Source organism: Vulpes vulpes, chromosome 1 (assembly GCF_048418805.1).
Source record: "Vulpes vulpes isolate BD-2025 chromosome 1, VulVul3, whole genome shotgun sequence".
Lineage (NCBI taxonomy): Eukaryota > Metazoa > Chordata > Mammalia > Carnivora > Canidae > Vulpes > Vulpes vulpes.
Window position 1 is genome coordinate 42,313,342 of NC_132780.1, and position 288,358 is coordinate 42,601,699.

Sequence of the window (288,358 nt, forward strand, 5' to 3'; positions counted from 1 at the left end):
CATAAGCTCGCGAGTGGGGTAAGATCTCAGACACTCATGGTTCTTGATACCCACCCACTCTCCCACCACACAAAAACCCTGGACTTTATGTGAGTGAGAAATGACGTTTTAGGTCTTTTTTTTTTTTTTAATAGCCTTAACTGATAACAGCAGAAGTCCCATCCCCGTTGAAAAATCAGGAAGAAATTAGAGTCAGTGACCTTATCTTTGCCAAATAAGATGACAAAAATAAAGGATAGGAGTCTGTTAAATGAGGGGATTGGATTAGATAAGTATTTTCAAAGTGTATCCGGGTACACACTGTGGCTATATCTAGTGAAAATAATGCTCTGTATTCAAATATGTTTGCAATCCACTCATTGTTTAAATCTTATCCCCCCTCCTTCCCTGTAGAGTCACAAGGCACATAAGTTTATTAAAGACTCCGAGAAATCCTGCAGTAAAGAAAATTATTTGCATTATTTAACCTGCAGTATTTCCTACATTTTTTCAGCATAACCTCTATTGACATTCTAGGAAATGAATGTTCCATGGAATACACAATTCATGATTCAAACATCTGAAAATAAATAAGAAATATATTTATTCATTTATTAGACTAATGTGAGTGTAGTTGGTGCTTCTTAAACTTTATTGCACACCTGGGAATCTTGTAAAATAATGTGTAAGGTTTTACCTCCGAATGTTGGTGTAGGACCTGATACCCTGTATGTCTATTGAGTTGCCTGGTGATATCAGATCGATGTTTGAGTACCAAGAATCTAGACAATATAGGATCTGGAAAGTGAAAAGTCACACGATGATTGTGTTAAGACATATAGGAAATCGGTAGTCAAGGATACGTCACTGCAAATGAGTTTTTATTAACATTTAGGGAAAAAATGGTCCAAACTTCATATTGGACAGCTTAGAGGTGATTTCAGAATTTCTAAGTATTACCTGATGAATTTAGGAGCAGATTTTTTACTAACCAAACACATGGATGGGTATCAGTTTGAGGAGCCTATCTCACCATACAGCCTCTTCCCAATTTATGTACTTATTTTTTAAATTTTTAATCTTTAATTTTTATTTTTTTCAGCCTCTTCCCAATTTATTTATTTTTTATTTTTTAATTTCTATTTTTTTTTCAGCATCTTCTCAATTGAGAAGTTTGAACACAGAGTTGGGATCTTTAGTACAGACACCGACAAATAGTTCGTGATTCAACGGAGCAGAAGGGATTCATCGTCCCAGGTTGTTATCTATCTGCTCTGGATTAAAGATGGCTAAACTTTTTTCTCTCCAGAAAAGAATGTTTTTCTTTCTTTTGTTTCCTCCCAACTCAAATTTGAACTTCCCTGGCCTATTTTTCAGGAATTCGTCTACTGTTCTACTCTAACAGGTCTAAGCAGAATTTTTTTCAACAAAACATAAAGGCATGTGAGCTCAGGTAGAAAGGTTATGAGGGGATGAGCTTACAGGAGCAGAAAAACTTAATATCACTGAAGTTACTTCCAACAATGAAAACGAGAGAAAGTTTGGCATGTGCTAATTAAGGAATTTGATATGTGTGAATTTGTTTCCAATTATGAGATCTGAGTCTAATAATGAATTCTTTGAACCTGTTTCCAAAGTAACATATTTGGTTCTATAATAAAATCTCATAGCAATGCCTAAATAAAAATAATTTGCAACCTTCACGCTAGTGAGAGGAAAAATGTCAAAGAAGGCACACCACATGCTCTCAATGGAAAAATAATTTAAAAAGCAACATTTAACACTGTAAGAATCTGAGAGAAACTCATGATATAACTTCATGGGAAATAAGAATAAAGGAAAGTATATCTCTCCTATAGATTAGACAATAAGAAAATAAAAGAATTTCAGCAGGTGGGATGATAAAATCACGAGTGCATTTTTCTTTATTTTGATGTCTCTTAATATTGTATTTTTGCCACTATCAGCAGACATTATGTGATTTAAAATAAACAGTTCATGCTGATGGGTCTGTGGAAGCAGTGTCACGTCAATGAGAGGAGAATACGATATTTGTTTTGTTAATTGTTTAACATGTTGGTGGGAGAAATGTTGCTTGATCAGAACTTTCTGTCCATCTACATCTAAGCTATATGTGGGAAACAGGGGAGACACTCAGCAGGAAACAGATAGCAAACCCAAAGTGAACAGTTGAGGAAAGTTTAATAGACTATTTACAAAGGTGAAGGCAAGGCTTATGGCAGTCCGGGGGTGGGGGGTGGGGGTAGTAGAGAGAGAGCTGTCATCACCCCTGGGCCTGAAGGAACAAGGATAAAGTAGTCACAGGGCCCCAGTTTGGGCTACCAATTAGAAGTAGCTTCTGAAGGAGGGAGACAATGAATGCGCAGGATGCTGTGAAGGGAGCAGGGAGGCTCAGGAAATAGACACCCCAACCTCCCATTCCTCCTGCCCTCCTCAGCTCCCGTGGATGCCTCCTAATCATCCACCCCAACCAAAGCCAGAGGATAAGGGAGATAGTGGGTGCACGGCAGCTTCCCAGGCCTGAGGCGGGCTAGAGAAGTGTGGAAGTCGGATCTGGAGAAAAAGTGGAAGAGAAGTGGAACCAGGGGCTCTACAGCAGTGCAGAAACAGAGCTGTGCATTTACACAAGGGGGCACATGAGGGCTCATGCTAAGTGCTTCAGGCTAATGCTAATGAAGAAAAATATGGCCAAAGGCATTTCTGAAAACCTGGAGCATTGCATAAACATGTTTATTTCTCCTTATGTGCGAGAGTGCCCACGCTGTGTTTGCTTGGCTAAAATAAAATGTTCCAAGACATCCTGTGCTCTCCTTTGCATTAATAGCAACAGCTAATGGGTCTTAAAACAAGAAGACTCTCCGTCAGACCTTTGTTTAAAAATCTCTCCTAATCAGCTTTTATATATATTATGTAGATAATATGTATATCATATAAAATTGATAAATCACCATAATTTCCTCATTGAGGCTCTCTTGACTTCCAAACTCCACTCTACCCCCCAAAAAACAATACCTTTTTTGTTAGAGATGCAAATTAGTGGTGACCGGATGATGGTGATGGTGATGACGATGATGGCTATCACTTACTGAATGTTTACTATGTGCCCAGCACCTATGAGGTAGGTGCTCTTATTATCTCTATTTTAACTCTGTATGAGTGAAGAATTGAGGCTAAAGGAAGATCATTAAGTTCTTCCAGCCACATCAGCAGAAATAAATGACTAGGATTTTAAAGGCAGCCAGACTCTCTCTCAGAAACATTGCATTATAGACTTTTTTTTTTAATATTGGAAAAGATGATTGGTGTTCTTTAAAACTTTTGCTTGAGAGCTAATCTAATCAAACACAAGACTGCTAAAGGTAGAGGAAAAACAGAAGACAAGACCTCAGAGGCCGGCTGAGCAGTGGGGCAAAGTCAGCTGAGGAAGGTTCTACGCTGATGTGGGTCTATTTGCTGGCTCCTGCCATTCGCAAGTGTTCTGTTCTACACTTTTCCATCTAAACTGGAATGTTTGTCTCTCCCTTTCCTAAGTGATTGCTGTGAACACTTTGGAGCCGAGTTCGATCATTTTGTTGAATCTGTATGAAAGTCCAATGTACAAAGTTGTAATAGGATGGTTTTGCCAACTTATCTCGTATCAGCTTTGTTCAATGAAATGCTGAGAAATGTGATGAAATTGTAAAATGTGCATATGGCCACATTGCATCTGTCCATGTGAACAGCTTTACTAATATGTGAAGCTGCTTTTGTAAAACATTCTGATGGACCAAAGCAAATATGGATAACCAAATATGGACAACCAGGGGTTATCCAAAGGTCATTCATATTACTCCACAGGCTTCAATACTCAAAACGTGAAAACATTATAAAGAAATAAACAACAATTCTCACTCTACTTTGGAATGTCAAGGGATAAATAGACAAGTATAGATTATTGAGACTTGATACTTCTCTATCTCAGCACTGCTTGGTTCATTTTTCTATTTATCGGATGATAGTCCTGAAAAATATGTAAAAATGGAACCCTTCAGTAAGTTAATTTAATGACTTGTCAAGAGATTTGACAAAAAAAGTTGGTGATGAAATTAAAATTGTTATGGAAGATGACATATGGAGGCTAATGGTGAGATTCAGTTATCCATGATATCCATTAGGATGGAAGGCTAAGGAGTTGCTGTATATTTCCCAAAGCTTGGACTGCCCCATAGCTTCAAGCATATTTAGCAATAGAGATGAAAAGGAAGTTATTGGCTCCATACTGATCTGATTTGCCTGGTGGCTGTGTGCCAGTCTGTGCTACTGCAGATGTGTGACTTGAAGGCTGTGGAAGATGGTCCCGTAATAGCTCGTGTCTCTGCCATTTTTTTAAAAATTACAGTACAACTTTATTAATACTGGAATCTTCACATTGCATTTGTTACTTGTAGCAGTGACTATTTAAATCGAGGGGAGGGTGGGGTGGAGGGGGCAGGGAGGAGAGGATCATTTATCAAAAAAAAAAAAAAAACCGGACAGAAAGAAAAGAAACAATATGGGTCAGATGGGATGGGGCTGGGTGGGGAGGGGTGGAGGGAAGAAAGGGTGAGTAGGAGCCAAGAGGGGAGACTCGGGTGGGGAAATAAATTAAAAAGAGGAACAAGTTAACAACAGCACCAGAAAAGTTACTTCAGTCAAAAGACGCTTTTGAAAAGAATATTTCTCTGTACAAAAATGAAAGAAAAAAAAAAAAGAATGTAAAGAAGTCCCCCAAACCAAAGTTTGTGCTAGAGAAGACTTTATCTGGACCAGACGTGGACTTCTGAAATAGTTTCCTGTCATGGCCATTTACTGTCTTTGCCTCTTTGGTATCTACTCCCTCTTCTCCAGGTTAGAGTACTTCAAATTTCCTTTGAGATGCTACTCCATCCCTAATCTCAGATCATGTAGTTTGAGATGGATTGCCCGACCCAGCACCCAATTTTCTTAGCTATCCTGATTGGTTTAGAGGTAGGCTCATGAACCAGACCTGCCCTATCATCAAAATTCCATCCCTCTGGGTGCATGGATTAGTTTAGAGATAGGCATAAACCCAAGCTGATCCATTTATAATTAATTCAGAGTCTTGAGAAGGTACACCCCCCACCAAAAGTCTTCTCTGCTTGGATAACTAGCACTAACAATGATATAATCCTAGAGCTATAGGGCATCTCTATGGAATTAGAGAATGAATTCCATGAATGTATTGGAGAAAAAAACCAAGAAACGAATACTTGATAGTGTTTGAGCCCCCAGATCAAACCATGCCTAAAAATATGAGTGTTGATCTTTCAGTAATATTAGTTAATTTATCTTTCCTTTTTGCTTAAATGAGTTTAAATTGGATTTCATGTCACATGCAACAAGAGAGTTCTAAATAATATATCTCTTATCCACATTTATTCTCATCCTCTAGTTCTAGAAAAATCTTGCTATTGATCTTCTTTTTGATCTAGTGCTCTCCCATTAAATAACATTTGACAATGACTTTTCATTGCTTAGCCTACCAGGCATAATCTGGTCTCTGCCTTACGTTGGTTGGCTCAGGCATGTGGCTTAGCAGCATGAGGACAGCTGGGAGAAAGAACAAATAGGACTTGATGGGAAATGGTCAGAGAGCCTGCTCCAGAGATGACAGTGTGGTGTCTGGGAGCAGTGTCCTGTGGTCATTTTTAAAATCCCAAGTGAAATAAATATGGACAATTGGAGACATAATACAAATATTTCAGAGACATCGTTCTGGGAAATCTGGGTCGTCAAAAGGAGTAACAGTGACACTATAGCTAAAGGGCGAGGCTAGTTTCCCCACAGTCTGTTGGTTCTGTCTGGCTACAGGCAGACAACCAGCCATTTGGTTGGGCCACCCGCACTTACCCTGGAGAGCGGCAACGTTAAACCTCACCTGGCAGGGGACACACAGGTCACTACCAAATGCACTAACCCTGTTGATATTCATTCAAGAAGTCCCATGGTCCTGAACCTGTGCATAAGTACATTACTAGATTCAGCTGGAGAAAACAGAGGCAGGGGACCAAGGTGGCTTCCAATAGGTGCAAGTGCAACCAACAGATTTCAGTGCCAAAGAGGGGCTATAAGCATTGGCATGGAGACCAACATAGACCTGGGCTTAAGTCCCAGATCCACAACCAGCTACTGGTGTGACCTTAGGCAAGTGTTTAAATTATTTATGCCTCAGTCTTCTCATCCACAAAATAATTCTTCCCTCAGAAGGTAGTCAGGAGGATTCATCGAGAAAGGTATATAAAATGTGTAGCATAAGAGTAAATAGTCAATGAATGCTCTCATTATACTCCTATACAGCTGATAAACTTGGAGGTACCACGTACCATTTTCCTATACCTAACTGGTGCTCCTCATCTTCACACTTTCCATTTTCTTCCCTTATGTTTCTCTACTGAAATTCTACTGATCCATTAAGATTTAATTCAAAAGTCATCACTTTCAGGAAGGCTTCCTTCCAACTAGATGGAATCTTTCCTTTGGCTTTAGCTTTTTTGTAACAGATAGAAACCACATATAGGGCAGTAGTTCTTAATCCTGGCTGTGTATTAAAACCACTTGGAAATCTATTAAAAATATTGATGCCTGGGCCCCTATCCCAGAAATTCTGATTTAATTGGACTAGGGTGAGGCTCAAACATCAATATGTTTAAAAAGCTCCCTAGGTGATTCTAATGTGCAGCCAAGATTTAGAACTGATGGTTGAATGAGTGTGTTCTTAAATAATGTTTATCAATGAATTCAAGCTAAGATATTAATGGCTTAAAGTTTTAATAGACTAACCTTTAGAAGACTTGCATTTTTATTAAAAGCAATGCAAAAATGCAAAAGTAAATAAGATTTTTGAATGACATTTAGCCTAAAGAATGTAATCATAATTTAACTAGGGAGATAGATATAGAGTTATAAGCATAGAATATGATATACAAATGATATCCTAGAAATATATCTGAAGTATTTGGGGAGCCCAAATGGGAAACAACCACTAATTTGTAGTGGCAGAAAAGAAGCTTTAAAATGTGGGTGACATTGGGGGCACCTGGGTGGCTCAATCAGTTAGGCGTCAACTCTTGTTTTCAGCTTAGGTTGCGATCTCAGGGTTGTGAGAGTAAGCTCCATGTTGGGTTCTGCACTGAGTGTGGAGCCTGCTTGAGATTCTCTCTCTCCCTCTTTCTTGTCCCTCCCCCCATATTCATATTCTCTCTTTCTCTCTCTCTCAAATAAATAAATAAAATCTTTCTTAAAATGTGGATGACATTGAGCTGAGTATTGAAATGTAAAAACAGGTTTGCAAGGTAAGCCCTTTTGGGCCACGTATGGAGGTGTCAAAGTGCATGGCTTATTCTAGTTCATACACTTTCCTAACCCCAGAAATGAACTGCTAGCAAAGAAAACGGCAACCCTGTCTAGTTCTTAGTCGTAAGAGGGTAAGAGGATGTTTTCGGGCAAGAGAACTATTTCCCAAGTTATACCTATGGTAGATTACTTTGGTTGTAATGGACCAGCTTCCAATGTGATTTATTTACACATTGGAAATAATGTTTTTGTTTTTGTTTTTTTTTGAAAATAGAAATAGTTGCCTTCCCAAACCAACTAACTCATAGGAAGGATGAGTGTGATAGGGATCAGGGGTAACTGTACCAGGAATTGGAATATCCCAAACAAGTTTGCCTCCTCATTTTTTCTCTGCTTCTCCCTAAACATCAATGGCACTACCACAGGCTTGCTTTGTCCATATTGCCATGGCTGATGTCACAGGTTCCTAGATTCAGGGGTGCCCAACTCTTACACCGGTGGAAGCATTTTGAGTAGCCTGAGTTAGGTCTTGTCCACAACTAAGTCAAGCACTAAGGCAGGGTAGAGAGTATTCTGATTAACCTAGGTTGGATCAGGTGTCTACCTCTGCCTACTTGCTATACCCAAGGAAACAGAGTTAATAAGAAGATATCAGCATTCTCTTAAGTAAGCCCTGTGGTTAAAATAAACATTTCTTAGAAGCTAGGAAGTAAGCTTGTAAAAGAATAAAAGGTTGCTTTCTGGCCAGATCTTAGAGATGAATCACTAACCACTGTCCATCTCTTGGGCACCTAGCTCTGTCATATCCCTTCTTCCTTCTATTTAAATAATTTCCCCCACAGCCTCTGTGTTTGATTGATTGCAAAAATGGCTCCAATTCTCCACTTTGCCCTCTATCCGCACTCTTTGCAATGTAACTTTGTGGCAACTTTCATCAATAGGCAGATTCCCCCCATCCTTTCAACCCAGGCTGGCCTATGACTTGCTATAGCCAATAAAGTAGGACAGAAGTGACAGCGGGTTAGTTCTGATCCTAGGCTTAAAAAGGCCCTGTTTGCTTTTGTTCTCTATGTTAGAACCTGCCACCAACATTATAGCAAGCCAGGCCATTATAGCAAGTATAGCAAGGAAGATGACGGACTTTGGAGGCAGAGCCAGATCATTGTAGGTGAGGACATTTTAGACCAGGCATCCCCTAGCCAACCCACCAGCTGAGTCGCAGACACATGAGTATGCTCAGCCAAAATCAGTCGAGACTTGCCAAGACTGAAGAACTGCCCAAAAACCCACTCATGAGCTAAATAAAATGGCTGTTGTTTTGAGCCACTGAATTTTGTGGTTGCCTGTTAACAGATTTTTTTACGGTGATAGATAACCATAAAGCCATCAGTTTACAAATGCAATAATCTCACATACAAACACAGATGTATTCAGCCCACCTTAGCACAAATAGCTGAATGTCCATATCACAGGGTAATGTCTGTTCCTAATTATTAAGTATAAATGTGACTTTTCTGATATTAATATTTAATGGTGGCAGAAAATTAAGATAATACTAATCAAACCTTTCCACTTAGAAATAGGGGATAGAGGAACCACATGCAGGGGCAAATGCTACCTGGCATTGAATCACACTATTGATCCTTGCACGGAGTGTTCCAATTTCCTTTGGGAATTGCCCTTGGGCATTGCATGTGTGTGGCCTTGGCAGGAGGATGTTTCCAGCACCCGCTCTCCACCAAAAAAATATCTTGCTGGTTAGGCATAACAAGATAAATGATGACTTTAGTAGTTCTCATTGGCATCTATGTGTTGAATCATTTCCCTGGCAGTATATTGAGTTCTTTAATTGGCCAATCTGGTAGCTCAGGGTCTGCCAGCTGGGTGATTTCCCTCCTCCATTTTCATCAGCAGGAACCCCAAAAGAAGGGAGACAGGTTTAGGGAACTTGAACACCTCAAGCATCCAGCTTACCTACAATTGGTATACACTTAGGAGTGTAAGGATTTCCTTGGTGCTTAAGCAATCATTGGCTTCTGTGTCCAGATTTGAGATTTGTCTGGCAACATCCTATTTGCCCAGTCCCCAGCGCCAGAACTGTGGTCCAGCCTGATATTTGACCTAAACATCGCCATCACTTTTAACTCCTAGCCTTTATCTGCCTAGATCTTAGTTTAAAGAATCAGATCTCTGCCTCTGCCTTGTGGTTGGGAAAGGTGGGTAGAGAAGGGAGGCAAAGCTATTTTCTCCCCTAACTTCGGCTAAGTTGGGATGTGGCCTGGGTGATCAGACTCCCCGAATCCCCTGGGTTTTCACCAGTCTCCCACTTTAGCATAGGCTGAGAAATAGACTTTTGCGATTTGCCAGTGCATGAATCCCAGACTTTCGGCTGTTACAGGACTACTGCTGAGGACAGAAAGGGATTCGCTTAGCAAAACCATTTCGTTCTCCTGCTGCTCTGTCTTTAATATGGTCAGAGCATGTCTTTCTCTTGCGGCACCATGCTGAGCACCATAAGAGGAAGCCCCACACTCCACTATCATGACATTTTCTACCACATCCTCTAAAACTTGAGTCTTGATGGAGACGGGTGTTGAATTGCAAGAGACTACACGCTGTAGTTTAACCAAAAGCTTCAAATCTGTGTAAAAGCCCAGGATTTGAACCACATGCTTGGAAGACTTATCTAGAGGAAGAAGTGTGCTCTTCTCAGAACATCACTATTCTGGGCAAGCAAAAGAAATCTCGGACTACTACAACTCCAATTTGAATCCTGCTCTTCTAAGGTTGTCAGCTCTGATTGATTGGTAGGGGCTGCTTTCAGTGCTACATTGAGAGGAATTCTGAGACCATGCCTTGACTCTATGAGAAAGAATGCCATGATTAATTAGCTATGTCTGCGAAGGTCAAGTGATAGGAAAGTAACAGGACATATGTCATGTTGTTGCCATCCTTGTTCTACACCAATTAAGTGTAAGATTAGGTCTGCTATGTGGCTTTGCCTTTACAGATAAGAATTCAAGAACTTGATAAGCATTTGAGATAAAATGTGAGAGGAGTTTCATATGAAAAATAATCACCTTAACTCCCAAATAGAATACTTTCACTTTTCGGAAAACGAGTTCATTTGTATATATAAATCAACATTGTCGACAGATTTTGTTTGCACTCTAAATATGCTGAAGTCATTCCCCCGTTGAAACTGTCACATACTTAAAGTTGTGCATCTCTTTCCTTTTAAAATAAAAAGTCAGATAATAACCGAACACCTTACATTCTATGAAAACAATCTCATCTTTTCAGCAGCTCAGGCTGCTTCTGCCTACTTCTCAGTCTTGTGAAGATCAGATGTACTTTGAAAACCTTAAAATGGTGTATGAAAGCTATGTTCACTGTTTTCCACTTTGGAAAGTGTAATAATCTATGTAAATTATTTTTACCGTCACATACTTCTTTATTTTGGCTACCTACCATGGATCCTTCTTCCCAGAGTGTCCCAGTCTCTTTGGGGAGTTGCCCTCAGGCACTGTGGGTGTGGCCTCTGTGGGAGGGTGATTCCAGCACTAATTATCCACAAACAATAGGGCAAGAGTGGGGGCATTGGATCCTGCTTCCACTCATTTCTGAAATTGCCAGTGTGCAGGGGAGGAAGCTCAGCAGAATCTGACACTTGCTCCTGAGAAAGTGGCTCTCGAATATAGGCAGAAGTCAGCAGCGCTGGTTGGTAGATGGGGTCACGGTCTTAGCGGAGGCTCTGAAGGTGGCCATGGCTTGATTGTGACTTGACCATTCCTGGGGAAGACCTCTTGATGCCCGGCTTCCCTCCTTGTCTTCTGTCCATTTTCCCAGTCACGGTTTCCAGTTTCCCAGTGAAACTCTCATTATCTAGTATCTTCTATGAATCCCCTCCCCCATTTTATCTTATAGTCTAATGTTTTTGTAGCAATAAATCTATTGCAAACAAGCCGTGGGGGTTGCCGTACCTGATAGAGTAATGAATGTGGACTACAGACACGTGTCAGTGCCTTGTGCATTGAGCCTGAAATGTAGCAGGTGCTCAAATAAGTAATTGTTGAGGAAATGCAAGTATGGAATCCAACTGACCTCTGACCTCTGTGCTGTAATCAGCCACATGCTGATCCCAGTGCAGCTCCAGACAGTCTGAGTTCAAAGCTGAAAGAGCCATGCCTGCAGTGCCTGTCCTCTTTGATGAGGGGGGTAATCTCTCCCAGAAGCCATTGTCCCAAAATCTGCTTATACCTCTTTCACCACCACCCTCCTGTGGTCCTGGGGGTTGGGAAATCATATATGCCATGTGATTCTGGACCTTTTGTTGCCACAAACAGATAAAGGTTCTGTGAGTAAAGAAGACATGAGTGAATACATATTGGGTAGGCAACCAGCGATGTCTGCCAAAAAAACAAAGAGTCTAATACACATGGGTCTCAGTCCCCCTGGCCCATTCCCTCTGCGCCAGGCCAGGTGGGATGTCCTTGCCGAGGAGGTCCTAAGTCTGAAGATGGGGCCTTACTTTCACACACAAACATGGAAGCTCTGGTTAGAGAAGGGGACACATTTCTTCAGAGGAACTAGAAGAGTTTCTACCTGGAGGCAGAGATGGCCCTAAAATGCCCAGAATCAAAGCACCCATCTGTGACGTGTTTCTCGGAATACAGCTATTCTGGTCAAGTGCCGCGTGCTGTCAACATTCCTGCTGGAACCTTCCTGACAGCCTTGCAAGGGCTGCTGCGGACTCCTGACCCCACCCTGAACTGCCCCTTTCGGACAGATGGTCTCGGGAGACCCTACTAACCCAGCAATGACCCTTGCCACTCTGACCTCTCCTCGAGCTCCCCCGCCTCTGACCGCAAGAACTAAACAGCCCCATCCTCCATCCTGCGGAGGCCCCAAACACTGGGCCTGTGGAGTAGCTAATTGGTTTTTTACAAGCCTGAGATAATTCAGACATTTAAATATTGATGTTCATTTCTGGGCAGCTATAAACACAAAAGGGGGGAAAGAGCATGTTTAACGGCTTCCTCTCATTTGTTCTCACCGTGATAATGGTCTTTAGTCAATAGGCCTGGCTTTCTAAAGGGGGGTTCATTTGCATTATAAAGGATGCTCAGTGTGACAGAATGGTCCATCCACTGGGTAGCTGCTCCCTTCACCCAGCACCCTCACAATTTGGGGTGGTGGGAGAGCTATGGAACTCCTGAGTCCTGGGCTGAGGGAAGAACAGCACAGGTGCCCCAGGAAGCATTTCCCAGCAGCTGGTAAGAGCCCACTGAGGACAGAGAGGCCCTGATAGCCAACTCCAGGTCCAGAGGGGTGACCCTGGTGCCCCTGCCTGTCTCTCCCAGAAGCACAGCTGTGAGCTGGGACACAGGTGGCGACTTCAGATGCCTGGGGTGGGTCAATGAGCTGACGCGTCCCAGAAGGAACCACCTCCCGGTTCTGTTCACCTTAAAGTCATTTTGTGCTATTGTCAGGGCCTCAGACCCACTTGTCTGTGTGTCCCAGACATCTGCTAGGTTTTTTCTTAAACTAGTTTGTATTGTTCCTGGAAAATGCCCAGCAACAAGCAGACAGTAATCTGCTCCAATGCTGATACTTCTGTTTTCATGTATATTTGACCGTTATTATTAAAACCCTTATAATCCACCCTTATAATCTAGGATTTGCTTCTTTCTTCATCAAGATCAGTAACAATAAGATGTATAAACAATGTTAATGACGACAGTATCCTTTGGTTCAATTAAAACTCTATTAATATTATAGTACAGGTCCCCTGGAATCAGAATTTGCTAATTTATGCATAATTGAAAGATGGTCCATCTCTCATAAACACTTATGTTACTGGGTCCCTCATGTTATGTTTATGTAGGTTCCCATATTATGACTTTTTAGGTTTTAGACTTCTTGAGGGGAGTGACTTCATTCCTCTGGGGTCCTGGAGTCACATGTTCACTCATAGTACAAATCAGACATTGATGAGAAGTACAGCTTCTTTCATTTTTCCATTAACTGATCTTTTATAAATGCCTAACTGGTCAGCAAGGAAAAAGACCCAAAAAACAAATTTAACAACCCAGAAAATTTCAACTTCTTCACTAATTTTTTTTAAAAATTTTATTTATTTATGATAGTCACAGAGAGAGAGAGAGAGAGAGAGTCAGAGACATAGGCAGAGGGAGAAGCAGGCTCCATGTACCAGGAGCCCGACGTGGGACTCTATCCCAGGTCTCCAGGACTGCGCCCTGGGCCAAAGGCAGGCGCCAAACCACTGCGCCACCCAGGGATCCCCCTTCTTCACTCATTTTTATATTTAGTCTACCTAACCACTCAGCCTATTTTGGAAGAAATGGTCCACCTTTGAGATTTCTGCTCCTTCTCCCTGTTTTCCCCAAGACGGTGTCTGTGTATGTGGGTGGAAGTCCTGGGGCTTCTTTGGCTTTGCGAAGGTAGTGGGGTGACAAGGTCCTCAGGTCAGCAGTCTACCCTGGATCCTCATGTCATCTGTACAGAGGGGCTAGCAAGGAATTCTCCGGGGAATCAATGACCACAGAGGGTTCGTGGCTTTCCTTCCAGGAGTTCTACTGTGAACCCACCCTGGAGCAGTGAGCTAGAGCAGCGGATAGTTTTCTCTATCTTGATCTGGAGCTGGCCACTTCCCTGGTGACAGTCCCACATTTACTTTGTTGGAGCTGAGGACTCCCCAAAAATCTGTCCCAGCCAGTCTGCCGGCAGTCCTCAATAACTACCTCTAACACAGTGACAGGCCTCCTTCTAGATAGTTTCCGGCCAACTCTTCCTTCACTTCTCAGACTTTCTCTCCCTGGTTCCTTTTTTCTTCTTTCTTTCTTTCTTTCTTTCTTTCTTTCTTTCTTCTTCTTTTTTAGAGATTTTATTTATTTATTCATGAGAGACACAGAGAGAGAGAGGCAGAGACACAGGCAGAGGGAGAAGCAGGCTCCATGCAGGGAGCCCAATGTGGGACTTGATCCCCAGTCTCCAGGATCACACCCTTGGCTGAAGGCTGCGCACTAAACCGCTAGGCCACCCAGGCTCCTCCTCCCTGGTTCCTTTGGGTCTTATTCATGCTGCAGAGAAGCAAACACCAGTTCAAGAGGTCTGCCCTCTGCCTCACTTCCGGGCATCTGTGAGCTTACTTCACTATGGCGTGCCTTGGCTGCTGAGGGTGGGTTACCAGGTTCTGTCCTCACAGGGCCAGGAGTGAAAAGGAGGACAGAAACACCTCTCTTCACCTTTTCCTTCAACTTAGAACATTTCTTTGAATATGCAATGCATTGACTTCAAGATATACCAACGTTCTATATACCGCTGAAAAAGGAAATAACAGTGCTTTGGAAGATGTTACTCATCCTGATATGTCCTGATTTCAGAGATGCAGTGACAATACATGAATGATCAGTGAATAATTTATATGTGTAACCTATGCTCCCGTCCATAGAGCACTGGCCCAACAACAAAGATGGCGTCATGACTTGACCACTACTAACCTCCTTTCTCATTTCTTCTCTCCACAATCCCTCAGGCCCACAGGAATAAGTTTGGGGCTTTTTGTTTTGTCTCATTGCATTCTCCATTACCTCACAGCAGTAAGCTTCACTGCCTAGCTTCCATTCCCCTCCCATGGAAGGGACTCATCTATTCAGCCATGCTTAGCTCTTGAGACAATGGTATGAAGAATTTAGAAAGTCCTTTCTGTTTCAACAAAGCCTGGCATTCAAGCCTACATTGACTTGTGACAAAATCTTCTTTTCGATATCAGAAACAGAATATTAGCTTTTTTTTTTGTTTTGTTTTCATCATGAATGACTTTTTTAACAATCGATATCAGAAACAGAATATTAGCTTTTTTTTTTTTTGTTTTCATCATGAATGACTTTTTTAACAATCTAAAACTTCTGGGAAGTGAGCTTTTCAAACGCCTGTGGCAGGATGAGGAGGAGTTCAGTTAAGGAAAACAAAACAAACAAGATCAGGGGAAAATCAAAGGACATTAAAATATTACCAAAAAATTATGCTATTTCATTTTTATCTCCCCATTAAGCCTAGTATGGAGCAATGCAAAATTGACACACAGTTAATTATAGCAGAAAAACAAAAAATGAAAATATTTGCACTCATTCCCAAACCTTCTTTATAGCAGTACCTTTGAAGGAAGAATTTGTATCATTGACTTTCTTGGCAATTTCCCACAGAAAACTAACTGAGACCTCGTTTTCAGGGGCCCCACGGTGGATGTTTACTTAGTAGTTAACTTCCTTGCCATTTCCAAATTGATAATATCTCTCCCACAAAAAATAATCCAGGCCTTAGACACTTTTGTGTTTCTTCATGTTGCAATCTTTGGATGAGGAGTGAGTATTTGCTTCTTTTTTTGCTATTCTAGTATTGGTATCTCATAGGTGGAATAGAGTTTACACATGGAAATTATTGGGGTGTCTGGTTGGCATAGTTGGTTAAGCAGCCAACTCTTGGTTTTGGCTCAGGTCATGATCTCAGGGTTGTGGGATCGAGCCCTGAGTAGGTCTCCCCCATCCCACCCAAGCAGAAGAGTGGGCTTCAGGATTCTCTTTCTGCTGGCTCTCTTTCTCTCTCTCTCTCTCAAATAAATAAAATTTTAAAAAGAAAAGTTACAAATCATATGTAACTCTTAAAAAAAACTGTTATTGTCATATTGTATAAATATGACTTTTTTTTTTTTTTTACCTATTATTTTGGAGAAAGCAGAAAGCAAAATTCCAGGGTCAGGACTTGTTGTAATATAGGGCTTTTGTGCAGCTACTGAAGTTTTTTCTTCCTGGCATTCTTTAAAAAGAAACTTTATAGAGAAGCCTGGTGAGGTAATAGGAGTTGTTTCTCTGGCCAGGACTTAGCTGGCTGCACAAGGAACAACTATCTGGAAGGGCCTTTCTCCTGGCTAGCCTGCCCCAAAACAGTGGTGACAAAATCTAAATATAAACCTAAAGTAATTGGCAGGCCAACAGCTGATAGTACTAGAAGTATACAAAAGAGATCATGCTATGATTGCACTGACTTGTAAACAGGTAGCTGAATGAAAAAAACTTACAGAATCACACAGACTTTTTCCTTTTATTTTTTCTATTTTCAGTTGCAATGTTTTATTGTTTTTAAAGATTTACTTATTTATTTGAGATAATGAATGAGAGAGAGCTCCTACAGAATCAGGAAGAGAGGGAGAATGGGGGTGGGAAGCGGGCTCCCTGCTCAGCAGGGAGCCCGATGCAGGGATGCAAGGCTCTATCCAAGGACCTGGGAATCATGACCTGTGCCGAAGGCGGACGCTTAACTGACTGAGCCACCCAGGCACCCTGGTTGCAATGTTTTAATCACATAACTGCCATTTAAAACATAATTTAAGGGGAACTGTCATATTTCTTTAAATGTGGGTTTCAAAGTGAGACCTTTACCACTGAGGCAAAATTGTGTGTCTGTGTGTGTGTGTCTGTGTGTATGTGTGTGTAGCATTAAATCCCCCTAAACTTCATTTTAATATTAAAGTCATCAAGAATAGAAGTGAGTGAGGGATCCCTGGGTGGCGCAGCGGTTTAGCGCCTGTCTTTGGCCCAGGGCGCAATCCTGGAGACCCCGGATCGAATCCCACATCGGGCTCCCGGTGCATGGAGCCTGCTTCTCCCTCTGCCTGTGTCTCTGCCTCTCTCTCTCTGTGTGTGACTATCATAAATAAATAAAAATTTTAAAAAATAAAAAAAAATAGAAGTGAGTGAATGTCACTGAAATTCACATTACAGACATTTCTTTGGGATACTGATGGTGAGCTAAGCTATTATTACTTTCGCAAATTGATCTTGAGGATCCAAAACATAAATGAAACATATTAGTTAAAAGGTCTTCCCATGGGGCCCTTGGGTGGCTCAGGCCTTAAGTTTCTGCCTTCAGCTCCTGTCATGATACTGAGGTCCTGGGATTGGGCCCCACATCGGGCTCCCTGCTTAGCTGGTGCTCTCTCCCTCTCTCCCTCTCTCTCCATCTCTGTCTTGCTCTCTCAACTAAATAAAAAAAATACTTTCTCTTGCTGCAAGTATGACCCAGTATTTCCTCATCAGGTTTTTATTCTCTTTGTAACAGCTCCTATACCTAACTCTGTGTAACATTTCCCACCAGCAGGTTAATAGGATGCAACACACAAAAAGGGCCCATGAATCTGTTTGTTACAGTCTACTTACTGAAGCTATGGCTACAATACTCCAGTGCTGAAGTCAGTGAAAAGGCATCATCCAAATAAGATCCAAGGAAAATGCAAGCTGATACAGCACAAAGATGCTTTGTTTAAGAATGGCAGAAATTTCCAGCAACTATCTGGAAAAAAAAAAAAAAAAGCAGGATGGGAGGGAATGTAATCAAATAACAAAACAAACCCAAACTAAAAGAGAATCTTTATAAACCAGCACAAGGACACTTTGTTTTTAAGTGCACACAATGAATTTTAAAGATCTTTGTTCAGAAGGGAAATAAAGTATTATGAAGGACTGACACATTTGATGGATGGATAGTTTCTGGAAAAAAAAAGAGAAAGAAAAAAACCCAACCACATTATCAATTACTTTTTCCTTGTTTGGCCCCAGTCCAGTAATTTTTATTTGAACAAGCCACATGCTAGCATGGTTTTGATTGCAGGAAGCGACTGGTTGTTGTTAAAGGCTACTATTTCACTCAGGGGCTTATCTCTTCCTCCCCCCTCCTCTTTCTGATGGGACTCTGATATGAAAGGCACAGCTTCAGTTGTTATAAACACAGTCAGGGATTGTTTGATAGACCCACCCGTGTTTTGCTTTCAGCCTTCCGTGGTACAATCTGGACAATGTATTCAGCAGCGCTTCAGAAAACAAACACTCGAATTTGGCTATTTCTGTCCTCGACTTTGATATGAAATTTTGATTTTTCTGACATTTACATCTCTCATAAATTTGGGTGTGTTAGCAAAAAAGTTATGAATATGATATTCTATTTTTCTTTTTTCTTTCTTTTTTTTTTTAGTAGACTCAAATGAACCTTGCTGAGAAAGGATCTTTATTAAACAGTTAACATAAAATCTGTCAAAGATCTCAAACAGTACTATGCCTTGTTCTTGCTTTACTTATTTTTAATCTAATCAAAACAAGTACATTAGGACACTGATTATTAGTCTAAATATAAGAAATATAGCTAATTAAACTATATTAAGTGTGACCAGTTTTCCTCTAAAATTAAAGGAAGATTTGAGTACCGTCATCAACAGGCAGGAAATTATGTATGAAATCAACTGTTGATACTCATATGGACGTGTGTGTGTGTGTGTGTGTGTGTGTGTGTGTGTGTATCTGCTATTCATAATAACTTCCTTTATGACTGGATTTTTTTTGCATGTTATCATGCCTGAAACTTAAAATATTTCCAAATTCCCAGGGTAACATGTTCACAGCAGGCTTTGGATAGTTAGTTAAGCATGGTTCCTAGTTCTTTATTTTAAACACTAATTTTAGTGATTATTCCTGTGCTGAGAATAAAAAAAATGAAGTAAAAAAGATGGGCTTAGAGAATGGGTCATTTGATTCTTCATTGGAACATCAAAACAATTGAAATGAATTAGGATTGACTCTTGTTCAATGGAGGAAATATAATTTAGCAAACATTTGTTGACTCATGAGTTCAAGTCGAAATTCTAAGGAAGAGCACTCAGGATGGAGAGACACATATAAAATGCATTATTAGCCACAACTTATCCCCTGAAAACAAAAGATATTTTGTATCAAAATGTCTTAATCCTTCCTGACCTAGAAACGGGTGGTTCAGAAGTAGCAAAAAACAAACCAACTGAAAAACCTGAAAAAAACCTTCTAGAGAAACAGTCCTGAGTTTAAATCTTTCTGTGTAATTATGCAGGTTGGGTGAATTTATGCAAGTGAAGGCATTTGCTCAAGAGTCCATGGACTCACCTTTAAAATGAAGATGAGATGCAGTTTAAGGTATTGTATTAGATCATTTAAGTGACATTGTCTGGCACACTTGGTGGGACTTCTCAAACAATATGCTAACCAGTGGTTGGTTACATGTAACCCATCTGTGAAATGAATACAGGGCCTTCCTAAGATATACAGAAGGCCACGAGGCAAGGTTCATAAGAGAAATCAGCAGCTCTCCAGCACCAGAAATCTCGTTACTGATAATGTTAAAAACAGAATTAAACATCCCTTTTTTGTCACTATTTAAATTTTCAATTGAAGTGACTAGTTTTAGTATTTTATTTGGCAATTCTTCCTCTCTAAGCTATGATTTTGTATATATTTGGTTTTAATAATTAGTCAAGTCCTAGTTGTGCATGCAGTAGCTTTACAGATAATAAAAATTTAATTAAACTTACTTTGATGCAACTTTGATTATAAATTTTCCTAAGCATTGCATAAATAATTCAAAAATATATGTGACTAACATACTTCATGCAACAGAAAGCAAATTTTCAAAAGCTACATGCTAAATATGGTGGTGTTAGGCTATCGTAAACATTTTGCTCTAGAACTGATAGAAAATGTACAGTTACCATACCTTTTGCCGGTACAGTTATTACTATCCAGAATTTTTATAGCTTAGGGTTGATTTCTGAAGGTGACTAATTTTTACAACGTGATTCACATGTTTACTGTTTTTGGAGCAAATTGTTGGAGAATATTACTGCATAGCAATCTAAATGTTATAGAAATGCTTCTAAATACAATTTGTAATAAATATTTGACAATTCTTTATTTTACATTTTCAATATCTTATTAAACCAAACTTATGTGTGACAATTACCATCATAATAAATCATTTTCCACATGATTAATTACATATCTTAAAATTTTCAAAGAATATAACATCCTTCAGTGAATTAAAAACAAACTGTTTCCTTTCAAGAAAGCATAAGTACCAAATTTCATAAGCCTATAAAGGAAAAATAGTCTATGCTGCTGTTTAAATCCTTGATGAACGTCATTCCTAGAGATTAAAAGATTATTTCCGGCATGGCTTCCCTTTCAAAAGCCTTAATTTCTCTTTAGATTCTCACTAGATGTATTCTAAAATGTGCCTCCATTTGGGTTACAAATCGAGAATGGAGAAGGAGTTATTTCTGCATGTTTCTCTTACATAGATGTTGCAAAAATTAAATGTAGAAATCAACCCTCTGCAATGAAAATGCTACACAGTGACAGTGGTACTGGGGGAAGGTATACCCATCAGGCTATCATGGTGCCTGTCCTATGAAATGAGGCAAGGAAGAGTGAAGGAGGATTGCTACGCTGAACAATAGTTGGGTGGTGTATGCAATTGAGCAGGTCAAGGGGGTAGAGATAACCAAGGTGCAGGGATAGTTAATACTCTACTTTCATTTGTTTGCCCTACTGAGTTGTTAACTCCCTCTGTCACCCAAACCTTCACTAAAAGTGTTCATCACAGACAGCTCTTGTCAAGGGTACTTCAGAAGACAAGAGGATGTCCGAAAGGACAGATGAGCAGGAGGCCTGAAGTAGAGATCAAGCTTTCATCAGAAACAAGAGATCACAGCCAGTGATGGTAAAGAGAAACAGAGACCCTCCAGAATCCCTGAGCTACGGAGGATACTGGATTTCCTACTGTACGTGGGTTGGTGGTGAATCATTCCTGTTGAAAGCTATAAGAGCAAGGTATCCAGCAGGTTGGCAGACGAGGACATCCAGTGAGCTGATACACAGGTTATACGGATAACACCTTTCTATATATTTTCTAAGTGTATACCTTTTAGGATATTAACTATTATATATGGCTACACACATCAATTTAGGTGGTGGAATTGGCATGCATCTATATTAACACACGTGAGTCAGGCCAGTCACTTTTCTTGGAGTTACAGTTTTCACATTTGTAAGGTGCTCATGGTACCTGCTTCCCTTACCTAACAGGGTTTTGTAAGGAAGGAAGAGGCATGTGCAATCACTTTGTAGAGCATGATGCCTTATAATTAAACTATGGTATTAAAAGGCAGCTCTAGTGGAGTGGGAGGAAGTGGAATTGAAAGCTCGAGTTTGATTTTCATTTGCTTACTAGTTGTATAATCTTCAAGAGGCCATTGGTTTCTCTGAACATCAGTTTCCTAGTCTGTAAAACGGGGGTTTTAATACCCATTCTTCCCATACTTTATTTCCGTGTATTTACATATTACCAGATACCATAATATGTGACACACTATGTAAACACTCGAAGACCAAAGTATCCTCTGGTCTCTCTTGTGGACATATTTAATAAAAACCCATAATAAAAGCATGTAAATCTTGTTCCATATAAAGGCAAGCAGTGGAGGTGTACGTGTAGGGTGTCTCCATGAATGAAAATTTCCCAGAATTATGGTCTTTTCTAAAAGTAGTAGTGCGCCGGACTAGATATTACACAATGAATGATGGCTCCTCCACACTATTTTACAAGGTTTTCTATTAAAGGAAGTCACATGACTTACCAGAATTGTTCCAGGTTCCATAATATTGAGGACAAGTCCTGAATTAAATTATAGCAGTGGGAGCCAACAAACCAGCATTAAGATTACAGACCCTTACAGTTTCTATCACTTTATAAGACAACTAATCAATGCTCAACAAAACATGTCTGCTTCCACTTCCTCCAAATAATATTCACTCCAGATGTTCATTTCTTTGGAAATATTAAAGAAGAGGGCGAAAAAAGTGATCACGCTTAGCAGGCCATCCCGAATCAAACTCCATTACATATGATCCATACAACTCCCTAATTATACAATAAAACATTCTAGGGGCTGCAAATGTGGGGGAGAGATTTATCTTCTCTGTGGAGGAGACACCATATGGTTGAAGTCAGAAAGGTTAAAGGGACTAACCAAAGTTGACCGGATCGTGGTAGATTGTGAACCCAGCTCCGATTCCTATGAAAAGAATATTGGATTTTCACAAATGATTTTCTCATATAAAGCAGTATGGTATCTAGTTATACTTTCCTACACCTACCCCATTCCGATGCCACCCACTTGAGAAAGTGAATCCAATTGTTCTCCTGGAATATCTGCCTTGCAGGTGGTTGTGATAGCATGAGTGGGGGCCTGTGGGAAGGCATGGTGGGGAGCAGCCGAGTTGGTGTGAAAGGACTGGTGCCTGAACATCGTTCATCATTCTTGAATTGTATTTATCAAACCTGAAGAGAATCTGAGGTTGGGGCCTGGAGAAAAGGCAGGAATGAGATTTGCTTCACGCATCCATGGGAAGCCTCAGGTTCAAGTTTGGTTCACTGGCAGCTGCAACACAGCCATCTCCCTGGTTCACCCTCGACCTCCATTTTAGCAATAAAATCTCTGCTTGAAAAGAAGTAAACCAGGCAGGTGAGTCGGGGTATGCTTAAATCACATAGTTTAATTCAATACCCACCTTTGGAAAACAGAGTTTGGACAGGTATGAACTAAGGAGGCAGGAAACAGAAGTTTGGATCTCTGCTCTGTACTTAAAAACTGTATAACTTGGGGCAAGTAACTTCTTTCTGAGCCTCAGTTGATTAATCTTTAAAGTGGGGGATACCTTGTCTGCTTTAAGGCTGGGGAATGAAATAGAAATATCTCTTAAGGTTTCCTTCTAGATACAAGGAAGGTAAATATCAAGTGAATTTTTCTTGAGGAAGAGGGTCATTCTTTTTAAAGATTTTGTTCATTTACTCATGAGAGACACAGAGAGAGAGGCAGAGACACAGGCAGAGGGAGAAGCAGGCTCCCTGCAGGGAGCCTGATGCGGGACTCCATCCCTGGGCCTGGGATCTGGGATCAAGCCCTGAGCCAAAGGCAGACACTCAACCGCTGAGCCACCCAGGTGCCCCAAGAGGGTCATTTAAAAAAATATATTTTATTTATTTCTTTGAGAGACAGAGAGAGTGAGAGAGTGTATGAACAGAGATAGGGGCAGAGGGACAAGCAGACTCCCCACTGAGGCAGGAGTCTGATGTGACACGGGACTTGATCCCAGTACCCTGAGATCGTGACCTGAGTCACAGTCAGGTGCTTAACCAACTGAGCCACCCACACACCCCAAGAGAGTCCTTTTTAATAGTGTATTTCTTAAATATAGTTTTTGCTCTATCAGCTTGGAGTATAAATTCACAGATACTTTTACATATTCAAGACAAATTGTCAATTGTTAATTGTTCAAGCTCACTAGACGTTCAGGATCTCTCTTAGACTGTTGGAACTATTGCTGACATAAGGTGTAACTGTTGAAGACAGGGGGTCCTCTGTAGACCTTTATCATCCTCATACAGCCATTCACCCCAAAGCACTCCATTAGTGCTATCATGAGTAAGCCAAAGGGGATTCCTATCTTTAGCCCAGACTTCTTTCAGAATGAGAAAGACGCATACCCCCTGCATCCATAGCTACTGATGCTGAACCTAGGTCACTGGTCCATTCTCCTGTACTGACTTCATGGTGAGTTCTAGACAACCCCCCCACATCCCATCGTGTCTGTGCTCCAACCCACCGGAGGGAAGAGAAAGGTTTCAGAGTTCCTTCTTGCCAGGAGAGTTAACTAGGGACCATCTGAAGGGGTTCAAACAATGTAGCATTTCAATAAGAAGACTTCTTCTCTCCCAACAACCTCCTTGGTCCCTAGACACATTTGTCTACCCTACTCCCAAGCCAAGTGCCACCCTTCCCCAAAAAAGCAATGGGTGCCAATTTGCCTTTTACCCACGAAGTTAAGAAGGGACATCCCAACACAAAGATAGCTTGGCAATCCCTACCACTAAACACAGAGCAGCTGGCAAAGGTAAGGCTCTGTGTCACCAGGCAAGTCCAGAAATTTGGCATTCTCTTTGACATTGATATACTAAATCTTTTCAACTAAGGAGAATACTATACAGTTATGCCCATCTTATCATAGATGGGAGGCTGGTGAGGAGTCAGTTATGGCGCACATCAACTGCTGATCTAGATATGAATCTACCTGTCCTTGATTCTCTATGATTATTGCTGTTCTAGTTGTACATTCAAAGCAGAGCTTGACATTTCTGAATTGCCTAAATGGCCTCTATTCAAATTAAAATTTACCTATCACTCAGTAGTAGGGGTGGGCAGTGCTAATGCCAAGGGGATACGTGATTCTAGATTAGCTGCCCCAAATAAAAGTAATAGGCATTCTTTAATATGGAAAAGGAGGGCAGCCCGGGTGGCTCAGCGGTTTAGCGCCACCTTCGGCCCAGGGCATGATCCTGGAGACCCGGGATGGAGTCCAACGTCGGGCTCCCTGCATGGAGCCTGCTTCTCCCTCTGCCTGTGTCTCTGCCTCTCTCTCTCTTTCTCTCTCTGTGTCTCTCATGAAAAAATAAATAAAATCTAAAATATATATATATATATATATATATGGAAAAGGATAGTTTTTCAATCTTAGGCCAAGTATGAATAAGGGCACTTCCAGACCAGTTTCATATTTTTAACGGTCCTGTCACTCCCTCCTTAGTAAAATCCTTCTTCTTCCCACATGTCTTTCCATTACACTCAGAATAGAAGACAAATAAATGTTTTTATCAGATGTCAAAAGATCCTTGTGATTTGAACCATGGATGAGGCTGTGACCTGATCTTACACTATTTTCACCTTGGCACGCACACCAGTGTTTTCAAAATCCTCACATTCACCAACACTTCCCCAGATGGGTTCTTTGTATCCACCTGAAATTTGCTGCTTAGTGATCTCTGCCATGGCTGGCTCTTTCTTGGCAGTCTGCATACCTGTCTCCTCCGGGAGCCTACTGCCATCTGAACTAGTTCTACCACTCCAGTCACTCCTATCTGCCCAACTTGCTTTATTTCTCTTCTTAGCACATACCACCACTTTCATATTATGCTGTTACTTATTAAACTGTTTGTCCTCCTCTTCCTACAGAATACAAGCTCCCAAAGGGAAGAGACTCTGCATATGTGGTTTACTGCATCAGTCTGAGTTCAATGACAACAGTACTTGAGCAAGAGATGCTCAGTATAAAGACTTATTAATTATGAGAGGAAAATTGGAGTAAAGAGGGATTGGTAAATAAGGGATAAAGAGAACCCTAAAGAATATAGAAATGGCAGATATAAGGAACAGCTATTACCTTTAGGGCTGACATAGAGGACACAAGAAAGAGCTTCCCTGTGACCCATGCATACCCTATGGTTGAAATCCAGACCTTGCTCCAGAGGGCACAGCTGGAACAGGTGGAACCTGATGGAAATCTGCATTCTGGAGCCTGCCAGAAAGTCACATTCCAGAACTTACTGGAAATTGATCCTCTGGGGTTATGAGGAGTGCCTCATCAGAGGCACTCTGCTCTGAAACTACATAAGGGGGGGGGGGTGTCCTGGAGGAAGCTACTGGCTGCTGGGTGCAAGTGATTACCACTTGTGCTGTAGTAACCTGCCTGGCTTGCACACCAGAACCAGGAAGCAAAACCCTCCCCTTTTGTAAAGTCTCCCCAGCTCCCTCTATTGACAAAACTTTGGTACCAGTTGACAAAGGAGACTATTTAAAGGGCCCAGATCTATTTCTGTAGAGCAAGCAAAGAGGATGAATTTGAAGCTCAGAGATAATAAATCAAAAACAGTAATTTATTGCTAAATTCCCTTATCTTGGCACATGTTAGGTCAAAACATTTTTTTTCAATAAATACCTGGTGGAAGAATACATAATTTATAACATATAAGAAAAAATAATGTGCTTGCTTTGCATATATCACATTAAGATTGAAACCCCAGGCCTAGCTTCCACTAGGACTGCTGTTGCTGAGCCCCACTCACATAAAAATTCTGGAACTCCCCACTGTGTGGTAGGGATAAGACAAGTCCCAAGGTTGACTTCACAGCTTGGCTTAGCAATTTGTGAAAAGTGCAAACAGAGAAGCACAGGGGTGCGCGGCTGGCTCAGCTGGGAGAACATGTGACTCTTGACCTCTGGGTGGTGAGTTCAGGCCCCAAGCTGGGTGTAGAAATCACAAAAACAAACAAACAAACAAACAATTAAATAAACTTAAAAAGAGAGAGAGAAGCGCTAGCAGAGATCAGAAGAGACAAAAGCAGCTATATGCCCCACCCACTTTCTGTGTTGTTCTGGGAGAGGGGTTGCTTCCTTCTGCATCTTTCGGAGATCTTTCTCTTTGTCATGTAGATCTGCCAAATGAGCAAAATGAGCAACACAGTCAAGGGCAGTATTCAAAACTGCACTTAATAAAAAGTTAAAGAAACATCCTGATTTCTTGTCATTCTTCTGTTGACACTAAGTATTCAAAGATTTTAGGAGAGAGGCCCCTGCCAGGAGTTATTTGATATTTCCTAACACAGCAGTTTCCTCTTTGTCTACTGACCCTCTGAATAGCTCAGGTTCTATTATTAGGATTCTCATTCCCTGTGCTGGGAAATAACTGCATAGAATCTCAATAAACATGGCCCAAATGAGTACAGAAGCTTTCTACATGGACACAACGTAGTGTTTGCTCATTAATGCCATCCATGCCATATTTATTGAGCACCAACTATGTGCCAGTTATCATTCTAAGCATCTGGAGTGTGGCTATGAACATAACCAAGTTCCTATTCTTATGGAACTTGCTAACATTCTGGCAAGAACAGATAATATGGAACTTCCTACAGAGGCACCGTGGGTGATTTAACCAACTATTGAAAAGCTCCACTGGGAGCAAATAACCAACCCTAGAATAAAACGTGATTGTTGCTGGTGTTCTTAGAAAATAAGCCATCCTAGTGTAGAAACTGTATCACTCGAGTCTTCTAATTTTTGGTTCTTAGGAATGTTTCAAAAACAGTGCTGTGCAATGAAAATATGTGAGTTACATCAAGTAATTTAAACCTTCCTAATATCTGGGTTAAGAAAGTAAAAAGAGACAAAAATTAATTTTAGTAACATATTTTGTTTAAACAATTACATTCACAACGTTAGAATTTCAACATGTAATCATGATAAATCATTGAGCTATTTCATGTTCCTTTTTTGGCGGGGGGGGGGGCGGTTATTAGCTTTTCAAAATCAGTGTGTATGTGTTCTTACCGCACGTCTCATTTTGGACTGGGCACATGGGACCGAGGAGGATCAGAAAACTGTCCACACAGAGTTCTCCAACCTGTTATTTTGAGGGTGGAGAAAGTATTTGCTGAATTAAATCGCTGAAAGTGCCTGGGGATGGAGTTTGTACATTGTGAAGACCATCCATCACAGCCTTCCTTTGCACGGGCCCTCCACGGTGCCCCGCGCGGGCAGAAGCGCATAGAGGGTGTCCGTCCACTGAGGCTCGGGATGTCCCTAAGAAGATCGGGTCTGCACTCACGGTGGAGCATCTCTGCCAATGACTCAAGTTAGAGTAGGCGAACGACACCGAGAAACGAACGTCTAAAACGGACCCTTGTATTAGTCAACCCTCAGCTGGACTTTTCCTGAATTCCTCCACGCCCCCAAAGGTTAGGGCCTCACTAGGAAAGGCTACCAGCCGCGTACCGTCTCCCCTTAAACCAGGGAGCTACCCCTGGCTCGCTGGAGGAGGACTGAGGATGAAGACGCCGTCGGCCTCGGGCCGTCCCCTCTGGCCACCGAGTCGGTCCTCGCCTCTTTAGCCCCTTTCCCAAAAATGCCCTCCACCTGCCTGTGCCCCCGCATCCCCCCGCTCTTGCGGGGCTTATCCCCACTGTCGCCGACCCGCCCTCTCTCGTGATCCGCGAGGCCCGGCCCGGTTCAGACTTGACTTGAAAGAACAGGAAAAAGAGGGGGCAGTCTTCTCCCTCTGGCCCGGGGAGAAGGAGCATCCCCGGGCTGCTGGGCGTTTCCTGTCCCGTGCCTGCGACTGGTACCTCGTGGACGCTGCCCTAGGGCGCGCGCGGTGCGGGCTCCCGGTCCGCAAAGTTTCTTCGGGAAGGGGGCGACCCTGGCCCCGGGCCTCCAGCCCCACCTCGAGACTCGGCGGTTCCGCCCCCGGGGCCCGCGAGCCGAGCGACTCGGGGGCGTCCCCGCAGAGCTGCTCGGGGAAACCGGCCCCACGTCCGGGCTGAACGGCAGCCACAGCCCCCTCGGGGGCGGAGGGGCGCCCTCCCGCCCCGGGGAGCGTCTCGCGGCTCAGCCTCCTGCTCTAGGCAAGAACAGGGGCCCGAGTCTGCGTTCACACGGAAAATTATGCCGGCTCCAGCGGCGCGTAAAATTGATGTGAACCGAACGAAGTGGGATCGGCGCGATCCTCCCTCTCTTGTCTCAACAGGGGTTTCGGCGCGTTACACAAGGCCGAGCTTGTCTCTTTAAGGAGACATTGGACCCTAATTAGTCCGCATTCCTGGCGCGGCCGAGGAGCAAGGGGCTGAGGGTGTTTGGGTTGGGGCGAGGGGGGGGGCGGGGGCTGGGAAGACGAGACTCGGAAGAGGATCTTCTGACCAGCGTCGAGTCTTACCGCCCCCTCCACCCTCTTTATTTTGCCGCCACCACCGACCGCCACCAACACCCAGTTCTGAGGATGCAGCCAGGGCAGCGGCGGCGGCGGCGGCGGCGGCGGCGGCGGCAGCAGCAGCACCACCACCAGCCGCCGCCGCTTCTCCCAGGCCCACGTTACTTTGATTGACAGCTGAACAAATGTTTCCCCGGTTCGAACGCTCGCGCTAAGGAACGTCAGCCAAGGCGAAGCTCCGCCTTGGGCGGGCCATCTCCGCTCCGCCTCCGCTAACCCCATCCCGTTCCGTTCATTGGTCCGAACCACGGACGACGCCCGGCCCCCACGTGGGCTCCAGCCCGGCAGGCCCCGCCCCCCTGGCTCGCCATTTGTCAGCAGTGAAATGATGGGCAGTAACACAGAACGGCGATTAATGTGCAGCCACCTCTGATTGGTTGCCGGAGACGCCTCCCGCGGCGGGGGTGGGCGGGGCGCTTGGAGAGCGCCCCAGAGCGGTCGCGTGGCGGGCCGGTGATTGTAGTCAATCTGGCCGAATCCTGGACCGCGGTCGCTTGGGGTGGACTACATCTCCCGGGATGCTCCGCGGTCCCTCCACGGACGGTTGTGAATATGTATCAGAATGTTAATGATTAGCTGCTGCTAAATTTGGTCAAAGAAGTCACCTACACAGAGCGTGTTGTTAGAGCTGTTCTGAGCGGGTGTTTGGGCTGTTGGCTGCTTTCTTCCCCCTCTCTCACACACTTGTATATTATTTTGAGGTGGTGTTCGCAGAGTTTGAAAGGAGAGAGAATCAAAAAAAAAAAAAAAAGCCGCAAGCGTTTCACTCTTTTATTTTTATAATCCCCTTCAATTTGGGGTTAAAAAAAAAAAAAAGACAAGAAAACAGGAAGGAAGAAAAATAAGGAAATGAGATGTGGTAAAAGAAGCTAAAAGGTGCCTTTTAAAAGATCGTTGCTGTGAAGTGAAAAAATCTCCAGAGAAACCAAAAAGCACCGCCGAGACCTCTTCCGAACCAAAGGAGTTTGTGTTTGCTTTTAGGAAAGAAGAGAGAGATCATTCACTCGGAGGAATAACAACCAATTAAAAGACAAATAAAAAAAAAGTTTGGAGTGGGACGAGCGAGCGGGCGGGCGGCGCTGCCGGCGGGCGCTGGAGCGCGGAGCTCGCACTTTCCCGGCCCGGGGGAGCGGCGCGGCGGCGGCGGCGGCGGCGGCGGCGCTGGAGGGCTCGGCGGGCGCGCCTCGGCGGAGCGAACGGCGGAGCGTTGCCGCGGGAGAGGCGCGCCGGACAATGCCCGCGGCGGGCCAGTGACGCCCGCGAGGAATGCCGAGCGGCCCGGCCGCCCGCACCCAGCCGCCGCCGCCGCCGCCGCCGCCGCCGCGCGTTCCTGCCGCCCGCGTCACGCGAGACCCGGCGGGGGCCGGGACCGCCCGAGCCGCCCCTCGGACCCGGCCGGCCGCCTCCGCCGCCGCCGCCGCCGCCGCCGCCGCCTCGGGGCCGTTAAAGCCAATGAGCCGCGCGCCTCTGCCCAGCGCAGCCAACTAAATCGGTTTGGATGATTCGCGACCTGAGCAAGATGTACCCGCAGACCAGACACCCGGTGAGTGCGGGCGGCGGGGCGCGAGCTCGCCGGGCGCGGGGGGACTCCCCGCGTCGCCCCCTGCGCGCCGACCCGCGTCTGCGGCCCGCGGCCCGCCCGGGGAGCCGCCCGCGTCCCCGCACCCCGGCGCGCCGGCACCCTCGGAGGGGTGTCGAGAGGCAATTGAGTTGTAGCCATTTTCTTATTGTTGTCTTTGAAGCCCCTGGAAGCCGCGCCGAGCCGTTCGCCGGCCCCGCGCCGCGACTCCCCGAGCGGGGGGCGGGGGGGGGGCGAGCGATGGAGGAGGCGCGACTCCGCGCCGGGGCGGGGAGGGCGCCCTCGGCGGCGGCGCGGCGGGTCCGGCCGCGGCTCGGGGAGTGCGGGGCGCCGGCCCCTCGCGCCGCGGGCCCCGGGGACGCAGGGTGGCGGCCGCGCGTCCCCGACCTGACCGCGGCCAGACGCCATGGCGCGAGTCCCCCCGACGGGCCCGTTTCGATTCCGGGTGCGGAGGGAGTGGGAGTGGGCGTGGGAGTGGGCGCGGCGCGCCGGCCCCGGGAGCGGAGCGGGGTCTCGCACCCGCGGGGGCCCGGGGCCAGCCGCCGGGCTGCGCGGCGGGGCGGGGGGGGGGCGCCGCCAGGGAGTTGCCATCGCTCGTCGCCTGCCTGCGCGGTGACCCCCCCCCCCCCCCCCCCCGGCGCCGCGTGGTGTGTCTTCTCCGTCTCCCTGCCTCGCCGGTGATGGGGGCTAATTAAATATTTTATTGTTGTTCTTTAGGCACCGCATCAGCCTGCTCAACCCTTTAAATTTACAATTTCCGAGTCCTGTGATCGGATTAAGGAAGAGTTTCAGTTTTTGCAGGCTCAGTACCACAGGTAACGATATTGACTTTAGCTGATCCTCCTGTTTGCTTAGCTCTCGTCTCCTCCCCCCACCCCCACCCCCACCCCCACCCCGCAGCCCCCAGCCCCCAGCCCCCCCCACCCCCGGCTTCTTAGGCCGCCGCAAAGGTGATATTATTTTTACTTGTGGGCAGAAAGGGCAAGTCAAGGCCTCTTTTTCCTCAGGCAGGTGTAAAGAAATTAAGCATTCTTCCCTTCTCCTGTAAATAAATAAAAAGGAGGCAGAACAGTCGAAACTGGGGAGACTTAGAAAATGCTGAGGCCAAACTTTCGATATTGATTTATTGGGGCCAGGAGAATGGAAGGTTGGGAAGATTCTGGGGGCCTTTTGACTTCCTTGGTTCTTTATTACTCCGGGCTTGATTCCGTCTCACTTTTTTTTTTTTTTTTTTTCTGCCATTCCACTGAAATACCGTGAACGGAGAGCCCTGGGAAGTCGCCAGCGAGAGATTTCATTACTTTTATGCTGGGAAAAAAAAAAAAAAAGGTTTTCTTCTTAGAGGCGATCGTTAGAGTGCCTAAGAAATATTTTTCTTTGCTGGCTTTTTAATGACGTGTAATTTTTATTTCTTAAATTCAAGAACCGAAACGAGCCACTGAACCCGATCCACACTTTGCCCCTGGGTGGTGGTGTTCAACTTGTCTCTGTTTTGGAGGGAACAAATAAGACATCATTTATAAGACACGCTTGATTCATATTTTCGTTAATGTCTTCCCCGAACGTTAAAGAAAAAAAAACTCCATTGTCACATTTTGGGGGACTTAAATTTGTGCTTAGGTATGTAGACGTTATTGATGTTTGTTTGTTTGTTTGTTTTTTTCCTGGTTTCATTAAATGAATTTAGCAAATGTTCATTTCTGGATGTGGTTCCAGAATTAAATTGGCTAGAGGTTTTTTTTCCCCTTAAACAAAAACCCCACATTTGATCCTCATTGAAAGGGCAAGTCCAGGCTGGTTCCAATCACCCCTTTCTGTCCCACCTCTCCTTCAACAATGAGGGTGCTATTTAAGACAGTTGATTTGGTCATTTCGTAGGTGATGATTTAGGGGAGGGAATGTGTATTTACATTTGAAGAATGTAAGTCAAGGTCTGCATTATACTTAGATTTCATTATGTCTTGAACAGCCTGAAGCTGGAATGTGAGAAACTCGCCAGTGAGAAGACAGAGATGCAGCGGCATTATGTCATGGTAAGAAAACTGTGTCACAGATTCAAAGTGCCTATTAGTTTAGGATACCAAAAGCAGGAATATGTTCAGATTGCTGGAGGCTGCAGGATAGATCGCAGTCACAGTGCCAGTGTAGTTGAGGTTGTGGGAATGTGATCATTAGCAACCTTGTAATTCTAGGATGTTATAACTTGCCTCTGACAACCAGCTTTGATTTGAATTTTCAAAAAGTTCAGCTGCGTGGGGTATAATCCTCTGTGCTTTGTTTTTAGAGATGGGGGGGAGGGGAGAGACAAACCTCATTTATGTTTTGTTTAGTCACAAGCAAAATGTTTTTGCGTTAGTGGTTTTCTTTGTTGTTTCATTGCCCTTTTTCCAAACAATCTTAACCAATTTTTCTGTATACAGTGAAAATTGTAGTGTTTCATTTCTTTTAGAGAATGATGGCTATCAAAAGACACCACACTGTTTCAAATTTTTCTGCTTTTTATGTTCCTAGTGTGTGTGTGTGTGTGTGTGTATTTGCATGTGTTTTGTGTGTTTTCAGTTTCTGTGGTGTTACATTGGTTTGAGGAGTGTTGTCGGTCTCCTGTATAACTGATTTGTTCTGCCAGGATTTCTGTAATGACAGTTACACTACACATCCAAAAAAAAAAAATCAGATCTGCTTTTTCAGAAGTCTTACGAAGCATGTTTTTATGCTTGTTCATAAAGGCTCCAGAGTAACTCATTCATTTCCTATCAAGACTTTTTCCTTTGAATGTATGAACATGAGCGCTACACTAAAAATGAGAAACGGAACTCTGAAGTAGCACCACCTTTCTGAACAGATCTTTCAGAGCGTCAGTATTTGTATAAGATGCTTGTCATTAAGCTTGCCCACTGTGCCTAGGAATTAGAATCCATATGGTACTAAATTTTCATCAGATCTTTTTGATTCATCTGCTTGTGATGTATAAAGACAACTGGAGATGTTAAGAATGCTACATGTGAACTTGATTTTCTTAGTTTTGTGAGTTATTCTCTTAGAGTCTGTGTCTTAGGGTAGCTGCTGGTTTATTAAGCTAAGTGTTCCTCCTTAGCAGCATAGGTATTATGGATATTTTGCTTTAGGTGAGGCTTTTATGTTTGCTTTAAACATACTTTTGGGGCATTTGGAACAAACTAGGGAGACTGATGAAAGGCACGTAATTAATTGCTTTCCCTTCTTTGACAGTATTATGAGATGTCCTATGGGTTGAATATAGAAATGCACAAGCAGGTAAGTTATTTCTTTATAACCGTTTGAAATGACAGTAATACTGTGCACTTTAGAAAGAAAATTGTATGTTTAGCAATTTTATTCTGCATATTTTTGTGACTTTCTGTATTTTAAAAGATTACTAGAGAGAATACTATCTTTTCATATGTGGTTCCCCATCCTTTTTGCATTTTATTCTAATTTTAATAATTTAAAAATATGACTTAAAATGTCTGAATGCATATTAAACTTTGTCTACTTTCAAAAGCAGGATGCTAAATTTTTTTAAAATGTCTTGTTTTTTTTTTTTTCGAAAGGGTTATTTGATCTATTTTGGGCATTGCAAACTTGTCCTAGGAGAGTGCTTTTCTTAAAAAATATTAAGAAGAACTGTAAATTGCCTGGAACCTTTCTTGGCTTGGTGTGAAAGAATGGATAGAGGGTGCACTGGGAGGATCACGACATCTGTGAAGCTACAAAAGAAATTGATGTAAAATAAAGTCCTGGTACCAGTCCCCGAGGCTACTTAGTTGGGTCTTACCAGGAACTTTTAACTGTGCTTCCACAATTGCGTGCAGGGTAAATTGAGCCTGATCGGAGGGTATGATAAGATTTAACACTGGGTCTTCAAATCCAGTAACTAGTTCAGCCAAAAAAAAGACAAAACAAAACAAGAAAGATTATGATAAGTCAGAAAGTGTTGAAAGGTATGACTCAAACAGCCTTTTTTTCTTCTTCAGGAAACTGAATAAAATGGTTTGGTTTATATTTTCCTACATAGAAAAGTAGCATATATATAAAAAATACTACTTGGCAATAATATTTCATTTTTAGCGATCTCCTAGTGAAAGTGCTTCAGTTCTATCTCCTCAGCTATTTCAGGGTCGGTGTGTGTGTATTTACCTGCTCGGAAAGATGAGGGAAAACCTAATGCTTTTCATTTCTTATTTATACTCATGGTAGATATCATTACTTTCTAAGTTTAAAATGTATAAAATGATCACATATTATTAAGCTTTTACTACTTAGGGATTCCTTTCTGGATATACTTAATGCTTACAGATAATAGATCTTTCAGAGATGACTGTTGGACAGTAAAAGCCATCGGATAAACCATATTTGAAAACAGAAAGTTGGGAAAAAAAATGAGTTACTTACACTGAGCACTTTTTATTTCAGCTACCTTTTTTTTTTTTTAACTTCATTCACTACTTAATTATGTCAATATACTAATAGCTTGCTGTATGTTAAAATTAAGTTCTTGTTTTGGCATCTTTGCCACTGCTGTGTAGATTCGTAATGTAAATACTGCTTAAACAAAATCTGTCAAGCTTATGTATGGACTCCCCTTAGCTCTACCTTACAGGAATAAATTACATGAGAGATATTGTTTGTTAATTATGCTCATTATATGTCATTTTTGGTCCAGATCTTGTACAGGTTGTCTCTTTTTTTTTTTTTTTTTTGTCCTCACCCCACCATCCAAGGTTAATTATCTTGGATGTCTTTTTTAAAGATTGAACCAGTTGATTAATGTTCTTTTATTTCTCCTCCTGTATCTTATTTACCACAACACTTAGTTTCCAGATCTCTTTTATACCATTTGCAGGTCTGAGAGGCACAGAACTTGTATTTGATTGTATGCATTTCTTTTGGGGTGGGGTGGGTAGTGTGTGAGATCCCTTAATTTTACACATTTTATACCTCTGTAATTCTGTCATCCTCTTGTCCAGGTGGCCTCAGATGCCATCCATTTAAAATTGAGAATGGAGTACATTTTCCCTTTTTTTTTCCTTGCTTTTAAATTCAATCATATCAAGAATCCTGAGGGCAGTTTATCACATTATGAAATACAGACAGCCCTGCAAACCACCTACTTATTATATTTTCTTTCTTTCCCCCCTTAAGCACAGAGGCATATCTGTCTTTATTTGTTTTCCTAGGCAGACAGCCTTGGTTCTTCTTGGCCTCTGTTCCAGATGCACTTGCTGGATACCCTCGTAATGGAAAGCGGCAATAATGCAGGGAAGTTGCCCTGCGGCATAATTGGGCCTAGTTCTCGAGACCGGGTTAGGCTTATTCACTTATTAGATTTGTGTCTCTGAAGGGTTCAAGAGGAGGAGTCCCCGGAGTCCTTGGAAGTACCCTAGTAATTGGTGGCCCTGATATTTTTGAAACCTTTGTGTATTTTTTGGTTAACGCTCCTGTTCTTCTTGGCTGCTGCCAGCCACAGAGTATTTATTTTTAGAGAAATTTTTCATTGGAACAGAAAATGATGGCTGTGATGGAGTCATGACTCTGTGACTGAGCAAATTGATAAAAGGATAAAAGCACAGAGCAGTGACAAAACAGGGCGGGGGTCTGGTACGATGGCCCCTCCCCCTTTCTGTATGATGTTCATCATCAGTCACCCTGTGTTGATTCTGATAGAGGACTATAGAGTGAAATCTATGGGGAATTTGTCATTCTGAAATGAAAGCTAATGTAATTAGTACCAATTAAAGTACATTTAGTAAATTGGATTTAATCTTAATTAAGCCTGCATAATGTTGCCAATTTTTAACAATTATGTTTGAGAACATAATTAATTTAAATTTTGGTAACTGAGTAAATAGCATTAGTCTGGTAGAATTAGTTGATTTTTTTTTTTTTAAAAGGGGAACTGGGTGACATGACATGGAATTAGAGCATAAAATATGAATCTAATTTCCAGTACTCTTTAGTAGGATCGATAGAGCTGAGCAGAAGCTGGAAGAAACCCCAGAAAAGTTAGAATGGAGTGTTCTAGGCCATAATGTGAATTAATGCTTCACCACTGTCTTAACGTTCCAGCGTGAACACGAAGATGACAAATGGAACATGGTTAGAAATGACACGTGTTTTATTGTGATGTCTTCATAATGGAGTTTTTTTAAATGAAAGAAGTTGGCCTTTATTCCCTAAGGGTTTCCCTAAGTGTGGGGTTTCTGTTTTTGTTTTTTTGTTTTCTTTTCTTCCAGATGGGACAGTTGGCCATGATTGTTACCTTTTTTTTTTTTTTGCTGATCATTCCTCTTTATAAATACAGCATGGCTTCTAAATGGGTCAGTGACCATGGGCAGAACAGGGTGATGCATGCAGTTGATAACATTACTAAATGCTGCTCCTTCCCATCCTTCACCTGTAATGCTGTAATTAAAGAAGACCTCCCTGATTTAATCTGACAGCAGCAGTTAACACTATAAAAAGTGAATATCGGATGTAGATTAGGAACAGTGGGCGTGTGAATTCCACCTATAGGAACTCTAAATGGAGATGAATATTACACATTTTGAGAACATCTCATGACTTTCTCGTAGTCCGTATTCTGTTATCTGAAGGTCTTTTTTGCTTCTGAAAAAAATTTAGCTTAGAATTTGAATTTTAGAATTAGAAAATTTTGGAAACTACAACACTTAGAGCCTACCTTCACTTAGAATTCACCTAAGTGAAGTGAATACTGCACATTTATATACACATGTCTCTGTGTTTATGCACGAGTGTATATATGTGTATGTATGTGTATGTGTGTGTATAGATATATAATTACTATTTTTTAATCAGAGGAGAATTCCTGTTTCACTCTAAGCCATGTAAATTTTATCACAAGACTTGGCCACAACCATTTGAGTGCTGCTAAAATATTAATTGAATAGAAATGAAAGGGCCTTGCCAGCTGATAGGATATCATAATCATAGCCTCTCTGGTCGATGGTAAATGATGATAAATGACATTAGGAACCTTTTAGCAAACTGTAATAACTACAAGGAGGGAAGCAGTATGGATTTGCATTATATCTGATACCCTCTAGTACCAAGTGGATTGCCAATACTGCTTGTTTAGCATTTTCTAAGGGCAATAGGATATTGATTTCTGACTTACAAGGAACAGCTCTATTTTCACCATTGAAAAGTATTGCAGGTTGTTAAGAAGAAATTGACTTGAAGAGGCCGACTGCTGCCCATCATGGAGCAAATAAAGCAAAACTGCCGAAGCATGGTGGAGCAGCGAGACGGGCCCTCAGCAATTTGTTGCTATTAATTTACCATGCTCGACAGCAAATCAATCGGCATCTACTTCATCTGCTGGAGAAAATGCTGTCCAGGGCAGATAAAAGGCTCGGCATGGTACAGAGAATAGACTGGATTGGCCAAAAGGAGGCTGCAGTTAATGTGTAAATAAGTGAAATCAAGTCCACTGTTGCGGAGGAAGCTGTCGTTAATTAGGTTGGTGCTTTTTAGCAAACTATTTTAGAAAGTAGCCTAGGATTTGAAGAGTAAAAAGAGATTTATTGAGGTTGAAGTAATATATGACTGGCATGACACTCCAGCCTTGAGTGGGCTTGGTTTGAGGGTACTGTAAATTTATTTGGGGACAGTGCTTGCACTGGAAATCCATTTGTTTAAAGTTCCATTTTGACCAGATTTCCCATAAGAAAACTTATTTTTTAAAGCTACTGCTAGTTTCTTGCACATTTCCTGTCTTAGATTATAGGTGCTTGGCTTTGGAGGATTAGGTGCAGGAGTAGGTGTTTGAGAATGTCTCTGGTATTCTCACACAGTGACTATATTTTTCAGAAATGAATGATTGAACTCTTGTATGGCAGTGAAAGTGAACGATTACCAAAGGTGGGATGTTCTCGCTGAAAGGAATAAACCAATGAAAATGTCACTGACAGAACTTTCTTTTGCTGTATAAATGCTAGGCAGTAGTCTAGAGGGTGGGGAACAGTAGGTGGTCACCACTGGACTGGAATATCTCAAAGAGATTACAAGTGAAATTTTGATGACTGGGCAAAAACCCTCAAGATGCAATTAGGAGACCAGCATGTACTTGGGTAGGGGAGGGGCTGGGGGCTGCTGTGCTTTTGTGTGTGTTTTTCACTGAGGCTTAAAGCCACCTCTTCTAATGTAGGATTACTTGGCCTTCAGTAGTACTTCACAATTAATATTAACCGAATGGAGGTAGTTGGTAGTGGTTCTTTATCCCAGCCTGTCTGATCTGGACATTTTGGGGTAGGGACCCAGCTGTAGTCCTATTTAGTAAATCTAGATGTATATGGCTTTTTTTTCCAAAACTCTGAGAGGATCTAGGATTAGGACAGTTGATACCAAGTTGGCAGAGCCTTGGGCAGGACCCAGTGAGCTGTCATTTTACTTGTCACAGTAAAATGCTGTCAAGAGAAGCAGATCTGTGAGGAGGAAATTTAACCTGTCAGGAAATGTGCATAAGTAGGAGTGTTTTCTGGATGGCGTGGGTTTCTCCTTTTTCTCTTCTCACACGTCGAGTTCTGCATTTTCTGTTTCTTGAGGTCTCATAGAGTATCTGAAGATTGTTCACCTAAAGCAGGGATGGTTGAGTGGAATTAGAAATTCCTCTCAGTGGAAGTGAATGTTTATTATGTTTCTGCATGTGCTTTCCACTTCTCTGGGCACACTGCCAAAATTCTTTAATTCTCACAATGATCCTAAGAAAGGGATTAAGTCCAATCAAAGGGTGATTAAACAGGATCAGATCTGCACAAGGTGATATAGTTATTAGGTAGTGGATTCAGGACTTCAGATGAATTTACCTGGGAAGATGTCCTTTGGGAGATAGGTCTGTCCTGGATTATTCCTTCCAGAAATGGAGAGCCATTGAGAGGCTGGGATAGGCTGAGGGTTTGTCCTGAAGTCACTGAACTTTGGGCTTGTACCCAGAATCCCTCGAGTGTCCTTCAGCTTGCTTTCAGTGGGTGTGACGGGATGAGGGTCGCTTTCTTGGAGTCTCTCACAGATGGGGTGAGGAGAGCTGCCTGCATATCGAGACTGAGTTTGCTTCCTCCCTGGGCAACCCATTTCTCGTTTGTTTACAGACTTGCTCTTCCATTTAACCTATCTTTTCCTTGTGGCTTCTAAAACTATGCCTGAAGACAAGGGGCTGTTTGTTAATCACCATATTGTGGGTTTTTGAAGGGGAAAACAGGGAGGGGAAAATGTGATGTTTTGTGGCCTTTTTGTAGTTCAGAAAGAGGTTCTTAGATGCAGGAAATCACACACAACGCAAACTTTTAAATGAAGACAAATATTTTGCTTTTACTGGTAGAAGATCATCTGTGCAGCTTTCAGACAAGGGATATTTCCTTCTCACTGCCCCTTAATCCCTACTGGATATTGTTTTTATTTTTTGTTTTTCTGGGCAAAGTTCTTTGTATCCTGAATAAGAATACCTTTGAGCTCCGTTGGACTATCTTGTGTCTTCAGGCACTGATGGAGCCCTAGTGAAGTGGAGACAGTGCTGTCAGCGGCCTTTGTTCTCAACATTCTTCATTTCACCTTTCCTCTTCTTGAATTTTACTTTTTTTTTCTTTTTGTGTTATAGAATAGGTAAAGTCCATTGGGAATTAAATGTTTAAAATGTGCACGTAGAAGAAGTTATTTGTGCATGTGTGTTTAATGAGGACATTTTTACTCCCTTTGATGTGACTGGATAGTCTGGTTTATCACTTGAGGACAGCAGTAATATATCTGATGCTATCGGGGCAAGTGAAGGGGATGTGATTTTTTAGAAGGTACCTTCTCTTGATTCCCTTTCACACCTACCTTCCCTTATAAAAACCTTAGAACTCCAGCAAGGGTGGTGCATCTAGTGATCTTGTGGCTCGGTTATCTATCACTTTTTTGAGCTGGGCTTTTGGAGAAAAGCAGGAGACAGCATATATTTGGGGAGAAGGGGGTGGGCAGCTGACTGTTTGCACTGATAATGCCAGTTTTGAGGCTCAGGACTTGACTTGTTCCAAGCTAAGTGTACTGCAAACAGAATTCATGAAATTAATATTGCTCTACTTTAAGCGGGAAGGGCTTCAGAAGTTTTAGTCAAAAGCAAAAGTCAGGGTTGTTTTGACTTTGTCTTAGTAACGGCTGTCAGTGGTAGTTGCTGTGTATCTATAAAGCGGGATTTAGCCAGCGTTTGTCAACACAAATCTATATACCCTCTCTATTCTCATTGGGATTGACTCAGTGTTTGTGCCAAGCTCTTGCTATTTCTCTACCACTGGGCCAAAACTTTCCTCAGAGTTTCATTGTGTATCCTGTGCTCTAGCCAGCATGTGGATGAGGGTCAAGATGTGGATTTTCTTAACTGGATTGTCAGAGAAGCAGAAGAGAAATACTCCTAGACACCACTTAGGTATTGGGTCTTCTGGTTAGTTGTGTTACTTTGTCATTATTTTTGAGGTCCTTCAGGATTTGTGAAGGGAGCTTCTGTGTTCCATGGAATGAAAGGGTGGCTGCCCTCCTGGCTCAGGACTCGGGCTCTGTCTATAGCCTGGCTGGCGGGGTACCCCTCAGGTCCCTGCAGTGGCCTGGCACTTGCAGCGGCTCAGGCAGCGAGCAGTGAGGGAGAGAGGGATACTTGGGTCCTGATTGCTTAGCAAGCTTATTCCACTTACTAGGATTCTAATTAGGATACTGTTATTTTCTGACTATGTCTTCTGCTTCTCCAGGTTTGTGGATTATTTTCGTTAAAGGAATTTGAAGATACAAGAAAACACAACTGGAAAGCATAGTAATTGTGAAAATTATGAGCACTAGTACCCTGTAACACCCTCTCTTTACAGAGAGCTTAAGGCATTTTATATGTTCTCCTTAATCTTCCTGCTGTTCCTGTAAAGCAAGTAGCGAGCTTTGGATCCGTGTATTTATTTAAATAGCTTCTGTCACTGGAGTACTCGACAGTTTGCCAAGCAGTGTCATTCCACTGGCCTCCTTGAACAGATGACACTGAGGCTTAAGGGCTTAAAGAGACTAGCCCAGTGTCCCTGTGCAGGAGGATCAGCGTGCGGGCGGGGAGCCTAGGGTTCATGCAGGTCGGCGAACGTGCCCGAGGTCGCATAGCAAGAGTCACTGGCAGAAAAGGAAGTCGGTTTCTTGACTTCCCTTCCAGGACTCCCTTCACTGATCGTGCTGTTTCCAAACAGCAAAGAGTGTGCTTGTTCCTGTGGTGTTTCTGGCTGTCTGCAACGTGAGGAGCGTGGGGATGCTGTTGGCCGTCCAGGGGGTGTTACGGTGTCCTCTGGAGCTAGAGATCTTATCTGGGTGCTTGTATGTGAGTACAGAGCCTTCTTCCTTTTCCCTTCTACCCTTCCAGTTCTTGGGCCCCGCCTGAAGGGAGGCTCAATCTCCATAGACAAAAGTCTGAGGCCTAGATCCACTTTCAGCCAGGTACTTAATAAAACTGGCTTTTCCTGAGCTCCTAAAGCATGCTCCGCAAGCACACTAGACTAGATTCAACGTCGTTTCGTGCCAGTCTCCCCCGTGTCACTAGAGTGAAAGCTTAATGGGGACAAGGGGGTTTGTTCCCTGTGGGATCCCTGGTACTGAGAGCTGTGCCTTTCACTTGGGAGGTGCCTAGGAAATAGGTGGTGAGGAGGGACTGACTACTCACATGCAGATCAAGCTAACCAAGAATATGTGTGATTTATTATTTTTAAGGGCCAGTATTTAGATTGCAGGATAACAAAAATGAAGTTCTCCAGCCTAGTTAGGCCTATGGTGCCTACTTTGTTAAGTTTGTGGGAAAAAGTGACAGATGGAAGCAAAAATGACTGAGCTTGGTGTGCCTTTTGGGAGCAAGTTAGGATAAAGTAGAATATATGGATATGAGTATGTGGAATCTCCCTATCTATCTATCTATCTATTTATTTATATTAATTTTTAAAGATTTTATTTATTCATGAGAGACAGAGAGAGACGCAGAGACACAGAGACACAGGGACACAGGCAGAGGGAGAAGCAGGCTCCATGCAGTGAGCCTGACTTGGGACTTGATCCTGGGTCTCCAAGATCAGGCCCTGGGCAGAAGGCGGCGCTAAACCACTGAGCCACCCAGGCTGCCTGAATCTGCCTTTTTAAAGATAAATGCGTCCTAACTGAATTGAAAATTCAGTTTGAACATCACTATATCAGTAGTCAGTGTTTATCTGAAGAATTCTTTTACTATTAAGTCTGCGCATGTGTGGTTTGAATGAGGGTGGGGAGAGCCTGATCTTAACTACACTGTGGTGCGCTTAGCTGACTACCTTCCAGATGAGTAAAAATGCCAGTGTCTGGTACTTTTCGGGGACAAGGAACTTTAAAGATATCCTAGTGTTTTCTAGTGGAGATGGTATAGTATTATTGAAAGAGTAATGATAACAGTTGGTGATTTTAGAGAGCTTATCATGCAGGTAATATTTCACTTAATCTCACAATAACCTTATGAGATTATAGTATATTATTCCATTTTCTAATTTTTTTTTTAATTTTTTTTTTAATTTTTATTTATTTATGATAGTCACACAGAGAGAGAGAGAGAGGCAGAGACACAGGCAGAGGGAGAAGCAGGCTCCATGCACCGGGAGCCCAATGTGGGATTCGATGCTGGGTCTCCAGGATCGCGCCCTGGGCCAAAGGCAGGCGCCAAACCGCTGCGCCACCCAGGGATCCCTTATTCCATTTTCTATATGAGGAGACTGAGATACAGAAATCAAATAACTTCATGAAATCGATCCTGGGTTTGACTCAGTTTTTGGGTCATTGGTGTCATAGATATTTATGTCACATTCCAAACGCTGTGTTTGAAATACTCTATTACCAACATACCCTACTCTCTCCCCCCAAATACTTGACTATCCAGAGATTCCGATTCCAGTTCTGGCCTTGCCAGTGACCAGCTGTGTGATACTTCTAAGTACCTTAGCTTCTCAGGACTATCCTTTTCTCAGCTTCAATAGAGTGTAAATGAACATCGAGATCCCTTTTAGCTCCTTTGGTCTCAGATGACCCTTTGGTTTTGCTTTGTCATTTTCTCTGACCCACTGACTAGAAATTGAGACTATCACTTCTTTTTAGTCTTGCAAAGTCTCTTTAGACAACTCTTCTCAGAAGTTTTTTGCTTGCATGTTTGCTTGCTCTCAGTCCAAAACTAATCTAATGAAGCCAGGAGTACAAATGGGTATTTAAGTTTATATAGTACCTTATATTTTACAAGGTGCTTTCTCATCTGTTATTGTTGCTAAGGCATTTTCCCTATCATGGTGGAGGAGTAAAATAAGATGCAGATGTTAAGTGATTAAGTTCCACTGTTAATTAGTGGATGGTTCAGAATTTACTAATTTGTATGATGTTACTATTACACGTAATATAAAAATGTATAACATCAGGGCTTCTTTAAGGTGATCTGTTTTTATGCCTTTATTTTGGCATATACTAGAAAACTGAATCGTACAATTGGGATCCAATAATTTTCTATATACGTGTTAAGGGGTATATGTAATAGTTTGTTACCTGTTATGTAAAATTCGCTCCTGGGATTAATTACCCCTCTGGAATCCATAGTAGATGTTAGTTTCTTTAGCTGAAGTTTACCTCAGGACACTCAGGGTGTAAAGCATGCCTGTAAAACTGCCTTTCGATGAGTTTGAGATCTCCAGTCCTTCAATTTCTTGCATTGTCCCGTCAGAGATCCTTTATTTGGGAGAAGGTTTGAGCTTCCTGGCGTGGTTTGTAAGTTAATCGTAAACAAATAATAGAAGCAGGGAATGTTTAATCTTGGCTGTTTTGAGTTGATGAATCAAGGACATGGTAGAGATCAGTTTCCTTTACTCTAAGGCATAAGCTCCAAAAAAGAAGAATGTGTTTTGTTACTTCTGCATTCCTAGTGTCTAAAACAATTTCTGGAACACAGTAGAAGAAACAAATGCATGAATGCTGGAATAATTAAAGGAAAGATGTCATTTTCCATTTCATTGCCTTTCCTATATTTGAGTGTCAACCTATGTATAAGTTTTATTTTTGACCTCGTAGGACTCTCGGCTTTCTGATGAGCAGATAAGACCCATATAGGCAGTGAGAGGTTAGGTGTCTCTTTGTAGTTATGCCATAGGTCTTTGAGTTGGTGGGTGATAGGCTATTTTAAAATTTAGGATTGGATTCATCTCCAGATGATTTATTTTTAAGCTATCTTTTAGCTCTAACATCATATGATTTAAAAATTACCAGCATTAGCAAAAGGTTCATTTTTAATTTCATTGCTTGACACTAGAGACATGCCGTTTAAGTTAAGGTTTAGAATCAATTTTATGTAAGAGGAAATTTCCTGTGTGTGTGTGTGTGTGTGTGTGTGTGTGTGTATGAATCTTACTGGTAGCAGTATTAGGCTATTAGAGACAGCTTAAAAAAAAATCCTAGTGTTGCCAGTGTTTTACAACCTGGAACCGTGTGCTCTTTTGCTTCTTTCACAGCTGTGGCCACATCTTACAAGTTCTTCTCTAGGCTAAGAGCTCATCAGTGACTAAATGGAGTTACGGGTTTTCCATATGTGTGTCTGACAAATTTTGCTGGTAATAAGTTAGTATTTATTAAGTACCTACTGTGTACCACGTGATACAGTAAGTGCTTCAGATGTATTCATTTAACTTAACTGGTAGCCCTTGAGGAGAGGATCTGGTTATCCTCATTGTGTATGAGGAAACTAACATAAAGAGCAGCTAAGAGGGATCCCTGGGTGGCGCAGCGGTTTGGCGCCTGCCTTTGGCCCAGGGCGCGATCCTGGAGACTCAGGATCGAATCCCACGTCAGGCTCCTGGTGCATGGAGCCTGCTTCTCCCTCTGCCTATGTCTCTGCCTCTCTCTCTCTCTCACTGTGTGCCTATCATAAATAAATAAAATAAAAAAATTAAAAAAAAAAAAAAAAAAAAGAGCAGCTAAGAAATTTGCCCAGGGTTTTATAGCTAGTAAGTTGCCGAGTGGGGATTCAAGCCTGGGCAGTCAGGCTTCTGAGTCCATGTTCTTGAACCAGTGGTAATACCTGCCTCCTAAGTGAACATTTTAATATGGTAAGCTCTTTTTGTTTTGTTGTTATTTTTAAGATGTACCTAGTTACTAGTCTGCTGCTGTGTTCTGTACACAGGGAGCTTAAGTGTTACAAATAATAGTGGGTCTCCATTTGGGTATGTATTGGTATCAGAAAAGTGTCTTTTTGAATTCTCAGATCAAGCTCTTTGCTCCCTAGCCTTGTTGAAAACTGTTGATGGGGAGCAATCTTCTTATTAACGGAAGCCACTTTTTCTGCCAGGTACCATCTGCTCCATGGGCTGTGGCTCTACTTCTTCAACCATATGCAGTGAAAAGAACACTTTTCTTGCTTTTTTTTTTTTTTTTAAAAACAAACAAAAAAACAAGTAGAAATACCTGTGGTCTCTAGATTCAGTTTTTAATATACAAAACAATTCCGTTATTGTTTTTGTTTGCTTCAGGACTTTTTACTGGTGTAACTATTGAGTAGAAATATGGATTGGGTGTAGTTTTTCAGCAAAGCTACAGGGCCATGCATAAGACCATTGAATTGGTTTAGCTACTCAGGTTGAAAAAAATATACATTTTTTTTTTTAATGAACAGGTGCACTGGGTTAGTGAACCAGTCAGTTGACCTTATTGCAGATTTTCATTGCTGGCTACTGGCCTGATGGTCACAGGCCTATGGGGATATTTTTGTACTTCTGATTTTGAAATCTCTAGAATTGGCACAGTACCTTTTATAGCCACATGGAAGTATCCCGAGAACTGAAAAACTGCCCTCCTTGAGACTAAGAATAGGATGGGGGGTCCTTGACTAGGATTTAAAGGATCCACTTGAAATTCTTTGCAAAATTATGCCTTTTTCTGTGGGAGAGGAGTCCATTGATCCAGTGAGGAAACTGAGACCCAAATCAAAGAGTTTGAGAACTACTTCTCTAGAGCAGTGGTCTCAAACTGGGCAGTTTCTTTCTCCCAAGGACATTTTTGGCAGTGTCTGGGTATTTCTGATTGCCACAATTTAGAGATGCAACTGGTGTGGAATGTGTAGAGGCCAAATTATTCATACCTGGATTCTCTAGTTAATTCATTCAGTTTGAGGGACTGTGTCATGCCATGCTTGTCTTTTCAGAGTTTCTTGTGATGATAAGCAGAGGAGTGTTGGTAGTGGGTTATTTCAAGTTCTGAATGGGGATGTTACCTGGTCTCCTGTAATCTATTTTTCTTTCTTTCTTTCTTTCTTTCTTTCTTTCTTTCTTTCAGAAGGGAGATTTTTTTCATTGGGACTTACAGGACTAGTGGAAAATTCTTGGCTTTAAGTGAGGCCTATTTGTCCTGGCCCCATTGAGGGTCCCAGAATTAGTCTTAGTGCTTTTGTAGGGTATGGTTTTGTCCTTCATCATTCTTTGTCCATGCTGAACATTGTTGGTCATTTCAGCCATTCTCTTGGACACTTGTCTGGCTAGTACTACGATGTATACGATAGACTGGACCACTTGAGATCTGAACATGACACCTTGGCCCGATCTGCCCCACTTGAGGGATCAGGGCAGATCTTGCTGTAAAATAGTCCTTTATTTAGTCTTTTCACTTGGTCTCTTGGTGAGATCAGAGTACTTCATTGTACTTGTCTTTGTCTAGTCCTGGTCACATTGTAATAAACAAAATGGAACCCTGAGTTTTCTCAGTACCCTGTAGGTCTAGAACATGGGTTTATTTTAGTTTTGAAGGCATGGGCACCGATCCATGAACCTAAGTCTTACGTGGGCTTACTCCCCGCAACCTCCAAATATTCTGTTGAGCTGTGCTATGCATGTGGGTGACTATTTTAAAGGCTTTTGATTTTTTTTGGGGACATAGAATTGTTTTGGAGTGTGGCTTATTACCTCTAAGTACATCTATGTTGATTAACTTAAAAAAATATTACAGTTAACCTAAAGTGGCCAATAAAAAACATGGTGGCAATTCCACAGTTACTTCCTTGAATATTTTTTGGCTAACCTGAGGAGGACAAAATGCTTATTTGGGCTTCTTAATAGAGAAATTGTGTCCTGCAAAATTCTAGAATGCCCTTAAGCTTTTACCTTTATGTAGGTTCCAGGAATGTGGAGGTGACAGTTTGGCAGCTCTACTTCCTTGTGAGTCTTTCCTTACATTTATGAGGTGGCAGATTTAGGAGAGGCTGGGTTAGGTATGGTACAAAAACCTGGTTTTTTAAAATGGCTACTTGTTTCCAAATGCTTGATATGGTTGGCCGAGGAAGATGGCTCATAGTTTGGAACTATTTTAACCAGATCTAAGCAGAACTGATAGGATTTTGTTATAAGCTAAGCAAGATTTCAGGATATTTTGGATCAATTTTGGATGCATACAGAGAAAATTCTGGTAAGATATTTGTTGCATTTGGGTTGTGAGATAGTGTTCATTCAAGTTTCTCAGCTTAGATTTATACATCCCATATTTTCCCTTGATTCAGGAATATCTTGGGAGGTATTGGTGGGTTCAGTCCCAGACCACAATAAAGCAAATACTGAAATAAGCCAAGTAAGATGATGAATTTTTTTGGTTTCCCAGTGCATATAAAAATTATGTTTACACTAAAGTCTGTTAAGTGTGTATAGTAGCATTATGTCTAAGAAAAACAATGCACATACATTGAAAAACACTCTTGCTAAGAAATGCTGGCCATCATCTGAGCTTTCAGCGTGTCATAATCACTGATCATAGATCACCATAAGAAATAAAATAATAATGAAAAAGTTTTAGATATTAGGAGAATGCCCAAAATGTGACACAGAGAGGTAAAGGAGCAAATGCTGTTGGAAAATGGGGCAAATAGAATTTCTTGATGTTGAATTGCCACAACTTTCAACTTGTAAAAAATGCAGGAGCTGCAAAGCACAATAAAGTGAAGTGCAGTAAAACAAGGTAGGCCTGTATTTGATTTTCCAGTTTGGGGGCATGCTTTTGCCATATTTGTTTGAGGCTCACCCCCAAAATTATCTAAAATGGAAATATTTAGCTTCTCTAATCGAAATATCTAGAACTGGAAAGGTTAGAAGGTTAAGAAGGTTATAGAAAGGTGCCCATGCAAAGGTTAAGAAGATTATAACCTGAAGACTTAAACTCGAACAGGAGCTTAATCCTCCTGAGGTGGTTTTATTTTTCTTACATTGAGAGTAACTTGGTTAAGAGAAGGTAGTGCTGGAGACCTTAGATGGAAGGCAAATGTTGATTGATCTCTCACTCTGTGTAGGGCACACTTTGAGGTCTAGGGAGTTAGAAGAGGCAATAGGCTTGCCTCTGTGGAGAGTCTAGTCTTTTTATGGCCTTTGGAGCAATATGAACAAAACAAGGCATCGTGTGTGGATGACACTGTGACATAGAAGAGCGGGCAGTGGAGGGGGGGGGGTCAGTGCTGGAGGATGCTATTCCTGAGATAGATGCGGAGACCTGTTAGTAGGACCCCAGAGGAGGGGGTCACTTAGGAATTAAGGACTGGGTTCCAAGTGGAAGCCATACAGATGGGAAAGGGCTGTGAGTATTCAGGGTCTGGTTAGCATTCCCAGCTTGGTTGGGATCGGGGAAAGAATGGTGGAGAATGCAGGTTTGGGATCATTTATAGAAGGCCTTGAGTGCTAGTACAGAATGTGGGCTATTGAAGGAAAGCAAGAGGACGGCAGGGTAAGGACATGTCTGTTTTGCTAATTGCCTTATTCTCAGCACCTAGCATGGGCTCTGATAGAAGCTGTTCAGTGAACGTTGGCTGAAATCGCTTGAGTGGAGAGGGACAGGGCTGGAGAGGGACAGGATTGAGGAGGGATGTGGGACTTGAAAGGAGGAACCCAAGTGACCTAGCAGTCAATTGGATGAGGGGTGTGTAAATGCATAGGAGAGAATTCCTAAGACATTGACCCCTGCAGTCTGCCAGAACTATGGTACCACTGATAGAAAAGGAAACCTGATAGAAAAGGAAACCTCGGAAGGGGGACCTTTCTCTTGATGATGCTGGGCCTGAGACACCTAGGGAGGAATAAGTGGTAAAAGGAAGAGGAGGATAGAAAAGTGAGTTTGTTGCTTCTCTTGCCTTCATTCCTTCATTTCCCTATCTTCCCTTCATCTCCTGCCAAATCTATACTTCTGCCAAGAACCTCAAGGATCCTGTATTTGTGTCTTTATTCTTTATCCAGGCCACAATGGACTTTGCCAGGCAGCTCTTAGCAGACAGTGGATTTAGGAACTTAACCATTTTAAAGAAGGTGTTTGACCTTTGTGTTAGTGTATGGGAGAGAGTGTTTCTTTTCATCGTTTTTTGCTTGATTACTGCCATTACCTTTATATAGATACAATAGTGGGAGTTTGCAAATTATCTGATTTTTGACTTTTTCCTTCTTAAAGTTTTTTTTAACATTAAAAATAGGTGCAGAATCTTCTCAATTATTCATCAGCTATGGAAACTTTGAGTCATTCTTTTTTTTCCCATTTCTTTTTAATTTTTATATCATTTGGCCAACAGCTGTGGATAGGTCATGATTCCATATCGTTTTTGTGTTGAGAAATTCTGTGTGAACATGAGTCTGTGTCTGTAATTGTCTTAAGAAACTACTATATTTCAAGAGAAATAATTATCCACATTGTTCATAATGGATGAGCTAAATACTGAAATTACAGTGGATGCTTTAGTCAGTGCAAATTATATATGTGGTTAATTTTTTTTTTTTCCTAATGTGACCTATTTTATATTTTAACCTTACCCTTCTTTTAGACACTTGTCTTAAACAGCTGTAGTGGAGTGAGAACAGCAATGATAGTAAGGAAAGTTAAGTAAACATGAAATTAAAAAGTCCGTAGAGTACATTTTGGTAAACCAAAATATTGCTCGGTGGCATAAAACCACAGATCCATTCCAAAAAAAAAAAAAAAAAATGCGGAAATGTGGTTTTGCTGTCTGTCATGCAGTCTGTTTTCAACTGTCAGAAACATACGTTGCTTTCTGGGTTTGTTTTTTTTTTTTTTTTTCAAGTCTGACCACAGCTTTTAATTTCCTTCACTCCACCCACACCTCGCACCACACCTCCATGTATCTAGTGCTAATTTATGGGTGATTTAAATGTAATGACATAATCACCAGCAGAAAGATCAGCAGCTGTGGCAGAAGTTTTTTGTCTCAGATGTGCTCAGTACCGGTTCTGTGCTTTTGGAAACCTTTATGATCAGAGCACAGTGATTGTCTTTGTCTTTGGACTTCTCAATTTAAGTTAAATTGGATTTGAAGTGCTTTGTGGGGGATCCCTGGGTGGCTTAGCGGTTTAGCACCTGCCTTCGGCCCAGGGTGTGATCCTGAGGTCCTGAGATCGAGTCCCACATCGGGCTCCCTGCATGGAGCCTGCTTCTCCCTCTGCCTGTGTGTTTCTGCCTCTCTCTCTCTCTCTCTCTCTCTCTGTGTCTTATGAATAAAATCAAATCTTTTATTTTTTTTTTTATTTTTTATTTTTTTTTATATATATTTTTTTAATTTTTTTATTTATTTATGATAGTCACAGAGAGAGAGAGAGAGAGAGGCAGAGACACAGGCAGAGGGAGAAGCAGGCTCCATGCACCGGGAGCCTGATGTGGGATTCGATCCCGGGTCTCCAGGATCGCGCCCTGGGCCAAAGGCAGGCGCCAAACCGCTGCGCCACCCAGGGATCCCTAAAATCAAATCTTTTAAAAAAATGAAGTGCTTTGTGTTTTTTTTTTTTTTTTTCTAAAAATAAGAAAAAGAATCACCTATGGTCCTGTCACTCTGAGCTGGCTGCTGACCTAGGCAGAGGCCCAATGCTGAAGCCTCCCTGTCTGCACCATTTGTGCTGTGGCTGATGGAAAATTAGGTCTACCTAACCCTTCATCGAAAGTACTGGTCAAGGTTCAAAGGTTAATACATAAAATAGACATGTGTATGTTTTATTTCTTTTTAAAGCATAAAATAGTGTATATACAGTAAAATGAAACCTTAGATCTCTAAAATTAATTTTGATTTCTTGGTAACTCTAGGTTTCTTTATGTAAAAACATACTCAGGTGGGCAAGACAATCCTACATATTTTTTTTAGGATCTGCTCCTAATATAGCCAATAACTCCCTGTGATCTTGGCAAATTATTCCTTTCCTGAGTCTCAGTTCTGATGCATATCTAGAAAATGAGGGGATAGGTTTGGATCAATATGTTTTATAGATTACTAGTTCCCAGGCTCTAGAATCTGGGGACTTGGGCATCAGCATTTTCCTAAATGCTCCAGGGTGATTCAGAAGTGCAGTGGGGTGTAGAACCCATGAACTAAAGCAATGCTTCTCAAACTGCAGTGTAGATACAAATCACTGGGGATCATGTTAAAATCACATTCCGTTTCATCAGGGTTGGAGTGGTGCCTGCAACATAATGCCCGATGCTACTGGACTGCTCGCCATTTGTTGAGTAGCAAGGAGCCAAAGAATCTTGAAAATTTCTTGTGTTCCTTTGTTATTACTTATTTCTATGATGTAGTTTATATAGTATATGAGGGAGTCCATGTGCTGCTGGAATGACACCCCTCATGTAGGATGTTAAGATTGATAGGTAGTGAGGTATCTCCACAGCCTGCCTTTGCTTAAGATTCCAGACATGAATCTCTGGAACAGTTCAGCAAAGTGAAGTAGTTTTAATAGCACCTTGTTTCAGATAGCCTGGCTGGAGGCCAACTGATGGCTGGTGGGGTGGGTGCACTGTTACAGGAAAGGGGGCACTTTCCACTTATTCCTCACGGAGAGCCCACTGGAACAGGTGCTTGCACTTCCGTCTCCTTTCTTATCCTCTACTGGCTACCCTGCCCATATTGACCTCTTAATTCCTGAGCAGTATTTTAGGTAAATGAGCAAAAGAAATCACTAAGTAGTACATTTTATTTTCACTTCACTTCTCATGTGAACACATTCTCTGCAAAAAAAATTGCTGAACATAAGTTTAAGCAAGCAGAACTCCCAATTTTGAGGCGTATTTGGTTGTGGAAGAAACACCAACATCCTGGAGCAGTAACATTTGCCAGGCTCTTCTTTAACCCTATCATTTGGAAATAAAAAAGTACTGTTCATAATTGTAGTGCTTTATTTTAGTTTGTTGTAGCATGGCATCAGATGGGCAGGCAGCGGGATCCAGTGGGAAGGCCCCACTGAGGTCTGGCATGTTTGCGGAACTGATTTTCAGGCCATCACCTGCCCTTAAGCAGTTAAGTATGACTGTGGCCACTTAGCCCCTCCATGTAAACCAGGCAGGGATCAGAGAATGCCCCACTTATTGGGCTGTGTTGGAGAATTTTGTTGCCTTGAAGGAATATACTTAGCACCTTTTCTAAAGTCCCAGGCAATAAGAAATTAACAGTGTGCTGTGTGGGAGTGTTGCTGTACAGTAGCGGTACTCGGTGTGGTATGTGGATGGGCGCAGGTCTGTGAACAGTTCTCCGTAGGTGGGCGTGCGTTAACAACTAGGAGCTTCTACCAGACTGCATATCAACACGCTGCTTTCCTCACTGCAATGTCTTCATTGTTAAAACCCAAAACTGAAGAACAAAAAAACCCCACTTTGCCAAACTGAACAGTAGTTGATTTAATTCTGGCCGGAGGGGTGCCTGGATGGTTTAGCGGTTGAGCATCTGCCTTTGGCTCAGGGCGTGATCCAGGTCCTGGGGTCAAATCCCACATCGGGCTCCCCCAGGGAGCCTGCTTCTCCCTCTGCCTGGGTCTCTGCCTCTCTCTCTGTATCTCTCATGAATAAATAAATAAGATCTTTAAAAAAATCCTGGCCCAAGACGGTTATCTTCTTGTCTATGGATAACAGTTAGGGAATTGACTTCTTTTCAGTAGCACTGCTTTAGAATATGTAATCAGAGGGTTTATCAGGATGGTTTTATTAGAATAGACAAAAAGAAGTTCATAAAATGAAGGTATAACCTGAAAGAAAAAGGTAAAAAAGAAAGTAAATTTAGAGGCAGGTTAGTTAACCTAACTAGGTAAAATCAAGTTCAAGGTGGTAGGTACCTGTGTAAATTAGTTAAGTCAAGGTAGTTGACAACAGATTCACAAGTGGGAAGCTGTTCAGAGTCACTTCAGTTTGTACTTTGGTTAGCGCAAAACTCGTTTAAATTCTTTGGAGTACTTCTGAATTCTTAACTTATCTTAGAAGTTTTGTTTTTCCTTTACATCATCTACCTCTGATGGAAAGAACACATTTCTATAAATCTCACATAACTGTTTTCTGTAGTCTTAAATTACAAGAAGCTTTGAAATTAAGCCTGACTTCTCCTCCACCTCTCCTCCTCTGCCCCCAGCCTGCTCTTCTTTACTCTTTACTACTATATATAAAATTTACTGCATCCAGGGCAAGTATCTGTTTACCAAGAAAAGAGGAAGAGGGATCCTTTGCCAGTAGCAAAACATAAATACTAGAATGTCTTTTCTGGGTCATAGTGCAAGAAAGTGGAGAGACAGCACATTTTCTGGGGCTGGGCTTGTGACCTCACTCCTCTTCCCAATCAGTTCGCAGGCAGTGTACTCTGTGATCACTGTGCCAATGAGTCTGCCCTCCCCTCCCCTGTAAATCTGCAGCCCTTCCCTGGTGTAGTATAAATTAGTGAGGGCTGCCTTCTTAATTGAGAGACAGGAAGAGCCTAAGCTTGAATCGATACCTAACAATACAGCTACTCAATTTGTAGCACTATCTAATCTCAGTTCTGTCTTAGAACAGAACTACATTCCTAAGGGATTTTATTCATAAGTGTATCCTCATAAATATTTCTGCCAAGCAGATATGGGTCAGCTAGTATTCTTCCCATTTCGTGGGTGTAGAAATGGAGTCCCAGATCACTTAGGGGTTTGCTTAAAGTCATGGTTCAGCTGGACTAATAATTAGAGTCATTGTGGGATTTGGCACTGCACGGTTGTGTCAAGCACACAGTATCTGGTATGCTTTCTGGAATGTTTTGGCATCTGAGTTCAGCTTTTCCCTTTGCCTTATACGTTTGTTGCCCACAGCATACCTTGAAACTGACCTTGTGACTTCTCTGTCTTGATGATTGGTAGCACCATACCCAGGCTTTACCTGTTGGGATCATGGATCCCTGACTTCTCATTTTCCAGATCTGAGGATGTCACAGCATGCTACTGGTTTTCCCTGTGCAGTGTGTCCCCTTTGCTTGCCCTCACTGTCACTGTCATCAAGCCTTATGTGGGCTTGGGTGGAGTTCAGGGGACACTTCTGTCTCTGTGTTGGCTCATTCTTTAGGTGCCCTTGTTGTTGCCCTGCTCTGAGAAATCCCCTTTGCTTGCCCTCACTGTCACTGTCACCAAGCCTTATGTGGGCTTGGGTGGAGTTCAGGGGACACTTCTGTCTCTGTGGCTCATTCTTTAGGTGCCCTTGTTGTTGCCCTGCTCTGAGAAATCCAGCCAGTATTCCCATCATGGCTCTTTCCTCTTCTCTGCTCATTTTACCCTTTACCTTGGTGACCTTGTCTACTCTGCTTAGTAGACAGATACCCAGTTTTTTTTTCTACAGCCTGGATCTCTCTTCTGAGATTGTTGTATGGAACTGAGTCTTCATTTCCATCAGTGTCTTGAAAGTACTTAAACTTTTAGTGTCCCCAGATGACATCATCCCCCATAAGTCTGCTTATGGTCCAGTGATCTCTATCTCAGGAAATGCCAGAATCATCCACCCAGTTTCCAAAGCCAGAAACCTGGAGGCAGGTGATGATTGCCTTTCCTTCTTGTTAATTAGCCACACCCAGTCAGTCATCTGGTCTTTTGGAATCTACTCCTGGTTACTCTTGCATCTGTTTACTTCTCTCCAGCTATCTGAGCATGGTGGATTACTTACCCAGGTGGTTCTTCTTTGGCTTTGTCTGTAAAATGAGAACAGAGTAATTCTCCTAGAACCATTCTTCACTTCAGTGAAATATCTGGTGCAGGGGAAACTCGACATGTGTTAGGATGATGATGATGATCATGATTGGCACGTTTAGCCGTCTCCTATTTTTGAGATAACTTTCACCATGGTCTAACTTGGGTGGAGGAAATCCCAGTACTCTGGGCTGTTGTGGGTCTGCCTCTCCAGCCTCATCTTGGCCTGCTGTTGCCGTCTTTCATTTGTCCTATTTGGTTGGATATGAATGCCCCATGTGGGTGCCACAGGCTGATCCTTTTTGGAATCTTCTTGCTCTTTTCCTTGCCCTATCTCTGTTGTCTCTAAGGCTCACTTCCCCCTCAGTTACTCAGGGAAACAGAGTCCTCTGTTAAGTGTTTTCAAATACCATGCGTTTTGTATTTTTTCAGTGTCTGTTTCATTTGCTAGATTAAGGGCTCTATAAATCCTGTCTTTTTCCGTTACTCTTTTCCTCAGACTATGACACAGTGCCTGGCACGATAACAGCTCATTATTGAAAACTGAGGAATTAATATGGCTCACATGTAGCTCTCTCCCCAAAACCTCTGTGAAGGCTTCAGCCAGAAGGGGTTTCATCCAACCTCAGCCTCATTTCTAGGGCTCTTCTGTCTACCACCTAGGCACCACATGCATTACTGTATTTATTTCCATTTCCATTTGGTCTTTGCCTGTGCTAGATTATAAACACTTGAGAGTCCAGATCCGTTCCGCCTTCACTGCTGTTCCCACCATAGCTGCTAGCTTAGAGTAGGAGTGACTGAATGAGCTGGTATCTGAAAACATCTTGTTGAATTTCCTAAGTTTGTGGTGCTCTGGGATTTCATATTGTTCCTATTCTGAAGTTATCTTTCATCCTCCATTCTTTCCTTTTGTGGTATGTTTTGTGGTTATAAATCTCTCCCACTGCCATTCAGATACACTCAGTGACAAGAAGGCGGGGTGGAGGGCCAAAATGTACTTGAATGTCTTGACCTCCTGTCTGGGTTTTATCATAGCTTTCCTAGGAATTGTCCCTGATAGGTCCTCGCTGCTTTGCAAATAAAGTTCAAGCTCAGCATTCAGGACCTTTCACAGGCTGACCCCATGAGCCCTCTCTGTCCTTACTTTCCACTCCTTTTTTATTGCACACGTCCTGCTCTAGCTTTAATGGTTTTCAAATCTACCATTAGAATCATCTGGGGATCTTTAAAATAATATACTGAAGCCTGGGTTCTGCCCTCCAAGAGTGGGAGTTCTTTGGTCTGGGGTGAGGCCTGGGCGTTGGTGTTTGCGAAAGATCCATGGGGTGATACCGTTGTAAAGCAAGGCCTGGAAACCATTGACCAGCTCAGCATTGCCCTCAAAGTGTGATCTGCTCTAAGGGCTTGGAGAAGAAAGAGTTCTGCATGCAAGGGTGATTGGTACCGCATTTTCTGCACTCTCTGCACTCCTTTCCAAATACTTGTAACTGAGGCTATTCCATGAAAGGTCTGAGGTATCCAACACCAGAGGAACCTGTTTAACTCTGTTTAAGCTCGGTGAGGCCATCTGGTCAGGGAGCTCTTTCCGTGTGTAATACCTGTTAATGACTTCTGCAGAGGGCCTGTAGAAGCTGCTTTGGGCAATGCTGCTTCCAGCCACATCTCAGCTTTTAAGTCCGTTCTTTATTTCCTTTCTTTAATCATCTAATCCACATCAGACCCACACCCTGCCTCAGGCTTCTCTCAACCACCATTTTACCTTCTTTGGCACTTCCTGAAATTCCTCTGCTTGTACTTATGTGCTCATCTCTGTCTCCCTCCCCTGCAGTGTGAACTCTGTGAAAGCGGGGACTCCTTTGTCTTGTTCACCCCTGTGTCTCTATCAGCACCTAAAGTAAGCCTGACAAATAGTACGTGCTTCATAAATATTTGTTGAATGGACAGAAAGGCAGCCATACATTTGTGGTTTTGGCTGTTTCTGAGGTACATGTTTAAATATTTAAACTGCCTGTGCAATTTAATTAAAAGCAGCTTGAAATACATTTAAACAGTAACTAGAAATACAGGAACAAAAGGGGATGGTGGTAGTCTCTTACTCTTGTAACATTCTCAACCTATCTAGTAAAGTATTAAAAAAAAGAAAAAACAAAAAGTAGATCTGAGCCAAACTGTAGAGATCATGCAATTTTTCTGATAGAGAGGCCTCAGTCTGTGGTGTGGGACTGTGGGACTTCTTTTTTCTAATTTTTTAACCAGTGCCTCACAGGTGGCTTCTCCCGGCCTGGCCTGTGTGAGTCAATAGGAGCGTTTGGGTGAGGAATCATTGAGTGATGGTTGGACTCTTGTGTGGGATACACTGCACCAAGGACAAAAACAAAACCCCTTGGGAATTAGTATAGGCTACAGAAAAACCTCCCTGACAGTATTCCAACAGATTTGGCAGGAAAGATGGGAAGGGGATTTGCATATTTGAATCTACACATGGATCCCAGCAATTCTGGACTTTGTTTGGAAGGGAATGGCGTGTTCTCTGTAGGAGTCTTCATGCTGCAGCTGTGTCTGTGGGTCCCGAAGTCTGGCTCTGACTGTCCCAAGTTCAGTGCGGTTGGCATGGGTCAACTGCCCTGCATGTGTGGTAGTTTGTGTGTGACCTGCTGTACTTCGAAATTACCAGGAACTGCCCTTTTTAATTCCTGTGAGAACATGGATGCTAGTGCATGGCTCTGGCAAGGCCCTTCCTTGGGCTGTTAGTTATCACACTGGTTTACTCCAGAGAAATTATTGTGGAGGTTTACCTTGATTCAGCATATGAGGTACTCCCTCATTGTGTCTCTAACAGATCCCCCAATTTTACCTGGTGAGGTCCTGGTCAGTAGTCTGGCGTGAGTAATCTCAGGAAGGAGGTTGAATGATACCGCCCTTATCATGATTCTAAAATACTATCTATCTATCTATCTATCTATCTATTTCTAAAATACCTTTTAAAACACGTTTTCTGCCAAGGTTTCAGAATAGAAGTTTTAGTCATTTACTTAGCAGCCAGGAATTGTCCAGAGTGAATTTGCATTTCCTTTTTTTATCCACTGTGATTACTTACTTTTTTTTGAGCAGCATGGCTTCCTAAATGCCAGAAAAGGTGTACCTTGGGAAGGTAAACCAAATCAGAGTACAAGTAGGTCTTCCAGATGGATATTCCTTTCAGGTTGAAGTGCTCTGACTATTCCCAAACAATTTTAGTGTGCTTACAAAAGATTTTAGAAGATTCCATCCACCTAACTGAACTGTGGTTGCTTCTGTTCATTCAGCAGATATTTCTGAGTGTCTTCTTAACCATACTGGGGGGGCTATAGACAGATCTCTGCCTTCCCTGAGCCTGCGTTCTGTAGAACCATGCTATTTAGGGTGCTATCTGTAGACCCATCGTGCCTCTGTCACTCTGGGTTTTGTAGATGTGTAAATTGTCAGGCCCCACTCCAGGCTGAGATTTTTAAGAAGACTCCTGGGTGATCAGTATGCACTGATGAGTTTGAGAAGTTTGAGAAGCTCTACTCTCATCCGTGTAAACAAAAACATGTGAGATGATTTTGGAGAAAGAACTAACAGGCTAGAGAATGACTGGGAGGAGTCAGAGGATGGGTAGTGAAGATGTTTGAGATGCCCATGGGCTGAAACCAAAGAGAAGAATAAGGCAGCGAGACCCAGGAAGATTAGGCACAGGAGCTCTCCCTCAACCTTGCATGCTTTATTTCCCCCCAATTTTGGATGCTTTTCCACTTTTCTGCTCTCGGCCAGGTGGGGATCCACAAACTCACTTGCCTGCTTTGCCTGGACCTGATTGGTACTGGCAGTGTTTGCCAGAGCAGTATGAGTTCAAGCAGCAGAGGAACACAACTTTGGTAGGATAGGAACTGGCTATTTTTCAGAGTGAGAAAACAGTCTATGGGGATGGAAGGGTATCTTGACAGTGATGACTTCAAAGACTTGAAATTTTATATGATTGAGAGGGAGGAAGGGGAAACCAGCAGAGGCCTGTACTAGAATTGAAAAGATGAGAGAAAAGGAAATGCTGAGGAATGTGGATGTAGAGGTAGATTTTCTGGAAAAAGGAGAGAAGAAAACAGACAAAGAAGTCTATAGCCTAATGTAAGAGGGTAGACTGAGAAACAGAGCATAGCTCTTAGTTTATAAAAGGCAGTTTATTACTTTTCTTAGAGTTATGTATCCTTGATGAGAGTGTAAGGACCATTAGTGTTTTTGTCTTACTGGTTTTATTCTAGTATCCAAAGTTCCTGTCTTTCGGTATTTCTCACATAAAATTTAATCACATAGATCATGTTGGGAAAAATTAAGGTAGATGATCTTCACCTTCTATGGTTATAAGGAATATTTGCCCCCTCTACTTTTGCGAAGTATGGAAATGCTTAATTGTAAATCAGCATCCCAAGGCACAAGTACACTTTATGTCAGTAGGAAAGAGTAAGGTGAAACAGCTTGAGAAATTGATTGTTGATTGATTGATTCAGAGACCAGAGGAGAGAGAAAAGAGAGTATTTAAACACATATTTGGAGCAGTATTTAAACACCATAACCAGAGCCCAGAGAGTAGTTAGCAGGCCTTGCTGTGACACACTGGCCCTGAAGCAATGAGCATTTGCCTGGGTGTATTAGGACTCAGAGTAATCAGGTTCTCTGACCAGCTCCACTTTGTTCCATGCAAGCTGAAGTTAAGCTCACCAGAGAAAGTCATTTTCTTTCCCTACTTCTAACATCCCACTTTTCCCTCTCATCTTTTTTCCCCATTTTCCCTGTCCCTCTCTTAGTGGAGCTGAATATAATCATGATAACATTGGTTACAGTGTTTTTCAGACTTGAGAACTGAAATGATTTGACCTTGTAGGAATAATTGGATGTCTGGCACAATGATCGTCATTCTTAACCTTGATAATATATCACTCTCAACATTTGGAGCAGTATTTAAACACAATAACCGGAGCCCAGAAGGTGTAGTAAGGATAATAGGCAACTATACGGGATTTCCCTTAAAGATCTTAGAAAGCTCAAGAGATGAGAAGAAAAGGCACTTTTTTCTAATCATGGCAAAAATGCTTCAGTAAAACACAGCTTTACTTTGGTGACAGTTTGGAATAGTTTCATGAAATGTAGGTACCATGATACTCTTCAGGAAAGGCATTGCCCTGTGTATTCTTGCACTAGCACCTGTATATCTCGTTAGAACAAACAAATGGTGTACTTTAGTATATGCAATAAACTGAATTGCATACTAGGTACTTTATAGCATACTTTGCACTCAGTAAATTAGCGTAGATACGAGTTCAGAACACAAAGCAGATTGACATTGCCTTGAGAATCATTGCTTTAGTTCAACTCCCTAGGGGAGGCAGGGTTTGGATGGGGACTAAAAATTGGTAGAATATTGGCACTTTCATATCATTCAAGACTAATTGAGTACTAGATAGTACCTGTTGTTAGAGGAAGTGGGATGATGAGAGCTTTTTTTTTTAAATTTTTTTTTAAAGATTTTATTTATTCATGAGAGACAGAGAGAGGGAGAGAGATAGAGGTGAAGACACAGGCGGAGGGGGGAGCAGGCTCCATGCAGGGAGCCCGATGTGGGACTCATCCCTGATCTCCAGGATCACGCCCTGGACTGAAGGTGGCGCTAAACTGCTGAGCCCCCCAGGCTGCCCGATGAGAGCTTTTAAAAGTCTTAATACTTGTAAAAAAAAAAAAAAAAAAAAGTCTTATTAGTTTGTATCAGTCCTTTATGGAAACTGATAGATGTTTTATTAAATTGATTCTCACAATGTTATCGCTTCATTTATTGCTTTATTAAGCAATATAAAATATTTTGTGCAAAATCAGTACCTGAACTAAAATAAAACGTAGGCCTCTGGTTTACCAGCTTGTCAGCAGTGCTGACAATACCTTTGATCTAAATCTGTATGCCTTATTCCAATTTTGCTTTTTTTAATAGAAAAATTAGTTTTTCCATTATAATTTTACATATTCTTATCTCTTTTGTAAAGTTGAATTTTGATGACAGGATAAAAACTGAGTTTTTCAGAGAAATAATACTACTTTTTTCCTTCAGTTTAGCCTGGATTTTTAGTAAGTCGGAAAGAATTTCTCATTAGTCCTCTGAGTTTTTAATCTAGGGACAAGCAAGATCGGTTCCAGAATTTAATTTAGGCCATTTCTTAGAAAATTTGGAACAGATCAATGAACAAATGAAGAGAATTTATTTTCTGTTTGAAATAAAAAATTACAATCTTTGATGGCCTAGAAGTAAAAGAAGGGTGAAGGAGAGGGTTGCAGGATTTATTTGTACTTCAAAAAAGATTTCAGATAGCATAAGAAGAAATTTCTCTTCACTTTTTAAAAGTGTTTTATATAATTGGTGAGTGTATGTTCTTGGTAAACACTTAATAAGATAGTCTCTTAAAAACATTTTTGGCAAAGAAACTGCTGTAGAAAGCAAATTAATTGTGAAATGTTATTCTTCAAGAATGTTTTTCTGAAACTAATTGTGTTTTGTTGTTGTTTTCTGGTTGGCTGCTAAAATGGTTTCCTAATAATGTTTTGTTATTTTGTTTTATTTCAACCATACTGTGTAGTAGTGTTGCTCCTATTTTGATGAGAGACTAAAACTCCCAAGAAATGTTTTTTAAACCAATAATTGCTTTTGATACATCTCTTTGATTACTAAAATAAAGTTATCTGTAATTTCTCTCAAGTTTATTATGTCATAAAAATAAAATTTGTTTAAATTTTTAAGGAAATCATATAGGCGGAAGTAATCTAAATAAAAATTAGATTTTTGTTATATTACAACTATTTGAGGGGATGTAATTTAATTCAAGCGTAGGCTTAACTAGTTTTTTTGTCTTAAATGACTAATGTAATTTGTTATAAGTGATAAAGAAAATATGTATTTGATATTGTGTTCTTCATTATTTGTTACTTTTTTAATTTAATGATTGAATTGTGGCATTCTTTTCAATGCATGATGTTGCTTTCCCGTGATGCAAGGTAGTTAATGTATTTTCCACCAGTTCTTGAGTTGGAGTATGAAGAAAAAAAGGGATGAAAGCTGCTTCCTTTTCTGTTTTTTTTCTGTTCCATTACCAACTGGTCATGCCACTAGGCCACTGGCCATCTCCATTTGGGAGGTAGTTAGCCTGTCAGCATTCACATGCCAAGTGTTGTGTGCACAGCCAACGTGTTTTCATAGAATGCCTTTTTCTAAAATATTTGCCCAGTTTGTGTGTGTGTGTGTGTGTGTGTGTAGGGATGGTCATTTATTGGTTCTTTTTATTGGAGAATGGCATAAGGTGGGAAATTACAGGAGGAGGAAATCGAGTGGTAATGAATTGAGGGTAGGAAAATATGTGTGAAACTTATTTTTAAATGACTGTCTTGACAGATAAAGGAAGACATAATAGAAGTATCAAAAATTGTTAATGGATTCGACAAACTGTGGCTGTAAAAACAAATTATTTTGTTATGTTTTGGCATGAACAGTTGTTCTTTTATTGGGAGTGTGAATGCTATTTTGGAACATCATGGGCATCTGAAGACAATAGTCTAGCAGTGTCCACAAAACCTAGGAGTCCCATGGTAACATCCAGCAGCCCTACCAGCAGCATTTCAGAATCTTGGCCTGTGTAAATGGGCTGTGAATGTACTTGCTCAGGGATGCATGAGCCACATCACCTATAAATTTGATTGGAAGCTACAGCATTGGCATAGGCTGATGGATAGCAGATTAGAGCCCTGATTAACCATGTGATTCAAAGACTGGGAATATATTGTCTAAGCAAGATTCATCAGACGCAATCAGAATTTCAAGTGGTCAGATGAAATTCAAATGTGTATTGTGGCTTTTCCTCCCCTAGTGCTTTTACTCCTAGGTTGCCTTTTTTACCCCCGTCTCTTTCCCCAAAGCTGAAAAATACTTCTTTGATGAATCTGCTCCTTACCCTAAAGCTGTCTGTCTGTTATTCATCAGAAAGCAGGTCGCAGTTCAGTGAGCAGAAGAAAAGATTTTAATAGAAGCTGTGCCAAGGGCTGTAATGCATCATTTTAGGGCCCTAATTACATTACAATGACAAATATCAATGGTGACAACAGCAATAACCTACATCCTTTAATGGCTGTGCTGGAAAAGGAGTTTGGGCCCCACGCCATTAGATTAGACTCAGTTTCAAAACATAGGCCATTAGAAGTGTGTGTCCACAGTATTATTGGCTGATCACTGAAGCCCAGTGGAAAGGCCTGTAAATAAATGATGCCTCCCTAAAGCTGGGTCCTGTGGGACAAAAGAGGCAAAATTAGTTGACCATGGAAGCAGCAGTGTTTCCGAGGCAACTTTAGCTTTCAAAGTGAGGAATGACCTGCTTAATTTTATGAAATCACACACACATCCCACCCCCCTGCCGCCAATTAGCCTGACCATGAAAAATCCATTGGCATGACAACTTAAAGAAATTAAGAAGTCTTTTAAACAAAAGAAGATCTATAAAGAAAAAGTTTGCAAGATCCTCCCCTTTTTTCTGTTATTGTGTGTTAATATACATGAATAAATAAATCGACTTGTTGACTTTTCGACATTTATTTTTAAGAAAATGCAGATCCCCTCCCCACCCCCCATAGTTGCTCAGACTTAAAATAGCCTAGGTCCAAAATTGAAGTAGCCAAATAAATACCTCTTGGTCTTTATTTTGCCTGATGAGTAAGTTTCCTTACAGTAGTTTTTATTGCCTAGATTATGTAGGCAAACTAAAGAACTCAGTTTTCTTATGTGCCCACACATTTTTAAACCCTCCTAGCAAGGGACTATTTTATTTATGTAAACAACATAATGAGGAAAATATGCTTGGCAGATGGTTCTAAGCATTAGAATCATCAGTTTGGTCTGCCCCAAAGTGTCTCATTATCTTTTATTCTCTCCCCCTCCACCTCTCCCTACAAAAAGCTTAACAACCAAATGCCTTTGAGATGCAGTGCTTTGGGTCTGGTGATTGCTACTCTATTTTCTCAGCTCACGCTGGAATTTCACCCATAACCACTGTGGTATGTCCGTCCAGGTGGAGAGTGGTTTGGTGATTACCATTGCAGCTTTTCATGGTGGTTTAAGCATTCTTAAAGGATGGCTAAATGCTCCATGGGGCCAGTGCAGTAAATTAAATCAGGTCAGCACAGTTGGGGCCTTATTCATCGCCCGCGTTATTGGTGCTGGGTTTTTGTCCCTCCTGTTAGGGAATGCAGACCAGGAGGGAAAGCTTAGGTTTGAAACTTCCTTTATGGTGAATTTGTGTTTTCTCTTAGCTGGCAAAGTTTTTAAGGTGCTGGCATTTAAAAGATTGCATAGCCGCAAAGTCAAAAGGGTTGCTGATGAAAGAAGGAAACCTAGATTGCACAAGGAGAATGTCGCTGTCATTCGGATAATGACTTAGCAAGAAAAAGAGCATTTTTGTCCTCTTATAAAATGAGAAACTGACCCTGGATGGAATTTATTTTAAGAATGTCTCAGGAATAGTAATTGCTTTACATTTTCTGCCTCTCAACACTTCTTGCCTGTCCTTCACCCCATCCTATCATTTACAATCTAAGCTACTTTGCATGTATGTGTATAGAAAAACCATGCATTTTACATGTCCCACCCTGAAGGATATAAGGAGCCATCTGATAATACAAATTAAGATGAACATCAGCGAAGCTCTGGGTAGATTTTCAGAGAAAAGTTAGTGTGGTGGCATTTCTTTCTTTTTAAATTTTTTTTAACTTAATTATAGCATCCTATTGGTAGGCAATTTCTAGACTTAAAAAAATTATTAGAGAATAAACCATCTCTTATCTGGTTGCTGGGGCTTTGCACATGTGTGGTGTTCAAGAATAAGTTATGTTCCTAAGATTAGTTTCCATGCAAATACAGGTCCCTTTCTGCTAAGTACAGGAAAATTTTATGATGGTGGGACACATTTGGAAATTTTCATGATTGAAGAATATATTCTGTTCCCCCACAGTGTAGAACTAAGGATCTGAGTTAATCAACTTTTTTGGGGTTGGTTGGGTGCTATTCTTTTGGGAGATTGGGGGAGCAGGGGTGTGCCTCGTAGATAATGTGGATTCCTATGAAGCAAAGGCCACAAATGTAGACTCCAATGAGTTACTAACTGAAAGAATTTGAGATGGAGAGAAGAACATGTCTTTACTATGAAAACTCCTGAAAACTTGAGGTTTTAGGGAAAACCACATTAGAATGAACAAGGGTCCTGTTGAAGGCTTTTGAAAACTGATTTCCAGTCATGAGAATTAAATTCCTTTTTATGTTGTCCTGGTGCTTGCAGGTTGACTTTTTAAGATGAATGCTGGTTAATAAATTGTGCTATTAATGTGGCACTGTTGTCACTGCCTCCTTTTAATGGGCTTGCTGATGAGAGTTTTCCTCTTCCTTAGGAAATACGCCAGCCAGAATATAAAGTGTGTTTTAATATCATCCTGTTAATATTTTGGGAATTTGTAACCAGCTGACTGTTCTCTTTATTGCTTTCCTTTCCTTTTTTTTTTTTTTTTTTTTTTTTTTTATGCAGGCAGAGATTGTCAAGAGGCTGAATGCTATCTGTGCACAAGTCATTCCTTTCCTGTCCCAAGAGGTAAGGCAGTTGGTTTGAGGCGCTGGGCTAGAAGGTGCCATTTTGGTGGTTTTGCAGAATAGGGATTGTAGAACTGACTCTTTAGCCTTGTGAGGCTCTTGGTGTTTGTATGGCACATTTCTAAGATACAGTGTTCACATTCCAACTTCTACACCTTATTAACATTCAGTGGAATCGAATTGTGTTCATATAACGGAACATTTTCTAATGTGTGAAGCAAAATTCAATTGTTTAAATATTTTGCTGTCCTTGGACAATGTAGTGTTGCTCAGAATGATGACTGTTTTCCACAATGGCATCTAATAGGGTGGATTGAAATACTCCCCAGAAGGGTTTGCTCTACACTTTTGTTACTGGACATTAAGAGTTGGCAGAAGACACCTCCATAGAAAGTGCTTTACATAGTTAACTACAAACTAATGTAACTTTTGGCTAGCTGCTTTAAAAAAGTTACTTACTACCTGATGAAGTCTTACCATTGTGCTTGCACTTGGAAAAAGATATGCAGTATGGACTCTGGACTTAGGCTCTGAGTACCACTGACTTTGCACGCACATTGCCGAGGCCTGTTGTGTAGTGCACCTGCTGCTGTTTGTTCAGCAGCAGTGGAAGCGTGTGCTGTCCGCAGACACACTCCTGTTGGAATTAGAAAGTGCATTTCTAGTGCGTGGTGGCTTCCTCGTGGCTTTTTCCCCTTCTTATGTTTGCTCGCTTGCTTTCGGTCACAAAATTTAGGTGAAAGCACTAGAAAGAGATCATTTTTGCTTCTGAATTACTGAATCCATCACTTGCTTAGGTAAGATCATCTATGAGAGGGTAAGAAGCTAACTAATGAAATATTTGCATGTCTCAGCCATCGAGCATTGTGTCGTAGGCTAGAAGGCACTGAGTTACTTTCCTCCTCCCCTTCACTTCTTTAGGTGTGCCACGACACTGCTCTCCAGGAGAGCTGTCCATCTGCCTGGCCTTCCCTAGGTATGTGCTGATGATGTTAGCCTGCAACGAGTATTTGAGCAGGGGTGTGCCTCGTAGATAGTGTGGATTCCTATGTGACTTCTTTTTGGTTTGAACTGAGTTAGACCTCGGTAACCATGGGTACCTTTCGTCAGATACATATCCCACTGAGGTGCTCATATTCACAAACCATGGACCTAAGTTAACATCCTGAATTCAAATGGTCTTCTGGACCACAAATAACAATAGATGAGTTGTCTTTCTCCCCCCTTTAGCTATGACCACAAAACCACTACTCACTATATCCCTATTTGCCTATTTCTGCTCAGGATTTGCTTGTGATGACTAGATTGGGCAGAGTGATGAGGGAGAGTAGAAAGGCCTGTTTGCATTTCTTTAGGAAGCCTGGCCAATCCAGACCAGTGTGTGTTTCTTCTTAGTTGCAGCAGCTCTGCTTTATGGGGATAGAGGCTTGGGAAGAATGTGCGCATAACCCGCAGGGCTGTAACCATGCTGAGGTGTTACACCCCAAGGTAGATGGAGAAATTTGAACTATAACCGGGTATTTGCAGGCATAGACCCCTGTCTATAGTCACTGGTGTAGCTTAAAGCTCCCGTGGCATTTTTGCAGGATCTGTGGGGTTATATGCAGAAGTGGAAAGAGGTCTTGGGGGTGTTGGTAGAGCTGATTTACAAATTGGTTGTTTTCCCACCTGAGTTACATTGTTTGTATGAGCAAGCCCAGTAGGAAGAGAATGTGTAATGGTCATGGTGCCGAACAAGACTGGACTGGAATGAATTAGCTAAGGAAGTTGTACCCCGCACAGTAAGGCCACTCGGAAATGCTTTTTTCTCTGCCTGAGGCTAGGAAGAGAGCCTGTGATCTCATCCCTTACTGTTTATTCCTCCAATACATTTGTTGGCATTTTAGTTGAAATCCTTTATTTGTGTGTAATGAATGACCTGTGTCGTGGTTTTCTAAATGCTAATTCTGTATATATCTTCTGCTTACTTTGGATCTAATTGGCTCTTTTTTTTTTCAATTTTTTAATGTGTGTGTGTCTATCTTTTAATGTGTGGGCCATAGACATGTTTGTTCCTGTCCAATCCAGGCCTCTCTGATGTTTTGTGCCTGAGCATTGCCCACCTCGTTTCATCTTCTGGGCATTCAGTGAGCATCAGACTCTTCGCTTCTATCCTGAGGCCAGATGGACCGTAATCTGGAGGGAGGGGAGGAGGCAGGTTATTAGAGGAAGATGAATTCTATTTCCTGTCTCTTCAGAGGCATGGAAAATCACTCTTGCATGGCTGCTAGCGTCACTCGGTGCCAGGACTGAAGGCTCTTAATCTGATCTTTTAACACCGGCTCTCTGTGTGACAGTCTCACTGCCAAGATAGCAGCTGTGGCATTAGAATTTATTTTAAAATGTTTTATTTAAAAATTAAATGATTGTATTTAGAAAAAAGAAAAACATTCCCTGAAGACTGATACATAAGGTATAGGATAGTGGTGGGAGGGATTTTTTTGGGAGTTTGATAAGGAGGAGAGGTGAATTCACATGCTTTGAGAGGTCCGTTGTTAATTTAGTCCCCGTGTGCTTATTAATGACCTGCTTAATGCTGCTTGGGGCTAGTATACCACATTTTCTAAAATTTAAAAAATATACTGACAATTATTAAATAAATTTATTTTGAACTGCCAGGGTTTTTTTTTTTTTTTTTTTTTAAGAAATAAGTTGTATAATTGTAGTTCAGAAGCATTTGAAATGTGACTATGTATTGCCGGAAACAATCATAGGAAAAAATACATTCCTGGTAGATTTCACAAAAACATTTTTTAGAGTTATAGCCAATTTATATTTTAATGATGTGCTTGTTGAACTCATATATGACTACTTCCAAAGTCCCAGGCATTAGACAAAGATAACTGCCAACTTTTGTCATTAAAGTATCACATAGTTTTGTTTCCTTTAGAGAGAGAGAGAGAGAGAGAGCGAGAGCGAGAGCGCGAGCTTACCGCATTGGCACAAGTAGAAGAGGAAGGGGCGGAAGGAGAGGGGGAGAGAGAATCTTAAGCAGGCTCCACACTCTGTATGGTGCCTGATGCAGGGCTCCATCTCACGACTGAGATCATGACCTGAAATCATGAGTCCGACACTTAACCAACTGAGCCACCCAGGCATTCCTCACATATAGTTCTAAAACTTTTATAGGATCCCTAATACCAGAATTTAAAGAAACCTCATGAGTGAGTCCTCACCTGTCTAAGCTGTTTTTTTCTCCCACTTTCTTTTGGCTTTTAGGAATGGGTAAAACTGATCTATATTTGTTGCCCTCAGATTTTTTCTTTAAAAGGCAAATCTTAATGTATCAATCAAATCTCCTGCTTTGGGTCTCCTTTGCAGGGGAGGAGCTATAAATAATCAACTCCCCATTGGCAGTTCCATAAGCAAGAAATGCCAGAATAATGACATTTGGATCTGGGTCAAGCCCTGGCCTCCCTGCTACAAATTACATGGCTTACTTTAGCCAAGTAAAGCTGGGTGACATTTTAGCAAGTGGTTCGCCTCTGTAAGCCTCAGTTTCCTCATCTGTACATTAGTTATAGCATGGAATGCATACAGTTACTTTGAGGATCACTTGGGATTATACATGTGCAGTGTAGCACAGAGTAAGCTCCTCTTGATATAGGTAGGGGTAGTGGTTGCTGCAGCAGTAGCCACAACACTCTTGAGTTTCTTTTTTGAGAAGACCTGAGACCAGTCCTCCCCGCCCTTTTTAGTCATTGCCTTTAGAAGAATGAATTGGTTATCTTCCTCTCCTATGTCCTTCTTATAGAGGAAAAAAGTGTAAATTAAAACTGAAGCCAGGGCTGTGAATCAGCTAAAAATCTCAGTGAGGCATATTAGGTAGCCCCAAGGGTGATTCTCTTCTAGCTCCAAAAATTAATTTTCCAGTTTAGCAAACACCTGTCTCTCCCCAACCAGCAAGCAATCTCCAAATGGTGACAGCACTTCAAGGTGTTCAACCTGTAGAGCTCACCTCTGAAGGAACAGCAGTTCTAGATGTGGTCTCTGTTTTGCCCATGAAGCTATCTAGAAAAACAAACTTCTTTTTTGAGTTATTTAAGTGAAGCAGAACTGCTTTACGGTTGGTGGAGGAGCCCTATAGACTTGTCCTCTCACAACCAAGGCAAGTGATGGCGGAGCCCCCTGTTTTGGGGCCTGGGCTTACCAGTCAGCAGCTGTTCTTTCATTGCATGTGAAAATACTGATTTAGTAAATGAAATAAAGAATTTAAATGCTTTTTTTGACCGCATTTAACAATAGTTCTCTGGTCATTCAAAATTTTAGGTTGTAAAAGGGAAATTAAGAGTGAAATTTCTAAGCCTTTTATTTTTATTCTTGTATTTACATAGAGAAAAGAGAGTATTCCAACTTGAATATTTTCTGGTACACATTTAATTTTAACTCAAAACTTGGTTTTCGTTACCCTGTTAACCTAACTAATGAGTAGAACCAAATAGTGTTTTCCTCTAGAATTGTGTAGATTTATTTGGATGTTCTCCATTGTATTTAAATAGTAGAGAAGAATACACAAGTAGATAATGGTGATAATGCGTGTTTATTTATAAATTCCACTTCCATTCCAAGAGTAGCTATGATACCTGACTTTCTATTTTGGACATATCATAAATTTGGTCCTTTTAATTTGATGGAAGACAAACTCCTTCTGTGATATGATTGTATCTTAAATGCTGTGTTTTTGGTACCTGGGTTAATAATGGAACTGAATTGCTCTGAACCACATTTCGCATGTTTAGAATAATTGTAAAGTGGAAGTTGAAAAATGTGATCACTCACTTTCATATTGTGCCTGAGGGAGGAAATGAACAAAATACAGTGGTTACATGCACTGGTGGCAGTGTTCTCGCCTCATAATGGCACCAGGTTAACTCGTCTTATTGCTTGTTAACTTTGTAAGGAACCAATGGCTTGTGATAACATGGTTTGATGTAGGTGAGCTTGGCTGAAATCACCAGAGATCCCCTGATAAGGATGCAGTGACACCCGTAAGACCATCTTCAGAGATTGTTCATTAAATGCCAGCAGCCTTCACAGGACACGTCTGCACTCCAGTCAGGGCCATTTTGTCAGTGCTGGTAATGTGTTATGACAGTGTTGTATATATAAGGAATGTCCTAGAATGACTAATACACCTACCTTGGGGCTTTAATGGATTTTGTCCATTTTTTGATTCTCACATTGGACAACCTTTCATTTAAAATCTGTTTTTTTTCTTGCAATACTGAATGAGGCACCAGGGAGCATAATTCTGTCCCACATTCATGGTTTGGCCAATTGACTTGATCCGTGTGATGTGCATTTTGGTGACAGTTGCAGATTTGGTAAGATCCTTATGGTGGCATTATGGCCTCCTTGCCCTCAGCAAGTAGATGATTCGCAGGAGGGAGAACGTCTCTGCAGATTTCAGTATAGGCTTTCAGAGGCAACAGTGCCAACCCTTATGTGTCAAAAAATTAAAGTGCGTTTGAGAAACCGTATTTTTTCTTTGACTTTCAGTTAGGTGGCAACTATATTATTATTACTGGAGCTAAGCTTTGAAATACTTTGATGAAGTAGAGTTTGTGATATCTAAAATGGTAGCCATAGCCATTTGTGGCTATTTAAATTAAAATTAATCAAACTCCAATAAAATTGCAAATTAAATTTCCCAGTGACACATTAGCCCCATTTCAAGTGCTCAGTGCCCACCTGTATGTGGCTAGTGGCCGCCATATTGTCAGCAAAGATTTAGAACATTTCCAACACTGCAGAAAGTTCTGTTGGAAAGCACGGACTTGAGAGCTTATTGGATAGATCAGGCAAGAATGCTCTGTCCTCATGTGGGTGAAAACAGAAGAAGGTGAGGCTCAGTGGTCAGTAGGAAAAAGCTTCAGGCAGCACTTCCCAAGCTTTAATCCCAAGTTCCACAGCCAAAATTGTTTGGAAAACCCTGCAAACATATTCAGTCTCTGAGATTTGAAGCTCAGAGAAGACCTGCCATTTACCAGATGTTAGCCAAATTAAGCCCAGTGGGGTTTTTTTGTTTGTTTGTTTGTTTTGTTTTGTTTTAAGTGATACCTAATTTCTTATGGGACTGACCATTTCTTGGGATACTGTTAGGAAAGGCTGATTTGAATTTAAAGCTTATTTGTACCAGTACACTTGGTAGAATTGCTAAAAAAGGCTCAGTAGGATTTTACCCTGACTCACTGGGCATGGAGTGACACTTTCACTCAGATTTGACCTGCTTAGCCATCCCTAGAATATTCTGTCTTGCCACCTAGAGCATGACCAAGGAGTGGCCAGAGGATGAGTGGCATAGAGCCAGTGGCCTGTGGATTGTTTAACCTGAAATTGAGAAAGTAAAACCAAACATGCCATATTCATGTATTGAAGTGGGTGCCAGTGGGGAAGAACGTAGAGGCAAGACTGGGTCTAGTGGGAAGAAGTTATGAGAGGTAGATTTCTAATGGCTCTAGTATTAGAGCCATTATCCCCACATAGAAAAAGTTTGTTATGAGGTAGTGAGTTCCCTTCCAGAAGATATGATCAAGCAGAGACTGACGGACTACTTGGGTAGGGTGTGACAGAAGAAACTTATCTGCTGGATATAATAATGGCTTTTGCAACACTACCATCCCAATCCTCTCAGCCAGGGCAGCATTTAGAAATCTGTAGTAGGCTTTTGGAAAGGTAGAGAGTCTTTTGTTGGTCAGTTTGTTACAGTGCTTGGGCACTACTACCATTGGGGTCTCATGATTTCTAGAGGCCTTTACCAGTTCTGAGCGAGTGGCTTTTTATGTACATGTGGATAATGAGTTCTGTGAGCAGGAAGGGCAGTTGGTCCAAATTCAAGTTTATCTTTCACCGTAGAGTATTGCATTAGCCTTCTACCTGTCCTCCCTCCTGTTGGTCCACCTTCCTATCATCCAGCTTCTTTAGTATTCTTACCATCCTAGGTCTTATCTTACTAAAATGCAGAACTGATAGCACTTGGCTGCTTTCAAATTTTTGACAAAAAAAATGCCTTACCATGGGGCACCTGGGTAGCGCAGTCGGTTTAGCATCTGACTCTTGATTTCAGCTTGGGTTGTAAGATCAAGTCCCTCATCAGACTCCACACTAAGCACGAGTCTGCCTGAGATTGTCCCTCTCCCTCTGCTCCTCCCGCTCATGTGCGCATGCTCTCTCCCTCTCTCTTTCTCAATCAAATTTCTTTTTCTTTTTCTTTTTCTTTTTCTTTCTTTCTTTCTTTCTTTCTTTCTTTCTTTCTTTCTTTCTTTCTTTCTTTTCTTTCTTTCTTTCTTTCTTTCTTTCTTTCTTTCTTTCTTTCTTTTCTTTCTTTCTTTTTTTTTTTTTTTTTTTATGTCTTACCAGGATAAAGTCCCAAGTTTTCATGTCGTGCAAAGCCTGTCAGCATTTGGCCTCCTCCTGCCTTACAGATTTCACTTCCACTAGTACATGGTTCTATGGAGTATGCCCTGGCTGTACCCACAGGACTTCAGGCACTTGCCTATGTTATCCTTTTTGTGAATATTTCGTCCCCTTTAAAGTTTTTGCATGTGTGTCTTGCCATGCCTAAGGAGGCTTTTAATCCGACCTTGTTTCATCTCTCACAGCTTTTCCCCTTCCCCTATTCTTCTCCTGCAGCCATACATGTTCGTTCTCTTCCTTGACAGACAAGCTCCTTTCTCCTCCAGGGACCTTGCCCACGCTTTTCTCTCTGCCTGGCATTCTTTTCTCCTTGCTTCATCCACAGAACTCTTGGACATCCTTCATGTCTCCATTGGGCCGGCTTCCAGAGGGAATGTTCCCTCAGCCCCCAGATTCCATGAGGTGTCTCCCCCATAAGTGATTGCATGGCAGCTTGTAATTTTCTTCATGGAAATTATCCTCCGGTTGTAATTACTGAGCCTTTGAACCTCGTGAGGATTATTCATTCACTGAGTGTCTTGTTCATGAGTCCGTCTTAGTTCTTGCCCCTGTTGCCTGGCACGCACAGTAGGTTCTTAATATGTAACTGAATGAATGAATAAGAAAACAAAACCTTTCCTGATGGTCCAGGAAGTATGCTGGGCACTCCTTCCTAGAACCTCCCTAGCATTTTATATCCTGCCTTCCTGTAGAGTATATGATGCTCTGTGTCTGGGAGTTCTCTGAGGAGTAGTGGGGCCATTATTCCAAGTGCTTGCTTTCTCATTTCACAGGTCAGGAATGTTAATGTTGTTCGTTTATAGAAATCCTACTTCATTTTCCTACCTCTTAACTCCCCACTACCTCTTTACTAACCCCTATCAATGAGGGAGGTAAGGGAAGGGGGTTGGGTATTAAAGAAAAATTCTAAGTTGTAATGTAGGGGTTTTTTCTTTTCATTGGAAGTACTGTGTCTGTTGCCATGCCCTAAAGTATTGGCACAGCAGGTATGGTCATTGTCATCTCTTCGCCAAAACATACATTAAATACCTGTTGTACAACGTGTTGTGGTTTGTTAATGGTCTGTTTCTTAGCAGGCTTTGTTGGACTGATGACTTCTGTTGTTTCAGTCTCTTTCTTGTTGAAAACGTTTTTCTCGAGACTTTTCCTAAACAAATGCAACAAATTTTATGATGAAATTAGGCAAGTGATTTACTGTATATAATTTCATTTTAGTGGCATTTCCCCCTTCATCCATCATTGTAGTCCTTAAATCACAGTATTTAATTGATACAACTTACATATCATAAAATTCATTTAAGTGTGGAATTCAGTGATATTTAATAAATTTACAGAGTTGTGCAACCATAATCATATTACAGATTTTTATTTTAAGGATTTTTTTTAAATTATAACTCACAGTATTTTAAAGAATAAATTATTGGGCTTTTTAAATTTTTTTTTCCCTCTTCCAAATCCCAGTTAGAGGCCCTCTCTCCCACCTAAGGCTTATTGATGATAATCTTAGTACATTTTATATGGTGGTACTGGTAGAAAAAGTTCCAATGGACACCCCTATATGAGGGAGCAGCTTGAGAATAAGGGGCTATAGGATTGTTGCTTTCTGCAGATTGGGTCTAGAGTGACTGTCACCACATGTGGTGAGGTGGCAGAGGGGAGAAGCAGGAAGTGGGAGAGGAAATGAGATGCAGGGTGGAGTGGGAGGAGAGGAACAGATGGGGAAGGGGAAGAAAAAGGGAAGAGATGGCAGACGCAACGGGAAAACCATCAGGGTTCTAAGGAGATGTGAAAAACTTGCTGTATTTTCTGAGTCAGAGAGCTTATTTGTTAAAATTGGAAATGGGAAAAAAAATGCCACCTTTGGGTCAGTTAATGAGTATTTTGGGTTCTTCCTCCAGTGTTCCTTTTTCTCTTTAGTGATCATTTGCTCCTTTCCTGAGATGTGCTGCTTACAGTGTTATGATGTGGCTGAGTGAGCAATGTCTGGGTGTTTCTGGTGCTTTCAGAGCACACTGGGAGGAGGCATTCTTTGCCTTAGGGAGCTTCTGTTCAAAAGGTCCTTAAACAGCAGATGATTCACAGTTGTAAGCAGAAATAGGGAAGTAAAATCCTGAACTCTACAGGTAGAGTTCAGATGTGGTATTAGCCTATGGCCACTGCCAGGAGAGGAAACGAAGGAGTTGAATCATGACTTCTATTGTCATCTTAGCTTTTTAGCAAGAGTTTCTATAGGAACATCAGATGTCAGTGTTCTGGTTCACTGCTGTGTTTCTGGTTTTCTCAGTAAATGCACTTGATTTTAATGCTGAGCCAGAAAGAGATCCCCACTGCCCTAAGGCCTCTTTGCCCATCATGGCAGTTGGAGTCCAGTTTATGAGGCAGGAGTTGAACAATCTTCATGGCAGAAAGGCCCTAGGTAGGTGTATTTTCTGCATATCTGTCTTACGGAACTATTCTTTGAATGCTTAATGTAAGGTAGATGATATTTCACTAATACAGTATGTAATATTTCAGTAACATACAGAAATTGGACACGGTAAGAGCTTAAGAAGGCCTTTGTTGAATGAATGGATGCATGTGGAATGAATCATACAATTGTTGGATGTGTGTTCATGTGGTCCTTAGGCTTTCAGTTTCTTGAAGTTTTGGGCAGCCATGGCTGAATGTTGGAAAGTAAAATGTGGAAAATCTCATTAACAGTTTCTGTCCATATACTCACTTTGAGTAGTAGAAAAATCCCAGAGTCATCCTTACATGTTGTCTTTTTCTCCGCTGTCCAAGTACTGTCCCTTTTCACTACTTGGACAATGAAATTGCTTTAAATCTAAACATGAACTGTGTGCTAGTAGGTTAGCATACTGGCTAGGGTAGCTTTAGGATGAAATTGCTGTTACTGGTCATTTTTATTGAGCATGCCTCTCTGTTTCTTCTAGTGTCTTTATAAATCTTTAGGACTTTGACTTGCTTCAAACACAGAAGGAAATAAGTTATTTCACTTTGGCAAATATTTTATTAAAAAGTAAGGGAATGGAGGGAGCTTGCTAGATATCTAGACTTTGGGATTGTTTCTTAAGCCCTTGTTTTGAAAACTCTTAAAATTAAAAAAAAAAACAGAGGTATCTAGTTTAATGTCTAGAGTTTATTAGAAGCTTAAAATGGAGTCATCTATTTGACGTTTTTCTTTACATTGGATTAGAGGCACAAAATACACATTTCTATTAGGATATCATGGGTGAAAATACCACATGTGGATAACTAAAGCAGTTTTCTTTAACATCCTCCACATCCCCCACCAACCCTACACATCTGGGAGGTGGAAATATTGGTCACCCCAGTTAATCACAGTAACTGTGTGTATTTGAAGGTTTTGTAGTGTAGTACCATGTAGCTCAAGGGGGAATTTCTTATCTAATTGATGGCTTAGCTTTTTGTGTGTATTAAGCAATATGCTAGCTAAAGTTTCATATTCACTTCAAATCAGTGGAGAAAGTTAGCTACATTTCTCAACTAGGATTAGTCAAAACAAGATTTTTCCTAGCCACACAGAGGAGTACCTGTCTCATAGTACAGTCTTCATTCACCAAACCTAGTTGAAAAAAAGTCCGAAGGAGACCTTATTTTAGACCAATTTCGAGGATGTAGAAAGTAGAATGTTCAAGTGTATTTAGTTGAGAATAATATTTATATTTTGGGAGTACTTGTGTACATTCTCACATATGTCCAGAAGTGAAGGAGTGCCTCTACTTCATTTTTTAAAAAAATTTACACAAATTACCTATACTCCTTTCTTGGTCATTCTCTTTAGAACTGCATCCTCGATAGAGAAGGAGGGATGTTCCTAAACTGTCCATCTTAGTTTTTCCAAAAGAAAAATACATGAAACTTGTAGCTTTTAGTTTTCTATTGTGTAAAAGAAACATCCTTAAACTTTACTGCTAGTCAAAGTTGTGCATTTCTAATCTCTTTTAAATACTCAGCCCTTCATAATTCCTTCATGACAGGAATTAAAACATGAACACTTGCCACATTTTCAGAAGAAAATAAACATTTAAGTCTAAATGGCCTTCTAGTGCTTACTGTAACAACTAGCAGGAGAAATTTTAAAAATAAGTACTTCTAGGAAATATTTTCAGAATTTTTATGTAGATGGCAGAGAAAAGGGGGTACAGAGAAAGCAGGTGGGGGATGGATTGTGTTTGTTAGTATTAGTGGAAGATGCTGGGCCACAGTGTACCACTGACATCCAAGTAAAATTTAAGCTGCTTCTGCCAGTTGTAGGGAAGCATCCTTCACGGGGTTATAGTTCGATGCCCAGTTACTTCTCTGCAGCAGAGACCCAAATGTACCCTAGACATTTAGTCAGCCACCACTCAGGGCTTTTATTTGAAATATGGAGACCCCTAAATCCTGTTTTGCATGTAATTGAAGTTAGAGGACGTGTTAGGAAAAGCTGTTCTTGACTGACTAGAAAGCAAATAATTGTATTCTGTTTCTGATCTTCATTTATAGCACCAGCAACAAGTGGTGCAGGCTGTGGAACGGGCCAAGCAGGTGACCATGGCCGAACTGAACGCCATCATTGGGGTACGTGGCCTTTCCATTTTAGCTCTGATCTTAGTGTGTGTCATCAGCTCGCTTGCTCTCTCTTTTTAAATTTTGTTACATCAAAGGGGCAAAAGGCAATAGAGGACCACAAAGTGAAATTCAGCACTTTGCCTTCTGTCTCCTGTGAAATTGGATGGCTACGTCAGAAACTTTGGATCACGTTCTCACCACTTACAGTTGACATGTTTCCAGAAATCCACCCCTAAAGAGACTAGATAGTTCTTTTTCGTAATATTTCTTTTCTTTGCAATCAGCTCCTGTTGCTGGCCTAGGCCTGAAAAAAAGATGGAGATTGCCCTGATGTTAAAATGACCTGATTTCTTTGATCTTACTGCAACTACAGAGTACCTTAATGCCGTTTTTTGGCGAAATAAAATGTACATTTTTGTATCTCGCAGCTACTCTTCCTCCCCTGTGAGGAGTGGTTCTTAAGGGCTAGTGTCCATTTCTAGTAGGATAAATAGATGAAAGGTGTACCTTCTGGCAAAATCAGTGGCCCAGTTAGAAAATTCTTCCTGGTGATGATAGTGTTAATGTTGCATAGAAATCCTGCTGGAATTCATGGGTTTGGGCAATCCCTCAGACTCCACTTAGATTTTTGTTCTCCCAGATTGAGGTAGCAAGTAATAAGATAAGGTGAGGTATAATAAAGGTGAGAAATCTTAGCTGAAAAGAGCACAATATCATACCACATCTCTATTTATGCAGCTGGTACAAGCAGTTTCTTAGATTATTCTAATGAAGACAATACAACTATACTTCCCTTTCTCTGCCCCCTCCCAAATACTTTCTTTTGTATATAGATTATACACAAAAGTCTTTTCTCTTTTTTTCCCTCAGTGTATCAAACACACTTTGAAATGCTAATTATTCCATTTACTTTCATTAAAATTCAAATTGCTGAGTGAAGATGCGGATAAGGGTCGCCTGATAATCAATCTGAAGTGAAGATATTGCTTCAATTATGCCTCTGTCTTTTAACAAGGAAATCACAACTCTGGGATGACTGGCGGTGGTGGTGGAGCAGTAGTCTGATTGTGGCTTGTTTTTTAATGGGCTATTTTGAGCTCTATTTTGTGGCCCTCTGACCACGAGAAAATACTGGTAGTAAATTGGAAGACATCATAAATGGGAAGGGGCACCCTTCATTTCCTCAGAAGTGCGCCCTTGGAAAAAAGGCAGCATCAGAATCAGCTGTGTAGACTCATCTGTAGTATCCTTTCTACGCTCTGGGTATGGAGGAGAGATGAGAGATGAATACGTTTCACAAGTAGTTTTTATTTCATAAAACTCCAGAAAATAGCATGTTATATTTTTAAAAAAAAGTTGAAAAAGCTTTAATTTTAAAGTTAGGTATATATGTATATTCCTGTCGTGTTTGCCTGAAGTACCCGTTGCATTCCCATTGGGATGTATTTTGGCCACCAGACACCCCCCCCCCCCCCCCCCCCGCAAGGTCACCTGCATTTCTCACCCACTATACAACTGTCTGCTGTGAAAGGAGAGAATGTGTGCAGGAGGAGAACTGATAGAGGAGCGTGCTGGGTCATTCTGGCTTATTAGTGTTTGTTCATTGTTCCTATGAACTGCTAAAATGCAAGTAGCCACCCTACCTCAGGAATGGTTGGCAGCTCTTTCTCTGGGAAACAGAAGGCTGTTTTGTTTCATTTTTGAGTCTTATTAGTTGTGTCTGTACAGTGGAGAGATTAATCTAAATAAAAAACCCATTGTTTTATGTTGGATGTTGCCTCAAAATATGAGGGAAGATCTAAAACTCAGAACAGGTTCCCTTCCCTTCACACATCAAGTATATTTTTAATGCTGTTTCATATCTATTTCATTTTACATACCTTTGAATAGGATGGCAAGACTGCCTTTTTTCAGGGAAAGGATGATTTATTAGACTGTAGTCGAGTTACTGACAGACATATTGTGTATATATGGATTTAATTATTCAAATATAGCAAATTTAATTTTGTGACCTAGAAACTTACTTGAAGAAGTCAGAACTGCATGCTGTCAAAGCAGCACGTGCTGTTTGTGGATCTGGTGGGGATTCCAGATTATTTGTGTTGGAGCCAGAAATGGAGTCACAGTCACATAATCTGACTATTCTGAAAAGAAGATTGCAGAAATAGAAAAACACACCCAGCAGTTTTAGGGAGCCAAAAGCCATGTGAGAAGGAGGAGCCCCATTACAAACTCACTTGATGCATTCCTGCTGTTGCTCTTCTCTGTGGTGTGTGGTCTTTGTTTGCTTCAGCCCCTGTGATGCCTTCTGTCCCTAGTTTTCAGAGTTGGAACATTGTGGAATTTTCTGTGCACCTGCTGTCCTGTGTCCCCATTTTGACTTGCTACCGAAAAGTGATGAGGGGCCAATTTTAGATTTTTGTACTTGGATTTGGGAATGTGGTCAGCAATGACTTTCTCCATGGAGGGAATGAAAATTTTCCTCCCAAGACTGCAAAGATCCATCTAAAGCCCCTGCAGACAGACCTTCATTTGTTTATCACTACATATGTATCTGTTTTATATGTATGCATACCATCCAGACAAGTGCAAATGTTCCTAGATTTAATGAAATCTGATGAAGCACCTTTTTAACTCTGCAATATTATTCTACCTTCATTGGTAAATGAGCCAAACCAGTGATCCATGCAGTTTAAATGCAAAATGCTGAAGTGAGCCCGAAACCTGGAGAGGCGGCTTGTTCTCTTGACAATAAGCTAGTTGTGTTTAATGGAATGAAACACAGTTATAATGATTTCTTTCACAGGTCATGTTCAGTTTAAAATTGTTGATAGATTGAAATAAGTTAAATATCATTTATCTTTTATTTATAAGGAAAAAAACCTAGGAAATTCCTGTGTTATATTCTACAGTCAATTTTGTGTGTTGTTTTGCATTGTTCATATCTCACATTTCCTTGAAGCTTTCCCGGAGTTCCCCTAAATGGGCTGAGGGAATGTTATGTATCTAGTTTGATCTTGTCATGTGTCCTACTAGCCCCTGTGTTTTTAAATTAGAATCTCTGCAAGATCACACTGTTGGAACAGCACACAAATTGTAGTTTTAAATCAGTAATATGATCTAATTAGAAATGATGTTTTCATTTCCTGTATTATTAAATTGAGTCATCTGACTATCTTAAAATGCTTTTTAAATCCATTACACTATATAATCAGCACATGCTGTGTGAATGTGGTTATGCTTAATAAAGGAGACTGGCTTGGAACCTCATAAGAATTTCACTGAAGAATTTCACTAAAGAAGCCACCATTGGGGAAAAAAAAGTTTTGTTAGTATGAACATTGGAAAAGAAAACATTTGGCTTGTAAAAATAGAAAGTGGGGTTCCTTTGGATTTTCATGCACTCTTTTCTTTTAACCTAACTCTTTGAGGGGGAAAAAAAGGTAGAAATATACATTAAAAAAAACGCGCACGTGCGCGCGCGCGCACACACACACACACACACACACACACACACTTAAAGAAATTCTTTAAGAACAGGTATGCTGTGGTGTTTGTGGGAAATGCAGGTTAGCACAAGAAATGCTGAACCTCAATTTTTAGCAGTGACATTTTAATGATAGGAAGTCTGCAAAATTATTTGCCATCAATTGTGAAGGCAATAACAAGCCTTGGTGGTTTTTCACACTCTCTGTGTTAAGTGCTTTCAGAATGACAGCGTAAACTGTGTTAGAGAACTCCAAGGAAGTAAAACTGATTAAAATGTTCATGCTTGAATGGTGCTGATGGAATAGTTCATTTGGACTTTCTCTACCTCCTGCAGCTCAAGCTGAAATATTAAAATTCAGTGGATTTAAATCTCTCTCCTCTCAGCTCAGGAAAAAAACATTACATTTTAATAGGTTTTAAACCCATAATTCATTGGTTTGGAGCAGCACTATTAAATCTATTTAAATATTACTTGTATTACTAAGGAAATGATTTAAATGACTTTGCCTTTACCATCCTGTGTGTTTGAGTTAGTTTAAAAAAGGGAAGACAATACCTTTGGGGTTTTTTTCTTACTCTTAGCATTTTGTTTTATTGTCCTTGTCATATGATTGGCCCTTAAATTATACACACACACACACACAAACACATATTTCAGATTGGCATTTTGGCAGAGGGTCTTGCGGTATGACAGTTTTAAAACGTATGTCCCTCTTTTTCCCTTATAGATTTCATAACTGCCATTTTAAGTTCCAGAGTGATTTAGATATGCCACTGTGGTAATTTTTCTTGTTGTCTTTTTAAACTAATTAGCCATTAGGCAGAAAAACTGGAAGATAAAAATATGTGGGTATTTATAAAAAACGTGTGTGTGTGAGTGTGTGTTCCTTCCTGTCTGTTATATCACAGCTTCCAGTAACACAAAATTTGAAATACAATTAAAAATACTTCACTTTCTCAACAAAAGCATAAAGATATTAAGTATCCAAGAGTCACATTTTCACCCTACCTCTGTAATTGCTAATAAAGGGCTTGTTAGAGAAGGTATTATGAATTTTGCAGTAGTTGTCCTGTTGTCCTCCTTTGGGCACAGGTATCCCCAGGATGCTGAAGCAGTGATGTTCCTCCTGGGCGCCTGCATTCTTGCAGTTCCCTCATTCCCCTCGCCCCCCTTTCTCTCTGGCCATTGCCAGTACAACTATGGTGTTTCTCCAGGCTTGATACCTCCTCCCTTCAGCCACACTGTGAAGCTCTTGCATTTCCCAATGCTTTTGGTGGGGAATCCCCCCCTTCACTAAATACTTGAGCACTACAAAGAGGGAGGTTTTTACACCTACCCCATAGGGTAATCCTGGACCCACAGGCAAATGGTCAGTGACATGACCTCCCCCTCTGGCCCCTTTGGTGGGCAATACGAGGTGCTTTGGAGGTGCTTTCTGCATCGCTCCACAGAGGGTCCACAGAGGGTCCCGGCCGGAGGGAGTTTCAGCTAGCTGTCCACGGTAGTCATCAACTCAAGGTTACATCCTTGTTTTGAATTTCCTTTCTTCCCTGATTCGCTTTCCTTAGGTCTTGCTCCTGTCCTGGGATCATTTATTAAAATTACCTATAGCCAAAGGCCCTGTCTATCTACCTTTGGAAGAACTAGGAAAGCCCAGATTTTACTTCATCGGCCCCAAGCGCTTCCAGCGGGATTTCTGGTGTAGGTAGGCAGTAGTACTCGGAGGCTGGAATCGTTTTTTTTTTTTTTTTTCCTGACATGAGTTCTGTGCATAAAACATTTTTCTGTAACAGCTCAGCTTTTACATTATTTTTTCAATAAATGGCTTTCCCATAAATTTATAGGCGAGCTTCCCTTTTTTTTCTCCCAACTGACTACTGTTGGTATTTTCTAAATGTTTGTTATATGGAATGAATTTAAAAACAAGCTCTGAAGTGGATTTGTCTTTCATCAGATTGTTAGTCCACCTTTGTTATTGTCTTTACCAGGCAGTGTGCCTGGAGTTTAAAGGCTTTATGAAACGCCCCGGCCACTGGCTGCATGAGGGACACAGCTTGTGGGGGGAAAGCTTGGGGGAAAGGAGGCTGGTTTTCTGCAGTTGTTTGGCTTGGCTCACCTGCTCTCACAAATATGATAAACCCGTGGTTGCACATAAGCCAAAGCAGTTTTATATCAAAAGTCTATGCATTCCTCTGTATCTTAATGTTGGTATGCCTGCCCCTCACCCTTTTTTTGTTTGTTTTGTTTTTAACTGATTCATTTACTGTGGATCAGGGGGCTACATTATTGAGTGATGCAGTCATAATCTAATCTTTGTGCTACAATTTGATGAGGCTCTAAGAGGCAGTAATTTCCCTTCTCTCATAGCAAAGACTCTATTCATATATTTAAGTAATGTTTTTTTTTGTTTGTTTGTTTTAGCTCTGTCTCCACAACTCCCTCAGAAACCTGGAGAAAGGAGAGGACTTCTAATTTGTTTATGGTGTATACTCTGTTAATATCTGTTACCTAGTTTTCCTAGGAGAAATTTCTAGAAGCTAGTCAGCTTCTTTCCTTTCTTTTTCCTTTCCTTTTGTTGCTGTCACCCTGAAGTACTACTTCCTTTCTTTCTCTTGAGGAAGGAGCTCTTCTCCCCCTCCTTCCTGCTAATACATATATTTCCATAGCTCAAGGTAGAGCTCAGCACAACCTGTGACAAGAGTTACAGAATGTGTTTGGGTGGAGGCATCTGATTTAGGTAAAGGCCGGAGGGCTTTGCACTTCCACTACTTAGGAGAATGGGGCGTTTTCCAGATCTGTAATCCACACTTCATTCATACCAGAGCACAGCAGGCTGAGCCTGTGTAGGGGCACAGGGGTCTGGGTGGAAGAGTTAACACAGAAGAGCAGGTTTCACTCAAGGTGAGTGAAGTTTGCAAGGTAGCTTGCAAACTTACACTTTGTTATCCATTTTTATTGGTTAGTGGTTTGTTTTGTTTTACTGTTTTGCATCCCTTTTTCTGATTCTTTTGTTGAAGGCTTGCCAGTAACATCCCTATGGTTGGTGGCAGTGGTGGTGGCAGCGGCAGCAGCAGCAGCAACAGCTTCCAGGTAGCCAGACACGTCTACCTCTGCCTGTGCCCTTCAAAGCTGGGAGAGAGGGAGGAGGCAGGCTTACCCCAAACAGACAGTTCAGGGGTTTAAGGATTTAGGCTAAAAAGGACTGTTGATGTGTGTCCTCCTCAGAGCTCCCTAGAAAATCCATTTGGGAATCTGCTACCTAAAAATGCATTTGTAATCTTAAGTGTCTTCCTAAGGACCTTTGTGAAAAGGTTAGAACCTTTTATCGAATGGTAATAATAATGATTACATCTACTCCTTCATTCGTTCAGCAAATATTTGAATACCTTCACCAACTCATATTAAAGGGGCACATTTTATGTTCTCTTTGAATGATATTTTTAAACATTTTCTAAAGTGTATTCTGAGATGATCTTCAAATTACATTTGAATCATCTTTATTAAAGTTTTGGTAGTTGCAGGCTTTCTGGTGTTGCATTTTACTACACATAATCAATGTTTAACACATTTTAATTTTAATAAAACTTTAGTTTCCAGGGACAACAGAATAAAGAGAAACAGTAGAAAACATAATAAAAATGAGACTACATACATTTATGAATTTATATTTTTTATATTTGGAATTAGGATTCTAGCAGTATATATTCATTATTGATATTCTGTGTATTTCAAAAAGATTTATCGAGGTATAATTTATATAAATGGAAGTGGACCCTTCCTAGCAAACAGTCCTAGGAGTTGGACAGCCGAATATAGTCATGTAAACTACCACCACTGTGGAGTTAGAGAATATTTCTCTCTTGCCCCACCTCCCTAAATTCCTTTGTTGTGTGTAATTAATTCTGTTCCCTACCCCAGCCTCGGCACCTACCCATGATGTTTTTTCTCCCATAGAGAACCTTTTTTGAGAATGTCCTATACACAGAATTATGCATTGTATAGCCTTTTGAGTTTTCATCTTCCTTTACTGTAATGCATTGGAGATTTGTCCCATGTGCTTGTCTCTATCCCTGGTTCCTTATATGGCTGAACAATATTAATATTCTCTTGTGTGGATGGACTGGTTGGGTTAGCTGTTTACTCCTTCAAGGACATTTAGGTTAGCCATAGCTTTTTGTGATTGTGAACAAGGTCCCAGTAAATATAAACATACAGATTTGTATAAGTTTTTATAAGTGAAAGTAAGATTTCCTTTCTTCTGGGTAATTACCTGAAGTGGGCTTGCTAAGTTACATGGTTGGTGTATTTTGAATGTAACTGACCTAAATATTTTCCATAGTTTTCTACTCTCACTAACACTGTGGGAGAAACTTTGTTCCATATCTTTAGCTGCATGTGGAATTGTAGGCTTTTGGAGTCTATTAGCCATTTCTGATAGTTGGATGGTGTTACTCCTGCTTTTCTGCATTTCTCTTAACAGCTAAATGAGTTGTTGAGTGCCGTGCTTACTTGCCATCTATCTTCTTTGAGAAGTTTCTGCTCATATCTTTGCCTCTCTTTTTCCTTGAGGTGGTTATTTTATTATGAAGTTCTGAGAATTTTTAAAAAAAAAATACTCTGGATGTAAATTCTTTATGTATTTTGCAAATTCTTTATGTATTTTGCAAATTCTTTATGTATTTCCAGTCTGTAATTGTGCTTTAATCTTTTTTTAATAGTATTTTTTTTATAATAAATTTATTTTTTATTGGTGTTCAATTTACCAACATACAGAATAACACCCAGTGCTAATAGTATCTTTTGAAGAGCAGAAATATTTAACACTGAGGAAATCGAATTTGTGATTTTTTTTCTTCATGAATCTTAACTTTTGGTGTTGTCTCTCAGTAATCTTTGTCTTACCCAAGACCACAAAAATGTTCATCTAGAAGTTGTATGTTTAGGCTTGTGATCAAATTGGAATTAATTTTGCTTATGGTAGGAGATATAGGTCTGGTTTCTTTCTCTATCTCTTTCTTCATATGGATCTTTGATTCGATTTACCAACACATTTGTTAAAATAACTTTTTTCCATTGAATTGCCTTTGCACCATTGTTGAAGATCTGCTAATATATATATATATACACACACACACACACACATATACATATACATACATACATACATATGGGTCCTCTTCTCAACTTTGTTCTGTCCTGTTAAACTGGGTGTCTGTTCTTTTGCCAATGACACCGTCTTGATATCTGTAGCTTTTTTTTTTTTAATAAAGGATCCTTTTTTTTTTAATTTTTTTTTTTTATTTTTTATTTATGATAGAGAGAGAGAGAAAGAGAGAGAGAGGCAGAGACACAGGCAGAGGGAGAAGCAGGCTCCATGCATCGGGAGCCCGATGTGGGACTCGATCCCGGGTCTCCAGGATCGCGCCCTGGGCCAAAGGCAGGCGCCAAACCGCTGCGCCACCCAGGGATCCCCGATATCTGTAGCTTTAATTATCGATATTCCCCATTCCATTTTGTTGTTATTCTTTGCCGTTCTTGCTTGCCTTCTTTTCACTATCCCTGAGAACTTGGGTCTTCATTGTTTATGTCCTAGAGACTGGCTGATAGAAGAAGAGAAACAATCCAAGCTCAATAAAAAAACCTTCTCTCCTATCAAAAATGGTATCTCTTCTTCCTCCAGACTGTTGTCTCTCGATGCTTTATCCTACCCGCATCAGCCAGAGTGATCTTCTGAAATACAACTTGGATCCTCTTGCTCCCCGCTTTTAAAACCTGTCTCTGGGGCAGCCCGGGTGGCCCAGTGGTTTAGTGCCGCCTTCAGCCCAGGGCCTGATCCTGGAGACCTGGGATCGAGTCCCACATCGGGCTCCCTGCATGGAGCCTGCTTCTCCCTCTGCCTGTGTCTCTGCCTCTCTCTCTCTCTGTGTCTCTCATGAATAAATAAATAAAATCTTTAAAAAAATTAAAATAAAACCTGTCTCTGAGGGCTGCCAGTTTTGCTTAAAATGAAGTCTAAATATCTTACTGTGGCCTACAGATTTCTTCATGAGCTGACTGTCCACCCCTCTGACTTCACATACCACTCATTCTCTTTATTTGACTGTATTTCACCCACAGTCACACATTGGCCTTTTTCTTCTGTCTGTGGATCACTTGAAGCTGCTGCTTGACTGTGCATCAGCTCTTCTGAAGGCCTGACATGGTTTTCCTAATGCTCCCTAAAGTCCCTCTCCGATACCTCCCGAGAAAGGACTTCCCTGACCAGCAGGCTTTAGTAGCTCTTTTACCCAGTTCATTCTCTGGCCAGTTTACCAGCTCTGCTTTTCTCACAGCATTTACCATTTATTTGTTTGTGAATGCATCACACTCCCTTCACTAGCAAGTGAGATCTTGTTCACTTGCCTGCCATGGTGCCTAGACTCATCGTGTTCGATAAATATTTGTACAGTAAGTCCTCGGTAACTATTTGTTCAGTAAACGTATAGTAATTTATTTAATAAGTACCTGTTAAATGAACAAATACTCTTATTTTGAGCTATTTTTGCATTTTGACACCCCCCCCCCCCCCCCCCCCAGCACAGAATTTTGAGAGGAAGTTTGGACTGGTAAAAAAAAAAATTTACAATCCTGAGTGGCAATTGTCGTATGATCTTATGAATTTTATTTAACAGTTCTCACCTTGTAGGCTGCATGGCTGGGGTAGATAGCCCATAAAGTACTATCACTTTTCTAACATAGTATGATTACTAAGCCTCTTTGTTTTGATAACTGTGGGTTTTTTATTTTAAAACTAGAGGGCCTTTGTGTCACAGTTATTTCTCTAGATTTACATCCCTGGGCTTATATTCTTCTCCCTAAACAGGTAAGTAAAAATAGCAAGTGTTTATTATTTGTTTTGTCAGCACTGTGTTAAAAATTCACATGCATTATCTCGTTTAATCTTCACATCAGCCCCGTGTGGAAGATAGTATTATTCTCCCAACTTTACAGAAAGTGAAACCAGGGCTCTGAAGGGGTAAAGGCCACACAGAGGAAGTGGTGGAACTGGGGTTCAGACTTAGACCAACTTCAGAGCTCACACATTTAACCATTTTATTACACTTGTCCCTTATTTGTTCCCCTCTGTTCTTTCTTCTTTTATATGAGGATCAATAGTCTCTTTATCCCAAGATCCACTGTAGGAGTGTCCAATGTTTAGTGCCCAGAGCTCAGTGAGGGAAGTGAAAATTGGGTGTGCCTGATGCACATACTGATTGGTTTGCCTAAGTGGTCGGAAGCTGATTATTGCATAGATCATCTGGCTACTCCTGACTCATACTGTGTTTCTCCTGGTCTGTTGTAACTTACTCTCATATGTAAGAATCATAAGTTGTTCTAAACATCACTTTTAAGCCTAAGTCCTTGGTATTTTAAACTTACGTCTTTGGATCTTCTTGGATTTCATGCTTGGGTATTAGGCTGTCCATTAGCTTCCCAAAATGTTGATGAAACTATGGGTGGGTGGAAGGGATATGTACATTTTCTAGAGAAGAAATTTTGGACCTAGTTTCACAAAAGGTCCTATAACGCAATAATGTTGAGCCTGTGTTTTATGGGAGTAGAACTGTGCCAGATCCTGATGTGAAATAGTAAAATACCTGGTGGAGTACATGCAGCTAGAAAACAGTTACCTATAGCATTAAAAGGAGACATTGCTAGACAGTTGTTCCAGAAACTGGAGACCAGGAGTTTATGCTGAATTTGTTTCTAAATACTGCCCAAGGGATGGGGGAGTTCCTTCAACTGTCGATAGTTTAAAAAACAAAAACAAAAAAAAACCAAAGCTGCACTTGGATGAGCTGCACTTATCATAGGTACTATGGAAAACAAGTTAGCCATGTTAAACTTTTAAGCTTTAACTGACAGTTAATGATAATGGCTGCTTTGGAATATTGTTTATATTAAGAGGAATTAACTGGAGCCAGCAGCTGCCTTCGTATAGTTGTATTAAAAAAAAAAAAAACAAGTAAATATTCCTTCAGAATATTTTCAACTTTATTAGTTTCCTATTTATACAAGCACCCTTTATAATAAAGTTCTGGGGGCACAATGACGATTAAAAACTGGTCCCTGCCTCTTTGGTGCTCATGATTTCATGGGAGTGGTAGATCCAAAGATGGATAAATCATGTTAATATTAAATCACAATCCAAGCACCAGGATAGCAGTTACCCAGTGAAAGCAAGGTGTGAGGGTAAGCAAAATTATAGGCAGCAGTGGTGGAGGAAGGGGATACTGGTAGAGAAGGACACTAGAGGGCCAGTGGCCAGTCAAAAGGCACTAAATAAATAAGGATCTGTGGGGATTGCCAGTATATCTGGGGGAGTCCTTTTTGAAATTATTTCATTGTCTTACGATAAACTGTGTACTTTTTTTTTTCTGCTTTCATTTCTCCATCTGGTGAAAATCTTGTCCATTCTGAAAATCTTGTCCACAATTACTTCGTGGAATGTAGTAATAATTGCACACGGAAATTATCATGTTGATCTAATAAGCAAGAGTTAGCACTAACCTCTACACATAAACCTTTTAAGGAAAACTCAAAGTGGTATATTCTTTTTTGTTTTGATTTTAGATTTTATTTATTCATGAGAGACACAGAGGCAAAAATGGTATATTCTTAAACCCCATTTAAGGCAACCTCACAGTTCTTCTGTCCCTTGTGATTTTCATAAATTGTTTTCCCTTGATAAATTTATAAAAAAAAGGGGGGGATAATTTATTTAGGCACCTAGATACCTAGCTTATCTTCTGTGACCAGCAGAGCTGGTGCCACTGTGGCTCTGAAGCAAAGTGGCAGTTATGTATTTCCACCCCCCCCCCCCCCCAGGGTCTTTCTGGGTTGATCATAAGCAATTTGTAGCTACATCTCTGCGTAAATGTATCTCTGGAAGAAGGAACTGTTGCAAGGAGAAGTTTAAGCTGCTGCCTACTTGTATTAAAAGCTCAGAGGTGGTTTGGGTCTCTTAGCTAATAGCTCAGTCTGGCCTGTGAGCAAAGATAGATGGTCAAGGCAGGTTTTGTTGGTTGTTTCTTGCAGGCTGAGCCTACCTCCTGCTGTGGAGGCTAAACCCTCCAGGTGCTCTGTCCAGCGTTCTTCACAGCTAAGCTGTGGGCCTATCCATAAATCCATGAGATATAAGGAGATTTCTCCCTCTTTTTTTTTTTTTCCCCTGAACAAAGACTCATAAAAAGAAAATTGCCCTCTTTCTGCATTTGAACCTGGTTGTGTGAGGATGAGTTCATGCTTGGAGCTATGGCACCCATTTTGGTGTGGAAATGGGATATAAGAGGGGCCATGAGAGCCAGAGAGATGATGATGTGAAACCTCAACATGGCCAGGTCATCTGACTAACCCTGGACTTGTTAAGTGAGAAAAACCTGTTATTTAGACCACTTTAATATGGGTATTCATAACTTGTCAAGGAACTATCTTAACTGGTGTATTGTAATACCATGACGATGCCATACTTACATCAAAATTAGAAACAACCTAAATTTTAGCCAAACAATAAAGGATCACTTAAGCGAACTCTCCTATACCTATATGATGGCATATACTACCCAGCCATTACAAGTGATAGTCAAAGCATTACTTATGGATATGGGAAAATGTTTGATAACACACTAAATAGGAAAGGGACTTTAAATTACAGGATAGCATGATGTTATTGGTGTTTTAAAATGCTTATATATGCATTGGAAAAAAATGCTAGGGGGACTAATCATTACAGGAGTTGTTTTTTGTCTAGGGTTTTGTGGGACTCTTTCTTTATATTCTGCTTGTCTTCATTAGACATAACTCTTCTAATCTAAAGATGTTAAAACTTCTGTGAACCTAAAACTGCTCTATAAAAATAAGGTATTTAGCAGAATTGTATGTATAGCCCCATTCCTCCTCTGCCCCATCCAAGTAAATAGTACAATCATCTACCCAGTTACTAGGGGCCTGAATGTTAACAAGGTATCCTGGATTCCTTCATTATTCTCATGGCCTTCTTCCATAACCATGCCTTTTCAGAGCCACCTCAACTTATCTTAACTCCTTACACTCTTTGCCACAACTCTAAGTCATCATTAGTTTTTGACTGGGGACCCTGTGTTACCCCCCAGCTGGTCTCTCTCCTTTCTTTGTGGCACTCTCACAGTCTCACATAAACATTCTGCACTTTAAACATTTTAAAATTATTTAATACTCTAGGTCACAATATTGGTTAGTCTTTATTTAGACCAATTTAGTAAGTACTCAAACATATATATCCATTCATATACATTAGAGGGGCATGCGGATCAATGGGTGGTGGGGCGGGGAGGGGGGAGATGGCCATTAGTAAGTATTACTGAGGGGGAGAAGTTGGTTATTCTTCCGGAAGAAATGAAATTGGTTCTACCTATCTTATCATTTGTGGAAGTCGATCCAAAAAGTGTATTAAAGACAGAACTAAAACTTTCAGAGAAAAACAAAACAAGAAGAATCTTTATCTTAGGGTAGAAAAAGTATTTCTCAATGGGTGACAGGAAGCTCAAACCATAAGAAAAAAATTGATAATATTACCAAGTTAAAATTAAAAACATCTGTTCATTAAAAATATCCTAAAGAAAATGGAAAGACAAGCCCCATAAATGAGAAAAGATACTGGCAACAAATAATAGCCAGCAAATGATTACAATCCAGTTTATGCCCATCAAAGACAAAGTAAAAATTTAGTTTAATTTGAAAGACAAAAACCAAACCAAAAAAACTCACTCCCCACAGCCTAAAGCTCTCCTTATTCTTGCGTGAAAGTCTATAAAGTTCTTTCTGTTCATAATCTGATCCCCATTTTTACGTTTTACCCTACTACTCTCTTGCTCACTGGGCTCCCACCAGATTTTCTTTAACTTCCTTGGTCACTTCAGAGCCTGCTCCTCATTCCTTTCTCTCCACTCTCTGCAAGGTGCTGACACTCTTAACCTTCAGGTTTTAGTTTAAAACTCACTTCCCCAGAGGGGCTGTCAGTCTCTCTTGATTCTTATGAAGGATTGCTTATCTCTTAGAGTTATACCACCCTAGTTAAGTAAGGTTCCCATGGGACAGTGAGCACCATCACTGGACTGGATGGTGGGGGCTTGTGCTTCATTCTTGATGCTGGTAAAATCTAACTCTAACCTTGGGCCTCACATGTGGGAGTGTTAGCCTAGAAGATTCTGAACCCCATTCCTGGAGGCTGGTGGGGGGTGGGGTGGGTTCCCACTCAACCAAGCAATTCTCCAACACCAGCTGGGTGTCTTATTACTTAGCTAAATTCTGATGCTGTCTCCATGGAGATAACATCCTGCCTCAGCCCTTCCAGACACCTTCCTACCACCGCTACCACACCACCCTCCACTTCAGAAGCCAGTTGCAAGTCCAAGTTGTCACCTGTGCTTCCCACAGTTCCTTCTTTGGTTCCATTAATTTGCTTACAGCAGCTCACAGAATTCAGAGAAACATTTTGCTTACTAGATTAGCCGTGTACTGTAAAAGGATATAGTTCAGAAACCAGAAGATAGAAGAGATGCATAAGACAAAGAATTGGACAAGGGTATGGAGTTTCCTGCCCTCTCCTAGTACATATTCTTTCCAGCTCTTCCCATGTGTTCCATCAGTGAGGGAGCTTACACGATCCCGTCCTTTTGAGTTTTTATGGAGGCTTTTTGGCATGATTGATTAAATCATTGGCCACTGATAATGATGGGACTCTGTCTCTAGCCCCCTCTTCTCCCCTGAGATCAGAGAGTGGGCTGAAAGTTCTAACCCTTTAATTACATAGTTGGTTCTCCTAGCAACCAGCCCCCCTAAAGTCACCTCATTAGCATAAGAAAAGATACCTTTGCTGCTCTTATTGCTTAGAACATCTTATGGGTTCTCTGTGCTAGAAGTAATGGACAAAGACCAAATGTATAATTCTTATAAATCACGATATCACAACTAGCTCAGTGTTTTTTGAATTGTGAGTCAGACTCATATGAGTGTGCAGTAAAATCAATTCAGTGAGCTATAGTCAACATTTTTTATTAAGTAGAAGAGAATAGAAAATAACTACAGTAAGCTACACATACTATTTGGTAGTGTTAAAATTTTGTTTCATTTATGTGTGTATTCTCTGTAGATACACACATGTACAGCACATAAGAATTTTGCTCAAAATGTTGGACGGAGCTCATCTTAGTATCATCTGAGATTCATTCTACTTTTGATGGTCAGTTGCAGGCTTACTGAAGAACCTAAAGTCAAAGGCCTTTTATTTTTTTATTTTATTTTATTTTTTTTAAATTTTTATTTATTTATGATAGTCACAGAGAGACAGAGAGAGAGGCAGAGACATAGGCAGAGGGAGAAGCAGGCTCCATGCACCGGGAGCCTGACGTGGGATTCGATCCCGGGTCTCCAGGATCGCGCCCTGGGCCAAAGGCAAGCGCCAAACCACTGCGCCACCCAGGGATCCCTCAAAGGCCTTTTAAACGCAGCTTGATTTAAGTACTCTGAAATAACTGAAGAAAACTTTTCTGAGCAAGATCCCCTAGCTTGGTGACCTTAACTAAAACAAAAGCATCGATTTTGGTAAGATTTGTTAAAAATCTCTAAAAAAATTTTTTAAAACTTAAGTTTCCAGGAAATTGTATTTCTGTTTTTCCTGGTTAACTTTGGACCAATTCAGAAAAATTTCTCCGATGGGAAAGTTAACTATGTAATAATCAGATTTGGGGCATTTTCCCTCTCCTTTTCTTGCCATTATCACTTTGTGAGTTAAACTGTAAGTTAAGACAGTTGAATCCTTGACACAGGAGTCACTGGATTGAGTCACTAGATTGCTTCTTTTGCTTGTTATGTATCTTCCCCTTAAAGAACAGCTTAGGGACGTTGAGGGGCACAGAGATCTGTGGTGTTAGTATGAGAAACGTCCTTGCAGTGATCTTTTTCTTTGGGTTCTTCTACATGCAGGTCTTGCTACTGGAGGAAATCTCATTCTTGTTTTAAGTCATTGGAATGTGTTACAGATAAACCTAGATTGAAAGTTCTTGTGTTCTTTTAATTCTTGACTTCTTTCCATATATTCGCTTGCTTTTGCTAGAGGTGTTTGTTAAAAGCAAGAACTCCTAGGGCACCTGGGTGGCTCAGTCAGTTAAGAATCCGACTTCTGCTCGGATCAGTCTCAGGGTCCTGAGGTGGAGCCTGGCATCTGGTTCCCAACTCATCCAGGAATCTGCTTCTCCTTCTGCCCCTCCTCCACTCCTGTACACATGTGCTCTCTCAAATAAATAAATCTTAAAAAAAAAAAAAAAGGCAAGACCTCCCAGTCTTCTGACCAGAAAGAAGGGCATATCTATTTTCTCCACCCCAACAACTACAGACAAGTGGAAAGAATAGTAACATAAACACTGTACTCATCACCTAGACTCACCAGTTAACATTTTGTCTTCTGTGTGTGTGCTGAAATCTTTGAGAGCAAGAGGCCATCATGATGATGGCGTACCTCATGATACATCAGCATGCATCTTCTATGAACCAGGGTATTTTCTTATATAAGGATGATACAGTTAACACATATCCAGTGTATTGTTTGCACTCCCACTCCAGTTCACAAAATGTCTATGATAGCACTTTTTCTTTCTGGCAGTTTTCCCCCAATTGATAACTCATATTCACAGATATCTTTGTGCCTTTGTCTCTGCAGTCTTCTCTAGGGTAGAACAGTCCCCATACTATTACTTTATTTATGACTTTGGTGTTTGAGAAGAATCTAGACCAGTCTTGTGGCTTGTCTCACCACTTGGATTTTTCTGATTGTTTCCTCATGTTTAGATTCAGGCTAAATATTTTTAGGAAGAATAGTACTGAGGTGCTATTGTGTATACAGTTGTATCCTATTATTGGTGAAGCAACAATCTGTGGGGTGATGCTTTGACAATGAATCACTTGATCCCCAACAACTTTTTACCCATGGGTTTTAGCCTCTGTTGATGCTATTAATACATTTGGAGTGGTAAAGTGGTACATTTTGCATTCTTTTCCCTTTTAAATTAATACTCTGTAAAGAAGAACTCTCCCTGCACCCCCACGTGTGTGTGTGTGTGTGTGTGTGTGTGTGTGTGTGTGTGTGTTTATATGGATGGACTTCTGGATACCTTTTTCCATTGATAGCAGTCACTTTTCATTGTTTATTATTTACCATGCACTGTGGTAAGAGTTTTATAAGTACAATCTCATAGATTTCTCCCAGCACCCTTGGGATAGATTTTAAAACTATTCCCACTTTTTATTTGAAGAAACTGAGCCCCAGAAATGTTAAGTGACTGGCTCTTACTTACATAGATGGTAATAATTCCAGCTTGGTGGCTCTGATAGCCTCTTCATTATTGTGCATCACTGAGTGCCATTCAGTATCTCCTTTCTCAGACTCAGTCCAGCCCCCACAGACAGGGTCTTTACTGAAGGACATCTTCACAGTTCACAGATTATAGATACCAGCCCAGTCCTGGGCCCTCTGCTGGGGTTATTACCCCATTTCAGAGTCTGTTGTCTCCTCTTTCCTGGGTTCTCAATCAAGGTCACTTGGTCCCCTATTACTTCTCTCAGCATGGTATCTTCTGGTTGGCTGTAGTCACAGATGCTCCATACACCCATGTTGGCCAGTGGGTGCAAGAATGTTGTGAATTTGGGAGTCATTCCCTATTCCCTGACCTCAGAATGCCCCACAGCCCCACCTATTTTCTTGGGGTACCATGGACCCCATTCCTGGAAACTCTTTCTTAAAATGTGTTATAATCTAATACAGTTATTATTCTTTATGATGCTTAAATTGTCTCAAGTTCTGCCAGTCATGACCCCTTCTAGTTGGCTTGGTGTCCTGCTTATGATTCCCTGTTTGTTTGTTTGTTTATTTATTTATTTAATTTATTTTAAAGATTTTATTTATTTATTTGTGAGAGAGAGAGGCAGAGACACAGGCAGAGGGAGAAGCAGGCTCCATGTAGGAAGCCTGATGTGGGACTCGATCCTGGGTCTCCAGGATCAGGCCCTGGGCTGAAGGTGGGGCTAAACCGCTGAGCCACCCGGGCCGCCGTATTTTTTTTTTTTTTAAAGATTTAATTTATTTATTCATGAGAGACACAGAGAGAGAGAGAGAGAGAGAGAGAGACACGCAGAGACACAGGCAGAGGGAGAAGCAGGCTCCATGCAGGGAGCCCGATGTGGGCCTCCATCCTGGGTCTCCAGGATCAGGCCCTGGGCTGAAGGCGGGGCTAAACCGCTGAGCCACCAGGGCTGCCCCTCCCCATTAGTTTAGATAGCTTTCTTACTCCCTGGCACAAGAGCTAGCAGGCTCACCATGCACTTGTTTTTTTTTTTTTTTTTTTAAAGAAACCATGATATGACAGTAAGTGTGCTTGTTGCTACTGGGATTGTCATTGTTCTGAGAAAGATGATGCTTTTTTTTTTTTTTCTTTCCTTTTTAGGAATTTTTTTGTGGTTGATAGCATAGTAGAAATGAGAATAGTGGTCAAGAAAATCTCTGCCTGGTTTCCAGGTGGAATTGTCCAGAATTGCTAGGGATATGTATTTACTGAAGCACTGTACTTACTCTGTTCCTGCTGATCATTGGCCTCTCAAGTCCTGTTGATCAAGCAGAGTTGGGGACATTTGATTAAAAACAGTTCCTCTTTGGGGCACCCAGGTGACTGAGTTAGTTGTGTCTGCTTGGGCTCCAGTTGTCCTCTTGGGGTCCTTGAGGCTCCCTCCCTCTCCCTCTCCCTCTGCCCCCCTCCTGCTTTTTCTCTCTCAAATAATTAAATAAAATCATTTAAAAAAATTCCTCTTTTTGCAGAAGGACATTTCAAGACATTTCCTGTGAACTTGATTTGCTTGTGGGTCCTTTTCTACACTTCGTTCCAAAATAGAAACTGCAGGGAAATAATTCTTTGTTACAGAAACTCCAGTAGAAGGCTATTAACAGAATTGAGGCTATATCTACCACCTCATTGCTGTATATTTTCAGAAGTAATTACTGGCTATTTTTCAAAATTAAATTAATTATCTTAATGGAATGCTTACTTGTCTAAGTTTAAAGTTCATTCCATTTTAATGTTTATTCTCTTGAATGGCCCATCAAGGGAACCACCAAAAAAAATGATTTTTATTTTGTATTGTGGTTAGAGATAAGAGAGTGTTTTGGGTTTTCTTTTCTTTCTTTTCCCCCCCACCTTTTTAAATAAGCAATCAAAGATAGTAATAGCCCAGGGAGCTCAGTGAGAAGAATTTTTCCAAGATATGTATCTTTCTCAATAGGTTTTTTCTTAGTTATGGTTACAGAGTGCATTTTATTTTAATGTTTAATTGGTACTATGGTCTGTGCCCTTCTTTTTTTATTTTTGGCTTTTTTTTTTCTTATAAAGTCATTTTTTAACTTGTTTGTCTGTAATTAGATGGTGATTTGTCTTAAATTATTTCAGTAACAAGTCAGTGTTGAATTATGTACTCTTAACATATATTTTTTTTCCTTCTGTCTTTAAGAAACAAGAAGTTTTACATTTCTTGGCATGACTGTAATAAAGTAGTAAACTTTGCAGGTTAATTGCTCTGTAATTAACATGGATGGGGTGGAAACCAGAGGAGAGAGGAAGATGCCATGGGGCATCTTCAGCAGCTTGTGTTGCAGGGCAGTCCGTTAGGGTATGCTACTCTCAGCTTCTGGAATAAAATCTGGTGAAACTTTAGTCTTCTCCCTGGGAATCTGCTTTTTGAGCTTTCCTCTGTTAATGAGAAGACGTGACAGAGATGCTTCTTTGTATTGAAATGTTGAATGTCATTTGAAATTTGATAGAAGCCATTTTATTTTTAATTGAGGAAAGGGTGGAGTTCAGTTGATGGTGACTCACTGCTTTTATTTGAAGATTAAGATGGCATCTTCCGCGTTTGTATTATTGACTAATCAGGAGTCATTATCAGTGTGCATCTGCCACTTACTTCTAGGATCGTTTCTAAGTGTGAACTTATAAAGAGACTTAAAAATGACCACCTAATAATGAAAGTGGTGTATTTCATAGATGTAAACATTTTAAAACCTACTAAATCATTCCTGTATGTCTCACATTTTTGTCATATATCTTTTGGTGACAATTAATTGCGTTTTTATTTCATAATCTTATATTTTAAACACTTGATAAAGACTACCCTTTCTACCAGATGCTCTCTACTTAGTATGCTTTTTTTGTTTGATATTTTCTATGTATAGTCTGACTCATGAAATGGGTTCACGGAAGCCCTTTTTCATTCTTTTTTCTCCTAAGTTCAAGGCATGTTCCACTCACCAACTTGATTGTTATTTGGGTGTCGCCATTCTTCAGATACGTGAAAGGGCCTTTTCAATTTTGGTATACTAACGTGAAAAATTAAAACTTCAGGGTGGCATCCTAGAACAGAAAAATGGCATTAGTGGAAAAACTAAAGAAACCTGAATAAAGTCTGTAGTTGGATAAATAATAATGCACTAGCTTAGTATTTAGTTTTGGTAATTTCTGTGGTTATGTAAGATACTAACTTTAATGGAAGCCAGGTAAAGGGTATATAGGAACTCTGCTCATATTTCTTTCTCTCTGACATACATGCAGACATAGGCAGTGGAAATTAATTTATCAGAATCTTTAAATGTATGATCATATGATCAAATAGTGGTGAGTTAGGTGCCAGGAGTGCCAGTGAAAGACCAAGGGAGTCCTGTGCAATCGTAGAAGTGTGGGATGTGTGAGAGGCCTTTGCAGAACAGGTGGAACATGAGGTGAGCTGGGATGGATGACTACAACTTAGGTAAGGGTGAGGTTGTTATAAGAGATAAGAGATGACATGAATTGAGGGGAACAACATGCCAGTGGTGATGCAGGATGACCTCAAGTGATCTAATGGAGGCTTACTCTAATCAACTTATGTATGTTAAAGGGTCTGATAGGTATGGTGGTGTTAGAAATATAAGGAATTATTTGGGAACTGATAGACTCTGGTGATTCAGGATGTGGGAGCACAGAAGAAAGACAAGTCGATGGTGGCCGATTAACCTGGGCCAGCAGAAGTTACCTAGGGCATTTGTATGAAACATTTTTGTTGTCACATAATAATAATGCTGGACTGCCAAGTAGAACTGTCTGGCAAGAAGTTAGAACAGGGCCATCAGAGCATTTGAGGGGAGCAGAAGGTTGAGGACTGTTCCTCTTTAGTGAGCAGGAGAAGAAAACACCAAGAAGGAAAGCTAATAGCAGAGCATTCAGACAAGTAAGAGAGGCCTCTTCCGAAGCAGGCAGAGTGAAGTCTCAGCAAGGAGAGTGTACTGTCTGTGGCTGTGTGTATGTCAGAGAGGAAGAAAACTGTAAAGTCTTGAAATAATTGCAGTGTGGTCACCAGTTTCAGGAGAAGGGGCTCAGAATCTAGATTTTTTTTTTAAGGTTTTATTTATTCACAAGAGACAGAGAGAGAGAGGCAGTGACACAGGCAGAGAGAGAAGCAGGCTCCATGCAGGGAGCCCGATGTGGGACTCGATCCCGGGACTCCAGGATCATGCCCTGGGCCAAAGGCAGGCTCCAAACTGCTGAGCCACCCAGGGATCCCCAGAATCCAGATTTAGAGAGTTAAAGAAGGAGGGAGTGTGTGTGTGTGTGTGTGTGTGTGTGTGTACACAGAAGGGGCTTCCTAAGAAGTGGAGAGAGCAGATTTGCACTAGTTTTTAGAGAAGTTTGGCTGTGCAAAGTCAAGGACACACACACACACACACACACACACACAACACACAGGCCAGTAGCTAAAGAGGGCAAAAAAAGGTTATTTTAATTAAATTTAACAAACATTTATCAAATGCCAATTATGTACAGGGCACTGTGTTGGGGGCAGTGGAGGACGCACAAAGTGATTAAAATACAGTGTTTTTTTCCCTCCTGAAAAAGTGCTACCCCAAGTTCTTTTGGCGTTCACTAGACAATTCATCTTAAACAAAATCCTAGGGATGCTGGTATCCAGCTGGCTGGCAGAAGGACAGAATCAGTGGCAGAACAGTTGAAGGTGAGGAAGAGCACTGCAGAATCAACTGCACTGAAAGGAAGGAGGGAATGGAAAGCTGACACAGCCTGTGTAGGTGGGGCAGGGTCTTGGCCTCAGAAAGATGGCCAGAGTGGAGAATGGGAGAAGCTAGTAGTGCCAGAGCTACTTGGAGGTGGAATAGTGAGGCTCTCCAGAAGTCTCTACTGTGAATGGCATATGCAACAGACTCAGGTTTTTTTTTTTTTTTTTTTCTCTGCCTTTGAAATGTTCCTGGTTGCATAGAGAAATGAAGATGAGAGTGCTTATTTTTTGTCCTGAGAAAGAAAAATGGAAGTGAAACACCTGGATCATTGAAGGAAATGCTTCTGGCTGAGGCTTTTTTTTAAATGTCTAATAAAATAAATGCACATACTTTGGAATTGCCCAGGTATTCTGAGTCTCAATGCTTGCAGGTAGCTCAGGTTTGCGTCAGATGTAGTCTCACAGAGCTTAGAGTCTGGGAAGGATGATAAAAGAAGACACATTTGCAGGCTCTTAATGAATGCTTGCCAATTGAACTTTGATCTGAGGTACAAAGTGGGTATGTGCCTGACCCATAGACATCAAGTATTAGGAGATTTAGAAGAGAAAGGGAATTCAAAAAGTTTCTGGTGATTTCAGTTGAAAAGGTTCTGAAATAAATTTGCCATATATTTACCTAAAGGCCTTGTTTTCTTCCTAGACATCTTTTTTTTTTTTTTTTTTTTTTTTGCACATTTAGGAAATAGGATGGTGTGCTCATACTTCCTGGTCACCACTAAGTAACAGTACAGAAAGAATTATGAGCAGCATGACTTTGGCTCCTCAGGGGGAGCAATACGCTATCTTGAAGCCTGCAGTTAGTGCTTCACAGGACTGTAGGGTGGGCACGGGCTGGTACAATATCTGGATCACTGCTCCAATTTGTCCATTTTATTGATGTAAACTTGCTTTAAAGGTGTTAGTACTTTATTGACTATATTTTAAGTGCATGTAGCCAGAAAATAGTTGTAGGTCAATTGGAGAAAAGAGCTAATTAATGCTATACTTTGACTTTTATAGTCAGACACAGGAAGACGTATAGAGTGAAAAGAGGAAGGAAATAAAAGTCATTTGGGGAGAAGAAAAAAATACTTTTTCTTTGAAATATTTTCTTGAAAAGAAAAAAAAAAGCCTTTCAGGATCCTTTTTCTCAGTGGAAGGGAGCAGCATACGCAGTCCTACCTGGAAAGAGTCTAGAAAACTGTTTGGCTGTCATAGGGTAGACCTGACAAGTGACTGACTTGGAAGCATTAATTAAAATGTAATCACTGCAAAAGTTAGTCTGAGAATTCCTTAGCACTTGTTCCCCTAGAACAGGGTTAGGCAGACAGAATCTCAGGCAGAAGGGGGTTCCGGTGGGCGGAGGTATTAAACTTCCCGTCGTCTTGTCGCCTCCCCCTCCCACCTCCCCACTCCTAGGAGGCCGAGGAGGCCGCAGGGCCTGCCCAGAGCCTTTCCTGTAGCCAAGCTTGATGCGGCCTCTGCTGAGGTCAAGCACTCCCATTCCAGCCTCTCAAGGGCTTTCTCCATGTGTTGCCAGTGTGCTGGTAAAAATGACTTTAAACTCTTGTCAGCACAGTTACTGGTGCATGCATCACAGTCCCACTCAGATAAACCTGTCACAACAGCGAGGCGGCCGCTGGAGAAGAGTGCAAGGGCAGGCCTCTAGCTTTCCATTCGAGCATCACTAAGCGTGCACAGAGTGCCCAATTATTTCAGCATTATTGAGCAAGCCTACAGGAGGACCCCAGCCTTGCTACATTAGATTTTCTTTAGTAATTTGCTCAAGTACCGCTGAGGACACTTAAAGGGCTTAAAACGGTGGCTGCAACCGGTTTCCTTTTCTGGGTTGTTAATTCAGGTTTTCTCTTTCAAATTAACTCCCGCCGCATGCTGTGCAGTGGTTCTGGGAGAACTGTTTAACACTAATTTTCTCAATTTTCAGCTTTTTTTTTGTTCAACATAACTACTTTAACAGTTAGTCACGTATATGTTTTGATTAGAAATGTAGGATAGCGAGGCCGTATGTTTTGGAGAACAAAATACAGACATTTAGTTGGAGAAAGCTGAGTTTCAGCTATTAAAAGTTACTTAGCTAACTTTACTATGTAAAAATTAAAGTTCCTTACAATACGGTGCAAAACCCCCAAATCTATGTAAAAAAGAGTATGTCTCCCCTCTACATCTCCCTCCCTCCCCTTCTAAAAAATCTATATAGAAGGATAAATCTTGTCCTTTGTGGGTGCTGAGTTTTCCTTGATCATTTGCACCTCTTTTCTTTTTGGTGGCTGGGGGATGGGGCACGGATACAGGGAACAAGTTCAATATCTTTGTCTCATTCCTCACAGCAGCAACAACTCCAGGCCCAGCATTTATCACATGGACATGGTCTGCCAGTTCCTCTGACCCCGCACCCTTCGGGGCTTCAGCCCCCTGCCATTCCACCCATTGGGAGCAGCGCTGGCCTTCTGGCCCTGTCCAGTGCCCTGGGAGGCCAGTCCCACCTTCCAATTAAAGATGAGAAGAAGCACCATGACAATGATCACCAAAGAGGTGAGTGATTCTTTCAAGATGTCAATCCGCTGTTACCTACCTGCCAAGGAGGGTAGGTTCTGGATAACCATTGTTTATTCTGTCTCTGGATTTAATTTAACCAGTGACTACACAAAGGATTTCCTCTGGAAGGTAAATGAATTATTGGAAGCGTTTTTTTCCCCAAATGATCCTCTAGTGGTTGGCAACAGTGAATGCAGTCCCCAAAGGCAAGGGGTCTGGTTTCCTAGTTATTGCCTTTGATCCCCAAGACTAAATCAGTAATACAATCCCACAGTGCTCTGTGTTTGAAGTAGCAAGTGGCATTAGTGGCTAATTTTGACCTATTCTGTTTTGGGGAAGGACTCACTGATAAAGACTCACTTGATAACTTGACAGAGTCAGTTATTAGTTATAAATCAGATCAGCCTATATGGTGCAATAAAAATCTCTCAGGTAAGAAAACAATTTTAGTAGTCTTAGTAATTGAGAGTGTGCAGCCCAAATTAATGAAATCTGTTGGCTTTAACTACCTCTCTCGCACAGGCTGTCTAGAAGCATGAAATTAACTCATTTCTTCCTATAAGAACGACACAATTGTTTATGCAAGTAATTGATTTGAAGGACAGTTGTGCTCCCTCCAGATTGGTTTCCTCCCTCCATTTAAAGTATATGATGAGTTCAGAGTTATTTTGATGTGACCGTATGTTTATATGGTGCTTACTAATAATTTGTATTAGCCAGTGGCAGAAAAGCAAATGAAGAAGTCTCTCTCCCCACTTTCTTTTGTGGGAATTTAGTTAGCACATGGGTGGTTCATTGGTTAGAAGGGTGTGGTTATAATTAAAACCTCATATCTACTCTTGTTTCAGTGTCATTACCATGAATAATAACCTTGTGTAAATGATTTTATCACACAAACATGAATTTCCCATCTCTGATGTTGGAAACTGTAGTATTTCCCATCCAGTTACAGTAATGCTGTGACGCAGAGCTGAAGCATGACTGTGAACACTTTTATAAGTGGACAAGTTGATAAGGAGTATAAATAATCTGAATTTCCAGCTTTGGTTTCTGAAATTGTGTCAAAGGTAGATTGGCACCTTGTGGATCTGGTTGAGTAGTATTAATAATTAACTTTACTGCAAAGATGACATCTGTGCCATTTATTATTTAGCAGAGATCAAGTTTGATAAATATATGATTTTATGTAAACTAACTGGTACTTTTCTTTTTCCTTCTTCCCACCACCTGTATTGCTGCTGTTGTGCCTATAGACAGAGACTCCATCAAGGTAGGACTCAAATTCACAGATGAAGGAATTGAATGGCTTAACCGTCTCTAAATGATTTGAATAAATCTAGTGACAGATTCTTTGAGATTTACAGAATGATTTGGTGGGTTTTACCAAATGGTTAACTGTATTTTTGACTACTTTCAGTTAAGTGGTTGAGATTTTTGAAAATCCTGGTCTCATTTTTCTGTCAAAATTGCATTTTTAGACCAAGATGGAACTCCGGAAGATCTGGCTCACATTGCGTATTTTATGTCTTGCTATGTGAGGAAGAATAACTACCCCCCACCCCACCCCTGTTAGCCTATGGCTGTAAGATAAAAATGAAAAGTTAAATAAATTGATTTATAAGAAATACACATTAATCTCGTCTTAGAAAACAGTTCCATCCTACAAAACTCCCTAAGAAAATGTATAAAAGCATTCCTCTCTGCCAGAAGGAAATTTATTTATTTATTTAATACCATCTTGTTTTCCAGGAGAGCAAGTTATTCTTAGGTTGTGCATGTCTCTTATCTGCCTCTGTATCACTTTATAGACAAGTTGTAGGGAAAGAGGAAAAGTATTTAGGGCCTAATGATTTGGATGTGATTGTGCGATACCAGAATGGGATGTGCTAAGGATGCCTGAATTTATAGAGTAAGCAAACAAGAAAAACAGCCTACCATGGCAGGAAATGAGGAAAGTATGAAAACTGCTTGATCACTTTTGAGCCAGGCACAATGTAAAATGCCACTGTGCTGTGCATAATTGCCTATCTTATATGTGCTGTATTTTGTAAAGATTAGAAGGACAAGGCAGTTCTCAAGCATTGGCCAGTGCACAGATGCTGTCGATTCCTTTCCTTGTGTTTAGCAACAATTGTCTTGGAACTTAGGCAGTTACATTTCTTGTAGTTTTTAATGAAGTTATGTGTATGAAGTGTATGAATACTAAAATCTTTCCCTGAAACCACCTGTGCTATCACTTTGAAAGCCTCTTTACTCCTTGTCCTTTTTTCCAAAACCCTTACATAATGGAAAATAAAAATTAAGTCTATCTATTTTACCCTTCAAGAGTCTTTGTAGTTTGAAAGGGCATCTGTACACCCCCGTAGAAATGTCAACATTTACAATTGGAACTGCACACACTGAATTATTTAATTATGCTTTTACAGTTGTGTATTTTGTTGTGTAATGTGCATATCAATACCCAGATTTTTAAAAAAGCAATTTTGAGCTAAGTGTTCCACACAGGTGTGCTTAGGAAGTAGTAAGTAAATGCACTGACCAGGATTAACTGATAGCAGCCCTTGGAAAAGCCTGTCTAGTTATTCTGGAGCCAATAATATAAACATTCCCTGCCTTCTTATGATAAATACATACCTTTAGGCAGGCCAGTGAACTAAACAAAAGCCTCCCCTCTCCTGCCCCACTCTCGGAAGACTGAAAATATTTATACTCCAGTGCACACTTTTGTGTCAATTACATTTTATATTCCCTTATGCCAGAGCAAGGGTGTATTTTGAAATCATCTATAATCATTCAGGATGAGTCTGGGAGTGAGTGTCTATATAGCTAGAAGCCAGGGGGAAAACAAAAAAGAAATAGAGGTGGGTGATTTAGCCTTGATTTATTATGGAATGGTAGCTATAAATAGATGTTTCTGTTGGGTATAGTTCTCAAGATTTGAAGTTGTGTCAGGTTTGGGGCTGTGCTGCGGCTTTGCAAGGTGAAACAAGTTTGCTAATTTTCGTAAATGTGTTCTGTGATGCTCAGAGAAGCAGTTAGTTGCTTGTTCCATTGATCGTCCTCATCCTCCCTTAAGTGGCTCCTGGTTAAGAGGAGCTTTTTATGATTGTCTGCTGTGTGACTTGAGATGGTTTTTATCAGCCGGAGCATGCCAGTTGCCTGCAGCTGGAGTCAGGCTTGTATGAAATAATTTATTCATGCAGGATAATGCTCCTTAACATTTAACAGGTAATGAACGTGACATAAATTTCCTTCTTGCTTTTAATTTTTCCCTTTCCTCTTCTAATGTGCAAACAGGCAGCTCTGGTACTCTAAATAATAAGTAATTTTTGGCCATCTGTCAAAAGGAAATTTCAATACAAATTTAAATTAATGGTGCCTGAAATTTTTTATAGCTCCTCTAAAAGCCTCTAATGTGCAGAAAATTCTGAATCTGCTGGTAGTAATTAGTGTTGCATGTAATGAGGATGTGGGCAATGTTATACAGCCCCAGTGTAACATTTTGATATGGTAGCAAAATTTTGATTTATACAAGGTTGTGGATGGGTTTAATTGTGAGAGACACTTTAAAATGTTTTCTTGACGTTACAGATTATTAAACAGGGCAGATTTCAGAATAGCTCATAAAATGTAATTTAAGCGTACTGTAAAGATTCAGGTAATTAAGGTGCCTTTACCTTTTTAGGTGTCAAGTAAAATGAGAGGAATTCACTTGTTAAAGCCCTGGGCCTTTTTCTTGCTTTTCTTTTCTCTTCTTGGAAGTTCTGTGGCCACTAAACCCACATGCTATTGGCTTTATTGATCTTGTTTTCTATAGCTTCAGTAGCCAAGTTTATTCCTAAGCCTTTTATTTACAGACCTGTATCTGAAGTTTTTCAACAAGTGGTAGAGAATATAAATGTGGACCTAAGAGAAAGCACTCTGGGAGCCCAAGAATCAATTTATTTGGGGATGAGAAACCAGAATGGTGTGTATTTTAGGCGGTTGAGGTAAACATCCAGGGGACCTGCTTGTCATTTGGCTATCTGGTAACTCCATGTGTCCAAAACTAAGCCCCAGAAACATGGGCCATGATCCACTCTTATCCTTAGTGGTAGATTGGAAGACCCAAATTTAGCTGTCTCAAGAGGTTCCTTGAAATGAGGCTCTTACCCCTCTCTCCTGACTGGGGGCCTTCTCACCATCTACTGGTGCACTTAGTACCATTTCTCTCATCCCTTGAAACAACATAAGTGAAACCAAGGAAACATTTTCTGGGGTAGTAGAACCTTCCAGTGCTGAAGTAGGTTGGCTGGTTCCAAAGTGGGGACAGAGCAGTCATTTCCACATGCTACCAGGAGCTGCCTCATTGTGGTCATACCAGTTCATGAAGAGAAGTCATGAGATTCCTCACATCACTGGTCATTCTCATCGCAGTGGCTGAAGTGAGGATTATGATTTAGAACTGTGAAGGCCAAATTGCCCAAAACTTCCCTGGAATTTGAGGTTGAGAAATTATGACTTCCAAAGGTCTATACAATTCTAATACCTTCTAGCAAATAATGGATACCCAAATAAAGACCAGCTTCAAAAGAAATAGCAAAATTCACCATCACTAACTATTGATAAGCTCCACGGCCCCTTCCAAATTGATATTATTATGCAAACTTTATTACTTCGTTCGTCCTTTTAATGTATAATAGGTATCCTTTTTTTTTTGTTTGTTTGTTTTTTTGTTTTTTTTAATCCCAAATGCAATAACCTCCTTGAGTCAGCCATGGGAAGGATTTGCCTATTTTATTTGTAAAATAAGTACGTTTTTCATACATAGTGGTAGCACTTTTACTTTATTATTTCATTGGATCGTCTTCCCCAAAATGCTGTGTTCATCATCAGAGTATGATCATTTTTAGTGACTCATACACTGTCAGATTAATCTCCAGAAACAGTGTACCATCTAAAAAATGCTGTTTTTGTTCCACACCAGTGGAAAGTACAATACTTTATAATTTTTGTAATTTTTGCTAGTGTAAGTATGGATGGTGCACTTTATTTTTCTAAACTTACATTTAGTTACTTTTCAAGCTAAATGCTTTTCTGTGAGTGTATATACTGCGTCATCCACCCTTCCCTGTCGTATGTGAATTCTTTGTTTTTGTTTAAGGGTTTTCATAATGATCTGTTCATTAGTCACATCTAAGGCAATGCCTGTTCATTTTGCCTCAGCTGTATTTTGGTGTTTATTCTGTGCAGGTGACTAAAACATCATACGTTGCTTTTCTTCTCGTCTCCAATTATTTTCTGTTGCCAAAGAGGTTTATCAATGGAGAATTAGACTAAGGCTGTTTTTAGTAAAAACTGAAGTGTGTGATTCAGGCCAAGAAAGCACTTTTACCTCATTAGTTGGGTGTTAAGGTGAAAGTGGGTTTTTAGCTTGAATTAACAGAATGATTACTTCTGTTTGCCACTTCACTTTGTACATCAAGACTTGATGGTTAAAACAAATTTTTTTTTAATTAAAAAAAATTAGAAGAAAAAAAAAAGACTTGATGGTTAAGGTTCAGTTCCGGTATCTTGTGTGACTGGTGGGGTTGGTTTTTGTTTGTTTGTTTTTTCTGTCTCAAAGGAGTATCAGTCCAAAAAGAATGTGCCTTTTATATGTTTAACCCTTTGGTGTGCCTTGTGTGGAAGAAAGTGGAGAAGAAGCCACTTGAGAAAGAAAGGCTAGTACAAGAGGGGATAACCAAATGGTCCAGGCAGTTGTGTTTTTAAGCACCCCCCCCCCCCACCCCCATGCACCTGTTTAAGATACGAATGTTTGTAATTTTACCTTTTGGGAGAAAGCTTGGTGGGATTAATTTTCATTACATAGAGTTTTAGAAGGACATGTTATAGAAAGAAAAGGGCATAATAGAGTAGACTAAAAAGTAATAGACTAGATTAAAGTAATAGACTAGATTAAAAAGATGAAATCTGTAAAACATTAAAGAGAAGGGTATAAACAAAAAATAAAAAATAAAGAAAAACTCCCTACCAAACTAAACTGTATCAGGGCTTGCATTATGTCCTATTTTTTCCCTCAGTCATCAGTAACCTGAGAAAAGCTATCTAATTAAGGACTGTAACTTGGACACTGCATCTTATCCATTCTGACCTAGGGGAAAAATAAGGTGGGCTCCTGCTCACGCCCCATTTGCTGCATGTGTAACTCATAGTTGAGATTTCAGCTGCAAAGGTGGGTGCCATATGCTTAGCCTGCCTTTAGCCTTCCTTCAGACTCGAGGAAAGGATTAGAGGTGTTAAGGCCCTGTCCACATCACAGAGCTTTTTGTGTGACTTAGTCTTATCCTTTGTTAATAAAAATTTAAAACCTACTTAGAAGTAGAAGTCATAGTGCAAAGATCATTCCTATACTTAGCATTGAGGTGTAAGAGCTATCGATTTTTAGCCACATTTTATTTTAATATTTTTTCGTGAGAGACACACAGAGAGAGGCAGAGACATAGAGGGAGAAGCAGGTTCCCTGCAGGGAGCCTGATGGGGCACTGGTCCCAGGATCCCAGCATCATGACCTGAGCCAAAGGCAGACAGATGCTCAACCACTGAACCACCCAGGTTCCCTTTAGCCACATTTTAATCTATTCCTTTATTTCTTTGCTAAAGTATTTTAAAGCAAACTCCAGATAGCATGCATTTTGCCTTTATGTACTTGAGGATGTAAAATGAATACATCTCTTTAAATAAGAGACTTTTTTTTTTTGGTGACTATAATGCCTTTAATCACTCAATAAAAGTAATTACTTGATAGCTTCTTAAGTATCCAGCCTATAAGCAAACGTCTTTGATGATTTCCAGTAATTGGTTTGCTTGAAATGGGGGCCCAAATAGGATCCATTTCATTTTGTTATAATATCTCTCAAGTCTCTTTAATCTGAGTGTTCTCTTTCGTTTTTAAAATTTTTCCTATGCCACTGCCATTTGTTGAAGAGCCTGGGCTGTCCTTCTGTAGACTGGCCATATTCTAGATGTCTCTTTATGCTTCCTTGTGGTGACAAAAATACTTTCTGCTGAATCATACGAGGAAAAGTCTTTTCTTACACTGGGAAGATGGATAGAATGACCCCTTGGTTTGCACGTAGTGTTGGTGATGAACTGTTTTTTTTTTTTTTTAAAGATTTTATTTATTTATTCATAGAGACAGAGAGAGAGAGGCAGAGACACAGGCAGAGGGAGAAGCAGGATCCATGCAGAGAGCCCGACGTGGGACTCGATCCAGGGTCTCCAGGATCACGCCCTGGGCTGCAGGCGGCGCTAAACCGCTGCGCCACCGGGGCTGCCCGGTGATGAACAGTTTAATGAAATTTATCTATAAGGGAGTAAAATATCTAGAAATGATGCTGATCATTGACAAATAGAATTCTCTTAGTATCTTTTAACCTTCAAACCCAGACTATGATGTCTTTGAAATCGAACTTCACTTTCCAAACATAAATATTGCTTAAGACAGACCTTTAAAAATAGATTTTTAAGTAGGATTTTTAAAATATGTTAAGTACATCTGTTTCCTTGGGTGGTGTCTTAAATACGCCCTTTGCCCCCACAGAGTAAAATTTTCTTCCACTAAACTTTTAGCTCCTTGAAGGCAAGAATCTTAATCTTCTTTGTGGAACCATATAGGTAGACAAATCAAAGATTAGTTAAGAAGGGAATTGTAATTGAATTAGGAAAATCCAGACACTGCTAGGAATCCTCCCTCCCTCTAGTAAGAGCTTTGTGTCAAGGGCGCAGCAAGTCACTTTAACTTCCCTGGATCACAAGGGATGCTAGGTATTTTTTCAAGCATTTGGAATTAGATGTTTTCTTATGTAATTCACTTCCATCCTATAAGTGCATTTTACAGTAAGAATCTTCTACCACAGGGTATGTTTCATCAGTAAAGTTGGCCATACTATTAGCTAAATAAACACACTGGTAATTGTATTTCATTTGGGAGGTTGGGGGCGGGGGAGAGGGATAGTTTAAAGTATGCCCTCAAGCATTCAGTGTTTAACTCTTTTTCAGTTTTCCAAAATAAGATGGTAATTTGAAATGAAATGTTTCAGCATCATTGAGTTGCTTTTTTTGTTGTTGTTGTTCTTTGTAGGATTTGTTTCTAATGTGTATTTTACTATTCAGAGTACCTGATCAAAGGACAACTAGGAACTTTTGTTCTATGTGTTTATGATGCAGTAATTCGTTCAGTATTAATTGATACCTGCCTCTAGGCATGTAAGCTGTGCGAAATGCAACAGGTGCCCTAATTCCAGAAAATATGTTGTAATTATTTGTTTTTTCGAACAGATGAATAAATATCTTTAGGGCATAGCTGGTCCTCAGGTGGCAAGCATGAATGGATTAATGATGTGACTAGGGCAGACGTGCTTGTTTGTTGTGCCCTCCTCCACCACTGATCACCCAGGCAGAACAAATAGTAATTAACAGGGGCGGGTTGGTGGTGGGGTTGGCCTTCCCCAATTGATTTTTGGCAAGGGTGCTTTCTTTTCCTCCATGAACCAGTCCTCTGAATTATTAGACAAACATTTTCCTCCTGATGTTTAATGTATCTACTTTTCTTAATTAGGACGCATTTCATTTCTTGAAAACTATTGCACAGTAAAGTTAATATCTAACATTTTGAAAATTTTTAGAAGGGCCTAGGATTTATCAAAACGTTTTATTTATTTTAAAGATTTTATTTATTTATTCATGAGAGACCCACAAAGAGGTAGAGACATAGGCAGAGGGAGAAGCAGGCTCCCTGTGGGGAGCCCGATGCAGGATTTGGTCCCAGAACCCTGGGATCAAGACCTGAGCCAAAGGAGACACTCATCAACCACTGAGCCACTCAGGTGCCTCTATCAAAACATTTTAACTGGCACTTTAATTTCAAAGGCATTTGTTTCTCAAAATGTAGGGAATTCTTTCAAAAGAACTATTCCAAAGAATTGTTCACCATCTTTTTTGTATTCTTCCAGTAACACTTACCCATAACCTCCTCTGGCAAAATTATAAGATCATCCAGTGTAGCTGCATACTCCTACTTCTCACTTTCTTGAATCATTTCTGCTGGTAATCATTTCATTTACCTGCATCCAACTTCTATATATCTTGGTCTGTGGTGGTTTGAAGTAATTCATGTATCTTTTAGGTTATAGGCTCCCTTTGCTGGTGGGGGGGGGGGGGGCGGCGGGCATCACTAATAAGGGTTGTCTTTTTTTTTTTTTAAGATTTTATTTATTTATTGAGAGACAGAGAGACAGAGAGAGAGAGAGAGAGAGAGAGGCGCAGAGACACAGGCAGAGGGAGAAGCAGGCTCCATGCAGGGAGCCTGACGTGGGACTCTATCCTGGATCTCCAGGATCACACCCCAGGCTGCAGTCCGTGCTAAAACCACTGCACCACCGGGGCTGCCCAAGGGTTGTCTTTCAAATGTAAAGAGGAATCTTGTCTAATTATTACCATGGCAGCTACCTTGGGACAGGGTTGAACACACTTTGGGTCTCACGAAAAGAGTGCTAAAAGGAATTGTGCTGAGAGTTGAGTAGTACTTCTGCAAGAATTTTAAATTCTTTTAAATAAGCTTACCATTAATTGAAAGTAACAAAATCCTGTTTCAAGATCAAATGCTGCTTGGATCTGTCAAAGCAAAACCTTAAATCTTAGAGTTGAATACTTAGTTGATTTACTTTGAATCTAAAAATCGAACCAAAGTACTATTACCTTAACTTTATCAGATTCATTACTCTGAACCAATTCAATTATTTCTGCATGTAGTAAATTACAGTACTTTAAAAAACATTTCAAGCTTCCCTTACTAGTACTGTAATTTAGATTCCTATTTATTTGTGGTAGTTATAGTTGGTGGTTAAGCACCTTCCCTCCCCCCACCCCTGGGATCCCTGATGCTTGTAGTTGAGCTTCAACCCAGCAGAAAACAGGCATACACTTACATGGAACCCACTCCCACATAATCTCCCTTTCTTCCCTCGCTGTTGAATATTCCATCCCTCCTCAACGTCTAAATGTTCGAGAAAAGCTTATGCTTTCCTATCCTTCGCACTCCCCTCCCCTCCGCCCTGGTCCTGATTTGCAGTGGGGTGGAAGTTAAAATGTCTTAAGTATTATTGTTGTAAGTGAGCTTTCTGTGATGTATCGTGATAGGGTGAGCAAGAGGAATTCTTTTTCATGGAAATGAACTCATTATTTAATTGTATCACACCCTAAGGATTCTTGAATCTGTCTTTCAAAATTGGTACTTTTCAAGTTGCTGAGTATTCAGAATCTAGGGGAAGAAGAGAAAGAGAGAGGGGAGGTAAACAGGTTAGTGATGCCACCCAATGAGAGAGGCCAGTAGGCAATATAACACCACCTCATTTTTATTTATTTATTATGGTCATTTTAATTCTAGAAATTTTTGAGTATTCTCTTCATTTATCTTTCTTTAAACTTGTGTTTTCTTGAGCGACATTTGGCCTTTTGAACAACAAAATAAAATTGGAAATGCTAATGTTTTGAGCCAACTAAAGGCGGAAAATAAAAATGTCACCATGGTAACAAAGCTGCTTTCTAGATGGTTTCCTAAGATATGCCTGAACTAGAAGCAGATGTCTGATTTGAGAATCTTGCCTCCTTCAATGTAAACAAATAACTTCTGGGCAGGTGTTGGAAATAATATGGAAATCCTATTAAGGGGCCCTGGGTTCCTGTCAGTCAGGAAGCCCGTGCCACAAAAGGGCTGGTTGTCACATAAAGGAGCAGAGTAAATTCTCATTAGGCTTGAGCTTTTCCCAGGAAATGATTGTCTCGGTGTGTTCTTTCTCCTGTGAATCTGAATGTAAGCTGTTGCTTCTATTGATCTATTCACTGGCTTTATTTTTCTCCTCTTCATTCCAGATCCTCCCTCGCCCAGCCAGCCTGTATTCTCCCCCCTCACCCACCCCTTCCCTTTAGATTAACACTTGATCTGTGCTACTGCTCTGAGAGTTGTGACATTTGTGATTTTAACCTCCCACCCTGGGTTAGGGGGGAGGGGGGAAGGGGAAAGTCAGGGGAAGGGGGAAGTCAGTCTTCATCCCTGGGCCTGTTGGACAAAGAACCAGGCTGATTAGGCCGAGGCCAGGGACTGTTGGGAGCCAGCACAGTGAGCGACAGCCAGCCCTGAATACTGGTTCTGTGTATATTTCCTTGGAGTTATATTTGTGTTAATTAAACAGAGACCAGAAGCATGAAGAGACAGCGTTTTGTGAACTTTTTAAAACCTACCTAGTTGTCTTGGTGTAGTCAGCCTCTAAAACTGCATGAATATAGTAGCCGCTGGCCATGTAAAACATTTTAAATTTGAATTTGTTAAGATGAAATAAAAATTTAAAAACTAGTTTCTCCGTTCCACTAGCCACACTTCATGTGCTGAGTGGCCTAGTATGGCACCATAGCTGCCCTACCAGTGCAGGTAAGGAGCATTCCCATCATCACAGGAAGTTCTGTTAGATAGGAAGAGACTTTGACCTGATAAGGCTTGCTGGTTCTGCTGTTCCTTCTGGTTAAAACTGACTGTGATATTCAAAAGCAAGGTTCCTCTCCATGCATAGAAAATACGGGGCATGTGCATGTTTTGGTTTTGTAGTAGCTTCTGTACTGCTCACAAATTGTTGACGTGGTCAGCTGCACTAATACAGTGATCTTTAAATGGTTGTAGGTCTTTTTTTTCCCTAGTGGAACTGGTGGAGGAGCTTAACATGGATCTTCCTAAAATGGACCCCCAGGAGATGCATTTTAATGTCTCTAGATAGAAAGTTGAGGCAGTTTGGTGGTGGTGGTGGGAGGGTTTGAAGGCCGTGCATAATGATGGCTCTTTATAATACTCGGAAGGTTAAATGTGGATCAGCACAAAACAAGGCTTCAGAAAAGCCACACTATTATTATGCAGCATTTCTCGGACTATAGTCCCCGAGACGCACTTCATAAAGCCAATAAAGCTCGCACTGGTGGTCTCCTGTTGCCCTAGCAACGGACCATGGGGCACAGTGTATGTGAAATGCATGAACATCTGTGAATTAATCTTTTTTAGTTTGTTCTTTTCTTGGCACTGATTGGGCCACTCGGGCTTGTGCCTGTGACACTGTGTGTGGAGGGGTAATCTGGAGCAGTCCCCAGGGTCTTGCCCTAAAGTGGATGGTGGAATGGCAAGTGAAGGGAGATTTATCCTGGTAGTGCATTCGGCAGTGGAGGGATTTGGCCTGACAGCACTCTCGGTGGGATGTTATTAGCTTACTTTCTGGTGCATGGGGAAATGAATAAAAAATTTTCTAGTAAATCTGGGCATTATTGGGCTTATCGGGCTGCCCTGAAAAAATAATCTTTGGAGAAAATTAAAATAATCACTTGTGTTTATACCACAGTGATCAGGACTTGAAAGGTCTCCGAGTTATCCCATACCCTGCCCCAGCCCCAGGCCCAGGCCCAGGTTTGGCCTGGGGATTATAACCAAACCATATTTGGGCTAGTCAGAGGGAGGTTCCTGAATTGGGTCCTTAGGCTGGAAGGAATCTGTTTTCCTAATAAAATCTGGCAGTAACCTAGTCTGTCCTTACTTAGGAAATTTTAAACTAAGCTGCTGACATTTTTGCTCTTGGGAAAATCGAGTGACCTCTAATAGAAAAATAAAGGCATCCAGGAATACTTTGGTTAGATAAGTCACTCCCCAACTGCTGACGGAATTGTCTTCAGTCCCTCCCGTGTTCAAGCTGACGCCCTCCCTCCAGACCATGGGAGCACCATGCCGCAGACTCTGCTCACTTCCTCCTGTCACTGCCAGATGCTCACTTGGGAAGTGTTTTGCTCACCCTTGTCATTTTCAATTCCCTTCTCCTCTTCCTTTTTTCTTCTTCTCCCCTTTTTTGGTCTCCCTCCATTCTTCCTTATGGGTCGACCCTCTTTCCTCCCTGGGGAGGAATGCAAGAATATTACACATGAGATGTCCCATGATGGATGTGGTCTGTGTGTATGTAGTACATAGGGTGAGGAATTGCTTTAATAAGTGTATTAAGACCCGAGTCCATGGAACATGCTAGCCCATATATGATTTGCTTGGTTGTCTTTAATATTGAGGGTTATTGAAGTAGGAAGGACAGTCAATGTGTATGTTTTCCTTTGGATATTAACAAGGCACAGCTCAACCCTTGAGGCTGAGCAGTTTTCCTGATTTTCTTTAGACAGCTAACGCCAGTTTATTATTTTGATGGTCCCTGACTTTGAAACCTGTTGGTGTTGATACAAGAGTTTGAGAATTGAGCAATGCACCCTAAATAAAATAATCAAAGTTGGTAGGTATTGATTTAGCAGCTGGAAGCTCAAATATGCCAGAACTGGGTCTTTGGGGGTGCATGGTAAACATTAGACATCACCCCTTCCCTCAAATTGTTTTCATATTAAAGTATGAAACTGAGATCTGCTGCCTACTCATGACATAGTAGAATAACATATATTAATGAATGGTTCCTCTTCATTTCTCTGAGCTTCCAGGTCGTCCTAAATTCTTTTAAAATGTGCATATAAAACTAGTTTCTGATGATTGGAGGGCAGCTTTTTGGAGGCAGTCTTCCCAGGAAGCTGCTAGGGCTGATGTGCAAACCTGGAACCTTCAGCAAACACTGACAGCCGTGCCAGTGGCTACATTCTGCAGACACCCAGCCTTGATGGTGCTGTGTGTGTGTCTTTTTACTCGTATTCAGGTAGTGTTTGGTAGGCATCAGCAAACCAACTGGACTAGGCTAAAATGTCCTATCATTGCACTTGTGGGTGTTTGAACCCCCTCAACTTGCTTTTCAGGTGGTTTCTCTGTAGAAAAAAATGTTCTTTGTTGCTGCTGCCAGTAAATAGCCCCGTTTCAGTTCAGACAAAATTGTCTTCTTTCAAGGATCTTTTCTTCTTTTTTTCAGGAATATTTTTTAAAGTTACCAACTTTCTTGTTGATACTGGAAGCTAGCCTCAGAAAATAAAAGTTACAGGGGTTATTAAAGACTTTAAGGAGGAAATAGAATTCTCGAGTTGTTTTTCATGTCCTGGGCTAGTATTTGTTTTTTGAAAGCCCACCTCTTTATGCCGAGACCTAAAGATTTCTTACTGGTAAGAAGTGAGAATTCTACAGTGAAGTAATAAGTGGCAGTGAGCCCGCTGGCTATTGGGAGCAGACATGAGTTGAATCTGCTATTTCCTTTACCTGTGTTGGACCAAGTGTGTTGCAGACAGTAATTTTATAATCCGGCTGTTTGAAGCCTGGAAAAGGAAAGCGAACACAAATAATCTAGAAGGGGAAAGATCTCTCTAGCATTCAGGTATTTTATCCTTACTTATATGGACTAGCCCAGCAAACAACATGATCCTTAAACAACTGTTGAACTTTTTATGTTTTAAAATTGTTTATAGAAATCCATACTTTCAATCCTGTTGTGGATTGTACCTAGATCTGTAAACCAAATGTTTTGGTGTAGAAGTGACCTCAAAAGATGGGGTTCCCAAAACGACATGCTAGCTTCCTGTTGGACCTACCTCTTAACATTCATGGGGCCTGGTAAAGAGTACAAATGGAGGCCCTCATGCCATATATCTAATTATTTAAGCATTATAAATCCAGTTAATAAATAAACCGTCATGATTATCTGAAAGACCAGGATTGAATTTAAAATTCTCAGGCCCCTTGGAGTTCATTGCTGGACCCATGTGGACCCTCACCCATGCTCTTGTAGTAGATTCCCTAGCTCTCACTTCAAAGCTTTGTTGTACCCCATTGGCTGGCCTCAGGTCCAGGTATGCTCAAACCAATGACTTAGTCTGCCTTTGGCGAGCTCCAGAAAGAAGACTTTGGTAAAACCTGCATGAAGGTTGAGAATGCCAGGATCTGGTGCCCAGCTCAGGGCCTAGAGGCAGGGAGCATGTGGGGCCATGTCCTTTCAGTCCTGAGGGAGGGGAGGGGTTCAGCTGGATGAGGGCCCAGACCCCAAAGTTACCTCTTGCCAGGCTGTTGGATTTATGTAGGATTTCACAAGCCATATGTTTAAGAGGAAAGAAAGGAAAGTGGGGTTTTGGGATGGTTATATCTCAGAGTAATTTTTTGTTAAATAAGTGTCAACATTTTTATCAAAATTAGGTTAGAGCATTGATGTTCTAAAATACAGTCTTTAGGAACAGGTACTCCTAAACTACGCTTTGTAGCTTGTTAATACCTTTCTAATTATGCTTTTAACATACTCCATTAAAAATCATAAATGCATATTGTACTCATTGGCGGTGGTTATGAAAGGCAGGGGGGAGACTTTGAAAGTTGAATGAGGTAAAAGCTGGTGGAGTGCCATGGTAGGTCTCAGGATGCCCTGAATGGCTGAGTAAGTGGCTGTCTCTCAGCCCCACCCCCAGTCTGGGTCAAAGCGAAGCTTAGGCCTGGAGTGACAATGCCAGGCAAGGTTAGACCCAAAAGGATTAGTTGTAAAGACTTGGCTTTCTTAGACTAGAGATTATCACTGGAAACTAACACGGGTCATGATTTCTGTTCTCATCCGCTTTTGTTCCTTTCTGTGCTTCTGCAGTCGGACAGCTGGAAGTGCCGCAGAAATGTTTGAAGAGCCCTGTTTAGTAGTTTGCGTGGAAAGCCATTGAATAATTCACATAACAAATGATTAGACAAGCACTTGTCCATCTAACTGAATTATTCTACATGTTTGCTGAAGCAGCAAAGGAGGAGCACGGCGTTTCTTCCTCCAGAGGGTATACAGTGGCCATATTGACCCATCTAGTTATTGGGTTTCAGCCTTTTGTTGACACTGTTGTAAATGAAAGCAGCCCGGAAGAGCTTTGGAGCAGCTGGGCTGGATAATTGTGAAGGATTCATGCTTGTTGCTGTTACCCCCAGTGTTTGCAGTGGGTTGTTTGCTTTGACTTTTGTTGAACTGTTGACAAAAGCATTAGATACAAATGGGAACAAATAAAGTGGTGAGATGCCAGGAGGGCTTGGCAGGAGTAGAGGTTTTCATTCCCACTTAAATGGAGGATGTCGGGGCTGTCGGAACTTATCTAGATGTGAAATGGAAGGTGTATTGTGCGCATGTGCGCGCGTTTATAGTTTTCTTTCCAGATACCAAACTGGAAAATAGTTTGCTGTTTATGTACCTTGGCTCATGGGTGAGAGATTTGAGGAGGCCACCATGTTTTACAACCTTTAAAAAGCCACACTGGACTTGTGCCCTTCAGATGTTTTGCTGGTCAGGAATGCTGCAACACAGTTTGTCAGTTTCTGGATTTCCCCCTTCCCAATTTGGCCGGGCGGGGGGGGGGTGCATTTTTAATACTGGAAGTATTTTGGATTGGAGAGATGACGGACATGACAATGAGGGTAGGGAGGATTAAGAAAAACAGTATATGCTAAAATAGTATAGCTAGCAAAATGGAAGCCATTTACTGGAACGCTTTTAATTTGTTTTAAACAAAATACTCTTTTGTATATTCAAATGGGGAGTAGCTCAGCTGTTGTGAAGCCAGAAAATTAATGGTATTTTGAGTGAAATAGCAAAAGCATGTCAACAACATAGCTGCCGATGATAATGCTGGCATTTTATTCATGAGGAATTATCAATGCAGGTTACTGGACAACATAGTGTGACTGAGAATGATTGAGTGTTAGAGAAGCCGCTGTCCTTCTGCTCGACGATTTCATCTTGCATTTGGTCTTCCTCAGGCTTCATTTGTGCGTGTATTTTCCAAACCAAAATATAAAGTCTTCCGGGCTGAGGATTGTATGCATATTTCTCCCTTTAAAATATCTGGAAGTGCAAGTTCCCTCAGAGTATGGCCTCAGAAGCTGCAGAGTGTTTTTCCATGCCCAGGAGGTCAGCCAGTGGAGGTGGTGGTGTGCTTGGGAGAAAGGTTTTTCTAAAGACTGCACCTGAATAGGGGTATGGGGGTTGTTTGAAAGCACCAACCAGCAGACCTGACCACCACGTGTTTGGTGGGTGGCTGCCACTGCATTTGCCTTCCCTGGTGAGTAAAGGATTTGAAATACGTAGTAAGGCCAGAGAAGTAACACTTCATGTTATAAAACATGAGCAAGAAAAAAATAAAACATGAGCAAGGATAGATAGAAACTCTGTTTAGGAAGTTCTGATGCCCTGGGGGCAGTGCATTTCAGTGATATGATTAATTGAAACGTTGACTAGAAATGTATGTGACTGGTGAGAAAAAATTAAGCTGCGCCCTTGTGTGTTTGGTCTTTAATTTTGGTCCAAAGCACTTTGGGCACCTTCAGTTAAAATCTTTGTACTGCTTCACCCACTGTTGGGGCAAGGAGGCTGGTGCTTCCTCTTCATGTTCTGTTCTCCTTTGGATTTCCTTCCCTGGCTAGTGACCAGAAGGATACATTGTACCTTCGTTAGGTTGTTCTTTGGTTCCAGGACCTCACCTGACCTCTCCTAAGGAATTAGAGTCAAAAATAATAGAAATTTGAGTTCTACTGAGTTTTGAGTTCAAACTAAGTTTATGCTAAATGTGGGAATGTTAGATTTAATCTTTGCAGCACCTCTGGTCCTAGAGACTAATAATCATTTGAGAAGTGGAGGCAACTTTTATGAGTGAAGGGAACTGATAGTATGCATCCGGTCACAGTGCTCTGCAGTTTGCCAAAAAGAACTGCAAAGTGAATGCCCCCCAGGTGGCAATTCCTAAGTGATATTTTGCTAGTTTCGATACTAGCTGATTGAGCACAGGGACCTAGGTGTGAAATTCATAAGGAACAAATCCCTGAAAGGACTGGTGTTGAGTGGGGATAAATGCATCCATGGGATGGAGCAGGTGATGCCTCCGACACAGGTTAGTCCACAGAGGTTAGGCCTCAAGGGAGGAGGCTGAGGCTTCATGCAAGTTAGAAAACTCGAAAAGACAATAAGGCAAGAAGTTTGTCCTCTTTAACAAGCTGGAAGAAAAAAGAGAGAGACCTAGACTCTACAGACTTGACTCCGCATGACTCCAGAATTTTAAGAGACCTGGGCAAAAAGACAATAAAAGGCTCACCAGCGAAAGGACGGAGTTCAAAAGAAATTGACTTTAGGCCAAGACAAATAGATGCCTCCACTGCACCCCTCAGGCAGTGGCCGGGGCTACGGGGGCAAAAACATATTTGGGAAGAGACTCTGTTTTACAGACAGCTCTGCCTTTCTTCCCTCCTCCTCCTTTCCCACCCCTCATTCATGTCTGCTGTGTTCTCAAAGCTAAAATTAACATCCTCATAAAGGGTGACTCAAGGTGGCTCTTTGTACACTCTTTGAACTACATTTCTTCATGCTGGGAAGTGGGTGTGTGTTAGGAGTGACCACATCTGTGCGTGTGACACACCATGAACTCTATAACCAGCCTGCAGGTGAAAAGCAATGTTAGGGATACTGGTTAGAAACTTCATTCAGGTCTGGAGTCAGAGGGCCTAGCTTCACACACTGCCTTCTTCCGTTTACCAACCTTGTGACTTTGGGCAACCTCCTTCTTTCCGTTCTGGTTACTGTAATGGGACAAGGAGGGGGTTGTTGGGGCAGAGAAGTAAAGGCACATTTTCAGGGGTGCCTAACACTTAGTAAATGCCCAGTGAATCTTACTGTTAATATTTTTTTAGTGCGCAATACGGATAATTTGAAAATAACTTGGTTTCATTTATTCTTTGGGGATTTAATATTTAAATCAACTTGCATTCCACAAGCAAACACCAGCCTGACAGCAGAAAGCAGCAAACTAGAAATGTGTTAGGCTGCGGGGGAAATTATTCTGGGATTAAAATTTTGCTGCAAAAAATCTACAAAATGGATCTCGTACGTGCAGATGGTTGAGAATTAACTTTAGCTGATCTGAGCACATATTTAATTCCAAAGGGGATTTCGTGTTTCGGGATAGTTCAACCTCAGCTGAGAGCGTGACTTTCATGTATTTTCCAGCAAAAACCACTTGCCACTCATAATAGCTGAAATTGGAGACTGAACGGGGAGAACCTTGTGGGTTCCTGTCAGTTTGAATCCTCATTTTTAAAAGCTGTCCGCCTGCTGTGTAGGGCGGTGTGCTGCTGGGACCGCCGGCCTCACCGGCCTTGGAGGACTGGCCTGAGGACCTGGCCCTGCAGTTTACCTGGCAGTTTGTAGAGAGCCTCTTTTATTTTCATGTCAGATTATCTGTGAAATGGACTTCTCCCTCCAGTGCTGTAAACTGTAACAATTCCTGCGTTCCTCTAATTGTGTGGGGAGAGGCTGTATACCCAATAGATGCTTGTCGAGCAGGAGAGACTCTTGCTGCTTTTCATTATTTTACTACTCATACACCTAATCCCTGTCAATAAGGTTGGCTGTTGGGGGAAGAAACACACATCCCTGCACTATAATACTGATTTATTCGCAGTTCCTATTCTTCAGGCTGAGTTAACAGAGCAATCTCTTGAGGCCACGAGAGTCAGTCTTGGTATGGGCCCTGGTGGGGGTGCACCTGAGGGGGAAACAGGAGTTTTGCAGCATCCGGAGTGCTGGGGGATGACGGAGTGCTGGGGGATGACGGCAGGCCTGGGTGCAGCAGGGGGGCTCAGGACTGTTTGAGAAGTGCTCTCCCAAAGGTGAATGCTGAGAAGAGAAAGATTCAGTGTGCTATGTGGTTGCTGTGTCTTCAGTAGAGACTAGATTCACCAAGTTCAGTTTCTTGAGAATGTCCGTCTAGAAGATTGCATGTGGCCTGTGCTTTTTAGACCGTAGAAACAATATTTTACCTTCCTTTGCTTATCTTTTGTTGTGTACCCTTTCAGTGATGAGTGCTCTCTACATAGCTGTCTTCCAGAGCTTACAAAGATGAGAGACCCTTCCCACTGTGGGGAGAAGGCACCTAGAATGTGAATTCCGTGTACTCGAAGAGTCATACCAGGATTCAACCAAATTCTATATTTACTTAATAGGAATGACAAAAGGGCCAGAATTCTGAAGAGCAGTGTAACACCTGGGCATGGAGGGGGGAGGGGGACTTGCCCTTAGAGATAGGGGAGTTTTGGCATAAACCGGTCTCCCTCAGCAAGCAGATGGGCAGTGAGGGGCACCTGAGCAGATAGGATTTCAGCTTCCCCACATGGGCACAGCCAGTCTCATAAAGCTTTAGAAGGTGTCTTTCAGATGATTCTTTGGGAAGAGAGTATCTCATCTGGATGGTTAGAACCATCTTCCTGGGTAATCTGTTTTCTGTGAAACAGAGGACCTGGGAACCATTAGGCCGTATTTGGGGCAGTCCCCTTCTTACCAATCAACAAACCTTGATTTTAGGGAAGTCTTCTCTTCACAAAGGCTCAAGAATCCATTGGATCAACTGTGCTTGAGAATTCTTGAGTCTGTCTTTTTACTTTCTCCTACCTGAAATGCCACCTTTGAGTGCTTATTAGCTCAGGTTTGAAATTTGATTAAGATTTCACATTTCTCTGGTTATCAAAACTGAACAGCAGTTATGTATCTTTTTTTGGTGAGATTTATTTATTTACTTGAGAAACAGAGCATGCACAGAGGGAGAGAGAAGCAGGCTCCCTGCTGAACAGGGAGCCCGATGCAGGGATGTGGGGCCCAATCCCAGGCCCTGGAGATCATGACCTGAGCCAAAGGCAGATGCTTTACTGATTGAGCCACCCGGGCACCCTGCAACTATGTTTCTTTGTAGAAATTTATTTTATTTAAAAGATAAGGAAAAGGAATACACTCTAGCTCAGAAAACCCTGTGAAGGAAGACTCGAGTAAGTGGAAACTTTCTACAGCCACAATTAGACTTCTGTTACAGACAAGTGAGGGCAGGTGGGGAGTAGAATACTCTCAGCCCAGGGACTCAATTAAAAATGCTTTAAAAATGTAATTCCAATCAATTTGGATAGTCTTAGAACATTGCGATATGTGTGAAAACATGCTTTAAATGCCAGCAACCAGTGAAAAGGGCACGGTTTCAGAAACCCTGCTATAAATTATGTGCCTTTGGCTTTCAAAAATGCACAGGATACATCACTGAAATATTCAGAATAAATATCAGAGAGAATTGTACAGTCTTTGCATCCAAAGAGGAATGAAATTTTTAAAGAGCTAGTTTTGTTTGGGCTGAGATCCTGAATTTTCTTTTATGGTTGTCACAACATTTGTTTCTGGAGATGTACAAATCAAATCCTGATTATAACAAATATCATTACAACAAAAATATCCCTATACCCAAACAATTTCTAGACCCCAACCAATAGTCCACTTACTTAAAACAATACCAAATATGACCCACTTCCATTAAGGCAAAATAATGTGGATTACGTCTTAGAGGTTTTTCCTTCATGATATATCTCCTGGAATCCATATATGTGAATTGGCAATAAGTGATTTCAAAAATGTCTGTTTACCTTAAGAATATACTGTATGAGTTTTTAAAGTTTAGTTTTCCTTTCAAATAATTCCGTGCAGGTCTACATCAAAGCATTTGCTTTTGTGGGAGGATTTCACCCCAAATGCAGTGTTTCTGTCTGATGCCCTACTTTGCATATTTTAGTTATTTATTTTTGTATCTAGAAAATTTTTCATGTAAAACTTTCTCCTTTTTTTTTTTTTTTACAACTTTCTCCTAAAAAAAAAAAAAATTAAAGTTGCAGTATAATTCCTATTTTACTCATTGTCGGCCACCAAAACCACAGGCCGCAACTCGCTCAAGTGTAGTAAATCTGAAACAAAACATAGGCTCAAAATACAGTTATAGTGAATGGTCATTGTCACATGTGAGCAGTTTTTGCCTCTGAGTCCCAATGGCAGTTGCTTCCAACCTGGCTGTGTATGCCTTCCTCAGAAAGATGGCTTTGTAGACCAGACAGTTCTGATTGGTGGCTCTTGCCTCTGGCTGTCCCTGGGCCCATTGCTCTGGAATCTTCCTCTTAATTGCCCACATCTTCTCTCATCCCTTCACATGACTCCTGCCTCCGCTTCCCTTCATGTTGTGGGAGGTGGCCTGATGCTTTCCTCAATGTTTATGAAAATTGCCAGAAGCCTGCTTAGTATAGAGTGAAATGCACAGGCTTTGTAACTACTCTCATTGGTTCTAGAGACAGCTCTGCACCTGCTAGCTTTGTGACCCTGGATGATGATGATGATGATGATGATAATGATAATGATGATGATGATAATAATAATAATAATAATAATAATAATAATAATAATAATAATAAGCAGCAGCACTGAGGGTGTGTCTACTCTTGCTGGCTAGGTCCTTACCTTGCAGCCAGCCTTTGGTTTAGTCCTAACAGGCTGAAGAAAGTGCGACACAAAGACTAAGAGACTAGCCCACGGTCACCTGGAATGTAATCTGTCTGATGAGCTGATGAGAACCAGGTTAATGTCCAGAGCCCATCGTCTCCATCTCTACACGAGGGTCAATTTAAATTTCATCTAGGTCTACCTCATATTGGTATAGGATTTTATGTGTGAGGATTAGAGACATATATGAGGAGACGCAGCAAAGTGCCTGCCACTTAGGAAGACAGCCATGATAGTATCTGAGCTTCTTCCTTTCTTGTCTGTCAGGTGTGCAAAAATCCAAACTAAACAGATGCTGATTTTGTGCACCTGTAATACTGTTGCAATGTGTTCACTTTACACGGCTTACCTATCATGGGTCCTTAAGAGTGTAAACTCTTCACTAGGGAAAGGTATGTGCTTTTAATAATGGTGATTTGAGGCCATTTTTGTTTCTCAGCATTTTGGAATGTTATCACACAGTCCTGTGTATATTTTTCTGTTAAATGTCTCATATCCAGCAGATGTATCCTCCTCCTTTTACAGCTCAAAATCTGTTATCTGATTAACTGAAATTTATGCAGATGAAAAATCTGATAGAGTTTTACTCGTAGGCTCATCCACTTGTTGGAGGTTAATAGGAATAGTCTTATAGAATTCGCTAATTTGGGTTTTGTAGTTTGTTGTCATTTTTCTTTCATGGAAAAGCAAAGGTAGTTTTGCCTTTTTTTTCTTTTTTTAAATATAACTACTAGCTGCATTTAGTGATAATAAATCCTAATGTAAGTGTCTGTAGTAATTTGTAATTTTAAAATCATTAATGCTTATTTTTTTTTTCCTTAATTGATGAACACATGCTCATATTTTCAGTGTTCTAGCTGTTGTTTGTTTTTATCAGCTGACTTTTGGAGACTTAAGACACAGATTAAGGAGGGACCACTTGTATTTCATAACTTTAGAGGTCCCTTTGGATTATTCGGAGTTTTCCTTTCCAGTCCATTCCTTCCTTCTGTTGCTACCTCTCCTACCTCCAAAAAAAAAAAAGGGATGACTTTGGTACCTTGGAACAGAAAAAAATGGAGTAGTTGGGTAGGAGTCACAAGGGAATGAGTGCTTAATTGCAGTGCTGTATCAGTTTTTTTAGTGTAATATGAAGAATTATGTTGAGGGCTACATGTGATGTACTTTCAGAATTCCAAACTGGGGCCTGTGGCTTGACAGGAGCATTTTTGTGCCAATTTGTGAATCCACTTGAAAAGAATTAAGAGATAGAAATGGAATCTCAATTCATTCTACATTTATTTATTTAAAATGAAAGTAAAGTGTGATATCAGGTTATCCTATCAATCTACAGTGGATACTCATTAACAGCTATTTATGACTGGGGGGATTTAATCATTTTTAGGATCCCTCTTTCATTCACTAAGCACTGTCCATGTCACCCTGATTAGTCATTCTGTTTCTGTTTTAAACACAGCTCTCAGCTTTACATTAGGGAGCTGAAGTGAGGAGAGAGAGATGTGCCTTAGGATCCTCTACCAGATACTTTGATCTGACTGGGTCACAGGCATCTAGTAAGATGCTTAAAGCTGAGTTGCCCTGGTAAAGTGGCAATAAAGAAAGGCTATTTTATGCTCATTTTATTCTACTGCCATATTTGATGGCCTGTTAATTGCCACTGATGTTTGTTTTAGAGACTCTAATTAATGGAATTCTTACTGTTTTTGCTCCCCAAGGTCTTTTTCAGCAAAGGGCACAACAGATAAATAAATGACTGCTTTTGTTACTACTGAAACTATTTTAGTCTAACTCATTGAAAATACTTTATTTCTTAAAATGAAATAGGTAGAAGGGCTCCTGGGTGGCTCAGTCAGTTAAGCATCTGCCTTCAGCTCAGGTCATGATCTTAGGGTCCTGGTATAGAGCCTTGTATCAGGCTCCCTCAGGGTCCTGGTATTGAGCCTTGTATCAAGCTCCCTGCTTAGCAGGGAGCCTGATTCTACCTCTCTGTCCCTTCTTCTACTTGTGCTTGTGCATGTGTGCGTGCTCTCTCTCTCTCTCTCAAATAAGTAAAATCTTTTTTAAAAAATTAAATAAAATATGTAAAAATTTTAAAAAGCCAACTGGTGATATAGTAGAGCAAGCAGTGGACTGGGAGTCAGAGAATTGGCTCCTGTTACCTGACCTTAGATGTGCCCTCTCTTCTCTCTCAGCCTATTTTCCTACCTGATTGCATGGCAGCTTGGGTTCTTCAGAACCTAGAATTTATGGTGTATTATATGATAAATATAATGAGGTATTACAAATTTTGTTTAATATTTGGGAGTAATTTGATTATTCAGTATTTAACAACAGTGCTTTATTGTGCAAAAGCCCCAGTTTACTAGTGGGATATGTGCTTTTTGTGCCTTATCTCATTTTAGGTCATCCATTCTTTTTCCATCAGGATGTTAATTTTAATTACCTGTAAGTACTAGACTATCATAACAGCAGGAACAAGAATTACACGGTAGAAATTTCAAAAACAATTTTTAAGTTGATAATCACAGGTCCTGATAACCTGATTTCTTCATTAAGCTTTTTGTAAGACACTTGTGTATTTTGAATTTTATATATAACCAGTGCCAGATTTAACTTCTTATTTTCTTTCCTGGAAATAAACTTACACTGAGCCTGTACTGTCCCCCAGCTTTTAAGATGTGGTATCCTCTCAATGAAACTTTCTGAATTTTGTAGATTGTCATTAATTTCACATCTGTATTAATGTAGTCCAATGGTGGGCACTGTCTTGCCTATAGAATCAGAAGTGGACAGTGTAAGAGGATCTATACATTTACCAAACTCAGAAACTTGGGGAAGGAGGATTAATGAAACATTACCTTTATCAGGTAATCTTAGTAAAACTTTTCTTTTGAATGCCTGTTTGTATACGAAAGTGAGTATCAGAACAGAAACTTGTTAGCAAAGCAAGTAGTAGTGAGTAGGATGCAATTGATGCCCCAGTTCAGAGAATATTTTATATTATATAAAGTCCTTAGGTTTGTTAGAGAAATTAGCAAGAAATATTAACTGTATTCTGAAATACACGAAATAAGGCAGAAAAATTGTGCACTGCATTACTAAGGATACAGGATGCTTGGGTTCAGGGAGGATGAGCTTCATCCAGTTCTGTGTCTTTGATAATTAGAAACTTTGTTTCTTCGTAATCTTGAATTTATGAGCCTAATGTAATACAACCAGAACTAATGTGTAGGCTTTCATCTATATGCATCGTCTGGGGTAAACCTCCTGGTTTATCAGCAGCATTCCATTGACTCAGAAACCACATGCAGACCTCGTTCTATTCTAGCTTCCGCTCTTATAGTTATAGGACCTCAGACAAGTCCCACCACCTGCTTTTACTTAAGTATTAAAACCAATGTGGTTGGACCAGGAGTTCTCTAAGTGTGTTGTCTATGTTTAAAAAATCAGATTCAGTCTGGGGAAGATAATGTATTGATGCATTAGAAAGAGTCTTGGATATACTCTGTCCAGCACAGTGAACAGAAGTCTGCCATCTGCCAGTTCAATGAACACTGTAGTTTGTTTTTCATGTTTAGGTGTACAAATTACAAATGAAAATAACTTTCATAGATTTTTTTAAGTTTTGACAAAGGGCTTCCTACAGGGTTCTATAGCAGAAGCAAAGGTCATTTGGGCATGGGCTCTTTCCTCATAGAGTGACAGGGACACATATACCAAGAGGGTAAAATCTCTAGCTTTCATATTATTGGGTGTTGGGGGTGTGTTTCTTGGGAATTGGAGATAAAATATCCACGCTACCGTGACCCCCCTTCTAAAAGCATATTACTTTTCTAGCCACGGGTATTTAGTGATTAGATGGATAATTTATTGAGAAAGCTATATACTTTCCTTAACTATCTCCTAGGGAATATTTCTTGTATTTTTGTAATTGACTTTTTAATGACTTTTGGGCATGCGTAAAATGTTACTAAGAGTAAAATCCTGATTAGCTTGAACTCACCTCACTTGCATCTCTGGTAACCCTTTGTCTTTGTAAAGATCTGGTACCATAAAGAAGGCCACTCTGTGCAGTGAAAGTTGACGATTGTTTAGAGTTTGGATCTGGAATGACTATATTCTGTGGTTTTCTTAAATTAAAACTTTATTTTCAAAGAAAGAAGAAGATAAGTTTACAGACTCATCTGAGATTAGGCAGGCCTAATCTTATCTTCATCCACTACCTTATCTGCTGCAATTGCATATCCACTACCCTGAAATCTAGTATTTCTCTAGATTTCTCTGAAAACAAAGTATTTTTTTACATCTCATTTGGCAACAAAACCGAAGTGTCTGTAGAAATATTAATGTTTGGTTCTGCTCCCAAAATTCTGAATTTTAAAGCATATCTTACTCCAAAGGATTTCCTGACATGCAGCCTCTAAGTGCAGCCTCAGAAGTTGTATGCTTATCTTATCTCTAACTTTTCCATGGACAAAATGCTTTGAGGGCAAAGACCTTGTCCTTTCTGGCTTTGAACATTCCTGTATTGCTGTCAGGGTGCCTCTGTCATAGCAGTCCTTTCTTTGTTACACTCTTGAATAAACCAGCGGAGGGGAGGGACAGTGTTTGGCCAACTCAGCCCATTCTCCTTCAAATGAGTCAGCCCACAATGTCTTGTCCAGTGCCCCTGGCATAGTAAGTTAAGCCATCAGACTGAGTTGAGTGATAACCAAAGTTCTTAAGATGACAATTTACAACCTTTCCCTTACATTTAAAATAATGAAAATCTGGGATCCCTGGGTGGCGCAGCGGTTTAGCGCCTGCCTTGGCCCAGGGTGCGATCCTGGAGACCCGGGATCGAATCCCACGTCGGGCTCCCAGTGCATGGAGCCTGCTTCTCCCTCTGCCTGTGTCTCTGCCTCTCTCTCTCTCTCACTGTGTGCCTGTCATAAATTAAAAAAAAAAAAAAAAAAAAAAAAAGAAAAAAAAATAATGAAAATCAAAATGCTTGGGCCTGGTATCTCAGAGTGGTGAGATGACCCAAGAGGAGCAGCGGGTCCTACCAATGCAGATCCCATCTCTCCTCTCTTGGAACCTGAGGAGAAAATACTGGAAACTCGATATGTTTATTGTGGATATTCTTTAGATTATAAAAAATATATGAATATATCGTATTCTTTTGAGAGGTAGGCAAACTATGGCCAAATTAATTTATTTTTCTTTTTCCTTTCCTTTTTTTGTGACCCATGAACTAAGAATGTAGGCTATAAATTTATATTTTTATTTTTAAACATTTTTTAAAGACTATTTGATAGAGAGCGTGCATGCACAGATGGGGGGAGGGGCAGAGACAGAGACACAGACTCCCTGCTGAGCAGGGAGCCCCATGTGGGGCTTGATTCCAGGACCCTGAGATCATGACCCTAGCCAAAGGCAGAAAGAAGCTTAACCTACTGAGCCACCCAGGCATCCTTATCAGTTTATATTTTTAAAGGGTTGTGACCAAATAAAGAATATGCGACAGAGATGTTAAATGGTCCCCAAAGCCTAAAATGATTACTAGCAAGCATTTTATAGAAGAACTTGACCAATCTTTGATATTGACCATTAATTTAACTTCCAGCCTAACTCCCTGTCTTTCAGATAATCCTTTCCTTCTCTGTGCCTGTATTTTTTTGTTTTCAGGAACCCCCTGACTCCATGGTCATTCTTCTGAGGGCTTAGGTGATTTTGTGTGTGTGTGTGTGTGTGTGAAATGATAACTCTAAAAGATGCTTTTTAGTGTGTGTGTGTGTGTGTGTGTGTGTGTGTGTGTGTGAAATGATAACTCTAAAAGATGCTTTTTATTCCCTTTTTAAAATCTCCTCTGGAGGAAATTTAAATGAAGATGAGGTGTAGAACTAAGATGAACATAAACATGAAATTGAGAGATGTTTTAATATTCAGATACAGAGAGAACCAATTATAGAGCTTTGACAGTGCCTGTCCTGACTAGTTTTATGGAGATATCATTACTCTGGTCCCTTTATCTTCAAAATTCCTTTGATTCACAAAATTGTATACACAATTTGAATACTGAAAATTATTTTTAAAAATATTAACTTAGGAAAATATTGCTTTTTAAAGGAATGATGTTTTAATACATATTTAACTTATGTAATCCTGAAATACCAGTGTAGTTTAGGATTTATACTGGGAGCCATTCTGATTTTTTCTAAATTATTTCAGATACATCAACATATAGTTTTTTTATATCTTGCCTTTTTACTCCATGAATCGATCAAGTATGAGTAATCTCACTGACCTTGTTGTGTTCTGACTTTGTGTCAGAGTATTAGTGAAAACCAGTTCAGGTCTAGAGTCAGAATCCCTAATATTCCAATACCAGCTTCACTTCTCTCTACCTCAAGCAGTCCCTTAATCTCCTGAGAGTTCTGTTTGCTTATCACTAACATGGTGGTGATAATACTATCCTAGCAAAGTTTTGGAGAGGGCAAATACGATATATGTGGAAATGATTTGAAAATTATATATTGATTTTCAAATGTCAGTTGGTATTGGTGAAGCAATGATTGTGATAGTTTACCATTTATACATATGTTAATTAATTTCTTAAGATATTTGAAGTGCTAAGGCTGAGAATTAGAAAGGAATGGTCTTGCTTTTTAACTTCTATTATTTTCATCTATTCTTTACTGTTTAAAGAGGGGAAGGGGCATATATTCTTATGGTGCTTATACTTAATTAAATGGTTATATCAGCAATTGCTGTGTGATAATCTTTTCTAAAACTTAGTGGTATAAAATGAAAACTATTTGTTGTTATATCTCTTTAGTCTCTCTGTGTTAGCTTTGAGAAAAGTCTTCCTGAGCTGGGCTGATCTTGTCTGAAGTTAGCTAGGTGGTCTAGAATATCTTCAGCTGAGATAACTTGGCTTTCTCCCATGTATCTCTTGTAGCCATCCAGCAAGCTAGCCAAGGCTTGTTCTTCTTTCTTCTTTCTTCTTTCTTCTTTCTTCTTTCTTCTTTCTTTCTTCTTTCTTCTTTCTTCTTTCTTCTTTCTTCTTTCTTCTTTCTTCTTTCTTCTTTCTTCTTCTTCTTTCTTCTTTCTTCTTTCTTCTTTCTTCTTCTTCTTCTTTTTTTTGGCAGCAGCAGAGTTTAGGAGAGTCTTTCTTTGCATCAAGTTTAATACTGTCCTCTTGGTCAGAGCATCAGTATGAGAAAGCACTACCAAATGTGGATACGGGGACGTATGAAAAATTGTGGCTACTATTGTGTCAGTCTACACAATGGTCTAGGGGTAAAGGAAGATCTTCCCAAGTGGGAATTGGGGCATAGTCTGACATGAGAGTCAGGGTAGTCCTGTGTTCTTGTGATCATCTTACATAATTTCAGTGCTTACACACTCCCATTCCTCATCACTGTATTAGAACCTTGGCAGCCTCACGATCTGACTGCTTCATAAGAAATAGCCCACGCCCAAATATGCACCTCGTGTGTTTTAAATAATACAAAGAATATTGTTTCCAAGACAACTTTGATGAAATGTCAGCTTTCTCTAGGTTCTAAACCCACATAAGAAGCATTGTTATCCTCATCCCTGCTGGATAATTTGTATACTGCAGTAGTTTGTTTGGAAACATGCCTGTTGTTCTTTAAAATATGCTTAATGCTAGATTAGAGAACAGATTTTTTTTTTTTTTCTGTTTATGCAAGCTCATTTCTAAAGCATTTAAAATAAAGAACTTGGGCATGTATGGTATTTAAAAACCCTTCACATGATGTTTTTAAAACAGATCAATTTCAGCATTAAAATGTTAGGAATTCAGCCAAGGAAAATTCAACTTGGATTGTATAGCTGTAATGATAATGTATTATAACCATCTTCTTTGAAAGCGATTGTAGCAACAGAGTTGAACCTGGCAAATTACATAATTTAAGAATGTTTGCCAGAACACTGTTGTAGGGGTATTATTCAAGTCTTTCCTAAACAAAAGCAAAATGAAAGATGGATTTTATTATGAGGTACTTAAATCACAAGAAATGTTGTCACAAAATATCTAAAGATAACTCATTTGAATTGAACAGAAGGTCATATGTCTGAATGTCAGTTATCACACTAACTACTTGGCAGAGTGTTAGAATGTAAGAGAGCATGATTTCTGTTTTGTAGCTTTTTTGGCTTGAATTAAAAATGAGTTTGCTTATTACTTACCCAAAAAGTATTTTCAAGCCCAAAGTGTCTAAGAGATTGAGAATTTATTGATTTGAAATACTGGCTTCCAAGTCGTGAGGAAGTTTATATATCAGTCACATTACTTAAGCATATTATTAATGTTTTAAAAAGTTTTTTTTTTTAAAGGAAAAAGCTTGTATATTTTTAGTTTACCTTTAGCCTAGTAGCTGTATCTCAAAGGACCATACTTTGCACGAAGAGTGTTTTTGTGGGTCTGTCACATCTTGTCTGCTGCTACCCTCACTCATTCAAGGTCTTGAGTAAGGGAATGTTTTAGAGGGTCAAGTTCATCGTTGTGCAATTTAAATATTGTTCTTTAGAGGAGTGCTATAGGTTGAATTATTTAGTACTTCTGATGTTAGAGATGAGCAAGACCCTGAAAGAAGGAAGGGGGGGTCGGGGGGGGGACGACATTTGTTTAAAAAGCCAGCACTTCTCCCTTCACAGAGACCATGGTGAGAAAGTCATCTAGATAGAATAGTTCCCGAGACATTTCAGCGATGTGGTCAGTGTTCCAGGGAAGTACATGTATCGGGAGAAGGGAGGAGAGGGCCACGTGAACACAAGCAGAGATTGGAGTTATACTGCTACAAACCAAGCAGGCTGAGGTTTGCCAGCAACCACCAGAAGATGGAGAGGCAAAGAAGGATTCTTCCTTAGAGACTTCAGCAGGAGCATGGCCCTGCTGACATCTTGACCACGACTTCTAGCCTCCGAAGCCGTGAGGGAATATGTTTCTGTGCTTTAAGCCTCCTGGTTGGTGGGAATTTGTCCCACAGCCCTAGGAAACTAATGTAACTCCGAAGAGTTAAGTTTAACTGTCAGTTTTGTTCTATCACGGCAGCGTTGCAATTGCCGGATGATGCTAAATACGGTGAGCATCTCCATATAATCTACAAAACTGTTCTTTGTTAAATGTTCTTAAAATTTTGCTCTTTAGCGGTGAGCCAGATACAAGCATTCTACTTAGGCTGTGGGATATGGTGGTGAAACAGACAAATATCTGCCCTCAGGGAGCTCACATTTCACTGGAAAGAGAAACATTCGTCATACCTAAGAATTCTGACAAAATTGCCTTAGTGGCTTCTAAGTAGCCCTTTTGTTCTAAGTTCCTTTTTTTGTTGTTGCCTAGAATCCTAATTGACCTTTGGATGTAGCCCCAGATGATGCAACAAGCTGCTCCTGCTTGTCATTCCCTTGTGAGTGAGTCTGGCTATGTATAACAGTGCAGGAGCCCGATTCATAGTGCTCAGAGTTGGCAGTCCTGGGCGGCGGCCCCACCAAGGCCACATTTTCTCTCGTGTTGCCATCTTCCTTCAAAAAAAAAAAGTGGAGACTTCACAGCTTTTCCTTCTCTAAAGAGTTTCTTTTTTAATACATGTTTTAACATTCTTTTCATCTTATATATTTATAGAATTTGTAAGTTTTTACTTCATACATGTTTCAGATTTCTTAGCCTAAGTAGAGTAGATTTGAACCCAGATCTGTCAGACCTCTTGAAGCAGGCCCCTTTGTTATTATCTTGACTCCTTTTGTGTCCTCTTTTATCGATGATGCCTTGTTGCTCTGTATACAGGTTGGTTTCTTTTGATAGCACACAGGCATCATTTCCTGTGCCTCTTATTAAAATCAGAGGACCAGTCTTCCAATAGTTGCCCTGTTGGTTTGAGTTTCTCCTATATAAAGGAACGAGGTTGAAGTAGACTGGTGCTTGTCAAACATTTAATGAACATAAATAAGCACACTTGGGTTAACTGCAGATTCGGATTCAGTAGGTATGGAGCGGGGCCTTCGGTGGTGCACTTCTAACAAGCACTTAGAGGCGGTCTCAATGCTGCTAGACAGTGGGCTGTGCTCAGGAGTAGCGAGGGACCAGTTAATCTCCCAGGTAAAGATGATAAGTTTCCAGCTTTGTTAGGTAGAGCTGGTTGGTAGTTGTGCGCTTCACGTTGAGAAGGCGCACGCTGGTCTTGGCATTCCAGTATTCTTACCATTCCTGCTCAGTGTGTTCCACCGGAAAGGGCAAAGTATACTCTGTGCCCTCCGATAGTGCTAGAGGAGACCTACTGTCTGCACTTTGTGTTTGATAGCTTGATCCATTTTCTTTTCTCAGACTGAAGCTAAATCCACTATCTAATGCATAATTAGCATCAGCCTTCAGGTTACATAGTTCTTTGTATGGCTCTTTGCCTTGGGTTTCCCCATTCCTTCATCTTACAGTAATGGTAGATTTATAACCGTCTTCGTAACTATGATTAAATGTCTCAATTCTTTTGCTTTATGTGGCATTCTTGGCCACTTAATTACACTACATTATATGGTATGTTGTTGCTGTCAGTGCAGTTGGATTGCATGGTGGATAGCATCTTTGGATATTTTGAAAAATGTTCCTATCATACAATTTGAGCTTGTAAACAGAAGTGCTGAGCATGCATAAATGCACTTTAAGAAATTATTTCTTTATTACTGTTTAGTTGAACTGATGGTGACACTAAACATCAAGACTTTGATGTTTTATACCATATTCTTCCCCAGTAATTAACTGCACTAATGAAGTTAATTAGTGAGGAAGAATGCCGTATAAAACATCAAAGTCTTGATGTTTAATCACAGCTTAAAAAAGTTTTATACTCTTAGATTGCCAAACACATTCCAATTAGCCGAAGGAAGGTCAACATTTTGTTTTCTCTCTTCTGGTCTTCTAAGCTTTTCCTGACTCTTCTGGTTGATCACTGGTTACTTGAGCCTGAGTGTTAATCTACTAGGCAAGCTGACAGTGGCATGTGGAGGGTGAAATACCATCCCACAAGCTATAACCCAGCGTATCTGAGAGACTCAGTTTCTGCAAAAGGCGGTGTAGACTTCTTGTAACATGCTGATGGGGGAAAATTACTCAAGGAGTAATGTTTTTTTTTTTTTCTCTTATACTGTCTAATTTTAATTATTAATTTAAAGCCACTCCATTTTCCTATATGTTACCCTTTTGAGCCACCTGACATCTGATAGACATATTTCCTTAGTGAACTTAGACTGCAAGACTGAGGAAACAGGTATGGTTTAAAGGGATAGGGTGTTAAGTGGGGCCCCTACAAAGTTGATTGTATGAATTTTTCAGTGACCAATAGTCAAGCAACGAGAACAAGAACTCCTCCTCAGGTCATTTCTCTGTTGTATGTGTTAGATCAGTTTTTTTTCTTTTTGTTTTTGTTTTTGTTTTTAATTCAGCGGGGTTTGCAATGCATAATGTAATTCAGATAAGCAATTATTGTAATTGACCTTGGTGATGAGTAGTATCCTTGGCTTTTACCACAGTTTACTTAATACCTGAGGATTGGCCAATTATCTCATAATGCCCACTTTATTGAGATTATTGTTTTAATTATGGCACTCAAAATACATCACTTTGTCAGCATCGTAGAGTCATGCATATGAACACCACATTCACGCGTTCAGAAATTTGTAAAGAGCATGTATCCTCACCTTATGACATGATTGTGATGGGAGTTTTTTCTCTCTCCCAACTCCAGACTATGATTTTGAAATATGTTATTTCTTACCAGTCAAATGTGGGTCCTCTTGGCGAGAACAGCCACAGGGAGATCAAGTCTGGGATGCTACTGCTGCCTCTGAGCAAATTGTGCCTTCTGAAAGGGCTGGGGGTGACCTGGTACAGAATAGGTAGGGGGTTTCGTTGATTAGGAGTTCTAATTAACAGCAGTCACAGTGGCTGCTGATTATTTGAATATACCTTAAGTCCAAGGTTCTCAACTTTAGAGTCACTAGGGGACTTGTAAAATTGCCCAGGGTCACTCTTCAGCCTGACTCCATGGCTAAGACAGGGCACAGGTGGCATGGTGTTGGTGTTGTTACTATCATCATCATCATTGTTTAAAGCTCCATGGGTGAGTCTGTCATGAAGTCAGGGTTGAGGACCACTGTGCAGTTGTTGACTTGTTCCCCACCAGCTTATCTCATCCTGTGACCCTCTCCCAGAGAAAGGACCCCTTTTGGTCCTTGCTACTCTGTGTTTTACTCTCCCCCTCTTCCTCCCAGACTTAGAGTAGCCTTCCCCCATGCTCAGTATCCCCTCTGTCCAGGTTTGGACCCCAGGCAGTGCTTACTCGTCCTTCCCATGCAGTGCCTGGGCTCCCGCTCCTGCAGGAAGTCTCTGTAGGTAGATCCCATCTCCCCTGAAATGTACCCCTGTGCTCTTAGAACCGAGTTTCCTGTTCATCACAGATAGAGGTCTTACCTTCCTTCTTTCTGAGTTTCTTTGAGTAAGGATCAGCATTTATGCTTTAGCACTGTCCCAAGTATGTAGCATGCCACTTTGTGGAAATGTAATTCTGGCTGATTAGATCAGTTGTGTGTGTGTGTGCACTCCCCTCCTCCCCCCTTCCCCATAAATCTGGAAGGAGGATGCCATTCACATGTGTCGCTGAGCACCTTAAGGTTAAGAGCATTCTTGTTGATACCTAGGAAAGAACAGGAGCCCTTTATTTTTCTAGTAGAAACCTATATCATAATGAAGAATGAAGGATGTTGATAAACTTGATTCCATTCTAATTACATGAATACACACTCCATTGTATGAAGTAAGTCACCAGCTTCTATCTCTCTATCTCTCTCAAATCCATCCCCTTCTCTTCTCCAGCATCCCCTCCAGTCTGAGCCACCAGAGTCTCCCCTGGACTCCTGCTTCCCTTCTGTAGCTGTCTTAGCTGCAGGCCCAGTTAAGCCCTGCTAACTGTGTTAGTAGAAGTAGGGATACCAGATGTGATGCAAGCTCATCAGCTTTGATGATCTGAAGGAAAATTTTGTTCTAATTTTAGCATAATGCAAAGTTTATATTGTGCACTTAGAGTATTGTTTTTATTTTTATTTTATTTTTATTTTTTTTATTAAAGGATTATTATTTTTGGTTTTTGTTTTTATTTTTAATTATCAAGGGTGGAGGGTAGTTAAGGTATAGTCTTTTCCGTTTTTAAGTGCTTTAACTTAAGTCTTACCTCTAACTGTGGCCCCGTCTAACCCAACTTTTCAAAGATCTCCTGAGTGATTTTTAGAGCGTGTGTCATCTCGTCATTCCCTTCAGTGGCGCTTAGAAATAAACAGACTTCACTGTGGCCTGCTGAGCCCTGCACAGCCTGGCCCCTCCCTCCACCCAAAACTATCCACCCATGCACCTACCCCTCCAGGACCTCCAGTGTCACTGTGGGCTCCTCCCCTTCAGAGCCTGTGCATTTGCTGTTCCCTCTGTCTGCAGCATTCTTCTCCTGGCTGTTCACATAGTTGGCTCCAGCTTTGGTCCTGCTGTCAGCCTGAATGTCATTGCTTTAAAGAGGCCGTCGTCCCTGGCCATGCTGTCGGTAGGCTCAGTTTTAGCATCCTGTTTATGTCCTTTATAACAGATTGTCACTTGCTCTGATTAGTTTTTCATTAATTTATTAATAATAATTTATTTTTGTGCTTTCTGAGGGCAGGGTGTTCATCTGCCCTTTATACTGTGTACTGAGCCAGTGCCTTACAGCCCAGCAGAGGGGCTGACACAGAGTTGGTATTTAGTTCAGTAACTGACAATATTCCATATTCACGAGCATATTCATGGGTGCCCCCCCTCCACTCCATTAATCCTGATGCCTCACTTACTTTAGAGTCATTTGTCAAGCTCTAGTGAAATTGGGGTTACAAGTTTAGACTTCATTCCATTACTCTGACTGAACATCAGGTCAGAAGATATGCTTGACATGAATTCTGCAAATAAGGAGAAAGAGCAGAACTTCTGAAGAGAGCACTAAGCCAGCAGGGCAGGAAGATGCCCAAATTGGAGAATCTGCTGTCTGAAACATTTGAATCTGGACATGTAGTAGAGTGGCCTTTGCCCAGAACCTGAGAAACTGCCCATTACCATCTTTCAAAGGCAGGCCAGTAGGACACATTACAGCAGCCCTTGGGGCGTCCTCTTGCCTGATTGGCTTGCTGGCGAAGGCTTGGCCTTTGACTTCTGGGACATATTCCAGAAATAAGCATGAAAGAAGGGCCTGCCACTTCCTGTAGCTATCTTATTTAAATCTTCCTGATAATCTCATAGGACAGATACCTTTATTTTACAGGTATGAAAATTGAGGCCACAGGGGGTTAACTTGCCGGACTTGTACAGCTAATAAGTGCTGGAGCTGAGATTTGAAACCAGAGTACCCTTACTGTAGAGCTTGTGATTATTCATTCCATCCCCTTCCCTCCAAACTCTGAGGTGCTGTAAAACTGGTGCCGTACTTGCTTTGTGTCCGCAGTGTCTAACATCGCCAGTACAGAAGTAGCATTCAGCAAAAGTTGTAGGATTTTACTGGCATCACTACATGAGACTGTGCTTGCAAAGTCTTTTGTTGTTCTTTAGAAAGAGTCGTAAAGCCTCATTTTTTCATCCACCAGCTAGTATTGAAAGCACTTCTACAAAATCACCCTGTATCCCTTGGGTCTGGCTGACTCTCTCAGGGCTGCTAATGGCCTCTCTGACCCACTCTCCATTCCCAGTGCAAGTCCTTGGCTGTATGTTTTAGCAGACTTTTAGTGGCTCAAGGTCTGTGACATGACATTTGATTAATCCAGGACTGGTTGCTTTGGTGTACATACAAAGTTGTAGGACCTTCTGCATCTAATTCCTGTGCCCTGGATGCTTACAAACCAAAAGACTAGCAAGAGGATAGACTGTTGGCTGTTAGCAGAGGGCAAGCCATGTGACTGGATGCATGTGCCTGTGTGTGTGTGTGTGCACATGTGCATATGTGAAGAGAGAGACAGAGTTGTACCTACACGTTGAGTTACTTTCATCTTCATCCATTCAATCAACAAGCACTTACTAGACTGCCCAAACATTACAAAGTGCAGGATTCCTTCAAGCCATATTTAGTATTAAATAGCAGAAACATACCACCAGACTAGTGTTCTTCCTTTTTAATAAAAGAGTGATTGATCAAATGGCATTCATCTCATTTCTCACGGTGGTGAGTGAGAGTATTTTCTTCCAGTCCATTTTCAGCATGCTGCTATTACCGCCCCATTTAGCTGGATGCCAAATTGCAGTTGGCTCCATTCATTCCTGTTTACCCGAGTAGCACTGTAGTGATTAAATGTCACTGGGTACACTGAGTATACAAAAGTAATTAACCTGAAAGGACATGTTAGAATAAGGGTCAGCAACCTCTCTAGCCCACAGTGCCACCAGCAAAGCTTAGTATTGACAGAGGTGTTGCTGGCAGGACAGGGGCCAGGTAAGGGGTGAGAGAGAAGGAAAAAGGAAAGGCCAGAGAAGCAGAGCAACAGACCAGCACTCACAATTGTTGGGGGTGGCAAGTAGACAGCTCTGAGACATGTTCCGTAGTTCCTAATAATTTCGCTCTTTGACCTATGATTGAAGGGCTGGGGCAGAGGGGGGCGAGGGTGGGGAATTAGTGAACTGACTCCCCTTTTAACATCTCACTGCTGGTTAGTGGAAATGCTCTTTCTTGGTTAGACCAGACTGATCTTGCTTGGCACACACTTGGTGAGTCAACTTGTTCTTCCGGTGTTTTCTATATTTTGTCAACCCTACATCTTTACAACTACTTATCAAATGAAAGCTGCTGCTCAAAATCATTTCTTTGGAAAGATTTAAAATTGTGTCTCTAAGTATCTGCGTCTTGTTTGTTTTCATTCCTCAGTAAACTGAAGTCACTATGTTAAATTGATATTAATGCTTTATGTTGCTTTACATACTAAAAATTTACATAAAACTCTAGATTGTCCTCTGTGACTTAACAATCAGCCATTGTAAAGCTCTTTTCTTAAAACCAAAACAAACAAGTATTATCTCTGTCTGCTCTACATTGGGCTTTTTCTTTCTTCACCTGTGTGTGGTGACTTACTATCCAGGAAAAAAAAAAAAAATGTGAGTAGTGAGGGATTTTTTTCCTCCTTTTTACCACATACCTCCTTGGGAGATAAACATTTTTAGGAGATCCCCAGGGATCATTCTTGTCGAAATGAGCCACCACAGAAAAACTGCTGATGCCTGCGTTCTTCATGTGGTCGGTCTGTCAGGCAGCATTCACTTAAATCCTGCCTTTCCAGTGGTCAGACCTGAGTAAGATTTGTTTCTCCCTGGTCACAGACAGGTGATGAGTACATGATGAAAGATGAAGGAGAGCCAGTTGAAAAATGTCTCCCTTATGTGGAAGATTTATCTCTTCTAGAATAAGAAAAATTGGTGGCCTTGATACATTTATGCACCAACAAATATTTCTTGTGTGTCCACCCAGAGGTCAGATCCTGGCACTGACCTTGGGGGAGGGGGCCTGTACCTTTGCTAGTGGAGAACAAAGGTACCACCTTTGACCCTCGCTTCCACCTGGCATCATTCTGACCCATGTTCCAGTTTTAATTTTTGCACTATTGCTGCTCAGTGTCTCTTCAGCATAGTCCTGAAAATTGACTTGTCACTGTATCACTTTCAAAATTACAATTTTTGACTTTTGAAGGCTGCATTCTTCCTTTGGTGTGCCTGCACTCGCTGCTGCCCCCACCCACACTCCCCAAACGCAGCTGTTCTTCTGACTCTGGCAGTCATTAATACTGAGTGCTGAGAATACAAAGAAATAAGGCAAGCTCACGCCTTTTAGGATTGCACAGCCTCTACTCTCACTATAATGAAAGTAACATGGGAGCAGGTCAGATGTTTGCTTAAGTGTTGATGTGTGAGCAGATCAAGTTTTGTATTCACTCATATATTCAGCAGCCAGTAATTGAAGCACCAAACCAAGTGGATGGTCTCTGCCTTTGTGGAACTTCTAGTCAAGTAGAAGAGACAAGAAAATAATCAAAATAATGGCCTTGATACAGATGCTAGGAAGGAAGTAAATAAGGTGTTTCCAGGAGAGATCTTCTTGGATAATGTCACCGACAAGACCTTTCTGAGAAAGTGGCATTTAAACTCAGACATAAAAGGTGAAAACTGCTAGCCACTCAGAGGCTGGGGACAAGTTCTTGGCAGAGGCTTACTCTGAGGGATGAAAGAGAGTACGCGGTGTCCAGCATCCTGACAAAGAGACTCTGAACTCAGATTGGAGAAAGTAGACAACAGCCAGGTCAGGCCTATACTTCTGTAAAGTGCCAGATGCTTGTATTAAGGGGCATGATTCCTGTTGTGCCCTTAGCTTCTTTGAGGCCTGTGTCATCCAGTGTAGTAGCCACAAGCCACATGTGCCATTAAGCCCTGGAAATGTGGCCAGGCCAAATCTAGATGTGCTACAAATGCAAAATACTTGCCAGATTTTAAAGACCAAGTACTAAAAAAAAAAATCATGTAAAATGTCTCACGAATAATTTTGATATTGATTGTATGTTGATATATTTTTAGATTCAGTGGCTTAAATAAATATATGACTAAAATTGTACTGTTTCTTTTCAATTTTAAAATCTGGCTAACTAGAAAAATTTTAAGTTCGTATGTGGCTCATGTTAGATTTCTGTTAGTTCTGTTCTAGAGCACAAACTTTTGTGTTTTAATGAAGAACTTTAAGACCAAATCGGCCAAGTGATCACTGAAAAACAGTTTTTGCCGTATTGAGGGGGTATGAAGAAGACCTGGAGTTTCTAATTAGCCATCTCATAACTGTTAGGCAGCATACCTTTAAATTGATACACTGTTGTTTCCTTCTGTGTTCCTGCTGAATTACCCTCGATATTGTAGAGTATATTTGCATACATAATACGTAAGAATATATATGAGGCTCTGTGGAGTTAGCACTCTTTGGAAGAAAAAAATGTTTAGCCTTTCAAATAGATGAAAACAGTTTACTGGAAAAAATAGCAACATGAAAAGACTTTCTTTACCAATAAATTTTAATAGTTACTAAAATGAGGAATCTGATCCATTAAGATAGAGCTTGCCAAGTCTTCAAGCTGAGTCACTTATTTCCTCCAAGCAGCTACTCTACTTCAGCTTCTTTCAAAGCAGCTGTTAGAAGTATGTTGATATTTTGATTCAACAACAGAACACAATGCAAGTATAAGTCTAAAAGTCAATTCACCTTCCCAGAAAATTAGTGAAGGAAATTTTTGCCAGTTCCCCACTTTTGTTTTTAGGGTGTTCATACTCCCAAAACATGTCTTATTTGTTAGTGAAACTTAGTAACATTGATTATAAGGTAGTTGGTGAATGAATGATGTAGGATTTATTATATGGGTGCTATACCAAAAAAAAAAAAAATCCCAGAAGAAGGTGGCAGGTGCATGTGACTTCACTTTACAAAGTGCATACAAGATTAATAGAGTCTTGGGGCAGCCTGGGTGGCTCAGCGGTTTGGCGCTGCCTTCGGCCCAGGCTGTGATCCTGGAGACCCAGGATCGAGTCCCACATCGGGGTCCCTGCATGGAGCCTGCTTCTTCTCCCTCTGCCTGTCTCTGCTTCTCTCTTTCGCTGTGTGTCTCTCATGAATCAATAAATAAAATCTTTAAAAAAAAAAAAGATTAATAGAGTCTCTGTTACTGAGGGAAGGGGACTTCCTGGTGGAGGACAAATGCATGTAGGAATGTTAGGTCTTGTGAACTTTGAGAAGGTCCATTGGATTGAAGGGCATGCAGTGGCTTTGGGGTACTTAGCTGGGTTAAAAGATGGGACTTCTCTGCACTCTCTGAGGGCTCACTTCTCCATCAGTACTGAGGGGGGATATACCTGTCCTTTCTTGTTCTGCCAGTTACTTGCTCACATGACCCACAGTTGCGATCACAAGCAGAGAGTGACTATCAGGAGAGGGAAGCTAAGGTGCCTGCACAAGGATCAAACCTGTTATCTTTGATGTCAAAGCATTGTGTTCCAGCAGCTCAGCTGGCCAGCTAAAGTAACTGTATTTAATGAAATTTCTGGGGCGGAGCCAACAGCTTTTATTCCAGGAAGAGGAAATAACAGTCAAGAAACCCCGGGAGGACATTAAGATAATGTTCTAATTTAAAATCAATTTTATTGATACCTTATAAATTATTATAGCATTTTATCCTGACCAAGTAATACATAATGCTGAGGCCATGGAAACAAAACATGAATGGCTGAATATTGAAGTGCTGTAGATTTTACTCCACAAAGCAAAAAATATGTAGGACTTTTGTATTCTAAGTATTTTTAACTCATGGAGACTTCTGGAGGGCAAGGTGTAGATTTCATTCATCTTTGTATTACTGTACTTCAGTGGGTATTCAGTAAAAACCTGTTGAAAGGGCCTGTGAGTAGACTGAGATTGTATGGTGGTTTCACATGAGCATAGGAGTCACAGCTCTCTCCTTCATCTTTGTAGCAGCGTTCTCAGCAAGTATTCCAGTTAGCCTCGTTTTGCCCACTGGAGAACTGGAAGCTTAGAGAAGTTCATTAACTTGTCCAAGGTCACACAGTCCACCGTTGTGGACATGGCCTCTCTACTTCATCATTCCTCTGTCAGTTGCTCTTGTTTTGATTATCTGCCGGAGAAATTTATCTTGTTCCAGGTATCTCTTACCAGGAGAAAAGCAAAAAGACAAAAACAACAATAGAACATTTTGAAGAACCTATTATTGTTCATGACATGCTGTAGAAGGTAAAACATTTATTAAGAACAGACTTGTTACTTTACATGGAGATTATATTTGAACAAGGACAGATCTTCAGAAAGTCCCAGTCATTTTTGAAGGTGATTTTTGATTTATGTTAATTTGGAAAAAGCAAGTTCTGTCAGGGTTATATACAGATTGTGTTTTTAATGACTTCCTTAATCAAGCAGGTTATTTTAAAAAAGTCTTATTGTAATGAGCAGTAAACTGACACCAGTGACTGGCTCAGAGCCCTACCATATTCAGGTTTTTCACCATAGGCATGCTATAATTTTTAAACTAATTTACCTAAATTTGCATGTGTTATGAGTCTGTATGTAAGATGTGTATATTTTAGCCAAATAATTTTTATTTTTTAACTTTTCCCAAATGAGGATTATTTTCCCCATCTCTGCTGGTTGTTTTTTAAATAGGTGGAATAGCAAATGTTAAAGTGTTTTATTAACTGTATGTATGGAAATAACAAACATTTTGTGTAATACTGTACAATAAAACTTCAATCAGAATGCACTGGGATATGGTACTATGTTTGGCATATATAGGTTTATTCAGGATGTTACTTTACTTCAGAACTTACTGAAAGTGTTTCATAACTCTAAAATGCTTTGAGGGTTAGTGAACATATTGACCTAGGGTGACTCATGATTGTAGGGCTCCTCCTACTGAAGGTCCTTCTGCATACGAAGGGGAGGGGCTGAGTCCCTGCTGAGTTCCCGCAGTACTTTGGCCTTTCTGCATTCAAGAGAGTCAAAAAGTATTAATTTCTGTTTTAGTCCTCTGTTGTTGTTTTTACAGAGGAAATGATGCTTGAGGACTTTAGTTATGGCATCAGTGAAGGGTCAACAGGCCTCTTGAGCCTGCCTTCTCCATCCTGCCTTCCCCCACTGCCATTAACAGACTCCCTTTGAATTGTCCTTGACCCAAACTAATTCCTATACTGAATGAACTACAGTTCAACTAGCAGTATAATTTATCTTCTAAAACGGGGCTGGTTTTGAGAGTAAAATAGGCCTGCACACCAGTAGAGTAAAGTGGGGGCAAAACCCTAGCCAAGTTTTCGTGGTACTTTTTGCCCTGTCATTATCCCCTTTATCTGTTTGAAAGTGGATTTACCCTTGGGTACCAAGTAGATGGGGTATCTGAAGGCTGATGAACAAACAGACCATAACAAAAGAGTTTTAGAGTTTTTGATCATGGTTGTCCAACCTTTCCTTCTCGTTGGACTCTCCTAAGTGGGCCGGGACATATGAACAGTGCACTTAGACGAATGGCAAGCAAAATTAGCTTGATGTGCATTTGAAATCAAATTAAAAAGTCCGATATGGAGGTGGTATTTATAGTCTTGCCTGCAGTATTGAACCAAAACCTTATTGTGTTGAAAGGACATGTGTTTTGGTTAATAGCAGCCTATTGAAACCCTATCATTATGGACCATCTGTATATCGGTGCTAAGGGGTAGTGCTACACAGATGCCGAGAATGGTCCTTATGTGAGGCTGAAAATAGACAATCCACACTAGCTATGTAGTAAATAGCGTGCAGTGCTGAGTGCTGTTGCAGAGGGGCTCAGTTACCTGTCTGCGACTGTGCCTTATTCTACTTTATGGAGACTCTTTCACCTGGTCCTCAAAGCAGCTCAGGGAGGATGTGGGTGGGGTGTCCTTGTCTCAGACTACAGAGACTGAGACTGAGCAATATCCCCAAGGCTACACAGCTATTAAGTGGAAAACTCTAGACTCAAATCCAGACAGGCAGTCTGACTCCAGACAGATGCTGTTGCCTGCTAGTAAAATCTGTGCTACCTGTTATTAAAATTAGCTAATTGTAACAACACTACCTCTTGTTTTTTTGAGGGGGCGGGGTATACTTTACAGAACTCTTCGTCATAATGGTCATCTTTGATCTTGAGTTGGCAGAGGAGTGAAGGTGAAGGGCAGAGCCATCTATTTCAATTGCCGGAGGTGTCCATTTTCCATCTGACTTGGTCAATAACCTTAGTAGAGTCTTGGTTGGATTTCAAACTAGGATCTAGAATTTTCTCATTTGGAGATAAAATATGATTTGCAGTGTTAGGAGTAACTCCTTTAAAGCTTATCTTTTGCTTCCAAAACAATTGGGATTTCCATATAATAAGACTCAAATTTTTATTATCTGTCCCCTAGTCTTTCCTTTTTTGCCCTCATCCTTTTCTTTTATTAAACATCTACTTTGTTCTTTCTACTGTCCCAATAATATGTTTCATTTTTAAAGATACAGAGCTTTTTAGTAAACATTTGCATTTGAGGTCTTTTGACTTCTCTTGATTGGTCACCGCTTCTGATTGTTATGGCCCTCCATTCTTAATGACTTTGCCGATATAGTCACATGGTCAGACTGTAATGAGAAAATATTTCTAAGTTTGTAGATTTATACAGAGTCATGATGCAGCTCCAGTTAAGTTTACTATGGAGTCAGCTAGGGAAATACCTAAGGTAGGTAAGCTTTTAAAATAATGACAGAAATAAAAATATTTTCTAGTAAAACCAGACTTTGTCTTTAAAAGGATTTACTTAATTCCTCCTGTTCACATGCTCAGCAAAAAATCCAAGTGGCCTTCCAGTGGCAGAATGGTGGACTTGTAAGATTCATGATGAGAGTCTGTGCCAAGTCCAATTTGATTCCAGAGCAATTATGTTATTAGAACATTGCTGATTGCCCCAGTGCCCATTGTGTAGCTTAACCTTTAAATGCTAGTGATAATTAACTACTTTATCATTCTCCCAGGAAACTCCAACATATAACTCTGTCTGCAATAAAATTTCACAAATAAAATACTGCCCACAGAGCCAGAAACAGCCAGTTAAGAAAAGTAAAGCTGTTTGTGCATGTGTATCAATAAGCAAGCATAAAGATCTAAATAAATAAGCATTACCATTTAGTGTTAATTTTTGAGAAAGTGTCTTACAGTCGTTCATAAATCAGTTTTTCCTTTTGGACAAAGTGGAAATAACTTTCATTAGAGTATCTTAGAATCACAGGGCTCAGATTGTTGTTAATGATACACACATACAGGTTTCTTTTTGTAAAATATCAAATGAGTAGGATGAAGGCATGTGGAAGTAGGTGAGAGAGTAGAGGTGAGAAAGAGGCACAGCTCCCAGGCTGTGCTTTCTGAAGGGCATCACTACTCAGATCTTACTGTAACAAATAGTTTCTTGTGTAGCTGTTCAGCCTAGTGGTCTGCTGGAAGGGAATGTATCATATGAATTTTTGGTCAAGGTTGAGGAGTACAAAGGGATGTTTGCTCATTTATGTTCAAAAACATTACTGGGCAGTTCTCTGCTGCTCGCTGTGCCGAGGGCCCCCACCCCAGGAACCCACAGCCTGGAGTGGGAAGTGGCCTTGTAAACAAATAGCCACATATCGATTGCGAGTGCTCTACTCACTGGGTGAACAAAGTGTTAAGGGAACAAGGAGGAATTGAGTGATTAATTCTGCCTGACAGCATCTGCGTGAGCTTTAAAAGGTGACATGAGAGCCAGTCCTTAAGAATATGGGTTTCAACACAAAGATACTGAGGGGAAATGGGCATTCTTCTAGGCCAGGAAAAAAGGCTACAGATGCAAGGAAAATGCACAGAGCCCTGAGCTCTAAGGCCAGGGCCCTGGGTGAGGGCGGGGAGTGAAGGGCTTCGCAGAGAAGGCTACGCTCAGAAATTTGGACATTTTTTCCTTAAGGACGGTGAGAAACCATTTGTTGTTTTTAAGGAAGAGTGAGAAGTGGTTGAATCTCTCTTTTGGGAAATACGAACCCTAGAAATGTGGAGGAGAGACTGGAGAGGGGGACACTAGATATGGGGTTCTGACATCGAATATGGTAGGTAGTGGCTCACAGGTGATGTTTGCAAGGATGATTTCCATGCAGTAATGGTCACAAAAACCTGGTCACAGTGTGAAAGCAAAGCAGAAGCATTGAACCATGTCTGATGGCTTGGGAGTGAGGATTGGAACTCAACTGGGATACATGAAAATGAAGCAGCAGTCCAATTTAAAAAATTGTTCAGCTTCGGTCTTTAGCCTTGACTGAATGACATCTGCCATCGTTTCTGCCATTAAGCTTAAGGGCGAATGAGTAGGGTTAGCCACAGGGTTTGGTGCCTCTGAGTTAGAGTATTCACTGAAGACTGAGAGAATAGTACAGGAAGGAAGTCTTTGGAGGTACCCAGCCCTATCATTGGGAACCAACTCATTTGTCCTTCCCATCTTCCCCTGCCACCAAACTCCTACCCGCTCCTTCCAACCTTTGGAGCTGGTGGTGGGGTTGCCATCACCACAGGTGACCACTAGGGGGTGGTGTCTTGGTAGCGATGTAGACCCAACATGGAAAAAGAAAAGTTTATTGGTTTTCCTCTAACAATGGGCTTCGAAAGTTTAGCCACAAAAGAAAATGTGGCATTAAGGTTCAGTGGAAGTGAAAGGGGATAGAGAGCCAAAAGTTCTGGCTATCACTCTGCCTCCCATAGTTAATTTAAAAGCCGTTGTAAATGTTGTGTATCTTCATAAATGTTAATTATAACCATCAGACTAAGATAAAGGAAAAAAAGTACAAGGGCTTAATTTTCTATGAGAAGAGTACAGTTATCAGTGAGGAAGAGCTTTATGGAACAGTTTCCTGAATTGATTTAGATGCAAGGCAAAGATATCCTGGTGGTGATTGTTTGCTCTTCCTAGAACTTGTTTTCCCATATCCCAGGTGTTCTTTCCACTGCCCAGCCTGGGTTAATTTAGCACTCAGAGCCCCATGCTGGTGCCCTGCTGAGAGGGACTGGGCCTCTCTGGCCTTTATGAGCCACCCTCCACAGGTCAGCCCTGCTACCTCCCCCACACCTCACCTTACTGTCAGGCGGGCTCCTGTTTGGTCTGTCTGGAACAGAGTCATTAGCCAGTTCATAAGGTTGCTTCCAGGTTTTGTTGATGCTTTCTTCACGATTCTTTATATGTGATTTTAAGCTCTTGTACTGTCTGAATGTGCCCAGTAGTAATCACCTTGGCTTCTGTGGTAGACTCCTTTTCTGTACTTCAGTGTTTATTTTTTTTACTTCAGTGTTTATTTTCAGCGTGTAGGCCTCCTCCAGTTGGGGACTCTGGAAGAACAGAGATGACAGACCTCTCCTGAGCCTGTATGGTTTGTTCCCAGCTGTGATCCCAAGAAGGAGTGACTGTCTTTCTCAGTTGCCAGGTCCTAATGGAGTTCTAGGGTTTCCAGAGATACAAAGGAGCCAGCTCATGAAAACTGTAGGAGTCAGAAAAGGACTAGAGTGAATTTTTGCAGGCATTTTGTTTTTGTTATTTTTATTTGCGACTCTCAACTTTCATAACCTTAAAACAAGGGACTAAGCAAAATTACATAAATATGACCTTTGTGTCACATGATCACCATTTGGGGTTGTTTAAATTCAAGAGTACCTCTCTTCCTTTTTCTTTGTAGAATTACTAGTTTTTCTCAAGATGGATTCTAATATATTCTTTGTCTCTGTACAGGCTTAAGTTACTGGTTTCCCATTACCCAGCAAACTGGGGCCCCCAGGGGGGCAGGGGCTCACCTTTTCTTTCCTTCCATTTTCTCTTCTATCTGCTTCCTTTCTCACTGCTTTCAAGCTACCGCCCCAGTGTAATCTACATCTCCTTGGGACCAGACCCATTCTGTCTTCTGAATTTGCTGTTCTTTGCCTCCTTTTTTATTCCTTGGCTCCCTCTGTCCTGTCTCCATTTCTTCTTTCCTGTTGGTTCCTTTTTCCCCCCTTCATCCCCTTGTCCCTGTTTCCCCTTGGTTTCCTGCTGAGCCTCCTTTGCCTCTTCCGTTCACCTCCACTGTTCCCTCCTGTCTCCTCCTAACAATTTTACAGGTGCGCACTAATGAACAAAAGGGACATTAGATCTGCACAACTCACTGTGAAGTGGATGGTCATTCCTCAACCCTGCTTTCTTTTTGAATTACAGAGCTCTTCGGTATCCCCGTCGGCCAGTTTCCGAGGTGCCGAGAAGCACAGAAACTCCACAGACTACTCCTCTGACAGCAAAAAGCAGAAAACTGAAGAAAAGGAAATTGCAGCTCGTTATGTAAGTTCATTCATCTTTGGGGGAAACCAGTTTACTCTGCTTTTTACCAGCAGCCATTTTATGACTATTACCAACTAGAATTAGACCAGAGGAGAAAAAAAAATAGTGACCGTGTGTAGAACTGTATGTCAGTTGGCTAGCTGCAGCCTCTGTGTGCAGGGCAGCACGCACGTGTACATGAGTCAGAGCACAGTGCTCTGTCTGGCCGCCAATAGAAGACATTGTAGGGCTTTCATAGTACTGTTTCTAGAGATGCATTTGCTTCCCTCTCTGTATTTCAAGGTGCTTGAATTTCCTGCAGTCAACTAGAAATGTTAAGGAAAATGTAAAATCCTAGCCTGTTAAAATGTCTAAAAGGAATTTGCGCTGAGGGGTAAAGCAAGTAGAGTATAACTTGCAGAGGCATCCAGATGTGTCCCTAGCATGGGTTGAAGCTCATTTCCCTTCAGTGACTGACCCTTCAAGTCATAGAGTGAAGGAAGCCAGCTGGGTGGGACTGGGGTGGATGCAGCCAGGGCCTGCTCTGCTCCCTGTGGTGGTGCCCTGCAGGACTGCAGGTCTCAAGAAAAAAAAAAAAAAAAGTAAGTTTGGATTTTCATGTGAAACCTCCCAATCTTAAAATGCTGGCTACTTACCCAGTCTTTTAAACTGAGAGAACGCACATCACACCTGACAGTAGGCTGGATTTAGCCTGGATGTGCCAGCTTCCACTAGCTTTGGAGTAGCAAGCCATAAGCTTCAGTTTTTTAAACTGTAAAGTGGAATCATCATATTACTTACCTTAAAAATCATCACGAGGATTAAAGAACAGAGTACATTGTAAAGTGTTTAGCACACTTGGGTGCAGTTCATTTTTGTAAGAGGTGAGGAATTAACCTGAATTTATCTGGGGTAAATCTGGCCTTTGTACGTGTGTACGCATGTGCTAGGGGAGGAGGTAATGCTTGTCAATTATTGATGCAGGACAGCGATGGAGAGAAGAGTGATGACAATTTGGTGGTTGACGTTTCCAATGAGGTACGTTTTATGGCTTGTTCAGCTTCTTGCTCTTACCACTGTAACAATGACTAGTGTCCACACAGTATTCAGAATGTGTGTGCTCCGTTTCCAAAGGGACCCACTTTTTATTTACCTGAAATTTATGTATTTATTATTGATCCTTTTTATATTGCTATTCTTTTCTATAAAAATACAAGTGTGTTTTGCTATCACCATGAATGCACACCAGATATATGTGGTCAGCCTTCAGATCTCATTGACAAGTGACCTGTATATTTGTAAGGTTTTGATTTTTGTTTTTGAATAAGTACAGCTGACCCTTGAACAATGGTAGGGAGGGTAGTTTTAGGGCACTAACCTCCCACAAAGTTGAAAATCCTCATGTAATTCCTCCCCCCCCCCCCCCCCCCCACTTCTTTAAGTATAATTGACACACAATGTTACATTAGTTTCAGGTGTACAATATAGCGATTCAGCAAGTATGCCCATTGTGCTGCCACATATAACTTTCGACTCCCCCAAAACTTAACTACTAACAGCCTACTTTTGACCTAAAGCCTTACAGATAACATTAATAGTCAGGAACAGGTATTTTGTATGTTATATGTATTACTGTATTCTTAAAATAAAGAAAGCTAGAGAAAAGAACATGTTAGGAAGATCATAAGGCAGAGAAGATACAATTTACAGTACTGTAGCATATTTATAAAAAAAATCTGCATATAAATGGAACCGCACAGATCTAACCCATGTCCTTCAAGGATTAGCTGTGCTGTAAATATCGCATTCTACCAAATATTTTCTTTAGCAATTCGGTGAATCTTTTATTATCGATTACAGAGCATTCATTCTGCACTTCTTTGTGCTTTCCGCACTCAAGTATTCTAGCATTGTGAGTGTGCTGTGCTGCATTACTGCCCTTGCTGTTTCCCTGTAGGACCCATCTTCCCCTCGGGGGAGTCCAGCACACTCCCCCAGAGAGAACGGCCTGGACAAGGCGCGCCTGCTCAAGAAAGACGCCCCTATCAGCCCAGCCTCCATTGCGTCCTCCAGCAGCACCCCTTCCTCCAAATCCAAAGAACTTAGCCTTGTAAGCTGCTCTTCATCCTCTTTCTTAGCGTGGCCTGTTTCAAGATGCTTGGCTTTGATTATTTGGTAAATTTGGTATTTTTCACATTTTTCTACAAGGACTCTTAATTCCAAATATACTTAGATGTTCAATATTCGAGCTTAATTGACAAAAGTACTTTGGGAACAGAATGGGTTTACTGACTTACTGGTGATAGATGTTTGTTTTATGAGTTTTTGCAAGGATAGGGGAGGGATATGGGGAAATTGAGCGAAACGTGTATCAGCAAAGATGAAGAAATACACACCAGGCTTACAGAGATGGTTTTGTCACCTATGGTTTATGGTAAATTTAGTTTTCGACTGGGATGTGATTTCGTTGCTAGCTTTGTTTGAATTACCAAGCTATATATGACTGCAATAATTTTCCCTTCCTGTCTAACAAGTAATCTGTCATTTACAAAAGTCTTCCTTGACTCACACCACAAATCACAAATGCAAAAATGAAACTGCTTGCAAGTCAGGATAATCTCCCCATATCCCCTTCTTCTGTGGCTGTGTAGTTAATTGCATTTTTGTGTGTATGTCTTCCTTTTTCTTCGCCAGTTATTTCCTTGTAAAATAACATTAAAAAAAAAAAGACGAATTCAGTTTTCATATAGTCTCTGAATTTGCAGCTGAAGGAAAGAAAGTTCCTTAGGTTGTCTGCAAATTAGGGGGATGTGTCTGGAACAGAGGTACATTAAGTTTTTTTTCTGTTCTCTTTTGGCCTTCTGGTCTTATATTGGCATCTCCTCTCTACTGATCTCTGTGATGATTTAGGCATGGATCTGTTCTAATGGGACCTGTTAACCAGGAAACCTCTTGTGACATGAACAGTCCATCAGGAACCCAGTTCAAGCAGCCTTAAATCAAAGCAACCAGCAAGTATTTGGTCATAGGACATCATGATTATCAGCCTCTGTCTGACTCATACCAGTTTCCTGGAAATCATCTTCTCTACTCTAGATTCTACTTTAGTTTATACCCTCCTGAACTGAACGTTGGTTTTGTGCTCTCAGGGATCTGTTTGTTTGTTGGTTGGTTCTTTTTAATTTTAAAACTAAAGGCCCAACCTGAGGAACTTTTTCCATTTCTTTCTCTTTTCCTTTTGACTTGCCTTTTTAAAAACGTTTAACATCATTGTAAAAACTGTGTTCTCATTGCCACTGTATTCTCTTCTATCTCTTATTAGAATGAAAAATCTACTACTCCTGTTTCAAAGTCTAATACCCCTACTCCGCGAACTGACGCACCCACCCCAGGCAGTACCTCCACCCCCGGATTGCGGCCTGTGCCTGGAAAGCCAGCAGGAGTCGACCCTTTGGGTTAGTAAGAAGAGTTTTCTGCACTTTTTTAAAGAAGTAAAGCAATGTAAATAGTGCCGTACCTTAAGAGTAGTAATAACCCGCATCAAAAGTCTGTTAAGAGTTACTTAACCTGAGTATATTACAATAAGCGAATTTGAGCACTGGATCCTGTTTTTTTAAGGTATATTTTAATGTCTTACTTCCTTATTATTTCCTGTGTTCTTGTTTTTTCTCTTCTCTCCTTCTGTTTTGCTCTGTAGCCTCAAGCCTGAGGACCCCGATGGCAGTCCCTTGTCCATATCCAACCCCGTTTGGGATCGTGCCCCATGCTGGGATGAATGGCGAGCTGACCAGCCCTGGCGCCGCCTACGCAGGACTGCACAATATTTCCCCTCAGATGAGTGCAGCCGCTGCCGCTGCTGCTGCTGCCGCCGCCTATGGGAGATCACCAGTGGTATGTTCATGGGTCTTCACGAAATCAAACCATTCCATGGCTTCTGGGATGGTCAGACGTGTATTTGAACGTAGGAACCCATCATATCTGCAAATTAAACTACATGCAGTTATACTGTGAGATCCATTGCCTTTTCTAAGGTGAGGAAATGTCCTTGATATTTTAGGTTTCCTTTTAACTTTAAACCTACAAGAGTAGAACAAACAGTAATGAATGTAGTGAACCCTGTTTCCATCATAAACTTAAAAAAATTATACAAGTTATTTTTTTCATGTATGTTCCACCCCCCCCCCCAGTATGTTACCACTAAAATTATAAACATCCTATTTTTTCATCGGTTGATACTTCCGTATGTATATTTCTAAATTTAAAGTCTGTGTTCTCCCAGTATTTAGAGAGGTATTGAGTAGGCTGAGATAAGTTGGTGTAACGGTGTTTGTTTCTGTTATTTTGCTTGGGAAAATTTTAGGTTGGATTTGATCCACACCATCACATGCGTGTGCCAGCAATACCTCCCAACCTGACAGGCATTCCAGGAGGAAAACCGTGAGTACCTCTGAGTCTCGTGCTCACCATGTGCCAGGCCCTGAGCCCTTGCTGGCCCTTTCAGCTGTGCACTGCTAGGCAGTGCGGGGAAGCTGCCCAGGCTCAAATTTTGTTTTTGTTTTTTTTCCTTCGCAAAGAATTTCCATTTTCTCTTTGCACAAGGAAAGAGGTAATGAGGTGGGGTTTTGTATTTTCAATTTAAAATCTTGAGCTTCTAATATGGAAATGCAAATTACTGAGGCATCTCCAGCAGTCAGGTCTTCTCTACGTCTGTTACTGAATTCTTTTGTTGCCTTGAAAGAAACGTTTTATGTGCAAACCTGGATGCTCAAAATTTGAGCATGTTGGGAAAAGACGTGCCAAACTTCAAAGGCTGTGAAGAGAAAGAAGTGTGGTCTTATGTTCAATTGTGTTTGCGGAAAAGGTGCCTTGCTCATTTGGCTTATCATCCTGTGAGCTGGATATTTGGAGAGGCTGTATTCACAGCCCCCTTGAGTTATGAAGGCAGAACGCACACATCAGTTTTTCCAGTCTCTTCTTGTACATTCTAATCTCTCACCATATCTCATTGCACATCCTTCATTTCAGTCCAGCGCACCTTTTTATTACCTATGCACGCTTGTCTCTGCAAATTCATCTTCCCAGATGCAGAGACTTGACTGTAAAATAACACTGGCTCTTCCCTTAAAATCCCGGCTTGCTTCCTCTCTCCTGTCTTTGGGAAATATCCCTGCAGACCCTCCCTGCCTTATTCGTCACGCGTATATATTCCCATGGCTCTTTCTACTGGTGTCCTGTCACTACACATGCCAGACACCTGCTGCTTCCCCAGGCTGGTGCTTTCTCCCCACCCTCTGCTACCAACATTTTACCCTCCCTAGCAGTTAATTCCCCTCTCCCAGAGACCTCCTTGGTGGCTGGCCTGCCTCAGGGCATTTGCTCTTTACTGGACCTTCCTGTGGTAGTACTTCTATGGCTTATTTCTCACTTCAAGTGTCTACCACAATGTCACTTACTAGAGCATTCTGCCCTGAAAGCCCTATCTAAAATAGCATCCTTCTCTCTCTACCTCTCTCCGTCATTGTTCTTCTCTTCCTTCGGCATGTTTTTGTACTTGTCTGTACCCATTCTGTTATCTGCCTCTCCCTGCTTGAATGTAAGCTCCATGAGAGCAGAAGAGACCTCTTTGCTCTTCAGTTGCAGAAGTAGCTCCAGTGCCTAGAACGGTACCTGGTTCATAATTGGTGCTCACAGTATATATGTCTTAAATGAGTGAGAGAGGCGGGGAGAGAGAGAGTGCGTAAGTGAGTCAGCCATTCCCTCTCTTCTCTGATCTCCCATTGCTTGTTTATTCACTACTATACACTCAGGCACTTAGCTGTCACCGCGTTGTTTCCCATGTGTAACAACTTCTGTAGCTTACTTCTTTGCAGATCTATGCTAAGCTTCCCTGTTGTATCAAACACAATGCTGGCTCCATAGCCAAGTTGCTTCGTAAATATTTGACTGATAATAAGGGAGGCAAGGCAAATCAGACTTTGAGTTCCCTGAGAATTGAAGATATAAATACCCCTCAGCGTAAAATTCTGTGTACTTGTGTGTGTTCCGCAAATAGTTGTTGACTGACTTATTAGTCTTGTTGACCAAGAACTCTGATGTATTTGAAGGTGAAAGTTTGGTCTATTTCAAACAGTGACTAAATAACAAGGTCATAGGATTGATCAAATAACTCAAATACCTAGGAGTTCCATAAGAACCTGTGACAATGGAGAGAGCTTTTTTGTTTTGTCTTGTTTTGTTTTTAAGGAAGAGGTATTATCCCGTGGTCAGGTACTGCATAGTTAACACTTGGTTAACTAGCTGTTGCACCAGAGCTGTAGTATAACCACAGAACAGAAGAGTTGGTGCTTCTCATCTCAGCTACTGCCCAGGGGCCACAAGGAGTGAACGGGTATTTGGTGCCCATGAAGAAGAATGGCAGCCTTGGTTTAGGTTTGGGCTGTCTGAGCCACTGTTGAATTAGAGCTGGTCTGATTCAGGAGGCTCTTCTGAGCCTCGAGCCAGATTCCCTTCCTTCTCCTAGTCTTGATACTTAGCATTGTAGAATCATTGAGATCCTTTTGAGAAGATTGATGGTTTGAAGATGGTTGCAAATTTTTGTTCCTGGGATTGGTAGAACCCACATCTCATGCAATTGGCCAATGACATTAGGAATCCCACAAAGAGAGCATGGTGTGGTCAACAGAGTGAGTTCTAGAGTGTGACATCTAAATTTGAACTTTTACTCTCCCAGTTGACAACTACTGAACAGTTTCTTAACTTTGTAAACTTTAGTTGGCTCATCTATAAACCAGGGATGGCACGCCCTGACAAGCTGGTGACGAGGTAATGTGTTACATGTTTGGTACCGTGTTTGGTACATGGGGCTTTTCAGCCAACCAGAGCATCATTTCTAGTTTAGCGTTGGCTCAGGACATTATCAGTTCTTCAACTGCTTATATAATTGAACATATTGTAGTGGGTAGAAATGACCCAAGAAAATTAGATTGAGTAAATTAGACTCCATGTTCCTGTCATTAGTGTGTCTTTGTACAAGTGTCAAGACCTGTAAATTCAGATTCATGTATGCATTTGAGATACTGTATTTTTATTTTAGATTTCTCAGAAGAAATGATTATAACAGGTGGCTCTTGGGATCTTAAGATACAGAATTGTGAAACTTTGTCATGTATGTATTTTTCTACAGAAACTCTTTTTTTGGTGCTAGAATGTAAAATATAATAAATTACCTAAAGTCTTTCCCTACCACACACACAAAGTACCACCTTTCTCCAGAAAGACTTAAAGCAGTTGTGCATCTCTGTTGTAATTGTTTTTACAGAATGAATCATATCGGGTCCTCTTGTCTATTCTGGTGAATTAGCAAGAGTTCCACTCAATTTGTAATTAGAATGACAATATAGTTTAATTTCAACATAAGCCCAAAATGGACTTTTTATCCTCACCTGCTACTTAAATGAGACATCTATAAATAGTGCAAAACTATTCAGTTAAACCATAGTACTAAAAAAAAAAAAAAAAAAAAAAAAACATAGTACTATTTATATTATGAGACATGGCATATGGATGCAGCCATGACAGAAGGAAGATCTCAGGTTTATTGATTTTAGGCTGCTCACAATTCAGAAATTTTTCCCTGTTCTGTTTGTTTTTATAAAGCAGGATTTTTCAAAATAGGAACGATGTTAGACACACACAGTAAGCCCTTAACAATTATTTATTGGTTGGCTGACCTACTAGTGGGTTCATATGTGACTTAGAACCTGATTTTCTGTCATACTTTATAAAGTACCCTGGCCAGATCTTTTATTGTGAATTCAAGGTCTAGTCCCATCTTGTGAGACATTGGAAACTTTGGAGGTGTTGCAAAGTATGGGAGAGATGAGTGCAACGTTACAGAACTCGGCCTTTTAGAGATGGAAGACGTGATGAGGGTGGGAGGGCCAAGGACCTTCTCTAAATATGCTGAGTTTTCATCAAAGCATGATGGCTTCAAATAAAATAGCACCTTCAATGCACGTGTTTTAAAAAGAGCGATTTGCAGATGCCTTGATGTTTGAAGTATTGTCCTTTTGGGAAGTCCAAGCTGCTTCTGTTCTTTTTGCCAGCTTCCTTAGGGGGCCGTTCTTAGCTACTCAGTGCTTTCTCCTGCTGTGCACATAGGTGCTTGTGCGTGTGTTTTGGAAGAGCGCAGGTCACTGTATTCTCTGGTTCCCTGAACCCTCCCCCTTCAGCCCTTCATTTCTAGTTATTTGCTGGACATTTCAGACAACTTGAGTGTGTATTACTTGCGCTTCAAATTTATCATATCACAATGTCCCCCGACTAGGTCTTCCTCGCAAATTGCCCACCAGGAGTATTGGTATTCTGGTTCTTGTTTCCTAAGCTCAGAAACTCTCTTATTATTGGCTCCTTCCTCACAGCTCCTTCGTTAAGTCCTATAGAATTTTATAACCACTATTATTTCTAGTGTGTCTTCCTGACCTAGCCTAGTTCAGGTCCCCCATTACCATGCATCTAGATTATTGAAATAATTGTCTCTTACTCCTCCTACCCATTGTATTCCTTGCCGATAACATGTATTCTGTCAGTTGCCCCAATAATGTCCTACCTGTTCTCCCCCCAAAAAACCCTCTTGTGAATTCTGTGTGTGGAGCTCTCAGGCTGGCCTTGTAGGCCCTCCCTTTTCTAGCACATACATAGCAGTGTGTGTGTGTGTGTGTGTGTGTGTGTGTGTAGAGTATGAATGTATATATTCCTGATAGATCCGATCAGCCTGTGCTCAGGCCAGCTTCTCCAACCACTTAACCATGGGATCGTTATTAAATAAATGAATCGTTGGATCAAAACCAGTCCAGGAATTTCCATCATTGCACCCTATCCTTTTAGAGCCCTTGCTCTCTGCTATTTGCACCCCCCGGAATTGTTTTGCCATCCTCCTCCCTCTTTGGCAAGATCCCTCCATTCTGCAAAACCCATCCCTAGTATCATGTCCCTATTGAAACATGAGCATTGTCTCTTCTTTATGAACCACCGCAGAACTTCATACTTCATGTTTTTTCACCTGGTACTGTGGGCATTTCTGTGCTTTACTCTTCACACTTCCTAGATTGGAAGCTGCTAGGCCAGTGTCTTACCCGATTTTGTATTCTTAGCATGATGTCTGTGTCTAAGCATGTGGCTAAGAGGTCCTTATCAATGGATTTAATTGGATAGAAAAAGAATAATTATTCAAGCCTGGGTTTCTCTGATTTCTAGAATGGTTGGCTTTCATTACACATTCCAGTACAGTTTGCCAGCTACTCATCAAAGAGTTTCTTGAAATCTGATAAGAATGTACTGGAGTTTTATTTTTTCCAGTCTTGAGTATCTGACATGTAATAAGAGCAAACAGGGCCACGTATATCCTTAATGCTCTTGACATTCTTGTTAAAGGAGTTCTAGGAACATAGTAGGTGCTCACAGAGTGGTTGTGGTTGAGTTGAAGAATGTCCTATCAAAAACCTCGAGAGAAACCGTGTGTCTGGTTTCTTAACTATTTAAATTCTCAAAGCTCCTTAGAAACCATTTAGTGATACTAGAGAGAAGGGATGGTTTTTCTTCAAGTAAATTACCATTAAGAATATATAACACCATCTACACTTGGAATAACCTTTCTTTCTCTTTAAGGTTTAGTCTTCATGACCTCTTTAATTGCTAAATCAATTAGCCTTTTTCTCTATCATCATCCCTCAGAATCTCAGCCTTCCTCTGCAAGCATTACTGCCTTCCCCGCTTTGCCTCATTGACACCTAGCACTCTCCCAAGGGGACCCTTCCACATGCGGCTCTATGAGGGGGTGCCCCCTTCATTTGTTTCATATCCTGAAATCCTTAGGAGCAGTGATGGGGTGATAAAGGCTATGTCACACACACCCCACCCAGTCTTTTCTAGAACCAAACTCTCATATTTTTGTGAAAACTCTGACCCTTTGAGACTTGTACCATTGGAGTCTACCTACTCTTCTGCCTTGTTGAGGGATTTCCCCAGTTTATTAAAGATTTGACACTAGCTTAGGGTCTTCCTCCCCTCAGAGCCTGCCATCATTCCATGCGACTACAGTGTTCATAAGGTTGGCCCCCAGTAACCTTGTCTTGGGGTTTGGACCATGTCGACTGTAGCTGTCCTTTTTGACTTCACTTACCTACTTAACAGGCTCACAAAAAAGATCTCATGAATGCCCCTCACTGCATCACTTCCAGAATTCACATGTCCATTCAGCACAGCCTTCTCTGCCTCCAGCCACCCAGAGTAGTGATCTTCTGAACTGCAAATCTGTTCCCAGCTTTCTCACTGTTTCCCAATCCCCAGCCACTGGCTTCTCCCCTAGGTTACTGCACAGACCTCCCGTCTAGTGTTCCTTTTCCCATTCTGCCACCTGTAATCCATTCTTCACCCAGCAGTCAGAATGATACTTTAAAACTTAACTGAATCCTATCACTCTCTGTCCAGAAGTCTCCAGTGACTTCCATTCCACCCAGGGTAGTATCCACGCTCCTCCTCACAGCTTGCCAGGTCCCTTTTACTGCTGCCCTCCCTCTGTCCTCAGCCTGCCCCATTCACAGAGTGCACACTAGTCTTCTCATTTGCTTCTGCTTCAGGGACTTTGCATCATTCTGTCTCCTGGCACATTCCACATTCCCCCCTCAATGTGTGCAAGGGCCTGCATCCCTCCTTCCTGTCTTCACTCATATGCTCCCCCAGGCTTGTACACTGTGTGTGTGTGTGTGTGTGTGTGTGCACGCGCGCGCGCAAGTGCATGCGCGCATGATCATCCGATGGGGAACTGAGGATACTTATTTATCTGCTTTTATGTGGTATCTTCTTTCCCTTCTACATATTGGCTCAGGAGAATAGAGACTTTGTCTGCTTTGTTCACGCCTGAATGTCCAGGACCTGATAATACTTGACTCATAATAGGCATTTAGTAAATAGTTTCTGAAAAAATAGGTAATAAACATTTTGTCTTGCTCTGGCCTCCATATTTGCTATACCCTGACACCATCTCCGTCTCTATATCGAAGCCCCATTGTCCTCACTCAAATCCCACACTGCCAGACATGTGCATTGTCCATCACATTGACCATCTGACCTTTTTATTTATGTGAATATCTCACTAATGAGTCTGCCCCACTACTCACCTGCTGCCCACTCCCCACTCCCACAGGCTGTAACCTCAGGAGATATGAGATTTTTCTTCCCATTGTAACCTTGGTCCAGCATGGTGCTTGGCACACAGGCAGTATCCCAGAAGTGTTGAATGGTTGAATCTGTTAATAAGCTGTCAGTTGGTAGACTATCTTCCACCATCTCTCCCCTTGATTGTCTCCCTCAATGGTCTGTGTCTCTGACTGCTCTCACTGGAGGTTCCTTAGATGGAAGCAGGCCCCTGCATCTAGTGTACTCACTGCATGATCTGCTACAGGATCATCGTTTCTGCTCCCTTAGCTTCAACTGTCACTTCTTAGTTGATAGGCGCGCACACTCCCTTTCTAACCTAACCTCTCTTCCTGAATCACAGCACTCAACTTCCTGTTGAGTCGTTTGGGTTCCCAACTGCCCTCAAATTGAAGAAAACCAAACCATTTAAACCAAACCATTTACTTCCTTGCATGTGTACCTTCGGTCATGCTTTTCTGTCACTTCAGTAAGGTATCATAGTCTACCTGAGGCACCTGGGTTCCAAGCCTTAAAGCCCACCTCCGCGCTTCTGTCCCAGGTCACACATCCAGTGTGTTTCCAGTCCTGTTGTTTGAACCAAAATGTCTTCTGTCTTGTTTTCCTAGCTTCCCCTCCTCCTTCCCCCTCAGCAATCTGGCATACTACTTCTCTTCTACAGCCCAGTTCTGTGCCTTTCTCCATTGTTTGCAGAGAAAGAAAAAGCCTTCCACTATCTGGCAGCACATCTTCCACTGTTGCATGCTTGCATCATCCTTTCTGGGGACCCTGAGGGAGTGATTAGGGCCCCTCAGTAATGGGCTTAATTTTGATGAACGTGGCTAGCCTGTAGATTTTTGCATTAAGGAACCGTAAACTATTTTGGTTCTAAAACTTCCCTGATAGGTCCAAGCTCCAATCCGTTGTGTACCCACAGATGCTTTCCCTTTGTATAAACTTTTTCCTATAAACAGAGTACATTCCAAAGCTTCATGCCACAGCAAAAGGACAGAATTTCCAAAATGGGCTATTGCCTGTGATAGAAGACCGGCCCAGCACCGCCACCCCCCCGCCTCCCATCACGTAGCCTAACTTCAGTATCCTAAGAATAGAGACCTGTTGAAAGAAATGTTCTAACTTAAGTTGCATTTTAGAACCAAATGTTTTCATAGCTATAGAGTTTTTCCTGGAGATGAGTTTGAGATGGAGCTGCTAAATACTCATAGGTGGGCCTTTGGGGTAGTCACACCGGATGCCTTTTCAGGTCCTAATTTTATTGGGAATGACTTGAATTAGTAACTGTCAAGTCTGATAGGACTTTATTTGTTTTTTAATGTGTTTTGAGGGAGGGGCACAACTGTCATTTCACCTTGTAGACCTAGAGACTCTTAGCTTCTTAAAGCTGGTAAATTTGGCTTCTTGATCTCCATTAGTAAATCACTTGATTGGAGTGAATTCATATATAGGCAAAAATCTCATCACAGGATTCTGGATCACCCAAAGTAGAAAGCATTGCAAGTCTGCACAGTGCCCTGAAGGAGTAGGTACTATACCTAATGTTGGCTATCTTACTTAATTCTCTGTGAAGTATAGGTAGCCTTCTCTCCCTTTTAAAGATGAGACCTGAGGTACAGAGAGGCTCTGAGACTCTGAAAATTATGTTATTTCTACTATACCAGGTAAATTTGACTTATTTGCAAATCATGTGTAGCACTGAAGATGTTTTATTTTTTTTTATCTCCTTACACTGGTCAGTTAACTGACGTTTTTTACATTTCCCTTTACCTATTTTTTTTTGTCTTCCCCCACTACCTTAGAGCATACTCCTTTCATGTGACCGCAGATGGTCAGATGCAGCCTGTCCCCTTCCCCCCCGACGCCCTCATCGGACCTGGCATCCCCCGCCACGCACGCCAGATCAACACCCTGAACCACGGGGAGGTGGTGTGCGCCGTGACCATCAGCAACCCCACGAGGCACGTGTACACAGGCGGGAAGGGCTGCGTCAAGGTCTGGGACATCAGCCACCCCGGCAACAAGAGCCCCGTCTCTCAGCTCGACTGTCTGGTGAGTCAACATGGATGAACAGGGTTTACACCTTCATCCGGAAAATAGGATGGGATAGTGAGGGACTTAGATGGACAATCAGCACATGGAGTTGATCCCAACTGGGTAGTTGTCTTTGGTGGTTTGCAGCCTTTCATGTGGAGACTCAGCGCTGAGGAGGCCTATCTTTCAGTTCCTCAAGGCAGCATTATCCAGTTCTTGATGGCATGTGCCGCGTGTCTCGTGCAACTTTTGTAAACCCTGCCCAGCGTGTGGGCACAGGCTCACTTGCCTGTCTGATAAAGAAGTTTAAGAAAAGCAAAAGCCCAGGAGGCTTTCCGTGAGAGTGCTCCTGACGCTCAGTCTGTGACATTATGAGACCAGAGTACTGTCACGCTTCAAGGGCAGACACTAGGATACCCCCTTGGCTGTCTCTTGGGCAGTTGTCCTTGCACTGCTTACGGAACTTCCATTGGATATTCTTCCTTAGACCAGCAGTGGGATTTTTGCAGCAGCACCATGTTAGGTCAGCTTAACATAATTGATGTACACAACATTCCCAGAACTGCACAAGCTGGGAGGACAGTTTTTCCCCCCTCTACCCCTAACAGTCTGTGATCAAGTTTTGTCTCCAGTTGATGCCGCTTGACCAACCGCTGCTGCCCTCTGTGCAGAAAGAAAGAGACTTCAGATCTCTAACCTCTGGCACCGTGGTGGCAGCAGTAGTACCTTTCACCCTCCAGGTTCCCAGGCATGGCTACTCCAGGACTGCATGTGCTCCTGCCTTAGTGTGTGTGTTTCTGTGTGTGCAAATGACTCAGGCAGCAGGGTGATTTGGTGGTGGTGGGAGTTGGGTCTAGATCTTTGCATTTTCATGCTAATTAAGATTAAATATCTCAGCACTAAATTTGTAGATCAAGTTTAAGTACTTCCCTAATTTCATGTAATTTTCTAGCATTAATCCACTTTATCATTGTCATAAGTAAAAATGGCTCATTAAAACCAGGAGGGAACACAATACTTTTTATGGATTTCTGCTCTCATGTTAATGCTGTTTTCCTTTCCTCATGAGTGATCTCTTGATGGTTTTTGTCTCTGCAGAACAGGGATAACTACATCCGTTCCTGCCGATTGCTCCCTGATGGTCGCACCCTCATAGTGGGAGGGGAAGCCAGTACTCTGTCCATCTGGGATCTGGCAGCTCCCACCCCACGCATCAAGGCAGAGCTGACGTCCTCAGCCCCTGCCTGCTATGCCCTGGCCATCAGCCCTGACTCCAAGGTCTGCTTTTCGTGTTGCAGTGACGGTAACATCGCAGTCTGGGACCTGCATAACCAGACGCTGGTGAGGTGGGTCAGCAAGATCCCTTATCAGGGCATGAGATGAATGGATTTTACCATTCTGGGCCAAAGAGCCCTGTGTGTCTAAGACGATGAAAAATAATTATCCTACTAAAAAGGGTTAGGGAACAGGCTCCTTTTAAAGATGCTAGAAACAAGTTACTAGTGTAAAATCTTTTCTGCACTTTTGAACTTACCAAATGAGGAGTTGTTTTCTTTCTTTGCTTTTTTTGGACATTGTCCTAAGCATCACCAATTTAAGTTTTTAAAAAATGAGGTCATTTTTACATAATTAATGTACATAATGTTCCCATGACCTCATGAGCTCATTAGACATCTGTAATTTGCCATCTGTGCTTGCTAACCAACCATCATTGTTGATAGACATTCACTGAGAAGATTCATGGTGCAGGGCAACATCCTCCATGCCACATGTATCCCACACGTTCATCACTAAACACCTGCCATGGTCCCCGGAATTGTGTTGCTCACTTTCAAATGGGCTAGATTATCTGTAATCCCACCTTTAAGGATGGGTGGATGCACTAAGTTGTCTGTTTAGAAGTGAAATTGTATGGAATTGGTGTTGATAGGTAATGCCCTGAAATGAGTCTCCAGATGTCAGCACCCAAGAGAGTAGGAAGTAAGAGGTATGACCTGCTGGAGAAGGTTGTAATCAAGCCTAGTCACAAGTCAAGGGGAATACATAAGGAGAAAAGGCCTCTGCTGTCCACCTGTCAGATATTTTGCAGGACTGAGCTCAGTGTATGATTCCAAAAACATCATTTTGTTTTTCATCTTGGATAAGGCTCCTTATAAAGAACTACTTCTAATCTCTTCTCTACCACCCTGCCCATGTCTTTTGTCTACCAGCTCCTGGGGTAGCTGAGACATACATAGGCCTTACTTGAGAGTAGGCCTTTTGGTCTTGCACAGCCTGCTATAGTTGCATTGTTGTGCACTGGCAAAATTTGCTCTGCTGTTCCCGTGTCCATCCCCATAGCTTTAGTAGAAGGGAGAGTATGCCTTACATCCTCTTAAACCCTTTCTTTCATATGACAATGATAAAATAGATCTTAAATGTGTTTTTGATTATGTCATATACATGTAGCTATGTGAGTTTTATTATTTCAATTGGAGATTTTTTTTTCTGTTGCTAAAAGCAGGTGTTTTTTGGTATAAGAGTAGTTCAAAAAGTGTTTCCTCAGTGTTCAAAAATAAAAAGTGCAGGAAATTCGGCATCTCAGTTAAACCTGAGTTATGTGTGTGTTTTGTTATTTGAATCATTAGAAAACATAGTAAACCCAAGTAAAATCTATGAATAAGATGTTTGATGAAATTGATCCCTGAGGAGTTCTAAATTTTTTTTATTGAGGTATAATTAACATTCAGTGTTATATTAGTTTCAAGTGTGCAGAATGATTCAACAATTCTATGCATTACTCAGTGCTTATCATAAGTGTGCTCTTAATCCCCTTCATCTGTTTCACCCATCTCCCACCTGCTTCCCCTCTGGTGATCAGTTTGTTCTCTGTATGAGTCTGTTTTTTGTCTTTTTTCTTTTTTTATTCATTTGTTTCTTAAATTCTACAGATGAGTGAAATTGTATTTATCTTTCTTTGACTTATTTCTGTTAGCGTTATGCTCTCTAGCTCCATCTATGTTGTTACGAATGACAAGGACTCATTCTTTTCAATGGCTGAGTAATATACCACTGTGTGCGTGTATGCGCGCACGTGCATATATGTATACACACACACATACACCATATCTTCTTTATCCATTTATCGATGGACACTTGGCTATTATAAATAATGCTACAGTAAACATAAAGGTGCATACGTCTTTTCAAGTTAGTGTTTTCATTTTCTTTGGGTGAAAACCAGGAGTGGAATTACTGGATTGTGTGATGATTCAACTTTTTAAGTTTTTGAGGAAGTTCCACACTTTTTTCCACGTTGGCACACCGATGAACTCTGAATTGAGTTCATAGGAAAACTAGTTTTTCAAAGGCTTTCTCTCCATTTGACATCTCTAGGCAATTCCAGGGCCACACAGATGGGGCCAGCTGTATTGATATTTCTAACGATGGCACCAAGCTCTGGACGGGCGGCCTGGACAATACGGTCAGGTCCTGGGACCTGCGTGAGGGGCGCCAGCTGCAGCAGCATGACTTCACCTCACAGGTACGGTCTTGTGCCTGGACGTTTTAGAAGACACAGTTTTGTGGAATATATGGTATACTTAAGGGATAGTTCATTTGCCGTGTGATGAAGTCACTTTTGACTCTAGGTTAGATAACTGAAAATTGAATTTTTTTTCTGTCAAACTACAGTAATACTTTTTAAAGGATTAAAAAAATCTCCTTTATTACAAGCTTTTAGCAGGGTTTTATTCCAAAGACCATTCCTCTGTATATATTTGAATTTTATGTAAGTGATTAAATTATATTGTGGAGGTATATTGCATTACTTTGGGATCACTTATTTGGCTGTAATTTCTTCCTGTACAATTCAAATCCTTTTGACTTCCTTCATAATTTGAGTAGTATCCCAGAAGAAATTGTACCTCCCAGTTAAGGGAAGCAAGCATGTCTTCTGTAGGCACCATACTATCATCTATTTTCATCCTAGATCTTTTCTCTGGGCTACTGCCCAACGGGAGAGTGGCTTGCAGTGGGAATGGAGAACAGTAACGTGGAAGTGCTACATGTCACCAAGCCAGATAAATATCAGCTGCATCTCCATGAGAGCTGTGTACTGTCGCTTAAGTTTGCCCATTGTGGTAAGTAGTCTCCTCCTGTCCATTTCCTGTCCGCTAGAATCGCTTTTTTCAGTCTTCCTGCTGATGCATTTTCACTCTACTCCTTTGGTCTAGTAATATGTTCCTCTTCAGAATTACATTTCGTTCTCCTATGTCCATGCCTACACCTCTAATGCCACGTACCAATCCACTTATCGTTGTGATAAGTATAAATGACTCACTAAATCTAGGAGACGGAGCTTTATTTTTCCAGTGAAAAGAAACTTTTGTTGCAAATTAGAAGAGTTTTCCGTGAATAGTTCGTGCTCTGTAAAGCAAATCTCAGGTGTCTGACAAAGTAACACAAACAAAACCTTTTTCAAAACTCTCTTTCTGTAGGCAAATGGTTTGTAAGCACTGGAAAGGACAACCTTCTGAATGCCTGGAGAACACCTTATGGGGCCAGTATATTCCAGGTAACACTTCACTTATTCAGCTACCACTTATTGCGTGCCCTGCGAGGTGATGGTTTGCCCAAACTCTGTTCATTCTGTCAGATGAGTAAGGCTCCTGAGTGTCCTAGGAGGTAGGGGCTGGTGTCCTACCTGTTACACAGAGAATACCTTGCCTTAGGGAGGCTAGTGTCACAGCCACGAGCCGTGGAGCCATGGAGCCATGGAGCCTGGGGTGGGCTCCATTTCTCTTTGAGCCCAGAGCTAAGAGCCAGCTCTCCATGCCTCAGTCCCATGTATATGTTAGGGTAGAGACTTTATGTCTTCTGTGATGTGTCTTATGTCTTTTTTTTTTTTTTTTTTTTTTAAAGATTTATTTATTTACTTATTCAGAGAGAGAGAGAGAGAGAGACAGGCAGAGACACAGGCAGAGAGAGAAGCAGGCTCCCTTACAGGAAGCCTGACGTGGGACTCGATCCTGGGTCTCCAGGATCACACCCCGGGCTGTAGGCGGCACTAAACCGCTGCGCCATCGGGGCTGCCCTCTTATGTCTTTAAAATGCTTTTATTTTAAAAATCTGAGCATTTTGCTTCAATACTCTTAGTATTGTTATTTCATTGTTTTTTCCAGAGTGTTGTGGAAAAGTTTAGTAACTCTTGATTAATTTCAGAACTGTTTATTCTTATTGACTCAGTGGTACTTTGTGTCGTGTGTAAAATTGTAGGAGGACCAAATGGTAGATACAATAAACACACACACATAGTCTCTGTGCTCTCAGGCTGGAATGTGAGAATTTCATAGGCAGGTTAAAGAAGACTCCTCTTTTTTAACCTGTACTTAAGATAGTTATTTTTTTTTTTAGGTGTGTGGTTTATTTTTTTAGGAATAACCACAGATTTGCAGTTTTCTTGACAGAGTAGTAGTATGCCGTCATAGAGTAGATCAATGCACTTGAATCCAAAAATACATATATTGAGTGAAAATACTGTGCAAGATAATCAATAGGACAAAAATAGCTGATTCTTGCTGTCATGAAGTTTATAATTGAATACAATATTTTTTGTTTTTTTGTGGGGTTTTTTTTTTTGTATTATGGGTCATAAGATGGTCCTAACCAGGACTTTAAAAAAAAAAATCTTAGAGTGAATCTTTTATAGTAAATATACATGTTATATCACATTTATACTGGGTTGTGAAGTAGAATGGATTAACTACAGGTTACAGTCAAAACAGGTTGAGAAACACTGGTAGTGGGTTAGCATCTGCATGTTGTCATTTATTTATTTTTTCAACATTCAGAATTCTGGTTAACAGCCTGTGGGGGGAGTTTGTTTGGCACAGTTTAGTTCAAAGTTGATATTGAACCCCTTGGAGTTAATATAGTTGAATATGGAATCCAGAACTCTTAAGTATGGTACATTTCTCTTTCTAACCCTTGAATTCCTCCCTATTTGGAAATTTTCATTCTTTTTTCACCCAGGAGGAAACTAGGCTTTCTATTAGAAATCTCTTTATATTCCTAATTTCAAAAAATGGAGTGTTTTCGATGCCATTTTGCACTTGAGCTCTGAGGCAGCTCTCTGAGGGGATAGGCAACTAAGATGCCTTTGCCTCTTTGAAACGCAGGAGGCTCCAGCAGGTTAAGTGACTTGTCTGGTGTTCCACAGCTCTGCCTCCATCCAAGCTGTCTGACCAAAGCTGAAGGTTTTTCATGCTAAGGACACTCTGCTCTTACCTGTCTGAAGAATCAGATTCTAAACTGAGCCTTGCTTCTTCAAAGCACAGGTGTTCATATAACTGGCTTGCAACTGGCTTGCCTGCTACCTGATGCCCCCAGTGCATTAGCCCAGGGCCCAGCGTGGTGTGGTGTCCCTAGAAGTTTCCTTGGCCCTACCATTTTCAGGAAGTGCCTGGACCATCTTGCCCAGTTTGCTGCTCCTGTTTGGACAGTGGGACTCATTAATGCTTGTTTCCACTCTGTGTCTTCCAGCCCCGCCTCATGGGTTTTTCTTGCCATAGTTAACATTTGTGTGTGTTTCTTCCCTAGTCCAAAGAATCCTCATCGGTGCTTAGCTGTGACATCTCTGTGGATGACAAATACATTGTCACTGGCTCCGGGGATAAGAAGGCCACGGTTTATGAAGTTATTTATTAAGGACAAATCTTCATGTGAACTGGACCCCTTCTCCTTGTAGCACTTTGTTCTCTCATTCTCTTATCCCCCCGCATCTAAAACCAAGGATTTCAAATGCTCATCGCAGTTGTAGAGTTCAGTACCCCCACTTCCTCCTTGCTGTTGAATTGTGAATACTCGGTAAGAACCTGTGATACCAAATCTTCAGCTCTCTACTTGGAAGAACATGGAATAACCATACTTAACAGTGACGAATTCTTTAATTATGTATTATATCTGTAATATATTTATTTTGTTTAAAGAAGGCTTTCTAACTTTGACTGAATAAAGCTGTCTGCTCCTGCATTGATAATGAAGATGCGTTGTATTTGATACCCCTCCCCCCCTTTTTTTGGCAAAGGAGGGGAAAGGAAGGTTTAAAATAATTAATGAAAAATGTCATTAAATGTAGACTAAGGACTGTATAGAGATGTGAAATGTATAATTACATATGGAAGCAATATGTTGCTGTGTTGTTAGATTTTTTTGTTTTCTACTTATTTTAAATGTTCGAAGATTTGAACAATTAGAACATGACAGGCCACGTCTTATTCATTTGAGTCTATTTGGACAACTTTAACCAATATATCTATAGCTTTAGATTCTATTTGATAAAAGTAATTGGACTTTTTTCTTTTTTCTTTTTTGACTTGTCAACAAGTGTCTTTGTAATAAGTTTTTAATTCCTTTTTTTTTATTGTATTATAGACAGATGAACAAATTAAATTTGGCCTAAAGAGAGAACTTAATCCCTTCTGGATATTTTTGCCATGTTTCTTTGCAAAGGGAGATGTATACCTTTGGGCAGTTTTGTCATTACGAGAAATTACGGGCTATTTTTTGGCATGTTCTTTGGGAACTGCACAGATTCAGGGGAGGATTCCTCCTGCTGTGCAAGTCAAGTCTTTTACAAAATAAGGACAGCAGAGGAGATTTGCAAGGACCTCCCTCTGAAACCAGAAAGAATGGACTCTCACCTGAGATGAGAACTTGCTTTCTTTACCTCCGGTTCTTTCCCTGTCTTAGTTGGATGTCCCCAAAATGGACACAGGCTGTGCCATTGTGCCAGAAACATTGTGTTATCTTTTATGTTGTTGTTGTTGCTGTTCAACTATGATATGTGACTCCTTTTTTTTTATTATTATTTTTTGTTTGAATGCTTTAAAAATCTTTTAAGTCTGTGGATCTGCTGATGTACAGTGCCTTTGCTGCTATGGATCAAAATCAAGAGAACTGTGTAGATAAACTTTATTGTATAAGTAGAAAATTACTTAATTTCATACTAGAAACGGATGGATGCTGCAAGTTGAAATGGACTGTCCATTGACGTTCCTAATGTGGTAGCAGAAAAAAATGGTGTCTTAAGTGCTTAGTGTTTGATGTCATTAACAGTTTCGTAAAACTCTACAGTGTAGAAAGATTTTGATACTAAACTGTGCATTGTACATAGTTCTAATGCATCGTATTGACCACCGTACTTCTATAATGGTAGATTGTTTGTGCATTCAGACTTTTAAGCATTAAACATAAATAACTTCTAGTATGCTTATTTCTAATTCTTTGGCTGGCTTTCGTTTATTTTTTGTCTTTGGCTATGCTGCTCCCATATACTAAAAACTACTAGTTTCATTCAAGGGAGCTTCATTATTAGTGCCTCTTTCATTGTGTTTTTATTTTCACTTGACAAGAACTAGAAGGGAGAGCAGATGGAGGTTTGAGGATAGGTTACTACCAAATATTTATTGAGTGCCTCTTCGGTTTTTACAAGTGCTGTCTTATCAAAAAGTTGTCACGAAGAAGTTTATTGGTCACACTAACTCAGTAGCTACATGTGGCTAATGGCTACCGTATTGGACTACTTAAATTTATAGAACACTTCCGTCATCACAGAAGGTTCCATGGGACCAGTGCTGCTTTAGAATTAACCCACACATAACCGTTTCTAGCCATTTGGGTTTAGGAAACATGTCCAGTGTAATACTGTGGAGCCATTGAAAGCATGAAGCCTATTGGGCTGCTGCTGCTAGGGTGTGTGAAGATTGAGCATAAGGAGGTGCTTACTAAAGTTCCTGAGACTCGAAAAGCTGTCATTTTTAAGGATCCACTGGATAGAAAGAAGGGTGGGGTTGGGTTGGGGGTCCCACAGTGGTCTGGAGTGTGCTCAGCGATCAGCCGTAAGAAATAGTATTTACGGGCCAAGTTTCATCCCTGTGCGTCAGTGGGGTGGAAGCAGCACTTCAGATGTGAGTACTGTGAATGCTACTACATCAGGTGCCATGTTAAAGGATGCTTAACTCTGTGCATCCTTACTGAAATGTCTTTAAAAGTATAGAGGTTTAGAGAAAAAAAATTGTTTTGGTACGAAGAATATGACACTCATGTACCGTGTGTTCACCTCCAGAAGGAGAATGTGCCTACCTTCAGGAAGTAGAATTCCCCTTTGGTGCCTGGTGGTCAAGTCTCTTAAGGGAGATCCAACATTGGCCATTACACTGGGTTTAAAAGTTGAGATGAATGCGTGTATAGACCTAGATTTTTTTAATTAATGGGTATCAGTTTCTGCTCATTGCTGAGGTTTTATCAGATTAAATTTGTATGTTTTTGATATAAATCTCAGACCTAGATCTACACAAAAATCTTGATGTTGGAATTATAACTTGGTTTACCATAGTCTTTTGCTCCAACTATAGTCTCTGAGAATCTGAAGAACAACAAAGCTAGGAATCACCTGGCACCAGAGACAACGTGGCTCCAGTGAAAGAATAGTTGTGTGGGACTGGAAGACGGACTCACATGGAACTACAAGGAATAGAAACTCAGACTGAAGGAGCCATCAAGACTTTCCTAAGATTGGCAGATAAAATATAGAGCAACAGACTCAAGTTTTTACAGATAGACACCTTGCTTGGGCCACTACTTTGCAAGGTGGTTTCATGTCCAGCCAGCTGCCAAAGGTCTAGCCTTGTCCTGGATGGTGTATGCTGAAGCTGACTAGCCCTGTAACACCTACACGGGGTAGGAATTTCGTAGCCATGAGATACTGAGAAACTCAGTATAAAACCATCTCACATAGCCACAAAATTCTAGGACCTTACATCTGAAAGCAGGGCAAATTGATGCCCCCCGGTTAGAAGGCAGGGTTCTGGGCAGAGACATCGTGCCCACGAGTGGCTAAACCAGCAGTGATCCCCTGGGAAGTCTGAATCCTTAATCTGGATGATCTCTCAGCAGAGCTCTAGAACCCGGAAACAAAATGTCTGACTTCGAGGATTTGTCATTTGGTATTTTTGGCAGTTGTAAGGAAATTTGTACTGGAATTCCTTGCCCAGCATTAAAAAGTTACAAAGTTATAAAGATACTGAGATATGCCTTGATATTCTTAGAGGCTCATTTCTGTAGCTATCCAGTTCCTGGGCAACCTGGAGCCTGGCGTTCAACAGTGAGCGTTGGGTCCTGCCGCGCCTCGACAGTAGAAGCAGCAGCAGCAGCGGCTCACAACCATCCCTCTTCTTCTGAGCTAATTGTATTTATTTGCCTTTCAATTCCAACTTTGATTCAGAACTGACCGTGGAAATGGCTTGTTTTGGTAACACGAGCACCATGCTCTCATGTAGCATTAACTTTTTTAACAACAATATCATAATGATGGGAATTCTCATTCATAAGCTGCTGTCAACATCTTACTTTAGTTTTGTTTGGGTTTTTGGCAGCAAGTGACAGAATCTTTTGGGTCCCAGATAGGAATTAGCAGGGGAACTGGTCTCTGGTTCACCTCTTCCCAGGGAAGGGAATTCTGTGCTGGGATCTTAGGTGCTTGGCCTGCAGGGAAGGAGAGTGCCTGCAGGGCTGCCTTGAGTCCAGAAGAAAATCAAGAGTAAAAGTGTTTTCACTATGAATTGTCCTGTTTGGTCTCACAGCAGTCCAGACAGGCTAGGTGCCAGAATACTGAATTTGCACAAAAGCACACACGAGATCAGAGAAGAAAATTCCTTACCCAAGTCCTGGTCGATCTCCCAAGGAGGACAAGCTGACCTGAAACTCGAAGCTCCAGATTTGGGGGTTGGGATTCTGTGCCATCTGCCCAGTGTGGCAGATCTGGGGGTGTTACACCCACCTTACTTCTCTCTGCCCCTCAGTTTCTGAAAAGCTAGCTAGCTCAGGATTTCAGCATCACCGAACCTCTTGAGACTTTAATCATGAATCATCTTTTGAGTCCCTATAATATGTGCACCTACTGTGGAATGTACATAGAAGGTGAGAGCCCGCTTGTGGCTAAGTAGGCTTCCCCAAGCATGACCCCCATGACCTTGGTGATCCTGGGCATCTTACTGCCTCCCCCATTAAAGTGACATCTTGACTGGATGAGAACATTCATAACTAACAAGCTTTATGTTATTTTGGAAGAAAACTTAAAATCACCTAAAGGTCATGCTTTAATTGACTTGAGCCCCACAAAGTTAACACATACCAGAAGGAATTTGTGAGCTATTTGGATTATGAGAATTTAGGCAGTAAGTTTTTAGACTCTGGGTGTTTAATGCCCAAGTAGTGTTTAGTGGTCCAGCATTTCTCCACAAAGACCTCATAGGTAGGCCTAGTAGGCCATTTCCCAACCTACTGGCTACCTCCACGGCTGCTTCCAAAAAAATACTACCAGAGGTAGTATTTAGGTAGGCTGTACCTTGTGTCATGTGGCAGGAAGTATGAGTTAGGCTAGATGTTTTGTTCTCCCAGGAGGCTGGGAAGTAGCAGGAGAAAGAGTTGTGGTGGGATCTTAGAGAATGCTGCTGGCCTTGGGGTCATGAGGGCTCGAAACCATCAGGCCGAGCTTTCCCCTTCCTCCTAGGGCCAGCAGCACAGGGACAGGAAAGAGGCACTGGCAGGAACCATCATAGGGATGGAGTGAGACCCCTAGACCGCCATACATCAAGCAGAGTTGTCCTGAGGACAACTTACTGTTACTTGAAGAACTTCAGTCGGATGCCTCTTTGCCTCAAGAGTTGCCTCAACATCCATGAAGTCAGCTTTCAGCATCATGCATCTTACTCGGAAAAGCATGGTGCTGCTGAGAACAAAACACATTCCCCTGAAGCCTGTTAGTCTTTCCCAGAGGAACAGAAACAAGCATCTGGCGTGGCTGAAGAAACAATTGTTTAAACTTCGTTCTTAAATCTCCTTCAGGTATTGATAGCTCCTTTTGTTTTTCTGTGGGGAGATGATCACTTTTAATGAAATGTGATTTTGAGTCTTATAGCGGAGTCAAAATTAGTGTTTCTACACGGATGATCAGTCAACTGCACCATACATCCATCTTTAGGCCTCAACGTTCTTGTGGAGCGATAACAGCCTTCTGGGCATGAGCAGGTTGTGTAGGTTACTCTGAGGACAAAAGCTCTGGTTCACAGACACTTGTTCCTGAGCTATGGCCTTAAAAATAAAGCATAAAGCGCCCCTACTGAGAATTGTAGCAGTGACTCAAGCTGACTAAAGGTTGAAGGATGTGGTGCTAATCCCTCAGGGGCCAATGTGCTTTTGCATGGAGGAGCTTGGCTGAGGTGGGTGGTCTGGGCCCATGTGGCTGTGCCGACATCCCCCTGTGTGGGCACCTGGGAGCCAAGAGTACCAAATGAATTTGGGCACGACTCCTTCAGACTGTCGGCGGACAGCATTTCCACCTCCTGGCATTCTGTGTCTGCTTGAATATGTGCTTGCTTGCTGCAGGGTTGTTTTCATATGAGTTTCAGAGAGCAGCCTCATGGAGTCCTCCATACTGGCTACTATTAGGTTTGTAGAACTCATGTGAGCTTGTAACCTGACCACAGAGCTCCAGGGGCCAATAAGATAAGGCAAGTTGGTGTTTGAGCTTATATAGGTTTATCTTACCCCCTCCTGCTTTATTGAGATATAATTGACATATGACATTGTGTACGTTGAAGATCTACAACGTGGTGATTTGACACATGCGTATGGATAAGGATGCCACAGCGAGGAGAGGTAGCACGTGGCGTGGTTCTGTGATAGAACCAAAGCCAGATAGGCTCTAGCTGAGTTCCTGGGGGTTCAGGGCTGCTTCTGATTCTGCTGCGAGGACCCCTGTGGGCCAGGCAGTGCCCTGGGTGGGAGCCTGCCTTCTCAGAAAGGCTCTCTTCAGTCTTGGGCTGCTCCGGGGTTTCCCAGGCTCCTACCTGGCCCCCCAAACCCTCATAAAGGCACTTCAGTCCGTGGACAGACACCATTGTCATTGACAGTAGGATACAAGCGAGAGACTTCTTTTTCCTCCACCTCACTGACCTCACTCTACCGAGGCTTATCTTTTTAAAAATTTAAAAAACACCCATTGGCCGTGAATGATTTTATTGTATCGTGGTTTACCTCAGCCGGCCGGCGTCTTCAGAAAACAAAAAAGTCCGTGTTGTTTAATTTTCCGAATTACTGAAGTTTATTCCTTTAAGAGCCAAAACTTAGGAAACTTTCTGATAGAAAAATGTCCAAAAATATTGAATCTCCCTGTTGCCTTTAATTCCCTTCAAAAGATGCTATAAACTTTCCTGATGGCAGGAAGTCAAAAGAACAATTATTTTGCTGTGCTGTGCATAACAGCTAATGCTTTCTTTAGTATTTTCATTACTGAAAACTAGAACAAATGAGAGGTATCTCTTACCACATGCCAGCCATGATGCAAAATGGTTTACTCACATAATCTCATTTTTTAAAACATTAATTTTTTAAATATATTTTATATTTAAGTAATCTCTACACCCAACATGTGACTCAAACTCACAATCTTGAGATCAAAAGCTATATGCTTTACCAGCCAGCCGAGGGCCTCACATAACCTCATTTTCTTTTTTTTTTTTTTTTAAGATTTTATTTATTCATGAAAGATGCACAGAGAGTGGCAGAGATGTAGGCAGAGGGAGAAGCAGGCTCCAGGCAGGAAGCCTGATGTGGGACTCAATCCTGAGACTGTGGATCACGCCCTGAGCAGGTGCTCAACCGCTGAGCCACCCTGGCGTCCCATAACCTCATTTTCATCTGCATAACAACCCTATGAAGTAAAGGAATGGATTCTTAACACTTATTTGAAATCCTTGGGTTTGATATATTTGAGAATAGAGATTGATTTTGGATTTTTTTAAAAAGATTTATTTATTTATTTATTTATTATTTATGATAGACATAGAGAGAGGGAGAGAGGCAGAGACACAGGAGGAGAGAGAAGCAGGCTCCATGCCGGGATCCCAATGTGGGACTCGATTCCGGGACTCCAGGATCGTGCCCTGGGCCAAAGGTAGGGGCTAAACCGCTGAGCCACCCAGGGATCCCCATGATTTTGGATTTTGATAGGGTCAAATGTTATATGTACCATATGTAACATCCCACCCAGCAGCACTCCGGAGTCAAGTACGTTCATATTTCTAGGCCAGATGTGGGTGTCCATACTACATGGAGTTCCATGAGGACTATAAACATCCACAGCTCTTGGGATACCTGGGTGGCTCAGTGGTTGAACGTCTGCCTTTGGCTCAGATCGTGATCCCAAGGTCCTGGGATTGAGTCCTGCTCTGGCTCCCTGTGAGGAGCCTGCTTCTCCCTCTGTCTATGTCTCTGCCCCTCTCTCTGTTTCTCATGAATAAATAAATAAAATATTTAAAAAACAAAACAAAAACATTCACAGCTCAGTTCAGGACAGTTTTGTCCCCAAACACATCACAAAAAAAACAAAAAGAAAAACCGAAACTTAATATATTCTTCAAATGTTCCATCTTGGAATTGGAAATAAGAGATTTGTGGACCTTTTATTCCCATTTTATGGATGAGAAATCAGGTCCGCAGAGGTTAAGTGACTTGAATGACACCAGAGCCAGTGTCCTTCATGTCTGCCCACTGTCAGCACGTCTGTGACTGGATCAAGATTGTCCAGAATGTTCCGTGGGTGGTGCCACTTATGTGCTCTCTGCATCCCTTCTTCAGATCAGTTACTGATAATTAATTACTTTCATGAAGCCCAAGCAAAATCCCATACTTTTTCTTAAACAACAACAAAAAACAAACAAACAAAAAATAAGGCTGGGCTTGCTACACTGACTGACCTTAGCTCTGAGAAGTAGCTTCTTGGTTCAATGCTATTTTCTTTGTGACTAAAAGTCTGATTTTTAGATGAGGGCATCGTTAAAAGCAATACACTTTAGCAGTAACAAAAACATCAGCAAAAACCATGTGGCATCAGAAGTATGTCAGATTTTCTGATCAGAAGTGTCCTAATCCCTTCCAAATTTTAAATGTGGTTACCTTTTTTTTTTTTTTTTTGCTTTTGATATTACTCTTGTGTATTACTCTTGATAAAACTGTGGGTTTTTCCTTTTCTTCTTTTTTTTTTTCTTTGCCTTGTTTCTTTTCTTTTTGAAAAGCACTTTATCGTAGACACAATAGTCTTGTTTGAAGGATGGGCCACGTGGGAAGATTTTCTTTGATTTGTGTGTTTTGATTCCTGAGTCCATAAAGGCCCAACAATGGTGATTAAAGCAGAATTGTTTACAGTCATTTTAAAATTATACTGAGATACCAGGGATGCTGTGCTGCAGGATAGATTGAGCTGAGGGGCAAAGGACACGGGTTGCTGGAAATCTTAGGAGCTGCTGTTCTCGGTCCAGATAGGCATTATGGTCTATTGTTCTAGTTTGGAGACAGTTTGATTACGTTCTCTGAGTGCTTCATATCACACACCTGTATTAAAAATGTCAATTCTCTCAACCATTAAGAAAGGGATTCTTGGGGAATTCAAAGAGATGATTTTGTAGAGTTTTAATTAAGATCTCATCACGGAACCTGGACCAGTTAAGTTACTATCTGAATCACTTTCCTGTGAAAACAAGGGCCGCGAGAGTCAATGCGGATGCACAGCTATCTCGGCAAGTGCATAATTGGTTCCCTAGAGGAGAATGGGGCAGCTAGGAGTGTTTTAAGTGTTTTCAGGATCATCTTTTAGGGATGTTGCAAAAAACTAATCCTATTAATCTGTGGTCCCTGAAAAATCTTTACTGAAATGTCCAACAGTCCAAGGAGGTATCACTATGTCTGGAATTGGACACGGATGCCCTACTCACTTCTCTCTTTGGAGATAATGATTATATACAATGCCAGGGGCTGGTGCAGTGATATATGTTAGCTCTTGCTCTCATCTACCCAACTTCCCTCAGGTTGTTAGATAAGACAGCATTTCCAGTGGATATTTGCTGTCAGTACTATTATTTAACTAACTTATATATATAGAAATTGCTGTGAGTGCAGCCTGGGTGGCTCCGCGGTTTAGCGCCACCTTCGGCCCAGGGCATGATCCTGGAGTCCCGGGATCGAGTCCCACGTCGTCAGGCTCCCTGCGTGGAGCCTGCTTCTCCCTCTGCCCGTGTCTCTGCCTCTCTCTCTCTCTCACTGTCTCTCATGAATAAGTAAATAAAATATTTTTAAAAAATTGCTGTGTAAAATATGGCATCAATCAAGTGGTTTGGTAACTGCTGAAAAAATATATTTGTACAACTTTTTATATAATGCAGATAGAGGAAACTTTTTTTTTAAGATTTTATTTATTTATTCATGAGAGAGAGAGAGACAGAGAGGCAGAGACACAGGCAGAGGGAGAAGCAGGCTCCATGCAGGGAGCCCGACATGGGACTCAGGCCTGGGACTCCAAGATCATGCCCTGGGCCAAAGGCAGGTGCCAAACCACTGAGCAACCTGGGGATCCCCCTGGAGGCAACTTTTTAAAAAGAAAATTGGGGCTTTATTCCACTAGGATCATACCTTAATGTCCAAGCAAATGCACACCCCATCACATGTGTGTGGCTCCCAATACTAAAGGGATATTGATGGGAAATTTTGCCTCTTTCATTCAGAGGCCACTCTCTTTGCCACATATCTTTTTACAAGAGATGCTTCTGTTTTTTAGCAGTACATTTGTGGTTCAAATTAACGTCTTTAAAACATAAAGCTTACTGAAGCTGAGTCATAAAAATCCCATTGCATATGTATTTGCCATCATGGGGACTTGGGAAGATGATTAGATTTTACTATAAGTTGGTAGATGATTAGGAACAAATTTGAGAACACTTAAATATTCATTCATTCATGTATTCAACAAATGTTTCTTACATAGCTCCTCTGTGTTTTAAGGCACTGATCTGGGCATGGGAGATATAGAAGTGGACAGAAGAGAAGTGGTCCCTGACTTCAAGGAGCTTAGGAAGGAAATAGGACTTCATGTAAGCCACTATGTGATTACCACATAGTTGGATGGATAGTACACTAGGAGTGTCCAGAACCCTCTAGGTCCACATGGAAGGGAACACAGCCCAGACTTGGAAGGTCAGGGTAGGATTCCAGAAGATAGTATCAGCACAGGATTCCAGAAGAAGTGACAGATAAGCCCAAACCTGAGGGATATGTAGGGACTGGTCATGCATATGGATGAACACTCAATGCAGAAGAAACAAGTGGAAATGCCCAGGGGTGACACACGAAGACTTCAAGGAACTTGGAAGCCCTTTGGCATGGCTGATGGTTGGAGTACAGTGGGCCTAGCTTAAAAACCAAGGGCAGTTAGATCATGAAGACTCTTGAGTCATGTAAGCATTCACCACTTTGTACTCGAGGTGATGAGGATCTATGAAAGATCTTCAGCAGAGGAGTAGCACTGCCAAGTATTTATCTGGGAAGGACCACACGTAGAGAACAGACCAGAAAGAGAGTGGACTGCAGTCAGGGACTACCTCAGAAGATATAGGAGCTACCAAAGTGAGAGATAATCGTGACCTGAACAGAGAGACTGACAATGGAGATGTGAAGGGGCTCTAGAGACTTCGAAGATGTCATTGATAGAATTGACCAGGATTGGGTGATTTCATGTGTGCTGGGTGAAGGTTTTCATGTTTGTTTTCCTGTTATACTGGGCAAGTAACAAACAGGGTCTTTGACCAACTTGAGCAAAAATGGGAATTTTCAGAAGGCTATCAAGATGGATCACAAAATCAAAGAGCAAGCTCCTTGGGGATCCAGGAAACAGCGCTTTGACTCTTCAGTCTTCCATTTTTTTTCTAGAGTGCTGCCATCACATGTATTGGGTCCAGTCGTTTCTGATGTATTAGGTATATTCTCCCAGAATTCAAAGTCTCAGGAGGGAAAATCTAAAGGGGCCAGCCTAGACCCCACCTCCCAACCGCATGCAGCTAGGGTTGGTATGTTCTGTTACGAGTGACCTGGAAGGAGGAGGAGCAAAGCCAAACATAGCAGGAGTCCCAACGATATGGAGGGGGACGGGAGAGCAGTCAAACTCTAGGCCCAGGTCCCCAGCCTGGGCAGCTGGGTGGGTGCGGGTATGATCCTTGGAGATGGGAAAAGGAGCAGGTTCAAAGCGAGGAGTGGGGAGTGGCATTTAGTGTTGGACACACATACGAAGAGGTCTTGCAGGAAAGCAAAAATACGAGGCTGGAGTCAAGAGAACAATATCCACACTTGTGGTTGTAAAATCCATAGGAATGGAGGAGAGGGTATAAGGATGGTGTGTAGTATGGGGGGAAGAGAGGCTTGGACAGAATCCTCAGAATTAACCTGGGCGGATCTAGAAGGGAACATATGCACCCCTTTGTAGGGGAATAGAGGTAAAAAAAGTTTGACCTGGGCTGTCCTCACAGCCCCAGGGATGATGGCCAATGATCCCGCCTCCTGGTCTTCACCCCCATGTGTAGTCTCCCTCCCCCATTGAGCTGGACTTGATGTTTGTAACCAACAGAATTGGCAGCCCGGGTGGCTCAGCGGTTTAGTGCCGCCTTGAGCCCAGGGTGTGATCCTGGAGACCCGGGATCGGGATCGAGTCCCACATTGGGCTCCCTGCATGGAGCCTGCTCCTCGCTCTGCCTGTGTCTCTGCCTCTCTTTCTCTCTCTCTCTCAATCTGTGTGTGTGTGTGTGTGTGTGTGTGTGTGTGTGTCTCATTTATTTATGAATAAATAAAATCTTAAGAAAAAAACAACAGAATGTGCAGAATGTGCAGGAGTGATGGCATTTCAGGTTACGAGATGCTGCGGCTTTTGTCTTGCCCTCTCTCCCCCTCTTGGATCTGTCACTGTGCCCATTGCCATGTTGTGAGCACCCCATGGAGAGGCCCAGGTGATGGGCAGTTCAGGCCTTTGGTCAGTCAACCTCCACGTGGCTGAGCCTGGAAGCAGATGCTCCAGCCCTGGGCAAGCACAGGCGACGACAACCTAGGTCACACATTGTGGATCCATGACAGATCCTGAACCATAATCACCTGGCTGAGCTGCCCCTAGATTTCTGACCCCAGATATTATGAGATGATAACTTTTTGCTGTTTTGAACCACTAAGTTTTGAGGTAGTCAGTCATGCAACAATAGATATTAGGCACAAAGCTCTCTGTAATTTAGAGTTTTTAAAATTATAATTCCAGCACAGTCAGCATACAGTTTTATATTAGTTTCAGGTGTACAATACAGTGATTCAGAAATTCTGTACATTACTCAGTGCTCATCATGACGAGTGTCCTCTTAATCCCCATCATCGGGACACCTGGGTGGCTCAGTGGTTGAGCATCTGCCTTCTGCTCAGGGTGTGATCCTGGGGTCTAAGTATTGAGTCCCACACCAGGCTCCCCTCAGGGAGCCTGCTTCTCCCTCTGCCTATGTCTCTGCCTCTCTCTCTGGGTCTCTTGTGAATAAATAAATAAAATCTTAAAAAAAAAAATCCCCATCACAACTTCACCCATCCCTCCACTCCCTCTGGTCACCATCAGTTTGGTCTCTAGAGTTAAGAATCTGTTTTTTGGTTTGGCTCTTTTTTTTTTTTTTTTAACTTTGTTCATTTGTTTTGTTTCCTAAATTCCACATATGAGGGGAGCCTGGGTGGTGTAGTTGGTTAAGTATCCAACTCTTGGTTTGGCTCAGGTCATAATCTCAGGGTTGTGGGATTGAGCTCCATGTCGTGCTCTGTGCGAGGTGTGGAGTCTGCTTAACTTTCTCTCTCCCTCTCTCTCTGCCCTTCCCTCCACATGCACACACTCTCTTTCTCATAAATAAATAAATAAATAAATAAATAAATAAATAAATAAATATTTTAAATAATTCCACTTATGAGCAAAACCATATGGTATTTGTCTTTCTTTGAGTGACCACTTTTGCTTAGCATCATACTCTCTAGATCATCCATGGTGTTGCAAATGACAAAATTTCATTCCTTTTTATGGCTAATATCCTATTGTATATATAAACCACAACTTGTTTATCCATTCATCTGTCAATGTACACTTGAGGTACTTCCATAATTTGGCTATTATAAATAATGTTGCAATAGACAAAGGGGTGCACAAGCCCTTCTGAATTTGTGTTTTTGTATTCTTTGTGTAAATACCCAGTAGTGTAACATGGTAATTCTATTTTTATTTTTTTAATTTATTTGAGAGGGAGAGAGAGAATATGAGAGACAGCATGAGCAGGGGTGAGGTGAAAGGAGAAGCAGACTCCACTGAGCAGGACCCTGGGATCATGACCTGATAAGGCAAGATGCTTAGCCCACTTAGCCATCCAGGCACCGTATTTTTAATTTTTTGTGGAACCTCCATATTGTTTTCCACAGTGGCTGCACTAGTTTGCATGCCCATCAACAGTGCACAAGGGTTTTTCTCTACATCCTCATCTACACTTGTTCCTTGTGTTTTTTATTTTAGCCATTCTGACAGGCATGTGGTGGGTAACTTGGATCCTGTCGATGTTTTTCCTTTGACGATTCAGTTCTATTACTCAGTTTTCTTTGCGTAACATTTTATTTCTAATCTCCCTTCAAGTTGTTATTAAACCAATAATGACTTTCAGGGACATTTTTTCATTTCTAGCCATATATATTTATTTTTCTCAGTAACCTTAATAGTCCTATAAGTGTAACTTCTTGGAATTTTTATTGGTTACATAGATGTTTTAACATCTAAGGAGTAAGCTATACAAAGGAGACTTTGTTTAGTTACAGTGCAGAAAACAGGGGACCAAAGAAATTGACCTGCTAGGAAGAAGGAAGAACAATTGTCCAGAAGGAAAGATGTCAAGCTGGGACAGAGCCTGCTAATTGCATGTGAGCTTTTCCGTCATGCAAAAATGGTCAACTCTTAAAGGGCAACTGCATTATTTTCCCCTGGGAGGGCAGAAGAGAAAAGAAATCTAGAGATTTTATGTGGCTAATGACGACTTTAAGGGGTTGGTTATATTCTGATTATATTGAAATAATTTAAAGATATTAAAAAATTGGTATCATTGCTTTGGAGAATTCTCTAAAAGACAAAATGTAGGGCAGCCCCGGTGGCTCAGCTTTAGCACTGCCTTCAGCCCTGGGCTTGATCCTGGAGACCCGGGATCGAGTCCCACATCGGGCTCCCTGCATGGAGCCTGCTTCTCGCTCTGCCTGTGTCTCTGCCTCTCTCTCTCTCTGTCTCTCTCTGTCTCTCTCACTCTGTCTCTCATGAATAAATAAATAAAATCTTTAAAATAAAAAAAGCAAAGAAATGGGGATTGTAGTTCTTTATTTAACTTTCAACTCATTAAAAAAAAAAAAACTTTCAACTCATTCTTACAGAAAAGAGCAAAAGCAACTATGCAAATAACAAAATAGCATGAAACATTTGCAACACATATGACAAAGTTTTAATACTTTTCTATATAAATAATGTTTTTACAAATCAATTAGAAAATGTACTAATAGGGGCACCTGGGTGGTTCAGTCAGTTAAGCATCTGCCTCTGGCTTAGGTTATGATCTCGGTCTCAGGATCCAGCCCCACATCCAGCTCTCTGCTCAGCAGGGAGTCTGCTTCTCCTTCTCCTTCTGCCCCTCCCCCTCTCTCTCTTTCAAATAAATAAATAAAATATTTTTTTAAAAATGGGGGATCCCTGGGTGGCTCAGCAGTTTAGCACCTGCCTTCAGCCCAGGGTGTGGTCCTGGGATGGAGTCCCACATTTGGCCCCCTGCATGGAGCCTGCTTCTCCCTCTGCTTGTGTCTCTGCCTCTCTCTGTGTGTCTCGCACGAATAAATAAATAAAATCTTTAAAAAAAATCTTTTAAAAAAATGCACTAATAGAAAATTGGGCAAGTGACACAAATGGATTTTCAGCAAAGATGAGAAATAGTTATTATTACAATTTATAACTGAACAAATAAAAAGGAAAGATACCCCTTTTTCACCTTTCAAGCTGGCAAAACATTTTTTTTTAAATCCAATGTTAGGAAGGCGTCAGTAATAGACATTCTCATCTACTGTGGAGGAGAGTTGAAATTAATATAAAACTTTACTGAAAGACTTTTTGGAAATGTACTTCCATCATCTTGCTAATGTATATCAGTCCTGACTCAAAAATATAGTTTCTCTGATTTCAGTGTAAGTAAACATCTGAGGGTGTAATAGAAGATTTTTTAAAAAAAGGATTTTAGTTACAGTGTTTTTTGAAATCTAGTTACAAGGGACAGAAACCCAACTTGAAAAGGCATAAGCAAAAACAGAGCACCTATTGGCTAGGGGAAACCACAAGTTTGAAGAACTGAGAGTTACAGAAGGCAGGGATGTGCCTGCAGCAACTGGAATCTGAGTTTTTTTTTTTTTCTTTTAAAGATGTTATTTATTTATTCATGAGAGACACAGAGAGGCAGAGACACAGGCAGAGGGAGAAGCAGGCTCCCTGTTGGGAGCCTGATGTGGGACTGGATCCTAGGACCCAGGATCATGCCCTGAGCCCAAGGCATAGGCTCAACCACTGAGCCACCCAGATGGCCCTGAAATCAGAGTTTGAATGTTGACAGGTCTTGTCCTATCCCTTCCTGTCCTCTGAGCCTTCTCTTATTTTTAGGACGACTGGATTTTTCCTGGGGTGGGGAACATCTTCATTGGTCCAATGGATATTACTAACAAAGGAGAGGTTCATTAATCTCGAATTCTCTGAGTTCTAGGGCAAATCCAATTCTACAGAAAGACTCTGAGGGTCCATTCAGAAGCTCACCCATGGAATCATCAATTGCAGTGATGAGGATTGGCCTATATGCTTCTAAAAAATATTTGTTTATTTTATTAGGGAGAGAGAGAGCAGGGGGAGGGGCAGAGAGAGGAAACAGAATCACAAGCAGACTCTCTGCTGAGTGTAGAGCTTGACCTGGAGCTCCATCCCCCGACCCTGACATCATGACCTGAGCTGAACTCAAGAGTTGGGTGCTTAAACAACTAAGCCACCCAGGCGCCCCGAGGATTGGTCTGCATGGACGCAGGTACCCAATTCACACGACTTGATGTGGCCAAGATGGTGAGATTATGAGAACACACAGCAGTTTCTGTCATAGCCACGCAGCTTTGGAGAAAGGGGAGGGGTACAGTGACCAGGCAGGCGCCTCCATAGATATCCACTGGGGATTTGGGGTCCTTCCATGTGATAAAGCACACATTAGATGGAACGTGGTATCTAACGGATGGAAGCTGGGGGTGGAGGATGAGGTAAACATCAGACAGCCATTGGTGACTGATGGTAGAAGACAAGGTTGATGGTAGAAGACAAGAAGTTGATACATGCATCACCGAATTTCATACTATAAGTTACTGTCTTCAGGTGGACTTCCCAGCATGTGAATGGAAGTGAGGGACTAATATCTATTACATGTGTCTGGTATGCCTAACTCCGGAGAAAGTACCTATGTACCTGAGTATCTAAACACATTGTACATATGAAGACATATATATATATATACATACACACAAACACCCACACACAAATATATATGATATGATAAAATTTCATCATTTCATTTCTGGGAGGCACCTGGGTGACTCAGTTTGTTAAGCGTCTCCCTTCAGCTCAGGTCATGATCCCCTAGGGGCCTGGGATCAAGCCCCATGTCATGCTCCCTGCTCAGCGGGGCATCTGCTTCTCCCTCTCCCTCTGCTGCTCCCCTTGCTTGTGCACTCCTGCTCACTCTGTCAAATAAATAAATAAATAAATAAATAAATAAATAAATAAATAATCTTTTTTTTTTTAAAGGGCTTAAAAAATTTCATTTCTGATCTCAATTCCGGAAGACTTAGGGGGCCTGTTTCATATCCAAGGACATGAATATCTGAGAAAGGTTAAGTAATTTACCCAAAGTTGTAGAACTAGTATACAGTCAGGACAATTTTCAAACCCTGATTAACCATGTGCAGTCTCCTTATATGGCCTCAAAATTTTACCTCAAAGATATTTTAAGGATATGGTACATTTTTCATTTACCCCTGCATTGCATATACCATCCTTTCTGCATTTCCTAAAGCTTGCATTTATTATGTAGATTGATTTTCTCCTAAATAAAATGTCTACCATTACTTTGGCGTATTTATAAAATCTTCAAAGTAATTTGTAACCGAATCAATTGCAAACAGTGTCAGTCTGTTGTCTAATGTCATCCTTGGGGACCTGGCTCTTCAGAGGGAGAGGGAGATACTCTCCTCCACTAGGCTGGCCTCTGACCACCGGCTCCTGAGACAGTCGCAACCAGTCAGGAGTGGCAGCCGACCCGCCCCGGCGCACGCAGGAGGCAGGAGCCGATGGCACAGGTGCTAGGGCTGCTCGGGACCGATGAGCCTACTGGAGTGTCCGGAGCCCCTCAACCCCGCATCAACACCCATCCCCAGCCCAACACCCCCCCCGCCCCTCCCCCCACCACCACCCATTTAATGTGGAAACACTTCAGAGCTGTGCTCTTCAGTCAACCTGCACAGCCCATCCTGTCTGGGATGAAGTTGGCTGTCGATGGGTGCATCGTGGAAGCCGGAGTCCAGAGCTTTGTGAACTTCAAGCTCTATTACATCTATTTCATCCCTCCGATCTTCTGGGCCTGTCACTGTTTTAAAGTTTTTTTTTTTTAATTTTTATTTATTTATGATAGTCACACACACACACAGAGAGAGGCAGAGACACAGGCAGAGGGAGAAGCAGGCTTCATGCACTGGGAGCCCGATGTGAGATTCGATCCCGGGTCTCCAGGATCGCACCCTGGGCCAAAGGCAGGCGCCAAACCGCTGCGCCACCCAGGGATCCCCCGTCACTGTTTTAGAAGGAAATTGGATGGTCCTGACAAGACTGTTCTTCACAAAGCAAGGCTGATTATTACCTAGTATTCTGTGATCGTATGGTTGTTTGCAAATTGATTTTTTGATGGCTTGTTCTAGTATTTTCCGGTATGAACACTAAACTAAGTACTCTGTGATTTTCAGGGCTGTCCCTTTCTCAGTTTCAAATACAGCTCCGATCTCTACTGTTTTTACCGTTCAATGGCCTCATTGATCTCTGTTGAATTTTTTAAATTGCTTTTGAAAAACACCATTAGGCTTACTTAGACCTTACGTAAGGGGAAACACTTAAAGGAAATGATGACTTGAATATTTACGGTTAATTTTTTAGAAAAGAAAACACGGTCACAAAGTGCAATCTGGAGTTTCTTACAAGCTGGCAGGAGATTTGGTAGGCCACCTTCTGCAGCCCTACCGCTGGCCCTAAATAAAGCCTAGAATTTATAAGGTTCCATTACAATAAGTAACGCATCCTGAAATAGTTAAAGACGTTTAAAGCCAATTAATTCAAATGTTTGTTCCCCTTGGCGAGCTTGCTTTGTGAAAGATACACACAGATTACAGGATGATATATACTTTTAAAATACAAAGAGGCTTGTTTAGCTCTCCAAAGGGAATGATCCTTGCTGGAGATCCGTGTAACTGCTTTTTCCTGTCGTTAAAATAAGTTCAGCCTCAGGGCACCTGGGTGTTTCAGAGGCTGATCCCGGGGTCCTGGGATCGAGTCCAAATTCAGGCTCCTCACGGGGAGCCTGCTTCTCCCTCTGTCTGTGTCTCTACCTGTCTGTCTCTTATGAATAAATAAGACAAAATCTTTTTTAAAAACAAAAAAAAGTTCAGCCTCATGTTAGAAGCACAGATGAGATCTCCTTATACCCAACTCACTGAAAATGTGGTCAGCAGCCTGCTTGGGGTCTTACTGTGTGGAAATGATACCAGGGTGCGAGCTTTGGAGGTTGTACTAGACTCATTCGTAGGAAAACCAAAGAAGAGCTGTGCAAATACCCTTCCCCAAACATCTGGGGGTAAAACGAGGTGAATACACCTGGATGTACTCTGGAGGGAGCAACGATGGGATTTTCTTCATTCTCTAGGTACTTTTTTGGCACCATTGTAGGCTCACTGGAACACTTAGCTTTGGATCCTCAAAGCAATAGTTCAGTAAAGAGAGCTTTGTGACTCCAAGGCAGACAGAACCATTTTTCAATTTTCATTTTTTTTCAATTGCAGAAGTACTTAATTCTTTCTCACTTTAAGTGTGAAAGCCATTTGGGTGATAGCCCAGGCAGGGTATTGCAGACCGGGAGTGAAAAACTCTTGGCCTCTAAGAAGAAACAGTAGGGGGAGAAAAAAAAAAAAAAAAACCTCACTTACCATTTACTAAGAGACCAAGAAAAAAAATATTGCATTTAGAAAAAATTGCTTTTGGCAACTGTGCTTACGACTCTCAGATTTGGAAGTTAAACATGGGAAAATGTTATAAACGGGTTGTACCATATTTGTCTATCACTCTCTTTTTGAAGTGGCAATCTGGGTGACTGGAAAGTATGAACACATCTCTATTCTGGTGCAGCTTGCTGAGAACCGCAAGTTACAGAATGAAGCCTGCCTGTTGGGCTGCTGCTTATAAATAGAAGGAATCTGGTTCATGCCATGGTTGTGGGGGGGTGGGGGGCTTCCATTTGATTTTTCGCATGTGGGTGAAGGCGGCTACTGTGTATTTGAGGGGGTAGCTCAGCTGTCATGAGCTGGCATGTTAGCGACAGAAGGAGGATCGGGGCCCAGCAAATAGCCATTCTCTGAAAATGCTCATCGAAGACTTGGGATGCTCCCTGTAGCAACAATTCTCAGCCTTGAGTTAGGATTTTGGGGTTGGGAGTTCTGGGAGTTCCTGAGAGTTCTGGAGTGTCACAGAGCTGTCCCCACTAGCTATTTGGCGACCAATTCATCATCCCAGAGGACAGGCATTCTCTTCTTCCTCTGTATTTTTCCATGACAGTAGCCATTTTGTGAGATGATGGGCCTACAGAAATTTGGGGTGAATTATGGGATGCTCATATTCAGGTAGGAAAATAATATCATTAGAAAAGCAGTCACAAAGATACAGATGTAGTGAAACGCTGGGACACCTGCACCCCAATGTTCTCAGCAGCAATGTCTACAACAGCCAAACTGTGGAAGGAGCCACGATGTCCTTTGACAGATGACTAGATAAAGAAGATGTGATATATATATGTATATACACACACACAATGGAATATTACTTAGCTATCAGAAAGGACGAATACCCATCATTTGCTTAGACATGGATAGAACTGGAGGGTATTATGCTGAGTGAAGTAAGTCAGTCGGAGAAGAACAATCATCATATGGTGTCACTCATACAGGGAATATAAGAAATAGTGAAAGGGACCATAAGGAAAAGAGGGGAACTGAGTGGGAAAAATCAGAGAGGGAGACAAACCATGAGAGGCTCCTAACTCTGGGAAACAAAGGGTTGCAGAAGGGGAGGTAGGGTGGGGGATGGGATGACTGGGTGACGGGCACTGAGGGGGGCACTTGATGGGATGAGCATTGGGTGTTATACTATATGTTGGCAAATTGAATTTAAATTAAAAAAGAAAAAGAAAAGAAGTCACAGTATCTGCTCAATTGGTTACTGTATTTTGACATTTTTAAAAATTTTCCTTAGTAACACAATTATATAGGCAGCATCAGTCCAGCTTAAACGAATGGAAATGGAGCTTCAGGGGAGTGAAGTGATAGGCCCATAGTTTATAACCAGGGAGTGGTGTGATCAGTCTACACAACTCAAGCTTGACAGCCCATGTTCAGCTTCCTCACCTTCTCCTCGCATGAGAAAAGCACATCTGCGGGTTGCACTGAGAGCCTGATTATCCTAGGAGACCAGTGAGCCTTTGCCGTGTAGCCTGAGGTCCAGCTTATGTCTTTGCATCATACAGAGGAGCAGTGGACTCAATGGCCAGCCACTCCCTGGCAGTTCTGTTGAGAGCCACATACTCTAGTTCAGTACCAGGCCTGCTTTACAGTGGAGATTAAAGCCATTTGTCAACATTGTGTGAGCCCTTCAATTTTCAGGGTGAGCAAAAAGTGCTTATTTATTCTCCTGGGATTGTTGTCATCCTGCTGTCACCTTGGCCCTTGAGAGCACCAGAGTTTGTGCTGCCCACCTGGCCGTAGTTCTTACAGCGGCCGCTGTGTGTGTGTCTCTCTTCTTCCCTAGCCTCTGGTTCAATTGAGATGGATTTACTACTGTTTTTCTTATGCTTAAAGTCTAAATAAGCCCCAAACATCCTAATGCCTTGATGTTTCAGGACCCCTGTCATAGTGGTGATTTGAAGCTGATGCAATGAATACTATTCAGTGATTTCCACACTTCTATCAGTTTCGTAACACATCTGTCACCAGCCTGTGCACAATGTGTCCTGTGGTGTCATATCTCTGCAGCATCTTTCCATGGAGATCTTGCAAAAGCTTCACTCACTCAAGATGGCAGGATACATGCAGGTGCTGGATCCCAGAAGCTGGTCCGAGGACCAGAGCAGATTCCTGAAGAAACTTTCACCAGACCTTTTTTTCTTTTAAGATTTTTAAAGATGTATTCACTTTTGGGGGCAGGGAGGGAGAAAGCATGTGCGTGAATTGGGGGAGGGGCAGAGGGAGAGAATCTTCAAGCAGACTCCTTGCTGTGTGAGGAGCCCAGTGCAGGGCTCCATCCCATGATCTAGGACATCATAACCTGAGCCGAAGCCAAGAGTCAGATGCTTAACCAACTGAGCCACCCAGGTGCCCCACTTTCACCAGATCTTGAACAAACAGATGAATAAACAGATGCAATAAATAAGTTTTTTTTAAAAAAACTAGCCAATTTAAAGTAGTCTTTTATCTAAGTGTCTGTTCATGATTGTGTGTACCTGTGTTAAAAATGGGTTTTTCTTGAATCAGTGGACATTACAGAGGGTCAATGTTTATTTTCAATGGCCTATTTTACCCTTCCTCCTCAGCAAATGGTCAATTCCATATAAATCCCTAAGATTACCAAACAAATTCCTACTGTTCTCTGAAATCCTCAATCTGGCAACCAATAATGCCATATATGATGTTTTTTATCTCTATCGTCCTACATCTGCATCTCCCAAACTCCATCAGCAGAGAGATTTTTTTTTTAAAGATTTTATTTATTTATTCATGAGAGACAGAGAGAGAGAGAGAGAGAGAGAGAGAGGCAGAGACACAGGCAGAGGGAGAAGCAGGCTCTGTGCAGGGAGCCTAATGAGGGATTCGATCCCAGGTCTCCAGGATCATGCCCCGGGCTAAAGGCAGTACTAAATTGCTGAGCCACCCAGGCTGCCCAGTGGAGAGATTCTTAGAAGGAAGTGGAAAGCAGAAAAAATTGGAAAGAAGAAGATAATCCTATTGCTATAGAAAAACAAGAAAAATATATAATATTTAAATTACATGTAATTTGTAAAAATTACGTAGTGTACATATTTACATATTTATATACATTTGTTTATAGAGGTTCTTTGAATGTAGGTTGAGCCAAAGATTTTTCATTGGATGCTCTAGCACTGAGGAGTATTTTTGAAAGAGACTGTGAAGGGTCAGAGGCTTTAATTTCTTGGGCATGTGAGAGGTAGCCTTAGATTCTTTACCACCTCTTTTCCTTTCTTTCTCTTGTTTCCTTCCCTCTCTTCATTCCTCCTTCTCCTTCTCAGTACTGTGCTTACACCAGACAAGAGGGGTCTCACACTTTAGAGAGCCCTCCTTGTCACAAAGAGACAGAAATGAATTAAAGATCATGTGGGGGCCTCTGTCACTTGGGATCCAATGTTCAGTGGTGGGATGATATGACCCTACACATCCACCTTCAGAACTAACATTGTTCAGGCTCCAGGGCAATACTTCTCCAACCTTGCCCTTTGTCCCTAAATTAATAAAGGTGACTCCATCCAAATACTGTACTCCTGATACATCAGAAACATTATTTTGGAGCTAGTGACAAGATTTGAATGGCAGAGGCACTTGGGTAAGAGAAAAGACAAATTAATTAACTTGTCAAATCATTGTTCTCTGATAGAATGAGTGTGATAGAGTCTCATGTGATCAAATATCATTTCCCATTAGAGCAGAACATACACTTTCTCATTCCTCTTTGTGGTTCCAGAGGTATTTACAAATTAGCACAATATTCAGAGCACTAGCACATGGAATCTGAGGAGCATTTTCTAAAATTAAATAATCCAAATTACTACTAAATCTGACGCAATGTAGATGTAGACACAATGTGAGAAGTGTGTTTCTTTACCTTATTGCATGGTTCTAGATATTGCTTTAAAAGATGGTGAAAATCATGACATGACAATTTATATATTGAAATTGAAATATTTTGTAATTTTCATAGTAATATTAATCTATTATACACAGTTCAAATATGCTTAAGCATGATGTATAAGGGAATTCCGTTAACAACTCCAGGTACTACTGCTTTAGCAAAGTGAATGTTTTTCAAAATAGAAATTAATAATAAAAAAATTACCTTAGAACTATAATATTTCAAGAAATGTGTCTATTTTAGCATTGCTGTCAATAGAATACAAATATATGCAAGTGTTGATTATAACATAATTAGTGTTTTGCTGAAACAAAGGCAAGAAAAGCAAATTTTATGGAATATATTTGTGAATTAATGAGAGTAATTTTATTACTTATCAAACAGCGCTAGCCCATCAAAGAAACACTCAGACATGCACAATATAATTAAATCCAGTCATCTTTGTGTTTGTTGACTTTCAGTCATATAAAACCCCATAGCTTTAAACAGAGTTTTCATTCTTTCCTTGTGAATATTTATTTGTCAAGGAAGAGGATAAAATATGTATTATTTAACAGTTCGTTAACTTGCTTTGTATCTTATAATTATTGAGATCTATGGCATACGGACTACCATGTGAACCCTTGCTATATTTTTTCTTCTTTCCCCTCATTTTCTCTCTTCTTTTCCTTTCTCTTCTCTTTGATGTAGCATAATTTCTCCCTCTTATTCTTCTCTTCTCTCTCCTTTGTCCTTCTAAATCTTATGCACAATGTCAAGTGCTTAATAAGTACAGTCTTTCTTTGTTTTTTTCGAAAGCAAATCAAATCTGTACCTGAATCTCCATTGCTCCCCGATGGCAAGAAATCCAATCTTTGTCATTGTGGAGAAGGGTGTAAGGATGGAATTCTCTTCCTCCTCCTCTTTCTCTGGGGCCCTATAACAAATCGGAAAGTTTATACAGCAGTCAGAAGGTTCTCTCACTCAGACATCACACTGACCGCTGACGTCTGGTGTCCCAAGCTAGGTGACTCAACCGAGGAGGGCAATTCTGCAGCTTCTTCCTTGCAAAGCTGGGTATCCGGTGTCAGCACTGCTCTTGGGAGCCAGATGGTTGGAGTGCAGGCTCTCCAGGGTACATTCCCTCCGGGTGCTGCCTCCCTCCAGGGTGCTGAGAGGGCTGGGTGTGGGTCACACTCTTTGAGGGGTCTATCAACCCCAACCCTTTCCAGTCTGGGGAAACTATCTCTGCTTCGCTTGGCAACATTCCAACTCCCCCTCCTTCCCACCCCTCAGGATGATTCCTTCAGGAATCCAATGCTTCTGGAAAACCCAGCCCAAGGGTCAAGATCTCTAAAGGAAATTTCTGCTTTTATGAATCACAAACTCCTCTAAAACAAGGAACTAAACACAAAGTCCTGTCTATCTGCTGGAAAGGGGGAAAGAAAAATACTGGAATGGCCAAACAAATCAATATTTAAAAAAATTATCTCACATATCTGGACTGGGGCCGTGAGAGGAAGAGTGCAGTGTCTGCTTATTTCTGGAGACCTAAGGATGCTGGGAAAATAAAAATAGGGGCCCGGCTAATAATGACAGATTTTAGGTTGCAAGTGGAAGTTTCAGACTTTGGTGTAGGCTCTCCTGTCAGCCCACTGGAGAAGAGCTGGGGACAGGCACGCAAGGTCATACTTTGGCCAGGAGTGGAGTCCATGCATGTGGCAGTCACCTTCTCTGAGGTGTGTCTCTGGAAATTAGTGTTTTCCTCAAGTTCCAGTGTACACCACCCTCCGATACCTGCCCTATGTCCCGTATATACTTAATGCATAGACAAAATTAAGCATGCTGAAAAGGGAGCTCTTTCTTTATGTATTCACTTAGTCATTCCAAAAATATTTGTTGAGGGCCTTTGATTACCAGGCATTAAACTAGGTGCTGGGTGTACCCAGGTGCATAAAATAGGCATGATGCCGCCCAGTGGAACTTACAGCTCATTAGAGGAGAGATTCAGTAAACAAGAAAACCAATACATCTAAAATACAAATTGTGCTAAGACAGTGAACATGGAGAATGATCAGGACGTCAAAAGAACCTCAAACACCATTGTATGAGGAGTTGAAGGAATTAGAATGGCTTTCCCTTCTCCATAGAAAGCTCAGAAGAAATTTCCAACTATCCATAAATTTTAAAGGATGTCATATGAGAAGACTTTCTTTCATTAATTCTAAGGGGTTGAGCTAGCATCAAAAGCTGAAAGCCTTAGAGAGATCCATGTTGGATTGACAGGGTGCAGCCTATTTTTGAGTTATAAAGGAATGGAATGGTTTGCTTGGAGGAGGGGGTCATGTCAAGAGTTCTCTTGATTAAAAATAGCCACAATTAGTACTCAAGAATAAAAAGGCGTAAATACACAACAACATGGATGAATCTCAAAAACATTATGCTAAAAAAAAAAAAAACGCATTATGCTAAATGAACGAAGCCTTACACACAACTACTATATAGCATGTGACTGAAATTCTAGATTAGGGGAAACTAATCTGCTGGGGATGACCAGAACAAGGGCTGCCTGGGGTGAGGAGCAGGACAGTCAGGGCTGGGATTAGCAGAGAGGAAGGGGTGTGAGGGGACTTTCTGGGATAAAGAACATCTCCTTCTTCTTTTTTTTTTAAGACTTTATTTATTTAAGAGACAGAGTTAGAGGGAGAACACATGAGCAGGGACAGAGAGAGAGGGAGAAGCAGACTCCCTGCTGAGCAGGGAACCCAAAGTGGGGATCGATCCCAGGACCCTGAGATCATGACCTGAGCCAAAGGCAGATGCTCAACCTACTGAGCCACCCAGGTGCCCCAACATGTTCTGTATCTTGATAGAGGTTTGGTTTGCACAGGTATATGCATTGTCAATATTCATCCTATGGTTCGTTTCACATTTGTGCATTTCACTATGTATATTTTTACCTAGAAATAAATAAGACAGGAAGATAGGAAGTCAGGAAGGAGGGATGGAAGGGAGAAAGGAGAGACAAATATTGAATTTTAGTTAATGATACGCACACTTTATTTGTAGGGGTGGAGTATACTGATGTCTGCATTTACTTTGAAATACATCAAAAGTCAGATGGACTGATGAATGGACATGTAGGTGGAGCCCCGGCACAGGGCTCATGAGCACCTGGCTGCGGGGGCCCTAGGCCTACCAGGTTCAACCACTTGCTGCTGACGGAATCCAAAGGCAGAGAGTAGCGGTGGTGAAGCAAGAGAGGGATTTGTTTCAGTGAGGCCAAGGCCAGGAAGATAGCAGACTAGTGGTTCTTCAAAGATGGTCTCCGAAGTGCTGAAAATACTTCCTGGGTTATTTAAGGAAAATGTGGGCCAGGGGTTGGTGATTAGTGGAGCAGGGCAGTGAAGGTCAGGTGGATCATTGCCTTGGGGTCAATCAGGCGGGATCGTGGGGGCATCCGGGCAGTCCTGTTGCTTGAGGGGGTAGTTTCGTTTCTCATCTTGGGATGCTTTGCCCGCGGGGCCTTTGCTTGAGTTAAGAGATAAGCTGGAAGGAACTTAATCAATTAGAAAGTTTGAGGTCAACTGGAGAGAGTGGATGTCTTCTCTCATAGATACGTGACAAAGCAACATCACCAAATGTTAACAATGATTGAATCTCGGTAGTGGGTATGTGGGGATTCACAGTATAATTTACAGCTTCTCTGATGCTTCAGTTTTTTCTTAATAAAATGTCAAGGAAAAAATAGTCCCTATTCACTGGAGATCTATGACAATCTGTTCACCACTGTGCTATGTGTTTTAAATATATTATCTTTAATACTAAAGAGAGGGGCACCTGGGTGACTCAGTGGTTGAGCATCTGCCTTTGGCTCAGGTCATGATCCCGGGGTCCTGGAATCGAGTCCCGCATCGGGCTCCACGCAGGGAGCCTGCTTCTCCCTCTGCCTATGTCTCTGCCTCTCTCTCTGTCTCTCAGGAATAAATAAACAAAATTTAAAAAAATACTAAAGAGAATAAATTCTCTTTCTATTGTAAGAGAAAATTTTCTCTTCTATTGTAAACGAGTAAATCTGTAAATTTACTCATGACTAAGTTAGGAAGCTAGGGCTAAGAAAAGTCATGTAACTTGTCCGGGCCAGTATCATGACATGGCAGGCCTGTGTGTTTTCAAGCCACGCCTGTGTTATCTGAAAGGGTACCCACTGGCCACATCTAGCTCTTAAACATTTGAAATACGGCTGGTGTGACCGAGGAACTGAATTTATAATTTTATTTAAAAAACTGATATTTAATTCAGTGATTGGAAAACTCCCTTCAGTTACTGGAACAGTTTCAAGTATGTTTGTCACAACTCGGGGAAGTAAAGCTACTTTTTCAACTGTAAATTTTATGAAACCTAAATACTTAGCAAATACTCTCAATGGGAATGTAGCATTCAAACTGGAATATGCTGTAAGTGTAAAAGTAGACACATTTTGGAGGCTTATTGTGAAAAAAAGAACATCAACTATCTCATTAGTCATTTTTATATTGATGAGATGTTGAAAAAATAATATTTTGGGTGTGCTGGGTTATATTTTTAAGTATTAAAATTAGTTCTACCCCTTTTTACTATTAAAAAATATTAACATTGCATGTGTGACTCCCATTATATTTCTATTGGATGAAGCTGGTCTATGCTTTTGCCAGTGTATACCACCCTGGATATAGTATCAGTACTCAGGCTAGGGGATGTGAGTTAGCAGGAGCAGGTGTGGACTGGGGTGGGCTGGGGTGAGAGTGCACCAAGTCACCAAAGCCCTTTCTAACGGCGAGACCCTGAGAAATGTTATGTGGCGTTGCCTATGTCCCAGAACTATTTTTAAGTCTTGACATTTATTAATCCATTTAATCCTTACCCCGACCCTTTGGGGTAGTGCTAACATTATCCCCACTTTGCAGATGAGATGGAAGCACAGAGGTGCATACATGGCCACTTAGTAGCAGCTAAATCAGAGTAAAGAAACTTGCCACAATTGGGATATACTCGGAATTTAAAGCATGCTCTTTCAGAACTTTAAGTAGCTTTTCTCTTTACAGATTTGCTTTCAATCTCTCAGATTCTCGAGAACATTTTCTTCTGAGGATGACATTGACCCCTTTTTCTGTACAAGCAGCTCTCCGAATTTGCACATCTTTCCCAGAATTCTAAGACATTTGTTCAAACAATGGGCATCGAACTAGATAATTGGCCAGTAGGAGTACAATGTAGCTGAGCAAATGGATTATTAGAGGGGTCCCATTTGAGAATTCATCGTTTTCTTTCAGGAGAAAGGGTAGTTTAATCTCCCTAAAAGCCTGCCACACCCTGTGATAATTGCCTTAGCAGTGGAATTGCCTTGCAGAAAGCTCCTGCATTTCTATAGCAGTGATGCTGATGGAAGTCTTGAAGAGGCCCAGGAACTGCTCGGGGTTGTTCGTCCGGGATATTTACAGCAGGAGAGAGGTGACTGCTGCCTTCAGAGGCAGTTAATTTCCTAAGTGCTAGGCTTGGTTGATTTTTGAAGAGAACTGGGATTGGCTGATGTTCTAGAAGCTGCAACAAAGAAACTCAGGTGAGTCATCAAAGGTTACTTGAGCAGCTTGGATGGTAGGCACGGTGAGTTTCCAGTACCAGAGATCAAGCCTTTCCCTTCTTTTACGAGTATGTCTTAAAATTCAGGTCAGTACTGATGCCAGTTATAATCCCTGTCTATTTCCAGAAGGCATTGCCTGCTATGGTTATGAGACCCAGCATGTGTATGCTGTTAACACATTGGCAAAGCTTTCAAACAGTAAAAGAGGAAGCTCTAAAAATTCAGGAGAATGTCACCATAATGCCAGTTCTGAGAGGGTAGAAGGGGATAACATGGAAAAATCTTGAAGAGCGAAACATTTTGAGCATGACAAATGGTAACTCCCACATTCTCCTAAAAAACACAGAAGGTGCCAAATATAAATATCTAAAAGGTGTTACCTTCTGGCACCACAAAATTAAAATGTCCAGGTTTGTGAGTCATTGGTGACAAACAGTATGGAGCATCTTGTATTTAGTTTGCTCTAGATCACTGCCACGTCAGGCGTGGTCCTGACCAGCAGCATCACCACGTAGAACCTTGTTAGAAATGCAGATTCAGGACCTCACTCAAATCACTGAATCAGAATCCCTAGGACTGGAGATCAAGAATCTGAGTTTTCGGGATCCCTGGGTGGCGCAGCGGTTTAGCGCCTGCCTTTGGCCCAGGGCGCCATCCTGGAGACCTGGGATCGAATCCCACGTTGGGCTCCCGGTGCATGGAGCCTGCTTCTCCCTCTGCCTGTGTCTCTGCCTCTCTCTCTCTCTCTCTCTCTCTCTCTCTGTGTGACTATCATAAAAAAAAAAAAAAGAATCTGAGTTTTAACAATCCCACTAGTCCAGTGCTTCTCCAACTATCTGTGGTGAAGGGCGAGTGTTTCGTTTTTTTTTTATTTTTTTATTTTTAAAAACTTGTCACTGGCCCAGTCTTTTGTATAACATGTCATTTAGCAGACAAATCCAGCTTTCACCCACTGGGCTGTGTGGCAGCAGCATCCATGGCTAGAAAAGTTCTAGATACTTGTTCTCAACTTGTCCACCTTTCTTATTGGAGACTGGGAACAAGAGGTGCGTGGGCTGGCCCCAGTCCACAGACCCCACTTTGAGCAGCACTCAGCTAAGGCCTACTTCTCCAGTCCACTGGCCTTCCCCAGCCCTGAATGATCACTGTTGCTGCCTGGACCTCACCGACCTTTGCCACGGAATACCTCTGAGTCTCGCAGAGAACAAAGTCATGAAGATGGGAGCTAGCTGGAAACCACCCTTCCACCTAGGCTGGTCAGACAGTTACTAAGCTCACTTTCAAATAGCCCTCTTCAGCTGAAACAGATTAGGCAAAAATTTTAGTCTTGGATGGATTGCCTCCTTATGTTTCTGGATTAAGATGGTGAATTACGAAGTCTTGCTCTTCATGTATTACTGTTGTGGTTCATGAAACTCACAGTTTCCATGAGTACATAGATAGGGAGCAAAGTAAATTTATTTTCATGTCTGTCTTCCAAATAGGGCTGAGTCTCTAATTTTCTGCTTAAACACTGTGTTACAGAATTTGGCTGGTCAGATAACATATGGAGTTCATCAAATTCTAATTGATGAATAAACACAGAGGCAATGTTTCTTTCTCGGACTTTCAGAGTTGTCAATGTCAGATGAGCCTGAGGTGCTATAAAGATTTTGCTTTACTTTGTACCCCATTTGGTTATCCTTCCCATAACCACATCTCTTAAAATCTTGTTAAAATACATTAGGGCTTATGACAACTTTTGTTTATATTAGGGATTCAGTAAGAGGAGGTGTCAATGATGTAAACATTACATAAAAGTAAAGGCTTCAGAGATGAAAAAAGTGCTTAATGGAGATGCTTAATAGGAAACGAATTCTGATATTATCCAGAACCGGTTCTTATTCTGAGACGGTCCCCACTTACAAAGAGTGTCAAACAGCCTTTTAGCAACCTTCAAAAAAAAAAAATCTATGATTGTTTACATAAAAGTGTTTCAAACTCTTCATCTGCTATAAATTGTGTATAGCCAAGTGGGTGCATTAGGATTTATACTAAATCTCTTTATCTGGTTAAGATAAAAGAAATGTTTATAATTTCCCTGAAATGTATTTGCTTTTTCCGCGGCTTTAGATAATACTGTTAACCCCCTAAAAGAAGCCATTTAAGAAATAGCTATTTAACCTACAATACAAACAGTAGCAGAAACCCTTTGGTATTTTCTAATGTCCAAAAATGAATAACTGCTTTTTCCAACTATGCCCTTTGCTATAAGAAGGGGCCTGGTTTGCAAAGTTTATCTGATTTTAAAGAATACCTATGCCAAGTTGTTTTGAACAATTTCTCATCTTGGCTTTTTGAATTCATCTGTGGTGGAAGTATGTCTTAAAGAAGATTAACACCATGTTAAGACACCATTTGACACCCACCACAGTGGTGGAAGAAAGAAGAAGGCCATCAGTAGCAAGTGTTGGTGAGGATGTGGTGCAGGAAACTCTCACAAGCTGGTGGCGGTAGGAATTGGAACAGCTACTTTGGAAAACAACTTGGTCTTATGGAGTAAAGTAGAACATTTTCCTTCCTGGATGTATACCCTACAGAGATTCTTGCACATGCACAGCAGAATATACACAAGAATACTCTTATTAGTGTGGTTTCTAATAGCAGGAAGTTCAAATGGCCATCTGCTAGGAGGAGGGATAAATTCATATTGCTATATTCATACAATTGCAGCAAAAGTGAATAAAGTATAGGTACGTGCATCTGCATGGAGGAATCTTATAAATATAATGTTAGGTTAAAAAGCAAGTTCCAGAAGAATATCTACAATACGATTTCATTTGAATAAAGTTCCATAATGTACACAACTAAGCAATATACCTGAGATAAAATGATCGAGAAACTCAGGTGAATTATTAACAGAAAAAAAAGATAATTGTCATCTTTTGGGGGAAAGAAGGGAGTAATCAATGGAGAGAGTCACATGGTGGAATGTGAAGGAACTGGTCATTTTCGATTTCTGAAGTTGGATTGTGTTTACATAGTAGGGGGGGTAATTAAAAAATCAGACAGATTTGGTACGTGGAATTTGCAAGCATGACATTTTTTATAACAAAATAAAAGCAAATGGCAAAAGGACATCATGAGACCTATATCTGTTAGGTCCCATCAGGTTATTCTAGGTTACAAACCGTCTCTAATTCACACTGGCTTAGTGAAGCAATGTTTATTTTTCTCTCATGGCTACGTGTCTAACGAGAGTCATCAGGGGCCTCTGATTATCGTGGTAACGGGAACCCAGGCTGACAGACCTTCTAGGGGCAAGAGCCTTATGAGTATTGTCTTTGGGAAAAATGATCACAAGATCATCACCTACAGAGGGGATAGAGGAAGCAGGGGAAGGAATACAATAAGTCAAGCACTGGCTCTTCAAATTCCTGTCTGGTAATGATACATTACTTCTACTCACATTTTATTGATCAAGTGAAGCCCTATGGCTCTGCTAACACCCGTCAAAATTGTTGAGGAAGTGGAATCTTACCATGTGTCTGAAAAGAGAATGTAAATATTTGTGAACAGACCCACTGACCGTAATGACTTCCAAATATGAAAAGTCAAATTTCAAGTTCGTTGCTGCTTCTCCTATCTAAAGCTCTAGAACACACATTTAGGCTTCCTTGCCATTCCATCTCGGATAAGGACACAAAGTGCTGAATTGGGAAGGGTTTGCCCTTGATGGTCTTAGGAGAGAATCTCTTCTGGAGATAGGATGCTCTTATTCCAAACAAAAACTGTGTATTCTGAGTAAAAGACTCTTATCAGGGTAAAGGTTTGTGGGTCTTCTCTGCTATTTGCAGAGGTGGAAGGCAAAGATTTTCAGTGTTCCACTTCCCAGAACTGGGAAAAGGCAGGTTGGGGTGGCAGTGAGGGCGGGTAGCAGAGGGTGGGGAGGGATACTCATAGAAATCCATGCTTATTTGAAAACACAGCAACTGGATGTTGCCGATTCATGGCCAAGATCTGTCCCTCCCTTTGTGTCAGAGTTCCAGTGCCTCACACGCATCAGACATATCTGCATCCAGGCAATCAGGGGAGTGAGAAAATACATACCAACCATCTGACATGGGTGGTGAAACCAACGGCTGATGTCTTGGCCCCAGGGGGGAGGCAGAGCCTGGCTGTTTACTCTCCAGTCCCATGGTTTGTCCAGGACTCACTAGAAGACTACATTTTCCAACTTCCAATTAGGTTGGATCATGGACTCTGGATTCTGGATGATGGATCATGGTGGACATGATGTGATGTCCAGACCTGACCATAAAACAGCAGCAACAATATCTCATACTTTGTCACTTCCCTCGTCTTTGGGCCAAATGCAGAAGAACCATTCTGAGGAGCCAAGTTGTTGATAGCAGCCTGGGTCCCCAAATCACCTCATTGAAGGCTGGCCACTGAAAACCCAATGGGATGATGATGTGAGAAAGAAATAAGCCTTTATTTTGTGAAACCAGTAAGATCTGGGGGATTTTAGTTTCATTAGCTAGTGCTCCTTTACTATAAGTAATATAAGGGACCACTGCCCCTTTTTTCAAAGCTACTGCTGGCAAAAATCTCTGCTGGGTTGAATTCAGATAATTCTCTGGAATGAGTTCTCCTGGGATGTAAGAGACTTGTCATCTTTTTGTACTACTCTCAAAATGGGTAGGCAAGCCAGGCCTTACCCATGTGTTAGGGTGATCATTCAGAGTTGATATTATAATTTGAGCACATATAAATGGTTCAAGTGATTTTGAAATTTTCATCCCATTCAGACTTTATGGTTGTCTGGGATTTTGAGCCTTGGCTTTCCTCTGCAAATGATTTAAGAGCTGAGTATTTTTTAGCAGAAGGTGTGACATGATTTAAGAGATGATATAATAATTCTATAAATGTCTGGACAGGCTACTCTATATGCTGGAGGGTCATTTGGGCATAATAAGCCCATTGAATGAAGGAGGATACAGGTTCCAAATGCTATTTTATGTATGTAGAAAATGGAGAGGGCAAGGCCCAGAGCGGAAAAGGCTGGAGTCCAAAGTAGATAGGCAGGCAAAGTGATGGTCAGAAAGGGAGTAGTCCAGTGAACACCTTTTTTTTTTTTTTTTTTCAATGAGAAATGAAAATGCAGATTGGAGTCATAGTGATAAGACTTGTAAGGTGACCCTTTTGTGGCCATGATATAGGCATGGTGGCCAGCGCTGGGTTTACCCTTCCTTACCCAGAAGGGGAAAAATAAGCCTGTGCTTACTCAGCCCCATAGTGACCATGGGAAAACTGGAATGGCTGATGGTCTCCCAAGAAGAGTCAGTGACACATCAGCTGAAGCATCTGAAGGGCTTGGCCCTTGGCACACGGCGGCGTGCATTCTTGCTATACATGTCCCTGAAGCAGCCTGGTGACCGGTGGGCTCATGCACCAGAAACCTAAACCTTAAATCGCAATCCCACCTCTCGTTCTAAGTGTGGCTCTGGGCACAGTCCCCAATCCTCAGCTTCGGTGTCCGCATCTGTAGCATGAGAAAGCTACAGCCGTTTTGCGAGGGGCAAGTGAGGGAATATACTACACCTGCAAACAACCACAGCGGTGCCTGGTGTATCACTAGCATCCGAAAATGTTTGCTCTCTTCATTCTTTCCTCAATTGGACGTTAAGTTCCTGGAGGGAAGGAGCAGGGCACATCCACTCTGCCTTGCCCTAAGGGCCTGGAGCGCTGTCTGGAAGACTGGGGATGCTGGATAAATGGTTTTAAATGTGCAAATGCCAAGGGCCAGTGGTGAGGCTTTGGGGCTAATCATTGGACAGTAGTAATTAAAATATTGACTTTTATCCCCCCATAAAATTTCCCCAAAGATGGGTATATTAGGTAGACTTTACTGTCGCCAGCATTTCATAGAGATCCAAATGACAGAGGCTTAAAAGGTAGTTTATATCTGTCTCATGTGAAAACCTGAATTTTACGGATGGCACCATTGTTAGTGGCCTCTGACGTCATTGTCCAAGATAGAGGAAAGGGGGTAGGACGTGGTACTTTGCTGCTGCCTTCCATGGCACATCCAGGACGTCTCATATACCTCCTTTCCTCACCTCCCGGTAGCCTGAAGGCCCAGCTGCTGTAAGACTGAGGGTGGGCTTTTTATTCCAGATGGCCATGTGGCTTCCGTAACTTGAAGATTAGATATTAGGCAACAATCTGCAGTTCTTTCCACAGGCATTCTTCCAGAACACTTTTTGGAAAATGGAATGATTGCTGGTCCCCCATGCTGGACCATGAGTGTGGTAGCCACTTGTCAGTGATGGAAGAGCGAGAGTCTAGAATCATCTTGAGTCCCAGATAAATGAGGGGCTGCCAGCCTTTTGCACGTGAGAAACAAACTGTTTTCTTAAAACGCCCATTATTTTGGATCTTTGTTGCCTACAAGTTAGTGTATATTCTAAGTGATGCAGTCGGTCTGGTGTGCATGAGTGCGTGGCTGTGTGTGAACTGGAGAAACTTTTACCCTCTGCCTATGTTATTACCCACCAGGGAGCGAGTGGTCCCTCTCTCTCCTGATTCAGCAGCTACACACTGACTGGCAGGAGACCATTCCTCTCTCCACCCAGCTGTGACTTCATTCCATTAGGCCAAAATTTAGATCAGGGGTGAGTTAATATACCAAATTGTACCCCAGTGGCTTCCAATTTATTCTCTTCCCACTTATAGGATCAGGCCCCGTATACTTACTTTTTATACTAGCAATACAGATTGTATGACTCTTAAAAAAAAATCAAGCCAATCAGAAGTAATAAGATGATAAAACACAGTCCTGCCTCGCTGTAGGAAATCTCCGTATGTGAAAATTTAGATCTAGTTAAAGTGATAATGCCTCTACAAAAAGATTGATCCTTTTATAAAATGAGCAGAGTAAGGTGGGGCCATCTAATTTGCTGAACACCTAAATACCTATAAATAAGGACATTTCCTTACGCGTTTATAACACTGTGCTTGAATCACCTCAAATGCTCAAATAATCCTTCTGTTACACAAAATGAGAAAAGCAGCTCAAATGCCCATGTTGGGTCTAAATGGACGAAAATTCATCTATGTAATATTGTTTGTCCAATGTTACTGCTTTATCATTAAACAGTAAGTATGAATAACACAAAGGAATGGTAAGGGAATGTGACCCGCAGGCGTAGGAAAGGAATGAAAATCGTGGCCAGTCTGTATAAGACCAAGCCTTCCCATTTCTTCCCATTACATTTTATCATGGTTTGAACATTTCCCCCCACCTCCACATTTTATAGATCATATCTTGTGTACTTTATACAGTTTATATTTCGTATGCATTTATTTTTAAAGATTTTATTTATTTACTCATGAGAGACACAGAGAGAGAGGCAGAGACATAGGCAGAGGGACAAGCAGGCTCCATGTAGGGAGCGTGATGTTGGGGCTTGATCTCGACACCCTGGGATCGCACCCTGAGCCGAAGGCAGACATTCAACCACTGAGCCACCCAGGTGCCCATATTCCATATATTTTTAATGTCATTTAAAAGGTCTCAACTCTAGGCATTTTCCCTTCTTACACTGTAGCTATGATACCACAGAAGGGAGGGACTAACTTAATTATGATCCTTTAAGCTAAGACCTGCAGCTTCTGAAGCAGGCCCTTAATCATAGAAAACAAACTGAGAGGGTCGCTGGAGGGAAGGGGGTTACGGGGACAGGGTAAGTGGGTGATGGACTTTAAGGAGGGCACAGGATGTAATGAACACTGGGTGTTGTATAAGACTGAAGGATCGGGGATCCCTGGGTGGCTCAGTGGTTTAGCGCTGCCTTCGGCCCGGGGTGTGATCCTGGAAACCGGGTTTCCGGTCCCACGTCGGGCTTCCTGTATGGGGCCTGCTTCTCCCTCTGCCTGTGTCTCTGCCTCTCTCTCTCTCTCTCTCTGTTTCTCTCATGAATAGATAAATAAAATCTAAAAAAAAAAAAAAGACTGAGGGACCCCTGAACCCTACCTCTGAAACCAATAATATGCTATATGTTAATTAACTGAACTTAAATAAAATTTAAAAAATTAAAGAGGGAAGGTAGAAAAAGGGAAATGAAGCAGGCCTGCCTTTGTATCCAACAGCTTTAACCTCTAATAACCCAGAGAAATAAGTAGAAAAAGTGTCACTTTTCATCTGGGCTGTCTTTCGTTATGAATCCTTAGAAAACAAACAAACAAACATTAAAAAAGCCTGCTTTTGAGATCTATTGTGTCACTTTTGGGGAGGGACACTTTCTGGGTTGGAATGGGGCATCTTTGTTCCCCGGAGTCCATGGAGGAGTCCGCTCTTTGTGAGCAGTCAATTATAGAGCTCATCAGCTTCGTGGCCATGGTTCCATTTGCGGCTCCAGCTGCCACTTGGTGGGGAGGAAGGGCCCTGGCAGGTGTCCAAGGCCACACACCAAGCAAGGGAATCAAAGTTTGCAGAGTGTTGAGTACCATCTCCACTGGATTATGCCAGGACAAGTGAACCGTTCGGAACCTCTCTCCGGTTTATTATCCTCTCTTCCATTCCCAGGGAGTATCTTCTCTGGATAGGCCGAGATGGGAAGGTCTATCCGCATTCTAAATGCAAGTTTATAGAAGGAAATTCAATTAGCAGAGAGAAAACCACATGTAGCTGCGGACGATGTATGAATATGCAAACGACTCTTACACCTGTAAGCTGTTTGCTGCCCAGACTACCTGCCCTGCGGCCTGTTCCCCTCACTCTGCCTCTGGGAAGCAGGAGGCTCCCCTTCGAGGGCTCCCCATCCACGGCTGCCTCATCTGGGGACTTACACTTTCAGGTCTTCCCTGGCCAGAGCCCCCTGGAGACTTCTCCAAGACTCCAGTGGACGTTGGAGGTCTGTAGTTGGGGTGTTGCTTGGGGTCCATAGTGGGGATCCTGGGTGCACCATGGTGGTTGCTGAACTGCAGCGCGCTCCCCTCGGAGGAAGGCCGCGGAGAACCCCCACTCAGATGCTTTGCTTTTCTGCCCTTGAGTTGCGGGCCCATCTCCTGTCTCCTTACACTGGACGAAGCTGACCTGAGAAAAATTCAAACAATTCCTCTCTCTGCTTCAGAAATGACCAGCTAACTCCGCCTAACCACAGGCCAGGTGCTTCCGGCCCGCACCCTTCTGCCCCACGGACCCCTGCACCCGAGTTCTGGTAAACCACTTTCTGTTCTGCCTTCTGTTTACTTCCTGCCTGAACCATAGACACTTGTTGGGAGTGGAGGAGAGTGGAGTGGAATGGACAGAGCTTTGAACTTGATTTGAGGTCGGATGGCAGTTTTAATCCTTGTGGCCGGAGACCTTAGTGTCTGTGTGATCTCTAGCTTCCTTTAACCTCATGGAGACTCAATTGCTTCATCTGTAAAGTGGACATCCACATGCGTCTGCTGAGTCAGCAAGAGCCTGAAACTCTTTCCCCAGAGGTTTTCCCTCAGACTCAGCCTTCATATATATATATATGTTTTTAAGATTTTGTTTATTTTACTCATGGGAGACACACAGAGAGAGGCAGAGACATAGGCAGAAGGAGAAGCAGGGAGCCCGATGTAGGACTCGATCCCAGGACCCTGGGATCATGCCCTGAGTTGAAAGCAGACGCTCAACCACTGAGCCACCCAGGTGTCCCCAGGCAGGGCATTCTGCAGTGAGCTGGGTACTGATTTGGAATCGAAGGCTGCCACAGACAGATGCCTGGCTTGCCTGTTATTCATTCATCCTGTGTGCTGTTTACTGAGTGCTTATTACGTGCCACACATTTTCTTAGCACTCTACTGGTCTTACCGTGTTTATTTCTCACAGCACCTCTATAGCTGGGCACCACTTTTATCCCTGTTGCACAAAGGAAGAAACTGAGGCATCGCTGCCTCCCCACTGGGAACTGAGGTGAAGCTTTCTTCATGCCCTCTTTACTAGGAATTGTTTTTGGTTTATTGTTACTGACTTGAAGGTGGCAATTTTCAGAGGATTTTTCTTGAACCATCTGGCCAGAACCACTCATTCAGTAAGCAATTTACGTGTTTGTTTCCGATGGTGACAGACAACCCAGACAGAACGAGGGAGAGTATATTTTGGGGGCGGTATCACTGATGTTAGACTCTTCCATGCCACGGGCAGGTGGCCTAGGTGATCATGCTTACAGGGGACACTGGTAGTTTTCAGATATTCTGTAGGTCTCTGACCTTAGGCCAGTGGTCTTCCAAAACATCCCACGTTTCCTACCAAACCAAAGACATCAACATGCACCCCTCCTGAGGTGACTGTTTACAGGAGGTTTGGTAGCCCATCCAGTGTGAATACCTCTGGGGAGCAAACTCCAAGTTGTGCATTGTATCATCTACAATGGTCACCTTAAACCACAGAGAGAGACTGATGATGGATGTCCTTGGCTACCCTGTTGGCACTGAGGGGGCCTTGGGGTCTTGGGGCACTGAGGGGGCCTTGGGGCAGCTCTCCCTCTGCCTTTAGGCCCCACTCCTGCCCTTTGACCTCCAAGAATCTCCTGTGAAATGTGACTGTGCATGGGAGGCCCAGAGCCAGGCCCTGGTCGACCTACAACGGCAGCACTGCAAAGGGCAGTGGAATGATGAGCTGGGGTCATGGGGAGATTGCTGGCAGGCGCTACTGGAAAACTGGAGGGATGAAAGAAAAAATGCGGAGGGCAGGAGAAATTGATGAGGCAGATGGTTGCAAACGTAGGCCATTAACCCCATGAGCTGCCATAGTGGGTTTTTTCTAGAAGCTAGGACTTGCTGTCATGGTAGGTGAGGCGCCACTTGGAAACTAAGGCTGGATGGTGTGGGATTAGCTCATCATGTGCTGAAAAAGTGCTTAGCATTTATAAGGGTGCAGGAGGAGTAGGGCTGGAGTCTCCACTTGGTTCTTATCTGGTGACTCTAGTGACAACACACTGCGTGTTTCCAATCCCCCCACCCCCAACACCATGATTGTCAGGCGTTCTGTCCTTTCGGCCTCTTAGGATGGGTTAGTCCAACGCAGGTTGGAAATGCTGGGCATTGTAGTGGTCCTTGGGCAACCCGACAGGCTCTCTCATCCTGCTTGCTTCTCTCCCCACCTCCTGAAATCCTCCACACCCTCAATGCACATCTCGGAGGCTGCTTTTTCTACCAGCTTCTCCCCCCTCACCAGTGTTGTGTGGAGCTGGGTTGAATATTGCTCTCCTTGGTGCATTCTGTTATTGTGCACGAAAAACTATCTTGTCTTTATCTTTATTGTTTGTGTTCACATCTTAACCTTGATCGAAAGTTCCCTGAGGGTAGAACTCATGCTTTATTTGTCATCGCTGCCTCCACAGCACCTTGCACACAGTACCTTGTACCTACTACATGCCTAATGACTTCCTGTGGAATTGGAGTAGATTAAAATCCCCGCCCCCACCCCTCAGGGCTGTGCTGAGGACATCACCAGTTTCTCACAATGGATCCGGGTGGCAGGAGATGAGCCTCCAAGGGAAAGAGATGCTCGCAGGACTGAACGTTTCTCCACTGAGCGAGTCCAGAGCTGTGTCCTCTCTAAGCCATCAGCCAGTCTCATGTTTTCTCCTGGAGGGTCTCTGTCCTTCTTGCTTTTCAGAGATTAATTACATTTCTTCTTCTTTTTCTTTCCTTTTTCTTCTTCTTCTTCTTCTTCTTCTTCTTCTTCTTCTTCTTCTTCTTCTTCTTCTTCTTTTTTCTTCTTCTTCTTCTTCTCCTTCTCCTCCTCCTCCACCTCCTCCTCCTCCTCCTCCTTCTTCTTCTTTCTTCTCCTTCTCCTTCTTCTTCTTTCTTCTTCTTCTTTCTCTTCCTCCTCTTTTTTTCTGGCATGCTTTGAAGGCCTCACTAGCATCTCTTTGGCTTTTCAGAGAGCTTAGTTTGTAGCAGAGGAGAGGACCTCTCCAGGTTCCAGCAGGGTCGCTCACCCTCTCCTCTCTTGTTAGCCTTAGTCTAAGTGTGGAGGGGACCTAACTCCGCACCAGGCTGGCTCTGATCTGTCCACAGGTTTGGAATTGTGCAGCCCCGGGAGGTGATGGGATGAGAATGTCAAGCAATACTTGACCTTCAATATCAACTGATTAAGGATTAGCCTCACCAGCCCCGAGGCACAGCTTGCCATTGCTGTTTTAAAATACTAACCTATGATCGTTTTGTGTGTGTCAAAGGATAGGGCTCAATACTTCAAAAATAAGTGAACATGGTGATTCTTCTCTTTCTATCCTATTATTATTATTATTATTATTATTATTAGCCATTTGTTTTAAAACCTAGGGGATGTTCTCTATCTGCAAGGCTCCTAGCTAAATGATAGTCTACTAATCTTCATCTCTACTTTCAGAAGATAGCTTGGCTTTTGGCTACTCAACAGAATTCTTGTAGTAGCTCAGTCTTGAAAAAATACCCGGAGATGAAATTGAGGGCCTGGCCCAAGCATTTCTCCTCAGCTCCTGGCCGCCCCCCTGGGCCATGTGGGCTGTGGAAGACATGAAGAGAGGTCTTTGGAAGTAGGTGGCCAGCACGGACACACTCATAGAGTCCACGTGTCAGCAGAAACTCGGACAGAGGCGTGAGCAGCCCCTAGGCCTTCCTGTCTGCCGTGGACCTTCTGGACTCCGGTAGTTCCCATCTTCTACAGGCCCTTTCTGATCACAACCCAGACCCAGTGATTGAAGGCAAAAGAATTCCCTCTACTCCCAAGTGCAGGCAGGACACCGGGAGAGCGTGTGTAGCCGGCAGACAATGCGGAGCTGTGGTGTTTAACAAGCAGCACTTGTGACGTGAATAGCACAGCATTCAGTCCTCCCCAACAGCCCCTGAGCTGGATTCAGTGGGATTAATCGGCTCCTGCCCCGGGATGTCGGGATGTCGACTGTGGCGGGTCCCACCGCTTTTGCCTCCCATCGTACATAAAAGCTGCTCCAAGGTCACCTCAGGGTGCAGACACAGTCTCCACTCAGTAATTAGAACGTCATGGTGCAGATGTTAATCAAAACTTTGAACATGACAGCCTCCGACTGACTTCCTTCAGCTCTGACCTACTTCAGGCCTGGTCCTCTAGTCTCTGCCCTCCCTCCTCTCCCTCCATGCACCCTCCCCTCTCTCCTTCTTCTCTTCCCTTCTCTCCCCTCCTTCTCTCTCCCCTCTCTCCCCTCCTCTTCCTGTCCCTATGCACCCCTCTCTCCTCACCACTCTACCCTGCTCACCCTCCTGCCCACTCCCCTTCCTGCTCACTCCTGTTCCTTTTCACCCCCCCTTCAGCCCTTCCCCCCTCACCCCTCCCTCCTTCTTCCCCTCTCTCTTCACTCATTTCCCTCCTTACCACTCTTTCCTCACTCCCCTGCCTCACTCATATGCTCCTGGTCTCCCTGGCCTCCCCCCACTCCCCCTCTTCCCTCTTCATCTCCCTTCCTCTTCACCTCCTCCCTGCTCACCTCCCCCTGACTCCCCTCTATCTCCCTGTATACTTTTCCTTGCCTGCTGGATCCTTGTCAGTGTGAAAGGGGGGAAGAGGGAGGGAGATGGGCCTGAAGCTACCATCTCTAGTTCGGTTGCTGAACTTTTCTCCATGGCTGCTTTTTTGGGCTCTTTGAAGTACTCTGCTGAGCTCTTCCTCTCGCTGCTCCCATTACCCGTATGGATTCACCTCTACTTCAGCTGGCCACTGGAACTCCTCCCTTAGATGGTAGATCTCCAGTGAGCTCCTTCTGCTGAGATGTTCTCACCCTGGGTAGACAAGATGGGTTGGGTCTCTCTCCGGAGGGCTCACCTCAGCTCCTAGGATCCTTTGCCCTGCTGCCCTGAGGATATGGGCTGACCCTGCCACAGAGTACTGTCCTGACTGGGGCACCAAAAGAGTGAGGCAGCTCTTTGCTCCTTGGACACATTGGTCCTGCAGAAGGCAGACCTTAGATGACACTTCATCCTGGGATTCTTAGACATGAGTTGGAAACTGGTCCTTGGGATATATCAGTTCCACTCCAAAGTTTCTGAAACTCTCTCTTCCAGCCTATTACTCCATACCCTTGAGGGTGGAAGGTGGTGCTCCATCATTCTCCCAGGTAAAGGAGGATGGGCATTCAAAAGACCATAGCATTTCTTGCAAAAAAAAAAAAAAAAAAAAAAAAAGAGAGAGAGAGAGAGAGAGAGAGAGAGAGAGAGAAAATGAAAAGAAGGAAAAAACACTTTGCTATTCATGGGACAAGTTTTTGAGGCCTTTCCGGATGCTGGTATATGAAGCTGAAGGTCTTGCTTTGCTTCCAAGGCCCCTCGACATGCAGCATCCATTCTATCAGCCCTGCTAAAGCAGATGCTGCAGGAATTCAATTCTAACACTCTGCTGTGCAGATTATCTGAAGCAGCTCTGGTCAGCTAGATATGTGCCTCTTACCTGCCCCTGCCTGGGGACATCAGGTACCCGATTTGGGCAAAAGCCACAGAAGAATAAGCCTGTTGGGACCAGTCCTTCTTATGTATATTTATATTGCTGTAGACAATGCCAGTGTTTCCGCTGGTTTCAGCTCATTTCTGTGAGGGGAGGAATAGAAATTAAATTCTTTTCCTCTAGTGTTTCAGTGTATGGGCTGAGGTGGGAAAGGGGACATGCATATTCCTTGGCATTTAGAGGGAACTCTCTAGTCAGCTCTAGTAACCAATCATAACCCAACCAGCAAGGTTACAAATCCTGCTGTAGCATCATACAGCTACTTTTGGGGCTACTGAGGCTATCTGTGACCATAATCATGCTACACTACAAACGACCACAAGCTCAGTGGCCTATAAGAAGCAATGTCTGCTGTTTATGCTTCAAGGGGGCCCTTGGGGATGACCTGATGGTTCTGTTGACCTGGCAGGGCTCACTCATCTTGAATGGAAGTTGAGTGAGTGCTGGCTGCTGTGGGATGACCTCGGCTGGAGTGACAGGGGAGATCTGGCTCTGTCCCCATACATCTTCTCCTCTGACAGGCTAGCTCAGGCAGATAAAGGCACAAAAGTGAGTAGAAATATCCAAGAACTCTTGAGCCCGAGGCTTGGAACTGGCACACCTATTTTCAACTTGGACATCCTGCATTTTTTTATTTGCTAAGTCTGGCAACCCTATACCTCATTTTATTGGCCTGAAGAAATCCTGTGACCATCCCAGAATGGAGGGGCAGGGCAGATCACGCTGACCACAGTGGAAAGCCTTGCCGAGTTATCTGGCAAAGGACGAGGACCTGGGGATGGTTAGAGCAATGCAATCAACCTACCCCATGGGCTTTTTAAAAATAAACTATTTTTCTGGCTAAGGACTATCATATTTATAGTGGTCCCCCTCAGGGTCTCTTCACCTACATTGCTAGCAGGAGGCATTGACTCTATTTTCAGGACTTTAGTTTGCTCTTCGAGGAGAAACTGAGATGTGGCCATTCTCCTTTGCTAAAGTGACTCCTGCCCTCACGAAGCTTTGCAAACAGAGGATTCAGATTCCTGCTTTGGCATCTGGATGAATTTCATTACCTTCTGGCCCTTTATGGTCCCAAAGAGTCATAACCATATATGTGAACTCCGAGAATATCAGGGTATTATGGGGCAACAATCACCTATGAGAAAGAATGACAAATGAGGGAGAAAGGAGCATAGAGCCAAATGGGGTCTAGAGACTTTGGAAGACAGAGCCAAGGAGTGGCTGGAAGGAGCTGGCCAGGGGAATGCAAGTCACTCAGGCCGTGTTTTCCGAGCCTGCTTAGCTACCCGAATCACCTGGAGATTTCCTACATTTCTTAGTTCCCTGTGAAAACTGGAGATTTCTGGTCCATATCACCCTTAGAGACGGAAACCTAGTTCCTTGACTTGTTTCCTTACAGGAGTAAATGCGTGTCACTGTGAGTGGGAATCAAGATTGGCTGGGAACCTTCTTGTGAGAAAACTAATTGCACATAAATCTTAGTTAATCTCTATTTTTCTCAGTTATATCTTAATTTTATGACCACCATCTCTATGCATTGGAGATAATGAATACAAAAATTGCATTTGACTCTTCGTCTCTTTGCTTTCATTTTTGACTAGCACATTCTTTGAGAGAAAAACCATACCAGTTCTGTGCTAGTGCGGAATATTCAGAATTTGGTTTCTGTTTTTGTTAAATTCAGGAACCTCACAATTTTTCTGATATTTAAATACTTATTTTGTTAAAATAATATGATTTGAGGGCTGGAAGATGAGGAAGCAGCTATTAGCATGATTTAATTTTATTGCTTCTGAAGTAGTAAATATTCATTGACTTGAGGACAAATTATTTGATTTCTCTGAAAAAGTGTAGTATACAACGAGTGATGGCTGATGATGTGTTCTTGACAAGTACTTTTAGGAAGACTTATTTCTAAATACAAAATTCCAGGCAAAATCTTGGGAGAAGCTGTATATTTCTTTAGTGAGTTCACAGTGATCTCCTGTATCTTTTCCATTTCTTCTGTGCTCCTTAGAAATCCTTTATTTATTTAGGAATTCCTTTTTCCTGCTTTGAATGGAAATACTCTGCAAAGCAACCACTTTATATATCTGTTTTCAACTCTTGATTCGTTCATTAACATTCATTTTTGAGAGTTTTTGTGTAGCTTAGATTTATGGCTCTAAACACTTAAAGTCAGCAGCATGTCAAGTCTGGTATGGTTGGTGGAATAGAGAGAATATTTAGTACAAAGTACTGAAATTTTATAAGCTTTGGCCATAAAGGGTAAAGATCTATATTCATTAGAAACTAATATTGGAAAATAATGCCTTGTAATTTTATAGCATATCATCTCAGTTGATTCTCAAATTAACTGTTGTGTGACATAGGCGGTCAGGTAGCCATATCGCCATGTTAATGATAAGAAAACCGAGGCTCAGAGAGGTTGACTAAATTGGCCAGTGTCATCCTGGTATGTTGAAGAACCAGGATGGGAATCCAGGTTTTCTGTCTCTGAGTCCTGACTTTTTACGTTACAGTATTATGGCTTTTAAGACAGAAGTGGTTAGTTAGGGTCAGGCCTGGACATACAAGGGTGGAACAAGATGCCATTCCTATTTTCAAGAGCTTACTGGGAGGTTCACTGAGAGACAGGCAGGTCAAAGTGTGCTGCACAGCCCAGTTTGGGAAGGGCAAGGAGAGGCTGAGGGTGTAAGGGAAGGAGGGCCCAATTCTGGGGCTGGGAGTGGGAAGGAGGTTAAGCTCTTGTGGTTACAAGAAGGAGTCTCAGTCCTCGACAGTATTTCTCTTCCACAAGACCTGACCATAAAAGAGGAAGTGTTTTTGTTTTTGTTTTTGTTTCCCCTGTGGTCAGGAAACAGGCTGATCAAGGAACTGAATTGATGGTATTGAAGACAGCAACACCAGCTGAGCAAAAAAGTCTGTGGCAGCTGAAGAATTCTTAGTCTGGGTGTCAGGAGCGCTCCCAGTGACTGGCAACAGGGATAGAGCCTGTCGGGGAGATGGTGACTCCAGATCTTTGCCCCCACCTGGAGCAGTGGACAGGCACTGTGGCAGATGGTATTTTCCAGAGAGGGCCACTGCAATGTCTTGTGTTCCCCATACTCCTTTACAGTGTAACCTTCTGTTCCCCTCTCAAAAGGCTGAGTCTAATTCTTCTTCCTTTGGATTTGGGTGACCATGTGACCAGTACAGTACACAGAGTGGATGCTGTGTGATTGCCAGGACTGGTTGCAAAAGGGGAAGCAGCATTGCTTGCTGGGACACTTTTGCTTTATTCAGGCTACTTTCTATAAAAATAAAATTGATTATCTCAAAGATGAACCATTTCAATGTCTTTTCTCTCTCACCCCCCTCCCCATCATATATATCTCTTACTATGAGAGAAAATATTTCTACTACAATTAGTTCTATGCTGCTATTCAGTTTTTTACTTTTGGGGTTGGATTATGGATATGTAAAATTTGTCTGTGCACAGGCTCAGAAATAAAAGTTGAAGTTGAAAATGGATCCATTTGTTTATCAAGAAGACTGTACTTCTAGAAAAAGACTGGTGAACAAGAGAAATGTTGTACTCTATCCTAAACCAGGCTAATGTTCACTCTTCCACCATGTCTTTGTGTTTTGAGGTTTTTCTCTATCTCTCTGGTTTTTCCTGCTCAGTTTTTTGGTTGCTACTTTTTGCATTGTCCATCCCTTACTTATTGCTGGTCTCCATGGTTATTCCATAGGCCCTCTCTCCTTTCCTCTTTCTTCTTTTTTCTTCCCATATTTTCCCTTCCTATCTCCCTCTCCACACTCTCCAAGGATGATCTTATCCTCTTTTCTGGCTTACTTACTATTTGTTGTGGACTTTCATTAACTCTGCATGCATTTATTGAGTGCCTTCTGTGTGCCAGGCATTCTTCTAAGAACCGAGGATATGGTTACAGCTTAACATTTTTAGTGGTTTTATGCTTGTGAATTTTATTTTCAACTGGCAGTGATCATCACAGAAATTCAAATATTATTGTATAAATTTACATTAACATAAAATATGTTTTCTGAAGACGATGAATGTTTAGAAAAAAAGAGAAACTGGTTAGCAGCTTGAGCCAGCAGACTTTTCCTACCTCTTCTCTTGGAAAGAGTATGTTTATCCTTGGTATTAAGGTAGCATGATTGATGAGAAAATAATTTTCCCTTTTTGACACATATTGCACTGGGTAGGATGCAGTTGGGAAGTCCCCTGTGATGACAGCTATTAATGGCAGGAAACCTGTTTGAGGCAGATGCCAGAAGGGAAAGAACTAGGAAGTGTCATCTTACTCTGGTCTACTTGGCTCTCACACATTGTGGATTGTACTGGATCACTGAGAGCCAGGTTTCTGGACTTTAGATTATCTGATTGACTTCTTTCTTGGACTGAAGTTTTTTGGTAATGTTAACAAGGACTTTCCAGAGGAATAGCTAGGAAAAATAGCATAAAACCATTCATGCAGTTGAAAACAGACATCTTTGGTGATATTTATATTGGGCAGAGCCTGTGCCTTATTTTGGGTTATGTATAAAGACATTCTTGGCTTCCAGAATTCTAACCCTAATGTAATTTGCAAAATTATTTGGTTTGGAAAGATGTAGAAAAGCAAATTTTAAATTGTCATGTAGTTTTTACTTTCAATCCATTGAGGAGCTTATAGATCTACGTGAAGCCACACCCCACCAGTGGTATTAAAAAAAAAACAAAAAACAAAAAACAAAAAACCCAGTTCATCTTAAAAAAAAAAAAAAGTTCATCTAAGTAAAAACAAATAGCCAGTCTCTTTTCCTAGATTCTTTGCTTCTAGACTTTCTGGGTATTTTTTTTTGTTTTTTTTTTATTGCCCTGCTATTTAGGACTCCTCTTCCTTTTGAATCTAAGATGCCAAAAGGCTTTGTTTTGAAACTATTTTCCACCAAAGCAGCTGGTGGTCTGGTAAACACAAAAAGAGTGCTTAACTTCTACAAAGCCTAGCACCCCCTTCTTATGTCCACGTTCTTCTGTTCCCTTCTGCCAGTCAGTACCAGTCATCTTCAGCTGTGTCTCCGGAGGTGCTCTCTGGTATTTTAGTACCGCAGACCTGTAGGCCAATTATGAAGTCACACCCAACCAGTGTTGGGTTTTGTTGCAAGCAGCTACTTGGAGTGTGCTTTTGTTTTGCCAGGTCAAGAAGATGCCAGTTACACTGAGGAGAAGCACAAATGCATCTGTGATGAGGATGGGATAGGAAACAGACAGGAGAAATTAATAACATAGTGGAGTGCATGTTTGGGTCGGAGCAATATCAAAACTCATAAAATTTCCATGAGGCATGATAACTGCTGAGGAGAGCACGACAGAGTGGAGTGGGAAGGAGGGAGCGCATCGAGATACCTAGTGCGTGCCAGGCTCCGTGCAAAGATTTTCCTAACCTCTCTGATTTAAATCTCACCAAAACTTAGGGTGGGATTATGATCCCCAAATCACAGATGAGAAAGGGAAAGTTCAAAGATGTGAGGCAGTTTGCACCAGATCACACAGCTCATAAATGGCAGGGCCCGTTCTTAGAACCCGAATTTGAATCCAGAAGCTTTGATTTTTTCCAGCCCATGAACACTGCATGATAGAAGCCATCCATCCACTGTTTTATTTCATGATGCATCAAGAACGAGTGGGCCACGATGTCCTCCCGGTTGCTTGAAATGTGACATCTGACCTTGCTAAGTGAAGACAACGGGAGGGATGAACTTCACCTAGACTTAGGGAGACCATTTACAGTCTCCAAACGGCAGCCCAGGAAACAGTCTTGACACTCAGATTGACAACCCTTATCTGTGGCATCAAAGGGCCAGCTGTAAGCTTGAGTCTCTTCTTCTCCTGATAGAACCAAAGAAACCAAGAAGCGTGATGCTGGTTTTTCTGCCAGAGCAAAAGAAAGGATAAGGTGAAGGGTTTTGTGAAGCTGCGGCATCCCGGTGGTGCGGTTCGCCCCTCACCTTCCACTAATTGGCTTCTGAATGCTTTTCCTCCAAGACCTAATTAGAAACATCCTACCTGGTGCTTTAGCAACGTGAAGATTCTTTCTGTTGTTGTTAGGCAGGTTTTTTTTTTTTTTCTTTTTAAAGGAAGAAACTTAATTCAAAGTTTAGTTTCAATATGCTTGAATTTTAATCTCATATTTCTTAGCTGAGGCACATTTTTTCTTTTGGATCAGAAAGCACTCCTGGCTGCTACTGAGAATAAGAAATCCCGTCCTGAGACAAATGTCTATTTCCTCTGCCAGGCTGGTGTGGAAGCCGACCCATGTTTCCTTCCCCTTCTGAATGGCGGGGGAAGCAGCGAGGAGATATCAAACACTCTTCCTAAAACATTTTTCTCATTCCAATACTCTTGCCACATCCAGTATCTTTTAAAATAGCAGCAAAATGACTCTGGAAGTAGATGGCATTGGTGGAAGGTGAGTCACCAGGGACTCTAAGCTTTTGGGTTACCCCTATCCCAAGAGCAGGACAAGCTTGGGACTAGGTCAGACCTGGATTTGAATCTCAACTATGATGATTTATAAGCAGTATTGTCTTTCAGTACTTGTGGGACAGGACTTGATCTACAACACCACCTTTCCTGTGATCTTGGAATTTTAAATAAGGCTCACCAGTTGAAGACAACGGGTAGTAAGTGCCCATGCTTTGTAAGGAAGGTCTAGACGTGTCTTTGTAGATGTTATTAGGAAGTAGTAAAACTAATCTTGGAACCCTGTCCCCATAGTCCATTCCCAGTCTATGTAAGAGAAGATGAGATGATGAGGGTAAGGGCACAAGAGAATTCTTTGAAAGATCTGACCAGGATTAAAAAATGCTAGGTTTTTCTCCTGTGCTTCCTTCCTGACCTCAAATCCTGGAAAATCATTGTTAAAGGCAGGGGCTGTCTGAGGGAAAAGAAAATTGACACGTCATGATCCTGCTGTTGGCTTGATGACCTAGAACAGAGAGGCGTGAAGTTTTTCTACAAAGAACCAAATAATGATTTTAGTATTAGGGGCCACATGGTCCTATTTGTAGCCATTCAACTCTGCCATTAATAGAGAGACAGGCTTTCTAGACAATAGGGAAATGTGTCTGTATTCCAATGAAAACTTACCTCTAAAAATCTACTGGTCAGATTTGGCCTGTGGGTCCTAATGTCTGGACCCTGACTTAGAGATCTACCCATTAGTCCTCTGGGTTGGATCACAAGTGAATTCCCAAAGAGTGTCTGATGGGCATTATGAGGTTAATAGAGACCAGAGTGTCCCATAACAGCCTTGTCAAGAAAAGTTGTGAAAGACTCGAAATGGGCAAAAAAACATAAGTTGGGTCTTTTTACATGAAAGCCAGGCATCATCTACAATACTCTCCTTGGTTATGTGATTCTCTAGGATCTGCAGCTTTCATTCTCTTTGAGTTATAAAGAGGTAACCTCTCTTTATAATATAATTTATATTATATACTTATAATTTAATCCTATAGTTTCTGTAAATTCTAGAAAATTGATTGATGGTAATACAAATTATTCCTTTGCCTAGGGATGCAAATGAATTTTGCCTAATGGGTATTCAATTCATTCTCCCCTCTTCTCCTCCCAAACCCCAGTTTTATATCAATTGTGCAAATTCCTTTCATTCCAGATTCCTGATGGCCTAAATATTTACCTGCACTTTGGATTCTCCATGGAACTGGTTCGAACATCATAACTGTTCCTTAATTAGCTAATGAATTAAGGACCATTTTTAAAAAAATTTTTATTTATTTATGATAGTCACACACAGAGAGAGAGAGAGGCAGAGACACAGGCAGAGGGAGAAGTAGGCTCCATGCACCGGGAGCCCGACGTGGGATTCTATCCTGGGTCTCTAGGATCGCGCCCTGGGCCAAAGGCAGGCGCCAAACCACTGCGCCAACCAGGGATCCCCAAGGACCATTTTTTTTAAAGGACCATTTTTGACAAATATTTGTTTCCTGTTTATGAGCCGTGATTTTGTCCTTTAATATCCAGGAAGGGAGAGAGAGCATTAGAGGAAGTGTGTGGAGCCCCTTTTAGGCATCACTTCTGAGTTATCTTGGCCACTTAACCTCTTGCTCCAGCATCTGCTGTTTTCTGTAGGTACAGTGAGATAAGTCCTGGCCTCATAGCCTCCCCTTCCTGCCTTGGGGCTTTCTCTGATCTCCCAGCGCTGATCTCATTGTGCTCAGCTTGGAATACTGGGGAATTAATACCAGTGGGGTCACACTTGGCCAATGGGGGATGAGAGACATTGGTTAAATGCTTTCTACTCTGCTCAGTTCACCCCACACCCAGCTCTGAGATGCATTTCTTAAAGGCTCATAGTCTGTTCTCACAGGGTGTTCATCTTTGTCCTTCATGGGGGCCAAGCTGATAAAACACACCTGTATTGGCTTTGCCTCCTTCTGTTTCTTTCTTCTCCTGCTCTCTGGTTGCCTGGGATCATACTCATACATATACTACCTATATGCAAGCCTCTGGGTCTGGCCCTACTTTTTGAGAATGTAGGTTAAGACAGGGAGAGACCTACAGTTTCACAGTTTGCTGGACAAGCATTCCCAGTTTCCTAAAGACCAAGTGGACCATGAGCAGGATAGCTGGGAGTGAAATCTGTTGAAAGGACCCTGTCCCGAAGGAGTGTTCACTGGGATGAGGAGGCCCTGATGGAAAGAGATTGCATGATGTAGGGTCCAGACCTTGGGTGGGAATTCAGCTGGAGTTAAGGAGGTCAGCCTGAAATTGCATCCCCTGCCCTGAGGATTGGTCCAATGGGAGGTCACTGGGAGGATTTGGAAAAATTGACAGTAAACCTCATAGAAGAGCCAGAATTTGAGGACTGCTTTGCAAAAGTCATTAGATATAAAAGATAACCATAAAAAGCATCAGCTAACAACAAAAAGGAAGTTTTATTCCTTACCTCACTCCATTTGCTTTTCTTGACAGCAGAGGAGGTAAGGACCTGGAGTAGGTGAGGAGCTGGATAAAACAGAGGAAAAGAGGAGAGAGCAAGCCATCTTCCCTCTTCACTCATGTCCGTAAAACCGTGGGTTAGGATTAGTAGTGCAAGAGGTGAGAAGTCCTTAAATGTCTCCAACATCTCCCCATGTCATTTCCGTATTCACACCGAGAGTTTGCCAAGCAGTTTGGTCCTTTCCTAACACCCTACCATGGCCAGGTTTCTTCACGATTTTAGAATTTTCACTTAAAATGCATTAAAGTAAAATGCCCATTGCTATGATCTCTGTGGGGGAAAAAACAATTTCTGAGGGGTTGAAAGTTGGGATTTTGAAGTTAAGATACTGACATTTTGATTTTGATTTGCACTGGACTTTTTTTAAAAAAAAGATTTTATTTTAATTATTTTGAGAGAGAGAGGAGGAGCAGAGGGAGAGAGAGAGAGAATCTCAACCAGACCCCCATAAGTGTGGGACTCCACATGGGGCTCTCAAACCCATGACCCCAAGATCATGCATGACCTGAGCTGAGACCAAGAGTTGGGCACTTAACCAACTGAGTCACCCACATGTCCTGGACTGGCACCCTAGACTTCTTAACACAGAAATCCTTTTAATGACTACAAATGCCTGGAAAGCTATGGAATCTACCTCAGGTATGGTCAAGGGCCAGGAAAGGAAAAGTTGATAGTATTTTAGGGCTCTTTCTTGCGTTGTCCCATTCAATAAATTACTTATTTAACTTCTCTGGTTTTATTTTCCTAAATTTTAAAGTAGGGACACTAAACCTGATTTATAGGTTTGTTTGCAAAGATTAAACGAAATGCTTAGTGTGGGGTATGTTGACTAGCTGATTGATCAACCAAAAGAGACACGCAGGCATGGAACTCAGATTCTGTTGGCCAGATATTTTCACTCCTTGAATGATCTCAGTTCAAAGGATTATCATCAAACATTGTCTGCTCCTAAAGTCTGCAAGTAAATCAGTCTTTAAATACCACTCTAATCATCAGAGCATCTTTTTCTCAGATAACTCAAATGGAAAGATAGGGCTTTTGTTTGTTTGTTTGTTTTTGTTTTTTTGATTACTGCTTGGATGGCATTTTTCTAATTTCTATCTTATATCCATCAGAGTAGCCCAACACTTTTCCTGATGCCCCTCAGTGTAATTTCCCCTTCACTAGTGAACAACATTAAGGCACACTGGCCATCAAGCCTAGCAACCTAATTCATAAGGAGCCTCGGGCTGAGATGCAAGTTTTTACATTCTATAATGCTCTATCCTGAGCGATGTAATCCTGGGAACATATACATAAGTTTCTGCTCTAAGTTGTAAGATGTTATTTGTCACTCATCAAAATAAGATTGTTATTTTCAGGATAATTTACAGAGTTGCCAAAACTTAATTTTCTTTCTTTTTTTTTTTTAATTTTCATCAATTTATGATAGTCACAGAGAGATAGAGAGAGAGGCAGAGACACAGGCAGAGGGAGAAGCAGGCTCCATGCACCGGGAGCCCGACGTGGGATTCGATCCCGGGTCTCCAGGATCGCGCCCTGGGCCAAAGGCAGGCGCCAAACCGCTGCGCCACCCAGGGATCCCAAAACTTAATTTTCTTTTCTTTCTTTCCTTCTTTCTTTCTTTCTTCCTTTCTTCCTTTCTTCCTTTCTTCTTCCTTTCTTCCTTTCTCCTTCTCCTTCTCCTTCTCCTTCTCCTTCTCCTTCTCCTTCTCCTTCTTCTTCTTCTTCTTCTTCTTCTTCTTTTCTTTCTTTCTTTCTTTCTTTCTTTCTTTCTTTCTTTCTTTCTTCCTTTCTCTTTCTTTTCTTTCTTTCTCTTTTGAGTGAAGCAGGAGTGCTTCCCTCTTTGCTCCACGTAGCTTCTGATTTAGGCTTTGTCCATGTTATTTTATCTTGCTGAGAAGTATGTGTGCAACGCATTTTGTCTTGGGACTGTCATCAGATATGACTGATCATTTCCCCAAAGCTCGACCATCAAAAAGAGAGATTTTTCTTATCACCACCCCCATGGTCTCCCCCACTTGAATTTACTTTGTAAAATTTTTCCAAAGAAGGGAAGAGTGACATCTGGGGAAGCATTAAAAAAATTCCTTTTGGGGAACCTGGGTGGCTCAGTGGTTGAGTGTCTCCCTTAGGCTCAGGATATGATCCCAGGGTCCTGGGATCAAGTCCCACATTGGGCTCTCTACAGGGAGCCTGCTTCTCCCTCTGCCTATGTCTCTGCCTCTCTCCGTGTCTCTCATGAATAAATAAATAAAATCTTTAAAAAAATCCTTTTAGGATATTGGTGATTATACGTGCTGCCTTGGAACATTCACAGAAGAACTGTAGATGTCCTGCCTGCCTTGAGTCCATGTACGTGCAGGATCTTGTTCCGATAAGCAGTAGCACGTCTTCCACCAGGTCTGGTCCAAACATCTGTCTGTCGCCTCTGAGGAAGAGAGGAAGTCTAGGAAGTCTCATGTCTATTTCGGCAGCTATGTGACAAGTCTCAAGCACTTAATAAAATGCCTAAGTCACAGAATTTTGACAAGGTACATTTTAGTTATTCTTTTATCTCCTTTTCCCTTTCTCCTTCCCTTCCATCTGTCCTAAGTTGCTCATGGTACACTCCTGTCTTGTGGACCCTACTACCTTCAGTTGCTCTGTGCTCGGACATGTGGTAGGTCCTCAATGAATCTAATAAATAAGTAAAGGACATATGTGACTAACATACTTTTATCCCTACCCCATTGCTAATGGGCTTGTTTTTCTCTGCAAGATTGTGGTTTGCAATGTTTGGCCATAGAAGTCATAGAGCAGAGGTTCTGCTGTGATCCCCGTGTCCCCAAACATTCAAATCCATCAGGAGGCCCAATTAAAAACATCTTGATGATGTATATTGCTATAATTTTTCCATGTATGTACATGAAATTGGGATTAATAAAGTGCAATGATGCTTATAGGCCTTACTGGACAGGGTTTATTTAACATAATGATGAAAGCCTGTAAATCTGTATTTGTTGCCAGGAGGAGATGCTTGTATGTTATTTTGTGACAGAAATGAGTTTCGTTTTGTTTTGTTTCTAAGAGATGGAATGTGCAGGAGTCAGGAGGGTAAGGTCGGGGGAGGGGCAGAGGGAGAGGGAGAGAGGGTCTTAAGCAGGCTCCATGCCAAATGTGGGTCCTGAAGTGGGGCTTGATCTTAGGACCCTGAGATCATGATTGGAGCTGAAATTAAGAGTTGGTCACTTAACCAACTGAGCCACCTTGATACCCTGAGAGAAATTAGTTTTACTTATTTATTTTATTATTATTATTATTTATTTTTTAAAAGATTTATTTATTTGAAAGAGAGAGAGAGAGAAAGAGAATGTGAATGGGGGAGGGGCAGAGAGAGCAAATCCTCAAATAGACTCCTTGCTGAGCCTGAAGGCCAATGCAGGGTGCAATTCTAGGACTCTGAGATCATGACCTGAGCTGAAATCAAGAGTTGGATATTTAACCAATTGAGCCACTCAAGTAACCCAAGAAATAAGTTTTAAAACAGTATGGAAAGTATGATATCATTCCTGCAAGGTAGTATATAAAATACTAGATATTTTAGTATATGTGCTGCCGAAGTGAGCACTAAAATACTAGATAGATAGATAAATAGATAGATGATAGATAGATAGATGATAGATAGATAAATAGACATAAATCAGGGCAAAAATGAATGATCTGATATTATTCATTTTTAGTTTATTTCTTTATTTTGGTGGAATACATCATCCAGTTGATTTCTGAGCAAATGAGTACAGGAGGTTAAGTTTTTTAGATCATTCATTTTTTTCTCTGTGTCATGTTTTTAATTTGTAGGATTAAAAAATTCCTCCACTTCTTTTTATTTTTTTTATTTTTATTTTTTTTTTTAATTTTTAAAATTTATTTATGATAGTCAGAGAGAGAGAGGCAGAGACATAGGCAGAGGGAGAAGCAGGCTCCATGCACCAGGAGCCTGATGTGGGATTTGATCCCGGGTCTCCAGGATCGCGCCCTGGGCCAAAGGCAGGCGCCAAACCGCTGCGCCACCCAGGGATCCCCTTCCATTTCTTTTTAAAAAATAGTTTTCTGTTCTTGTTCCATGGATATGAATTTCTATAATGTCCTGAAAATGTATTATCATTATTTAAGCGTTCCTTATTTTTTGTCAGAAAATTTTTTTCTTATTTGTTTGTTTGATATTGGACTTTCCTGTTTGTCCTTGGTGAATGCTGGTGATCTCTGGCTAATCTGGTCATATTTGAGAATAAGGCACTCAAGATCAATGGAAGCTCTGTGGGTGTGATGGGATTTTGTCAACGAGTAGCCCTTGCCAATGGGCTCTGTGACTCTGGCTGAGTCATCTACATTTCTCCAATTTTTTTGCTAAAATGGGGCAGTTGAGGAGTCTGCCTGCCAGTGTTCTGAAAGGACCAGAAAAGGGACAAGAAGATCACTGTTTTGTGTGTACGTTTTCACTGTCAGCTCCCTCTTGTCAGTTTCCTGCATGATCCCAGTGATCAGCCTGGGACCAGAGCCTTTGGTTTACATGTTCTAGATAAACCTGTTCATTCTTTCTCAAATGGAGCTGATGGGAACTGGACATCTGAGGTAGAACTAGCATCTGGAAATCTGATGACTGCCTATTCAGACTTCAACCATTAAAGGTCCTAAAACATACTATGCAATATGTGTAAGAGATATAGTTGACTTAAAAAACATACATTTTAACATATTAAGTGTACTTCATATGTTTTAAATGTAAATTTAATATATTTTAAATATATTATAGCTGTATTTAATTCAGAGAAACAAATAGTGCTTTGACCATAACTTTAGAATATATATATATGTATATGTGTATCTTTCTTTCTTTCTTTCTTTCTTTCTTTCTTTCTTTCTTTCTTTTCTTTCTTTCTTCTTTCTTCTTTCTTTTTTTGCTGGCAATAACTAATCATATAGGCAATTAATTAATTTGTACTGTTGTTTATATAGGTAGTTAACTTAAACGGGTAATTACTTTTCATATGATTCCTTTTTTTATGTACCATTTTAATCTATAGAAATTACATGCTTTGCTATAAAGTATTAAGTTGGTACAGAGGGGGTACAGTAGACGTTGACTGTCCCGTTTTTCTCTCCCCCTCAACCTGCATGTCTTCCAAGAAATAATCACTTCTTGGTAAGAACTGGTGTCAATACTCTCTTCTGCTTTTTTGGCTATTGTTTCCAACCTTTTCCCTTCAATTAATATAATGTGCATTAATTAGCATGCCTACTGAAAATAGATGGAAAAGTTTAAGATACCTCCTCTCAAATGCAGAGAGCATTTGGAGCAGGTTTGGTGGAGGGTAAATAGCTGTGCCTCAGTGAATTCTGACTCCTTTCAAGGGTTTTCAGTTAATTAAAACAGGCCAATATTTCCCCTGTTACCATGGCTAACTGAAGGCTGACCATCATTCAAATTGGTTTTACAGATCATAACATTGGGTATCAGACTTTAAGAATGATTATTTTAAAGAGTTTCCTGTATTCTGTGCTGAGAGAAAGATCCAGTTGGGAGAATAAGAATGAGATGAAGAATTTAAACTGACACCCAAATGAGAGCTGTGTGCTGTGAGAAGCATTCAAATAATTTTTTAATGAACTGGTTCCTTTGACTTATTTTAAGATCTATATGTAGGGGAAATAAAAGCATGACAGGAATAGAATAGATGAGAAAAAAATTAAGCAAGATCCTGCCCCATTAGTTATGACTGACAAGGAAAAGATAATAGCCAAAAAGCAAATGGAGTTTGTTGGCAGAGGGGATAATGATAATAGTACTTTCACAAATATATCAGGGAAGAAGCAGATAAAAGTTTTTAAAAAGTTCAGTCATCAGTAGAGATAGGCTGTGAATGACTCTATAATGGTTGAGATATTGGTGTTTAAATTCTGTCATTACCAAGAGAGACAAAGAAGGCTAGTTTAGATCACTAATGAATAATAAAGAAAATTGCAAACATGGCTACTAAAAATGCAGATAAGTGACTGTTTGCACTTGGAAAATTTGAACGTGGATATATCAGCACATCTGGTTGACATGCCTTCTCTAGAGTAATGTGAGAATTAGCTAATGTGCTTACCAAACCACTTCTGATGCATAATTTTTATAAACTAATTGTGCTGATTTAATGTGAACTAAATCTCTAAATGCATTGAACTCTAGAGTTGCCACTTTTCAAAGGAAGAAAGAATGGAAACTGGAATGACAAGAATTTGAGGTTTCTATGATTTTATTCTTCATGTTGACCGTCTCTCTCTCTTAGCTCAGAAGGCCAATAGTCAGGGAAAGCTATGTCCAATTCCTCACGTAATGTGACGTTAAGCAAACAAAATGTAGGCACATGTGCCATCTCATTCCCTCCTCACCTCTATTTGCCAAAAAAAAAAAAAAAAAAAAAAATCCCAGAAAAGAAAAAAATAATTGTTCATTCATTGATGAAATGCAGGGAAACGATGTAGTAGAATGTCTAATGTACAAAGCATGTTTCTACAGAAGTATCTATAGAGATGTGGCAGGAAAATATTGTAACTTCTGTTTATTTATTAATCCTCTAATTCTATAAACATTATCTAAAGTGAGAAATAACTTAACTTTATCATATTTAATTTATTGACTGACACTGGAATTCTTATTTTGGAGTGTTCCACTCCCAAAAAGATGGGATGTTGGTAGATGGTTGATCACTTATTTTCAGCTTCCTAGAAACTTTTTATAGCTCCTATGGGTCAGTTGATGTGGTTTTACGGAAGGTAGTATCTTGCTTGAATCTCAATCTTTTGATGGAAAGTGAATTAATAAAGATTTCCTGGAAAGACACTACAGATAAAATATCAATGATCAAGCAGAGGCAAACATCAAGAACATGGCAGAGCTGACATTTCACCCACTTCTAATGTATGTGATTAGCCATGTAAGAAGTAAAAACAATAGCAAGTAAATCATCTAATTAGTGGACCTAAGGCTTGAAAATGATCCAGAAAGCTTTTTCACATGTAAGTTTCACTCACAGCATAGGGATTAGCTACATACAGTGTGGAGGCATCTTGATTCACAGAATGTTTAAAAGTAGTTTGTTTCACTTTATCTCATGTTTCAAATTGTTTAATTTTCTACATGTATGAAAATTATGTATAATGTATAAGTAGGTATCTATATTTTGGGACTGCTTGGTAATTATGTATAATGGTGTATAGAATTAAGAATGCTTGGAGATTTCTGTGAATGAACAGGTATATTAGAAAAAGATGCCGCAGAGATTCTCAAAGGCCGTGCTTTCTAATGCTCGCTGTGGTAATTACCTCGCCTGTCATATTTAGGTATAAATTCCATGACACACACTTTGCAGTAACTAAGTTACTTTGCTATTTTATGAATTCTTCTTCAAGTCAGTCATAGCATTTTCCCTGTTTTTTTTTTTAATTTTTTTTTTTTATGGTGTGGAAATAAATGAAGACCAATCGGATGAGAAAAACAGATGCTATTTATTTAGGGCCTGTTTTAGGAAGGGAGTCAACCACCATCACTTGTGTTTGGCAGAGACTCAAAGGCAGGCAGAGCAATGGGAATGCTTTAGAGTAGAAAAAGGAAAGCTATGGGTGTGCCCTGCTTGGAGGCTGTTGGCAGGAGGGAGCTGGAGGAAGGAGAATCAGAAGGTGGGCATCCTCTGGGACTGGTTAGGGGTGCATATATAGCTTTCTCTAGTTGGTCCTAATTGGAAGCAGGGACAGCAATTAGGGAAACTGTCAGTTGTTAATTGACTCCTGGCTGTTTTGGATGATTGTTATGGAAGATATTGCTTAGCATCCTGGATTGTTATTAGAAGTAGCAATCTGACTTCCTGCAAGTCTCATAGCAGGCCAAGTTCCTGGGCTGTGTTTGGGAGATAAGTGCTTGGGGTAGTCTTATAACAGCCATTTAGAATGTTCCTTTTACCATCCTCTTAAAAACACACTATGGGGTGGGGGCGCCTGGGGGGCTCAATTGGTTAAGCTTCTGACTTCCACTCAGGTCATGATCTCAGGGTGTTGTCAGGCTCCCTGCTCAGTGAGGAGTCTGCTTTTCCCTCTCCCTCTGCCCCTCCTCCTGCTTGTGTTCCCTCTCAAATACATAAATAAAATCTTAAAAAAAAAAGGTCCACTCTGGGATATTGCACTAATACTTGCTATTTTGACAACTTACTGAAAATTCTATAAAATGACTTAAAATAATTAGAGAATCCTTCCATTCTGCCTCCTGAATGTTGCAAAATAAAAACAATAGTGCTAAAATCACTGCTCTGGATACTTCTGGGTGTAAGCTTTTTCCAGCCTTTAAGAAAGTAGATCTACAACCTCTAAAAAGATAGAGGCTGTGCTCCAAAGGATCTCTGGGATCTTTCTAAAAAATCTTTCTGTTTTTAAAAAAATATCATTTGCTTTATTGAATCATCTTAACACCTCCAAGAATTAAAGCTACATCAGGAAGTACAAAAAGAGACTTAAAGCCAATGTAAAATCTTGGGGCCAAATACAGTATTAAATTTGAATTCTAGAGATTTGGGTATTTAATATGCTGCCTACAACAAACTGTGAAAAAGCATTCTGGAGGTAACAGCTCACTTGTCCCCTTGAACAGTGATACCTGAGCAACATAGGTTGGTCCTCCACTAGGACCTCCTGGTGGTCTCATTCTTAAGAACACTCTATGGTAAAGCTGTGGCATCTCATGGGTAGGATCACCGCCACTATTTGTCTTCAAGGCCATTAAAATCTCATTTCCACTTTGATTCTCAGAAAATACCCTTCCCATGTAATTCTAGCAACTCCTCTTTTGCTATATTGTGCACCTATGTATGACATAGGACAAGTGTGCTAAAAAAAATTCAGTATATTCCACTCAGAAGTGCCCAGTTTAATCTGCAAAGATGTTCATTCCAAGAGGCAGAATTCTTCTAAATGTATGAAATTGTGATGAAAATTATATTGCTTATAAGAAAGAAAAACATTTTTTAAAATACCAGTTTAAAAAGACTATGGAAATCACCACATAGGCTAGTTTTTAAACAAGTGTTTGTTACATTTTACTAAATATAGTAAATGCTTTGAGTAATACTTGCACATCAGAAGAAATTTAGAAGAAACAGAACAATGAAAAGAAGACATAAAGGTCTCTCAGAGTCCTAAAACACAAAGACAATCCCAAAGAAAACCAATGTTATCTGGATGTATTTCCTTCCTGTTTTTTCCCCCTAAAGAATTTTAAAATTACATGTATAGATAGCTGCACTGTTTTTCCCAAGATTTGTTTTTTGTCTTCTTGCTCATTTTTTCCCCCAAAGATTTTATTTCTTTATTTGAGAGAGAGAGATCCTTGGGAATGCTTTAGAGTAGAAAAAGGAAAACTTTGGGTGTGCCCTGAACATGAACAGGTGGAGGTACAGAGGGAGAGGGAGAAGCAGACTCCCCATTGAACAGGGAGCCCAACTTGGGCTCCACCCCAGGACCCTGAGATCATCACCTGAGCCTAAGGCAAACGCTTAACCAGCTGAGCTACCCAGGCACCTTATTGCTCATTTCTTAATCACACTTAAACAGAGTCATTTGTTTAAAAAGTAAAAAAATAAGAAAATAATAATAAAATAAAATTACAAGGAGCTCCCTGTGATTCTGCTGTATTTATCTTATGCTCCTGATCTGTCTCAAGTGGTAAAGAAAGGAGAGAAGGTGGCAGTTCACCCACTGGAAAACCACATTCAATTCTGCTGCTATACCTTTATTCACCAACCTTTAGACCCGGAAGAAATTAAGGGGTGATGGCACAACTACCCATTTAGTTATATAGGCCCACAGAGACATATACAAATTATCTGAAGGCTTCCCTGTTCTGGCTTCTCCCCCTGAATCTCCTCAGTAGCCCTGACCATGAAGCTGAGTAGCTTGACATTACCCAAAAGAAGAGAGACTGAACTGTGGACTGGCACAGAAGGGTGTGCCTGAAAATACTTCTGTTATGTGGGAAGACATTCTATGCTTATAAGTAAACTATATTATGCTATTTGATTGAACGTGATATCTTTGAATGGTAGGAATTTTGTTTTGTTGGTATTTGTAACTCATTTATTCCCCTGCCCTTTTTGTCCCTGAGGGTTATTTCTAGCTCTTGAGCTATGAAGACATGGGAAGGAGTTCAGAAATGTTCAATTTACCGCATTTGCTGTGGGTTTGTCTTTTGACCATGGATAGAGACTTCTCAACAGCCAGGGGACCATGGGTCTTCAGTAATAAACACCTTAACTCCCTCCAAGGGTGTGGTTAACAATCTACCCATTTCCAAAGAGAAAGGGGACCATTCTTCTCCATGGGCCAGATATTTCTTCACCAGCATTTCTCTGAAAACAGTGATGTAAGTAGTGATTATGGAAGTCCTGTAGAGACAGAGTGGGGCAGGATGAAGGTGGGTGGTAGACCAAGTAGTATACCCTAATCTAGTTACCCTATAAGACCACCAGAACTTCAGTTAATACTAAGAACTAGGTGAGGAGCCCAGACAGCAGGGAGAGAGTCTGAAAATTCCAGGAGTTAATTGCACAAAAAATTGATCTTTTGTTATGCTCAGATCCAAAAGGACCTCCCGACTTACATTTGTTACCCAAGAATCAATAAACAGTTGGTCTCTATTCAATCTGGGTCACCAGCAAGACTAGATGACCCAGATTGACACTTGCCAAAGGCAAATGTCAACTCAAGGCTGCAACTAATAAACATACCACAGTTCCCCATACCTTCCTTTTCTGAGTTTGTGCATCCTCTCCTTTGTTTCACAGAACCCATAGCTGGTCCCTTTATGGTGTCCTCAATTCTCCTCTCTCCCCATCTCCTGTGTTTCCCAGAACAGGCTATCCCTTGAGAGTGATGTTCAGAGAACTCTCCTGTGCTTTGCCAACTTTACAACCTCCACCTGCCCGATGAATGTCAAAAATTCCCCACCTTTGCTTGTTTTCTGCTAGCTCTGTGGTGGGCTCAAGGAGTACAGTGATGAGAAGGAAGAAGAGCTTTCGACTTTTGGACTATGGTTAGAATTTATTTAATTCTCAAAACTTCCCTAGGGTCTACTTGACAAATTTTCTTTCCTCTTTTTCAATATTTTTACTTTACTCAATGTGAACTAATAATCCTGACCTTGATCTTATTATGATAAGAGAGCATTTGCATTCTCTCTGCTCTGAGAGTTTATAGAATAAAGCTTCCTTACATGGACAGACCATGAAGGATGCCTGGTCTAAATGTATTTCCCCTTTTACCAAGTCATAGAAGGTTCTAGAATGCTGCTGTAGCCTGGTAATTCTGAAAAGAAGTTTTGGGAGTTTTTAGGAAGATCATCCCACATATGTAGCACTGATTGTATCTTATAGGTTAGAATATAATTAACATTTTCTGATTAAATTACATTCCATTCACACTACATAAATTACTAAACATTTCAAGCCATAGCTAATATTTAGTTTGTAGGCAATTAAATTATTATAAGTAAGACTGCTAGGAACATCTTGGTACATAGTTTTTCTGAATTTTAGATTAAGGTAGTATCCCAGAAGAAGAGTTTTCTACAAAAAGAGCCTCTATCAACACATAGTCCTTTTATCATTTCCTTTTCATTGATTAAAAAAAAATCTACACAAATCCTTTTTGGGGTTATGCTATTAAAAATAATCCAACTAATATTTGCTACATTCTAACACCAAAGGTTAATGCATACTTACTCCTTTCACCTTGTTTTCCTGTGTGTATATTGTGTTACTATTTAATAGAGCATGTTAGCAAAACTGAATTTATTGTTTATTCAATGAAAAATGCATTCTTTTAATTGACAATTGGTCAGTTGGGTAACATGGCACTATAATATCAAAATGCCTTAACCTGAAGAAATAAACTGAATTACATAATCAATTTATTGAATATAATTTCTGAACTGCTTAACAAACTAATAGATATTGGATTACATTTTTTGGAAAAGATCATCATGTCTATGAGTAATTTCAAATATAAACTAATTTACATAAAACTAAAAAGATTCTATTTTGAATCATCTATATAACAAAAATAATTATTAGTAGTACTTCAGAATTTTTTGATATCTATGAATATTTTAAGTAAAAATGCTTTAATCCTCATATATTTCTTTTCTAAAAATTAGCTAAATTTTTGAGAAATCTTGTGAAGAAGTCTAGGGTGTGCGAATTCACTGAGAAAGTAAATCCTTCTTAGGTTTTAATTTGACATCTCATGTAATATGAAATGATCCATCTGTGTTGTATGGGATACAAAGTAATTTCACTGCTTTCAAAGAGCAATTTAAATGAAAAAAAGCAAGGCATTAACACAAAAAGTTGATGCTTTTATCTAAACCCCAATTTAACTGCAGAGTTGGACCATGTAAGTGTCATGAGTAATATTACATAAATTCCAAATTTGTAATCAAATTTCTGTGATGGGATGTAATTTGATAAAGAAATCATACATGCAGAGAAATTATTCCAGGGATTATTTGTGAAAAAAACACCCTCACTGCTTTGAGAGTAGGCTAAGGAGTGTGGCAGAGAAAATTCTGAAAGGAAAGAGATTTGTATCCTTTCAAAATTTCCCCAACCAGTGGCTATGTGGAGAATTTCTGGGAGGAATGTACAGAACAAAGCTCTTCTATATGGACAGAACGTGAAAGGTGTTCTGCCCAAATCACTTTTCACTTTACCAGGCCATAGATGGTTCTAGAATATTGCTATAGTCTGGCAATTCTGAAATGAGGCTGACAAGTATTCAGGAAGATTATCCCACAAATATCACACCAGTCATAAGTATTTAAAGATCAATGTTTTCTTCAAATCAGAGTTTGAAGCATAGGAGTCCTAGTCAGTGGGTAATAATAATGGTAGGTCACCTTCACAGAAATACAGAAATCTCAAAGAGCTTGCAGAAATTTAGGCAAAAGTACCATGAAATTTATGATACAAAGATATGCAATGTAATCAGTAAAAGGCAGACTTCATCTTCACTGAGTGTGATGGTTTGAATCCTCTGAGAAGCAGACTCAAGGCAGAATTGGACATCCTGGAGATCTGTTGGGAGAAATGTCTGCAAATAGGGAGCAGATTAGGTGGAGAGAGCCTTCAGAACATAATAAAGGTTTGACACTTATGAAAAGAGAAATGAAGGGAAGGAAGATTGGTTTGGAAGAGCCCTGGACTGCAGTGAACTTCTGAGAAAATCTCAGGTAGGCCCAGAATCAATGCAAGGCTCAGGTAGGGACTCCAGCCACAGTAAGATTGATAGTAAATTATATATGAGAGGGTGCTTGGATTTTTAGTACCAAAAGATTATAAAAGGAAGGGGAAATATGTTATTTTTAATATGTATGTATGTATGTATGTATGTATGTATGTATGTATGTATGTATTTATTTATAGATAGCATGAGTGGGGAAGGAGCAGAGGGAGAGGGAGAGAGAGAATCTCAAGCAGACTCCTCAACATGGGGCTCAATTCCATGACTCTGAGTTCATGACCTGAGCCGAAATCAGAGTTGGACGCTTAATCGATTGAACCACCCAGACACTCCGGGGAATATTATGTTTTAAAGAGAGATGACTGGGATTCTAATTTCTGGCAATATATGGCAGACTAGTTGACATAGAACAGCAAAATCTTGGCTAAAACAAAACAGCTGAATTGGCTTGGTAAAATATAACAAAGCTGAACATTTAGGATAATTAAAGGGATCCTAGGGACCAAAGATGGAGAGGAAACCAAGAAGCTAAGCTGAATGTGGGAGTTAACTTGAGTCTGTCCTGTGATGGAGGTGGATGCTGGTTCTGAAGACCATGGGCATACATGTCAGTGGTCATCAGGCAGATAATAAGAATGGAATCTCTGGTCTTTGTAATGAGAGGATTTAGAAAAGAAAATGGCTTTACTCCCCCTCCCCCATTTGTAGGATCCTAAAAGAAATTACCCTAAAAAGAAAAAAAAAGAAATTACCCTAAATGGGAGCAGTATTGGGGGTGTGGGATACAAGCAAATGAACCTGTACCATGAAGCCACTTACTACCTCAGGGATTGGAGGGAGGTTTATAGGTCTTTTTTGACTTGGGTTCTGGGTAGTAGAAAAAGTCTCCCCGGTGATACCATAATTCTAATTCTATGCACACAGAGGTTACACTACTTGTATGATTTGGCAATCTGTAAGCCAAAGATTTATGATAAAGTTGCATCCCCTCCAAAATTTGGTTTGTTTCTGGTAATTTCTCTGGGTGGCCTGACAGTAGAAACACAGATTTTTTTCTAGAGGGATATAGTCAACCAATCTCCTCAGCTGTTCTACCTGTGTCTGAGTGAACATGCATTTATGGTCCAAAATTATGAAATATGAAAGGAAAAAAACATCCCCCAAACAAGAATCAGCAGATTCAACAAACAGCTGAATTAAATCCTGAAGAATCTGAGGGAATAGAATCAGCAGAGGGAGACTTTAAAATAAGTAACCTTAGGGACACCTGGGTGGCTTGGTGGTTGAGTATCTGCCTTTGGTTCAGGTTATGATCCCGGGGTCCTGGGATCAAGTTCCGTACCGGGCTCCCTGCAGAGAGCCTGCTTCTCCTTCTGCCTGTGTCTCTGCTTCTCTATCTGTGTGTTTCTCATGAATAAATAAATAAAATCTTAAAAAAAAATAAAAATAAGTAACTTTAGAATGACTAAAATCTAATCCACAACTGGGATGCTTCGTAGTGAAACATTGTAAAACACAGAAAACATTCACTTTAAAGGAAAAGTCTTAAAAGCAGCCTGGAAGAAAAGACACATTACTTAAAAAGTAATGACACGAGGACAGTAAACTTGAAAGTACCAGTAGAAGACATACAGGACAAACGTTGCAAATAGCACAAAATAGTAAATACAAATATGACAATAAATTAAGTGGTCTGAATGTGATTAAGCCAACAACTTTTCTGATAGCACTAAAAATATCAAATTAGGTATGAGTTGCTTACAAATGATCTTTGAAACATAAGGTGGATGGACAGGAAGGGAGGTGGGTGGGGGAATGGGTGAAAGAGGTGACGGAGATTAAGGCATACACCTGTCATGATGAGTGGCAGGTGATGTAAGGAAGTGTTGAATCACTTGAAACTAATATTATGCTGAAGTTCAAATAAAAGCTTAAAAAGCCCCTATAAGGTGAATGGAAGCAATGGGAGAAGTTATGTCATGGAATTATTAACCAAACAAACATCAGCATAGCTGATAAATTCAGACAAAATAAATTTAAAGCCAAAAGGATCTTTAGGCATAAAGGGATTACTACATAATCACTTCCATTTTAACTCACCAGAAATTCTGTAATTCTATACTGTATTTTCTTCTAATAAACTTCCCAAAATTTCACTCATCCATTTATTTACTGTTAGTTGAAAGCCATTCTGTGCTAGGCTCGTTCTAGGTTCCTGGCAACACACTGGTGAACATAACAGGCAAAAATTTCTGCACTCATGAAATTTACAATGTAATCTAATCTTTGGGACCGGAGGATAGATAATGAAGCACAAAGCAAAGAAACAAATTTGGGGAGGTAATATTACTATGGAAAACAGTGTAGGGGAGAAAGAGAAATAATACTAGGGTACTATTTTTGATAGAGGTTGTTAAATAAAGCAACATTGGAGGTGAGACCCAAAGGAAGTGAAGGAATAATTAATATGGGTATGTAGGCAAAGAGCTTTTAAAGCAAAGGAATTAGTAAATAAATAAATAAATAAATAGATAGATAGATAGATAGATAAATAAAAACATTGAGGAAGACTATGCTTAATGAGTCTATGGAACAGCAAGGAGGCCGTTGTGATAAGGGTGCAGTGAGCAATGGAGAAAGTGGCAGGAAATGATGTCAGAAAGGTAGTAATGAGTCAGATCATGCAGACCTTGGTGGCCATTGCAGTGATTTTGGATTTTTTTTTTCAGAGTGAGATGGAATACCTTTGAGCAGAGGTGTGGCATGATGTACTTTTGTTTTCAAAGGATCCCCGAGGCTGTGGTGCAGAGTTTAGACTGTAGGAGGACAAGGAAACAAACAGGAAGGCTGGTTTGTACGCTGTTGCCATAATCCACATGAGAGGTGATTGTGGTTTGGACTACTAGAGAGGATGAGAATGAGTCAGATCCTGGTGTAATTTCAATAACAGAGTCTGTGGGATTTGAGGCAGGAGACAAAGAGGAATCAAGAATGACCCCATGTATTCCAGTTTACAAAGTGGAAAAATATGTTATCTGCTGCTGAGACAGGAAAGACCATAGCAGAAGGTATGAGAAATTGAAGTTGGACGTGAATACCTAATAGAGAAGAAATGAAATATTTCAAGGAGCAGGAGAAATTGAATAGTTATTGTGTGGGGGTAGTAGTGTGCTTCCCCTAGTCAATCAATGGGTTGATTGAATAGAGAAAAAATGGTGTAGAAAAGATTACAATGCAGTTAAAAATTTTTGTTTTGTGGAAATAGATTCCTGCATGTTGTGCAACCTTCATAAAAACTGTCATTTACTGGACTGTAAAACAAATCTCAAAAAATTTTTAAGAATTGGTCACTTATACTCCACATGCTTTAAGCATAGCACAATCAAGGAATCTGTCCAGGCCTGAGGATGGCTGAAGGGTAACTAAAAGAAAGGTAGCAGGCCAGAAAGGGAAGAATTTTGAAAAAAATGAAACACCAAGTAAATATTTCTGAGAAGCCGGAACTTCTACATACAGACAAACCAGTGCCTTTGGTTACACATGTGGGACAGTCTTTACACCTTGCCTGATTCTTAGTCAGAAGTTTCCTTGAGCTAGGCTAATTTTGGGCCTCTGCAGCAACTTCCCAGGATTCCCTGTAACCCAGGCAAATTTGTTAAAGGCTCTTTCTTTGGAATGTCTATATCTCCAAATATTCTTTTCTTTTTTCAGTTGTCCTAAAATCTGTGTCATTTTAGCATCCTGAAAGGAGCTGTGACGGTTGGGTTCATGAAGTTTGTTCTGGTTATACCTAAATCGGGGTGGGGGTGTCCTTGGGAAGCTAGAACTGCCCTGAATTTAATGTTATGGCAGGAAACAAGGAGTTCCTCGGGTATCCTGATCTAGGAGTCCATGACTTGTACTTCCCTACTATGTGGCCGGCCTACGTGGCTGTGTTAGGGAACCAGAATTGAGCCAGTCCAACCTCGACTGCCTTCCTCAAGCTATCTGGACCAGTTCAGGACTAAGCCCCAAGTTACTAAAGGGAAGCCCTGTAGGTATGTGCAATGCTTATCCTCTTTCTGAACTTATTTTCACTCTGCTTGAGGTCTCCTCTCTGCTTCTGCTCTTCTGAGATACAGGCTTCGCTCCACACATCCCATGGGGTGAATACCATTGTGTTCCCACATATGATCTTGTCACAGCCATCAATTGACTGCATTTGTTTTTCTGGCTCTTTTGGCAATTATTTCCATTGTTGCTTTAGATCGTGTGTTTCCTCAGTTATACAGGCCTCAATCTATGTTCTGAGATTCTTGGTCCAAAGTGTGCTCAATTTGACTAATCCCCAAAGAGGTACTTAGCAGATTGCGATATTTCAATCCAGTTCGAGAACCTGTCCCCAGTCCTGCTGTGACCTGGGCCTTGGAAATACAATGTTCATAATGGATGCTGGAGATGTGGATCTGTGCAGATGAGACACTTAGTTATCCCATAGTTTTCTTTTTTTTTTTTTTAAATTTTTTATTTATTTATGATAGTCACAGGGAGAGAAAGAGAGAGAGGCAGAGACACAGGCAGAGGGAGAAGCAGGCTCCATGCACTGGGAGCCCGATGTGGGATTCGATCCCGGGTCTCCAGGATCGCGCCCTGGGCCAAAGGCAGGCGCCAAACCGCTGCGCCACCCAGGGATCCCCTATCCCATAGTTTTCTAATTATTGTTATTTTTTCCTGACTATGAACATGACACATATTGGATTGTAGAAAGTTTAAAAAATAGAAAGAGTATAAAAAAGACAAAAGATACCACTCATAATTCTACCGTTTAGGAGTATCCTTTGTTCATATTTTGGTGCATTGACTACCTGAAATTTATATACATATAAATGACTAAACGAATAAATGTAAAAAAAAGAATTGGATTACCCTATACACTCAGACTTTATGCTACTTTATTCCTTGATATAAATAAACATTATTTTAGGACCATAAAAATCTTTATAAACACAATTTTAAATGATTGCATAATACTTTAGCATATGTGTGGTCTTTAAACTTAATATTTTATTCTGTTTTTAATTTGTGTTACTTTATCCCCTAAAACCTTGTATTTTTCCTGATGACAAAGACATTTGCTAGAATGGTTTATTTCTTGATATCATTTCTTGATATCATTACATTTTCTAAAGTCAACATCTTATGTTTTTAATTATTATTTTTTTAAGAGAAGAATTACAAATGCTAAGATTCTCAAAGGTGTTATAATTCTACCTCTGTGAAAGGATTCAATTTTTGTAATTTCCTTATTATAAGTGAAACAACTTTGGGTATTTTTAAAGATTTAGGACTTTATTAAACTAATGAAGTAACAACTAAATCTGCAAATTCTTTAGGGATACAACTTGTAATGTCTGAGGAAGGCTGGCAAACCAGAATTTTGGGTTCATGGAACCCATTTCTAGGAAAAGTAAAGATTATACTTCTAAAAATGTCCCTATGCTTCCAAACCAATGAGTAATCTACTTTTATAAACTATTGGAAACTGGAGAAACAGAACTATTTTCTGTTTCATCTCAACATCCACAATATCCAACCGAAACTCCACCACTGTCTGGCTGAGTTTTTGTACAAATGACTGAACCTCCCTAATCGTCAGTTTTCTTATGTGTAAAATGGGGACAATAATTTCTCATTGGATTGTGGTAAGGATTAAATATAACATATACAGTGTCTAGTCTGCCTCATTAAATTTTAGGTGTTATTCCCACTGTTATTATGTTGCTGGTGGAGATAGCATAACATGGTGGTTAATATTGCGGGCTCTGGTGTAAGGCTGACTAGGTTCAACCCTGAACTGTCACTAGTTCTGTAGCCTTGAGAACACACTTACATTCTTGTATCTCACTTTTCTCACCCATAAGGATGTAATAATAGTGTCTACCTGAAGGGATTTTTATGAGGATGAAATACTTTAACGTATATGAAAGTACTGAGAACAATGTCTAGCACATAGTAAGTGCTATATAAGTGATTATCTGAATTAAATAAAACATTTAATCCATATTTTAAGTAATAGGTGGATGGAATGGTTATAAAAGAAAACTAAATCATGTTACTTTTGTTTCCTCAGTATTTTTTTCTTCTGAAGTGTTCAGTATCCAGAAGAATTACATGTTCTAAGATTCTTGGTCCAAGGTGTGCTCAATTTGACTAATTCCCAAAGATTGCTAGGATGGCAGGTTGATGCTTCAGAATCACCAACATCTGAGATGAGTCCATTGATGCCTATTTTCCGATTCTCCAGGAGGGTCCAAGAACATGAGAGAAGTATTATGAATAGAGAGTCTTCTCTATTTATGTTTATGGGGCCACTGCCATCATTTCAAATGCAGAAAAGTAGTTGTAGACTGGGGAGACTAATTTGCTTTTCTTTTAGAGATTAAATATCTTGACTATCCCTGGGCAAAGCAGGAGTTCATGTAGAATGAAAAAAAAATATAGACAGTATTACTCTGCTCCTCCTTCCATAAGACTCTTCATAAAGAATGGCCCAAAAGGCTAGAAGACTTTCAAGCAAATCAAAATTGTTTCCCACAAGGCAAATGAGAATTTTGATTGCCTCCCTATGTTTTAGAAGTACGAAGAGTTTTTCAAATGAGGTCCAAAGTGCAGCAAAACATAATCATCCAACTTGGAAGGCAGCCATGGAATGGGATGACTGAATAAATATTACCATCTAGCATCATTTATCTCAGGCTCTAGTGGGAATGGGAGAGAGGTTGGAGAGGAATTTCCTGCCAAAATCCAAGGTTAAACCCAAAGAGAAGTTAGTACCCTCCAGGGGCAATTGTTTCCCCACAATGAACCTTGGATATGATTTTATTTCAATGATTATTTTAAAAAATTGTATTCTGGAGGGGGGTATACAGAGCCACTTTTGAGCATATCTATAACTTGAAAATTCATCAGGAAATATGATGGCCAATTTGCCTGGATATGAATATCCCTTTGCTGCTGGCCTTTTCCTCAATATATTTTTTCCTACTGACAAATAGGCCCATTAAAAAATTCCTCACAGTACAGGCATTTGATTATTTAAAGTGAGATTGTGGACACCTCCATTAGCCTTTGACAACACACACACAAACCATAAGCTGGAAACTGTAATGTAAACCTTGAGACAATGGAGTAACTTAACAGACCTGAATCAAGCATAAACAATGAAGTGGTTTGAAAGGGTTGGTCTCCCCAAAATGTCACGTTCCACGGAAGAATGCTTTCTCTATTTGATCTGTCACTAGAGCTCTCAAAACATGACACTCCTTGAACATAATATTCTTTGATGATAAACTAGATTAACTTTCCCAGTACAAGTGAAAGGCCACCTGTTGCCAGAATGGCCATATTCCTCGTTGGCTGTCTTGTAGCTGTCATCACTTCAATGCAATCTGCAGCCGACATGCTGGAATATAATGAATATGTCAGAAGTTGGAGGTCAGCCATCCAAGTACATGAAAACTTGGCTTGCCTACAGTGTCAGCATGGAGGCCTTCCCTATCATCTTGTGCAAAGGATTTCTGCACCACTTGATTTGTTTGCACAGGGTTTGTTGCTGTTGGATGGGGCGTATTTCTGTCTTTTTGACAGCCCATTCAAATATTTTCAATGTGGAAAAATAGGGCTTCTGGTTTCAAGCTCTTCAAGTAATAATAGGTTGTGTGAAATGCCATGGTAGTTGTTGTGGTGGGGGTCTGTTGTGGTTTGTTGGTGGAGAAATATCTACAGAGACTGTTAAAGTATTTTGATTGTGGGGAGGAGGGTTCATTGGAAGATGAGAGCTCCTGAAGAAATCGTACAGGTGCTCAATATATGCCTTCTCCCACCCACCCTTAGCATACAGTGGCACTGGGTAAGTTAGGCCACAAACTCTCAGTATGGGGAAGTAGAAGATGATGCATCCTAATTATTTATGTGTCATAGAATTATAACATATATAATATAATATGTGTCAGTTTTTGTGAGTCACAATAACAAGGAACAATATAAGACTTTTGCTTATTCATGACCTACCTGTTCTTCTTTATCTAAAAAATTAAAGTCTGTTTTAGCTAGCAGCATCAGGGAGGCTTTCTGAGATCTTGGTCAGTGTAATTAAAGAATCATGAGTATTTCTACTCGTTGAAAGTAAGAGAGCTAAAAGGCCATATTGGCTATTGTTAAATACTTGCTCCAAACCTGTAAAGGCCAACTAAAAGGACAATTCTGTTCTTGGCTTTAGCTAGGGTAGAGCTTCTCAAACTTGGCACTATTGACATTTTGGATTGGATATTCTTCGTGGCGGTGGTGGATGGGGAGATGTCCTTTGCATTGTAGAATGTTTAGTCGCATCCCTGGTCTCTACTCACTGGATGTGTCAATAGCACTTTGCCAGTGATGACAATAACAAAGGGCCTCCAGAGATCTCAACTAGCCAGTTGTCCCATGGGACCCACTAAGGGGCACAATTGCCCCCAGCTGAAAACCACTGAATTAGGGGTATACTATGATCCTAGAAGTATATTATATTGTAATAACATAAGGAAACAAATTATGTGCATAAAGCCATCCTCCTACCTCCCCCTACCTGTGCCACCTGGTTTTAACATCAAAATATCAACTGAAAAGGACTGGGAGGTTTATTGAGCTCTGTACCATAATTCACATTCATACATACTCTCCCTCCCCCAGCCCACACTCGGTTCCAGGCAGGTCTCTAGGCACATCTCCCCTCTGGCTTTTCACTGGTCATGGCTGGATGGCAGGGGCTGCATCTGGGTGCCCCCTGTATCCCTGGCCACCTCCAGGTTCCCAGGACAACACAGGTGTCCACTGGATGTTGCAGCCCCCTGAGCAGTGGGGCTGACAGCAGACGTGGGCCACTGAGCAAGACTTGCCTTCCAAAAGTATAGGTTTGGGTAGCCAAGGGTCTAAGATTGTCTTTGGTTGGTTTTGGTAATAATAGCAATAATAGCTCTTATTTATCAAGGGACAATTATGGTGCCCCACCCTGTGCTAAGTCACTTATATGTGCTATTTCATTTGATCCTTATAACAAATAGAAATTAACTACATCATCATAGCCTCTTATCAGATAAGCACACTTATCGGATGAGTAAAAGTTTAAAGAATTTGCCCACCCTTATACCCTCTGTAAGTAACAGAGCTTGTACTCAAATCCGGGTGGTCCTACCAAGAATTTGTATGTTGAACTACTTATATACAGTTTCTCTCTGTGTGGACTGGATCACAATAGAAGGGAATCTGCTCCCAAGGGCTGAACTGTCACTCGTCCCCAACCGCTGATGCTCAGCAGATTTCTTTCCAGTACATTCACATAATTTAGGCCTCAGTGAGTCACATCCTATAATCATTTTATGAGAACAAAGTGGCAAATAGCTAATTTAAAATTATCCCTGTCAAAAGAAGATAAGAAAATTACGCGTGGGTTTGATAAAAAACATTTTATATCTCTTCTAAAACACTTGTTAAATTTTATCGAGATGTGACCTTATAAACTTAAGACCAATGCATTGGCAAGATGCATGCTCAGTAGGAATTCATATCCCTGCTCCATATTTAATTTGCGTTGATTAATTTAATGCTTAAGTTTTGTTATTTGTTTCCATCACCTCTAACATTTTCTACATGTGTTGACAAGGGGAAATATCCGAATAGTGCATTTGTTTTTTTCCTTTTGCCCTGCTGGTAGAGGTTTAAGAACGAATGTAACAGTCAGAAGTCAGGCAGAGTAAACAAAACAAAACCGAAGCAGAGACACCAATTAATGCACAGCCTGGTAAATGAACTAACATTTTTGCCTTCATCTACATCTTCTTAGTCTGATGCCAGAGCTCCGTTCCTCCCTTCTTTATTTATATATTCTTTTAATCTTGACTTACCTTCATTTATGCTGTTGCTATTTTCCAAATTGATCACAAATGTAAGAAGAGTCTTTTAGTTTTTATTTGGTTTTTTAAATTGGTGCATTAGGTCATTTCTTCATTAGTGCTTAGCAGACACTAAGTATTTTCTGTCTAATGGAGCCCAGTAGACAAATCAGAGTAGGAAACATATCAAAACAGAAGATATGGACAAATCCCAGCCATATGGAAAATATCTGTAATGCCATGGTAGAAGACAGGAAAGGTGGTGAATTGTCATTAATATATTTCACTGATTACTTTTGAAGTACTCATATTCATGGAGAGTTCAAACATATACAAGAGTAGAAAGAATGGTAAATGTACCCCTTTACACTTTTCATTCACCTCAAAAGTCATCCAACTGTGGCCAGTCTTGTAGCACACTATGCTAATTATCCATTGGGTTAAAATGAATGACCCCAAATTTAGCGGCCCAAAACATGGTGTATTTATTATCTCATAGTTTCTATGGATTAGGTCCCCAGATAGGGCTTGTTTGGATCCTCTGGCTAATCTCACAAGGCTACAGTCACCTCAGATCCCACCTGGGAAGGATCCACTTCCTAGCTTACTGAAGTGGTTGTTGACAGGAGTCATCGACTCATGAACTGTTGGGGGGAGGCCTCCCTCTCTCTGTTCCTTCCCACGTGGCCATCCCTATAGAGCATCTCACAACATGGCAGCTTGTGAGCAAGAAGGGAAGTCACAGTGTTCTGTAACCTAATCATAAAAGAGGCATCCCACCATCCTTGCCAAATTTTATTCTTTAGGAATAAGTCACTAGGTCCAGCCCACACTCTAGGGAAGGGAATTACATAAAGGCCTAACTACCAAGGTGAGTATCATTGGGAACTATTTTAGAAGTCTGCCTATTACACATACACACCACCCTTCACCTCTATGCTCCTACATTATTTGGAAGCAAATCTCAGATTTCATATTATCTTTTCTGTAAATATTTCAACATGTATCCCTAAAAGATAAGGGCTCTTTAAAAAAATGTCACCGTGGTACCAACATTACACCTAAAATCCTAAATAATAAGAAGGGACTTTTATCAGTTTTTTTTTTAATTTTTATTTATTTATTTATGATAGTCATAGAGAGAGAGAGAGAGGCAGAGACACAGGCAGAGGGAGAAGCAGGCTCCATGCACCGGGAGCCTGATGTGGGATTCGATCCCGGGTCTCCAGGATCGCGCCCTGGGCCAAAGGCGGGCGCCAAACCGCTGCGCCACCCAGGGATCCCGACTTTTATCAGTTTTATTGGCAAGTTTTTTTTTTCCTTAGGGGCTTTTAAAATAATTATGTCTCTCAATGAAATGATCAGGTTTAGTGAAATATATTACTAACAATGAAACTAGGAAAAAAAAAAACACCCAAAAACTGTCCTCTAGAGCTAATTCAAGAGATATAGGGATTTTCTTTTCTTTCTTCTCTCTTCGCATGGCTCTTCTTGTTGATTCAGGTATGCCCCCATTTTTGAAAGTTTGCAATATACCACTTCATTTTTATGAAAGACCTAATTAGTACCTATTTTTCACTAAGTGAAAAATTTTTGAAAAGGACTTTGCTTTAAGGAGAAAAGCCATTACTGTACCAATGCAAGTCTTTTGGACAAGTAAAGTGGTAAAATGTGGAAAGGGGAGGGATGCTCTTGCTTTATGCCATTTCAGTTTACCAAAGGTTTCACAGAAATGCTTTATTTTTGGATGATGGGGGAAACATGTAATCCCACGTTTCCTTGATACCAGACACCATAGGTTGTTAGATGCACTATGAATTTTATAACAGCTTTTCAGGGAAAAGAAGCATCTATAAATTTACACAGCTTTTTTTTTTCTGATAACATACATTCTTCAATTTGAAAGTTCGATTTGAACCTATGCTTTTTCATGTTCAAAATCCAAATATTCTCCTGAGTCTAGTTTGGACACCACCCATAGTGTCATGGAGACCTCCTCTACTGCAACTCATGACCTGTCTTTTATAATATGTCTCTCTCCAGCACATTTCAGAACAAAAGACTAATTTCAAGGCATATCACAGTATTCCACGCTTGATGAACTGTTACTGTGTGGTTAAAGTCATCATTATATTTTCCCCCTTCACCAAATTGTATATTGGACGTTAAGCAGTTCTTGAGAATTGACGGGGGATTCCTGATAGATGGGTACTGGTACCACAGTGGGAGCTGTTTGGGATTCAAGAACAGACATCATCAAATTCTTATAGTTTTGAGAAAGCCATGCCTATTCTGAGAGATTTGGCAACTTCTATTGCCTTTAATTGTATTGTGTAGAGCATGACAATATTCTGCAAAGATAATTATTATTTGTTTCTCTATTAAATTTTAATCTATTCTTTTAAAAGATGTTTTAAATGACAATTAGTGATCCAAGTTTAAGATGAGGTTCAACTACGTGACATGCTAACAAGGCTCATATCTCAGCTTAGGTGAGACTCAGATGAATCTATAACCTCCTGTACACATGCTAATTTGCACATGTGCAGGCATTGACATCTATGTCACAACTCACGCCTCTGCCAAATTTCTTTTGGCATCAACTATAAATTACATACGAATTTGAGATATGTTAAAATGTGAAAAGTTCTGCATCTTAGACTTGATGAAATACTGTAATAAATAACATTTGTAGAGTGTGTGTAATATGCTAGATACGTTACCTATATTATGTCACTTAATTTTTATAGTTACTCTATCAAACCATAGTATTATTGTCTCCATTTTACACATAAAGAAAACTGAGTCTTGGAGAGTTTAAGTCATTTGCCCAAGAAAAGGCAGAATTGAGTCAAAGCTTGGACTTGAAAACACATGCTACCTTTACTTCTCTACTTCCCTTCAAGTAGAGCCTTATATTTTTAATGCTCTAATGGGACTCTCCAATAGAACTTTCTGTGATGCAAATGTTCTCTATCTGTGCTGACCAATATCATAGTCACTAGCCACCTGGGGCTACTGAGTATTTAAAATGCAGTTAGTATGACTGAGCAATTAAAGATTTAATGTTTAATTTTAATTAATTTCAATTTAAATAGGCACACGCGGCTGGTGGCTCTCACGCTGGAGAAATCACCACTAGAATGAAGGTCACTATACTGGCAGGAAAATACCAAAGATTGAAGGGACACAGAGTTCACTTTTGCTCTTGCAAAAGTCATGTCTACGGAAGTGCAAGTGTTCTGAAGTAATTACTTTTCTGAGACAATCTGACTATTCTCACGGTCATTTGAAAGCTGCTCAGCAAATTCCTGCTTACACAAAAAAGGGCAACTGGAAAACTTTCTTAACCAATGATGGGGATTTACTCATGAAGCAGAAAGGTCCCTTATGGGATTCTTTTTAGGCTCATTATGACATGTTTTCGTTGATGTTGTTATTAATACTTTACCTTTGTAAACTGCTTTACATTTTACCTATCAGTTTCCAGTTATGAAACTTTCCCAAACATTCTAGGTATTGAGAATTGGTATTACTGGTTCCATTTTACAGATAAGGATATTGAGACTCAGAGAGGTTGTGTGACTCACCTAGGGTCACACAGGTCTGGTGTGACTTCCCTGGGGCTGGTATTCCTCATGTAAGAATTATAGTTGTACTGTGAATTCATTCATAGTTTGAGTTATAGATCTTTGGATTTCCGGTCAGTTGTGCTTTCCTTTATAAAGAATTATGTTTCTACTTTCGCATTGAAGCATATTTTATTCAAAATCGAATACACACCAAACAAACTCTGCGGGTAGAAACTATGGCCTTGGGTGGAGATGATTTCATGCAAGCTGATGAAACAAGGTGCCACCCAATGGAGCATTTATCTCTCCTAAGAGAAGCCTTTAACTACGGTTTAAGTAATGTCACTGTTTTCAGGTTGACTGGCTTCCAGCCAAGCCAAGTGGCTGTGATGGAAGAGCCAATGCTGGGGCACTAATTCTGCTGGTCTTCAAAGTGGCCGGATGAGCAAGTGTTAGATTTACACTTTGCAGAAAAGATGAATACGTCACAATCTCAATTCCTCTCTGGGTATTTTGGTTGGCTTCAAGTACTGTTCCTTTTGTAATTAAGTGGGAAGGGGAAAACAGATGGTCACCTTGTCAAATCTTGTTTTCAAGTTAAGTACACACAGCCCTCTCTCCTAAGTAGGATAATTCCCTTTTAATGGTAATGCTCTCAGATAGGCAAGCACTGGTGATTTTTCACAGGATCCAATGGATGTGTGGGTAACGTCCACCTGCTTGGAAAAAAAAAAAATCCTTAATTTCCATGGAAGCACTACCTGTAATCTTCTGTGTTGTCTAGAACAGTAATCGTTTTGCTGCTCTGTATTTTAGTTTCCTCAGGGTTACACCTCCTATACATAGAGCCAAAGTACACACTTGGGGCAATAATATTTATCTGGGCACTGTAAGGTGTCATTTGAGTGAAGATTAAAGAACAGTGGAGAATTTCCCAGATGGTCCCACTGTCACCTCGTTTCGTTTACTTTTTGGATATTAAGGAGGATCAGAGAGGTGAAGGGATTGATAATTACCCCAAACTGGAAGCCATCTCTTTCTTCTACACTTGCTTCCTAGAACAATAAGGTCACAGTGCTTGTAGGCCATTCCCAGATTTATTATTCTCCATGTCACGGGGAAAAGGCAAAATATACCTTTAGTTTAGAAAAAAAAATTTTTTTTAATTTTTTAAAATTTATTTATGATAGTCACAGAGAGAGAGAGAGAGAGAGAGAGAGAGAGAGGCAGAGGGAGAAGCAGGCTCCATGCACCGGGAGCCCGACGTGGGATTCGATCCTGGGTCTCCAGGATGGCGCCCTGGGCCAAAGGCAGGCGCCAAACCACTGCGCCACCCAGGGATCCCCCCCCCCCCCCGCCAAAATTTTTCTTTTTTGAGGCAGTATGGAAGTGAGAAGCTGGTGTTCATGTCTTTTTGCCAATTTGAAGTCTCTTTCACAAATGTCTCTGGCTTACTTACTGGCCCTTCTAATGACACACACTCTCTGGATCACCCTCATCACGCAGGATAAAAGTGGACTTCCAGACAAAGAGAAAACCTTGATTCATTCTCTATTTCTAGAGAAACATGAGATTTTTGTCATTGATTTTCTATCAATCAGCAGTGATTTATTGAGTGCCTACTGTGTACTTAGAACTGTGTTGGAATTCTTTTCTCTTGCCCTGAAGCAGAGCGCATTGATTTTTAGAACTACTTTAGTTAAGACTTTAATTTAAAATCCAGGATTATTTTTAAAATGTGTGTCATTCCTCTTGGATTTCTGAAGCCTTTTGCTTTCTGCCTGTGTGTTGGCTTGGAGGACGTTGCCTTTTTCTTTATTTCCTTTAGCCAGAAGTAGAGGAGACAACTCATTTTTGTGAAGTTTCTTTTAAAGTGTTTTGACATTGTGTCCGATGGTCTGGCTCATTCATAAAATATTTATAGTTACTATAAATCCTCACTATCTAAAAATATATAGTTTGAGAAATCATCTAATACCATGTGCCCACCTTAAAAATATGCCTACATATAGCATGAGTAGATTTAGACTCAGTTTACTAAAATATCCTTTGTACTAGAAAATAAACCTTCCATATCTTATGGTTTTTACATACTACTCCCAACTCTTATGCTTAAATTTTGGTTAATAGAGCAGTAAAAAATATATAAATAAATATCTATTTGATAATCATTTTGTATTCCACAACCATACTGTAGAACTTACATAAGTCTAATCTAAAGAAAAAACCCAACAACCCTCAATTTTACCATTACTGAACAAATGTTATTAGCTCAGAAGTGGAAACGTAGGTGCCAATTCATTGATATTTAATTAAATTTGTTATTAATGAATTAATTGGCCAAAGGACAAGTGTCAGCCATGTAAGTTCTGCTAGAAATGGGGCTACGCTGTGAAACAAATGACTTTTTCACTGGATCTTGTCTTCCTCTATGGCTCTTAAGGAGGATCCTCTTTGCATTATTCAATGTTTTTGACTTATTTATAATTCTGAGGAAATGTTGCACAAAACCGCAAATATTTCAAATGTCACTGTTATCATGGAATTACTCACTCAGACTGCAAATGAGACCAGGAATGTTTTTTCCATTTAGAACTTCCAGAGCAGGAGTGAACATCACGGTGAGGCTCCAAGGTTAAGCAGATGTGGTAAAAGCACATTCGTTTTGTGTGTGGGGTTTTTTTTTTTTTTTTTTTTTTTTTGCTAACAAAAGTGAAAGCTTAATATAAGTCACAAATTTCTCTTTCCCTCTACCTTTTGCTAAAATGTTAGTTAATTATATTTAAAAAGGAAATTATGAGAACATATTCTTTAGCAGCTAGCCTTGATTTGGTGAAATGTATCTTTTATTTTTTTAATTAATGCATTTATCTAATGTGATATTGAAATTAGAAGTTGTGTTATATTGATAGGAAATAGGTTTTTTTTGTATTTTTTTAATTATAATTTTTTTTTTGAGAGGGTGACCATATGAGTGAGGGGGAAGGGGTAGAAGGAGAGAGAGAGAATCTTAAATAGACTGTATGCTCAAGTGGGAGCCCAATCCAGGGTTCAATTTCAGAACCCTGAGATCATGATCTGAGCTGAAATCATGTCCTAAGAATTGGACACTCAACCTGACTGAGCCACCACGGTGCCCCAGAAATTGTTTTTAATAGTTTTAACTTGTTTGCTAAGCCCAGATGGCTTAATGAGCTCAACTTTATATATAAGAAAACCATGTACAAATTTCTCAGAACTTATTTTTCAGACTGAGGTCTCCTTAGGCATCCTTATTTACACTTGGCCTTTATTTTTGACATTTAATTTATAGAATAAGATTTTTCTCTTGTCCTGTCCTATATCTTAACTTCTTACTTGCTTTGTGTGAGGGGGATTTGGAGATGTCACAAGAATTCATTTTCCCCTCTCTTTGCATTTTGAAGATGAAAAAGAAATGATCTGTGCACAGTTTAAACTCCTAGATTATTATTTAGGGTAATAATAACAGCATGCACTATTTACCTGAAAAAGTGTTTTAAATTAAGAAAAAAGTAATGCTGATTCCTTTTTTAATGGTACTGATTTGGGTTTTGAAAAATGTCTGTGAGGGTCTTCTATGGATGGTGTGCTTCGTGCTATTGTTGCCGACTGATTGCTGGCATTGACAACTCAATTTTCTTTCTTTTTTTTTCCCCTCCTTTTGTCTTCCTTTCATTGTCAAAGACCACCATGCTGTAGTCGCTCTCTGCTTCTCCTTCCCAGGCACAAGCACACGCTATTTCACACTCATTATTGAATGTTGTAGTCGGTTATTAGTTTAACATCTCACTAAATATGAATGATTACTATCTATTTGAAAGTGAAAACATGCACTGAGGACTCCCCATTTCCCCAGTTGTGGAGTTTACAACTTGAAATCAGCATTTGTATCCCCTTAGGAAAAATTATTATGGACAGTTCTAGAATATCTCCATACTCCCTATTTGAATTCAAACGATAATGAACCCAGAAAAGGAAACCACCCTAAAATTTTATATTATGAATACAAGTGCAACCTTGCTGAAGGAGAAAATTTCTAATTATTAGTTTAGAAGAGTCACATCTCTCCAAGCAAAGATTCAGAGCAGCGCATCTTTGGAAAAGAGGTCTTATTTTGGGTTGAAAAGTACACTTGGCACTGTGCTCACTATATGGCAAATGGTCAATAAATATGGGTTGCCTAAAATTTAAAAGTTGGCCCCCTCCTAAAACCATAGAAAGTCGCTAATGATTCTTTTGCCATTTCTAAATAGCACGCTGATTTATTTCTACTATAAAAAGAAAATTTTCCTTGTAAGCCTCACTAAAAATTGAGGGAGTAAGAGAAAAGGGAAGACTGAAAAAAGAAAAGAGAAAGAGAAAAAAGAAGAGAAAGAGGAAGAAAAGTGAAGGACAGAAGGAAATGAAGACTATCTGCATTTACATTTGGTTGCTGTCCTGAGATTAGGCCCGACCACACAAAAACCCAAAGGAAGCAAGCATCATTTAACATTCAACTTGCAATTCATTTTTTTACTCTATCATTATGCCAGCTCATTTGTCTGCAGTTTAAAATGTGTTATAAAGTCAAACTTAGAAGTAAAATTCTTTCACTTCCTGATACTAGAGTGAGCGTAGTACATCTGCCTGTTTTGGATCATTTCGAAGCATTTCTCAAAGGTTAGTTCCACTTTGCCTGAAAGATGGTGTTTGAACCATCGAAAACTGTTTCATCAAAACTTTATCAGATCGCAATTTCTCTTTTAAAACTCCCTATTAGCGGATAGCACTATTCAAGTGGTTTAGCGTTAGTTACCTTGCTCTATTAATTTTATTTCTGAAATGTCTCTTGAATGTATCCCTTTTTATCCACACCCCTGGCACTGTCGTTTGTCATGAACGCCTCTCTACCGGGCCTGCTCCTGAGTCTCAGGTTGACTTCTGTTCCAATCTTTCCTAATTTAATTATTTCTTCAGGTTGTTATCAGGATTATTTGCCAATGAACAGGATAGATTGTAAAGGTTTTTTTTTTTTTCTTCCAAAGCCTCCAGTGGCTTTTATTTGCTTACATAATATAGTCTGAACTGCTTCAAGATCTTTTATCATCTAGCTCCCAGCCGGAACTTCTCCTTCATCCCTCTACACCTATTAGACTTTGAAGCAGTGAGTTCTACAAATGCACCAGATGCTCTCACATTTCCTTGTCTTTGTTCACTATAATTCCTCATCCCAAATGTCCTCACTCTGCTTTTATAGTTATGGAAACCAGAGCTCAACTGAAATATCACCCCTCCATGAAGCCTTGAGTACCTTCTCCAGCTGAAGGTAACTTTTCTTTCCTCTCTCCTCCTATAGTACCCGGAGTAAATTAATATATTGAGATGGAAAAAGTTTTGCAGTTCAATCAAACTCCATTCAGGAATCATCTTGGTGTTAGAGAGAAAGTTTAGTTTTCAATAAAAGACATATCAAACAAATTGGAGTAAAGAAAAGATGTATTTATTGGTTCACATCACTGAAAATCTAGCAGTTGAACTGGCCAAATGTGGTGCTCAGGTAATGTTTTCAGGGATCTGTCCTTTATTGTATTTCTTGGCTCTGATTTCCTTCGTGTTGATTTCAGTAAAGCAGACCCTTTACTCATGCATGATAGGGACGCTCTCACAAGCCTCAGATTTACATGCTGATTTTAGCTCTTCATCTAAAAAGGAGAGAGATCCTCTTCCACAATACTTATATCAACAGCCAGCACCTCACCCTACCCCTCAATCACCATAGGACATCAACTGTCTCTATTTGGATCAGGTGGACTCTATCACTATTTCTGGGAAGTTAGATTTCTCTGGTTGGCCAGCATAGGTCATATGCTGGTTCCTGTGGTGAAGGAGGTGGGACGCATGATGGATAGGCACACTAGAATACTCTAGAGTGAGGAAGGAATGGTCTCCAAGAGGGAGGAAGGTGATTTTTATTCTATTGGGCTCTGTTGTTTTGCTCTCCATTATAGCTCACCATTGCTGTGTATTTTACTCTTTTGATTCTAAGCTTCCTGAGGGCATGTGTCTACATACATTTACTAAATGTTAGTGGAATTCAATAAATGTTATTTGAGTGAAGGACTTACAGGCAGATGACAAAATAGCACCCCATGTTATCATTTTAATGGGCTAAGGATCTTTTTGATCTTTTTCTTTTTTAAAAAAAGATTTATTTATTTGAGAAAGAGAGAGCACAAGAGGGATGGGTAGAACAGAGGGGGAGGGAGAGAGAATCTCAAGCAAACTCTACACTGAGCACAGAGGCCATGAAGTTCTCCATCTCATGACCCTGAGATCATGATCTGAGCTGAAACCAAGAGTTGGATGCTTAACCAAATGGGTTATCCAAGTGCTCATGTTTTTGACTTTTTCAAAGCCTCATTAGTAAGACTTGATATTTTCCAGTGATTAAGGAAGATTAGCATTCCCAGAATGCTATGATTTGGCTAGCAAACCATTTGAATTAAACATTTTTTTTTAACTTAGGAAATGCTTGCTTTTAGTAAAGAAAAATGGTAGAATTTATTGCCATCATTAAAACAATGCCACTTAAAACCTGCATTTTTAATTTCTCACCATTTGGCAGTTTTGTTTTATACTCTTAGAAAGTATGAGGCCTTGGCAACTAGAGTTTTAAAGTCTTCAAAATGGAAAATTAAAGAGTAGTTCCTCATTTCTTTCCTTAGTAACTTTAAATAAATCTAAGAAAATGACCCTGCTTTGCATTTTTTTCAGTCTAAATACTCTTAAGTGCTTTATTTAAACTAGTTATTTCATGAGCATGATGCTATGCAAGACAGTTGACCACTCTTGGCCATGACGTGGACAATACCATATTATGAATACTTTATTTGTATTCTTTCCTTCAATGAGCTTTTAATAAAGCAATTTCTCAGCTTGTTTTCACCAAATATGTGCTCTAGAGGTTGTTTAGTATAGAGGTTAAGCATTATGGACTTGGAACCAGACTTCACCTGATACGAAATCTAACTCATTAGTTCTGGGTGTCCTTAGCTCCTGAATTTCAGTTTTCTCATTTGTAAAATGGGGTTAATAATATCTGGCTCAGAGAATTGGGAAGATTAAAGGGGATAATGTGATATTGTGTATGGAATATATGCAACATTGTTAAAGGCTCAGCATAAGGGTTATTATGACAATAGCTATTATTGTGCTTCTATAGGTACCTATTGCTTTAGATAGGAAGCAAAACTAGAAATCACTGGGAAAGGAATCTTTGAGCAGTTGTATTATAAGTACTCCTGCTTAGAATAGAAAGCAGGACATTTAAAAGACAGAAGAACAATGTCCTAATTTCATCTTTGGTAAGATGTCCTGCTTTCAATCCTTGATGGACTTATGGCTCCACCAATTTATTCTCACATCCCCTCTCTAACTGCAACTACCAGTACTTTGGACAAAAGACCCTTCTTCTCTAGATGGACCATGAGGACCACAAAGTCAGTCCCAGCATGACTTTTCATCTTCCACAAGATAGAAATATTTTACTCCATTTGAGGATACATTCAATCTTTTTTGGAAAATGTAAAGCTGTTATTTTCCAGTTTCTGAAATGTAAAAGATGTGATATGAAACAAGGCACAGCATACAGGGAGATCTAAGTAGACATCTCAGGGCTGTAAGGAAACCACAAATCATGGAGCTTTGCTATGATTAGGCATGATGGTATTAGACTGACGATGGCTTGCCTCCCCTCATAGTTGCCATGACTCTGGATTGAGCACACTGTCTCCTGCAAAGAACATTTCTGTTTAATATGCATATACAGACAGTGTTCATTATTATAGTCCCCACCTACTGTCATTTGCAGTTTATGACAATGTAAGAAACTTTATTTTGCAAGATTTAAAAAAAGATTTTATTTATTTATTCATGAGAGACACAAGGGAGAGGCAGAGACATAGGCTGAGGGAGAAACAGGCTCCCTGTGTGGAGCCCGATGTGGGACTCGATCTCGGTACTCCAGGATCATGCCCTGAGCCAAAGGCAGACCCTCAACCACTGAGCCCCCCAGGAGTCCCTATTTTGTAAGAATTTCAAACTTACAGAAATGTTGCAAGATTGGTTAAGAAAACTGTATAACTGTATGGTGCCTGGCTGGCTCAGTCAGTGGAGTGTGTGACTCTTGATCTCAGGGTTGTGAGTTTGAGCCCCATGTTAGGTGCAGACATTACTTAAAAAGAAAAAGTCTTAAAAAAAAAAAAAAAGAAAATTATATAGCTTTTACCCAGATGCACACATTTTGTTTTGAATGAATACATGTTAAAGATCTTGACTTTTTATTAATGGAAGAAACAGGCGAATATTATAGCCAGTTCAAAGGTTCATTTATAGATTAGAAATATGGAAGTGGATTTGCAAATAGTTGCAAAACCAGCTTCTTACGCAGTGAGGGAGGGAGCCAACTGAACCTCTGCTTGACAGAATTTCTTTACATTCCTTTAGACAAGAATTATTTTGCCTAACCATGATTATTTGCTAATTTTAAACATTTTGCCACATATCCTTTATCATTCCCTCTTTCTCTAATTAAATTTTTCTAAAACTCTTTGAGAATAATTTGCATGCATCATGCCATCATACCCATTAATACCTTTAATTCACTGTGAATTGTGGAAGAAAACACATTCTCTTACATAACCAAAGCAAGTTATTAAATTCAGAAAATTCAACATTGACACAATACTTTAATCTACACTGCATGTTTTGTCAGTTGTCCTAATAATATCCTCAGTGGCATTTTTCATTCTCTAGGATTGAATTCAGTCCAGGGTTACATATTTCATATAGTTACCACGTCTCTTTAGTCTCCTTTACATTTTTTAGAAAAGTTTGAAGTTCATCTGCTTTGGAAATAGAGAGTCAAAGATTGTGGCATTTCTCTCTGTGTGTGTGTGTATGTGTGTGTATTGCTTCACTTATGAAAATATCCTCAGCTACTATGTCAAAAGTTTCTACTCCAAAGTGCTACGGGGGGGGGGGGGGGGGAGCAAGCATAAATCGGAACATAAAAGTAAGCCCCACCATGCCTAGAGTGTACACATAGCTGTTGATGAGTTTGCCATGCTTACTGAACTGAATAAGTATAAAAGCTTTTCATGTGCATTCCTATTTTCGGGCCCAATACAGTACGTTAACCTCAGAATATCAAATTGAATCAGGGGTTCTGAGAAGAGCCGCCTGCAAAGCAGTTAGAATGACACTCTTCATTACCCTATCTAGATTCGGGCTTCAGACAACCATAACCAGGCTTTCCCAACCTCTCACCCAGAGTTAGATACACACAGCCCAAATCAGAGTCTACCTTCCGGCAAGGGCCCCCACACCTCTTAAATTGTGAAGTCCCCTGAGACCCAGAAAGGCAAGCCTGAAATTGTTAGGAAGAACCTTTTCTCAATGACATTTTTCCTTGTGAGGTCCAAATCAACAGCCCGGGCAAGGCTGCTCACCACACAGTATGTCAGCACATATTATGCAGTCTGGGGCTGAGTGGATGTGTCAGCTGCCCATTAGACCACACTAAAATAGAATTGCTGGGTGCCTGAAGCATGAAGCATGATATTAGATAAAGTGATGAAATCTCACTCGATTAAAGAGCCAGGTCAAGGACAGTTACCTCGGGAAATTCCTTTTTTCCTCGAATATTCTCGCAACTTTGATGAATTTATCGTTTTCCTGCTTATTTTTCATTATCGTCGGGGGCTTTATGAACAATAAAATGTGCCCTCAGCAGGCACTGACATATTGGAGTGATCAGAATCATAGGTTATATTGATTCAAAGAAAGAAGGGTGGGGGGTGGAAAGACGGGATTGACATTGCCACAGGTCAAAAGCCTTTGGAAATGTTGGATTGATTTGTTTAGACAGTTGTTTGATTTCTCTCTCTTTCTCTAGCTCTTTTTTTTTTTCTCCCCTTAGTAAAGGGATAGGAAAAAGAACAGAGAGCGTAATCTTTTTTATTTTAGGCCAGTTGAAGGATAGGAACAGAAGCATATGGCTTGGCAGAGATTTTTGTTTTTATTTATTTGATTTATAAGGACAGGAGAGAAATGCTTCTTGAAAGGACTTCTTTTTTTTTTTTCCAGAAGGACTTGCAGCTTGAACGTAAATGACTGCATACCTCCATTGCTTCTTAAAACCTGGGTTGGAAAATCACAGCTAGCCTGGGTAAAGCTATCTGGCTCCTCTGAACTGTAGAGGGGAAAAAAAAAAGGATTTTGGTTCATGAGCACTGCGCTCTGACTTAATTTCATTTACAATAACATTTGAGAAGTGAAAGAAAGTGAATATTCAGAGCACTTCAGTTTTATCCTTAGAGTTTAATGGTTCTTTTTTTTTTTTAAGATTTTATTTATTTATTCATAAGAGACACACAGAGGGAGGCAGAGACATAGGAGAGGGAGAAGGAGGCTCCCTGCAGGGAGCCCTATTTGGGACTGGATTCCAGGACCTTGGGATCATGACCTGAGCTGAAGGCAGGTGCTCAACCACTGATCTCCCCAGGCACCCCCAGTTTAATGGTTCTGTCTACCTCTCCCTGTCCTCATCTTCCCTGTGGGTGAGGGTGGAGGGTCCACAGGCAGTGGGACATCCCAGGACCTGCTGATGGGAGCAGCCCTGCAGCCCGCTCATCTAAACACAGAGACTCTCATACAATTGGTTCAGTTGCCCCTTCTTTGGGTCAGAAAACCACAGTGGCAAAAGTGCTCCTCTGGAGGGTTGAGAACATTTTGCAGGTATAAGCTTCCAGCACCACTTGAGGGTCTTTGCAGACTCTCCAATTTAATAAATGATTGAGTTGTTTTAGTTCAATGAATTTCCCATGCAACATTTTAACGATGGGCTCCAATTCCATTCTAAATCCGCGGGCTGCTTGAGTTTTTAGATTCCTCTTTTCCCTTCATAAAACAGGGATCATATTAGCATATCCTACCTCTTGTAGCTTACAAGCTTCTAATATAACGAAGCTGAAATAAGGTCACCTATTTACAGGTATGTTGAGTTCTTAAGATGAAAAGTATTATCTAGATTCCAAATGGTGTCATGATTACATCTTCATACAATATACATTTTTAATGCTGGTGGACAAAGAGCTCGTATGACCCAGTGAGCTGCACTTTTTTGGAATGTGAACCGTAGACTCCCTTAAAATTTACATCTTCTTTTTTAGCACATTCCTGAGGCATTACATGACGTTTCTGTAAATCTAGCTTCTTATTTATAACAGCGTTTCCTAGGTGAGAGTTGACGTCCAAGGAGGAAATATGTTACATAGCAGCCTGGTGGGACAGCCAGCAATGCAAGAAGACTTATGGGGCATAAAGTTGATGCCTCAGTTTCTCCATAATTGAGAGGACAATTAGTGAGAGGGCAAAAGTTTTTTTCTATTAATTACAGAAGGGAAAAGGCATGATTCTCTGCTACACAGAAATGTTAGACAATTGCTAACAGATCTGATCAACTGAAATCTTTCTTTTCCTTTTCCTCGGGAGCCAAGGGGGTTTTGTTTTTTTGTTTTTCAAAATATTGAAGTGGTTTGAAAGATCAGAAGGCAGTTGTGCTAAATTTGCTATTATTAGCATGGAAGTGATAACAGCTTTCCTATCCCTTGGGAGAAGAGACGGCAGTTGGAGGCTGAAGAATTCTCAGTGCAGTAGCGGCAAGCTTCTCGCCAAAACAAAAGAAGGAGTAAGAATATCTGCCTGTGAGAAAATGATGAGTCTGTTACTTTTTCTCAGGGCGAGGTGCGTGTGGAAGGCACACACAAAGGTAAAAGTGAGGGGCCACCAAATGGGTGGAGTTTGAGATTCGCCTTCCACGGCCTGGGGGAGCGAGGATTCTGGTCTTTGGAGGCCATGCCCTGCGTGGCTTCTGCTTCCCTACACTCTCAGGGCTCCAAGGGTCATTGAGGTTTCGCTAGTCACTTGCTTTGGGAATTCAGTTTCTTTGCTTGTGTCATTTCACTTTGGCCTAACAAAATCCTTCCCTCAGCTGCAGAATGGGCAAGACTCCTGCCAAGGGTTGGAGGTAAGGGAAGGTGCATCAGTTTTTTTTTTTGTTGTTGTTGTTGTTGTTTTAAGATTTAACTTATTTTTTTGAGAGAGAGAGGAGCAGGGAGCCTGGCTCAGAGCTCGATCCCAGGACCCTGGGATCATGACCTGAGCCGAAAGCAGATGCTTAACTGGCTGAGCCACCGAGTCAGGCTTTTCTAAGATGCAAGAGGAGGCGTGGGCCCCATGTTTCTCTCCCTCTTCCCCAAATGCCTGGGCAGCACCAGGCAGGAATTGTGTTCTACTGACGGTCATCTTGCTTATGATGAAAATTATATGTTTTATCCCGAGCAACAATAAAAAAAAATTACTTTGAAACCTCTCGCTGGCACCTGTAATGAACACATAGATAAAAGAATATCCTTATCAAAAATGGTCCTCCTCTTCTCCATGATAAACTCAGCAAATATTCCATTAGAAGAAGGGTTTGGTTCACCACGTGGGTTGTGAAATCTCCTGGGTTGTATTAAGGCAATAAATGCAGTTGAAAGAAGCTCAGAGCCTCACTCGAGGGGATGGGTGCTCTTTATTTTTCATTCTTTCCCAAGAGGCTCTGATTAGCCCAGCGCTCATTTGGTACAATAATGGAACAGGAAATTTCCCAGAGGTGATAGACACAGACCTGTAGGTGAATATCTGCCACCTTGGGAGAATCGGGTCATTCTCATGTCTGTGGGGGGCACGTGCCCCCCCCTCAGAGAAGGGGCTGGGGAACTAGACCCCTCTGACAGGTGCAGAGCATCTCCAGCAGAATATTTCCAAGCAGGGCCAGGGGTGCGATTTTTGTCTTCCCCATCAAATTGCCTTCGCATTTTCTTCTTCTCCTTTAAAATGGATGTTTTTGTCTTATTTCTTCTCCTTTAACATAAGAGAATCAAAAGGGCAAAGGCTCAGGACCTGCAGGCTTCTAACCTGAAGGGTTCATTTCCCTTCTGAACACCGATTTATGTCACCTCGGCCAGCACCAGGGAAGAGACACGTTTCTTTTACTTTCCATGATGCCTTCGATGACATGACACATGAATGATGGAGTACATAATGATTTAACCAAGCCTGATCTTTCTGCCTCGGGTCACACACAGCACTTAAAGCCTCAGCGAGGCCTTATTTATTTATTTATTTATTTATTTATTTATTTATCTATGTCTCTTAAGTAGAGAAGCCAGGGTATTTAAGATCTACCTCCTTTTTAAGCCTTTACACAGAGAACTCATTTCTCTTGTTACTGGAGAAACTATCCCCACAAGCCAAAGTGGTTGAGTTTTAGTTATAGGGAAATTCCACAAATATTTAAATTGTGATTCTTTCGTTCTTTAATTACTGGGGTTTGGGTATGACCTCTCCTTTATTTGGGCCCTGTGCAGAGGAGAAATTGCATGTCCTTCAATCCCAAAGTTAATCCATCAGTCATGTCAGTTTGACTGATTAGTTTCCTTCCCGGGGACCACACGGCATATGCTTTCTGCTGGATTCAGCTAGATTCATTCCCGTCTGATTCACTATGTTGCAGGTGACATGACGCGCCAGGGAGCTTGCTTGTAGCCAGCTCTGGGTTCCTTAAGAATGCTGGAATACCTCTTGAATGATGTGGGAATTCCTCTAACACCACTGACATGGTGATTCCCTTAGGGTAAGGCATGCCACAGTCTTTTCTTTTTCTTCTTGTCTGGCTTACCCAAGTAGGATCTAATAGAGGGATGAGTGAGTGAACAGAAAGGAAGATGAGGCGGGTCTCATATATCTGGGTTTTAGATTAACCATAGCCCACATGGAATAGTAAGAATTAAACTACATTTGAAATGACCTCAGGAGAAGCCTACCAGTCCTCATAATCCAATGGTACTTAAATATTTAGGGCAAAGCTGTACAGTTGGTGCTTAAAACTCATCACACAGAGTAGAAACAGAGGATGAAGAAATAGCAGAAACATATTTTGTTTAGGAAGGCTTTGACAATTTAGATGTGGTAAAAGGGAGCTCTCAGTGTCCCTGTGTGAGAGACGTAAGTTTTGCCTAATTCCATTATTACCTGAATCCAACCAAGATGGAATTTCAGATCTCAAGCAATACAGGAGAGAAGGGTAGGGACAGCTAGTCAGAGAGGGACAGAGAGGTGGGGGTTGGGGTGAGGGAACATCATTAGAGGATGACATTTGCTCAAGACCTTGAAGGAGATGATCATGTTAGCCTCGTAGACTTCCAGGTAGAGATAATAGCATGTCATAGGCTGTGCGGTAGGTAGGTAATGTGCCTGGTGAATCTGAAGAAAACTGAGGATATCAGATTTTCATGAATGTTTCTGTAAAAGGGTGATAGAAGGAGATGTGAGGTCATGAGGGGATTCTTCTCAGTATGCTTGACACTGACGGGCATGGGAGGTAAGGGAGAAGTTCATGATGTAGGAAGAAGGTTGGCAGAGAGATAGTTCTAGAGGTTAGGATGGAGTAAGCAGGGGGTGAGGGGATCAGAAATGGAGTCCACTATACTTGTGAAGGGCTGGCTAGAGAGAGGAGCCTAAACAGGTCCCCCCCTGTAGCAGGAAGGAAGGAGAGCGTGTGGACACTGCTCCAGATCACATGGGAGATTTGATGTTGGGAGTCTCAGAAGTTCTCTTCAGAGCGTGTGTATGTATGTATGTGTGTGTGTGTGTGTATGTGTGTGTGTGTGTGTGTGTGTGTTAAGTAAATTCATCTACTGAGAACGATGATGGGCAATATGTATTGGAGGTTTGAGGAGAAAGAAAAAATCATGAAAAAAAGCCATCTAAGGCAGTCATTCCGTAAGTGTGGTCTGGACCACAGCATCAGCATCACCTGAGACATGCAGTTCCTCAAGCCCCACGCCAAAATGACTGATTCAGAAATTTAGGTAATAGGGGCCCAGCAACCTGGGTTTTCATGTATCCTCTAGGTAATTCTGTGGTAGTCTCAAATTTGAGAAACACTGGTTCAGGGTAACAGGAGAATGATGGACTATGGAAATGTACATTAGCTGGGGAGAACAAAGGACCACCTTGAAGACGGCATTCAGGAATTGGAAATGAGATCAGTCAGTGAGCTCATGTAGTTCTCTCCAGTCCTGCCCATCTCTATGGGTGCACAGAGCAAGCTGCTGAGATTTGACCTGGCTTGACAATTTTCCAGATGAAGACAGTGAAACAAGACTGTTAAGAATATTTGCAAAGGTGTAATATAATGACAGAGCATCACAAGCTAGGTAAGTGGAAAACCAAGGGACCATGAAAATGTATGATCAATGGCTAATAGCTCCCAGTGAGACCAAAGTTTCCTAGAGTTGGGGTTTTAGAAGGAGCTGGAAAGAGAAAATGATTGAAATTGCAGTTATGGTGGGGTTATATTTGTTGGCTGTAAGTCTGAGTATGAACTTTGGAGTGAGGGGTTGAGGCCGATGGGAGGGTGTGAAATTTGTGTGAGTAGAGAGGGCATCAGGAAACTCAGAGACTAGTTGGAAAGGTCACATATATGGGTATTGAAGTCACCATCTATGTTGGAGAAGTGGCAGTGAGCCAAGAGCTCAACTCTTCAAGGAATTAGGAGGGGTTCTGTTGGTGATTGTAAAGGATTGGAATCTCGATTGCTGAAGTCTAATGACATGACCTTCAAAGATGATGATTTTCTTGTGTTGGGGGTGGGGTGGGGGAGGCGATGTGAAATAGGAAGGATACCTACCCCGACCTCCAGGCCAGGCAAGAATCTTTCAGGGCACAGTGGCCACCACTTCAGAGCACTGAGTGAAAAGCAGATAGTTTCCTGAGAGGACAGTCTGTTCATTTAGAGCAAGAAAGGGAAACAAAAGTTCTGAGAACTGAAGAGAAGTTGGTGGTTGAGCCCAAATTCCAGAGGGCAGTGTGAAAGGGTTTCAGGGATTGGAGGTGGGTTATAGAGTGAAAGAGAATATAGGAAAATACAGAGATGGTTGGGGACAAAAGTCCAGGGAGATGAGAGATGATTGAAAGTTCTAAGCATCTTGTGGGGTCTGACACCCCTCAGAGAACAGGGCCAAGTGAGGTTTGCCTACATGTCCTCAAAGAAGATAGTGAGGACCAGGTTGGGAATGTTTCGGGGTAGTGAGTGGGGGTCTTGCCAGGAGTATTCTGAGGCTTCTTTTTACTCTTGCCAATGGTGATGTGAGGTCAGAGATGAGAAGGCTCACCCTCAATATCTGGAAATCTAGGGAAGCATGATCTCTGTGGATGGCTCTCCCATCGGAGAACGTTTGGAAGTGGCTATTGGAAAATGGTGAAGAGTAGATGAGTCAAGGCTACTGTAATCTCAATGCCCTAAACTGTGCCCAGTCCAAAAGTGATGGGTCAGTAAAAGTTCTACTTATCTATTCTTGTCTTCTTTAAGCCTAGGAAGTGAACAAGAAAAAAAGAAGATCATAAAAGTATCTGAATTTTTATATTTTTATATTTTTATCCCTCCAGTTTTGTGAGATCTGGGGGTTGCACCTCCAGGGTATTCATTGCTATAATTTCCCTCAACAGAGACCACTTCATTTCATGTCGGTGCCCCATTCATTCCTCCTGGCATGCTCACATATGAGGAGGCATTTTTTTGTTCACCAGTGGAGATGCCCTTAGGAAGCAGCATGGATTGGTGGCTTGAGCACAGGTCTGGGTGTGAGCAGAGTGCCTAGGATGCAATAATGTGCACTTTTCTGGGGATGCACACCTGGAATGCAGGCATGGAAACTACCAAAAAGCAGTTGTTTTGGATGCCAAATACTTTCAGAACAGCTAGCTCCAGGGGAAACCTCTTTAAGTCTGGCAAGAATTCCAGGGTCTCTGGGCTGTAGACGCTCAGTTTTCACACTGTAAGTCATTGCTTTGTGTAGAAATGCTCCAATTCACTTAGAATTCTGGTAATGTGCCTTTAAGTGGCATAATATGACGTGCAGAGTGACAAGCCCCATTAGCCAATGCAGTCTCCCCTCCCAGCTAGGCTTATGTACAGCGAGGGAGGGGACCAAGGCAAGAATAATTTCTCTTGCTGAATCAAGATTGGTTCTAGAAGAATTTAAAGAAGAATGAGGTCTTTTCAAGGAAGTGAGGAATGGAGGCCTCTCTGGACAGCTACAGGCAACTTTGAGGATCTGCAGAGAGCTGCAGGGACAGGAGAAAGATTTGCTTCTCCAAGGCCAGTACTAAGAAAGAAAACAAAACAAAAGCAAACATGGAAAGACAACTGGAAATCCTTGAAGCTGTGTGAGGAGGACTTACTGTTAGAGGGGAATATCATCCCCTTCTTACCCACTCCCTTTTTTATTACTACTACTAACTGCTGTTAACACTTTCTTTTCCAGAAATTTTCTATTTTTAGAAAATGTCATTTCAGGGGTGCCTGGGTGGCTCAGTCAAGCATCTGCCTTCAGCTCAGATCATGATCTCAAGGTCCTGGGATTGAGCCCTGAGTCAGGGTCCCTGCTCAGAGGGGAACCTGCATCTCCCTCTCCCCTCTTCCTGCCTGTGCTCTCTGGCTCTCTCTCTCAAATAAATAAATAAAATCTTAAAAAGAAAATTTCATTTTAAAAGATACAAATGGAATCAAACTATAAATATTATTTCACAATTTTGCTACAAATTCAATGTATTTTGGCCCTGAAAATTTACTGTACTCTTTTGTCCAGCTGTTTAGTACTCTATTTTTCGTTAAGGAATAATTTATATAACCTATCCCTATTAATATTTAAATGGCTTTTATTTGAGACTACTACGATAAAAGTGCAGCTAATATCCTTGAACATTATTTTTGCGCACTAAGGCAAGTCTTTTTATGGGTGGGATTCCTAGAAATGTAAATCCTAGGTCAGAGAATACATGCATTTTTTTAGCTTGATAAGTGACATTTTATTTTAGGTTCCATGTATTCTTATGCATCAATAAGTAAAAGATGAGTAAAAAAAACCCTAAAACTAAGTAAAGGAAAACCTATAGGACAGAAGAAAAATACAGTTGGCTAATAAGCAAATGAAAAGAAACTCAATCTCACTCATTAAGAAATGAAGCTTAGAACATGATAGTGTGTTACCTGTAAAATTGATAAGTTCTTCTTATTTTTTTTAAAAAAGATTTTATTTATTTATTCATGAGAGACACACAGAGAGAGGCAAAGACACAGGCAGAGGGAGAAGCAGGATCCATGCAGGGAACCCAATGTGGGACTCGATCCCGGGACCCCAGGATCACTACCTGAGCCAAAGGCAGATGCTCAACTGCTGAGCCACCCAGGGATCCCCTTGATAAGTTCCTGTCAGTTTGATCCCACATGTCATTGGTGTAAGCATGGGAGCCCAGCACGGACATGCACTTTTGATGATGGTGTGAGCACTTGTTTTGGAAGGAACTTTAACAATAGCTTTGCCAATGTTTTAATTCTCAGTACCCTTCCACTTGGCCTTGAGCTCTGCTCTGCTCACTTGATTAGAGGAAGATCTTTAGGCACTAACTATAGTTTATTTTTCAGTTTGGAAGGCTGTCTGGCTTACCTTATTAGGGACTAATTTACTGGTTTAACACTGCAGGTACTTTGTTTCATTCAATAAATGTTTATTAGGCATCTACTATGTGCCACTGGGAACACTGTGGGGGACACGGTGGTGACCAGTGGTGGACATGACAGGCAAGACCTCTAATCTCACAGAATTTTTACTCGAATGGGCAAAGGTGGCAACAAGCAAACGCACAATCAGATGTATGATGTTTAGCAGGAGGTGATGAGTTCTGTGGTAGAATGAAAACAGGTGAAGTGATAGCATGTGACTGGAGGGCTATTTGGATAGGATGCCAGAGAGTCTCTCTGAAGGAAAGACATTTAAGCTGCATGGTGAATGACAAGAAAGAGATGGCTACACAAAGAACTGGCAAGGGTTCTTGATGTAGGCAGCACAGCATGGGCAAAGGTCCTGGAGCAGGCAGGAGCACCAGTGTTATGGAGTGAACTGTGTCCTCTCAAAGTTCATATGTTGAAGCCCTAACCTCTAATGTGACTGTGTTTGGAGATTGGGTCTTTAAAGAGGTAATTAGTATTAGTGAGGTCATCAGGGCAGGGCCCTGATCCAAAATGACTTGTGTCCTTATAAGAAGAGGAGGAGACACCAGGCACGTGCATGCGCAGAGGGAAGGTCGTGTGGGGAAGTGAGGACACAGCAAGAAGGAAGCACTCTACAAACCAGAGAGAGAGGCCTTGAGAGAAATCTGCTACCACTGTGATCTTGGGCTTCCAGTCTTCAGGACTGTGAGAAAATGAATGCTTGTTGTCTACACCACCAAGTCTATGGCATTTTGTGATGGCTGCCTGCGTGCTAAGACATCCAGTGTGGCTGGAGCTTAGTGACCAGGAGGCAATAGGGAGGACATAGAGTTTGAGACATGGGTCTGGAAGACAGGGCTTTGAGGGCTGGGGTTGAGAGGTTGGGTTTCTTTCTAAGAGTGATGGGAAGTTATGGGAGAGGTGATACTTAAAAATTTTGCTTCCTCACTTGAGGAAAATGGAATGGAATGGGCAGAGAGGAAGCAGGAAGGACATGAGGAGGCTTTCCCAGGCATCCAGAAGGGAGGACAGATGGCAGTGTCAGCTAGAGAGTAGAGATGGAGGCAGAGTGGGGTGAGCAGCTTTGGGATATGGTTTGCTGTAAGTGAGGGAAGCCTAGAGGACCCTGCTCCAATGGTATCTGAAGACAGGGGGCTGGGCATGATCCATGTTGGGGATCTATCCAATCAGTGATGCATCCTCTGCAGAGAATTGCAAGATAATAATAACCCTGAACAAAAGCCCTTGGCTTTTTATATCATGATGTGCTGACAATTGTAAATAGTGTCAGTGAAACAACATTCCTCATGGGAGCATGGGAGTCTCCTACCTTCTCTTGCCACCCACCGTGGTGCCACACTGCTGGAGCCAACGCTGGGAACAGTAGCCTCGAAACTGCACCCACCAGTGCAGTAAAGATGAGGATCTCAAGTTCTCCTCCGTAAGATTGGCAACTTCCATCTCCTTCCCTGAAGGGTAAGTGGGTAAAGGCAGGAGTGCAGAAGGCAATAGAATCTCCTTTGGCAGCACTTTCCTCCATGAGGAGACAGAGCACGTCCCTCCTCTTTGCCTGAGGTGCAAACATAAGGAGAGGTGGCAAGGTATTCCTAAATTCTCCTCAGTGTTCTGTTCCTTCCTAAACTTTTGGACCAAGGGTGGATGAGGCCGTCCCCTGAGAGAAGGGGCCAGAAGAGTGTCAGAGCAGCCCTGCTCCTCTTGTGCCACTCCCAATACCCAACAAGCCTCAGAGTATCGTTTCTTGACACAAGAGAGTTGGGTAGTTCAGCTTTTACTCCAGCAGAATATAGGACGGTCATATAAGGACATTAAGTTATTTCAAAGGCCAAGTTGAATTTTAGGCTCAATTCTTATCTCAAACTGTACCAAGCACATTAACCAAAATAGCTCACCGGGGATTATAGAATGGATTCAAATGAACACAAAACTGACTCCCCAAATATGTACAATGGATCACTTCTTTCACTGCTCAAGTCCTAGGAGAAATTAGAGTTTAAAAGTGAAATAAGAATGCAAATCCTTTTTTTTCCCCCTCTAAACCAAAACACTTAATTCTAAAATACCTTCTTCCTGCATTTCCCATTCTGCTCAGAGTCAGAGAGTCTCAGCCAGTAGTTGCAGGCTGTGCCATCTTCCTGGGGGCGCGGCAGTGCCTACACCCTCCTAAGAGTAGATTCATCCAACCTCAGAAGTCTTAGACATCCCATGGCCCCAAAGAGTCAAAAGTCAACCCGACTCACGAGATGATTGACCAGAGACCATACACATATGAAAGGTAGCTGATTCCCAGTGAGAGCATTTCACAAAGAGAGGCAATGTTCTCCTCTTTCTTGAGCCAGCAATGGATCAAAGCTGAGAGTTGGTGGAGGAAGTAACACGGAGAAAAAGTATGAAGGAAAAAATTCATCTTGCCTTTAGATTTGCCAGGGTGCCAGTTACTCTATGCCAGCTGTCTGGAGTATACAACATGTTCACTTAAACTCAATTGGGAAAATGTTCCATCATGAGCTTCAACATACTGCCATATGCTCCTCCCTGAGCCTTACATAAGGCCAAAGCTTCTCGTCTGAGCCGCTACTGTTGGAACTTTCTTCCTCAGAATCCCGAGAAGAAGCAAAGACCTCTGTCTGCTGCATGCTTGTGCCCTGAAACTTGCAGTCACTGTAGGTTCTTTCAGCTCTTTGTGGCTGTCAGAATCCCCCAAACCAGTGTCACCGTGGTCCCTGAGATATAACAACCCCAAATCTTTTCCTTTTCTCATTTATTCCCCTAATTCCCCAAGCCTTGAATAAATTTAACTGCTTAAGAGGAGGCACAAAATCCCTCATTAACCAACCATTTCCTGGTACGTTAAGACCACAGCTGCGGACCAACTGGGAAAAATGAAGTAAATATCCTTTGTGTCTCATATGTCCAGCCCTCCAGAACTGTCATGCATTCAGACCTTTGTACACATCCCCGAATGTTTTTGAGGACATCCTCCTTAGATCTCTGAAAAGCCCTACTCTTTCTAGGGCGTTGGGTTTGTCAATGGCTCTGTGAGACCCTGAACTCCTAGAGGAGTAAAAAGATTGTACTGATACCAGATGAGAAATCTCCATCTCTCTTCTTGATCAGATCCCTAGTCATTCATTTTGAAGTTCCAAATCAACAGAGTGTCTTTTTCCTGCTACTCCTTCCTATGATTGCCCACCTGAGGCTACCTGGCACAGATGCAAATAATATTCAGTTGCTAGGGCCTGTGATCCAGACTCTATAAGCCTTGCCATCCCAGACCTGCCTTAGCCATCCACCCTGTAAGGAGATAGGGGGATTGGAACCGAAGGAGAAAGGCATGGCTTACATCCCATTCACTATAACGAATGGAACAAGAAACAAGAAAGTGCATCTCTTGAGTCTATAAGGAGTGAAAAAGGAAGTTGGTGGTCTACTTTCTGCTTCAGAAGCAAGGCGTCCTAGTCCATCGGGGCTATAACAACTTAGGATAGGCTGAGTGGCTTATAAACAATAAACATTCATTTCTCATAGTTCACAGAATCACCCTTTACAGCAGTGTAGGCTTTCTGTAGCATGCACCTCAAAATCTTCCAGGCTCTACTCATTACTTAGCTCCAAAGTCACTTCCACACTTTTTTGGTATTTGTTATAGTAGTATCTCACTCTTGGAACCAACTCCGTTTTAGTTTGTTGGGGTCTGCTACAGTGAATTACTGTAGACAAGCATATAAACAACACACATGTATTTCTCATAGTTCTGGAGGCTGGAAGTCCAAGATGAAGGTGCCAGTAGATTTGATGGGTCTGGGGAGAGCCTGCTGCCTCACTGGTGGTTGTCCCCTCACTGCCCCCTCACATTGCAGTGATGAGCTAGTTTCCTTGAGTCTCTTTTATAAGGGCCATCATGGCAATTGTGAGGGCTCCACCCTCATGACCTAATCACCTCCCAAAGGCCCCACCCCCTGATACCATCACCTGGAGTGTTGGAATTTCAACATATCAATTTTGGGGAGAGAAACACTCAGACTATAAAACATGGCAATTCTGGCTACTATTAAATGTGGCAAAAATGAATATTTGACCCTCTGACCCAAACTACTCCATAGGAAAGGACTAGAAGCTCTCTGTAAAAGGCAGGTTGTGGGGGCCACTGGGGTGTGCATGCCAGGGTACAGGATTTGAAAGAGGATGTTGGTCTTTTTTCAAATCATAAGATAGAGTAATTCCACCACTGATAAAACATGAGCCATTGAAAACCAGGCTCTATTTGGATTGGACACTACTTCTCCTGTGGGGAAGAGAAAGCTAGAGAGAGAGAGGAGAGAGGAGAGACAGAAGGAGGGGCACTGTTTCCTATATACTTCCTCCTTTGTGCAGAATGCCAGATTGAGACACATGGCTAGTGTATCAGTCAGAGTTCTAAAAGAGAACCAGAATGAGTAGGATGTGTGTGTGTGTGTGTGTGTGTGTGTGTGTGTGTGTGTGTATAACATGGTATTTATTGCAAGGAGCTGGCTCGTGTGATTGTAGGGACTGGACGGGCAAATCTGAAATCTACAGCGTGGGCCACCAGGAAGGACCAGCTGGAAACTCTGGGCAGGAATGATGTTGTAGTTCCAGGGTGAATATTTTTCTTCCTCAGGAAAACTTCAGTTCTGCTCTTAAGGCCTTCCAACTCCTTGGATTAGACTCACCCCAATTATCTAGTATAATCTTTACTAAAAGTTGACTGAATCACTTTAATCTTGTTAATCATATCTACAAAATATTTTCATAGCAATACCTAGAGCAGTGTTCGAATAACTAGGTACTACAGTCTAACCAATTGAACACATAAAAATGATCATTACAAACAGTGAGGAGGAATGTCGATCCTTCTCCAATAGCCAGGTGAATGTGAAGGGAGCAGCATTTCAGACAGTGGGAATAGTATATGCAAAGAGAAATTGGAGGACACTTAGAGTGAAGAAGGAAAAGGTTACCAAGTGGACTGAAAAATAGGCAGAGGCAAAACCATAAGTTCTCTTGCATTGCTGAGCAAGAAAATTTGAATTTCATCCGGAAGTCTTGGGATTTTAACATAGAGAAGTATATGTCAAGATATGTATTATAGAAAGCTCAACCAGGTGATTATATAAAAGCACTGGAAGAGGCAAAACTGGAGCCAAGAAGGCCAGATAAGATATAGTGGAAAAGATCCAAGTGAGAAATGTGTTTCTAGGGGTAAATTTGGAGATCAGGGTGTAAATTCACCATATATTTAGAATACTCAAGAAGTAGATTTCGTAACACATGGGTAAGAGCCAGAGCGAAGGTCCACGTGCCTTATCTGAGCCACAGAGTTTTCAGTCATTCATTTGCTGAAATAGCAGATTGGGAAAGAGACAGAATTTGTGTGCCCTCTGCTCCCAGGGTGTGTGTGTGTCATAAATCTGGTATGGGGACAGTGTCTGTGAACACCTGCATGTTAACAGGCAATTCTGGAGGGCTGGAGAGATGTCTGAGCTGAAAAAGAAAATATTGTGATCTTTGAATACATAATCAGTAGAGAGTTATGCTCAAGGAAGAGATTATTTAGGAAACCTATGAGCAGGAGAAAACCTCAAAGAGACCAGGAGAAGAGAAAGGGGCAAAGGAGAGAATCGTCAGGGACCCTAACATTTAGTGGATTGGATAGAAGAAGAAACTTGTGAACAACAGAAAAATCAGATGAAGAGGAAGTGTGTGCTCTTCCTGCCATTGAAGAAGTGCCTTTGGTCCTCTTGCCTTCTTTCACCAAGGATTTATCAAATGCTCTCTGGTGCCAGACAGAGACATTGTGCAGACATCGTATCTGGAGATACAATGAGGAATAAGCCCTGATTTCCCCCTTCAAGTACTCTGGATCAGGGTTGGCACTATTGACTTCTTGGCTCAGATAATCCATTGTGATTGAGGGGCTGTCCTGTACACTGCAGGGTGTTTAGCACCGTCCCTGACCCCTCTCCTGTGGATGTCAGTAGCAATTCTCCCACCCCAGTGATAACAGTCCAAAGTATCATATGTCCCCTTGAGCATGGAGCAAAACTACCCCCCACTTGAGGATCAGTACTCTCAAGTCTCAAAGCTGACAGATACATAAACAGAATAAAATTACATCATGATGTATATTATAAGATGTTTAATATTGGTCAAGATAGTTAAATTCCAAATGACAGAATCAGTTTTCACTATTTCAACAGAAAGGGATAATAGATGTTCTTAAACTATTTAAGATAGTAGATAACTTATGGGATCTGTGGGAGACTGCCAGGAGCAATATAGCTAGAAACATTGCAGCCAGAAAAAAATGCCCAAGTGCACCTCCATATCAGTCTGGGAATAGAGCATCTCTACTGCTGGCTGTCTGCACTGAGCACTGGGGGTGTTAGAACCTGGATGCCAGAAGCCTCTGACAGTTGCCCCAGGAAGACCTGTCCCTAATCCTGGCCCCATGAGTGCTGGATAATCTCATTTGATGCCTTCTCACTTCCAAATTTTCCCTGATTGTATCTGTTTGGCAAAACCAAGGCTACATGCCTGGTTGTGTTCTAAGTACAGTGGGAAAACAGTGATGGTTTTGAAGCAAAGAGATGATGAGACATTCTTTCATGATTTTAAAACCACTTTCTAGCTTATAAATTTGAAATGTAAGTTTTAATTCAAATTCATTAATAAATCCTTTTGTTTCTTTGTATGAAGCCTTCTCTTTCTAATTGACCTCTATATATCTATACCTGAATGTCCCAAACTCTACTTCAAGTCCTGACTTAATAATCACTCCATCTTGTGAAGTGTCTAGTCAAGAAAACTTGGCAACAATTTTGAATGTCCCTTCACTCTGCATCTCATCCATTGTCACATTTGGCTGATTCTACCATCTTATTCCCTTGGTTCTCACTTTATGTTTTGGACATTTCTCCCAATTTATGTGAGTTGAGTCATTTGTCCCATTCAAGCTCCTTTTCTCCCTAGCTTCTTGAGTGCAAAGAGAAGGAACCAAAATTTATTGAAATTCTATGATGTGTCAGATGCTGTGGCAAGGACTTTGCATAGCTGATCCCATTTAGAAACAGCAGGATAGTGTGAGAGGAAGAACTATAAAATCTGATGATTCTAAAAAGCACAAGAAACCAAAGGAAAAAAATAGATCAATTGGACTTCGATAAAATTGAAGTCTTTGTGTATCAAAAGACACTATTAAGAAAGTAGCAAAGATGACTCATAAAATAGGAGAAAATATTTGCAGATCATATACCTGATAAGGGACAGTCAGAACATTTAAAGAATTCCTACGACTTGACAGTAAAAAGACACAATTCAATTTTTAGAATGGGCAAAGGATTTGAATAGATATTTCTCTAAAGAAGATGTACAATTGGTCAATAAGCACATGAAAAGATACTCATCATCACTAGTCCTTAGGGAAATGTAAATCAAAGCCACAATGAGATACCACTCCATATCCACTGGGATTGTTACAAAAATAAAGTAAAATAAAGTGTTGATGAGAATGTGGGGAAATTGGAATCCTTACCTATTACTAGTATGAATGCAAAATGCTGTAGCTTTTCATAATACTATCTAAAGTTCTGATCATAAAACCATTTGTTGAGTGCTCACTCTATGCCAGGCTCAATTAGTGACAAACATTTACATGCCTTATCTCATCTAATTCTTATTTATTTAAAAGATTTTTATATATTTATTTGAGAGAGAAAGAAAGCATGAGCTGGAGGCAGGGCAGAGGGAGAGCGAAAGAATCCCCAAGCAGACCCTGCTCTGAGTGTGGAGCCCAACTCGGGGATCTATCCCAGGGCCCTGGGATCATGACCTGAGCCAAAATCAAGAGTAGGTGGCTTAACTAACTGAGACACCCAGGTGCCCTTCATTTAATTCTTATAGCAACCCTACAAAGTCCATTCAATCCATCCATTCTCAAAGTGGGCCTTGCTCAGATTCTCAAGATACTATGGGTTTAAGTAAAACCAACAGGGAAACATTGCATCTTCAAAGCACTTCAACAGACTCACAGTGCTCACTAGCCCAGTAAAGGCTCTGAGAAATCCTGCAATGAAAATAGTTTAACTTTAATAATCCAGTGTTTCTCACATCACTTATTAACAGCACTTCTCACTTCCAAATTTTCCCTGATTGTATCTGTTTGGCAAAACCACTTATTAACAGCAAATTGTGTGGAGCACACTTGGGGGGACATTGACTTAATGTTATGGGCTGTCCCATTGTTAGTTTCTGCAAGAAACCAGGAATGGTCTTTTTGAGTTTTTGCTACCTATCTACATGAGCATGCATGTGTCTGATGGAATTAGTTTAAGAAAAGGTAATTAAAGTAAACAATTACTTGATGTTATGGAAGGTCATGGTTTGGTGTGTGTTTGTGTGTGCAGACATATGCATAAATGTTTTCATATATTATAAAGAGATATTTTTGAAAATTTGCCCTGTGATTTGCATAATTCTTGACTATTTGCTCCCAAGATCAGTATGTTTTCAAATAAGTGACTATAAAGTGAACAAAATGTAACACTATGTGCAGTGTATTAACCTTTAAGATTCATATTGGAATTGGGAAAGATGGAAATGGCAACTGATGTTTTGAAACAAGGTTTAAAACCAATACAAAGCAAACAGCTAAGGCAATGGAAGACCATATTGGAACTCCTATGGAGCCATGTACCAGAACTCCATGCAGTTCAATGGAGGACTAAAAATATGGTTTAAACTAAGATTTCCCAGATCAATTTAGAAATGTCCTTGAATCTTTGTTAAAAGTCAAGATTTAGGAGGGCCTGTCTGGCTCAGTCAGGAGAGCATGGAATTCTTGATCTCGGGGTCTTGAGTGTGAGCCCCCCGTTGGGTGTAGAGATTACTAAAAAAAGAAATAGGGATCCCTGGGTGGCGCAGCGGTTTGGCGCCTGCCTTTGGCCCAGGGCGCGATCCTGGAGACCCAGGATCGAATCCCACATCGGGCTCCCTGTGTATGGAGCCTGCTTCTCCCTCTGCCTGTGTCTCTGCCTCTCTCTCTCTCTGTGTGTGACTATCATAAATAAATTAAAAAAAAAAAAAGAAATAATAAACTTGTGGAAAAAGAAGTCAAGCTCCATATGAATATAATGGAGGCATTTTATGGAAGATCTGGGGATGAATAACTATTTGCTGAGTGATAACTAGTGTCTCTAATTGGCCCTGTTTGGAAGGTAGTCATAATTTGTAAACCACTGAACATGGTCTGTCAAAGGATCATCTGCATGGTGAATATATTTATGTAAGAAGTCTTACAAAGATAACATAAATCGTGCCTGATGAATTTTCTTTATTAAAAAATTAAAATTACTTGAGTTTAGGGCTCTTTAAAAAAATACTGGACTAAAAAAAAATCCTGGACTCTAGGATTGTCATATGTTTCCTCTACCTACCTATTAACTGATAGGAACGTAAGAACACTTAAAAATTCTTTTGAATTTTTTTGATTTAACATCAAGAGTTTTATTACAGCAAAAAGGAGGAAAACAACTTCGTAAGAGAATATTACTAAGTCAATTTAATGTGTAGGGAAAACATTTTTATCATAGATTTTATAGTTTTTAGTTGCATTTTGTGTTTTCATTGCTGACAACAGAGATGTTTGGATTGAAGTATAATCACAATGAAACCTTTTTAATTCTTGCTTATAAAGTTACCAAATTTGTAGGTCCTATTCCCTTCTGAAAAGCTTTTAACCAGTACGAGGCTACAGTAAAAGTCTCAAGTTAATATATAATGCCTTTTTAACAAAAATGCTGGCTTTGCAAAATGCAAGAAACTTGTAAAGATTTAAATAATGCTTATGAATTTTTAAAAATATAATAAATTGAATTTTTGTGTATCCAATTTTACTGTTAAGGAGAAGAGAGGAACATTAATATGTTAGATTTTTGCTCACTATAAAAATATACTGAAACATTTGTAAGTGAAATTGTAAGGGTTAATTATTCATTTTAGAAAATTACTTCAATTTGAAGTATTTCATTTTCATATAAAATTTATTTTACTGTGATATTTAAAGATGTCCTAAGAGGGAGAAGTAAATATGTTACTGATAATGAATCTGTATCTGTACTGTCTCATCATTACCCCTGTGTTGCTATACCCTCCAATAATCGATGTAGCTTATAAATACTTAAATAATATGGCATTTGTATTTCCCACTTTCGACGTCATTCTGAGGAATAAATATAATAATTTAAAAAAATATTTATTTATTTATTTATTTATTTATTTATTTATTTATTTGAAAGAGAGAAAGAGCATGGGGTGGGAGGCTCAGAGGGAGAGGGAGAGCAAGACTCTCAAGCAGACTCCCCTCTGAGTGTGAAGCCTGACATGGTGCTTGATCCCAGGTCCCTGAGATCATGACTTGAGCTAAAATTAAGAGTTGGACACTGAACTAACTGAGCCACTCAGGTGCCCCAATAAAATACTTTTAAAATATTTGACTCAATTCACAAAATTGCTAGCATCCCAGAATTCTGAAACATTCTTTTGTGTCTCTATGAACTTAATCACTACCAGGAAGGAATTTTTGGCTCTGTGTAAAAATTACGTGCATGAGGGAGTTTTAGCTGAATTTATAACTGAGGCTTAGATTTACCTCTTAATGGATCACCATAACCTCCTCTAAATTTCTTCCATGTGATTGGACAAATATGACCATTGCTTCCAGTTAAAAAGCCATGCTCACCGATTTTATTGGGGTCTAGAACAGTCAAAGAAAAGAACCTGGACACTATAATTGGGATTTTGAATTTTTTTCATTCACACACTTAGCATATGCAACTTTAATCAACCAAAAGAAAAAGTCCCAAATGTACAAGTGGAAAAAAAAAATGTTGACACAGGCTTAACTAGTATCAGCTACTTTTATGTACAGCTGTATAAGTTAAAAAAAGCTATCCTATATGTATATACAAAAGTTGTTTATACACAAGTCTGTACATAGGGTCTATACATTTATTTCCTCAGAACCCTTAGGTGCCACCTTTTGGTGAAGACACCAACACTTCATTCACATGGATCAGAAAGATCATGATGGAAGCTAGATTTCAGAGAATGATAGTGGAAGAAATTCTCTAACCGTACAAAAGAAAATGGGTAAAATAGGTATACTGGGGCTGATTCAGAAATAAGAACTAATTTTGAGAAGGGAGCAATGATGTGAGGTAGAGCATCAGACTGTGACTGAATGTACTCTGTACTCTTTCTTCCTAGACTGTCTAAACACTTTGCCAAAAAGATTTGGTAGGTAGGAATTAAAGAACTGTGGCACTGGAGGACCAAACCTCTCTAGTGAGGTTGGTTTTCTTTTCAGATGGTTCTGGATTAAACAAATTGGACTGGTTCAATAGGGGCCTTAATCATTCTGCTGTAGGACATCCTAGTTGACCAGAAAATGAAAGACAACTAAATGCTGGAGATGATGAGACAGAGGGTGAGGACTTTTGGGTGTTAAAACACTGCAAGAAGGAGCTCCAGGAGATTTGGCATCAGAGCCTCTAGAGATGTGGCTCAAGTGTCACATTTAGTAATGAGATTAATGGACTTTAAATCAGGTATAGTGAAGCATGTACCTCCAAGGGCATTCCTGCTAGAAGTCAACCAGATTCTGTATGAAATACACTCTTGGATTCAGTGCTGGACTTTCAAGAAAGAAAAGACATCTTTAAGTGCCTCTAAATAAACAGAGGCAAAAATCTGTGTGCTGGAAAAGCTGAGGGGCAAACAAATGAAAGGTAGATCTTTCAAAGGGCAAATACTAATAATATCAACAATCAGATCAGGTGACTTAAGCCTCAGGCTAACCCAAGCAACCCATAGTTGCCTAAACCCAGAATCTGTGAAAGTGTGAAGAGGTCCAGGTTAGGAGGTGGCTTCTGGTTCTTAGTAGAAACACAGGTAAAACTACAGACCATTGTCAACCAAGCAAATATAAATTCAAAACTGATAGTGATCCAATATATACCAACATAAGCCACAAAACTGAAAATCTGCAGAAACAGACCCCTCCTCTGCCCAGGACTTCTGATATAAAATATTTCAGATATAGGGTATTAAAATAAATCTGATTAAAAAAATAAAAGAAGTAAGCACAAATTTAAACAAACAATAAGAGATTATAAACACAGGTAAGCAGATGTGAAAAGAAACTATGTAGTATTTTTAGAAATGAAAAATGTATTTGTCAAAACAAAAAATATTCTCAAGGACTTGTTTAAACAACAGGCTAGCACAAATGGAGAAAGAAAGTAGTGTACAGGAATGTAAATGTTGATAAATTAAAAATCACAGTATAATCTGTAAAGCAGTCAATAGAAAAGAACTGATGGAAACATAACCCGAAAGTCATTATGTGTACTCAAAGCAAAGCCCCTAAAGACAGAAGGCAAAAATTGATATAACAGAGAAAGTTATGAAGAAATCCACAATCACAGGTGGAGATTCAGTAACTGAACTTGTAGACAAAAAACTGTGAGGATACAACAATTTGAAAAATGTTTTCAGCCAGTTTGATTTAATGTAAATGTATAGAATACCACATCTAACAAAAGGAGAAAAATACATTCTTCTCTGATGCACATGAAACATTCAATGAGACCAAAAGCTGGGTCCTAAACCAAGATTCAGAATGTTTCAAATCATTGAAATTCTACAGAGTATGTTTTCTGACTACAATGGTATTAAATTAGGACCAATGAAAACAAGATACTTAAGACATCGTCAAATATTTGTAAATGAAGTAATGCAGTAACTTACAATTTCTGGGAGAAAGAAGTAACAAAGAAAGTAGGAAACATTTAAGACTGAATAATAGCAAAAATGCAATTTATCAAAATACATGGGATGCTGCTAATGCTATCTTTAAAAGGTAATTTATAATTTTAAATTCATATATCAGAAAAGAAGAACAGGATAAATTAATGGCACTGTTTCCACCTTAAGAAGCAAGCAAAAACATTAAAAACATGCAAATACAACCTAAAGCAGAAGGAAGAATAGGATAGAAATGAATGGAAATCAATGAAATAGAAAAGAGACAAAGAATGGAGAAAATCAGTGAGACACAAGTTAATTCTTTGACAAGAATAAAATTGATAAAACCTTAGTTGATAAGAAAAATGAAAGGAAACATGTTGCTAACATGACAGACAGAAGAGGGGTCATTACAATTTATTACACAGATATTAAGGATAATTGAAGAGACTATGAACAACTTTCTGCCAATAAATTCTACAATGTGAGTAAAATGGACCAAATTTTTCTTCAGTTGAAATTCTTCAAATTACTAAACTTGACTAAGAAATAAGTAGAAAACCTTGATAGCCCCATATTTCTTAGATTGAGCTTGTATTTCCAGGCATACCTTGGAGATACTGTGGGTTCAGTTCCAGACCACCACAGTAAAGCCAATATCACAATAAATTGAGCACCATGAATATTTTTGGTTTCCTAGGGCATATGAAAGTTATGTTTACACTATACAGTAATGGGAAAATCAAATCTATGGTGATAGAAATCATATCAGTGGTTGCTTCTAAGGTGGTATGAACTGACTAGGAAGAGGCAAAAGGAAATTTTGAGGGGTCATGGAAAAGTTTTATATCATGCTATGCATTTATCAGAACTGATCAAATGGTGCTCTGAAGACCTGAGCATTCTCTGTATGTGAATCATACCTCAAAAGAGAATAAAGCAAAAGTGAAATAAGGAAATTTTCAAATAAACAAAACCAGAAAATTTGTCTTCAGTTGATGTGTGCTAAAGGAAATCCGAAAGGGCTTTCTTCAGGAAGAAAAACCATCCCAGATAGAAATACAGAAACATAGGAAGGAATGAAGAGCAACAGAGAGGGTAAATCTATGGATAAATCCAAATAAATATTGTGTGCAAATAATGAAAATGACATCTTGGAACTTGAAATACATATGGAATTGAAATGCTGATTATAATAATAACAGAAGATAGGAAGATAGTAAATGTGCTCTAAAGTTCTGGTGCCGTCTAGAAGCAGTGAATATATGGATCTAAATTGCCTTTCAGGATGCATTTTATGACCTAAATCAGAGAAGAAGTATTATGAATGATACAGAATCAAGGGTTTATTTTTTAAATATATATATTATTTATTTAGGAATCAAGGATTTATTATCTTCATTAGCTATTAAGCCAATTATGGGAGCTGCGGAAGAAGTCTGTAGAAGGCTGCTCTCCAGCCTCTGGTGGTGATCCTGAAGTCAATGTGGGTCAGTGTGGCTGGCAGGCAGGAAGAAAAGCTGGGGGTGAAACAGAGGACTATAACATGACCTGGAATGCCAAAGAGGAACTGGAATCTGTCTCTCACCACCTCTAATTTCAATGATGCAGGTGCCCTGCGGAGAAAGGCTGGTGACCTTTACCAAAGACTTGTATATGTGTCTGACCTAAGCGTTAGAGAAGCTGAAGGAGGAGACCCATTGGAACGTGGATTAGCTCAAGCCCTCCTGCCTCCCAATGCCAACAGAGTGGGCAGAGAATGTTACTCGGAAGCTAGGATCCAAGTACTGGGTGTACTTATTGCTAATTGGGGTGTCATGGCTCCTGGGACCTCCTACTGGGCAGAGCTACGGAACGTACATACGCACACACACACACACACACACATATGAGGTCCATCTTTATTTCCCTATCTACCTACCTAGAAAACTATGAGTTCACATTGATGTTTCCAATTTCAACACTATGGAGATCACTCTATATTCCTTTTTTATAACTCTATTTTCCAACAGTGAGAAACTGACTCCCATTATTCTCAATAAACGGGTTATTTGGCTAATCTCCCTGTAAGTGACTAATCTTCCATTGTCGCCTCTGCTCCACCCTCTGTGACTCCCTCTCACCCTGCCTCAGGAGGCTCTGACCCCTGCCAGCAGGCTTCACAGCAGTGAAATCCATCATGACAGCTTCCCAGGGCTTGCAGAGAGAATGAACACCAGGGGGCGGGAACTGGGGGCCATCTTAGGCTTCTGCAGGCCACACTGGTTGCCTGTCATGAGTTTTCTTCAGCAAAAGTAGAATAAGTGACCCCTGTCTAGTGCTGCCCTTAGAAGGGGGCAGGAGGAAATTGGAACATATGCAGAGATGGGAAATTTTAAATATTAAAAGACACCACAGAGACATAATATTTAAATACAGTGTGTGATCTTGCGCTAGATCCTGTACTCTAGGCACAATACTGCGCGAGGAGAGCATTACAGGGCAAATCGACAGAACTGAAATACAGAGAACAGATAAAATGAAATTTCTATATTCATGTTACATTTACTGAACTTGATAACTTTAGTATATAAAGAAGTGGTTATGTAAAGAAAGCTTTATCTTGGGAATATACTCTGAAGTACTAGGAGTAAAGGACCATGTTGTATGCAGCTTATTCTCAAATGTCAAGGAGAAAGAATAATTGTGTATATATATTTATATATATATGTATACATATATATAAAAATATACATGTGTGTATATACATACACACAGAGTACACAAATCTGACAAAATGTTAAAAATACAAAAATCTGAATAAAGGGTGCAGGGCTCTTCTTTATTGTTTCTGTGGTTTTACTCTGTTTGCAATTATTTTCAAATAAAATGATTTTTAAGAATTTCCCATAGAACCACAGCAGACTCAGGACTCAAATAGGCCAAATAAGAAAGATGGAAATTGGTTGAGGGGCTCTGAATGTCTATTGTGACCATTCACCACATAATGAGCTTTTTTGCTTAATCAAATCTGTTCTAAGGATATACGATAAATTAGCCAAGACAAAGATCTCTGGGCCTGAAACCATCAGATGGTTGCTTCAGCTCACTGCCTATTACAGTGACCACGGCCAGCTTCTTCTTTGCCACCCTGGAGTCCAGCATCTGCACTGAATTCAGGGAGCCCAGTTCAGTAGCAGCAGTTCCCGCTGCCAGTACTGGTTCACAGAGAATAGCCACTGGGGAGCTTTTCCAGAATGTTATCACTCTCTTCACAAGGATATTTCTCTCTGCTTTGGTGAAAGGTCTTCTGGACTTTCTTTGGGTGTACTTCGGGGATGGATGAGCAATTCTCAGATGATAAATCTACGCTAGCATTCCAATTTCCCTGGGACTTAGATATTGTCTTTTACAACATTCCAAGGGGCTTTAGACATTTTGTCTTCATTTAGTGTAGGCTACTGTGTTTTGGTGAATTAACCAAGATAATTCTTAGAGCAACTCGAGCTCGCACATCGAATTCAGGATCTTGGCTTAGAGCTCCCATATCCATGATTTCAATTTTGTCCAACATTATTATATTCCTTCCAACACCTTTACCATTCATTTCCATATATGTCACCCAGGTTTCTGTCTATTTACATGGACAAAATCCTGTAATATTTTGGTGTGACTCTCATCTTCCCATGATTCATACTTTGTAATTCATGCTCTGGAGTCTGACAGGACTCAAGCCTGGTTGCAAGTCTAGAAGCTAGGACCATGTGGGTCTTCAGAAGTATCAACAATCCCTTGCAAAGCAAGCACCTCAGAGAAAGCTGTGACAGCATCTTTAGGCAAAAGAATACCAACTCAATCAGAGAGGAAGGGCTTCTACTTGCAAAACAACCTCAGGGGAACTTAGGGGTTCAGAGTCTCTAGCTTCACTGGATTTGTCCAATTTTTAGGATGTTGCTTTTTCTTAATCAATGTTCTAGTTTTAGCATAAGAAACCCTTTGGGGTTGTGAATTTGATTTGACTTGTAATTCAGCTACCAGAAAGATTTGATCTTGAATTTGTTTTTCAGAACTTTTGGTCCTGTGTCTATAGGAAAAAAAGCAGATTACTTGTAGGAAGGTCACAGAAGCATTCTGATCCTGTATCCAGACTTTGAACTGGAAAATCAAAGCCCTGAGTTCATCATTTTTACCTCCTAAGTTCTCTAGTTTACTTAAAAGCTACTAGACAATCCATTATATTCCTTATTTCCACTAACATATTCTATAGCATCAACTACTTGGTCACCCAAGCTCCTGCCTGTCCTTAGGCAGTTGATTCCAGACACCTGCAGGTGATTATTTGAGTAACTCCCACCACCACAGAGTAAGCACATGCCCCCTGTTCTTTCAAAAATATTATCAAGCATCCACTGCCTGCCAGAGACTCTTCTAGATCCAGAAATAGGGCAATGAACAAGTCAGGGACAGTTCCTGCTGTCCACCTTGGTTCTATTGAAAGAGATAGCTACATTACAAATAAATTTTTATTGAATTTTCAAACATTTAAGTACTTGGTTGGAAAATAAAACCAGGAAGAAGACATACTGACAGGGAGGACACATTCAGGTCTGGGGGCAACAAACAGGCATTAGCTCCTGTTGGTAAGAGAGCATTTAAGAATAGAAGTAAGTAGAACCAGTGCCCCTAACTTTGGAGACAAACCGAAGTACTGAATGTACTTCTATTTTTGACTTTTTCCTTAGCATGGTGAGTTGTTTGGGAAATGATTCAATAGTTATTTGTGGTTCCTAAATTCTCAACAGCAGTTGCCTCCTGATATGTGTCACTATATATTCTGAGTTGACATCTGCTGTCTGAATCACCAAAATAGTGCCTTGTTTTAAAATTTATCCACTATTGGCTTATGTTTTATCTTACTCTAGGCCATGTTATCACTACATGTGACATCTCTGTATATGTGTTTGTGAAACTGGGATGAAGTTGGCAAAACTTGAGATGGAGGAAACTCTGAAACATGTTTTTGCATTCGGAGAACAGGAGGCATAAGCACGTTTGGAATAGAGAGAACAGAGAAGCGAAGCGATATTGGAGGAGGGAAAGTAAAATGCAAGGCAGGAGCTTAAATGCCATTCAGGCAACAACCTTGGGAGTTCAGACGACTATAGACTTTTATCATGGCTTTTGGTCTCCAGCAAATAGATTAACATCTCCCCCAGGAGGAAAGCTTTTCCTTAGTAGAAGAAATAAGTTTGTTGATGGTGATTTTGATGACAATATTCATGATGACATTTTCTGTGAGGAATGTCTCTCCAAATGGGACTTGACCAAGTTTTATGCCGATAGAGAGATCAACACGCTGACTGACACTTCAGGTATTGACATATCTAAGCGAGAAATAATTGATATGACTGAGTAATTGTGAAGCATAGCATATTAATCTCCAGAGTTTTGTAAAGCTAAAACTTGTGTAAATGAATAAAGAAAATCCTAGTATAGATTGTCATGATGGTGAGCAATGTAGTTATGCTTACGTGTAATGTTGCACAGCTGCCAGGGCAATTCCGATAATGCTTTGTTAATCATTAGTTTTAAGAACGCAAATAAATGTTAAGCCTTTTAATAATTCTCCATCTCCAATTCTCAGTTTCCTTTGTGACCAAAAGATCAACCAGTCCCAGGAGATCCACAGCAACTAAAGATAGGATTTTTTTTCTTTTTTTTTTTTTTGCAGACTTCTAGCCCCACATTTTCAATTCCTTGCTGCTATCTTATAATAGGAAATCCTATCGATCGTTCACATGTCCTCACTAAAGAGCTAATAGAGTTCAGACAAGTCAGTAATTGGCCCACATTGCACCACGCATAGGCCGAAATGCTGAGACCCATTATAACTCATCTGAACCAAAGACCGGTATTCCTTTTAGCCCACAACACTGTTCCATGGTGCAAAGAGGAAGCAGGAAGGATATTCTAGCTTGGTCACCCTTGGGTTG

The 288,358-nt window shown here is 41.0% G+C and overlaps 1 protein-coding gene across 14 annotated transcripts; it reads left to right on the plus strand.

The window, feature by feature from the left end:
- Positions 1 to 30,243: 30,243 nt before the first annotated feature.
- LOC112922083 (TLE family member 4, transcriptional corepressor) lies at positions 30,244 to 173,057 on the plus strand. Of its 14 annotated transcripts, none has more exons than XM_072762784.1 (20): positions 30,244 to 30,411; positions 31,165 to 31,262; positions 32,417 to 32,480; positions 33,676 to 33,720; positions 66,053 to 66,115; positions 78,079 to 78,153; positions 103,123 to 103,327; positions 104,584 to 104,600; positions 151,472 to 151,591; positions 152,555 to 152,608; positions 153,528 to 153,680; positions 154,893 to 155,025; positions 155,268 to 155,461; positions 155,931 to 156,007; positions 164,581 to 164,830; positions 165,911 to 166,158; positions 168,188 to 168,335; positions 168,783 to 168,933; positions 169,291 to 169,367; positions 171,392 to 173,057. In XM_072762784.1, exons 1-20 carry the CDS (start codon positions 30,367 to 30,369, stop codon positions 171,497 to 171,499), a joined length of 2,325 nt encoding a protein of 774 aa, XP_072618885.1. In that variant the 5' UTR covers positions 30,244 to 30,366; the 3' UTR covers positions 171,500 to 173,057. The 14 variants fall into 14 exon arrangements, with proteins under 14 accessions (XP_072618885.1, XP_072618888.1, XP_072618943.1 ...); XM_072762787.1 differs by having other exon boundaries at positions 103,126 to 103,327; XM_072762791.1 differs by lacking the exon at positions 30,244 to 30,411 and adding an exon at positions 30,764 to 30,892.
- Positions 173,058 to 288,358: the final 115,301 nt, after the last annotated feature.

Excerpts from the sequence above, each read along its gene's own strand:
- LOC112922083 (XM_072762784.1), top strand. The coding sequence starts at position 30,367 with ATGATTCGCGACCTGAGCAAGATGTACCCGCAGACCAGACACCCG. Across the intron at positions 155,026-155,267 it reads AGCAGGAGTCGACCCTTTGG|CCTCAAGCCTGAGGACCCCG; the intron begins GTTAGTAAGAAG and ends TTTGCTCTGTAG. Across the intron at positions 169,368-171,391 it reads ATGGGGCCAGTATATTCCAG|TCCAAAGAATCCTCATCGGT; the intron begins GTAACACTTCAC and ends TTTCTTCCCTAG.